This window comes from Paramisgurnus dabryanus, chromosome 15 (assembly GCF_030506205.2).
Source record: "Paramisgurnus dabryanus chromosome 15, PD_genome_1.1, whole genome shotgun sequence".
Taxonomy (NCBI): Eukaryota; Metazoa; Chordata; class Actinopteri; order Cypriniformes; family Cobitidae; genus Paramisgurnus; species Paramisgurnus dabryanus.
The window spans coordinates 24,585,970-24,789,822 of record NC_133351.1 but is presented as its reverse complement, the minus strand read 5'-3'; the positions used below and the strand labels follow the sequence as shown (position 1 = coordinate 24,789,822).

General features: G+C 37.5%; 8 protein-coding genes across 21 annotated transcripts; 1 reads left to right on the top strand and 7 right to left on the bottom strand.

Moving 5' to 3' along the window:
- Positions 1-4,802: 4,802 nt before the first annotated feature.
- Positions 4,803-8,106, bottom strand: LOC135782819 (uncharacterized). Its single transcript, XM_065293330.2, has 6 exons — positions 8,018-8,106; positions 7,746-7,865; positions 6,353-6,679; positions 6,056-6,252; positions 5,525-5,572; positions 4,803-5,387 (listed from the first exon to the last, which is right to left on the bottom strand). The coding sequence occupies exons 2-6, from the start codon at positions 7,798-7,800 to the stop codon at positions 5,286-5,288; spliced, it is 729 nt and encodes a 242-aa protein (XP_065149402.1). The 5' UTR covers positions 7,801-7,865; positions 8,018-8,106; the 3' UTR covers positions 4,803-5,285.
- Positions 8,107-14,071: 5,965 nt separating this feature from the next.
- On the bottom strand, positions 14,072-16,552 carry LOC135782818 (cytotoxic T-lymphocyte protein 4-like). Its single transcript, XM_065293328.1, has 4 exons — positions 16,454-16,552; positions 15,571-15,915; positions 14,755-14,891; positions 14,072-14,436 (listed from the first exon to the last, which is right to left on the bottom strand). The coding sequence occupies exons 1-4, from the start codon at positions 16,500-16,502 to the stop codon at positions 14,353-14,355; spliced, it is 615 nt and encodes a 204-aa protein (XP_065149400.1). The 5' UTR covers positions 16,503-16,552; the 3' UTR covers positions 14,072-14,352.
- A 1,429-nt stretch (positions 16,553-17,981) lies between these two features.
- LOC135782817 (uncharacterized) lies at positions 17,982-20,359 on the bottom strand. Its single transcript, XM_065293327.1, has 4 exons — positions 20,236-20,359; positions 19,638-19,940; positions 19,170-19,285; positions 17,982-18,763 (listed from the first exon to the last, which is right to left on the bottom strand). Exons 1-4 carry the CDS (start codon positions 20,342-20,344, stop codon positions 18,689-18,691), a joined length of 603 nt encoding a protein of 200 aa, XP_065149399.1. The 5' UTR covers positions 20,345-20,359; the 3' UTR covers positions 17,982-18,688.
- A 4,256-nt stretch (positions 20,360-24,615) lies between these two features.
- On the top strand, positions 24,616-92,589 carry raph1a (Ras association (RalGDS/AF-6) and pleckstrin homology domains 1a). 3 transcript variants are annotated; one of them, XM_065292851.2, is made up of 16 exons: positions 24,616-24,883; positions 43,510-43,566; positions 65,151-65,270; positions 65,948-66,050; positions 66,871-67,493; positions 70,324-70,398; positions 74,106-74,183; positions 77,306-77,465; positions 80,220-80,341; positions 80,953-81,018; positions 81,137-81,280; positions 83,390-83,500; positions 83,979-84,077; positions 84,183-84,303; positions 85,142-85,281; positions 87,582-92,589. In XM_065292851.2, the coding sequence occupies exons 3-16, from the start codon at positions 65,151-65,153 to the stop codon at positions 89,724-89,726; spliced, it is 4,107 nt and encodes a 1,368-aa protein (XP_065148923.2). In that variant the 5' UTR covers positions 24,616-24,883; positions 43,510-43,566; the 3' UTR covers positions 89,727-92,589. The 3 variants fall into 3 exon arrangements, with proteins under 3 accessions (XP_065148923.2, XP_065148925.2, XP_065148924.2); XM_065292852.2 differs by lacking the exon at positions 24,616-24,883 and adding an exon at positions 41,093-41,619; XM_065292853.2 differs by lacking the exon at positions 70,324-70,398 and having other exon boundaries at positions 87,582-92,588.
- Positions 92,590-97,076: 4,487 nt separating this feature from the next.
- abi2a (abl-interactor 2a) lies at positions 97,077-141,913 on the bottom strand. 12 transcript variants are annotated; one of them, XM_065292838.2, is made up of 12 exons: positions 141,737-141,913; positions 123,227-123,394; positions 117,989-118,165; positions 117,791-117,808; positions 117,193-117,290; positions 115,353-115,502; positions 111,011-111,132; positions 110,298-110,537; positions 106,518-106,676; positions 105,239-105,325; positions 104,879-105,040; positions 97,077-98,001 (listed from the first exon to the last, which is right to left on the bottom strand). In XM_065292838.2, exons 1-12 carry the CDS (start codon positions 141,851-141,853, stop codon positions 97,826-97,828), a joined length of 1,674 nt encoding a protein of 557 aa, XP_065148910.2. In that variant the 5' UTR covers positions 141,854-141,913; the 3' UTR covers positions 97,077-97,825. The 12 variants fall into 12 exon arrangements, with proteins under 12 accessions (XP_065148910.2, XP_065148911.2, XP_065148914.2 ...); XM_065292839.2 differs by having other exon boundaries at positions 111,011-111,129; XM_065292842.2 differs by lacking the exon at positions 105,239-105,325 and having other exon boundaries at positions 141,737-141,912.
- A 1,018-nt stretch (positions 141,914-142,931) lies between these two features.
- tmem237a (transmembrane protein 237a) lies at positions 142,932-146,348 on the bottom strand. The gene is made up of 10 exons (XM_065292864.2): positions 146,198-146,348; positions 145,775-145,909; positions 145,596-145,689; positions 145,035-145,192; positions 144,797-144,914; positions 144,225-144,416; positions 143,856-143,929; positions 143,585-143,672; positions 143,316-143,437; positions 142,932-143,173 (listed from the first exon to the last, which is right to left on the bottom strand). Exons 1-10 carry the CDS (start codon positions 146,262-146,264, stop codon positions 143,106-143,108), a joined length of 1,116 nt encoding a protein of 371 aa, XP_065148936.2. The 5' UTR covers positions 146,265-146,348; the 3' UTR covers positions 142,932-143,105.
- Positions 146,349-149,908: 3,560 nt separating this feature from the next.
- mpp4a (MAGUK p55 scaffold protein 4a) lies at positions 149,909-166,166 on the bottom strand. The gene is made up of 21 exons (XM_065293325.2): positions 166,020-166,166; positions 165,344-165,409; positions 164,805-164,932; positions 164,622-164,699; positions 162,504-162,587; positions 160,880-161,011; positions 156,982-157,063; positions 155,477-155,562; positions 155,265-155,336; positions 154,905-155,101; positions 154,753-154,811; positions 153,537-153,554; positions 153,182-153,217; positions 153,066-153,086; positions 152,468-152,515; positions 152,233-152,388; positions 151,902-151,982; positions 151,541-151,634; positions 151,329-151,437; positions 150,524-150,658; positions 149,909-150,192 (listed from the first exon to the last, which is right to left on the bottom strand). The coding sequence occupies exons 2-21, from the start codon at positions 165,396-165,398 to the stop codon at positions 150,004-150,006; spliced, it is 1,860 nt and encodes a 619-aa protein (XP_065149397.2). The 5' UTR covers positions 165,399-165,409; positions 166,020-166,166; the 3' UTR covers positions 149,909-150,003.
- A 2,441-nt stretch (positions 166,167-168,607) lies between these two features.
- Positions 168,608-195,460, bottom strand: als2a (alsin Rho guanine nucleotide exchange factor ALS2 a). Its single transcript, XM_065292836.2, has 34 exons — positions 195,363-195,460; positions 195,047-195,114; positions 193,139-193,287; positions 188,694-190,040; positions 185,972-186,131; positions 185,530-185,626; positions 185,288-185,365; positions 184,994-185,182; positions 184,729-184,900; positions 182,713-182,902; positions 182,535-182,600; positions 182,299-182,461; positions 182,084-182,215; positions 178,998-179,126; positions 178,871-178,894; positions 177,011-177,081; positions 176,693-176,759; positions 176,383-176,582; positions 175,992-176,057; positions 175,794-175,892; positions 175,517-175,684; positions 174,992-175,103; positions 174,519-174,596; positions 174,302-174,429; positions 174,056-174,220; positions 173,826-173,943; positions 172,745-172,902; positions 172,444-172,560; positions 172,058-172,234; positions 171,907-171,952; positions 171,591-171,652; positions 169,872-170,021; positions 169,581-169,677; positions 168,608-169,346 (listed from the first exon to the last, which is right to left on the bottom strand). The coding sequence occupies exons 2-34, from the start codon at positions 195,067-195,069 to the stop codon at positions 169,311-169,313; spliced, it is 5,034 nt and encodes a 1,677-aa protein (XP_065148908.2). The 5' UTR covers positions 195,070-195,114; positions 195,363-195,460; the 3' UTR covers positions 168,608-169,310.
- Between the last annotated feature and the right edge of the window lie 8,393 nt (positions 195,461-203,853).

Genomic DNA, 203,853 nt, shown 5'->3' with positions numbered 1-203,853 from the left:
CATAATGCACATGGTTAACCTGATGCAACAAACACATTTTGACATGAAGAGCCACACACATGACGGGCTAAATACATGTTGTGACGAACTTCACATTGTGTGCCGCTGAAAAGAAGTCACTGGCCAAACTTTGGTCTATTTAAAAATGTCACCATATGAAAGCAAACCAAAATGTATAAAGTCACTGTAGCCATTTAATCTCTATTTTTGAGATGCTTGAGATTATAGAGAGCATTTGATTGGTCAGAAGATCTTATCAGAAGTCAAATTCCTGAATGATGCCATGGAAATCATCAATCCATATTGGCAGAATGAGTGACTTTTTAAGTTTCTGTGAATTTTTGATTTAAAGCCACTACTCTATATTCTTAATTTGGACATAGGTTACTCATACTAAAAGTCAAAAACCTTGGTCTAAATACCAAACCATGGTTTTTCAAATGGTATTCATACGCCAAAAACATGGTTATTATTACACTTTTCCTTTAATAACACCATGTTTAATTTTTGTAAAGGTTTCCTAAACAGCGGTATAAAAACATCCTAACCAACCTATTAAATTTCCAAAAGTTTTATGTCTTTATTTCCTGATGCACTCAGCATTTGTTTTGTTTTGCATCAATATCCATCAGGTTATTGGTGGAACATGAAAAAGCGTTTTTTGGTCATCTTTAATGCCTTGTCAGCTTCTTCAATTCAATACACAGAATAGAAATATAACCAACATTTGCAATACCATTAACAGGAATGTAACATTCATATTCCATCACCAGCTTTGTTGTTTGAGCAAAGTTTTAATATCCATCCATATTTATTTTTCAATCTTTTTTAAGATACAAACAGAAAATACAGGAAATATGTACACAATATTAAAAACAAAAAAAAATTCGGAACAAAATGTCTTCTTTTTTGAGGAGACTATAAAGTCCTGAAATCATTTGATAAGAAATTAGGATTTCATTTAATTTAGGTTTATGAGATCCTGCAGCTGCCTGCTATTGCTCAAGTGGAAGGGGAGTTTACCCTAAGCTTATACTTTTATACTGTTTTTAATACTACATAGACATTTCCTGTATTTTCTGATTGTATTCTAATAAAGAGACTGAAAAAAAATTATATATGATTTCTATACAATTGCAAAAACAACAAATCTAATGGTGGCCTAAGAGTTTTGCAAAGTACTCGTCTTAATTTTGTAGTATTTTTGGAGTGAAACATTTAATTTTTTATATTTTTAATATATACAATATACTCTCTTGCATTGTTTTTTTAATGTAATTAAAATGTAACTGTTATAACTGTTTTTTACTAAAATAATTAACTCCAGATACTTAAGTGAAAAACTTAAGATTTTTTGTTAATCTCATAATTTTGTTTCTGCGGTTTCCCATTTCTTGATACAATTAATTTTTTATTTAGTTTAACTTATTTAATGCATTTAGGATAACTCCTCATTTCAAAATACAGAGAAGTCTGCAAAACAAAGATACGGTCAAAATCAGGCGAAAAAAATAGGTTAAAAATATGTTTACACAATGAGAGTGGATGTGGTTTGTGGTTGAAGGATTTTGTAAAAACTCTGTGACAACAAACCTACTTTGTCCACAGGTCACAGTTTTCTGCTTAATGTGGACATTTTCAGATGGTTAAGATTTGAATGTCCTGTTGTCTTCTTTACAAGTCACAGTTTGTGTCCATTGTATACACACAGGCATGAAGGAACCAATGTTTAAAAAAATCTTTCTTTAAGGAGCATAATACTTTATTTATTTTAGCCTGACAAATGCAAACAGACACTGTCAAAAACACTGTCAAAATCATTTGAAAAAGGAGCCTACACCTCTGGACTTAAAGAGTTCATTATTAGTACCTCAGGTTTACACTGTAGAAACTTTTTAAAAGTTTTGTTATTTGTTGATTTGTAATTTCCAGTGTTTGTGCTACCTTAAAATGTTTTGATAATTCAACTTAAAAATCTTAGTATATATTTATTTATTACACGGCTCTCTGGAATGCTTGATTCTGATTGGTCAGTTGAGACATTTGCAGGTTCGTTATTTTCAAATAATAACCGCTCCAAATTAATAACGCATAGCCGGACTACTTGCACGAGTAAAATCGCTCCGCGCCAATAAAGATCAATAAGATCTTTATCTGTTTGGCGCCATCTTGTGACAAACACTCGACAACCACGACAAGACACAGACAGCTTACTGAGACTGAACTTGACAAAATAGAGCATGACAGCTACGAAGCCAACACAGATGGGCATTAAAACTTCTCAAAGACTGGCTAAAAGAGAAAAAAATGGAGACAGACAATTATGAAGCAGAGGATCTTAATAAGGTATTACGATCATTTTATGCATCTGTGCAAAGTTTCGCGGAAGGATAAAAATGTTAATTTAAAACAAATATGCCAATAAATGTTTAAAATTCATATTCATGTCCAGTTTTTTTCTTATGTGGCAAGTAGCCGTGTAATAAGCGGGATAATGTAGAGGCAGCCGGTAGTTATTGGGAAATAAGCCCCAATAACTACCGGCTTCGCGTCGGGTCCTGATCACACTGTCGGGGCTTATTTCCCAATAACTACCGGCTGCCTCTACATTATCCCTTACATATATACTCCCTTACAAAAGTCTTGTCGCTTATCTATTTTGTAGAAACACCTCACCTGCTATTAACCTGACTTTTAATTAATCAAATGGTGTTAGAAATAGCTCATTTGAAAAACTAAAATCCTCACAAATGATGTTTAATGCATTGAAATAAAATAGTTTCATCGAAAAAGATTATAATTTAGTCAAGACAGAAAGGTCAAATTTTGGCAAGACAAAAGTTTTGTCGCCTATACAGAAATTGAACAAATATACTGCAAAAACAAAAATATGTCAGCAAATTAAGTAGTGGTGCTGTGAGATCCAAATTTAATATATTGTATGACTTCCATGAGCTTGAAGGACTGCATTCATGCGGTTTGGCAAGGATTCATACAATATATTGAGGAAGTCATCAGAAACAGCGAAGAAAGCAGTCTTGCATGCCTCCTAGAACTCATCAATATTCTTTGGTTTCGTCTTCCATGCTTCCTCTTTCATCCTACCTCACATATGCTCAATGATGTTCATGTCTGGTGACTGGGCTGGAGCATCTTAATCTTTTTCACCTTGAGGAACTTTGATGTGGAGATGGAAGTATGTGATGGAGCACCATCCTGCTGCAGAATTTGGCCTCTTTTATGATTGGGAATATAAGAGGATGCTAAGATTTCTTGGTATTTTAGACTATTGATGTTGCCTTCCACCCTGCAGATCTCTCACACAGCCCCATACTGGATGTAACCCCAGACCATGATTTTTCCGCCACCAAACTTCACTGTTTTCTGGGTGAATCTCGGATCCATGCGGGCTCCAGTAGGTCTCCTGCAATATTTGCCATGACTGTGGTGTAATTCAACAGAAGATTCATCTGAAAAATCCACCTTCTGCTTTTCCAGTGTCCATCCTTTTAGCAGGCTGTGGGCCTTGGCAAATGCCACATGGTTTTTCAATTGTCATTTGTTTAGTGCTGGCTTCTGGGCACTGATTCGACCATGGAGGCCATTTCGAGACAGAATCCAACCAACTGTTCTGGTTGACACAGGGACTTCAGGTGACCAGGAGCTGCACGACAATCCTCTGTACTTGACGCTGAGACACATTGAGGGTGTCTGCCACATCAGCAGTGGATCTGGTCTTCAGTTTCTTAATAATCACAACTTTAGTCTCAGGGTGAATCTTAGGCATGTTTGCAGAGGTCTACTTGCAGTTGATGTGAAGGTCTAGTGTACTGGGTTTTTTTTATACACACCTGAGACCTAATTGATCCATTATTAGTCACAGATTAAGCTTATATGACAAGGCGACAACGCGTATGTCTTTGCAAAAATTGACTCAATGGGCTTTACCAAGCTGTGACTATTAGAATACTTTTTGAAAGTTTCGTTTTGCACTAAAACATTACTACAAAAGCTGTTGGGGTTAAAATTAGCCATTTCTTGAAAACAAATCTTGATTAGAAATATATTTTAGCAGCACCTTAGGTCAATTTGTACACAAGCGACAAGACTTTTGTCAGGGAGTGTATATATTAGTTTATAAATTAACTTATTAACTAATATTTAAATAAGTAAATTGATATGTTTAAATTGAATTAACTCAAAATTTTAAACACTTAGCTTATTAAATTGAAATAACAAGTCTTTTTGATATTGGTACCAAAGAGTGCATATTAGTTCCTCAAAGATACTGGTACTAAATGTATACATATCTGTACCTAAATGGTATAAAGGACCTTTTTAAAGGATACTGTCCCAATGACAGCTTGGGACCATTTTTTGACATTAGACACACGCTAAATATGAAGTACTACACTATTAAGGTGCAACACAATGCAGTTGTCTATTCTAACGCATACATCTTGATCTTCTATATTTATAAAACAAATTGTTAAGCATTCATCATATACTTTTGATAAATGCTATAATTTCTATAATTATTTAAGAAATAACATACTCTCTCAGAAAAAAGGTACAAAAGTTTTCACCGGGGCGGTACCTTTTCAAAATCTAAAAGGTGCATATTGGTACCTCAAGGGAACACACTGGTGCCTTAGAAGTACATACTGTACTGTTACCTCAAAGATCTGTACCTAAATTGCACATATGAGGACCTTTTTGGAAGGTACCGGCCCAGTGACAACTTTTGTACCTCTTTTGAGAGTTTACCAATAACAGGCACTTAAACAATAACAAGTGCTAAACCAGATATTATCAAGGTTTATTGGTCCATGGGACCTACAACTAAAACATGTTTAAACAAGAATATAAAATATGATAAACTTTCTGCTGGACATAGCTACATTTAAATGAATAGAGTAATGTACATGAGTTTATAAATGAAAACATTCATCAAGACTGTGCTGCTGTATAAGGGTGTAGCCATATACATGCAATTATCATAAAGTCAGTGTTTTTGTCCTGTGATATTTTCAGCTTGTGGCTTAACTATATTTACATCCAAGAGTCTGAAGGTGTTGTATATATATAGGCATTGTGTTCTGGATGCTGGTCATCAGCATTGGATGTTGGTTGGGCAATGTATTTCAACCAGGGTCCTTGGAAAAGGAACATTCTCATAAAAGGTTCTTTGTTAACTGAGATCACCATAAGGACCATACTAGTACACCAGCTAACTCTCCATTATAAACCAGTCTGAACATTCATGGTGATCTAAGCAGATCTTTTCAGCAGTTGTGGTTTACATCTCTGATGGATCTTTCTTTTTTCTGCACCTCACGCATGTCAACATATTCTGTGTTGTCTGGATCATGCTGTCTTACTTTCCTCTGAAACAGAGTAATTATTTTAAGTACTTTCATAAAAGAAAACTGAGGCACAAACACATCATTTCTCGAATGTATTTAGATCTATGTACTTTCAGGATATCCAGCAACAGCTAACATGTTAGTATATGGGCTCTTACCTGCATTGGCACATAGGTGAGAGTGTCAGAAGACTCAACCTTTGTAGCCTAAAAAAACAAATAAATGAATGTATACTGTGAGGGAAAAGGTACAAAAGTCGTCACAGGGATGGTACCTTTTAAAAGAGTTCCTAATATGTCCCCTTTAGGTACAGATATGTACTTTGAGATACAGTAAAAATATGTACCTTTTAATTTGCACAAAGGGTACCACCACAGCTGTTGTACCTTTATTTTTAAGATACATAACAGCTTTTGGCAAGGCATCATTTGTATCATTATGTAATGTATCATTACAATCAAGGTTTAAATAACTAACAATTTGATGCATGTATTTTTGTCAGTTTACTGGAGTAAAGAATTTAAAAAGATTTTTTACAAAAGAAAAACGTTAGTGGTCCATTAAAAAAATATATTTTTATACAAAATACATGTATTTTCAAACAAGACACTAATATAAGATAAAAGATTAGTATATACTAATAAACCAACAGAAATGCATATGAAATCAAATGAAATATTAGGAATTACCTTCAATCTGATGTAGAGACCGGTGATAACTGCACCATAAAGAAAGAGGACCACCACTATAACAATCATACCAATGATTACAAGGGTGTATATGTTTTCATGCGAGGTCTCGTCTGTCGGCGGGCAATTCTCCAGTCCTGGTGTCTGGGTAGGGCATGAACACACTCTCGACGGTGGAGGAAAAGGAATATTTGAACCTTAAAGTAATTAAACGTATATAATTTTACATTACATTGGTCAATCTACACAATTTCTTACAATTTTAGAAGATAATGTTTATAAGAATATATTACTTACCACTGAAAAGCTTGATTTCCGGTCCTTTTCTAGTTAATACTGGAAATGGTTTAACTTGGGAAATCTCGCAGAAAAACAGTAGATCTTTGTATCTGGCCTCCGGTTTCTTCAAGGTGAATTTGAATTTGTTGTCCGTATGATCCCAATCGCACGTATTATTTGGGTATTGGATTTTTTTAATCTCACACACAATTTCGCCCTTGTTCGTTTTTAGCTTGGCCTCCCATTTAAGGCCTTTGTGTATATCATGCACACATGTGACACTGATCGATCCATTTTCATAAAGAGTGTGGTCCAGCGGGAAACTCACATTAAAATCGGAAAAAACTGAAATAAACAAGAAAATTACAGAATTACATTTTACTTAAAGGAAAGGTTTTATGTTGCTTTATTATAATTCACTTATATGTGAGGTCACTGTGTTTTTGCCAAGCAAGATGTGGATCGACAACTTTGTTGGACCTGGTACAACATCCTTTTAAGAAAATCATAATACAACTAACCCCCAAATGAAGGACAAATGATAGGTTTTTAAAAATTAATAAATAAGCTTTTCATTGATGTATGGTTTGTTAGGATAGGACAATATTTAGATAGGACAATATTATAAACAACTATTTAAAAATCTGAGGGTTCAAAAAAAAATCGAAATATTGAGTAAATCGCCAAATGAAGTCTTTAGCAACTGCATCCACTCACAAAAATAAAGTTTTACATATTTATGGTGGGAAATTTTACTAAATATCTTTATGGAACATAATCTTTACATATTAATAGTTTTTGGTATAAAAAATTGATACTTTGGCCCATACAATGGGCGAATTGGTTTTGTGGTCCAAGGTCAAATTTAATCCTAAAGATAGGATGTTGATACAATGACAATGAAGTTGATCCAGGTGCATGTCTTATTTGGCAAAAACTAATAAACCCACTACTAAAATGACTTCAAATGTTTTTTTTGTCAGTGTATTTCAACAACTTCTAGCTTAACTTGTCACACACTAATCGACCAGCATAGCCCCTTAAATAGGGGATCATCAGTCCTTATAAAGTTTAACCTCCTAAGACCTGAGCTTTGGTTTGTCTTCTTTTTTCAGATTTCTTCCAGCTATTTGGGGTTAGGATGAACCAATAAATATAACCACCAAATATTTTTCTTATAACATGAAGCAGTATAAGTATCCACTTTTGTGTACAACAGGTTCCAGTTACACAGAATTAAGTATCATGGTGCACACAACAAAAAATGTGATGTCCATGTATGTGGACAAACCAGGTCTTAGGATGTTAAAATTATTCAAAGTTCATCAAAGATGTTTTTGTATAGGTTAATATGTTCACAAAACATTAGTTGACAACAGCATAAGAGAAGTATCTTCATTTAGCTTCTTACCATTTTGATGTATGAGAGAAAGGATAAAGATGAGCAGGGTGAATCTGTTAGTCATGGTAACGTGTCCTTGTCAGTTTGACGATGGTGTGATGGTGGCTAAAGCAATTTGGTTTGTTTTTACTGGAGAGAAGAAAAAAAACAGGAAGTATGTGGGTTTAGTGATCAATATCACCCCTGACACCTCACTTGTAAGTCTCACTTGAGGTGTGAGGTAAACAATTTAAAACATTTAAAAAAAATTAAAAAACAACAACATTTTTACAATGACATACCTTGTGATATTTAAATCCAATGACTGAGGTTTGTCTTACGTTTAAGGTGTCCCAGCACAGATGCACATCTGTAAGGAAGTGAGTGGGCAGCTTACTGGTAATATGTTGTTGTTGAAAGGAAAATGTTTAAACTACAACCATGTTAGGAAAAACCCATATCCTACAACATGAGTAATAAAGTAATGAAGATCCACTTACTTTCATATGGTATTTTGCATTTTCTTATCTATACTTTTAATATTGTCATATTATTCACACTAGCATTATGTGTTTTTGTGTCCAAGCAAATATCATTTTTGTTTTACATTAGTGACCAAATATATTAAAATATATGTGATCTAAATTTGTTTTTTACCCTTAATGGGGCGCTTTCTGAGATAGGGCTTAAATGCAAGACTAAAATAAAATACTTGTTTAATACTTGCACTGAAATAACTTAAAATATATCATTGGCATTGTTTTATCTCAAGATGCACACCAGCAATGTTTTTGTAAGGTGTGTTTGTAAAAAATTTAATATTTGAAAATATTTAAGGCCTAATCCTGACTTAATCTAAACCTGGTTCGGGAAACCACTCCAATAAGACAAGGAAATCAAGGCAAAAGTTATTAGCACTGTTATTGACCTATTTGTCATGAGGGATGTTTGTGATTCAGATACTGTTTTTGTAAAGTAAGCTTTTTGTCCCACATCCTGTTGAAATGGCACAAAATGAAAGCTTAGCCACGAGTGTCATCATCCTGCTCGTGTTTTCTTCATAGGCGAGGTTCACAGAACTGAGATGCACACAACTCAATATCATATCTTGTTTTGCAGCAGAGAAAGACAAAGGCACTTGTTGTTAAATTTTTTACGACTTGCATTATTTCCAATCAGACTTTATAGTAGATAAAAGATAAAGTAACTGATGAGGATAATTACAACAGAGCCAAAGCTAAACAGCTTGCTGCAGCACATGTTGTTTTTATTTTTAGATTAGTGTTGTGGTTTCTGGGCTCTTTAAAGCATGTATGTGCGCCACTTACAACTTTGGGACATATAAAAGAGTATCTACCACACCCATTTCGCACCGAACATACAAGCCAACCTACACTTTTAAAAGTTATGTCAACTTATCACAGGTAAAAACTTAAAATAGTAAGTTGAATTGACTTGCAAAAGTCAATGTTTTTTTTAACTTCATGCTGCATTTTGTTTTACAGTGTAGCTATCCACAATCTTTGTCTGCAATTTAAAAAATACAGACCCATTTCTTTTGCCTTTGCTTTTGATCATTTCGTCAGAGCCCTATGCCATAGGTATAAGATGATTTATTGTGCAAATGTAAATTTAATTGAAAAATATAGTACAGCAGTAATCAAATATTTAGAGAAATTGCAACATTCTTCTTCATCCAACAGCCTTTGGCTTCATACACAAGATAATTGTGACCCTGCCAGTGAAAACCCAGCTTAAGTATTTATTTGTGGTTTACTAAAATCATCCATAATTTAAAGAACATTCTGTGAAAATATAAACTTGAGTTATGTCATGTCAGCATGGCCGGACTTACCATTGGGCTTGATTGGGCTTGAGCCCAGGGGCCCCGGCCAATAGGGGCCTCCGTGCTTGCTTGCGTTCGTTTGATTTGTTCAGTCGTTTTCATTTTTTATTTTACAGCCTATTGGTTGGTGCGGAATTGTTTGGTGCTGCATTTAATTCGTTAATATATATATGTCAGTCATCTTGGTGCTGAATATGACGCGTTTACTGCTTTTGAAACCCATAGATGCTATAGCACAACGCGAAATGGGAGTCACGAATGAGCTTTACATGTAACGAGAAAGAGCAACGCGAAAATGAAGCGCTCAGTATGAAAAAGATTACTAGAGAAGGCTATGGTCTTGTAACTCTGTTTTTTCTTGTTTGTTTGTTTGTAATCTAACGTGATACGCCGGTATACGCAGTATACCCACTAGGAACGGTCAATGACTTCCGTATACCCATTTAAAAAAGCGTGAGGATACTTACCAGTGTTTGACAAACCTTTGACACTTTCATTCATAAATTGACATCTGAATCACTCACCATTCGCATGCTCCACTTGCTACTTTGGCGGGTTGAACCTCTTATACAGTCTGCTATTTGGTATTTGGTGTATTTGACTTCATGCGGCACTGCGCGATCCGATCATTATATGAAATCAAATTATCACGGCGCAAAAGTGACTGTAAAGCAGACGGGTGTATTCATCACCAAGCAGTCTGCGTAGCGCCAAATGAAATCCAATCTGCTCGCAGTTTGCAGCTCACACGACACTGTAACCATAGTTTTCGAAGCATAGCTACGAAACATAACAAAATCCGGAGAGTTAACAACGCACATATGATTATGTCAACATTTAAATCATCAGTCCAGTTTATTACTTCATCTGGAGGTGAGGATGCACTAAATTATGGCCATGTTGATGTCCTGATGGTTTTTGATATAATCCAGTAGCTAGCCTAACTTTCCTGTAGTTTCTCTTTCAGCATGTTTGCTTGTGCTTAACAGAATCACAGTTTAAACTTCTGAAAAGTGTTCATTTTTATATCTACCTTCAAGGTTTTAATGTATAACGTTCATATCAGACGCAAAAATTAATTAATGATCATCTTCTCCACTTTGGATTTTGGTTTCTAATATTACATGATGGTCTTGTTATAATTATTAAATAACATCCTAAAATCTTTTGTTTTTCATTGTTAAACACTGCACCTGAAAATACACTTGTTGATTATGTTTATAATGTTATATGGTGTGTAATAAGGTGAATGTTTATCAAGACTTATTATTCTTTTCTTAAGCTAAGTCTAACACAATGATTTTAAATGTTGTTATGGGGTATTTTTTAATGTGCAGGATTAATGTGGATTTGTGACATCCCTAAAAATACATGATTTAATTTTACACTGGGCTTATGTTCTGCTTTAGAGATATAGTTTCCTAGTCAGGTTTTATCCTAGTCCAAGCCTAAAATGCATGTTTGATCTGTCTTAATTTAAACACATCTTGCACTGATAAATCTTAACATATTTCATTGCCATTGTTTTGCCTCTCAAGTCGCACACCAGTAATGTTTTTTGTAAGGTTTGTTTGTAAAAACTACTTGAATGCCCTAATATAACCTAGCAATAGGCCTAGTGCTGGATTAATCTAAACCCTGTCGGGAAACTTCCCTAAAATGTAGTTCTATGATATTTTTTATTTTACGTTGTTTACTGTATGTGCACTCTCAGAAGATAATTTACACAAGCTGTCACTGGGGTGGTACCCTTTGAAAGTACACCTTTGTACCTAAAAATAATGGGTACAAATGTACCTATATCTGTACCTAAATGGTAAACATTAGGACCCATTTAAAGGGTACCGTCCCAGTGACAGCTTTTGTACCTTTTGTTCTGAGAGTGTAGGGCCCAAAATTTATTCAAGCCCCGGGGCCTCCACCCTGGTAAGTCCTGCCCTGCATATCAGCGATTGAAGTGAGATTAATGCTTGAAATCAAACTGTTATGATCTTTATCTCACAATTAGATTTGAGACTTTAGATTTTCACAGGCAGAGTCTCAACTGATTGCCACCTTCTTTAACTGGAAGAAGAGTTGGGAAAACGTCCCGGGGAAGTCACATTCAACATTCATGTCGAGAAATGTTGGCAAACTTGACTAAGGGGCTGTCCACACGGAGACGCGAATCACTGTATACGCATAAATTTGTTATCGTATTGGCGTTTCATCCACACGGATCCGGCGATTTCAGAGAGTGAAACCGCTATTTTTTGAAACCTGGTCCTAAAGTGGATAAATCTGAAACCGACACCCTTGCGGTTTCGTCTGTACAGCCAATCCGTATATTTTGTGAAGCGAAAACGTCATCACATCACGTGTCGGAAGCGTCCCACGTAACAGCAACAACAATAACGGCGGATTACGTGATTGTGTTCGTGCTACAGAAGCTACTAAAGCCTACTAGCTTTATTACAGCAAAATCTATTGCGTCTATGCAATTGTGGTGACCAACAAGCGATAATGGACAACACCATACGTTGGCTATGCGCATGCTCAAAGTCTTCTTCTCCGTGTATAGTGTATATCTGTGGCAGAATTACAGCGCCCCATACTGGTCCGGCATATATACTACACCGCTTTCAGTCGGTTTCAGTGGTTTCGTGTTTACGGATTATTTTTTTAGAGCAAGGAAAAAAAATGATCGGATAGGGAATGCACCGGCTTCGTGTGGATATAGCCTAAAGCAGAGATCAGGGAGATTGTCACTATCCGCACTAAAGCTGAGATCATGACAGAACAGCACATCACGCACTCCTTATGATCTTGACATAAACAAAAATGCACATGCATGGTTTCTCGATAGGAAAATGAAATATAATTAGCAAACTTTAGACGCCGTGGAAAACCTTTACGGTATGTGTGTGAATCCATGAATAGATTCTGAAAAATCATTGGCAGTTTGAATGAACCAAAAATCAATTGATCCTGGACAATTCCTGATCGCATTTTCTGTGTATTTTCTGTAATCTTTGTGTGAAAAGGACTTCGGTTTCTGATGTCACTAAAACCAACACATGCTGAACACACATAGCTTTTATTGCACTGTAAGTCGCTTTAGAAAAAGTGTCTGCCAAATGTGTAAATTTAAATATAATATCGATGCATCTTAAATTTAAAGCAATTGTCGTATAAAATGAAATAATTTAGGTCACAAGGAAATGACAGAAAGTTATTTAGTTGTTTTTTGACCAGTCGGATGTGCGAAAAGTGGACAGTTATCTCAGTTTCTCGATTTTGGCAGAAAATAATGGTGTTTCTCAGAAAAAGATAAAAAAGTTGTTATAACCACTCTCTCACTTTTCATTAATGCCTACCATCCTTACCTATAACAAGCAAGAAAACATTCAAGTGAAAAGCACGTGTAGTCACTACATGCACATTTTACATGGTTAATGTCCTTATGGAAAGCTTATGAAGTGTATATGTTGTAATACACATGAGTTTGAGGTTTAAGGTTTATTGCCTGCTATGTGCACTGAAGTTTGGCATTGACAATCTACTACATTTGTTGTTTGATATCTTCATGTTATGTAGCATGCAGTTGGTATAGTTTTTCCCAGGTGAAAAGGTAGTACACTTCCATAGTGTACTTAAAGTGCTTTATTTTCGCACACTATTTTTGTACTTAATATACTAAAAATTCATCTTTAGTACTTCTTAAGATGTTCTTAAGATCATCTAAGTGTACTTCACTGTGCTATTTTGAGACACCATAAAAATGAACTAAAATGTGCTAAAAATTTATTTTAAAAATGTATTTAGGTACACTTTGTATGAAAGTTGAGTTCAAGTTTAGTAAAAGTGTTAACTAAATACATTTTTTAATACAGAGATAGTATGTTAAAAGTGCATTTTAGTTCATATTCATGGTGTCTCAAAATAGCACAGTGAAGTACACTTAGATGATCTTAAGAACATCTTAAGAAGTACTAAAGATGAAGTTTTAGTATATTAAGTACAAAAATAGTGTGCGAAAATAAAGCACTTTAAGTACACTATGGAAGTGTACTACTTTTTCACCTGGGTTGTCAAGCTAAATGCTTTTTGTTTGTCATATGTTTCATTCATTATGCTTTTCATTGAACCACTAGCCAGGGGCTGTCTAATTTTGACTAAAAGTTGTCCTGTATCAGTATCATTTAAAGAGGAAGATTTTACATTTTTACATCACTTAGGGCCCTCATTGGACAATAACGTGCACAGTTGGTTGTTGTGATACTTGTCCCGCCCCTCTGTGATTGGACGGCCATGTGAGAACTAACATTGACGAGCTGAGCTTTTAAAGTTGAATCTGTTTCAACTGTCGACGCTCAGCAGCGAGCGCGGAAAAAGTGCCAAGTGCCGGTTTAACCTTGTTAAAAGAGTTGTTTAAACATTGTATTTATTTTAAATATAAAATAGTTTATTTAATTGTTATAAAAAGAAAGAAAATGAAAACAATCAAATATGATTAATACACATTAATACACACATGTGGAAAACTGTACATATGGATACATACAGGTGAGAATACATGTAAGTGCATGTAAATACATGCAGATGGAAATGACATGTAAGTACATGTGAATACATGCAATTGGAAACAACATGTGAGTGCATGTGAATACATGCTACTGGAAATGACATGCGAGTACATGTGAATACATGCGAATACATGCAATTGGAAATGACACGCGATTACATGTGAATACATGCAGGTGGCAATACATGTTAGAATACATGTGAACATTACAGGTGATGATCACACCCTTAAAATTTCCTATAGCTGTCTTTTTGTGTAGCCATAGGTGCCATAGACCCGGTGTCCCTCCATTTCCAGATTATCTTCATTATCTGTGTCACAGAGAAAGACATGAGTGACGGATTCGATTGCATTATTGTCATAAGAGTGTAAACTTGAGAAAACCCTTTTGGACAATAAATCTTATTTAAACATTGTAACGAAACAATATATTAAATCTAATCTTATAATAATATGTTTTTGTTACAAGTACAAATTCAAATGAATTAACGTCATACAATATACTGTAGTTCCTGTGAGATCAGGTTGATAAAAAAGTGCTGGCGAAGGTGGTCTTTCTAGAGAACTTAGTTAAAGTAGTTAAGCAAACACACTAATGAGGGCACTACCACACAAAACCAGTTTCTCACCTGTAGCATAAAGATGCAGGAAGTAATGATAAGAATAGCACATAGCAGAGGAAGTGGACCCACATCATCACTCACAGATGACCGCTCCGAAATCCGGCTCTGACTCTGCATGAATGCAGTCGGGCAATTTAGATTTTCTATAAAAGATCAAGATCAATAATTAATAACGTTGTCCAATCGCTCTGACACCAATAGACATCTTTGTTTTGACAGGGCATTGCTCTGTGAGAAAACAGGAAGCCAGCAATGTCTGCGTCTATCACTGTCTTTAGGCTTCCCGTCTTTGAAGATTCCTAAAGGTTGATTTTTACGCACTCTTATCATAAAAACATCTACTTTTCAAAGAAAAACATAATTCACACGTCACAAGTCAAAGTTTCCATAGAGCATTGTAAAATCAAAACATAGAGCACATAGTGCTATTATGTCAAATGTGCTTTGCCGGGGAGGCCCCATTTCCATCGCTTGTGCATGGAGCCGACCACAACTTTTCAGTTTTATTTTTCGGCACCTCACCACATCAACGTACTCAAACATACTCTCTGACTCCCTCTAGAGTATTTACAAAAAAATCACAGTGTAAACTATTACTTAAATTGCTACTATACATTGTGTTTTAATATTTTTATGATAACATTACCTTAACATTTCATAAGTAATCGTATTTGTTCTTAAAAGTTTGTTTGTTAATAGTTTTTTTTTTTTTGATCTAAAAAATAACTATATTACTAAAAATAGTTGCATTTAATACTTTAAAGTCTTTTTATATTGTAAATGACTTAAAAACATGCAGTAGAAAACAAGTCAATCCCTTACCTTGTATGTAAACAACAGTCCCATTCCCAAAACTTCTGAGATATGGAGGTGGGTAGAGAACCTCAACCTTACAGCGATAGACGTCTGTATCTTCTCCCTTGAGTCCAGAGATGATCATATCTACTATACCAGAGCTTATATTGCCTCTGCATTGAACTGGTCCATCTGTAGCAAAGTACGGCTTAGACAGGTTGACGTATGCACTACATATCCTCTGCTGGCCATGCAATCCTCTATACAGAGATACCTGCATTTCTTCTGGCCTTAATTCTGAGCTAAAGAGACATTGTAGAGGGACATTTTCCGGTTTCCCTTCCACACGATAAGGCTGGGAAACATGCAAGGCTAGAAACAGATAAAAAAGAGGATGAGATGCTTTAAGTTCAAACAATTTAAGAAATAAAATAGAAAATAAATATTTTTTTAATTTTTAAATAAAAAGTGTTTTTTAGGTGTAGTCCCAATTCTTATTAATAACAATAATATTGCTTCAGTTATTTTGTGTTAAATTCATATTTTAGTTCAGAACAGTATACATTCTTCAAGTCAAAGTTTCCATAGAGCATTGTAAAATCAAAACATAGAGAGAAACTGAGAAAAGCGCTATATAAATGTAAGGAATTATTATTAAGGAATTCTTATCTAAATTTTACTTTAGAAAGTTTAGGAAAATTTTCCAAAATGCCTTAGAATTCCTTCCAAACATAAGGATCAAGCTTTCAGTATCTGCAAAGCTTTGACCACTTCACCTTAGTTATTGCAGATAAATACAATATCTGTTAGAGAATACAACCCTATAAATTACAATATAAAGAAAAAACAATAATAATTAAAATAATATAAAAATACATTAAATTAAACATGAAGCCATGCAGATACTTACCAATTCCCAGTGGGATATATATAAGGTTTGTGATAAGAATGATAATCATTGTGACATATAAGCACACACAGTGATCCCCCGGGTCTTTTTATACTTTTTTAAACTGAGTGAGTTCTGGAAAGCTTTGTGACATCAGTAATGTGGCAGGAAACCTCAAGCCGGCTGCAAATGCCCGTAAAGTCTTCAAAAATGTGCAAGTAATGTAGCAAATTTGCACAATATGTGTAATCGAGGGGAAACTATTGAATAAGCAGATTAAGATTAGAAAAAAACAGCTCAACGCCAGTGGAACTGGAAATTCGGTTAGGGTGTGGTTTGACTTTCAGCCTATCACCAGTGGTCAACAGATTATTTGGGTTTATGAATATGGGGGAAATATTAAAATCAGATGCACTCAGTATGAAAGCATTGCACGCTCAGCGCTTTCAAAATACGTTGAGGACAAACCCTTTGTGCTTTGCAATTAACATATTTTCTGCAGCTCTTTGGTGAATTTTGACAACACATTTCTGATCATGAGAAAACAAGACAGGGTGCAATATATTTAAAAGGCCTCTAGGGCGCACTCTTCATTCAAGAAGTGAAATGCAAGAATAACAAAATATCAAGTTTAGTCTTTTTAAATATTTTTACTGGAGAAAAACACAGGAAGTATGTGGGTATGGTGATTAATTTCACCAACAGACATTATAAGTATTACTTGGTTTATAGCTCTATAATGAAACATTAATATTAAACCTTTTTGTCTTGATTTTTTCATATAGTGTAATTGTTATGTAACATTTATTCATAGTCCAATGTTAAAGAATAATAATTAACTTAAATTAAAATAGTTTAATTGTAAAGCAATTTAATTTGAAGACACTTTTAAGCCAGTGGAATGGAAGATAGGACCATGAACTTTACAATCATTTATTAACATTAGTTCATGCATCAACTAAAAAAATAATTTGTCAACAGCTCATTTCTACAGCATTTATAATTTTTATGATACAAAAACAATTGTTCACTGTTTGAGGTCATCAGTTAATGTTTACAGGATACAGCTTAAAAAATATTAAATGTTGACATTTAAATAAATGTAAAGTAAATACTGCAGAAATATTGTTTATTGCCAGCCCATATTAACTAATTTATATTTATGTAATTTATATAATATTGTTTTTAGCATATGTTTTTATACCCTTATTGATTGCAAATCTCTTATAGTATACATTTTCAGTAAAACTTTACAATATGGTTGTATTTGTTAGAATTAAAAAATGCATTAGCTAACATGAACAAACAATGAATAATATATTTTTTCTGCATGTATTTATTCTTGTTAATGTTAGTTAATGTCAATACAGTTGTTCATGTGAGTTCATGGAACATTTACTAATATTAACAGCTACAACTTTTAATTTGATAAATGTATTAGTAATGCTGAAATTTACATAAACTAAGATTAATAAATCCTGTGGAAGCATTGTTCATTGCTATTTCATGTAATGCATTAACAAAAAAACCTTTTTGTAAAGTGTTACCCATGTACAGTGCAGATTTTACCTAATATATTAGAACGTGTGTATTACAATGAAACAATGTTTCAGTTTCTGCATTGTTTTGGTTAAAATCAACTCAATGTTTTTATCAAATACATATTTTTATTTACTCTCCTAAAATTATGGGGGGATCAAATATAAATTGCTTGCTTTTCCGATGAAGACCACCAGTGAAATTTACACTTGTGACCCTGCTTTTAACCCAGCTGAAGTAATTTTTTTGATTTACATAATGTAAAGAACATTCTGTAAAAATATAATATTGATATCTTTAATATTGACTAAATAAGGTAATGTCAAAGATTGAAATTAATAATTAAAATCAAACTTTAATTATGAGAATTTAGTTTGAATTTCACAGATCACATATTAATTATACCTTTTATCCAAAGTGGCTTACACATGAAAATGTAACAATTTTGTCTGAATTAAAAAAAAAAATCACAAAATTTTAATACACTTGCTTTGAAGAAATGCAGGAGCGAAAGACATTTACAGCAATGAAACACATGTTTCCATTAAAGTCAGAGTGTGTCATAGTGTTTCAACATAAAAAGACATCATGCAATAGCTCTTTTTGGCTTGAATAGCCAGTGCTACCCATGTGATGTCCAGCACAGTTAAAGGATAACCCAGAGCTTGCACAGATGTTATGTATTGCTACTGTAAGTAAGGTCTCTGGATGCTGGTTTTATCTGCGCCTGAATCCTGCAGGTCTTGTGTTCATGTAGGTATTCTCAGGTGGCTCCTTGTTCTTGAGTTTATACTAAAATAGAAAACACATACCTTGGCACTTTTTTATCTTATCAAATACACTGTAAAATATGCAGTAGGAAGTTTGAAAAACTTAATTATGCAAGTCAAAATATAATAATTGATATCATTTTCACAGTGACTATAAACATGTATAAAGTTTAAATAAACATGTGTCCATGCTAAAATTATCTGCATGAAATTTCATGCTGGTTTATAGTTATTTAATGGCCATCCAAAGCTGTATTACTTTCCAGGAAAACTGGTTGACCTGCTGAATGGACTAGTAAACACTAGTAACACTAGAGACAGTAGCATCTCATACAGCATTCAAACTAACATACAGGAATCAACAACAATAAAAAAATTGTGTGTGTGTGTGTGTGTGCAAGCATGTGATTTCAAATACTGAGACTTACTCCGAGGACAAAGGCAATGACTGTGATTACCAGGTTGTATGTAATAATCACCCCACCAATGATATAAAGTGTCAGTGTTAGACAATGAAAGGTCTCTTCTGTAGGCTCCTCAGCATCTAAAATCATACAAATTATATAATAAAAAAATCAGCATTGATAAATACAACTTTTTTACAGTGCTTTTTCATGATGTGCATTGTTGAAGCACATTTACATGTTTTTGCACAAAAGTTTACATAAAAAAATATGAGTAATACGAAAATTGACAGAGAGCGACAAAATGAGAAGCTTCCCCTTTCTTTACACTCTGTAAAGGTGTCAGCATTACACTGAAATAAATCTCTCATCCCAAAATCTAAGTTGCTTAAACTAATCACATAACCTCTACTATAACTCTTCTGATGATAAATTGCATGTGTTAAATTTGTGAATTTACATTTAAATGTGATGATGAAACTTTCCTCATACCTTTAATAAGCAGTATGGTGGTTGTGCTGTTCTTTAATCTGAGCTGAGTTTGGATTGTGCAGTTATAGATTCCTGTATTGTTAGATATAGTCTCCTTAATGATATATGAGACAGTGTTGTTTTGTTTGGACACCATATACATCCCCTCTGATTTGTCACTCATGTTTTTCATGTCTGCGGAGTGCAGCTCGGTGTCTTCTTTGTACAGACTGACAAATTCGAGTTCTTCATCCTCTTCCAGGTGCGGGCAGGGGATAATAGCTGTCGTGTTTTTATACACTCTTTTTATTTGCATTTTTGCAGCTGAAAGACAAGTGACACAGTCTCATCATTGCACATTTTGTCTTTGAAAGAGAAAGATTGAGAGAGGGAATAAGATTTTGTAGAGGATGTGGTTCACAGGGAGTCAAGCAGGCAGTTTCCTTTGGTTTGCTTGCAATTTTTATTTTGCTAAATCAATTTAAATGTATTTATTGCTAAATAATTTAGAGAGTTTTAAATATACATAGATTTATATGTTGCATGTCACACAAATCAACCAATATAAATAGGGATTTAAAAAAAAACTCAAATAAAGAGACAACAGAAATTCTCAAACCTTTGTCGAGACAGCTTTTCCCACAGTAACAGAATAAAGAGGATTCGGTAAGTTCTGGATGAAAAGGTGTAAGGAGAACAACCATAGCTAAAATCCAGTGCTCAAGCATTTCGCCTCTACTCTTCTGAGCACATGAAAACAGGAGAATATGACCTCAGAGCTTTCACAGACAGATGCGTGTGGGTGGAGGCTTTTACGTCACATTTCAATACTTCACACAACTGAGCAGGTGACAATCTGACAGGAGATTAGAAATGTTCAAAGCACTGGACTATTTTTTCTCTATACATAATATTAAATTTTCCCTCATATATTTTCTTTAGTTCTCAATGTAATGAAAACCAATTGGAATTGGCCAAATTTTATCATTCTTACATAACCAACAAACTTTTTTGGTAAAAATCAAACAAACACCTACACACTAGTTATTTTCCATTCTTCACGTGCGAAAACAGAGGGAGTCATACTGGGACTGAGTCATTTTCCTAGTTGTACCGTTTTACATCAGATAATATTTATTCAGTATTTTATTCATTACTTAAAGTGAAACTCCTCTGCCTTCCTCTGTCAGTCACATCTGTAACACAAGTATATTACCATGCAGTGCAGCGTTGCAGAAGTAAGAGGAAGTGAACAACAGAGAGAGGAAAAACAAGGTGTTGTCGGTATTGTTGTGGTCTGTTTGCATATTGAATGTTTTTTTGTATATATAATCTGCACAGTAAACATGCAAGGAAAACAAACTACTTTTTACCACCAGCACACAACACTTTCAATCTGTGACTTCAATGTATAAGCAAGCAAAAAGTTTTAACTGTAAATGCAGTAAACTGATTTTATATATTTTTTTATTTAATAGACCCACAAAATAATCTAAATTTAACCTCTGGATAAACAAAATTCTTCTGGTTTATTTTTAACCCAATGCTGGGTAAATATTGGACAGAACACATGTTGGGTTATAAATAAAACTATGATGGGCTGTTTATAACCCAACCATGTGTTGACATAACCCTCCACTGCCTTGAAACAACCCAGCATAGGTTTATTTATTAACCCAACATGTGTTCTGTTAAATTTTTTCCCAGCATTGGATTTCAGAGTGAATAGCATTGATGTTTCTGATGTATGTGCGGCATGTTATGCATATCTTTATAAGCTTCTTTTGTTGCTTACTATATTAATTAAATATATATTTTAAGTTGATATGTATACCATCTCATAAACTAGCTGTGCAAATCACATGCAGTAACAGATATAGCCACTAAATGGCAGAGTACACATCCATGACAGACTACAGGACTAGTTGGTTTACCACTATAAACCACTATAAAGCTGTAAAAAGTTTATATTATACATGGTATAAGTTTTGAAAAACAAAGATTAGAAAGATTTTATTTTTGATGGATGTTTCTAAATGTAATTCGGGTAAATTACAAAACAAAGTTCATAAAAACTTTTTTTTAATCTCTTAAAAATTAATTACATGTATATTTTTGAGTCAGGAACAATTGGTTAATACATTTTTGTTTATTGAATGACATTTCTGTACTTCTTTATGATTTTTTTCCACAATATTTTTGATATTCCTATTCAAATGTCAGTTGGTACAACCAGTCATCGTCTATTTGCCAGATAAATTTAATCCAGTTCAATTGATAGCAATTATAGACAACATGCATCTATTAAGACTCAAATTATTAGCTGAATTATTATCTTATTCAAATTATTTTGCTTATGTTTTTTATTTCTTGGGATATTCATAACAGTTGCACCCTTTGACTTTTTGGTTGCACAACCTGACCTCTGCAATGAATTTACATTTAACAGACTTCTACTTGGATGCTGGTAAACTTTTGCCTGTGATATAAAATTCATAAATATACTTAAAATATACTCTAAATACAATTAAAATGTGTTTGATAAAATAGCATTTTACATTGGTTGTACCACCTGACACAGAAAGTGTACCAGCATACCCATTACATTAAAGTAGCAATTTTTTCAAAAGGCCCATAATTGCATTAGTACTACCTTAACATTTGAGAACATCCGAATTGTTGGGCAAAAGTTGAACATGAAATAATGCCAAAGTATCTTTTTTATCATTTAAAAATTTTAACAATTGCCTAAAACTGATAAATTGTACATTTACCCCACCCACCATTTCACAAGTTTGAGATACCAAAACAAAAACTAGTATTTAGTATTGAAAATACTAAAAATGCTTTCGTTATGTCACAAAGGGCAGGGTGCAATCACATGGATTTCTGGGCTGGACAGGAAACGGAGACGCCGGGAATGCGCATCGCTCCGCAGTGAAACTTCTATACAAGTTTGAGATGCCAAACAAAAACTACTAGTATTTTTTTTTTAAATACTGAAAATGTATTTAAACTATAAGTTTTATAGAATAAAGTGACACATCATGAATGCATCAAAGTTATTTTTATAGTATGCCCCTGGACACAAAAATATGCATGCTATGTCATTGACCCATTTTCTAATTTCTTTACACTGAATGCAGTGCATTTATTACAATGCAGGTCATATCTCCTATGTGGTCTCCTCACTGAGAACAACGGAGGATGATCTAGACCACAAAAATATGGCTGTGCTGAGATTGTAGTGGGCTCAGTTTCACACAGGGTTGTTGAGTCATTCACTCTCACTTGTTTGATGTGGTTATGCTTCAGGCCTTCTTTTTTTTTATACTACTCCCATTTCACACAACCTTTTGAAGCCCCCCAACAATAATCATTGTCTATACAGAGACATCCACCTGTGGATCACCTGTAGAGACAGAATTTGAATAACTCTGTTTCTTGGCTAATTAGATTTTGCTGCTTTCTTTTGACCACTGTAACACTTTTTGTTCTTTACTTCTCAGGCATGTAGCACAGTGTTTTTCAACCAGGGGACCACGGCCTGCTATGTCAGGTCATAGATGACTTACTTTTGTCAGATTTGCCTAAAACATACAATTTGCACACATATACTGCACAGCTAACTAAAAAATAAAATTTTAACTTTACATTTGAAATTTTAAAAAGCATAATTTTAATAATAGCTTATCTTTTTTTTACAAGATCAGTAATCATTTTGATTTTGCTTTGAATTTATTAATTAACACCCAGTGTAGCTCAAACTACAGTGTAACTTACTGAACTTACATATCATAACTATTAATTTAAATTTTATGGGATGTGTTCTGTTCATATACACTAACACCTATGGAAAAAAGGTAGCTTATGTACAAAAGATTATCGTTTTATTGCAGATATAGTAAACATTTTATTGTTATGAATCAAGGTTACAACAGTAAGCCTACATGACTCACCGCTGACCTTACACACTGAGCTGCGTTACACAAGGCGCACCCAGGACCAGAGGCAGCCAATAAAAATCCACGATTATCACTTCCTGGCCAATCATCTTTTAGTGCGATTATTCATCCATATTTGTAGTTTATTTCAGTTTGTCTTGTAAACATACGATACTGTTTCGATTTTTTGTAAGCCTCGTTTTTAAACCTTTTAAAAAAATAAATAGCCTAAATAAGGAGTCAATATCCTCTTTAGTCCGCTCACGATGTTATTTTTTAGAAAACATATTTCAAGCTTTAGAAGATTTTACAAGGCAGACATTGTGAGATGGGGGCTTTAAATAGCTTATTTTTGTGGACAACAAGGATCCTTGAAGTTAAATTGGTTGAGATAGTGATTTAGCAGACACTGTTATCAAGAATTTAAGTTATTTAGATTCATGTGAGAATATTAAGGTCAATAGATGCATAGACAGACATGCGTGAAAGAAAGGCTGCGTGTTGTTACTGTTTTTGTAGGAGGTGAGTTTATGAAGACTAAAAGTCGTTGGTTTGAACACTTTGTAAGAAGTATTCTCTCAATAATGCTGGGTTATTTTCAACCCAACATTGGGTCAAAAAATCCAATGGGCGCCGGGTTAAATTAACCCAGAAAATGTTTAAACCAACAATAGATTAAAACAAGTTACAACACAGCATTTTGGGTTGAAAACAACCTATTTACAGTGTAAATTTAATAATTTCTAAAGTCAACCTCCAATGTGATTGACTGTTAGCCCAAAACAACTACATGTTTTACTGTTATTCTACACTATGTATGATACTGTAAGTGGTCTGACCAGAAAAACAAAAACCCAATATTGAGCTCTGTGTAGTCACACAAATACTGACAAATGACGTAGCGTTATTATTTTGCGTTTACGCATCACACGTGCTGCGTTTAATTCCAACGGGAAAGCCATTGTGTCAAAATGTAACTGGATCGTATTTCCATGCTTTCGTTGACGTCACAAAGGGTAGGGCGCAATCACATGGATTTCTGGGCTGGACAGGAAACGGAGACGCCGGGAACGCGCATCGCTCCGCAGCTGCCAGCCACGCTCAAAACGGGAATGGACGCGGGAGAGAAACGGGAGTCTCGCTCATCTCGGTATCCTTATCAAATATAAGCGGTCGACGCGGGCGGAGAAAAGCCGATCCGGCTTTGAGAGGAGCCGGGATTCGGTCGCTGGATTTGCGCAACACGTCGGCGGTTTTTCCCCATTGTTACCGTTTCCTTTGGAAAAGGCACGAGCCGCGGGAGCGTCGGCTTGCTTTGCGACAGTAAGCGGCTACTCTTTATTTATACTCGCTGTTGTATGTTTGTATTGTTGTGGTGATTGTAATCCCTCTCTGAAATAAAGAACAGATTATACGCATGGCCATGTATTCACGCTGGCTATGTTATATTGGCTCATTAACTATGGATAGACAGGGAGCTGCCCTGATATTCAGACAGCTGTGTGGTGCCCTCACGTCTGAATAACGGCCCTGCGCTCTGAATTTTCAAGCGTTAAAGCCCATTTATGTTGTACTGTGTAACTGAACACTATAAAGATTAATGATATGTTTTAAACATGCTGACCATCCAGCTTTTGCTATGAGAGAGAATAATGAATCCGTGAATTTGGAAAAATCGCGAGATTTATCAGTCAAAGAGGACGAGGTGCATCTCGCGTTTGTCTGAGTAAATTATCTATTATGTATTCATTTAAAGGGGTCTCAGCTTTCAAGTACCAGTAATGTCTGTACCACTTATGTTTTGCAGCACCTTTGTATGCCATTTAAACGTCATTTCTGTTGTTTTATCGTCATTTATATCGGGTGGCGTGTTCTGCAGTAACACATACTGCAAACAGATGAGCCATTGCCAAATTGTAGCTACACACACGCGCGCACACACACATTGATGTTTTGAGTGTCCAGACTCCACCCTTTGCATGGCAGCTGTGCTTTTGCTGGTGCTCGTGAAGTCCAGGCTTATTTGCGCAGATCGAGTATGTTTATATAAGCCTCATAATAGATAAATCTCGATGGATTTAGCCTATTCCTAAAGCTACTTATACAGATCTGATTCTGCTTATTGTTGAATAACTGTAACTAAATATCAGTGATCATGTTTGTGTTGTGTGTTAATAAATGCACGGCTGTTGGTTTGGTAAAAATTTAACCAGTCTTTAAACTGCATAGCCTACTGTATGTGTGTGAGATGCATGTGAGCAGGGAGTCCCTTCTGTTTAGTACTTTCTGATATGCCCTTACTGAAGGGTAGCCTACTTTTCTGGCAAAGATTGAGTGATTTTACTGGTGTAAATCTGTTATGTAGATTATCTCATTGTGATTGTCTTTTTTGTGTCTTAAAGGGGTTAGTTCATACCAAAATTAAATTCGGACAGAATTTTACACACCCTTTACATCGCTTCACACTCGTATGATCTTTGTTCATATTCAGAAAACAAATGAAGTTATTTTTGATGAAATCTGGAATCCCCAGAGACAGCAGTGCAACCACCCTTGTCAAGGCCCAGAAAGTCAGTATAAAGACACTGGGTCTCATTCACTAAGCATGTGTATGCACAATTTTGTTCGTAAAATGTGCGTACAGAGGTTTTATCAAATCATGATTCAACAAAAACTTTCATACTTCAATTTATTTTAAATGTATGCAAAAACGTAAGAACAACTTAGACAACACGTGTGCAATAATCATGAACAAGGAAAAAGAACCCTATATAACATAACATATATACCATAGATATATGTTATATAGGGTTCTTTTTCCTTGTTCATGATTATTGCGTACGTGTGGTCGAAGTTGTTCTTACGTTTTTGAATACATTTAAAATAAATTTTAATACGAAAGTTTTTGTTGAATCATGATTTGTAAGTTAAAACGTCAGTACGCACATTTTGCGAACAAATTTGTGCGTACACATGCTTAGTGAATGAGACCCATTGTCAGAATAATCTATGTGACTAAGTGGATCAATCTTCATAGCATGAAGTGACAATAATACTTTATGTGCTAAAAACTGTTATTATTAAATTGCAAAGCCTCCATAGATGCGTTTTTTATTTCATATATAAAATACATGCATGCTTTTTATGTATCAAAAACTGTTTATTTACTGCTTTATTTATATCCAAAACATTTTTCTTTAATCTTCTATATTTTACCTAAAATGTATAGTGTTCTTTTGCAAAATATGCTTTTTATTTTTGCCATATGTGAGGCAATAATCCAGCGTCCATCCTTACCAGATTTCTCATAGAGCTGGCCTCCTTTACTTAAATTACGTCAGATGATTGTGAAACTGGGGTGGATGCTGACTGTGCGGACCCTGAGGTCCAGATGCAGGAAGTCTAGCAGCCTGGTAATGTTGCTGCTCAACTGGTTCTTTGTTCTGAGGGATCTTAAATGAGGTTCTGATTCATTAGGTTCTGTATAGGGCTGACCTTTTCAGCAGGACTCACACCGCTGCCACTCTTCCTTGACTCAGCACTGAAACTAGATATGACAGTGAGGCACTTCAGGACAAAGAGAGAAGGAGAAGAAGAATGGAAGTGGAAATGGGCAGATAGGGAGTGAAATCATTTAAATTAATAGTGTCCCATGAGGTTTAGACAAAAGGACATATTTTGTTGGTGCAGTTGCAGGTCAACCAAGACTCACCATATGCATCAATCTTTGACACAGCTCAAAATGTAATATAAATGATTGAAGCTTTCATGCCAACTTTAATCAGCTAATTTAAATTTTTATGCCAATGCTTTTAACTTGCACTGCATTCAGTATACATTTTATCAGTATGTGTGTTGTTCCCTGAATCGAACCCACAACCTTAGTGTTGTGGGTTACGATGCACTCTAGTAGATGAGCTACTACAGGAAGAGAATTTGGTGACATCTGCTGCACAGCAGCTCTAATGTATTGCCAGGTGTGTGTGGTCTGTCATCAGCTTAGATGTGTACTCCCTTGGATATAACAAACCTTAGACCAAAGCATGATTTGTCATCAGAATGATTTGTCATTAACCCCTCTGTCTCAAATGCCGGCAATGACAAAGGTACTGCAAACATGTAAAGGTGACCAGGGTGACTCATGAGATAGCGTTTGTACATACGGCTTGTTGACCTTCGCATTGTAATCCACTAATGTTTTATCGGGTGTGTTTGGTTTCGTATTGTTCAGAGCAATATTGAACTGGGATGCCAGAATGGTATATTTGCATTCCCTGAAGAGGACTCACTCCTTGTATCTTTTATATGTTGGGTGAAAGATTAAAACAGTTTTCCTTTTACAAACCATGGCAGCTGAAGCCTGGCATTAGCATGGTTTCATTTGTATTGTGTGTGTGTGAGGCTGTCAGAGATCTGCTTTATGTTTTTCCAACCCAATTTGCCATGACAATGCATAAATTATTTTGATTGACCGATGGCTTTCACTTGTGCGGTGGTTTTAACTCCCTGGCATACAGTTTAAATTAAAAAGCTTTTTACCTCACAAAATGCTGTGTCAGAAATCAGGACCCCATTAAACAAAGTAAAATGCTCACACCCCATAGTAGGAACGGTTCAGCACTATACATCTTTTGCTAAGGGCTCTGCCAAATATTTTGGGTTAAACACAACCTAAGGATAAAAACCTTAGTTTTATAACAAAAAAATTGCAGAGTTGCCAGGTTTTCACAGCAAAACCCACCAAATTGCTCCTCAAAACTAGCACAAGCATGTTTTAAAAGGGGGCAAATCATGTTCCGGAGGTAAAATCTTTGTATTTGGCACGATTCATCTGCTTAAATTTGCATTCCTGAGGCTAAATATAACATTATTGGGGTTGCAACAGTATGAAAGGACACCTATTATGCCCATTTTTAAAGATGTAATATAAGTCTCAGGTGTGTCTAGAATGTGTCTGTGAAGTTTTAGCTTAAAATACCCCACACATCATTTGCTATAGCATTTCCAAAATGGCCCTATTTCGGTTGGAAGGAAAAAGGGATGTCTGTACCTTTAAATGCAAATGAGCTCCTGCCCTCATTCCCTTAACAGATTATAGGACAACAGTATCTTTAGCATTAGTGCTACAATGTGCTAACAAACCCGTTTTAGAAAAGCTTTTGCATAAAATCACCTAGTCAGTCTGTGGCCATGGGTGGAGCTTTGCTTGTGTGACATCACATTAACAAGAGAATCAAAACCGCATAAGACGGAGTGGGTGTTTTTTTTTTATTGTAGATGTGCGTTCACACACTGCCGACGCACATTTATGGATTTTGCATAATATGTGCCCTTTTAAAGTAGCCCAATTCCATGGGGAAACCATAAATTCTGCAGGACTTGGTAGGGTTTATTACAGTTCTCTGAAATGTTATACTGACACCTGTTGGTGTGGATGCATGACATTTTTTCTGCTAACCACTGCTGCTTTACACTAAAGCAGTTTGTTTACCTACTTTCTTTTTTTCTGTTCCTTCACTCTCATACTACAAACATTTGCATTTAGGAATTAAATCCCAACGATTACTGACATTTTGGCAGCCAGCTACTTCAGTGCACTGTGACCAGACTATATTTTGGACAAAAGGCATTTTGTCATCGTAGTTTGTTTCATTGCTCCACTAGGAACTGTTTGCCTCATTTTCCCACCCGTTCTGTTTGAACTGTCCAGTGAATCACTCACATGTTGATGATAAATATCATCACTCTTAATTATGATGTTGACTCTGGCGCCGTTGTTTTGTTGTGTCTTGAGTGCATCCTACATTGTATCTGCTGTTATTTATTGTTTGTTTGTTTGTTTTTGTTTAGATTTAACATGCCTTGTTCAAAGTATTATATAAAGCATAAAACATACTGTTCTTATTAGTAATTTGGTCAGCGCCGATTAGGATGATCTCATGTTATTTGAATCATACTTTAAGAAAAGTATGATTTACTTTGTAAAACTTGGTTGTCAAACATTAAGTGCACGTTTGACATTCAGTAATGTGAAACTAAAGTTTTTGTTAAAGCACATGAATTTGTAATTATATAAACCTCGTGTTTGAGCTGTTAAAAGCATGTGGCACAGTGTTGTGTTCACTTATGAAACGGCATTTGTATACACCTCACAGCTGTACTTGAGAAAGGGTGTGAGTGACTTTCCACTCACTGACTGTTTTTTGTTTTTTCTTTGACAAACCTTTGACAGTCTGCAGGCTTAACTGACGGTCAATTAGATTGTGTCACATTATACTGCTGCCAAGATTTTATGGAAACAGTTGACTTTGGCACTCTTCATTCCCAGTGTCCCTGTGATGGGACTGACTTTTTCCCTCAGGACACAAGCTCTAAAGAGGGGGAAACGAAGAAGTTCAGTGGGTTCTTCTCAAGGCCCACCATCAGCTAAATATGAAGTGCTGCTTTCTCGGCTTATTGTTTGTCCTCTTGACAGATGCTTTTTGTACTTGATGTTTCATTAAATATATTTATTCTTATTAAGAAACACTTTATTGAGAAAAAAGTAATGGCTACAGGGCTCCAGACTGCCACCATATGGGGGCATTTTGCCACCAAAATGTGAGAGTGTGCCACCGAATTTTACATCCAGTTGCACATGTGCGACCAGTAAATTTGATCTTTTTTTGTGATGTGAGACTGAATTTGAAACAGCACATTGTACTTTCTGCATCTATCATCAAAGTATTTATTAGTAATACAGTGGAAATTAGTAGAAATGTGAATATTTGGTTAGCATGTTGATTTTGTGCCCCTAAATTTTCTGGTTGCGCCCCTAAAATTTTCAGTTGGGGGCCACTGTGCTCCTAGTGAAAAAAGTTAGTCTGGAGCCCTGCTGACTCTATGGTATTACAAAATAGGTCTAGGAAGGGTGGCCCCAATGGACCCAAATGCGAAGTGGTGTGATCCTTTATAATGAATGGCTCACTGACTGTGTGCATTATCCTTCTATTATGGCTACTTAATAAATGCATGTATACATAAATGGACATAAAATATCGATTTGAGTTATGATTCGTGTATTATGTGAAAAGAAACGTTGCGTGATTATACAGGTATTTAGGAAATGATTTGTCTGGGACAACAGTGAATAATTATACAATTTAGCAGTGTGACTGCCTTAATTGACCAATCAGAGTCTAGTATTTTAAAAAGCTGTGTAGTAAGTGTTAACATCGTATTTGCACAATGTTATTGATGGCCGCTGCTGATGCAGAGCACTTTAACGTGCTTGTCTGCTTGGCAGATTCGCCCGAGGTGCTTTCTGTTATTGTTGAGTGAATTGCTTCTTGGAAATGTCTGTGTCACAGCTTCAGATCACAAATTACTCTGTGTAGGAAATATTAATCGCTTTAAATATTAGGAGTATACACTTTGCCTGTAAAATACAGTATGTTATTTTTAAACAGTTTGTGTGCTGTTATATTTTGCTGAATCATTGTGTTGCTGAGTGCTACTTTTTGTTTATGGTTGGATGGAACAAGGCCTCACCCTATGCAAATACACTGCATGTTAAAGACATTTATTTCTCCTGTCTAATTCTGACAATCCACAGCAGTATTTTGCTTCAGTAAAATGTTTTTAGCTGCATTTCTTGAACTGGAATACATTTAAACGGCTTTTTAGCTTTGGCATCTTTTCTAATCATTCACTTCAATTCAGTGCAACAAAGGTGGATAAAGTTTAAAGGGATAGTTCGGCCAAAAATGATATTAAATCCATGATTTACTCGCCCCCAAGCTGTCCGAGTTGCATATGTACATCGTTTTTCAGACAAACACATTTTCGGATATTTTAGAAAATGTTTTAGATCTTTCAGTTAATTAAATGTGAAGTTACAGGGTCCACGACCTTCAAGTCCAAAAAAAGTGCGTCCATCCTTCACAAAATAAATCCAAACGGCTCCAGGATGATAAACAAAGGTCTTCTGAGGGTAATTCGCGTGGTGCTGTAGAAATATCCATATTTAAAACTTTTTATTAACTAAAATAACTACCTTCCGGTAGTGCCGCCATCTTAGACTCCTCTGTATTCAGGAGAGAGTATCAGCGTAGTGTACGCACTTTTCTTAGTGATGTATGACAAATTCGGAGGGCGGGGGCACAGAGCAGCAGCAGAGTAGCCTCCATAGGCTGAGTAAGCTCTCATCCTGAATGCGGATGCGTCTAAGATGGCGGCGCTACAGGAAGGTAGTTATTTTAGTTTATAAAGTTTTAAATATGGATATTTCTACAACAACACCGCGCGGATTACCCTCAGAAGACCTTTGTTTATCGTCCTGGAGCTGTTTGTATTTATTTTTTGAAGGATGGATGCACTTTTTTTGGACTTGAAGGTCGTGGACCCTGTAACTTCACATTTAATTAACTGAAAGATCTAAAACATTTTCTAAAATATCCGAAAATGTGTTTGTCTGAAAAACGATGGACATATGCAACTCGGACAGCTTGGGGGTGAGTAAATCATGGGTTTAATATCATTTTTGGCCGAACTATCCTTTTAAATGAGGGAACTTAGCTACATTTAAATTTAAATTTGAATATCATGCTGACTTTCTCCTGTTTGCTCCTTTTTCACCAAGTAACCACCAGCATTGCTGTTGACAACCACTTAACATATTAGCAACACACTGGCATCCATTCAAATAACTTTAAAGAGTGATGGCGAGTTTTGTTTGAGCATTCACCACTTAGGTTTATGTCATTAGATGTAAAACCTACAGCAGTTTTGGACACATGACCACCTCAGTGACACTCGTTTTTTAATCTGCTTTTAATGTCTTCTGACCTGCTCTCAGAAGTAAGCCAAATGTGTGGGCGAGGGAGTAAATGTGAGAGATGGTTAGAAAGTGGCTAGAGTTCACACGATAGATCATCAAACGTCACGTCTGTCTTGTCTCTCTGTCAATTCAAATAATGACAGACATGTCTGGCTGCATGATTACCGTGCAGTTATCTGTGTTTCTGACAAAATCTGTGCATGGCCTTGTCAGCACAATCGGAGCGTTGTCCTGTCCTGACCTGTTTTTCGCTCTATAGTGGGTCATAGTCATGGAGAATGAAGTATTAAACTTGTATAACTATGCAACCAGGGTTGCTACTGGTTTTATAGAAATATTTTAGCAGTAAAGTTGTTGGCTTACCAGAAAACTATTTTTAATGGAAGAAACATTCTGGCGAGTTGACTTGAAGTTGAATTTAATGCTTGGAAAATTTACTCTCTCATGTTTTTTTGTACTTTCGTTGGATGTTGTTGATTCTGGTCTGTCAAGCATTTTCTTCTTTTCTCTGTTTGGTGAAGTGGGAGATGAATGAGAAGATGGAGATCAGGATTTTCAGTCAAGAAGTTTTCTTTTGGTGCATCGCTTGTTTTGATGTCAAAATGCATGTTTGTTCTTTACACAAAGCTATCGAGGGGGTTCACAAGTGTGAACCAAATATGGATGTTTTTATGATGCCCTAATTGTCATTTTAGAACTTGACACCCTATTCATTTAATTGAAAAGGGTACCCTGGACATCCTGTCTAGTGTCTAACATCTTATATGATCTATTACAGAAATGTATACAGGTTTTATATGGCCTAAGTAAAGATTTTTGTGTAGTATAAAAGGGAGCAAGTCATGACCGCCAATCAAGATTTTGAAAGATATCAAGGCTAAATGAAGAGGAAAATCTGAGACGGCACAGTCACTTATCTTAGTAGTAACTGTATCCTTTATATATAAACACAAAGAGAGAAACTCCTTACTGTGCACGGGACACAGAAAATCATTTGATCATCATTACAGTCGTTCGTGTCTGTCGTGTTATAGCATGTCTGGAACAGCTGTCATAATGCAAGGAGAAACATAATTACATCCCAGCTGTTTTTCTCTTTGACACATCCAGCACTGGGGTGAAGGAGAGGCGAATTTCTATTGAGCTGTTTAAGGTGGTTTTAGCCTTACTGGATTTGACACCTTTATTTAGTTTAACTTGTTTTATTGGCTTTTTCTGCCAGTCATAATTTTTATTTGGTTGTACTGAAGGCTATTTGTAAATTGAAGTGATGTAGAAACTTGGGATATGATTCAGGTAAAAGTTCAGCAGAATTTTCCAAACTGTCTGAAGATTGTTATAAATAATATGGCATTTCTGGACAGAAAGTGTTTAGTAAAGGAAAGTGACTCAGGCAGAGGTTTGTTTTTCTACTGACTGAAGTCTACAAGGGAGTTTCACATAAATGAAAGGATTAATTATTTGTATCCATGTTAAAAAGAAGTTAGAAAAGATGTAAATGTATTTTGAGTATAAAAAGTACATTGATTTTAAAGCAAATAATTTGATAAAAGTTGTTATTTTAATATTCATGAAGTATTATGTATCACTTTGAGACTCCAACCTGTTTGTGAGCAAGGGCTACCAAAATGATTAAAACAATTTGGAGGGCAACTTTTTAAAATGGTGTACTCAAAGTTTTTATTGTTGATTTGATTTTACTTGTTGACAATGATACTTTATATTATTGTTTATAGTGTAAGCATTAGGGATGTAACGATTCAATCGCGTGTCCCATTAAAAATGCCTGTCTGAAATCGATTCTGAATCGCAATGCTGCGATTCTGGGTTTCATGCACAGCTTGTGTGTGTACTGCGGCATTTGGTCAGTAGGAAGTCCTTATCAATCTAAAATCATTATGAGTCGGAGTTGTTTATAACGTGCATTTAAAAAAGCAACACTCGTTAAATAAAAATCATTCAAAATATTCATGAAAATACCTGAAACAATCTGAAGAACAGCGTATAAATATTCCTGTAGACATTTCCTGGAATAGCTTTTGTAATGCTGCTACTTCTGTGGCACAAAGGGAGTTTCTGCATGAGAGCGCCCCCTGGCGTTGGGATGTGCCGGGATTTCACCGTAATTCATTCATTGAGAAAAAGCGCATTTGCACGATTAATTGTTACACCCCTACAAGATGGTGATCAAAGTGACCATGTAAATTTTCAATAATCTACATTTCTGCCTGTTGGAATTAGACCATTTTGCTTAATGTGTGTATTCGAGTATAGTGCTTTTAAATTGTCGTGATGCAATCAATTATGAGTTGTGTCTCTTGTGTTTCAGTTAAGTAGTGCTGTATGTATGATGCAATGACATATGACAAATTGCTGCCTGCGTTAAGTGTACTAAATCGATCAGTTACGAGGATTCATTTCTGCTAGGATGTCGCCTTACAAGGCGGCCGTCCTTGAAGCTGTAAACAACAAGGCAGCTCTCAAGGTTTCTAAAGTTCCTGGACAACTGGCATTGCTTCTTGTCACCTCTCTTCTCCTGTTTCCACATTTAATTTTTGGCTTCGAGCTTTCCGTGTCACCGTTAAAATATTCCCACTGTTGCGTGCTTCTTAATACTCACCATGTGTGTGTGTGTGTGTTTTGAAACAATCGCTCTGACCCTCCAGTGGCGCCAACCACGGTGCGCAGAAACTAATCTACTTCTCTGCAATTAAACCCAGACGTGTGCACACGTACGCACACCATTATGCGTGCTGATGCACTAAAGACTGCATTGGTGTGAAAGTAGATAGTTTTAGGATTTGTTAGGATCTCTGCTCCTGGCTGTGGGGTTAAATTTCAAAGTAGGACTTGAGGAGGTTCAAATGATGGGTCTCCAGCAGACTCCTGCCTAAGGCTATTCAGAAAGAGGTCATGAATAAATCACCAGTCATTGTTTATCAAATAAAATATTTCAATCATCATGTTATGTAACATAACTTGACATGGAATTACATCTTAAATAGAAAAGGCCATTCCATGTATATGGGAAGATCCCAATATACAGAACGTTGTCATGAAAGGCCATCGACAAGGAAGGGATGTTTCAGCCTTATATCCAGAGAAAGAGGAAGATGTTGTCTCACAATGTCTTTGAGTTGCTGATTTATGCTTGGTAATAGACGTAGAAATGTACTTTAGGAGAAAATGGTTTTCACTCTGAGCATTGGAACATTCTGTTTATGCCCCTCAGAAGCGCTTCCTGTCTGTACATGCCGGCCAGTTTCTTCTGAACATCACTTCTTCTGGATGAGTTTCTATTTCTGTACAGCAGGAAATGGCTGCAAACCAATATTGTTTCTTCTTTGTGTTTCTTCTCCAACACCATTTTAACACTATTCTTCCTACTGGCTGTGTTTCCCCCCGTATGATCTAATGTAGCAACAATTGTCTTGTGTGTATCCGTATTGACTTATGCTATTTTTGCCACCCTGCTGAAAAAACAAAGCTTAAGCTGTGTTGATGGTCTTGGCTGGCTAGATTAAGATCCTACTTGTCACATTTTAGACCAGCATGCCTCATATCCAAGCCAGATGGTCAGGGTGGGAGAGTTTTGGTTAAACTGTGTATTTTCAGTAGGACTTTCTGACGTATCATCCACAGGTCTCTGTTAATTCAGATGGGAGGTGGTGTGACCATCTTCTTGCTCTGCAGATCCATGTGGCCCAGTTTAGGATCCTCTGGGTGAAATATCCTGACCATGTGGTCATGGGAGTTGGGCCACTCAAAGCATAACTCGCACATAAAAGATGAGCACACAAAGAAGCTTTTGTGTAAGATTTGTTGGAGGTCGTAGTGGGTGGTTGGTTGAACATACACACACACACAATATGAGACAGATGAGTCATTAGCCAGAATGATTTTCGGAGACTGGACGGACCGCGTTCTTTCCCCGTTACTTTATACATGTCTCGTATGCGGCTTATAGACTCAACATCGACCATTTCACACTCAGTCGCAAGGTCACATAACTTGCTGCTACATCAGTGGCTTTATGTGAATCACATTTGCAAAACACTCTCACATTCTCACATCTAAGTGTGTAAAGCTTTAGTTATGCATCTGGAGGAGAATTTAAAACTAAACAATATTTTTTTTATTTGTTTGTGCAAAAATCTGTGCTATTATGCTAAAGTGTGGGTGGTTTTCTGAGCAATGATGTAGTTGCTAAGGTTTTTTTATAAAGCTTGTTGCTATGAATTTGCTATGGTTTTTTCGGTGGCTGTCAAAAGTGCCCACTCCCAAGTCCTCTGGATATTTTGGTCCCTAAAAATGGAACGTTGTTCCTCAAATCCAAATCTTCTAAATATTGTATTTGACTGAAGAGTCTTTAAAGTGTAGCTCATGTCCATCCACTCTTAAAGTCGCTATGAAACGGAAGTAGCAATTGTTTTATTTTTCCTGTGGTGATGTATATCCGAGTGAATCGTTTCTACAATGATAAAAGGTAGGGTTGGACTTAAATTCGTCCATCGTGAACTGATTGGATAGTTTGAAGTTGGGTCATGTTGCTATTTGCTAATCACTGCGATCTTTCTTTTCCTGGACCCCGCCCACCTGCCATACCAGGTCACCGGAAGTAAAGCGAGTTGAGTTTTCGGAGGAGCTTTGCGTTTTTGATTAAAGATTATGAGGGTACATACATTTTTAAAAATGAATGATGCTCACAGATAAGTAATTTATAAAAAAAATTCATTTCAATTTCATTACTACTTTAAAGGGGACATATCATAAAAATCTGACTTTTCATGTTTAAGTGCTATAATTGGGTCTCTCGTGCTTCTACCAACCTAGAAAATGTAAAAAAACATTAACTTAGTTTTGGTAAACCATTCTCTGCAAGCATGTGAAAAAATAGGTCATTGAAATGTGTCTCCCCTTGTGATGTCAGAAGGGGATAATACCACCCTTTAATCTGTACTATCCAACCATAGCACTGCCATGTAGTGCATCAGCTCATTTGCATTAAAGGACAAATCCAAAAAGGGAAATTTTTGCTCACACCTACAAACATGCTATAATAATAAGTGATCTATATGATATTTTGAGATAAAACTTCAAATGCATACTCTGGAGACACCAAAGTTTTATTTGGCATCTTAAAAAAGTCTTGTGAAATGTCATGTCCCCTTGAGAAATTGCTGGGTTATTTTCAACCCAGCGCTGGTTCAAAAAGGGATAAACCCTGCAGTTGGATTAAATTAAACCAGAAAATTGTTATTCATTCTAATAATGGCGTTCAAACAACCCAGCATTTTGGGTTGAACCAACTCAAACTGCATCCTAATGGGTTGGGCATATAATTTTTTGTGCAGTCACTGCCAGGTTGAAAAACCATGATCTCGCAGGAAAACAGATCTTTTTTACTAGGTGTTGGTTTTATAGAAATGTGATGCAAAATGTACAAAAACATATGACTATTACAAAAAGGGAAGATAAGCTCCACCTCTTAATCCAACATCACTGGTATGAACAAATTGGCCACCTCGTAACACTAAACATAAGCATTAGCAAGTGCCACCAACTGTTTGTCCTGGTTTGTCATCAAGTGACCTACTTAAGAACATGTGTGGATGTTGAAATAGCTATTGTTTCATTTTAGAATTACTCATAGGAGCACTAATTAAAGCCTAATAGGACAAATTAAATTTATATTCATGACATTTATTTTAGGGGATTTCTTCTGCACATTTGCCATTCCAACTTTTGCTGGTTGTACAGCAAATAACTCCAGATCACCTCAGATCCCCTTGATTTGCTCTGGACCCAGTGACTCTGCATCACTGCAGACTCTGCAGAGTGGTGATGGAAAAAATTGTTTGGAAGAAATGTGCCTCTAACCATTTCGCATGACCCAGTTGTTGTGTTACTCTCCTCTTGCTTTTCTCTCGAGTGAGTTGCTTCTGTTCTAATTACGACCACTGGCTATGATGGAAAAGAGCGATTTCTTGAATGGGTGAGGCTGAGTCTGCTCTCATGGGCATTAAAGCTTCAGAGATATCAAAGCCATACTTTGGCCTCTGGTCCATTCCTTACTGAGTCCTACTGACCTAATAATGACTCTCAATGTCCACTGCCTCCCTCTACACCTCTAGCAGCTCTTCTGCCTTCAGGCTCTGTCAGGTTAATTATTTCAATTTGAAATAGAGCCTTAGAGCTTAGAGACAGGTGACTTGCTAATGCCCCTGGCATTGCAGTCAGAGGCTGTCAGTGACCCCATCTTTTCCAGTTTTAATCTGTGTCTGTCGAGAGGGGCAGAGGAGCTTCCTCTTTACACCTCTGACTTTGAAATTAGACACACACACACACACACACACACACACACACACACAGAGAAGCTACAGTAGCCGCCACGGACAAGCATGTCATGTTGACTCAAACAATATAGACCATTTTGCATGTAGATAAAAACTTCTCATTCTAGGGTAAACATAAGTTTCATTTGTAGGGTCTTTATACACCACTTAAACATAGTTATGTACATCCACCTAAAGGATTATTAGGAACACCATACTAATACTGTGTTTGACCCCCTTTCGCCTTCAGAACTGCCTTTATTCTACATGGCATTGATTCAACAAGGTGCTGAAAGCATTCTTTAGAAATGTTGGCCCGTATTGATAGGATAGCATCTTGCAGTTGATGGAGATTTGTGGGATGCACATCCAGGGCATGAAGCTCCCATTCCACCACATCCCAAAGATTCTCTATTGGGTTGAGATCTGGTACTGTGGGGGCCATTTTAGTACAGTGAACTCATGGTCATGTTCAAGAAACCAATTTGAAATGATTCGAGCTTTGGGACATGGTGCATTATCCTGCTGGAAGTAGCCATCAGAGATTGGGTACATGGCGGTCCTAAAGGGATGGACATGGTCAGAAACAATGCTCAGGTAGACCGTGGCCTTTAAACGATGCCCAATTGGCACTAAGGGGCCTAAAGTGTGCCAAGAAAACATCGCCCACACCATTACACCACCACCACCAGCCTGTATAGTGGTAACAAGACATGATTGATCCATGTTCTCATTCTGTTTACGCCAAATTCTGACTCTACCATCTGAATGTCTCAACAGAAATCGAAACTCATCAGACCAGGCAACATTTTTCCAGTATTGAACTGTCCCAATTTTGGTGAGCTTGTGCAAATTGTAGCTTTTTTTTCCTATTTGTAGTGGAGATGAGTGGTACCCGGTGGGGTCTTCTGCTGTTGTAGCCCGTCCGCTTCAAGGTTGTGCGTGTTGTAGCTTCACAAATGCTTTGCTGCATACCTCGGTTGTAACGAGTGGTTATTTCAGTCAAAGTCGCTCTTCTATCAGCTTGAATCTGTCGGTCCATTCTCCTCTGACCTTTAGCACCAATAATCATTTTTGCCCACAGGACTGCCACATACTGGACGTTTTCCCCTTTTCACACCATTCTTTGTAAACCCTAGAAATGGTTGTGCGTGAAAATCCCAGTAATTGAGGGGATTGTGAAATACTCAGACCGGCCCGTCTGGCACCAACAACCATGCCATGCTCAAAATTGCTTAAATCACCTTTCTATCCCATTCTGACATTCAGTTTGGAGTTCAGGAGATTGTCTTGACCAGGACCACAACCTCTAAATGCATTGAAGCAACTGCCATGTGATTGGTTGATTAGAAAATTGCATTTTATGAGAAATTGAACATGTGTCCCTAATAATCCTTTAGGTGAGTGTATATTAGATTGCATTTCTGTCAGTAGCAGGGGTCTTCAATGTTTTTCGGGCAAGGAACTGTTAGATGGAGTAGGGACCCCCTGTTAGTAAATGTGCAAAACAGAGATATTGAAGTAAGCATTACGGTGAGAAACTGTTATATCGTATCAGGTAATGCAAAGCGAATAAAGCACCACTATTGACCAATCAGAAACAAGAACTGGAACTAAGAAATGGAAACAAACCATATAGTCACACAGCCATACTATGTTAAGACAATACATTAGCAGTATTATGCATGCTGTTGTTGTACTTTTTGTGTAATGTCAATGTCAAAGTAAATTTAATTTAATTATTTTAAGGTATTTGTGTAACACATTTTACCGTGAGATGGACCAAAACTCACTCTTTCTCACTCTCATGCTGTTACAATCATGTATACATTTTGTTCTGTCGAACACAAAGGAAGATATTTTTAGAAATGTTTGTAACCAAACCGATCATGAGCATCATTAACTTCAATAGTAGAAAAAGATAACTATTTAATGATGACAGAATTTTCTTTTTTGGGTGAACTATCCCTTTTAATCTTGGTTTCACATAAACGGATAAGAGATTTACAAAAGCTAAAAATACACCCATTATTATTATTTTTAAACTGAGTTCAAAGCATAGGATTTTATTTTTTATGATAAAATATCAGTAAAATTCTGCACAGGGACTCGAGTGCACCGCGTTAACAGCTCTGTAGTATCGGGTCAGTGGTTGGATGTGATCGCCGTCCGCTCTGATTCTGTACGACAGCTCTGTCGCCTGTCCTGAACATTGTGTGGCAGTAGTACCAGCGACCTGCAGCGCGTTGCTGCAAGTCAGCAATATTCGCATTTTGCTGTCTATTTTATACTCTCTTCCTCCTGGCATCATCTCTTGCTCAACTGTTAATGATTTGCAAAAGGGAAGTGTATCAGCTTTCCACTGCATGGACAGAAGGATGCAGACCGCTGGAGGAGGGTGCAGCGATAGTCACTCTTTTGTTTCTCTTGCCATCAGTATGAAGGAGACGTAACCAGTTCATAACATCAGGCTTCCTGCAGAACAGAGCCCATCCTTGAATTTGAATTGCAAATGCTTGTGAAATTTTTTTTTTTTTTTTTTTTTTTTTTTTGACGTGTGGTAGGTGTGTTGGTTCGCAAATCTGTGGACTTCTTCATTTCACAGGTGCATGAGTTAGATTTGTTGTCAAGTTTTGGTTTAACATGCGTTTACCCTGTATTTTGTAAGCTTTTATTCTGCTATAGATTAATCGCGATGCATCCCTAGTTCGATTGCATTCCTGTTTAAAGACGAAGTGTGAACGCTGATTGTTGGAACACCAGTATATTACAAACCATTTGGGGAAGTTGATAGACAGCCAGTCTTTGTAAGTACAAGCAGCACAGTTGTCTAGCAGCGAACAGCTGCAAAGCAGACATGAAGACGGATGTGTGTGAGTGTATCAAGAATTTTAGCCCTATTTTTTGTAAGTATAAATAGCTTAACCCTTTGACACAAACACACCTCTAAAGTTGACAGATTCTTTATAGTGAAGTGGCGTTGATTTCACTCAACAACTTTATTTCTGGATGCATGTGGGGCACTCTAAGCCTTATCCTATGGTAACAATTACCTTTTCAAAGGTTTTTATAGCCTATTATATGGTTTAAGCTTATCAAGGACATATTTGAATACCTTGTATGGCATGCTTATGTATTTTTAAACACATTTTAAGGGATTGAATTGTGCCTTGGCTATGTAAGAGCTAGTGTAAGTAATTAGTAACTACTAAGTAATAGGAGTTATTACTAATTAGTAATTGTAACATACTACTGAATTTCACATACCTTGTATTATTATTATTATTATTATTATTATTATTATTATTATTAGTATTAGTATTTTTCTAAATTATTATGAATTTATTAAGTTTTTTTGTTTTGTGTGTTGTTAAGCTATGCGTGGTGTGATGGTGGTATTTGATGCATTTTTTTTTTACAGATTTGTTTAATCTCTAGAAACTAGCCCATTTTCTCAGATCATCTAATGTCTCGGCATAAGTTTTGTGAAGAAACTTTTATGTTACGATGATTTAATCATCAGGTTTTTGCTTAAATTTACCAAACTCTCTTCCATGAGTGCTTTTATCCTTGTATGAGAAGTACTATGCCTGCATTATGTAATTAAAGCATTTTAAAAAGCTCAGCATTTCTGCAACCACTAGTGTCATGTTGCATTCGACAAACTCTGTTAGATTTACATTTAAACGTTTGGTAGATGCTTTTATCCAAAGTGACTTACAGTGCATTTATTCTGTGCATTTTTTTATTTGATCAGTGTATATATTGTTTTCCTCTTGGAATTGACTTTTCTGATGCTAACACAGCCCCCCTACAATCGAGCTATTGGAACATCGTTTTTTATTGTTATTATTCCGGTGACTTCATATATGATGGTTGTATGAGTTCAAGTCTAAAAACAGGTGTTCAGTTTATTGTTTGTCCTGCATTGTTACATGAGCCCTTCAGGGGAAACCAGCTGCAACATACACTTATGTTAAGCATAACCGGCACATCTGATGGTTAAAGTGGACTGAGAGGCTCTTTACACTTGGCATCACAAGTGGACGAGGTTAATGCCAGGTGTAAACGGTGTTCAAAACGTTTTGAACGCGTCCACTTTCGACCACTTTCAACCACATTCAGAGGTAGTCGAAACCCCTTTCGATCGGATTGCTTTTGAAGTGTAAACTCACATGTGGTTGAATGTGTTCGAACAGCCACACGCGACCGCCTTCTCTCCGCCCATTTATCTTATCTGAGGTACTAAACACAAGTTTTACGTCTTTTCTGACTTCTGGCGTGAACACACAGCGAACAGCGCTATTTTTAGCCTTTCATTGATAAAACTAAAGCGGCTGATCTCCGTAGTTTTGTTTTGAAAGCATGTGAAAGTTATTGCGCAATCTTATTTCATTAATTGCGCTGAAAATTCATAGAGAGCTCTAACATATACATGTACAAAACACTGTGCAGCATGTTTACTTACAACACAAGCAGCGGACTCTGACAGAATATTAGTTCGCATCCATATAAACTCATTACTCCCGCTCGCGTTTGAATGACAGCGGTGAGACTCGCCTACTGTCTCACAGACCACCCCCTCACAGTATTCAGGACAGAAGCGGTCGAAAGTGGACAAAAGAGACGGATTTAAATACCAGGTGTAAACGTGATGTGTCTCTCTCATCCACTTTGGATCCGATCGATGAAAACACATCTTAATAGTGTAAACAGCACCTGAGTTTTAATTTCTCATATTGGGTGAAAAATAACTAATAAGCAACTTTAATTAATTTGTATTTTCTGTTCCACAGATTGATTGAGGACCTTTTCCTTTCAAAAATCAGCTTGGCACTGCCACAGAACCAAAGGTAAGCTTCATCCAGCACTCAAACACCTGTCGGCTTCCAGTTATTTGAAAACGTGTTTTAGAAAAATGCTAAACAGTTTATGGAGTGCTTAACTTATAGGAGTTTTTTTCCTAGTTTAAATACCCACTAAAGTGTCTTGAAATGCGCAGCTTTGCTTTGATGCGTTGACGTAATTTTCACAGAAACAGGAACTTGTGAAAGTGTCCCCTCTCCCTTTTAAAATACCTTATAGGGTTTAGTTTACCTCACAGACTGGAATCTGACGAGAAGCTAAATTGCAGAATGATGTCAGTTCACGTACACGTTTGGTGAAACCAAACTTAGTAGTTATTGTGAAACCAAATGCCAAAATGTAGCATCTGTTTACATATATATCTATAGTCTGAGATGGTGCGAAAAAGTGGAGGCGGGGATTAATTAGCATATTCATATTTATGTTCCGAGGTGTTTGATTGAGTAAAGACGGGGGAGTAGAGACAATTAGCATATTCATAGATCCATGTATACTAAATGAGGCAAGGGTGTGTAGAGTTACATTCAAGCTGTTTTAAAGCTTTAATAAAGGACTGTGACTGTGATGCTCAAAGATGTGTTTTAACTGAACAAATTATTGACAACTGGGAGACTTTAAAATGTTTGAATACTTGTATCTTCAAAGTGTGAATTTTGTCAGTATTTTGGAGAAGTCTATCTCATTAATATCATTCAGGCTAACATGTTTATACTAAAATCCATAAAACCTCTACTTCAATGTTTGCAGAATCTCGAATAACGCTGGTTTAAGCATTGAATCCTCCTGTGTGCTCGCCAAAGAGTCTGGCTTCATTTGGTAATTCCACTTAAAAGTGAAAGCATGTGGTTCTGTATGGAAACAGTAGGCCCAAGCTTTAGGACTGCTCTTGTAAGTGACTCTGATGTTTATGAATTACATCCCTGCTTGTCGTCTGCCCTGTTATCAGATCTGAGACCTGCTGACTGCAGTACACCACACGTGTCCGTGCAGTAGCACTATCATTAACCCTTCCAGCCCCTCCTTGATGAAACCTCCCTGCCGCTTTCCGCCTTTCCACCCTGTCAGTTAGAGCCTCTGTACTCGCTGGTTTTGTAGGGAATTGGAGCAGTGTGGTCATCGCCTCAGCGTCTCCTGCTTTAGCTCTGTGTTAATGAGAGGGGACACTGGAAGAGGATATCAGGCCCCAAGGGCCCCACCACAGCATGAGCAAAGGCTTTACAATCTCGTTTTTCCTAGAACAATAATTACACAAAGTGTCGTTTTCCCCACAGAGGGGTGGAGCAACATTTTGGTTCTGGAATGAGCTTTTTAGACCACCTGATGTCTTATAAAGCACCCAGTGCCAGTTTAGTTAAATTAGCAGATGTTGGATGAATCCTGTTTAAGTTACCATATTTTAAATGTATTGTTTGTTTTTGTTGTAATTAAGTGATTCAGTCATAGGACATTTGGTAGAGTTTGAAATCAAAATTTCAGTAGCCTTGAGAAAAAACCTGAGATGTTTTCATCGCTCCAGATTCCACAGAAGCAGCTTTCCACTCGGTAAAGGTGTTGGGTATGGAATTGTTATGGTTTAGGTGGTAATCAAATCTGAAAGTATGTGCTGCTCCTGGACGGCTGTGGGTTTTTACTGTCTCACTGTGAGCTGTTTTTGGCATCTGCTGAGTTGAGTTTAGTTACCTAATGTTGACAGGATCCAGGCTCATGGATCACTCGGGTCATCAGACGCCTGCTGCCGTTTGCCTCTTTTCACAGATTGCCTATAAAAAGTAAATTGTATTGTTTTACTTATAAAACGTGGTTTGAAAATGACAATCATAGGATTTTCATAGAATCATAGAACTTCATTCAGACTGGTTGCAAGTGTAAAATATAATTTACAGTGAACCATAAAACAAAACGTGTTTCAAGAGTTGTACAGTTTAATGTTGCTTTACGCTTTGAGCATTATTTGTGGAAACGCTATGGACCCACAAATCTTTCATTGGACACAATGGATGGACTTTAGGTCAGAATTATGTTCCCACTCGCTTTTATTTTTGTTGGCTAGGTGGTGACCTGACTGTTGCTGTGTATGTAGCTTTAAAGTATCTGTTGTCAACGTGTGAGGGGCTAATATTTGATGTTACTGGTAAAATAACATTAACGTGTCATTTGCGACACGAATGCAGGACGAGAATCGATTGGCACGGACGGACTGTGGGTCTAAAATCTAAGACCATTTTTGCTTGATTCTGTATATGCTGATAGTCAGCTGTTTTTGAATGGTCCTGTGCTTATTGGGCACATGTTCTGTCTGATGACTTTTAAAGGTTTCTAATAATGTAATTTGCGGGTGCGGTTCCGGTCGCAGTCCTTATCAAATGGGTCGTACTTTGTACAAAACCCTTTGTTTGTAATGAAAGCTTCGAGACGCCTTCTACATGGATAAACTAGTTGCATCCATTGCTCAGGTGTGATTACGACCCATTTATCCACACAAACAGTCTTCAAATCTAGAAGCTTCTTGTCTTTAGTTCTTTCCATAGATTTTTTATTTGACTTAAGTCAGATGTTATATTGATATTTTGATAATATTTTCTTTTCCTTTTGAAAGTTACCAATTGAAAGTTACTCCTCCTGTGTGTTTGAGTTTGGGTTTACTCATTGTGAGATGTTTCTTGTATGACACCTTGGTATAATGAGACACTATTTTATAGGCCATCAGTTGGGACTGGACCAGCTGTTATTATTTGCACTGACAATGGGCAGGATTGACTGTCTTGGCACTTCCTTTTCTTCAGGGGTCCAAGACTTTTGCCTGTGTCATTTTACATGATTACACAACTTAATTTATGGACATTTATGGTTTGATTTCATTGGTTGTTGTTACCAACATCTGATGAAAATTTTATGTCGGTAGCACCTTTAGAAATATATTAATAATAAAAGGGTGCTATGTTCAATAATTATTTTACCCGCAGTATCTTAAATGTCATCTAAGTCTTTTTACTACAAATGTTGAACATGACCTGATTGCTGATGTGGTATTAAACATTTATTCAATCAATCAATCTGCAGGGGGTGTGATACATAGTTTTGAATGTATTCAAGTACAAGCAAGGATCTTTGTTTTTGTTGGGAAGAATGGCCTTTGCATGGCTCATTATCTTGTTTAAATGTAGCTCCTGAAGTGGTGTTGACCTTAGTTGGCTTATTGTACTGAATTCGGTTTCGCCTTGACCTTTCAGAGCCATACAAAATCACTATTATGATTACACTGGATTCTCATAGATAAGAAAAGAGCAAGAGGGTTCAGGAAGTGATGTAATGATGTCAGGACACCCACAGGAAAGTATGTAATGGAACTTCAGCTACCCATTCAATATTGTCTCCTGTCTTAAAATTGTTAATTTTTTCCATTCACTTCTCTATCGCAAACAAAAGAAATGAAGCTAGATGGATTAAATGCTGTGACAGATCTAACAATTCAACGTTGAGTGAGAAATGCAAGCAATTAAGACGGTGAAAAGCATGAAGCAGTTTTGTTTAGATAAAAATTAGGTAGGTTTATGTCTTTGGTGTAAGTGACCCTAGAAAACCTTAAAGTTGCTGTTTTCAGGATCAGAGAATGATGTTGTTGTTGTTGTTGTGAAAACAAACAGCCAAACTGCATAAAAACTTTACAGATTATGGTTGAAATTGTTTATGTGTAAACAACCCTACATTCAGAGATGCTGAATGTTGCTGAATTTGGTTTTGCCTTGTTTGCTAGAATAACCATTTTTGGAGTTTATTTCTTGTATTCGGTTCAAAAATATGTTTTTTTGCGTACAAAACTTACGCACCTTTTAAAAAAACTAAACAAAACTGTGATATCTTGCTTACATGTAATTCAGATGGCTCATCCTGTCTATTTATGTGGTTCATGGCCAGTTTTGCCTCAGTCCAGGGTGTGGCTACTCAGAACTGTCAGTGGAAATACCCTGTACCCATATTGGATAGGTCCAATGTAGCCTGACAGGTCTTTGGTGTAAAGACCTTTTATCTGTATAGACCAGCTCCAGGCCATGTTTGCATGAACTCAAATTAACCCAAGCATTGTCGTAGATGAACTGCAGGTTGTTATTTTGTGTACACAGATGCTCCAGCCAGCCTGCACTTGTTCTAGTCTGTAGATTTGCTGTAGAAGAGAATAGGCAATGGTATTGATTCGTAGTCCGACTCTTTGTGGATGAACACCGTCCCCCGCCCCCCGCTGTGTGTCTGAAGGGTCTCAGCTGGACGGTCCCATACCGGAATCGCTGTTTATAATTGCATTCACCATCCACGCCTGTTCCTTGCGAGTCATTAAATGTAATGGTAACACGTCAGCAGGAGTGCCTCTGAGATGTCCTCTGGTGGAGGAGAATCAGGGCCCCTCATTTCCCTGAGTGCCCAGGGCAGACAGTCTTGCCCCCTTTTATCCTTTACAGAAAGATTAAGGCTATATATTAAACTTCGGTCACATAGAAATTAGCGAGCTGTTTATCTTCACTAAGCAGATGGGAAACATGTCACTTTGTTAGGTTTCAACACCATTTTCTTTTAAAACCTGATTTTGAATCTGTGGCGTATCAGGTGTGACCCTGTTATTGGAACAGGGACAATTTAAGCATCTGTGCTAGTTGCTACGCCTGGGGAATCAACAGTATCTGTCGTTGGTAGACGACACACCCTTCTGGGTATACGGAAACAAAAAAGTATAGATGTAAGCGTTGGCCAGTGAGGCTCCATATACATTTGGTAATGACTTGTATTTGTTTCTACAGGCAATGGTTTTTTGGTTTTGTGGCTTTTGATCCATTAGGGTTGATGACATCTTTATGCTTGTTGTTCTAAAAGTGGTTGCATTAGGAAAGAAAACTGCATTTGTCAAGCCATTTTAAGGGGACTTTAATATTGTTTGCCGAGTTTGCATCCATCAGCCTGTTTGAAAGCTTGCATGGCTGAAGTCGAACTAAAAGGATGTCGTGCATCTAACCTCTCTACGATTGAAATTGCACTATGTGCAATTTGTAAATGTAAGTGTTTTAAGTCTATCCCATTGTGTTTATCATCCATCTTGTATAAGAAGTCTTAATGCATGTCTCCTATTTACAGCACAAAGTTGTGCAAGAAAGATTAGTGCTGCTTTGTCATGCCGTTGCAGGATTTTAAGCCCTTTTAAATCTTATTTTACATCCTATGCTTTGTCACTAATATGAATTGATTATGTGATTGACGTGAGACAAATGGGTGAAATACTTGGCTGAGGTTTGGTTCCAGTGTTTAATTTGGTCACAGAGAGGCAGCTGTTCTGGGGCCAGAGAACATCAACTATCCTCAGTCTAATGGATTCCCATCTTTTGGATCTTTAGCATTTGTTTTTCTGGGTTCATATTTATCGAATGAAGCATGATGGATAGTGAGCCTTTTGTTTTAAAAGAATCATTTTGGCCATGACTATGAATTAGAGCAGCCTCCCTAAAAAGCCCTGTAAAATAGTGTACACTAACAGACCATTTTTGATATTTGTTATGGTATTAATTTTTTTGGTTGTCACAATGTTTGCTTAAATTAAGACACACTTCAAGCGAGCAGTAAAACCATACTGGTCACACACTTCTGTTATAATGGACCTTATTTGGTAATATATTGGTGTTTTTTCCAAGTGTGATACAGGATGGGACAATACCGTCTATATCGGCATGGTCTGATATGACTCTTCTTCTTTGCAACAGAAGCTATGCCAAAATAATACACTGAGGTCAGATGAATGCTTTCCAAACAGTTTGCATGTTGTGCAGATATATTTTTAATTTATTTGTGACATCTCACGTGAGGCTTTGACATGTGATCATTTATTTAAATGGTAGAAAACACAGATATATTTTTGTATACTGTCATTCGTCCCAGAATTACAGAGAGGTGACTTCGGGTCAATATCGCCCATCCCTAAAATAGATGTGACTTGTATTTCCTGTGTAGATTAAGTGTAAAGTGGCATCATCCCTTGTGACTTATTCAATTATCGTCGGCCATTTAGCAGATCCTGCTGCTAGATGTTTGGTCCTTAGACAGCTGCCATCTATAGATCACCAATATGTCTCCTATAGATTTGGTTTCCTTGGATAAGAGAAACCATTTTGAAATCACTTTTCTTTGTGCTAACATTTATGATGTATGCGCTAGTCTAGAAGGATTTTTAACATCCCTGTATGGACATTTTATTGGTTTTTACAAGGCTAGATAAAGACTACTGAGAGTGCCTGTAAATCATATGTTTGCCTACCCACACACACAGTAAATTATGATCTGCATCCTCACTCACTGTGACCCTGGAAAAAACTTTATTTATCTCTGTATAGCTTCTGTTTGAGAGGACCGTACAGGAACGTTGTTTTGATCTGGTACCATCTGTAAGGACGTCTGTCCCCCAATTCAATATCATTTGTGAAATCAGTGATGATGCTGTTAAGTGCTTTGTGTGTACATTTGTGGCTTCATAAGATTGAACTGAATCTCAGAAAAGCCTTTGACCAGATATTGTTTGGTAATTCTGTGTACTTTTATAATTATTATGGGGAATTTAAAACAAACATGGCAGAAGTTATCTGTCAAACTGATGAATAATTGTTTACAACGAAACCACTGCTGGCATCAAGTTGGGAAAGACTGATGGTAGTTTTGCAATAAGAATGATGAGGAAGCAACTGAACAGATCGCCAGTGTCCTTAACTACAGGATGCAAACACTAAAATTCTTCCTTTTATGCATATAAAGTGCTGTCTGCAGCAGATTTCAAACCTGCAGCTTGTTAAGATCAAAAGTCAAAATCCTGGTTCAAGTTAATTGACACATGGTTTTCTTTAATTGTGAGTGCAAGGTTTCTGATACACACTAAAGATTTTTTTAAACCTGGGTTGTAAAAATAGATTGGCTGATTTGTTTGTGGTGTAATCTTTCTAGCTAATTTCATTGTTAGTCTCCAGTTGAACTTCAGCTGTTGGATAACTTCTGGAGGTCATACAATTGAGACTTTTTGTGGTGCGCAAAGATGTTATTAGACTCCGTTTTAATCCAGAACATTTCTGGCCCAAAAGTCTTCCAAGAGGATATTTGGCTTATTCTGCATACTGATTCATATACTGAATGCATATGCCATCAAAGAGCTCTTTTGTTTTGTTGCCACTTGATTCTGATCACAAATGTAAGTAGTCTACTTATGTAATAGCCATAAACCTAGTTTGTTCTTTACGCATAACATTTATTCCATTTAAACAGTTTTCCAGAATTTGCTTAGCGTACCTCTTAGTCTTCAAAAGGAAATGTTTAGTGGAAAAGTCCAGTCCAGTGACAGATGTGTGATGGGTGGAGTCTGGGCGGGTGTGAGACGGTCCTCATGTTCTGAAGGTCATGGCTGCTGTTTTTAGACAGGGCTGTTACAGTACAGTACATTTATATAGGAGTTGGTAAAGCATTGCTATTACAGCTCATGGTTACGTAATGGCATGAGTATGACTTCAGAGCCATAGCAGTGACTAGTTTTATTTACCTCTTCTGTTTTATTAAAATTGTATTTAGTGATTTTTACTCTTGGGGGATTGAATATCAACCACAAATTTATTAATGAATGTTTTATATTTAGATACAAATGATTTTTGTGAATTGATTGGATCATAAAGTTTCACATAGCCGATCTTTGGTTTGCAGTTGATGGTGGAGGACTACACCCACTTTTGGACAGGTTTTTTAAACAGATTTGCAACCTTAAGGTCGAAGTATCGTCCATTATTTTTACAAGTACACGAGAGTCCGCATGAATTGTGCGTGACACAATTTTCTTCATTAGAGGTAGGGGTGGGCGATATGACCAAAATCTTCTATCACGATAGGATTAATTTTATATCATGATAACGATATGTATCACAGTAGAGTTTTTTATGTTTTAATAAGGTTTAAATCTTTAATACCATAGAAATGTTCATAATTCTCACAAAAAACATATACAAGCATAGAAAGAAGATAAAAACAAACAAAACTCAAGCTCTCTGAAGATACACAGTCAATAAGAATGATAATAAATAATTATGCATGTATGTATAGGCCTATATATATTTTTATTTAAGGTAGAAAAGTGATTTAATCAGGAGCGAGAGATTTTTTTCTCAATGCTGTTTGATTAACACGAGTGACAGACAGGAGCAAAATTAGGTAACTTCCCCTTTAAGACCAAAGTCCGGATCCAATACACTGTTACACATGCGCTTTCTCTTTTAGCTGTTTACTTTCTCTTAAGACCTTACTGGTCGTGTTTATGATGATGCTTGCAAAGACGGGAATTTTGACGCATATGTGTATTTAAGGCCAATAAAGCGGGAAAAATGCTCACGAGCTTAATAAGCAGAGGTCGCGCGACTTGCGCGCTCCTCACAGACAAAAAGAGCAGCGGTTGCGCGACTTGTCCGCTCCTGACACACAGAAAGAACGCACGCATACAGATCTGTTGTCTGTGTTTCAATGGCTTAAAATAACTTGTTTTAAAACTGCAGTGCTTAAATACGTGTACAAACGTTACGTTTTCGCGACCACACGCACAGGAGCGTGACGTGGGCACGTAACCTCGATAGAAACGATAGTCCAAAATCTCTACCGGTTGACAAATTTCTACCGGTTAATTGTGTCTACCGGTTTATCGCCCACCCCTAATTAGAGGAGTGCGCACAAACGTACCATTGGATTTTTGATACCCTCGTACATTGTGCGCCTACAGCAGAATGGAGTATGTGGTCCAGGAAATGCGTTGCATTTGGTTGCAATGCTCATGCGTCGAATTTCTGTGTACACGTACGAGTCAAACTATACTTTGCAAGGCTGTGCGCTGTCCGTTGGACCGTGCGCATACGTTCAGGAAAAAACAGACAGTCATTAAATTTTACATAATTGGTTGGAAATATAATATTATAAGGAAATATGTGCGACTGCTACATGAAACCGAGATTGGTCAAATAACTGTTGTAATGTTGGTTAACTGATTAAATGTTAACCAATAACCAAACAGTCTAACAATAGCCTGCATGGCCGGTAACGCACAGTAAATTAGAAGGGATGGTATGTGTTTATGTATATATATATGTCTATATATCTATATAAAATATCTGCTTGGAGTTGATCTCATACATATGATGATCTACTGAGCTGTACATTCCTATGTAAACATACAGTCATCCTGAGGAAAAAACTCCAATGGAAAATAACCATCCAGGCCTCGTGCAGCAAATGGAAAGGTAATCACGACCTGTTTGTCAGACCTGTCCAAAAGCATATTCCTTCACTCATTGGCGAAATGCTCGGGCTGGAGATCTCTTAAACATTTCCACCACGCATCCTCCTCAGAAACTGTATTTTTTGGACCTAATTCTCATTTTATATTTTGTCTGTTTATCCCAAACACAACGTGGTGCTCGGTGACATGCCGACTTTGCATTTTTTCCCTATCTTTGGATAAATGGCTGTTTTAATAACACTTAAATGTCTCAGATCTGGGATCAGTGGGAATCGGTCTCTGATTGCTCCCATATGTAGGGACTGTGCCAGAAACAGTGGCATTGGCTGAGTACCATTATTGCTGAACGTTAAAACGGCTGTTGTATGTGGTCTAGTACAACCTGCACTGACTCGAATTTAGATTTATGTTTAATCGTAGCATCTGTTGAGCAACAGACAAATTCAATCACTGCCAGGGCATCATGTGCATTATATAGAAGTCTATATGACATTTTTAAGCTTGTGTCATTTATTGTTAAGTGCAGTTACTTTGTTTTCTAGAAGGAGAGAATGTGGTACTTAATTATTCTGGATCCTATTTATCTACAAATGCTAAGGACCATTAGCAGAGCGTCATAAAAATGCTACTGGCTGGATTCCTGCTATTAAGAATGTTATCCAGTGTTTGTTTAGTTAACTCATCCTTGATGACCTTTGCATTTCTTTCACAAGCCTTCATTTTCTGTGAGAAAAGACCGGGGGGTTGAAAGTTGGGGGGTCTCCTCTAAATACTGGACAAAAAAGACTTTCTGAAATAAGGACGTTACTTATTTATGATTGTTTGTTTGTTCATAAAGAGGGTACACAGACAGTATAATCGGAAAATCCTCTGTGCCCTGGGTTTCAGTCTAAACATTTCTGTGGGTAGTGTTTATGTTGACTGTGCAAGGCCGACTTCAGCTGTCTGTGAAACTCCTCTTCTTCTCTGGGGAGGATCTCAATCAAATTGCAACAAAGAAGAGAGACAAACAGGGAGGAAAAGTGAAGTATGCAGGATGAAAAAGGTTATAGACGCTTGTACACATTTTCCAATCGACAACCTTTTCATTCAACAACCGTTTTACTCATTTTAGTGGTCTTCGGCTTATTTTTATGTGCGGTTTTGTATGCGAGAGCGAGAAAAGAGAGAAAGTGTTGTGTTTGTGTGTTTCCATGCTTCCTCGCTCACATCTGGAATACTAAGTTGGAGAGTTGGACACTCGCGTTGATTCATTTTCAGTTTTTCCTACGATAGATGAAGCCAGCTCGTCCTCACCAAGACTACATTTGTTTTTCTCTTCGAGATGAAGGAAAATCTGGATCTGATTTGAAGCAGTTTCTTCCTGCCTCACATTCTGCTTGTATCCCCACCACAGCTCAGCTGGAATCGGCCTCGTGCGGGATGCTTTACTGCGGTCGTGTCCAGAGTCACCCTTCCCTGAGGATGACAGCTGTGCTGTTGTCCTAGTCATGGGAAAACTGTCTTTAATGCTTCTCATTGGACTTTATGTGGTTGTTGGTGTGGTTGAAGGAGTCTTTCCAGTGACGGTCCACAAAGAAGGTGGATACTTCTCAAACAACCAGTGTCTTTCAAACGGCCAGCTATCATAGGCCTACTGTTCTTTGGACTAGCTGCTAGCCGAATATTTAATAGCTTTTTTGGTGCTAAAGTAGGGGTGAATAACCAAAGATCAGCCAGCTGAAGCAAACCCAGGACCCCATATCTCTGTTAAGCTTCTAGACCACGTCTGTTTCAGATAAATGCTGGACATGCAAATGGAAACTACTGACTTAAGCTTATTTCTGTAGGTTCTTGCATAACATTTCCTCTGGGGGTGTAGGAGTGATCTGATAATGGTGGGGAAAATATAATAAATCTCCAATTTGGCTCATGAATGTTAACACTTTCCCCACCATTGACAAGTTATCTCGCTAATTTAAAGAAAATGCCTTCCTGCTAATGACGAGTTTTTACGGCAATCCAGATTTCTGCTAGGTCTGTGGTTCTCAAACTGGGGGCCGCGAGATGATGCCAAGGGGGCCCCAGTTTTATGACATTTTATAAAATACATTAATTTATCATGAATTCTGTGTAATTAAACCTAAAAGAAGGCTACTAAGACAACAGCACTACTTGTTATAACTTAATGTTTTGTTTAATTAAAATGTAAAATTTTAGAACAGTTTTTTTTGTCATAAATTTTCTTTGGTGGGGCGTGAAGGAATGCACTGTACACAATTGGGGCCGCACGCGGAAAAAGTTTGAGAACCACTGCACTAGGTGGCACTTTTGGGGGGGGGCTGATCACCAAACGCGTTAATGACAGTTGCGTCTTTCCATTGTCCAATCGAATAAGGGGAGAGGCGGGCCTTCAGTTGTGGTGACGAAAGTTTACAGTTGTCTCTCTCTTCTCTCTTTTTCTTTCTCTCATATTTGTGTACCTTTCACCCTCGATCGAGGTCAAAGCAAGCGCCCTCTTTTAAAAGTTTCTGCTAATATGACAGTTAACAGCAAAAGAGTGCTCACGTTTCAATATTTGATTGACAGGACAGCTGCCTCGGTGGTTGCCTAGCAATACAAAAAGCTGCACCGCGCTGCTCTTTTCTTTAAAGTGACCAAAGTTTAAAACACATTTGGTGTGAATGGCCCCACTTATGCATCTACTGATCCAAAAACAGTAAAAGCTCCATGTATGTTTTGATCAACATTCTGAATCTGATCTCTAACCAAAGTCCTTCACAAAAATGCATTTATCGCAGCTTTTTGTTCAAAATTTTGTATTTTTAAAGAAACCTACCTGTATTTGAGAGGTGATAAAAAGAGAAATGAAGATGGGACGAAACTTTTTTTTGAAAGCACAGGGTCTGTTCTTTCATTTAATATATTTAATATATAGAAGAAAAATTTCTGAAAGGCATTAAACTTTTGTGAAAATCTTTTTTTTTTAAACGCTGTTGGGGAAAGGGTTAAATTAAATAGTAAATAACAAGGTCGGGACGTCTACCCGATTGGCTGAAAAACAGACCCATTACGGTATAATTCTTGTTTACCGGTTGGTTGAGGTTGGATAATGAAGAATCAAATACTACTTAGTTTCAGCCACGTGTCCAAAGTTTCTTCCAGCACTGAGAATTTATGCATCAGTGATTCATTGTTCTGCTCATGGAATTATGGGAAATGCCTCCAAACATAACTAAATAATACCATATAATCTGTCTGTTGATACATGCCATTTTATTGTAACCTCTTTTTGTGGGTTCCTGTGAGTATTTGCTGTCATTGATGTCCTCCATAGGTGATGAGTGTTGGAGCTGTGTCGCTTCCTGAAGACCAGCTGGGGTCTGTGGTTTGTGTTAGTGTGTCTGTGTTCCCATTAATAACGCTCACACACTCTGGTACTTTAAAGCCTGCCATGTGTTGTGTGAAGAATTTACAGGGGTCACAACCTTGCTTCAAAGCTTTCTTACATCCATTTTAACAGTCCAAAGACTCATTCTGAACCTAATGCTTGCATTAGACCCACAAATGCCACACTGTAGAAAACTATTTTATATTAACATATATTTTTATGTTACTTTAACTTCACAAATGAAGTTAAACAGTTTTAAATTGTTCACAAGTTATCACAAGTTAAAACTTAAAAAAAGTAGGTTGAATTGACATGCGTAATTGCGGTGTTTAAACTTTATGCTTCAATGGCATAGATTAATGTTTAGCTGCTTTAACACTCACTGTAAAAAGTAGGATTAACTTAAATAACTTCAATTGGTAACATCTAAAAAATGTTTTTTTCATCTTAAATTTTTTGAGTGTTACCAATTGAAGTAATTTCAGTTGTGCCAACTTTTTACAGTGCTGCTAGTTTAACAGTTGACAGACATCTGGGTCTCGTGAACAGACTTCTGGATCATGGGGTGATTCAAGTCGATTCCCTCAGATACACACTGCTGACTCTGACATCTGACCCCAAGATCAAAGATTATAAGGTCAGGCAGCGGGAAGCACAATCCACACAGTTGTTGTTCATTTGAAAACTGCGTGAAGCTAGCATCTTGGGAAAAATGGATCATCTGGGGATACAGGCGTATCAGGATATGATGGACATCTGTGCATATACTTTGTTGTAACCGTGGGATCGCCTCATTGGTGTGTTAAGAGGTCAGATGATGTTCTGCCATCCACTGGTGTTAGTCTGCATCACTGAGTAAATACACTGCTATTTCTAAATCAAGTTACAACACCCATTATGTTGATCTAAACCCATATGACTTGCTTCTGTGGGACAGAAGTGATAAAGGTTATGCTGGTCTTTTTCTCTGCCTTTACTATGAATGGGGACAGAAGTCAATTGTTAGAAAATCTTCACAATTTAGGAGCTGTTTATCTAGTTTCTTTGGCTTCATTCACTTCGATTTTAAAAAATGCCATCTTTGGGTGGAGATGAATGGTGGGTTCTCGATTGCGATGCTATTTTCTGACCTAGGATCAGAACAGGATCAGTTAATATTTGATGGGCTATTCATTACATAATCTCAAATGTCATTAAATTTAATGAATCATTTTATTTGATTAACTGCGTTTGGGAGTGTGTTTGTTGTGACATTGCTTAAGTTTGGTGTGGTTCTAATCTTAGGGGATGTCTTACACAACATGCCACGAGGGAGATGAGGAATCATTACATCCTGCACATTTCCTGTTCACATTACTGTCCTCCTACACACATGCACAGCTACAGCGAGCTCGGATTAAATGTTTTTTCCACGCATAGCTTTGATTTGTTATCAGTATAAATGTAAATGACTTGTCAAACTGAGTTTTATTATATATCTGCTTATTTTGTTGGAATTATTTTTGGTTTGGTTAAATACCTATCTGTACTGTAAGTATTCAACTTTGACATGTCCTACTACTCATTTTGTTGCTGAGTTGGACATAGTTGATACCCGAAAAGTGTACTGTTACTTTTTTAAGAAATTAAGACTGAAATTAAGACTGACACACCAAAGATTCTTGGATATTTCCAGCCGTTAGTTTGGTCAGAAATTGTCAAACCTAACCATTGGGTTAAAGGTCAACTTAGTATAATTTTTTAGCGGCATCTATTGGTAAGATTGTGAATTGAAACCAACAGCTCAGTCTACAACTTACCCTTCCCTTTTGAAACACATCAAGAAGCTACGATAGCCGCCACAGAACGAACACGTCATCATCTAAGACAGTGGTTCTCAACTCTGTTCCTGGAGGCCCAATGCTCTGCACATTTTGTATGTTTCTCTCATCTGACACCATCAGTTCAGTTCATAGAGATCTCTACTAATGAGCTGATGATTTGAATCAGGTGTGTTAAATAAAGGAGACATAGGCTGTTTCTCAATTCCAAGAACGCAAAGAACAGACTTGCGTTCTCGTGAAGATTGGTCTTGCCAGGCGACCTTGGAAGAACGAACTCAGAAGGTCGCGAGAACACAGAACGCACTTGTGAGAATTGAGATGTGTGCGATCTTCCTGTTGGTCACCTGACCTCCCCAGATTTCCGCGCGCAAGTCTGCATTCGATGCATCCTCGATATCAAGAACACATCCGGGTATTTTCATGCGTCCTCTGTATTTGTGTTCTTGAGAATTGGAATTGAACTTCGCCGGTTAATGATGACGTAGAGCGAGGACACAAGGATGCAAGATCGCTGAAGAACGCATATTGAGAAACAGCCATACAAAATGTGCAGAGCAGTGGGCCTCCAGGAATAACGTTGAGAACCAATGATCTAATGGCGCTTTTCCATTGCATAGTACCCCACGGTTTAGTTTAGTTTGGGTCGGGTCAGCTCACCTCACTTTGGCGTGGTTAGCTTTTCCATCGAGTTTAGTATCACTTCGGAGTGGGAGGGATTATAGGCGTGTCGTTATATTTACGCTGCCTACTGCTGTGACATCATACACGTGAGAGCGTTGTTGTACATTCCCATACATTCATTTATTTCTCAGTCTGCCACAAAATTAAAATTGGCCACCACAAATAGATGTTTGCACATCGTGTTTATAACTACCTCTGTCTCACATGACAGTTTCTGTTCAAACACCCGACCCGTGGCGTCAGTCGACAGCGCTCCGCTGAGCCTCATTCAAGTTGCATTTAAGCATATATAATGCGGACGTGCAGGTCGCGAAAGTGCCGCCACAAACTGCAAGTCTGGAAAAAACTGTTATGGTGTCCCGGATTTTCAACCTGCGGATGTTTTTCAGGGTGTTTGGAAACTTATAGCAGAACACAGATAACAACATGTTTGCTTGAGACAGCGCAAGCTAGCAGTAAGCTAAAGCTAATATTTGCATTATAGCGATGACGTGACGATTCTCTCAGACCAATCAGTGATCTACAGTGTTTTCGCGTCACGTTTGGTATCAGCTCGGGTCGCTTGGAACCCCAACCGAGGTGGTACGAAAAAAATATCGGGTACTACTTACTGCACCCAATGGAAAAGCTCCCAAAAGTAAGCTGACCCGACCCAAACTAAACTAAACCGTGGGGTACTAGAAAAGCGCCATAAGACAACATAGGTTGTCCGCTTAGAGCTACTGTAGAAACAATTGCGAAATGGCAACTTTCATGTAAGGAAACTAGTGGTTTATGTAGATAAAAATGGCTCATTATAAGGTAATAAAACAATACAGTTCATTTTGTTAAGGTCTTTATACACCACTGATAATATAGTTATGTATATTATAGTGCATTGCTGTCAAGAGATCCTTCTAAAAGTTACACAATGCACCTTTAACCCAGAAAATGGACATGTTTGTCCGAAGCATAGATTGACACAAGCCTGAATTATATACTTTTTTTATTCAAAAGTTGGCCTTGTTGCTTTGTGACCCAACCATTAATTGAAAAGAACCCAGCGTTTTATAATGTACAATGTCAAAATAATCTCAAATCTAGGAAGCGGATTATCAGATTTGGGCCAGGAAGCAACCATTCAGAACACCTTAAAGGGGACATATCAATTCAATTCAATTTTATTTATATAGCGCTTTTCACAATTGTTTATTGTTTCAAAGCAGCTTTACATGAATAGATGTAGGGGGAAACACAGAATAATCTATAGGTTATATAAGATGAAGAATACAGTGGCTAAGAAAAAAACGTGCCTAAGAAAAAAACTTACATATATGAATGAAAATATGACTTTTTCCATGTTTAAGTGCTCTTATTGGGTCCCCAGTGCTTCAATCAACCTAAAAATTGTGAAAAAGATCAACCCAATAACTTAGTTTTGGTAAACCATTTTCTGCAAGCATGTGAAAAATAATTTGGCTCCCCTTGTGATGTCATAAGGGGATAAAACCGCCCCTTAATCTGCACTATCCAACGACGGCACTGCCATTTAGTGCAGAGATCAGCTCATTTGCATTTTAAAGGACACATCCAAAACGGCACATTTTTGCTCACACCTACAAAGTGACAATTTTAACGTGCTTTAATAAATTATATGGTATTTTGAGCTTGGACTTTCACATACGTACTCTGGGGACACCAAAGATTTATTTTACATCTTAAAGTGTAGTGAAATGTCCCCTTTAACAATACCTTAGTAACCACCTTAAACAACCATTTTAGCAACACATTACCAACGCAAAACACATTATTCAATTTATAGCAACATCCTTGCAACCACCCAGCATTGTGGCAGCGTCTTTGCAAGACATGGTCTTCAGAAAATGTAAAGTAATGTTTTATACGGGTTAATAAAACAATGAAGTCATGTTGGTAGCCCCCAGCAATTACTTCTGACGTATATCCCCTAAGAGCACCATGAATCATCCATGATGTTGAATGAACTCGCTCCAGCATGTTTGAGACGTTATGACAACATAATTATATTGATAGAGATCTAATGCATCAGACAGTGCCAACACAGTCAGCAAAATCGACCGAACGAAGACACGACGAGAGCGTTGCGGTGCCATTAAACGTGTCGCTGTTTCTAATAATATAAACACCGCGGCTCCACTGCGTAGGAGACAACAGGACTGACTGCTTTACTTCATCACGGAGAAGTGCTTGCTGTGTTTGGAATGTGCAAGGCAGTGATGTGAAACAGATGGTTGCTCTGCATGCTTGATGCTGCACGTGGCCGCCGTGACTCCAGACTGGAGCTGTATAAACTGGAGAAAGTGTCAGGCAAGCAATCCGCTCCAGGAACTGTTAGACTCGACTACCGTGGCATGACTTCCCCGCACGTGCAAGGTTCCGATCACAGACCTTTCACTGTACGCTCACCCTCTCCTCCACACCCCTGCCGGTACGGTCTGTGTCAGCGGGGATCTTTCCGAGCACAGCGTCTATAACATGCGGAGGGCGGCCCATGCCCCGGGCCTGCCAGTCATGGGCCCAAATCACAGGGCTCCTAACCGCATGAAGCTAATTGTAGCACAGCGCTCGGCAACTCTCCTCTTTAATTCTCTTCCTGGTTTCGGTCACTCTCTCTCTCTTAAACATAAGCAATTGCTGATATGGCTGGAAGGTCTGGGATTTCAGGAATCTGTTTCTTGGAATGATACTATGAGGTTGTACTGTGTTGAAAGTACAAATAAATATTCAGCATCACCAGCATCTGATGGCATCTCTGTACCACGGTACTGCTACAGCAATTGGTGGTTACCAAGAACTTGTACTCTAGTTTTGTCATTCTTTAGCTGTGCTGCTGTCCGTAGGAGATTTACGGTGGTCTCTGGTATTGCTGTTATGTCTAATGGCTTTGCCAGCTGTTCTGAACAAAATTAAAACTCTGGAACATCTGGCTTGCACTTCATCATCCTGATGCTCAGTTTATTTTCTACTTCCTGTAGCGCACTACGTCATGATTTTTGGACTGATTAAATCTATACTTTTGCTTTGGATCTTAATGTTTGAGATGGGACTGACCCACTATACTCCCTGGCATGTTGTAGAAGACCGGTGAAATGCTGTTTTCAGTAGAACTGGTTTGGAAAGAGTTTCATCACGGGACCCAACTGTAAATAATACATTTTGTTCCCCTATATGGTTGATCTTCACGGTAGGGATTTCTGTGGCCTTGTACAGCCTGTGCATGAGGTTTCTTACCACTCAAAGGACATTTTCAGACAAAAGTACCTTAAAAGACTTTTATTCTAAGCTGATTATTCATTCTGTTCTGTATGGTTTTTTTATACTGCTGCTAGTTCTGTTCACAAAGTTGCTAAACTTTCTCCCCTGCATCCTAATTTGCATATTTTCAATTTTAAATAGTATTCAAACTTAAAATGTGTGTGTTCCTAAATATATTGTTGTATGTTTATTATTTGGATTACAAAGTACAGGTCAATGGCTTATATCACCCAAAACTCAGTTAAATGAAATTAACCTTTTACGTTTACGCATTTGCCAGACACTTTTATCCAAAGCAATTTTCAGTGAATTACAAAGTATACTTTTGATCAGTTAGAAGTTTCCCTGGGTTTGAACCCATGACCTTTTGCGTTGCTATCGCAATGCTCTACCACTGAGATGAAGAAACACTGAATTTAAAAATGAAATAAAGGTATAGTGGAAGATTTTCCTGAATTTTTTAAAAAAAGAACCGCCCCTCCACTTTAAAAATAAAAATGCACATTTGCAACATTACCTGCTCCAGAGAGGGAACGCTTGTTAAACGTGTGCACGAGAGAGAGGGCATGCACGAGCCTAGTTCTTCTCTTCGCTCTGTTTATAAGTTGCTGTCGGCATTGCTCATACATTGAGATGTTTACAGTGTCTGCGCGGTTCATGACTTGTGCCAGGGCTAGCATCGCTAATCATAGCTTACATCAACTTTTACTAGCAGTGATTTTAAATGGATTTCTCTTTGCGTGGGAAGCCCAACCTGTGCTTTTAGCGCACATCAGTGGGTGATAGTCTCCCCAAAAACACTCTGGTCTTGTTTCTTTCTTCAGAGGCCTTTCTCTTCTTGTCATACAATTCGTAAACCCTTTTTCTCTTGCGACCTTCAGACATTTTGAAAAAACATGGTGAGATGCGAGCATCAATGAATGGCTGAAACCGTAGACCACCCCACATATACACCTGAAAGTGCGCATGTGTTGAAAGCGAACCTAGGGACGAGCACGTACGTCTGCCTTACGTCAACATATCATCAGAATGATTGACAACTGGGATGACCAATAGTCTGGATGATGATCCACCCGGAAAAAGAAAATCTTCCGCTATACCTTTAAATAAGAGTTGCTTGACTAAATTATTTCATTAAAATATACAGAATAAAAAAATTGGAAATCTGAATTACTAATGCATTAGTACTTATTCTTGCACACAAAATTGTTTATACTAATATTAATTTTAAATGTACTAATGTATAATGGCATATCTAAAAGTGTATGTAAGGAATTTGTGATTCCAGATTTGCTCTAAATCCGCTTTAGTTCCTTAGTGGCTACACACAGCTGTCCACTTTGGCTTCCTGCTAACCATTATGAAACCTCATAAGACTTTGAACTCTGGAGCATGGGTAGCATGTATTTTTTTCTCAGAGCTTGCAGCAGTGTATTCTGGGATGTTGAATGTGAAATACCAATGTGATGTTTGGAATTAGAACCCTTTGATTTATGCATAAACAAGGTATCTTAGGAGGAGGGATAAAATGCTGCCTAGTTTTTGAAATAACTTGTGTGTCTATGATAGTTAAAATAAAATCTTTGGATCTCTGGAGGGTACAAAAAACATTAGACCTTGGTTACTGCTAATTGGCTGTGTGTTGTAACAGAGATTCAGATGTGTTTATGATGAGCTTAATAAAACCATGTACAACTGCAGATGATCATTTCCAGACCATCTGATAGATATATTGATGATAATACGCTATGTCCACATCTGTATAACACGCACATACACACTCCATCTGTCCCGCTCAGTGTTTTTAATTCCACAGTACTTACTCTTTGTTGCACCATAAATCATTCATGCTTTAAAAGATGATTTCAATAAACATTTGGCCTCTCGTATTACTTAAATTCATAATTTACAGGGTGGGTTGATAACAAAACAAGCTGTTAAAAAGTCTTCTAAACATAAATGCAATACATATTTTTGCATCATGTTCAATGTGTTTTTAGTTTTGTTTATAGAACATTTCAGTATATTTTAATGATTTTTCACAATAGATAAGTTTTAATGTGCTCCCTATGTCATTCTGAATATTTGTTCATTTGATAGTGGCATTTAAAATGATAATCCTGAAAATCATTAATATAATCACAAACAACTTACTTTAGCTACTTACTAAACATAAACAAATTAACCTTTGAGAACTATCATTTTAAGAACAATAATAAAGTATAATTACAATTATAGACAACATTAGCTTGCATTTTTTTTAAACTAAAATTATTGGCTAAATTATAAACCTATTAAAATTATTTAGCTTAATGTTTATTTCTTAGGGGCATTCATAACAGTTGCACCCTTTGACTTTCTGGTTCCACCACCTGACCTCTACAATGAATTTTGCCGGCGATATTTAATAAATGAATATGCTTTTTAAATGCAATTAAAATGTGTTTGATAAAATTGTTGTACAAACTTTTTTCAATTATCCCAACAACTATTCATGAAATTTGTGTAAAGTTTCAAACATAAACAATGCCAAAGTATCTTATTTGGAATTTTTAATCATTTAAACACCAACTGTTGCCCCAAAACATAAAGGAGTATTTATTATTATAAATACTGAATGCATTACAACTAAATAGGTTTTATAGAATAAAGTGGCATGTCATGCATTTATCAAGTTATTTTTAAAGTACATACAGCTTACGGACTAACATTCATGTCATGTCATTGACCTTGGTAACAACATAGGGTGTGATGAACATTATCAGGGTGTGTGTGTCCTACATGGCCACCAGAGGGCAGTGTGTGATTTATATTTTGTGGCCTGTGGCTGATAGTGAAATCTGAGGCGGCTAAGTAATGCATGTGCTGTCAGGCCAAAATAAAGTGTGATGAGTTTTATGCGTTTTAAATTCATGTGTGTGTCAGGTGCTTTTATGTTCTCTGATTATTGAAAAACATATTAAAGTATCTCGTATCATACAGCCTATAAACACTACAAACCACAAACACCCTAGCAACCGCGTAGCATCCACAAATGTTATGATGGTAATCAAGCATCACTCTCATTCTTAGAAAATGTAAACATTTTAAATTGGCCATGATGTTTGAGCGGTCCTGCTTTCTGTGGATGTGTTACAGATGGAGCAGTTTTCAGATGATGAACTGGATCATGCTGCAGAGGAGGACAGCGATAAAGAAGACCAGGACCTGGATAAAATGTTTGGAGCATGGCTCGGGGAGCTGGACAAACTAACAAAGGTAAGACGCAGAGATAATCTCATGTTATAATTAATTATCCTGTAACGTTGTTGTGATGTCCTAAGCCATGAAGAAGTGGATAGTGGGGAGTTCATTGTTATGCTATTGCTATTAAAAAGTATGAAAATGAGATGAAGGAGGCTGATAGTTGTGGAATCAAAGTCACTTAACTCCAATTTAGATTTAATGTGGTCTTTAGGCACTTTGAGAAATTAAGCAGCAAATGACCCATGTGACCAAACTTGCTTTCATAACTCATTAAAATGCATTATACTATTTAAATGTCTTTTTGTAGATTTCCATGTTTTACAACATGAATAAGACCAGTAAGAGTCAGTTTGTTGAACTGAATCTTACTTGGTCAGACATTTTAAAATATTTTTTTTAACTGGGCGTGTCATAATGCATTATGGGATTGCTGCCACCTTGATGAATGCATGCATCTTAAAATGCTTTCTCAAACAGTCTTTACATCATAAGTCTAAAGAGCATTTGGTGTTTTAAAATGCTGCCTATATAGTCAGCTTATTATGTTTTTGAAGAGTCTTCAGGACTCTAGAAGTGCAAGCTATATTTAAACTGAATGACATTAGTAAGAGTCATCAGTATTTTTAATTGAATGCGTAATCCTATTGGTCGTTCTTAAATGTGTGACACTTTGGCTTTCTTATCTTTAGAGTCTGGATGACGGGAGACCAGAGAAGGTGCAGAAGGCCCCACTCAGACAAGAGTCAAACATGGCCAACATGGCCTACCGCTTCTCAGTTTATAACATAAATGGTGAGGTCACGGTATACACACCACATTCCATTGAATTCTGTTTTTATTCAAATGTAATTGTTACATCATGAGCCGGACATGCATACGGAAATAATTATGACTTATGAGATAATGCATTTTAAAACCTCATGAGCCCACAGACTCTTGAGACCACTGAAAGCTGCACAGCCTTCTGCAGAATCATAACGCCCATTAGTCAGAATACTTTATCCCCCCCTTTAAATCACTGTAGAAATAAAAATGTCTTGATGGCGGCTATACATTATGATGTCATCATTCAATAACTCATAATCTTCATAAAGGGACTACCAAAGACATGATTCGTAGAGGAAAACATATATTTCGAAATCATTGTGCCCTCACTGGGGGATAAACATGAAAATAATCCTGACAACTGGGACCTCATGAGGGGGCTATACATTTAAAAAATGTTGACATTGGGGGTGCTTGGTTGAGGTTTTTTAACATTTGAGGGGGGCTATACATGATTTAATATTGTTGGAAGTTGGAAAGAGACTTTCAAAAATCTTAGAAAGAAAGAAATCATTAAAATAAACAAGTCATGACCTTTTTTCTTTTTTTCATATTTAAATAAAACCCAGATTCCCTAAAACGCTGTGGTTTGCCTTATTTGTCAATTTATTTTTGTTTAGTAAAGCCCTTACAAGTTTAATCTAACCCGAGGGGGCATTTAAAGGAAATATTGTGCAAACCCCCCCTCCCCTGGCCACTAACGTAAACCCCTCTTGCATATTAATACATTAATGTTGGTTAGCCCTTGATCAAATAGCGTGATTGTTTATGATATGTTGTCTTACAGAGGCTCTGAACCAGGGTGATTCTGTAGATCTGGATGCTCTGATGGCAGACCTCTGCTCCATCGAGCAGGAGCTCAGCACCATCGGTAAGCCCGGCGGCTCCACTCGCCACGCCCTGTCAGGAGACGGCAAAGTCCGCCAGAAACCTCCGGCCGGCCGCAGTCACAGCACCAAGCACACGGGCAGCGGTGGCAGCGGGGGGGCGAGCAGCAGCGGCGGGAGCACCAGCAGCAGCACCCGCGCATCACCCGCATCTACGGTCAGAGTGGGCAGCACCAGCAGCAGACCACCTCTGGCGTCTAACTTCTCCCTGGATGACATCACAGCCCAGCTGGAGAAGGCCTCCCAAAGCATGGACGAAGCAGCCAGACAGAGCACCACGTCTTTAGCCTCTACATCCTCCGCTCCGTACTCTTCCTCCACCGTAAAGCGGCCGACCTCCCACCATCATCGCAGGACGGGGTCGGTGGGTACGGTCACAGAGCATGAGGTGCGGCCCTTTGTCCATTCTTCTCGCTCTAGCATTAACTCCGCCTCTGCGTCCAGCATGGACTCGCTGGACATCGACAAACCCAAGTCTGATCAGGACGGGGTACGAGATGGGCAGGACCAGCCGAGTACAGAGGTACACAATACTGCTTTAGATCGTGCAGATTTTACTTCATGATTTCTTCCAGTGTCCCCGTAGGTACCTACCTAAACCCGTAGGTACCCCATAGGTACCTAAAGCAATCACACTGCCATCTAGTGAACACACAGCCTCTCTGTACATCTCTGGAGTGACTATTCATCTCTGTCAATTGTTTGACAACTAATTTGCTTCTGCTGTTATCTTTTCCCTCAAATTCACATTTATTTTGGTTTTTAAAGCTTTGGAGTGTGATTAAGGTTAGGTAAATGGGATTGTAGACCTAAGCAGGTGTTGTGTCAGCGGTAATTGACATTACACAGAGTGTGGCTCTGTTCCAAACCCTGGTGGGTAAACTCGATGATAAACATAAAAACAAATAGCGCACACATATTGGATAACAACATTAGAGTCCGTAAATAATGACATAATTTTTTATTCTCTTTTAATTTGGAAATCTTCAATGTTAGCCATAAACTAACCCATATCTGTTAAACAAATACAGGTTTTTGAGGCTGGGAACAGAGCAGTAATGGTTTGTCATTGTGTATGGCATGCCCCAGTGTTTCTTTTTATTAGAATGAGTGTATATCCACAAAACACACAAATGACTTGATAGCATCTCTATTTAATGCTGTCAGAAATTGCATCCAGTAGTTTTATGCTTTCGTTTAACTGCAGTTGAGAGTGTAGACTGAGAGGGATTTCACTAATCTGTCCGTCTGTCCTATAGACCTACTGACAAACATGATTGACCTACATGGTACAAGCTTCTTTCCAGTTATTTAGTTGTTCCCGTTTAAGCCCATGACACACAAAAAATGGTCATTACTGATCTTCATTGAATGTTACACCGGTAAAGACTTGGTGAACACACAGGTGGTTTTACGCCCAATTAAATGTTTGCTGCACTTGCTAGACACACCCAAACCCACCTTCAAAGACGTCAACAAATCCAATATCAGCAAGCTTAAAGGTGCAGTGTGTACATTTTAGCGGCATCTAGTGGTGAAGTTGCGAATTGCAACCAACAGCTCAGTCCACGGCTCATTTGAAACGCATAGAGAAGCTACAGTAGCTGCCACAGGACAAACATGTCATTGTCTGAGACAACTTGGTTAACAAAGTTTGTCTGTAAGGGCTTCTGTAGAAACATGGGGGCACAAAATGGCAACTTGCATATAAGGGGACCCTCGGTGTATATAGATAAAAACGTCTCATTCTGAGGTAATAAAAACGATGCAATTCATTATGTAAGGTCTTTATACACCACAGATAATATATTTATGTATATTACATTGCATTTCTGTCAAGAGATCCTTTTAAAAGTTACACACTGCACCTTTAAAAACATAGTCGTAGTCGGTAGATGGTATTCTCTGATTGGCTTGAAAGAGGGCAGGCCTCTCCATCAACTCTTCATTCTCAGGACATTTTTTCAGTGGTACGTGTAAAGCTAGGTACACATCAAACCGACAGACGCCTATCAGTGTTCTTTTTTGCCGATTCAGCGTGATGAATCACTGGTGGTGCTCGTCTGGGAGTTGGATCATTTTAATTGGCTCTGATTGTTTAGCTTGGCCAACCAATGCACGAGAAGAAAAAAACGTAACGGAAGCGAAAAAATGCAAGCAAAGCAAATAACAAAGTAGTGAAGGAATGCACAGAACGCTCATCTCATTTTATTCCATCTCTTATTCCTATTCGTGAATATTTAAAAAGATGTAACTCATAAGACGTTAAAGATATATATGTGACCCTATACTCTTTTTATTATTATTGAGATTTATACATCATCTGAAAGAGATGTGTGGATTGTTAGGATAGGACAATATTTGGATGAGATACAACTATTTGAAAAATCTAAATATTGATAGAAAAGCCCTTAAAAGTTGTCCAAATCAAGTCCTTAGCAACTGCATCCACTCACAAAAGTAAAGTTTTGATATATTTATGGTAGGAAATGTACAAAATATTTTCATGGAACCTGATTTTTACATTAATATAATATCGTTTTTGGCATAAAAGACAGATGTATAATTTTGACCCATGTAGGGGTTGTTTCCAGGAGAGGGATTAGGTTAATCTAGGACTGGGCCTTAGTTATTTTAGGACATTTTAAGTAGTTTTCACAGTCAAACCTTGCAAAAAACAATACTTGTGTGCATCTTGCGACAAACAATGGTATTAAAATATGTCAGTGCAATGTGTTTTTAAATTAAGGCAGCTCAATCATGCATTTTAGTTTCGGACTAGGATAAGCCCTGTCCGGGAAACCGCCCCGTAATTATTTGAATATCCCCGTGCGATTTAAGATTAGTTTTAAGACTTATCACAAATCTTTTTGCTTATGCTTTTGTATAACAGCATTCACTAGCTCTTCCAGTTTCCCATTTTGAGTAATAATGCCAACTACTGCCACCTGCTGGTACAGAAAGTTATCTCATCTCACGTAGGCACAGAATGAACGTTCGGTGTGTCAGGGCAACTTTGGATCTGGACGCAGGCGCAGCTAGCACGCTTGCAACGTGAGCCGACCTCACAGTCTGTGCTACTTTGTTGGCGTCGGTTTGGTGTGTCTCTACCTTAAAGCAATCGACACAATTAATCTAGGAAAAACAACAAATTCTTACGGCACTTTTGTGCTTACGGCACTTTTGTGCTTACGCCCCAATGCTTCCCATGATAGTCTTTATCAGGATGTTTTCTGTTTAGTTTCAGTGATTATTGCACACATTTTCCCTTGTGCTTTCACACTATGAATCATTCATGTTCATTAATCTTAGCACTAATGACTCTTATCTCTCCTCTCTCTCTCTGCACAAAGCACTCGTATCTGGACAGGGAGACCTCTCTCATTCTGAAAAGCATTGCAGGAAAGCCCTCTCACTTGCTGACCAAGGTGATGCACTCTTGCCCACTCTGGATGAGATGAATTTCTCTTGGTTGCTTTCTAACACTTCTGTGCACGCCAGCATGATTCATTTCTCCATTTATTTTCTATTTTCTTTCATTATGATCTTTGATGTGGAGTATAGGTAAGGTAGCACTTCCTGTACAGTGAAATAACACTGTGGCTTTGTATTATTGTTGTAACTAATATCTAAGTATTTCTCTTTTAATACTGACCTTTTAAGCTTCGCTGGCTTGACCCTGGCATCATGCTGGTCCTTGGCCTGTATCTTGTCAATTCAGAATATCGGGAATCGTCACCGATACGTTAAACCAATTCGGCAACGCTGTTGTGCGTGCATGGTTACTTCATATCATATATTGTGTTTGTGATGTTTTATAACACAACAGGAATGCCCAGCGCTGTTTTAACTTGAGCTCTCCATTTTTGTATTGTTGATAGTCATAGTGCGCTACAGTTTAAACGTTTTTAAATGTGTTTATTTTTTGTCTTGCCTGGTTTTAAACTCTTTGTGTGTTGACTTGTTTGTGAATTTTTATTGAACTAATATTTAATTCACTTTAAAGATTCGTCATTAAAATATTGTTTATAAACCACAAAGCTATTGACTGATAAATAATAAACTGTTGGCGCTATGACTGTCAGCTTGCAACAGTATACAGTATGTACAGCATGTACTGTACACGCATGCGTGAAAATGTTTTAAAAGTTTGTTCATCGCTGGCTGTATGGTATCGGCTCGTAATTGAATTTAAAAGAAAATATGCCTCTGTATTTTGCCATGCACCATGTGGGTAAGTGGTGTTGCATGAAGACAGTTAAACATTTGGACATTTGAGTTCAACAGAATAAAACTATATTTGCTTACATTGTGATTGCTAGCAAAAACTGCTGTTATGAATACAAGTAATGTGTGACTCTGCAGTCGCTCTGGGTTTGTGTGTACCTGTTCATTATAGAGGTACATCCTCAGATCTGTTGTCTGTGGACAGGTGGCATACAGACTCACGAGGTGGAGAGTAACATCACAACAAATGGATTCCTGGAGGTGATCGAGTTTCTTCAGAAATAACAAGCTGCGTATTCCCCGAATAAAAGCATTTAGCGATTATAGCTGATGTGTCCTGATCAGGGTCCATGGCTGCTGATATTTTGACTGCTAAGGGGCCAATCACACCAAACGCAAGGCACGCAGTGCGGCACAGTTTTTTGTATTGCTAGGCAGCCACCGACCCAGCTGTCCTGTTAGTCAATTATTAAAGCGTGAGCGCTCTTTTGCTGTTAACTGTCATATTAGCAAATTTTTTTTAAAAGGGACGCTTGATCGAGGGTGAGAGGTGCATAAACAAACAGGAGAGGGAGTGCAGTCCGGTTGTTCCAAGCAACTCTAAACTTCTGTCACCATAATGGAAGGCCCGCCTCTCCCCTCATTCGATTGGACAGTGGAAAAACATGAATGACGTTGGGCGCGATTTGCACAACTGTGACCGAACTCTCTGCTCCTCACCAGGGGGCTTCTCGGGTGCTGCGAGCAAATCACTCCGCCCAAGTAGCAGTGCTTCGCCTTGTGAGAATATAGTTCCCAGTATATATACTGTTAAAAGATGGCTGTGTCTCATATGACCTTGTTATTTATACACTGTGTGACTATACAAATCACAACACATAAATAGGAAAATGTTTGCGTTATTTTGTCACTTATTGGGAGCAGTTTGCTAGCTGGAGCCATTTACTTCCAGTCTTTGTGCTAAGCTAAGCTAGCGGGGGCTGCGTCAGACAGAGTTACAGCACGCACGGAGATGAGAAAGGTATGTATGGACTTATCTAACTCTGGGGGATACGGTGAATAAGCTAAATTCTCAAAATGTGGCCGTGTTCCTTTAAAAAAAAACATTGGAACCATAACCAGATTTTTACTTGCACCCTTCCTGCTATCACAGTAATGTTGGGTGCGTTAAAAGTTTTAAAATGCTGCATTCAGACGCAGAATTCCAAGGCATCAAGGAATGTCCGAATACAATGTTTGGTTTACTTCCTGTCTCCTGAGATACCCTCATTGCCTTGTCCCACAATTCTATGCATGGGTGTGCGCAGGGAATGTGATTGGTCGAGCCTGGTCAAGTTCGAAAAAATAAAATGACAGCTAAGAAATCGTCTGGAGTACAAAATAAAGTTACAAAAAGTGCATTACTAGCATTAAATTAATATTGCAGTTTTTAGTTATCACAAAGGCGCTCTCTGATTCTATTTCAAACAGGATTCCATTACGCTATCTATGAAGGCTGTCCGAATGCGTTTCCCAGAGCTGCCTTCATGCCTCCGAAGTCATTGCCTCATGAGGCAGCGCGGATACAAGTTATCTGCCTAAGCTTTTGGACGCAGCCTAATCTGTTTTGCGATGTAGAATTATAGGTCACATCCGTGTTCTGAATCTGATAAGTATTATACAAGAAATTTCAATTTAAAAAAATCACTTATTAGAAAAAATACTGCATCCAATCGACCCTCTGTCACTTGGTAAACACTAGCCAAACTGGACAAATGCCAACATGGACAGATTGCTTACCTCTAACATGGTGAACCAAACTACACAGGATTTAAGTAAACAAAACAGTATATTAAATACGGGTCGCCACTTAATTGTCAACCTGTGCTCTGAAGCAGAACCGGTTGAAAACTGCTGTGTCATGTTTTCATGTTACACTATTAAGTTTGGGGAGGATGTGCTAATATGGGCTTGGACTATAACTTGCGTTCAAGATTTTGTTGGTTAAACGAGAGGAATCTTGTGTTTTTGTACCTTAACAGCAGCGTGGAGAAGATAATACACACCTTGGCACAAGCCCAAGCCCACACCAAAGCTGCTACACACAAATACACACAGAAACAAAGATGCATGACTGAAATGCATCTGACGGGAAAGGAGGAGGGGCATTGCATTATCCTAGACAGAGAGAGAGAGAGAGAGAGAGAGAGAGAGAGAGAGACTGAGAGAGATTAGCTAGTAGACTGTAGCTAGTAGAGCGTTGCTTGTTGTGCCCATCCTCCACCTCTCATCTGGTTGTGGTAGATTTGGTTTACTGTATGCTGTTATGCAGAAGAGCTTCTCCTGGAATGATCTACACTGCAGACTGGAGAGGTCGCTTCAAGTCATTAATACTTGAGAAATGAAGCTGGGACCAACTTGACCATTACAGGTTTAGTTAAACATTAAACTGCTCTCAGCATGGGTCTGCACACCTCAGTGACCGCCAGAGCTGTAAAGGACAGACATGGATTTGGTTCAGAACTGTTACTGTTGAATATTTTTGGATTTTACCTGCAAATAATTGAGTTTTCTGACCCGTCTCCGCTGGACCACGGATGTGACTATTGAAGGCAGCTTTCTCTAATCTGCCGAGGAGAATCTGTATAAAAGGACCGCAACGTTCAGATTGTGTTTACCGACAGATGTCTTATTGCCGCTTAAACTTTCCTTTATTGTGCCGACCAAAGAATCAAAGGTTTTATTGTTAAGTCAAACATACGTACGTACAATGGCATCTTGCTGGAAAAGTCAGGTAAATGGATGAGTGGTGCATTTTGGGTTTTAAAATGATCAAACGTCCAAATGTTTAACTAGAACATCCAGCATATACCCACTGTGCATTTACTGAGATTTTGTGTGCTGACTGTGTTTGTGTGTCTTTATTTAGGAAGAGCAAGCTGCCAAACAAAAAGCTGAAAACATCCGAGTGGCTTTGGAGAAGATTAAGGAGGCGCAAGTTAAAAAGGTGAGATGATCTGGAATTACCAGTTTTCCTTACGCAGAAGACGATAAAGGTGAAGTGTACCTGATTGTGAACCGTAAACACAACCCTGTTTTTAAATGTGTGTATGTCTTTAAACTCCAATGTTATAAATCTGTGCTGTACTGTAGCTTATCATTTCCCCAGCTTCAGCATGTGCAGTGTAAAAGTGGGTCAGTAGGGACATGTGCCTGGTTCACAGCAGGAGTGTAATGCATCACATTTACATGCTTAAATCAGGTTTACTTAAACCTATGAAGGTTTTTTAAAGGTATTTTTGTGTTTTTGAAGCATTGATTGTGTTTACAGTGCGAAATATAACATCTTTATGTTTCACGTGTAAAAAAGCAGTATTTTTCACACAATTTACTCATCTGTATACTATTGTTTTCACTGTCCTCAAAACAGGCTGATGTCTTCCTTGTTCTATGAAGTCCCTCCTTCAGAAATACGTATTGAGTTTTAATTGTGTAGTTTGTTTAGTGTGTGGTTATTCGATAGCAGCTAAGCGTGCCGTTAGCTTAACTGGCGACTGACGTATTCCTGTGGGCGGAGTTTAGTCAAAAAACTCTTCTAGTGACGTCATTAAAGCAGGAAGTAGAGGACTGTAGTCCAAACCGGCCGTTCGCTGTAGCCTTTGAAAGGGGAATTCTGTTAAAGAAAATATATCGCCTGGCAGTGAACTTTGAGCTTTAGCATTTCACAGGTATTATTTATGCTATTATCGCAACATTACACACTGACTACGATTTAAAAAATGGGATCAGGAAGAACGTGACCTTTCATGGTTTGCTTCATCTGAGTGTTATCCTCAGGTGTTCAGTGGATGCTTCACATTTGGCTGTATAAATATAAAGTAGGGTCAAAAAGTCTGAACACTAGTTAAATCTATTATTTTACTTTCTTGTAATTGTATTGTAATTTTATTAGAAAATTACTAGAAGCTAAAAAATTATTTTTGAAGTAAATCAATTAATTGTTTTATTTATTTACGCATTGTTGCTAGGCATGGGTCGGTTACCATTTATAACGTATACTGAGGTTTTAAAGAGTCAAAACCACTAACATTTTCTGTAATACAGTTTCCAAGGTGAGCTGTGTTTGCACAAAATGAATTAAATCATTAAGTCATCTAAATTGATTGATTTTTACATGTAATATATTATATATATTTTTAAAGAAAATTATAAGTTAAAGGCTTTATTTTTAAAAAATAACTAAACACATTTTAGTGTTGCAATGGCAATACCTTATACCAGCCATGCCTAATTGTTGCAAAGCAGCTTCACAGTAAATACATATCAGTTCAGGCAGTATATAAAATAAGCTTATGAAATGTATTGACTGTTTCAGCAATAATAAGCAAGTGATACACTTCCGCAAAGAATCAATAACAATAGGGTCCTTTTAGAGTAGTTTATTTCTGATAACATGCAAAATAAATAACAAGTAGATTACCTTAATTTAAATCATAGCTAAAGTGTATCAAAAACTAAACTGAGCTGGCGTTATTGTGTAAAATTACTGTATACAATGTAAACTACAGATCGGCCACCAAATCTCCCTTTACATATCGTTGGTCCATGGTCTCCCCTCGTGTTTAGGAAACCAAACATTTGTTATTTTCGACAAGGTATTTGTTCCAAAGTTCAGTTTAGCCACTAATCAGACCATTAAACAAACAGAGACATTTTGTACAGATATAAAGGATCTGTGTTTGCCCAAGTTAAAAATTTTTTTTATATATAAATTTACATCAGCTAATTTTTAAAGTTTTAGAATCCCATACCTTTAAACTGAAGACTTCCTCAGTTTCTGTACTGTTATCTGGTCAGGTAAACATGGGTGCGCTAACGTGTGTTAAACGGTAAAGACAGGTGTATTAAAACAATTTAAATGCAGAGAGAGGATTGGATACGTGACTGCATGTGAGCACATGTGACCTTACTGTCTCTCAGTGTCTGCACTCTGTGTGAGCAGTCCTGATGGCTTGACCGTTTTCTGGGTCAGGTCACTGTCACAGCACACAAACTGAGCCTGTGTCTCTTTAGACGCTTCTCTTAAATCTCTGAGTAAAATCACAGTAAATGTGCTTCAGAAAAGCTGGGATGTGAGATGGAATCTGGCATGTGGCTGGATTAATGGTGCAGTTCAGGGATGCGTCATGTGACTTGGATCATCATTGCTTGAATAATTTTCCAAAGTACTCTACGATGATTTACAAATAAAATCATTTAAACTGATCTGCGATGAGATGTGCGCACAGAAAGAGACAGAGTGTTGATTTTGAGGATTTAAGATCTGTACGGTGCATCCAGAGAGTATTCGCAGCGCTTCACTTTTTCCACATTTTGTTATGTTACAGCCTTATTCCAAATTTGATTAAATGCATTGTTTTTCTAAAAAATCTACAAACAATACCTCATAATGACAATGTGAAAGATGTTTGTTTGAAATAAGGAATTAAATGTAGGCGAATTTATTCGAAATGAAATAAAAGTGAAGGCTGTACATTCACTGTGATTTTAAATATGCTTGAAATTATGGTTTGCATCATTTGTATTGGATTGGTTTTTTTGGCCTTTGATCATCAGTACAGGGAGATGTAGGTCAGTGGGTGTAACGAGAGAGAGAGAGAGAGAGAGCACATTCTCATTGGTTAACAGGAATCTTATTAAAATGGAGGATATGTACCGTAGGGTTATGTCTCTGTCCACACTGACAATCTGAGATTCAAATCTAATTTAAACCTGGAAATAAAAATAAGCGTTTTAATAAAATGCATAAACAATGTAAACAAAAGAACCTATGCCTACTCTTACAAATGAGCTTTTTCTGTTTCACTAAACAAATGTTGAATTTGGAAGTTAATGTGTAACATTAACCTTGCCTAACTCATACTACTGAGCATTCTCAAATCATGCTGTAATAACTTGGATGAGCTTTTGGATCATTAGGTCATGGGATGCCTGGGGTGTTTTCAAAAGAACAAATCCCTTAATGAAATGTCACAAAACAGAGGTCAGGATGCAACTTGCAGATGTGAGAGGAAAATGTTGGTAAAGAAACTTTAAACCAAGCCAAACATGTCTTTTCTCTCTCCCCAGTTGGTTATCCGAGTGCACCTATCAGATGAAAGCTCCAAGACTATGATGGTGGATGAGAGACAGACGGTGCGTCAAGTTCTGGACAGTCTGCTGGACAAATCCCATTGTGGTTATAGCCTGGACTGGTGTCTGGTAGAAGTCATCTCTGAACTCCAGATGGGTAAGAGCCAGATAAAGACCTCTGCCTTCCTTTCACACAGAGCTAGACTTCTGCAAAAAATCTTGTCCACAATGTAGCTCATTTTCATGAACTTTACCAAAGGTAAACCAAAGCTTGGTACCTTGTTAACAAATTTATTTCCTGACAGACATAAAAACATAACAAGCTGATTAGTTTCATGAAGGGTTTGATTCAGACAAAGCACAGGTCAGCAGGATGATAGTTCTCCTCTTTTTTTTTTTTTTTTCCACTGATCCTCAGAAACACAGCAGCAGTCATATTCAGTTTACTCGATTGCAGAAGCAGATTTGCAGTGAGTGTAGATTAGTAAAATCAAAATGTATGTCTGAAATCCTAGGAGGATTAATCCATACAATCATTTGCTGTTTAGAGAAGCTAGATAGATTAAACATTAGGGTAACTTCACTGAAAGCACCAACTTTAAAGATGGTTCCAGGAATATTCTTGCATTTGCTATTTGCCTTACAAAAGCCCTTGCTGAGGCACTCTTTGCACACTTTTTAAAGGCCCTGTAGAATGGAAAACTGCATTTTTCTAGGCATAGAGGAATAATAAGAGTTCTGTCCGTGGTAATGACACATTGTGAGCCTTAAACACTATTGTTTCCTCCTCCTCATGTTAACCTCTTGCTTGCAAAAGACCGCTGGAAACAGGCCAATCTTGAGATAACACTGTGACGTTAACGCCGTGATGTACGCACCAACATTAAATTAATTACAATGTTGTTTCAATGCTTAAAACATTAGTGCAGAATTAGCACTAAATGCTTGTTAATGCTATATTTAGGCTGAAGTTCCCTATTGAAGTTTTGCAGGTCCATAATAAAAAACACAAACCTACCACTCAGAAACGTCCATTTTCAATTTTCAAATAATTGATTATTCTTAAAAATCTGTATCTTCGTCTGATACAGGCTCAAAAATAATCTCTGTTTGCACACACGCAGAACTACTGAAATGAGCCTCTTGAGAAACAGCCAATCAGAGCAGAGCTCAACATTATTATTCATGGCCCTTTCAAATAAGGTATTAATAGACCATTTCAATATGGGGACAAATCCTAGGTTTGTAAATGAACATGTAAAAACATTTCTGGATAATTTTTGCACTTCATAAACTCACATAACTTCTATGTAGACATCAGGGAACAATTTAACATGTTGTTGCAATGCATTCTTTGGCACCTTTTAAGTTAATAACGTTTAAACATTAGGCTAAGATAGGACATTTTAATGTCAATACAATAACATTCCTTTCGTCACGATTTAGTGATGTTGAGATCAAGAGTAAGCCTAAAAAGTTTTCATGTATTGCATTGTTTTACCTCAGTGGGTTTTAACCTATTTTGAGTTATATAGTGCACTTCATTCTGTTGTCATAAATGGCTCCTGGGGTTTTTCTCTCGCACATATAGACCTGAAAATATCTGTTGTCTCTGAAGACTTGTAGTAATTGGAATAATTATTGACTGTGAGTTCTCCTGCTAACTGAATTTACAAGCCACTTAACCTGCCCTAAGTTTACCTGTTCTTCCATATCAGAATGTAAAATATTAGTAAAGAGGAGAAAATATTCTGTAAAAGTGAATAATCATGCTTCTAAAATTCATGCTTATATTAAATACATATATAAAAGTATTGAGTAAATTGAGTTTTCCAAAGTAAAGCTCAAAAGTTGGCAAGCTCAAACATCACCAAATTGAAAAGACTCCAGTTTTACAGAATAATGTGATAAATAAATCAGCTTTCCATTGTTGTATGGTTTGTTAAGATGTGACATTATTTGGCAGAGATACAACTATTTAAATATAAACGTTTAAAAAATCTACATTTTGAGAAAATCACGTTTAAGTTGTCAAAATGAAGTCCTTAGCAACACATATTACTTATAATAAATACATTTTTTATATATTTATTTACGGTAAGAAATTTACAAAATGTCTTCATGGAAGATGATCTTTACTTAATATCTTATAAAATACCTGTGCTACTTATGACAGTCTGCTTGCGGCATCATGTTGCTGGCGGTAGGTTGATTTTCGTTGAGACCTGTCAATTTTAAATGCACATTTTAGCGTTACCTTGGTGTCATCGTCCAGATAACAAAGGAAAATAAATGGAGCAGCGGACCAAATTGGTTGCAAGGTCACAGGGTTTCTTTCTGTCTGACTTGTGCGTGCGGGGCTGCAGACTGCACACACGTCTGTGCCATTTATTTTCGGGTCCAGTCGGGTTAAAAAAATTGCCACTTGGTCTTTTTTTTCTGGTTTGGCTTTCTTTTAAAAATAAAGATTTCTGCATGTTGGGTTCGGGTAAAGATAGATTTGGGTCGAGTACATTTCTTTGGACACGAGAAGACCTCTGATTCACGACACAACATTAGCTTCGAGTATCTTATTGCTTTTATAAAATGGTTATTTAAATTATAATAAGTAATAAAGGATTAACACAACTTTTAGAAAGTAAAATAATTCCTTTCACTGGAAAAAATTGTACCTGACGGACTGTGAACAGCAACAAAATGTTTCACATATGTTTATGTATGCTGCGCAGTTAAACACAAAATCATTGGATGTCATAGCTGTGCTTTATTGTAAATAACACACAGCTATTGACCAATCAAAATTAAGGACTGGAATTGTTTTATAACTATACTCTTTAAGAACTTTAAATACTTATCAGAAATACACTTTGCAGTGTGCACAATTCATTTATCATCTTTCTTGTTTCTCCAGAGAGAATCTTTGAGGATCATGAGAACCTGGTGGAGAATCTTCTGAACTGGACTAGAGACAGCACCAACAGATTGATGTTCATTGAACGAATTGAGAAATATGCTCTTTTCAAAAACCCACAGGTAATATATATGCTCAGAATTGAAATCAGCACTATTTATTTAGGGTGAAATCATAGATAAATGTTTAAGTAGGGAGAAACCAAAAATGCTGGGACATTTTCTAGGTAAATTTAACCCAATGCTCAGATCTGTCCATATTTTACCCAAGCATGTGTTGAAACAACCCAACGTTCATCATGTGGATGATTGGATCGATCAGTGATGATGATGCTGGTGGGTGATGTAGGTCAACATTGTGTAAATTCAGAACCGGAATGAATAATTGATCTGACCAAAGCATGTTCACTGACCAGACTTGAATCTGTGGCTCTGGACTCTTTTAATCCCACCAGATGACTCCTTACAAACACTGGAACTTGAATAATTATTAGTTATATATTTTCATCTTACTTCGTTGAAAGGGATGCTACAGGCAACTGTGCTATAAATACTGTGTAAGCATGAATGAAGACTATACTATCAATGTAGCATCTCCTTATTGCTTTTATAAAAGGCTTCATCAAAGTTTTGTTTCAGTTAGGGCTACAGTATGTATAAAAAACTGTTTGTTTGTGTCAGTCTTTGGTTTAGCTTACCTGACACTTTATCATCTGTAATTGTCTGTTTCTCAGAACTATTTGCTGGGGCGGAAGGAGACGTGTGAGATGGCAGACAGAAATAAGGAGGCTTTGCTGGAGGTAAGACAGACTGTGAACTTACTTACAAATGCACGCAATCTTTCTTAGTGCTTTAAATTACATGACTTATTTAGGTCATGTCAGAAACGTTATGTTTGCGTTGTGTATGTGTGTGCAGGAATGTTTTTGTGGTAGCTCCGTCAGTGTGCCTGAGATGGAAGGAGTGCTGTGGCTTAAAGACGACGGCAAGAAATCATGGAAGAAGCGCTACTTCCTGTTACGAGCTTCGGGGATATATTATGTGCCAAAGGGTAAAGCCAAGGTCAGTTATGAGTCTGTTTCTATTTGTCTTTGTTGAAATCTGTATCCCTTTATAAAAAGCAGACTTTGTGTTCTGTTTCCTGTGTGCTTCATGAAAGAAGCGCCACTGTATTTGTGCGACGTACAGTACTGTGCAAACATCTTGGGCATATTAGATTAGTTGCTTTTGCAATGGTATAGTGACCATATATAATTATTTCACAATCTCTTTATTTAAATTTTTTAAATTTTATTATTATGTGACCTTCTCTTATACTTGAGCCATAGCAGGAAACTGCATTCATGAAATGAAATCCTTATTCTAATCAAATGAGTTCACGACTAAAGTCTCCTCAAAAGAGTGTGTTTAGTGCCAAGAGAGGTCAAACTAAATACTGACTGCCATTTTTTACTGAAAAGTTTTTATTTTCGACATATTTCCAGATTTTTGTATCTTAATAAAGAGATCTGAAAAATATTATAAACTCAAAGCTGGTGGTGGTGGTTTGCGCAGTACTGTATGCGATTGCAATTTAGTAATAATTTGTGGTAAAAATTTTTTATTTCAAACATAACAATAACAAAGTAAAGAGTGAAACTCGATTAAACAATTGTGTAACAATTATTTTATCTGCTTTTGTGTGTCTATGTGTAAAATATTTATCTATATTTATCAGTATTCTTAATTTCACTGCCACACAAAAAGACTTATCTACATAGAGATACTGGGTTTATGCACATATGAGAGCGATAAAGGATTATGTGCACATAAGTTCGCGATCTAATTCAGCGATATCGCAAATTCAACGGTTTAGATTACATAAAAAGTCAATTCAAAAACGCAAACTCGCACAGGGCGAAGCGAATGATGCAAATATGGCGTTGCGATTGCCGCATAAACAAATGCTATTTGCCTCAAACGCGTCTTTGCCCAAGTTGACAATATTCAACTCAAGTGAAACATTTGCATGACACAAAGTTAAATGCGTGAGTAATCTAGAGCAAGAACGCAATGCTTTGCGTTTGGTGTGTATGCAGCACTAGAAATTATTTCCTTTTCTATATTGACCTTACTAAGCCGAATGCTGCGTACACACCAAATGCAAAGCATCGCTTACCTCGCTCTAGATTACTCGTGGGATTAAACTTCTTGTCATGCTAATTTTTTTTCATGTTCGGAATATTTACAACTTGCGCAAAGGTACGTTTGAGGTGAATTTGTGGCAATTGCGCTGCCCAATTCTCGTCATTCATGTGCACCCCAATTTCCATCATTTGCATCCGTTTGTTTCTTTTTGCATTGACTTTGTATGTAATCTACTCGTGCAAATCATTGAATTTGTGTTTGGTGTGTACACCCCATTAAATTTTTTCTCTGCAATCCCCCCCCCAAGTATCTCTCCATATTCCCTTTTATTTATTCAGCATCACTTTGAAAGTTAAATGCACTTTTGGAATGGGCTTGACTGAGAGATTCACTGTCAGTTCAGTGTCACTGCTGACATACAAACACGCTGTTTAGAGATCAGCTAATGAGGTCAAGTTCAGAGGAGGCGTGAGCCAGTGTCTGCTCATTACACACAGATCACAGAGAGGCAGAGGGCGATAGAGAGAAAAAAAGACCAGCTGCCACACATCCTAAAGCCATCACTCAGATGCTGTCCATCTGCATTACTTGTGTACTCTTATATTGTTTCATACTAACAACTCTGGCCTGAATCTAGAAGAAACAATACTGAATCTCATCCTAGAACAGAAGAAGAACCTTGTCTCTTCTTCATACTACATTCATTTGGGGTCAAGTGCTGGTTTTCAACAGCATAACCATGTGCTATCTTTTTTAAACTTTGCTGCTAACTCTAGGTAAAGGTGAGTGACTGTGTAAAATATGAAACTATAAGGGTGTCTCAAAATAGCCAGTGTGCACTTTTGAGCTTTCATTTATGCAGATGGATAAGCAATGGATAGAAACAGGTTGCATGCTCATCAAAGTCTCTAATATTCTAAAATGTTATGAATATGAAAATAAGAAAGCTATTCTCCCAAACACTGTTATTAGAGGGTGAAATTAGTTAAAAGTGTTAAACATGAAACAAGTTAACCCTTTCTCTCATCTGCTGTCATTTTGCAGGCCTCTAGAGACCTGGTTTGTTTCCTACAGCTGGATCATGTTAATGTGTATTTGGGTCAGGACTATCGCAGCAAATATAAAGCCCCAACTGACTACTGTATGGTCCTGAAGGTGAGAGACAACAATCATCTATCACATATAGTGCTTTACATCCTAATGAAAAAAAAGATATGAAAGATAAAAGTATTGTGTGAACAACATGAACATTGTAATTTCTAGTCATTAAGTGTATTTTGAATTTTGTTGGTAAAGATGAGTGGTGGTGTTTTGAAGTCTGCTTGACTTCTTCAGATTACAGATTTTTATTTTTTTGTATGGTAAGAGCAGACAGCAAAAATGTTTTTTTGCCAAAGGACCTTTGAAGCTCTGGGGATGTAAAAGCCAGATCCCAGTCTGCACAGACATTAGTTGGTTAATACAGGTTTATCTTTATTTTAGAATAGCTTTAAACATGGGTCATCCAATCAAAATTTTTGAAATATCTATTTGTTAGTGAATTTCAGCTATAAGCATTGATCACAGACAATAAAATGCATCAATGTAAGTATAATAAATGAAACATAAGATCATCTCTGATTTTCCAATGCAGCACCCTCAGATTCAGAAGAAATCACAGTACATTAAGTATCTTTGCTGTGATGATGTCAGAACGTTACATCAGTGGGTCAATGGGCTACGCATCGCTAAGGTAACATTACTGTCAGACTGATGACATCACCCTGCTTTGTGCAGTTTACGTACTTCTACATGTTTTAAAGTGACAGTGGCTGAATCTCTGTGATTTTTAATGTAGTATGGGAAGCAGCTGTATTTGAACTACCAGGAGGCTATGAAGCGCACAGAGGCTGCTCATGACTGGTCTTCCCTTTCCAGTTCCAGTATGAAGTCTGGCTCCAGTTCCTCCAGTATACCAGGTGAGTTCAGCACATAGACTGTAAAAAAATATGGACGTAGTGTCCGTGATGTCACCCATTGGTTTGTGAAGATCGTTTTTGAAGCTTAAAGCCGTCGGCATCTTGGCCACGCGTCACCGCGAATCACTCCCAGAAAACCAAAAATGGGTAAAGAGGTGGGACATGGGTGAAGCTGAGGTGGCTGGTTGCTGAAACCACACCCGCCTAGCTCGATTCTAGTGACAGCAGTGGCCGTTCACCCCTTACTCAAGTGGCCACACCCTTCATTATGCAGAACTTTAAGGCTTAATATATTTTAAACGGATGAGTTACAAAAAAAATCACCCCCCTCACAGTTGTCACGAAGGGCAAAATTAGCTATACAGACCAAAAACACTTTTTGTACCAGGCTGTAAACATTTAATTTTCTACTGTAAAGTTGGACATTTTTAACATGGTGGTCTATGGGAATTGACTCCCTTTTGGAGCCTCCCTCAAGCGGCGAGTCGATGAATTGCAGTTTAAGTCACTTCCGTATTGGCTTCATCAGAGAGATATGAAGGTTGCCCCTCAATTCAGCAGCAGCAGAAATACAGGCAATAAATGTCAGGAGGCTTAACGGGGTTGTTAGTTTAATGTTAAATTACAGGAATAGTTTGGCAAAAAAAGTTAAATCTATTATTTACTCACCCTCATAATTTTTTTCCATAGAGTGCAAAAGTTGAGCTTGTGAAGAATATCCGGGACACTTTTTTTATATGGGCTATTACAGAGGAAAATGTCATATAGCAGTTCTCTTTATAAAGATATTTCACCTGTTCATTCGGTTTTTAACTGAATGCTTTTTTCATACCTACAGAATCTCAATCTAACCACTCTAGCCAATCAGACAGCGGCGTGTCAGAGACCACATCCTCTGCTCATATTCGCTCTCAAAGTGTGGTCAGTTCCATCTTTTCTGAGGCTTGGAAGAGAGGCAATCAGGCTGATGAGTCTAAGGTGACCATTGAGAACATTACTTATCGTCTCATGCTCTGCTTAACCTTTCACCTCTACCTACATTTCTTCACTATCCTAATGTCTTTTCTTGACCCCATTTCATGGCCATTTTGTGATAACTTCTGCATCCTTATTCATAATGAATTTTTTTGATTATAATAAAACCATAATAATAACTAGTGTCATTTATGGTGTCTTCATGTTTAGTGTCATTGTTCCACTAGAACATATGAAGAGTTCAGATGCAAAACCCTCTTATACCCCATTCCCAACGCACTTTGGTCCCAGAAAAATTCTGTTAATTGGCAGAGATGCTTCTGTGTGAACACAAACACCTCCTGTAAATGTTCTGGGATTGCTCCCGTAAAGAGGACCTAGTAACTTTGCCGTAACCTATATGGAAAGCATTTTGTGTGAACGTGAGGCAGAAACGATTCCATAAGGGGTGTGCTTTAGTTAGGACGTGCGGGTCATTGCAACAGGAAATTATGGTTCAGCTCTTTGACATGTGGATTTAACACAGATCAACCGTGCATCACGCGCTCCTTATGATCTTGTCATGAACAAAAATGCAGACACGTGGTTTCAAGAGAGAGAAATCACGGCTAATTTTGCAAACTTCAGATGCTGTGGAAAAAACTTACCAAGTACATTAAATAGCCATGTGTCTTTATGGTATGTGTGTGAATGGATGCACAGATTCCAGAAAATTATCGACAGTGTGAATACACTAATAATCAAACGACCCCGGACAAACCCCAGCACGCATTTTCCGTGTATTTTTCGTAATCTTTGTGTGAAAAGGGCTTTAGAGCGTCTGACAGGTTTTTTCAGGCTTTTATGTTTAGGATCAGTAGTTTTACTTTAATAGCAATGAAATGTTATTAGTTAATAATTTAAATGCCTTTTTTCCCAAATGTGATTTTTGGCATTTCATTAGTATTTAACATATTCAGTGCAAAACCCTCTAAGTACATGCAAACATTTCCATTTCTAAATAGTCCCTTTCTGAATAAAGGTAAAATGCTCAAAACATTGGTCAATATCTTAATATATTTGGTAAACCTCCTAAAACTGTGACATGCACGTGCTTTCGTTAATCCAGTTCTTCTTCCGTGCACTTAGAGGACTTTGCTGAAAAATTGTTGCGGTTTATCGGATTCGGCCAACAAATCGGTATTTCTAATTGGCCTGAGGCCAGGACTAAGCAGATTTGAATCTTCTTTTTGACAGAGGTGACGTTTAGCGGCTTTTGCATCTAAACTCTTCATATTGTCTCTAACATGTAATTGATAACACAACCTTATCTTATGGGCATTGCACGGTGATATTCAGCGCAGACGTTTTAACGTCTGGTGTTTTTAGCACAGCTAAACTGCTGTATTTTCTGAAGTAACAATTTTTAATAGCTGTAATAGTTACAAGACATGAAAGAACACTACACAGTAAACAAAACAGAGATAGGAGTATTCTACACTGAAGAGAAATGAAATATGTTCAGTTTGATTGTGTCAGTAATCGCAGCTGATAACTTAGATACTCTTTCGATTGTAATGTAGCATTTTGAGTCAATCAGAGTTTGGCAGTCACTGTGTGATTGTGGCACATCAATCACACACAGTGTTGCAGTGTCCCCACCTTTATGTCTCTGTTAATTGGTCCCCTCTCTGTTTGTCTACCCAGGATGTCAAAGTCGAGCCTGGAAAAGCTACAGCCTTATGTGCTGGTGGGGATTCAGGTTAGGAGTGTGAAAAGACTTCACACCCTAGCCTTTATGTTTTATATCATCCTCACATGTAGAATTCAAAATCAACTAACCACTGATACAACATGTGTGAAGCCATTTATCTTATGGTTGTTTTGTGAATGCTGGACTGGTGTGGGACACTGTTGGTTTGGGTTGTGTTGAAATGATTTGTTAACTCTTAACAGACAGCACACTGGTGTTTATAGTTTGATTAACCCATTATATAACGTTAAGGAGCTCTTATTGGGATAATGTGAATGGGTAGTAGGTGATCACGCAGTATGGTGCTGTTTTCATAACTGCTTCTCAGTGAATTATTGTTGGGAATGACCTTGAAGGAGCAGATCTCAGTTTTAGGTTGTACTAACAGTTCACAAGTCTTACTTCATGCCATTTCACTTGCACTTGTCTTTAGTACATATTTTGCTTTCAACTAATGCATATCCTTTAGAAAGACAATTACAGTGCACAATAACATAATATACACTTAAACAATATTGTCTTATTCAAATTCTTATTGTAATGCACTTTTTTATTTGTTTAATTTCCACAGGTGAGAATGGATTCTGCCCCACAAACACAGCCTGCTAGAACCTCTTACCCTCTACAGCTGCCCCAGGTACCACAGTCTACCCAGTCCCGTAGCAGCTTTAGCGGTTTGTCTCCGATGTCCCCTCCCTCGCCTCCATCTCCTCCACCTCCTCCTCCACCTCCTCCCCCTCTTCCCAACCCCACCCACCACCACTCGAACCCGGTTATGTTTACAAAGTACAGTACCATCGCTAGGCTTCAAAACATTTCCCAGGCTTCAAATCACTACAAACAGACCCCCTTATTAGCCGCACAACAGCAACAGTCTCAGGCCCCTACCCCGCCGCCACAAAGCCTCAAGCCTGTAATGAATAATATGGCAGAAGCTGGTACCAGTCCTCCACACCCCCCACCTCCCCCGCCACCACCTCCTCCAGAGATGCCAGTGCCAGGGTCAGCAATGGCGGTGTTAAAGCATGCCCCTGTAAGTCCCCATTATGTTCCCCTTCGACCTTCAGAGGAAGACCTCCTGCCACCTCCATCTCATTTACACAGTAATGGCTTTTTGCCTCCACCACCACCTCCTGAACAGTTAAAATACCCACCTCCCCTCAGCAACAATGGGCTCCAAGAGTTCTTGGCTCAGAAGTTCCCTAATATGTCCTATGAATTTTCACCTGATCTGCAAGATGAAGAGCCTCCTCCACCGCCGCCTCCACCACCTCCTCTTCCCGCACAGCCTCCAGTGTGTTTTTCGCCACCTCCTCAGCAGTCAGCTGGTCCTCCACCTGCGCCGCCCAAAACATTCACTGGTGGGTTTCCGCCGCAAACTTCTCTAAAACCTGGCCACGGCTTTTCTCCAGTTTCACCCGTGCCGCCTCCTTTGTCTCCAACCCCTTCATCCAGTTTGAAGAAACAGCAGAGCCTCTCCACCGGCCACAGTCCCAGTCAACCTCCACCTACACTTCCCAAGCAGTATAGCCTTTCTTCAAAAACTCCACCTGTATCTGCCCCCATATCTCCAACCCAGTCACTTGTAAAGCAGATTGTAAACCAGTTCCCAGACACTCTTGATGGATCCAAAGGTCCTATATCTCTTCCTGTGGTAAAAAGCAAACCAAAATGGCAGCCAGGTGGGCAGGCTCAAGCACAGTCACCCGAATTTCCACCACCTCCACCAGAGAGTACCCTAGAGTTCCCACCACCTCCTCCTCCAAGCCCACCTCCCACCTCCGGCAAGTCTGGGTCACCACTCAAGAAGTCCCCTTCAACATCATCAAATTCCTCTACCGGTTCAGTTGGGAAGAAGCCCCCTCCAACCCCACAGCGTAACTCTAGTATGAAAGCGAATGAGGGCCAGGAATCCAAGAAAGTGGAGGATCTGGTAAGCATGTTTGCCCAAACCAGTCAAGCTCCAACCAGCTCTTTGTCAACTCCATCCTCTACAACGGGATCACCTTCCAAGGACCCCTCTGGCCCTCGGGCACCACCAAAACCAGGCAAGATCAACTTGGCTAATCTGCCTTTGGCTCTCCAGGGGAAACCCAGTCAGTATCGCCAGTCCGGTGCAGATTTTCCCTCTCCTCCACCAGAGTTTGACTTTCCCCCTCCTCCTCCAGATTCAGAGCTCCTGCCTCCTCCACCTTTCCCATCGGAACTGCATTCTGGGGCACCCAAAGTGGCAGTGGTCAATCCCCAACCTCAACTGCCCTCCAACACATCCTCATGGAAGCAAAGCTCTTTGAAGAAAGCACCTCCTCCGACTATGCATCGACGCAGCAGCGGCCCACCTGAGCCACTTGCCCTTTCTCCACCTCCGCAACAGATCCCTATATCCTCTTTCAATTCGCAGATCCCACCAACCTCCCCCAAGAGCAATTTGGCTGTCCAGCCCAACTTCCTGGAAGATCTGAACAGAACTCTAAAGAGGAAATCCATGACTCGACATAGCTCCCTTACCTCCTCCCGAATCTCTGCCAAACTGGAGCCGGTAGCAACTATGGACGATATGGCCCTCCCGCCCCCTCCTCCAGAGCTGCTGCTGGGCCAGCAGAAAAAGGGTGGCTATTCGACCGCCAATATCTCAGGCTATGCAACGTTACGGCGAGGTCCTCCACCAGCTCCACCCAAACGGGACCAAAACACTAAACTGACAGGCGAGTGGTAGATATGGGACACATGCCGGGATACGCTACTCTCCTTTTCCACTCTGTTTATCTTCAATGGCTGAACATGTCTGCATTCAAATAATACTCATTTTAACCCCAGATATAACCACGACGTAAAAAAGCCAGACCATCTATAACATAAGCTTCTCTGCGTATTTGTGCCGCTTTGCTATTAAGTGTATACAAAAATACTGAGAAAAAAGACTGGTATTGTTTATATAGGTACTGCATGGACACTGCTGTGAGGAAAGAGGATAATGTACATGTATAATAAAATATATATGTGGAACTCTGGGGTGGGAGGGACTTGTACCTTTTTATATGAAATTATTTAATACCTGAAATATATTCTTATTTTAAAGTTTAGTTTTGAAACCCTTGACTGTAAGCGTTAAACGTGAATAGAAAATCAGGGTTGTCGAATTGATGCTCGTGTGTGTGTGTGTGTGTGTGCGCGCGCACGCATTTTGTCTGAGCGATTTGGTTGATCCACTCTCAGTCAGAAGAAAAACGCGAGGGCCGGGTAATAATTCCCACTTCGCTTGTGCAAATCCGACGTGTGGGAATTGCACTTGTGTAGCATACGTTCGAAATGAAGTATTCTACCGAATTTTCCACATTTCCTAATTTAAATGGTTTAGAACCTTCCAATAATGTGTCAAGAAAAGAAAACGATTACCATTGTTATTGATAAATCTGTTATGTTGTGTTGCTGTGGACCCTGCTTATTTTCCATGAAGATGTTAGAAGATGAAAATGAGCCCATTACCAGTTGAATACATCTCTGTGTGTTGCTGGGCTGTGTCTGGGTTGGGAATGTGCTCTGTCTATGTTGGTTACATTACTATCTATCTGTACATACAGTTGCAGTTCCTGACTTTATCAATGTGCGTTAGCTCTGCATGGGTAAAACACACACACTAGGAAGTGATTCTCTATGTTTTGATATCTCTTGATATGCTCCAATGGCCTCTGTACGCTCTGTATTGAAGTATCCCATATCTGGAACATCCATGTCATGGCAATGCCAAAAATGTACTGACGCTATTCCTGCATGCATGCTTCCCCTCATATGGTTGCCTAAAATTGCACACCTTTTAGGGTTCCAGGATCATAGCCACACAATAAAAGGTGTCATGTCAAGTTTACTTGACTTACAATGCAAAAAAATTCACTGTGTGCCTACTGTCATTGTTGTCCATCTATCAAACTCGAATGCGTAGTTTGACGAAATGTTTGCCTGTTGATTTCGCATCTCTGAAATGCTTGGTTTTGAAGGACTGAGTGAAGAAATGAGAACAGAGCTAATGCTGCTTCTTAAAGTCAGGAACCTTTTAGTTGATTAAATGGCAAAGTGTCTGTTACATTTAAACTGAACAATATAAATGTGTAAATCACACCCGAATGTTGTCCATGTGCTTGTTCTGTTGATGTTTCATTATCATTTTATACTCAAGTAAAACCATATGACGTGATTACCAAAGTTACAAATTTGCTACTACGGACATTTCACCCAAATATCATTTTCATCTTTACTTGTGCAATGAAAAAAAATATTTGTTGTGCACTTTAGTGTTATTCTTTTTATGACAAATTCTCATTACTGTAATGCATTAAGACTGTTTAGTTTAAAGTTATTATAAGGAGATCGACAATTACTTTGTTTTGCTTGTGTCTTTGCATTACAGTAATGAAATTGCTATGGCACAATGCTTAGTTTTGATACATTCTGTGAGATTCATCCTCCATGTACTGCCAAAAGTCATTTCTTGCTCGTTTTAGTTTTTTGTCTTGTTTTCGAGCACAGTTGTCTAAACATCCTTAAAACGTGATATATTCCCTTGTGTTACAAAAGGTCAGAAGAATTTCATTTTATTTAAACAGGACATTACAAAGTTGGGAGAGATCTTTGAAACCAAGACACAAAATCTTGTTTCATTTGCTTCTCTCAAGTACATAGCACCGGTTTTGTGGTCCAATATGATGTATAAGTCGCAAGGGTATATTTGAAGTAATGGCCAACAACAATATATTGCTTGGGTCAAGATTATCCGTTTTTTATGCCAAAAACATTAGGAAATTAAGTAAAATCATATTCCATGAAGACTTTTGTACATTATCCACTGCAACTGTATCAAAAATGTACTCATCATTAGTAATATGTGTTGCTAAGGACTTTATTTGGACATATTTAAAGGTGAAAACTGCATAAGTTAAAGATATTTTGCTGTGTACATTTGGTGTATCAAGGACATCAGTTTAAGGTCTTGTATGTTTGCATTAATCACATACATTAAACCACTTCAGTAATTTTGAGCCCAGTGCCCTGACATAAAGCTGAATTATCCACAAAGAGAAAGAGCAGTGTCAGTGGGATATTGATTTATTACAGTGCAGCTAGATAAGGTATAAATGTACTGCCAAGCAAGTCTGGAGCACATCCCATCACCTGCAGAGAAAAACGAAGTGAGAAGCATTCTTACAGATGATGGATCAGCACTACTCTATCCTGCAGCGCCCCCTAGCGTCTCTCTCACCACACACGTACCCATCTAAAGAATTAATGATGAATCGTGTTATGTAGCACTGAAAGTACAACGAGTCTTAAGCTGCTGTATGTAGAAATGTAATAACATTCTGCCTTCTACAGAACGCCAACTGTCCCAGCTAACATTTTTTGGTTCCCAAAACGTTCCCCTAACGTTAGTTTTTGTTCTAAAAACGTTCCCCTAACGTTAGTTTTTTGTTCCCATACCGTTATTTTACAATGTTTGTTTTTGTTTGGCCAGGAAAGTTGTCTTATAGAACGATAGAACGTTATTTTTAAGTTAGTTTAACGTACCCCTAATGTTGGGGAAACGATTTTTTTTAGGTTAGTTTAACGTCCCCCTAACGTTATGAGAACGTTATTCTAATGTTATTAAACTAAACAAATACAAACCTTGGAAAAGAATGTTCCGGAAACCAAAAACTAACGTTAGGGGAACTTTTTGGGAAATAAAAATTGTTTGCTTGTAGTGTGCACAGTTGACGTGGAGCAAAATAGTTATATGATCTACAGGACAGGGCGCGTTGCCGCGGCTTCGGGCACGCACTGAAAGAGCGCGCAGAGCTCAAGACTACAGTGAAGAAGTACTACGGCACGTATATTAGTACATTCGATGTTGTGTTTTTATGGTTTTTATCAATCATATCTATCTAAAATAAGTAAAATACATGTCCATGTAAGGAGGAATAAAACAATATATAATACAAAATTTATGATAATTTATTTTATTACTGGAAAAATTGTCTATTGAAATAATATATAAACGTATTAACACTTGTTATTTTAAATAAAAGTACTTCAACAACACATCACAGATTGTATTTAGATAGCATTGAATTTTATCAAATAAAAAACTAGTGACTTCAACACAATAAAAAAGACTTGAAACAGACATTTATTGAAAATGAATAAACATTTAATTTACTTTAGGTAAGATCAACATTATGTATATACCTCCTGGAAAAAACGGTATTATAACGTTCTTATCTCTTACCTGTAATACTTAATTTAGAGCGAAATCTAACATTAATCAATCTCACTGTCAAATCAGAATAGAAAATAGTTATTTTCTCAAATTAAGTCCTCAGATAATTGTATAAAACCTAAATGCTGTATTGTCTGATTTTTCAGAATTCAAACATTAGCACACATTTGAGGTAGTTGAGGATTTCCATTTTATGCAACTTTATGTAGATTTATTAGTGATTGGATCAACTGAATGCTTCGAAAAATGATTCACCGATCGGAAGCGCTCGCTCGAAACACCTAAATATGACGCCACCTGCTGGTAAAACGTTGTAATATCATCTCAGTCCAAACATTTTACTCTTTTTTTTTTCTTTCTTTTACACAATAATTGCAAGATTTTTCTAAAAAACATGTTTGTAAGGGAAAATTTATTAATTAATTCACAAGCCATTACGTAAAGTGTATTCGGTGTATTTCGTTTTATTTAGAGCAAACAGATCATTAACATTTTAACCCCCCTCCACCTTTTATATGCACTTAATTAAATCTGTCTATAAACAAAAATATGCAAAATGATCAGTCTGAAAGATTAATGTTTTATGAATTTTTATAAAACTGTTAGTTCCTATCCTTGATTCTGATGGTCAATATGTGTGCTTTATTCATGATAAAACACGGCTATGACCGCTTCACCCAACGGTTCTGTTTATTACTGCGCCCTTAGCAACACCCTTAGCAACCACACGTATCGGTTTGTTGTTTTTATTTGAGCTTTCATGCGTATTACACATTGGACGTTGTTAGGCAGTACGCGAAAATGCAATGCTATCTAAATACAATGTGTGATGTGTAAAATATGTGTGATGTAAAATAACCTGTGTTAATACGTTCATATAATATTTCAATAGACAATTTTTCCACTAATAAAATAAATTATTATAAATTTTGTATTAAATATTGTTTTACTCCTCCTTATATGGAAATGTAGTATAATTATTTTAGATAGATATAATAGATAAAAACCATAAAACACAATGTACTAATAGACGTGCCGCAGCCGTACTTCTTCACAGCGGCTGGAGTCTTGAGCTTTGCTCGCTCTTTCAGTGCGTGCACCCTGTCCGGTAAGATCATTTAACTATTTTGCTCCATGTCAACTGTGCATACCTCAAGCAAACACTTTTAAGTTCCCAAAAAGTTCCCCTAACGTTAGTTTTTGGTTTCCGGAACATTAATTTTCAAGGTTTGTATTTGGTTAGTTTAATAACATTAGAATAACGTTCTCATAACGTTAGGGGGACGTTAAACTAACCTAAAAATAACGTTTCGCCTACGTATAAAACCTACCCGAGTTCGAAAAAGTTATGACGTAATAAAGCCTTGTTTGCTAAAATCACGTGACTTGGTCAGTTTGAAACACGCTCCTAAAAGGCGTCGAAACAAAAGATTCGTGAATGTTTCTGGGCTCCATAAAGCAGTGCTTCGAAATCGCCCATCACTGATATTTATTACTATTAGTCAGTTACTATTACTCCACAAGGTATGATATATATATATTGTATAATGTTTTAACAAACATGATGATCTTATATAGAACATGATGCATTGCTATCTGTCATAATTGAACAATAAGCTGTTTTTTTACATAAAGTTTTTTTTGCAGTCTTGCTTTAACGGAGATTAATATAAGGCTATAAATATACTATAAAACAGTCTACTATAAGCTGTTATGCTCCCATTTCGCTGATACATGTCCTTCATTTAATTTCACGTGTTGATATTGTTTATAATGCTGCTACTACTACTATAAACTATGTTTCATTTAAAATTCTTCTTAGACAGCAACGGCTTGTCTAAGTTGGTCAAATAAACCGTTTAAAGGATTTGATGATCACTCTAGCGATTGTACGTTATTCTGTGGTGTCAATGTCAACAGTCAGGTTGGATTTCAGCTTTTAATGTACGTTTATTTTTATGATTGACAGTAAGAAGCAACTGGACTTTCACCCCAAAATGGCGGAGGCATAGTGGTGTAGCATATCTAATCACTAGATGGCGGCAATGTATTATCAAAATGAGAGAACATTTGGATTGGCGGCGGCATTAGGAAAAGTGCGTATAGTAAGACGTATAGTACGCAGTAGCTAATGATTTAATATATATTTATGGTGGCAGGAAAAATAGTAAAAAAGTGAGATATTAGATAATATTTAGATGATCTCAACAAGAATAAGCACTGACTTGAATTTAATGGCATATTCAATGATTAATACAAACTTTTTTGATTTGATAAAAAACATCATATCCGGCTACCACAGCATCCAGACAAAAATATAGGAATACATATGAACATTTGAAAAACATGACCACAGACATTTATTTTGTAACATAGTTCACCCAAAAGACATCTTTATTCATATGGATGGCTTTTGAGAGCTTCAACATTTTGGTATGTACACCATAAATATTTTAATAAAATACCTTGTGTTCAACTAAAGAAGGGAAGTTGTATCTATAACAAGAAGATGAATAAATATGAGCACTTTCATATTGGCGTGAAGTATTTCTTTGCATCGCTGCAGAATAGCTGCTCTTCCTCGCAGTCTGTGGGTGGCTGTGTGCACAAACCTCCAGCAATCTTACGTACGTCTCAAACCATCTGGACCCCTGTTTCTGCCAAGTTATGCGAATCTGAAAAAGACCATGGGCGTGTATCTCGAACACTGTAACTGCACTAGAACATACAATGTGAGGAAGAGACATTTTAAGCTTTGCTTCCCGGAAAATACATTCATCAATACATGCTCACAGCTTGTGCAGACATGAGAAATCAGATGCAAATAACATGTAAAGCTGAAAAACAATACTTGCGTAGTACATTCGTACCATAACTTTATCTTCTCACATAAAAATACGTTTGTCCATAGTTTTATTGGTATACGTCTTTACACATAAGAATATATATATATTTTTTTTTACAAAAATCACTGTTAAAATAGATATTTTTATCTTATTTCTGCAATGATGTGCTTTCAAACAGAGGTAATAGTCAAACTAAACCCTCTGAACATCATGTTTTGCCAATATTATTGCAGTGGTAGAGTGGGATGCTTTTCTCCTGCTGTAGTTCTAGCATGCAGTTTCATTTACATTGAATTAATTAAAGGGATAGTAAACCTAAAAAATTAAAATACTGTTATCATTTTCTCAAATTGTTCCAAATCTGTATACATTTCTTTGTTGCTGAATATGACGCTATTTGTAATCAAGCAGGAAGCATGGGGCCCCATTGACTTCATAGACTGAAAAATATTATGGAAGTCAATTGTCCAACAAACGGTTTGGTTACAAACATTGCTTAAAACTCTTTGTGTTCAGCAAAATAAAGAAATGTATACAGGTTTAGAGAGTAATTTTTGGGTCCCTTTAATTGTCATGTCAAGATATGCATGCCAACGCAAGCCTTGCCCTTCTAAGAACTGCTAAATACACGATTGTCAAATAGTAGCTTATTCACAAATGACAGGAAGAACAACACATTATTTTACTTGCACCAAATGAACAATCATATGATTTTTTTGTGTATAAGAGGAATTAGAAAACAAATAAGCAACAAGAAACATAAACTGGGTGTCCACGCAACCGATTTTCATGACTGATTTCCGTGATTTTATTCTTTAGAGTACTGATTGACATTTTTGCATTTGTACATCAGGTACCAAGAATATAAATGAATAGATTTAAATAACTACAAATGTACAAAAGACTCATGAAGATCGACGTGTGTGGAAACACTGCAGATAAAATGTGAAAATAATGAATAACTAAAATGTAAATGATATAAATAAGGTTTGTTTTATTAAGCATGCAGTCTATGTATCACATCATACACATACATTAAACAAAATTGGCCTTTTGTTAGCATCACTACACAATAGTAAAAGAATAGTGTAACATTCATGAGGTTATTAGATGTGTAGTATTGCATGTGTGCCGGGACTGACCACGTCTTGAGTTAAAACCAAAAAAGAATTAATCATGGCCCAATGCAGGCACAATTTATTATATGTGTATGTACGCGTTTGGTCTATTTTAATACACTTTAAAGCAAATTCCTTTAATAAGATGACCAAAGATATATAAGAAATCAAACAATTATTAAAACTAAACACTTTAGAGAGATTTAAAAACTCACAACATGAAATAAATAGAAAGCTGCTCCTATTGTGTTCAGCTGCACACTTGTCCTGTTACTCCTAACTGCATAAACTGTCCTGAAATCCCTTTTTGAACCTCACTTATGAACCTACCATTAGGTATTTTGGAAAATAGAGAACCATCAGTCAGCCCCAATGATGAAATGCCTTGTGGAATGAGAAAATTTTATGGATAGCCAACAATACCACCATTCAAATTCTAGCTTATAGACAACATGAACTTCAAAGTTATCCTTCATTAAAGTAACGGTAAACTTATTAGCTTTCATTACTAAAATATTCTGATAAATGTCTTCTTCTCAAAGTCCTCGGTGCAAAAGTTTAAATAGCACACATGCGCTCTTCTGCATGGTGGTGTACGCGCTCACTCTGCGTAGTGCATGATGGACTCCACGTAGTTTCCAGGGAAGAGTCCGGTAGTGCTGTTCATCACTCCTTCATACCAGCCATCATCATTCTTCTTAATGACATAGATGATGGCCCCCTCCTGGAAAGAAAGCTCATCTTCCTTGTCTTGGGTGTAATCGTAAATTGCCACCACTTAAAAAAAGGAAAATCAAGGTAAGTTACATATTCGTTTTGTTTCTATAGATGGCTTCAGCAGCAACAACATAAACAAACATCTTTCGTGGACCCCTACTTTGCAGGGGCATCGGGGTGAAAAAGGTGACGAAGACACAAGCGTTTATATATATATATATATATATATATATATATATATATATATATATATATATATATATATATATATATATATATATATATATATATATATATATATATATATAGCAAACCAAAACATTTTATTTTCGACAAAGGTATTCTTTTCGGAGATCTGTTAGCCACTAGCCAGAACGATAAATAAATAAATAAATACGGACCGAAAGTTCACTTTTGTTCAGGTGTGTAACCGCTAACACGTGTGTGCGTCCAATGAAACCGTCTATAGCGCGTTTCACAATTTTGCATTGTTGCAAAGCAGCTTTATAGAAAATACATTTTAAATCAAACAATTGAGAAAAAAACATTATAGAAATAAGGAAAAAAGAAAAATTGTAAAACACAAAAAAACATTTAAACATTCTAATAAGATGTACATTACACTGTAAAACTCAAAACTTTACTGGAAACAGATTACCAAAAAAGATTTTGGTAAACAAAATAATATTTATAAATTACAATTAATTCAAACTTAAAAATTTATATTTTATTGTATTTAATATTTAAAGGATAATTCCGGTATTTAACACTTTGAGTCTCATTTCTGGTTTGTTTTGGATGAACTACAGTGATGGACACAGAAATTTTGACAATGGGTCGTGTCTTGACTTTTTGACTCGTTTAGAAGCATCTCTTGACTGCTTCAGAATGGAAGTCAATGGGCAATGCACAAACATGTCATTAAAACAACACTTAACGTTCATTTTCAAAACTGTGCTACTCACCGAGTGGTTTGTTGTGTTCGTTGATAATTAAAAACAAGTTGTGTAGCGAAATACAGTTTCTGTCGTGTTTTATTTGGCATTTTGTAAAATTCCATTGACTTCTCTTGCAAGACTCATTGCTCGCTGATATTTCACTCCACCGCCGGGGAAACAGAAAAGGGTCTGTTTACATGTGGTTGTAGTTTTTTCGCTCGGTTTCTCTCAGAAGAAATTTTTCCCTAATTTCATGGCTCAGTGACCAGCTTTAGGTTTCAAGTTGAGCTCGATTGTGACTGTCTATACCAGGGTTCACCAAATGGCAGACCCCGGTCCGAATCCGGACCGCAAGATGCGTCGATCCGGACCGCAAATCCTTTTGACGCAATGAAATAAATAAAAAGCAAATACTTTTTAACGTTATTATAAAATCCTTTTTATATCAGGCACTTAAAGGCAGCTCAGTAGCGCTATTTGGGTCCTACACCGACCCAGGTTTGAGTGCTGCGCGCCGACACGAACAATCACAGACAGATGTGCAGTGAAGAGAGCAGAGAGTGAAAAACAATGGCATTCTCATAAATTAGTAAAGTTGGTGCTGAAAACTTCTTTTTTGAGGTGGGTGGAAAAATACGCATTTATTCTTTCTCATTTGCTCGGAGTCTGTTGCGGTTGTCAAAAGTGGTAACATTAAACGCTATTACGAAACTAAACATAGACACTTTGAAGAAACTTACCCTCAGCAGTACGAGGGAAGGGTGCGAAAAATAAATGAACTAAAAGCCCAGTCTGAGCGACCCACACTGTCCTCACTCACTCACAACCCAACAATGAGCCTAAGAGTGTTTACTGAAAATACAGTGGATTTTAGGAAAGCATAACAAGCCCGTTACAGATGGGGAAATAGTGCATGGATGCTGCGTGAAACATTTTTAAATGGAAAAGAAAGACTTTCTTTTAAATTTTAAAAGAAAATTATATTTAAAATGTTAGCTGGAAAGGAAAGGACAAAGCAATTTCTCCCACTAAAGTTCTCAGTCAGATTAATGTATGCAAGTTAACATAAATGTAATGTGATTTTTTTTAAACTAGGAAGATTATGCTTCCATCTTTAAGTTAAACTCAGTTTAACCTCATTTATTTCATTTGAGCTTATTTACATTTTTATAGACTTAAAGGAACAGTACAAATTAAGAGAGAAAATCCATATGAATTAAGAGAGATTATTCAGAATACATGATAACATTACATTTTGTTCAATAAAAGCAAATATTTACACTAATAGTCTGGTGAAAGCCGTCAATTTATGTTTTACGTGCAGTACATAATTGTCCGGACCTTGGCTTGGAGGAGGGTTCATTTCTGGACCTCAAGCTATTTTAATTGAAGACCCCTGGTCTATACGCTAGACACCGAGCGTTCTTGAATGGCAAAGTGGTTGTCGCCATCAAGTGGTCGGGAGTGTGCTAACGCTTCAGACTCAAATATAGAGCGGAAGTATATACGCGGTTGTGAGGTATCTGAAAAAATTGTTCCACTATAGCAAATAACACTGTTTGAAATCATACATTGCGCCAATATATTTGTTTTTAATCATCAACGAACACCACGAACCACTCGGTGAGTAGTACAGTTTTGAAAATGAACGTTAAGTGTTGTTTTAATGACATGTTTGTGCATGGTCATTGACTTCCATTCTGAAGCAGTCAAGAGACGCTTCTAAACGAGTCAAAAACTCAAGACACCACCCATTGTCAAAATTTCAGTGTCCATCACTGTAGTTCATCCAAAACAAACCAGAAATGAGACACAAAGCGTTAAATACTGGAATTGTCCTTCAAGTACACTATACTTAAAAGCAGTGTTTTACTTTAAGTTAAGTAGTGTTAACTTTTTTTTGTTCCCAAGTCACCGAAACAGACAATGTGACTCATGTGTATGCCAGTGTGAAGAAACTGAGCTCATTGTTGGCATTGACTTCCAGAGCCGGCCTTAAGCATCTGGTGGCCCGTTTCAATAACTAATAGGAGGCCCTACCCACATAAAACATAAGCATAATAGAGCAAAAAGCAAGGATTCCTGTTGGTTTGCATCAATGGTATATTATTTTATTACGTGCACTTTTAGCTTAGGCAGCTCAAAAGAAATGATCCAACCTTATTTAATTACAACTATACAATTATAGTTGCCTCGCCCTTTCATGGACGCTAAATTCTCTGCTTAATTGATTTGCGCAGTATATTTTCAGCTGTCTGGGCTGACTTTAAAAAAAAACATCTCAAACATCCCCTCAACTTGAATTATTTAACAAAAGCAAACAAGACAAGTGTCTGACTGACACTGAACCGAACTTATAAATAAGGATGGGCTCTGCGTTTTTTCAGCACCGTAGACAGCTCACCTGGCGGCGAGCGTAGATTTCACCTAAACCTTATTAGAAATCCACCTTTCTGTGTTTGGGTGCTGAGAATTCCCTGATAAGTTTATCTTTGTCCAGCGATTTTGTCACCTCGTGCTCAATAAAAATCTGAACGAGAGCTGACGGCATCTATGTTCAATAGGCTATTATAAAAACAGTTTACATTGTTATGCGGGAGCAAAACAAAAATAGACGATTTCCAAGCCACTGTAAAAAAAAAAATCACCCCTCATTTATCTAAAGTTCTTGGTCATTATGTTCATTTAATGGAACGTTGTGTGGATGTTGCGTTAGAGGAAAATGCAGTCATGTACAAAATATATTAAAGGCAGTCAGTAAATGCACACAGATGTTATACGCATATTTTAATACAATTAAATACTGCATTAAGGTTAGTATAAATCCAATCATATTATTTTTTTAAAAACACCATTGAAATCAGCCCCTAAAACAATGTATTATTAAAAACCTGGAATCGCACTTGCACAGACAAGCCTGATGAGAGAGAGCATGGTCGAATTCAAAACTGCGTTTTTGCGCCCTTGAAGGGCACTTCGGTAAGGGAACGCCGCTTAAACTCACTCCAGATAAAATGAAAATGACGTTGCTTTCATTGCTCTATTCTCCAAATGTATTTTAACGGTCACAGTCACGCAATAAGACACAATTGCGCAACTCTCTGCACAGCTCTGATCTTCTAAGGGAATAAAAAGGGCATAGGGATGAGTACTTCCAATTGGAATTCTCTCCATTTGTGACGGAAAATTTGTCGGAATGAATGCGCACGGGCTAACTACGAACACATTTAAGAAATGTCGGTTTTCACAAAAATAAGGCTATTAAGCTCTCGTCTAGTGATCCCGATGCTAAAGAATAATTAAACCTCTAGAATTATCCACATGTGCACGTTTTCTTAGAGTTTTTATGAAGCACTGTGATGCTGCTGTAAACGATTCTACATTGATTTATAAAAATGAAAGAAATTACTTTTAAAAATAATTTAAATGACATATAATAAATATTAATGCAGTTCTATATTTTTTTATAAAATACATTCATTTCATATTAATAATCCGATTTCTACAGGCTAAAGCGCGTATGAACGTCCGAGAGAAAATAAAGAGCAGAAATTAATTGATTTAAAATGAAAGATATGTGATTGCTTAACATCCACAGGCACTGACAATGTGAGCTCCCCCGTGCAGGAATCATAGCCCCACGTTCAAACATTCTTGCGCCGGGCTGGGGCCCTCCTTTAGGGCGGGGCCCTTTTCAATTGAAACGGTTGAAACATAGCTAAGGCCGCCTCTGTTGACTTCACACAGTTATTGTTTATATAATAAAGCAACACACATCCGACCAAGAGCCTATAGGCACTACACTTCTGAACAGTGGTAAGCACAAAACAAAATAGCAAACTCTAAACAAATCTCCAACGCAAATAAATGTTTAACACTATTGAGTATTTCTCTTTACTGAAACCCACATAAAATATCACTTCATTAAAAATAAAAATGCTCTCGTAATGCAGGCTTATGCAAAGCATGCTGGGAACTAGAAATCCTCCCCAACCAATCGTGTTCATCAAACAATCGTGTTGATTTAATATTAGGCTGAATTAAATTTGCAGTGTCAGACTCTTTCTTTGCTTAACTGCCATGAACTGGAGTGAATGCCACAAACCTCATCACAACCACCTAAAGTTTGTAATTATTTGCAGTGTTTGTGAAAATGAGGCTGTGGTATTGAAAAGACTTATTTTTGAGTTAGCGAAATTCTTGTTTGTGGAACCAAAACAATGAAATCATTGAACACAAATAAAACTTGAAAGAACTTTGACATTGTACTGTTTGGTTTACAGCATAGTGTTACTAACTGTAAAACGCAATCATCATTTTCAAACTGTTCCCAGGAGATCCACTGCTCTGCACATTTTGTTTACATCTCCCTTATCTAATACACCTGATTTAGATCATCAGTTCATTAAGGGAGAGATCCATGAACACAACTGGGTGTGTCAGTTAAGGGAGACATACAAAATATGCAGAGCTGTGGGTCCCCTGGGACCAGATTGAAAGCCACTGTTGAAGACATCCCAACCCTGCAGAAACTAAATTTATGGAGGTATGCTCTGTCATTTTCCTGCTTCGTCTTATCACACGCTGTCATTCTGGGATGTTTTACATCATTTATGGGCATTAGGTAGCCTCTTAACAATATGTGGAAGACTCCCAGAACCTCTGGAAGTGGTGGGATGTCTGCCATAGTAAGTGCTAAAATGGACATATTTATACTGGCCAAATATCATAAAAGTCAGGGCCCGGTTGCATAAAGCACCTTAAGTGTTATTTTCCCTTAAGTTGTTTCCTTAAACTTAAGGGTGTTGCAGAAAAACCCTTAAGTTTTTTCTGTTGCGTCTCCATGGCAACAGTAGTATTTTATAACAACAAACCGGGGTCGCTGTCATGAAACACTTAACGATTACCCTTACCTAAGAGAACCATTTAAGGGATTATATGCAAAACTCTTTAATTATTATCTTACAGTAGTTAAGGGGAATTTGCCCCTTAAGGGTCATACTTAAGGGAAAAACTTAAGGTGCTTTATGCAACCGGGCCCAGATCCTTAAGCCCTACTGTAAGATGGCTAAATTAAAGTGCATCAATTTTAAACTGTTTCAAGGAATGAACAGTGTTGGGGAAAGTTACTTTTAAAAGTAATGCATTACAATATTATGTTACTCCCAAAAAAGTAACTAATTGCGTTACTTAGTTACTTTTCATGGAAAGTGAGGCTTGATTTTTTATAGGCCTTGAAAGTGTTTTTTATGAAGTTCTGCATTCAGAAATTGAATATTTCATAACAAAAATGTCGAGCGAGCTCACTTTTCCCACACAGGCGTGTATGCAGAGTGCATAATTTTATTTGACTATGTTCAGTTTAATTCAGTACATAATTTTTTTATCAAACTAATTAAACTGAAAAGTAACTTAAATATTAATGTGTACATTTATAAAGTAATGCGTTACTTTACTCGTTACTTCAGAAGTAATATTATTACGCAATGCAGGTTACTTGTAATGCGTTAACCTCTAACACTGGGAATGAATGCTAAATAGAAAATATTGATAAACACTCGTATCGGGACATATTGTTTGCAGATACCATATTATTTATAAAAAAGCAATATTGACTTTTTCCCTGATTCATGGCACTTTCGTTTTGAGTTTACATTTAGACAGCTAGATAGCAGTTTTCTAATTTCTTATAACTTCAAGAGTGACAGGAAGTACTTGCGAAGGTTTGCATATGGTGATGTGTTCTTGATGACAGATTTCCTAAAATGATATCCTATTCTATTCCCAAAATAAGAAATATCCCAATACAGTATAGCACCTTGCTTACAGTATCGCGGATACACAGCCCAATTAGAAATAAAGATCAATGCCAGACACAGTTCTACATAACTCCCCCTCCTTAATGGCATTTGCTAAAATTGCTTTCAGGTACTCAGTGTATTACAGGACCCTATATTTGAAAACATTTTGCCTGAATGCTGAAATGTTTATACTAGTACCTTTCTCCACATAAGTCTGTGGAGCCCAGGGTGGGTCTTCTTCAGCATACGGGTCACTGTATTCAACCACAGCAGATTCCTCCTCATATTGTGGAGCAGGAGGATGCCGTTTCTCTTCAAACTGCTCTTCTCCAGGGGGATGTGGAGGAGAAACCTCTGAAACTGACACAGCAGACCAATGAATAGAGACGCACAGCCAGCAACACATAAGCATGCATCCATGCAGGAGAAGCAGGAGTTAATGATGATTTGGATTTACTGTGGATGAGGAATAGTGATGAGACATTCTCACCAGATGAAGGTGTATGTGTGGTGTGACGGCAAGAGGGGCTCATTAAACAAAGCGCAAAAGCCACTTACTGGATTCTTGTACGCGAGCCACAAAACCCGTCAGGGGAAGCTGGGGTGTGATCTGCAGTATGGAGGGGGGAGGAGGGGCCACTGAGGCTAATCCACACCACCACAAAAAGCACAGAAAGAGACAGAGGGCGAAATGGGGATGTATGGTGACCAATGAACCAAGACACATACAGAAAGGTTAAAACCAAGTGAATGTAAATGAGCAAAACGTTATGTTGTTAGTGTAGTGTGTGACAAACAGGAACGACATCAACCAGAGCAGAAAGTATGAAGGGTGGATCTACTTTATACCAGCTACACACAAAACCAAAGCTTGGAGTGTAGTTTGATTTTTTATTTGTACGCGAAGCATAGTTTATTTGACTTGTACACAGAGATTTAACATAGGTGCATTGCAAAAAAAACCCTAGCTTATTTTGACTTACATCAATGTGGCCGGTGACTTCTTTTTCAATGCGAAGCTCACCACAACACATATGTAGCCCGTCATGTGTTTGGTTCGTCATTTCAAAATATCTGTTCGGCGCGTCAAGTGAAAATATGTGCATCACATGTCATTTCAAAATAAGTGCCAGCTACAGATGCGTCTAAAGGGTTTATGATAAAAGAGTGTTTGTGTTTGCCAGATACATAATCTCATGCGTAATCAGAGTTTACTGTTAAGGGAGTGTCTTGCGTGTATTTTGTGAACGTGTGCGTCTCTTTTATCATAAACCCTATCGATGCGTGTGCAGCAGGCACTTATTTTGACAAGACATGTGATGCACATGGTTCACATGACACGCCAAACACATATTTAGAAAACACGAGCAACACAGGACACTCCCAACACATATTTTAAATTTGCGCCCTTCAGTAGAGAAGTCAACAGCCGCCACTGGCCAACATAATAAATTATTACTATGCGTGACCTACATGTAAAACGTACACACGATAACAAAAGTTCAGACTCTTGCGTATTCGCAAAAACTGAACTATACTTTTAGCTTAACCTATTCCCTGATAACATACCACCCATAACACCTGATGATTTCAGAGAAACATTACAGTGAGAAAAACATGAATTACAAATCTATAAATGTGTCAACAAAGACAAAAAAGGTCAATAGTAAATAACAAGGTTGGGGGTAGACAATGTGACCATAGTCTCTAGACTGAACTCCAGTTTACATCCTAGTTCTAGCTGAAACAAAGTTGAATTTGTGACATGTGTGTTTGTTTAATTTGTGAAATGTTTTGCTATCCTTTTCTACACACACATAAAGAGTAAGAGCAATACCTTGATTCTGACTGTAATGAGGTCCTCCGTTCTGCTGGTTGGAGGTCATTGAGGCCTGGCCTGTGATTGAAGACACCCGTCGATACGGCAGCGATCCTCCCACCGTAGGTGATATCTGTCTGGGTACGGGTCTGTTCATGCTGAAGAACTGATGACTGCCTGCACAAACCACCAGAAAACAATGATTAACACAAACATACTGAATTATGTGTGGCCCAGACTTTGAAAATCCAGCTAAAGTGATTTACTTGCTTCTACATAAAATCATTCTGTGAAAATATAACCTTGATATCTTCAATATTGACTGCGCAAAGTCATGTCAAAGACAGAAATCAATGACAAATCAATCTTTATACACCTATTTTCAAAAATAGGGTGCATTCATACCAGGAAAGTCCGCTAGTTCTTGCTTTGGTCCAGACCAAAAAAATTTGGATTTTTTTGTTTGGTGTGGTTTGTTTTCACACTGCCCTTTTTGCAAGTGAACCAACATTTGTAAACAAAACCACATGTGTGTTAAGGTCATCTATTTATTGGACAAAAATTATCAGATGGGGGAAAGCAGGAAGTGCAAAATCATGGAGATCATTCGTAGTGCAATTTTGTTCTGTTAGTGACAGACACTGCAGATGCTTTTGAGGAGCACATGATACAATGTCATCTAAACAATGTTCTAATTCAAATTTTACAAAGACGAAGATGTGCTGCAAGATGACTTTGGCGTAGACAACATGCTCTGATGTTCATCTACCATGGCAGGGCTGCAGACTAACTTTTTTCACTAGGAGCACAGTGGCCCCCAAATGAAAATTTTAGGGGCGCAACCAAAAAATTTAGGGGCACACAGCGTAAATCAATATGCTGATCAAATAATGACATTTCTACAAATTTTCACTGTATTACTAATAAATACTTTGATGATAGATGCAGAAAGTACAATGTGCTGTTTCAAATTCAGTGTCACATTACAAAAAAGGTCCAAATTTACTGTTCGCACATGTGCGACTGGATGTAAAATTCAGTGGCACACTCTCAAATTTTGGTGGCAAAATGGTGGCAAGCCCTGCATGGACTGCTGACAGTTGCGTTGTGCAGAAGACAGATCAGGTGTAAAGTTAGCAGGCTTTTGCGCCGCACCCAGAGAGAGAAAGATGAGCTGTATAAGCGTCTGTCATTATTCATTTAAATAGCTATCAGACCGTGTTCTTAGCCACATAATGTGTTTATTTTATAAGTTCATAAATAAAAAATTGTTCAAACACAATTATTAAACTTTAGAAGTGAAATTATTAGTATTTAGATGATATATTTGTATGCATAATATTCTGCTATTACAACAAAGGTACTCAAAACGATTGCCATACAATATATATACGACAAACTGCTTGTTAGTTAATGTTCGCGTCTCCCACTAGACTAGCGCATAAGCAGGGATGTAATATAATAATAATTAACTCCAAAAAATGCACAATCCTTTCTGCATTTAGAGGAACGTACTGGTCGGTACATGTTCACACCTTAACCTGATAAGGAACACTGTGCCGTACACGGCACACCCCCTCCCTTGCACGTGAGGCTGCATTACGTCATTGTAACTTTGAAGCATTAAATCTTCAAAATATACGGTCATGCGGCACATCGTTGTACAGCTTAGACTTTCGGGATTCCAATAAGCGCACACAGAAAGCATAATATGATTTTTAGCAGTCATAAAACTGTAATCTAGTTGTTAGTTACCTGAACCGGGCGGCGCCGATTTAGGATATTTACTTACCTTCAAAATCTTTCCTTTATCCGCTTCGGTAAAATTGTCCAAAACAAATTGTTCATAAATCCCCAAAAGTCCAAGGAAATGGAATATCCAAGCCTTTTAATCCAAAACGATTTGTTCATCTCACAATCTTGACGTTTCTGACCGAATTACGATATAAATAGTGTATACAATAAGTTCACTAACAGACATTCGTTCGAATCTCACTTTTCATTCACGATTTATAATGAATATATTCGGATGTCATGTTTATTGTGCAACGTCTGAGGAACAAATGCGCCCCCTTGTGGATTTTCAGCCGTTCCATAAGAGGCTACCTCTTTCACCGCCAGCATTTTTCATGATTTTCACAAAAGTTTAATGCCTTCCAGAAAATGCTTCTATTTAAATATATAAACATACAATATATGAAATAAAAGAACAGACCCTCTGCTTTCAAACAAAAAAATCTGTTTCATCCTACCTTCATGTGTTCTGTTTTTATCACTTCTCAAATATGTGTAGGTTTCATCAAAAACACCCAATTTTGAGCAAAAAGCTGAGATAATTCCATTTTTGTGAAGGACTTTTGATTGAGATCAGATGCAGAGCGATCTTTAAAACATACATGGACATACAGCTGTTTGCCCTAGGGCAATACTTCCGTTTTTTATAAGTTGCGGAAGAGATAATAGCGGTATTGCAGATTGACGAGATATCTCATCAATGGCGGGGAAAGAGTTAAACAAACCATACCAGAGTTCATTTTTAACCGAACCTGGAGCACCTCTTCAGCTTGGCCCCAAAGGGTCTGCATCTTGTTCAGGCAGTCTCAGATCCACATTTTTTTTTTGGTGCTAATCCGAGCACGATTGCCATGTTCACATATATGCCTAAACTAACCAAATCAACGGAGAAAACGCACCAGGTTCCGAAACAAAGGCTTAGGTCTGAAAACACCCTTAAATAATATTCCTTCATAACGTAAAACCTACCTAAGTGATGGCGACTCAACAACAGAAAATGCATGCACGTTTTGATGAATAAACATTGTGATCAATCTGTCACACTCCTCAGTTTTTTTCCTGTGTGAGCCTTCCTACTGTTGTATACGATTGGTTGGCTGCTAATGAACAGCACTCGGCAGAGTCGTCACTCGGGATGCGCAACACATCAAAGAAGGTGCATGCTTTTAATTCGATACGATGAACAAACCGCAGATACTTTGCCATATTGCTGGTGACACCCAACATAATAGTTTGTCAAAATAATTACAGTATGATTTTGCAAAATGCTGGAACACTTTAGAGCGCCTTCCACCACAGTCCATCGGGGGAACTGACTTTAATATTCAAGCAGGATGTCCATGGCACTGTGCGCAGATGGCTATAGCTCAGGTGACTCAGGTCTTGGCAGATGACGTGAAAATTATGTGACTGTGCGGTCCGAAATCGTTAAGTGGAATCGAAATTGTAATTTCATAACAAGGATCAGATTTCTTTCTTATGCATCCGATTGCAGAATTGGAATTGAAATTAGATTACAAACCCTACCGATGGTTAAAAATAGTCTGGGAAATGCTAGCATTCTGCCACCCTGCATCTCAAAATGTGTTTGTGCCTCAGCCTCTAAAAAAAAATATATTGTTTGACAACATATATGATTTACACAACATTTCTCAGTGCTGCTCGTCTCTGCAGAAGCTGCCTAAGAGCAAGCAGCTCACATTATTCACATCTCTCGAAATATCTTGAGTGCCCCTTTGCAGCTATAAACAAGTGACGCTGCTGGTTTTCATAGTGATATATTGACCCAAATATATCATTTTAGTTTTGAGGGAGGAATTACACTTATAAAGGGGACAAAATGTGAAAGCAGATCGAGACCAATGAGACAACAGTATGAACAGGACCAAAACATTACCACAGAGCAACTTGATGTTTCAGTGGGCGATAGGTTAAGGAAGTGGGTGATGAAATGGCACAGTGAGGGTGAAAGGCAAGACACAGGCAGGCAAGTGGGAGACTCACCTGTCACAGGGCTGGTGTTGGTGACTGGTGCAACAATATCTGAAGCTGGACTGAGGGGTGTTTGGGAGGGAGGAGAGCCCTTACCCACACCCAGAGAGCTTTCAGTAGTGACAGGGTGAGTGAGGAGAGACTCAGGTGGGTTAGTCAAGGGTTGGGTGGGGGTTAGATTAGAGGAAGTGACAGAAGGCTGGGTGGAGTTAGTTGGAGCTGAGAGTGTGCTGGCGAGACCAGCACTGGCAGCTTGAGGGTAAAAAGAGAAGAGAGGTAGGAACCAAGTGAGGAACGATTTTGCATTGGGTTTAAATGGTCTAATGAGAGAGCATAACAAGAAGAAATTATGCTTTAGTCTCAGAAAGCTGTTAGATGATCGATCATACGCTTAAAATATGTACATGTTGTAATGCATATTCAATTATGCCCTATAAATTAAAACAAAACCATTATAGTTGTAAAGTCTAGTAAATAGCCTTAGTTATTTTATCCATTCTGGAAAGCATGGGGTATACATACAGAAAAATGGTTCATAATTTCCCAAGATCCTATACATTTTATTGGTCAACACCTAGGTTTGAATATCCTTGAATATCAGTTTTGGATAAACCGTCCTGTGTTTTAATGATTTGAGGGTTTATAGCAAACATGTTGAGTATATCATAGGCAGTGTGAGCAGTAAGTGTCCCTTCAGTGAAGTCTGAGATGAAGATTGAAGTTACCTGGGAATGCGCTGGGTGGTGAGGGTGTGGGTACGGCGATGGGGACTCCCACACTGCCACTTCCACTGTTTTCACGACTACTGCTGTGACTGCTGGGGTGACTTCCTCCACTGCTGCTACTGCTGAACACATATGCTACAGGTCACTCATTACACATGCACATGCATCTCACATAAAAAATCAACACATTCCATATCATTATACACTCACCTAAAGGATTATTAAGAACACCATACTAATACTGTGTTTGACCCCCTTTTGCCTTCAGAACTGCCTTAATTCTACATGGCATTGATTCAACAAGGTGCTGAAAGCATTCTTTAGAAATGTTGGCCCATATTGATAGGATAGCGTCTTGCAGTTGATGGAGATTTGTGGGATGCACATCCAGGGCACAAAGCTCCCTTACCACCACATCCCAACGATGCTCTATTGGGTTGAGATCTGGTGACTGTGTGGGGCATTTTAGTACAGTGAACTCATTGTCATGTCAAGAAACCAATTTGAAGTGATTTGAGCTTTGTGACATGGTACATTATCCTGCTGGAAGTAGCCATCAGAGGATGGGTACATGGTGGCCATAAAGGGATGGACGTGATCAGAAACAATGCTCAGGTAGGCTGTGGCATTTAAACGATGCCCAATTGGCACTAAGGGGCTTGAAGTGTGCCAAGAAAACATCCCCCGCACCATTACACCACCACCACCAGCCTGAACAGTGGTAACAAGGCATGATGGATCCATGTTCTCATTCTGTTTATGCCAAATTCTGACTCTACCATCTGAATGTCTCAACAGAAGTCGAGACTCATCAGACCAGGGTTTTTGTGCAATTCGGCTTGCTATGCTTCTCAGTGAATTACAGTGAAATGCCGCTATATCCAAAAGCCAGAGGGGATCAAATAGCCATAACACATGAAAGAGCTGTGCATAATATTGCCTTTGCGCATCAGAATAGATATCAGACAGGCATTAAGCCACATGTACTCTTTTGTGGTCCGTTAGTAACACATTTACTCATCTTACACTGATCATCTTATCTTAGCATGAGAAGAAGCAAAAAGGAGCAAAAAGTCAATCTGCAATGAGAAGGTTTTTTAAGCAAGACACTTTAAACCTTTATACAAGAGAGATGGAAAGTGAAAGTGAGACAGCAATGTCAGGCAGATATAAAGCTTAAGCATTTGAAAAAGCATAGAGCGAGCGATTGAGAGACTGAGGGGCAGTTTCCCGGACAGGGATTAGACTAGTCCTAGACTAAAATAAATGTAAGAGCTGTCAAAACTGAAAAATATATCAGTGCCTTTTGTTTTGACTCAAGATGCACACAAGTACTGTAATGTTAACTAAGGCATGGGTGTTCAAACTACTTATATTTCCTCATTAAACTAAGGCCTTGTCCTGGCTTAAGCTAATCCCTGTCCGGGAAACCACTCCTTAGTGTTCATGTTTAAAATTTTCCCTGCCAGCGTTTATTTTTTTAAGTTGCCAGCCAGCGCCACCCTCTGTTTCATCCTACCTTCATTTGTTCTCTTTTTATCACCTCTCAGATATGGGTCTACCCCACTGATCTATATAAATGACTGGATTGTGCATGACGTCACACTTGTGAAGCCACCGCGCCACCATTTTGTATACCCAAACATTCTATTAAATCAATGGATGTTATCAGATTTTAATGACAAAACATCACTTTACTGGTCTTCGTTTTTATATGTGAAGTTACCCTGTACATTATTACAACACAAACGTCCAAAGCATATAAATAGTTATTTACTGAAAGTTGTACATTTTGCGTTTTAACATTCATCTTTATTACAGTATCAGATCAGCAGACAGACCGCAGCATATTTAGTATTAATGACAATAAACGTGCTCATTCTGAAATCTAAATAAATAATCATACTTTGTACCGTATGTGCATGCAATAATTTGCTAGTTTTTTAATTATGTTATCTAAACTTACAAGTTACCTTAACTTATTAAGAGAAATAACGCTGACTGTCACAGTGTAGCTGGATGTCAAAAAAAACCTTATTTATACCCGAGTCATTAACAAATGCAACAGACACACTCACCTTAACGTTTTTTTATAAATCCATTATCCTGCCTGATTAAAACATAAACATTGCAAATAACACCAGAATTAACAAATAATTTACGTACACATATCCTAAAAATTAACCTTGTGTAACTGATACGCTGTAAAGGGGGTACATTTTGATCATGATTTTGAATGGAAGTCAATGACGCTCTCTGCCGGTTGGGTATACCAAGATGGCGGCTCGAACTCTGCGCTGGCTTCACCTCACGCAGTGACGTCAAGCGTTCTATGCGCAATCCAGTCATTTATATAGATCAGTGGTCTACCCATATTTACCAAATTCCCAAATTATGAGCAAAAAGCTGAGATTTCCTTTTTTGTGTAGGACTTCTGATAGACATCAGATTCAGAGTGATCCTCAAAACTTTTTACCTTAAGGAAATACTTCCAGGTTTTATAAGTTGGGAAAGAGCCTAACCTGTTGGATAATAGCAGAAATACGGATTGACAGAAAAATTCATCATTGGCAGGGAAGCGTTTTCTCTTGCCAGGGTATAAGTTAAACAGGTGCAATGAAGAATGCTGGAACCATGTCAGCATCTTCAAAGCAAGATGTTCGATACAGTCAAAACCTAAACTAATGAATAACTGAACAACATTTATCTAAACTTTAACTTGAAAAGAAAGTCCTCAACTAAAAATATGAACTTGCACGAGTGTAATTTTTAAATAAATATCAAGGTAAAAATGTCCAGTATGATAAAATACCTGAGCCCTACGAACTGTGAAAAAATTTTTGATTAAAGGTGCAGTGTGTAAATTTTAGCGGCATCTAGTTGTGAGGTTGCGAATTGCAACCAAAGGCTCAGTCCACTGCTCACCTCTTGCTTTTGAAACACATAGAGAAGCTATGGTAGCCGCCACAGGACAAAATGTCAACGCCAGAGACAACTTAGTAAAAAAGTTTGTCCGTTCAGAGCTTCTGTAAAAACATGGCGGCACAAAATGGCGTCTTCCATGTAAGGGGACCCTCGGTGTATGTAGATAAAAATGTCTCATTCTAAGGTAATAAAAACATAAGGGTTTATTATGCAAGGTCTTTATACACCCCTGATAATATAGTTTTGTATATTATTTGCATTTCTGTCAAGAGATCCTTCTAAAAATTACACATTGCACCTTTAACATAACTTTATTATGTACAATTATTTTTAGCAATAAGCTTGTATTATTTAACATTAGTTAATGCATTAACTAACATGAACAAACAATGATCAATTAGTTTTTCAGCATGCATTCATTTAGTTAATGTTAGTTAATGTCAATGCTTTTACAAATGTATTAGTAAATGCTAAAATTAACATAAGCTATCATCAATAAATGCTTTAAGTAATTAGCTAGAAGTATTGTTCATTGTTAGTTCATGTTAGCAAATTGTTAACAAATACAACCTTATTGTAAAGTTTTACCATTATTTGTAACTCGCACTATTACATACCTCGGGTCTTTAGTGACTTTATCACCTTTTACATTAAATTAATAAAAACATATACATTTTCAATTTTCACATTTTTTTTCCTTGTTAAATTGTCGATAAAGACATACTGAGCAATACTATGAGGCTGGAGGTCTAACTTAAAAAATAACAAGGTGTAGTGAATAATGTCCAAGTCACTAAAGACCTGAGGTGTGCATTTAAGAATATGAGATACTGAAAAAAATAATGACAGCTTTTTCATTTTTGGACGAAGTATGCCTCTGAAACGCATCCTCACAGATGGCACTGAGCTGTTACATAACGTCAGGCGCAGTTGGAAAGGACTGAGCTTTAAAGAAAAGAGATTTTAAAGTGGAAGACTTTCATTCACTGCAGATTTTTTTCTGCTTTCACTTTCTTGTAAAACAAGTCAGTTTGAGATGGAGACATGACAGGGACGTTTTCCACATGATAAAAGCATCTCGAGGTGTCAATATTCTCAGTGATTGCACTTGGTTTGTATTATCCCTGCTAACGTCACTCGCAACTGGTTGCCAAGGTTTCAGATTATGCAATTGTGCTGGCAATCAGTAATGCTTGTTATAGTCATCTTCAAGTGCTATAAGGAGCCTGGATTCTGTTCGAAAGCACCTTTTAAAATTCTAATTTGTGCTAAAGCCCTGTACAAATTAATATCAACCAAATGGGCATATTACAAGTATACAGTCAATAAGTCAATTCGAAGATACAGACACATGAATAGCTGAAGTAAAGAGAGATGAGATCTGCAGTAAGAGAGGTGAAGAAGTGGGTAATGGCACCTGTATGTGCGGTTCCTCTGATTGACAGATGCTGTGCGTATGGGACTCTGCTGAAGTAGGGGTGCCATATTGCGTGTGGGGCTTGAGACGTAGTCATTAGGTACCACAGGAGGACGAACAGGTTCAAGTGTTCTGTAGGGTGAGTGTCTCCTGTCAGAAAAAACAGCACATGTTATTAATAAAGAATGCATTTTTTTACTTTCTTATTGACATTAATTCTCACAGCTTGCTTAGAGTCCCCCATGTTAGATCATTTTAAACTCATTAACTCATTTTTGAGCATCAGAACGGTGAATGTGAATGCTTTTCTTCCTGTGATAATTTCTTCATGCCTTAAATTTGTTGGATGTAACCCTTGCATTATTCAGTACACTCAAATCACACCAGCTCAGACCATAGATATGAATTAGGATGCTAACAATTAATCGTTAGTTGATTAATTGCAGATAATAGCTAGATTGATAAAACTTGTCGATGGTCAAAAAAGCAAGGTCATGCACGTGTGTGCAGCGCCTTCGCAAAACAACTACAGCAGTAGGCAAACTGAAGCGAGCGCGGAAAAGCTAGCCATGATCACAACGATGCTGGATGCTAAGCACCTGGGCTTTTTAACGTCATTGGAGACCCGGCTGGCTGCCAATGCAAAGCTGCACAAAATGGCATCCGCAGAGGCTCTGATAAGGTCCGATACAGAAAATGCAAATACGGTTACTGAAAGCAAAGCCCCTAAGGAAGCCTGCAAGCTTAGCATAATCACGCATAACCCTGCCATATACAGGGAAGGAGACCAGAGGCCATTTTTATTAAACAGATTAAAATGTAATCTTAAATTCTGGCATAAAACTGTACAATGTAAACTGTACCTGACTGTCGTGACACTCTGAACGCCCACAACAGATATCACTGATCATTACTGACTGGCTGAGGCGCTACATGCTAGTCAAGTTGACTTTTATGGGTTTTCTAATGGTATACCGAAGGTTGCTAAAGTATCTCTGCTGAAAGTGTGCCGCAGGTCCAAGCTGGAGGTGACGACGGGAAAAGTGACCATCATACGTTTCTTGGATATAACTACAACAAAATAGTGTATCAATGACCCGGAAAGTGAAAACAACACCTATAATAATAAAACCTTTTTTCTGACATAAACACACAGACTTGCATGCGACTGAGTGCACATGAGGCGAAGTTATACACAGTGTTTTTCAGTCATTATATTACATTATAAGAGGTTTAAGTTCAATCAAAACACCAATTACATCGACTTATTTTGCACTCCCACTAGCATGTTATTTAGACAAAAAAATCTTTTAATTCACATAAGGAAGCTGGTGTTTGCCATTTACACACTTGCATGTCATTGGATATATGCCACAACAGTAAAGGCTTTTAGCACTATTACAGTTAACTATTATTTGATTGATTAAACATTCATTCATTTAAACTATCATCGAATATGGGGAATTGCATAAATTAACATCCCCAATATGAATATGCAAATAAGTCCCTGCCTCCAGCTCAGGTAAATACATATTCCGCTGTTCCTGACACGTAGCTGATGGTTTCACGAATCATACCCGAGTTGTGCATTTGCAGCATGTTATTTTTTTCGCCGCTGATGTTAACATGTTTAAGCATTCACACTGCAGAAGTAGAGACAAAAACGCAGTGCTGCGATTGTTTCAGCGCAGAGTCCATGCATCCATATATATCTATGGCTATCCAGCACATTTTTGGAGATCTAATTATTCACTCAAAAAAAGATAAAAGAAAAACGCTCAAGCATGCAATTCATCCACACAAGGTTCAATCTTTACCCAGGTCGAATGCACATACATACCCTATCGTTCCTATGCCGGGCATCGGAGGACTGGGTGGTTTCTGTGTGGGAGGTGTAGTGCGAGACAGGCTGCCCATCTTCATGTTCTGAGTGTTGACCTGTGACCAATACAACACAATTAACAACTCCAAATACAGACTTCAGCTGTGAGCAATAACATCTCAATGTCACAAAGGGGTATATAAAACAAATGGCATCAGGGTCACTGAAACAGTGACAGAACACACAAATAAACACCCAAAGGAAGCACCCACCAAAACAAACAAGAAAACAGAACAAGCACACCCATTTAAAAGCAACAACTATAAAATGAAAATGCAAATTTTGTAAAAATTAAAGAAGAAACAAGGAGTGATTTCCACAATGTTATTTAATTGAAAGCTTGATAAACCAAAGTTTAAAAAATCATCCTAAATACACTGATAAATAACTATATAACTACTATTAAATATATAGTCTATGCTGATTAGGAAAATCCATAAAGTATAAATCAAATACAGAATTTTTATATTTTCAGTCAGTAAGTTCAAAGTAAAAATGACTCATCATACCTTATTCCTTCTCCATTCATCTCAGCTGATTGTAAAACAGCTCTTACCTTGAACCTAAGCAACCACTTAAACCACGAGTGAAGCAGTAAACAGAGGTGAGATCACAGAGAGGTTAGTGACAGATCTCCCACACACGACACAAAGTGGTATTTGTTAGTTTAAACCCATGTTAGTTGGAAAACTTGTTCCATCATGCAAACGTCTCATCTCAGCTTTACTGATTCAGAGCTGAGCTTATGTCCTACCTTCACACCATGGCCAATATCATCCAGGATGCTGTAGTCGAGTGGTTTGCGAATGTACCGCACAGGCCTTTCTGGACTGGCTGGAGCAATGATTTTATGGGTACGGGATGTGTTCTTATTGGTTGTGAGGATTCCTATCTCCCGCCGTGCCACTTTTTCTTTATGGATATCCACTGTCTGGATTTAGGGGACACATGACAAAAGTTTGAGAATCATATTTTTTCTAAATTTTGCATTAAAAAGTGAAATGATATCTATGAAAAATTTCTGTTAGGATTCAGGCCAGAATCTGAACTTGTTAAAATTACAAATAACTCACTCTAATCTTTGGATCAAGTTTGCATCTCAATGCTAGTTTTACTTGACCTTAGTGCTGTGTTCGACACTTGATATCACAACACACTCTTAAACCCTATTCGGATGGTAATTGTTTTTTTCGTGAGGATGTCTGCAAAAGTATATTTGCATGCCTCCTCTGTGATAAAACTCATGCGTTTGGATGAAGATACATTTGTGGTGGATGTGCAGGTTTAGAATTCAAAACATCTGGAAATCCACTGCATACATGATCATTTACATGACCCGCATACTTGGTTGTAATATGTATGTTGAATATCTATGGTTAAATACATTTAAAAAATCGTTGCTGCTAATAAGACATTTTAAACATTATCGTTATATTCTCTTTATTTATATCAATTCCCACTCACTGTAGTGAAGCGATGAGGAAACTTTATTCCCATATTCTGATTGTTTCAGTTATGAAGGTGTCAATTAAATGATCACACAACCTTGGTGTTGGTCAAAAAACAGTAGGTAATTCGAGTAATCACAGAAAAAGACATTTTGGATTTGGACAACAATTAAATCACTGACCACTAATTATGGGTTTGATTCCTAGAGAACAAACATGATAAAAATAATAGCCTGAATGCACTGTAAGTCCCTTTGGATAAAAGCCAAATGCATCAATGTAAGTCTTGATGCAAGTCATAAATGCAGATCTCGCTACCTAAATATTTTAAAATATATAAGATATATTCACATTAGTGTCATGTGTTTTTCTCAGTTGAACATTTAATTTTTCTAAAGGAAACTCAGGGATCCTTTTAGTCTCACAACTTGAATTAAAAGCATTAAGAGACATTTTAACCAAAGCATCCGTCTTTGATTTAAACTTTACTGGCAAAAAAGACAGAGTTGGAAAACAAATAATTTCTGAATCATTTAACTTTTCATTTAAATAAATTAATACTAAACACTTATTTATTCTGCTCACACTGAAAAATGTGTGTGGTCCCAAAGAATTTAAACTCAACACTGTGTAATATAACAGTTTAGATGTGCAGGCATAGGGGTGTGTGTGTGTCAGAGACATGAACACATCAAAGCATTAATAAGGAGGCTTGACTAACTCACTCTTTCAGCCGTATCTCTTGCTGGCACAGAACATTACAGTCTCATCACAAAATGCAGTTACACTGCAGATGAACTGCAGTTCAGATTTCCTCTCTATTTACACTGCGTTCCTATGTGGGATGTAGTTTATTACAGAATCAATAAATTAATCCTCTTTAGAAGATATACATTTAATATGTTATCCGAGTTGAAAGTGTAACTGCCAGACGAGCCCTGTGTCTCAATTCGTTCCCTAGCTCCCGAGGTCGTGAATCAGTATCGTGTACACAGGTTCGGGCACTGGTAAGGACCCTAGCTCACTTTACATTGGGACAATGTTCACGTATTTTTCTGTCACGTGGCTGCTTCAGCATGTTGTTGTCAGTCACAGCTGTTCTAGTGTTGGGCGATATGCCCCATTTTGAGATCGTCCTATCGTCAGCCTGTGAGATCGGCGATACACGATAGTATCTGGGGCGGGGCGGTAGTTTACTCATTTATTTATTTGTTCATTTATGACAAGACTTGATTGGTGGAAAAAAGAACAAGAGCAACACCGTCATGAATGCATCTTTCTTATGCTGCGTTCCAGGCAACCTGTAACCCGTAACTCACGACTTCAAAACCACGACTCACGACTTTGAACTGGGAGTACAACGATCTAGTACGAGTTCACGGGTGGGAAGTCACGGGTTTGACTGCCGTTCCAGTGCACTTTCACCGGTAGAAGGTTGTAAAAACACGAGTTACAGGCTGCCTGGAACGCATAGGGTCGTGAGTCGTGGTTTTGAAGTCGTAACTCACGGGTTTAAAAACCTGCCTGGAACGCGCCATTAAAACTAATGCCATTTATCTGAGTGCGTCATTAAAGCCCAGACGCTCTTTGCGTGCCAGAGAGGGAAAACAGGACACGCGCTGGTTTTAACCCTATGCGCGCTAACAACCTCTCTAGTGCAAGGAAATGTCAGAGATAGGGCTGCTCAATTATGGGAAAAATCATAATCCTGATTTTTAACACGATTACTTAATGACTGTAAAAACATGCACCTGCGCAGACACACGCAGCGCACATCAAAATAATTAAATGCATTTGTTTAGTGCTGTTGCAGAAGGTTACACGTGTCAAGCAGTGGTGCTCTCAGAGGTGCCTTTTTAAACACACTGGTCCAGCGGAACACAATCATATTTTAAACACGAGGGATGTATTGCTAAAACTCCTTGAAAAGCATATCATAAACAGGATTACTATCTGACTTCAAGTTCAGACAGAGCGCAACTCTGTGCAGCGGGTTATATTTTAAACAAAAAGAATAGTTTGCCTCAGCTCGCATGAAACGCATTAAACCGCACAAATACATAAGGATTACTACTTCAGTTTATGTTTAGACTTCGGACAGATGCGAGAGCGCGTGCATGTGAGACAGAGGGAAGCGTAGCTGCTCATCCACGCGCTGGATTTAGGTGCTAGAACGAGTCCGAGACGCGCGCATTAAGTGCATCTGCGTGCAAGAAGGAACTCTCTCTCTACAAGCTCTTCGCGTAAAGTGAAGCACAAACCCTCATGCGAGGAAAAGCATGCAAAACTATGATGATGATGATAATAACAACCATTCGCCAACTATCGTCATGACTATCGCCATGAAAGCCTGCCATTGGCGATATGTCGGACGATCGTCGATACACGATACTATCGTCTATCGGCACAACACTAGCTGTTACTCATCAACAACCAGCAAAACTGACATCTCTGTGACTTAATTTTAAACAGTACATTGTTAAAAACGCTGTCATTATTCTCTTACATATCCATGCATAAAATTGGAGGAATGTAATTACATTTTAAAATGTATTCATTTTTTACAATTTTAAATAAATACGATTATTTTAAATATTGAGTAGATTGTGGTCCCTTACGGTGTAGCGATTAGGGTTGCTGCGGTGACAGAATTTTCCCACCGGTTAATCAGCGCGTGACAAACCCGTTGATACTGGTATCACGGTGTGGGAGGGGCTTATAAATGCGCATGCAGACGTTAAATCGCGTATGAATTTGCATGCAATGCGAGTGCAACAGCTCATTTAATCAAGTGATTGAGTCAACAAAAAGATCTCGCTTATATTAAACAACATATATGTATATTATAACAAAAACGAGTAAGCACGCAGCTCTGCCATCTCTGGTCAGTCAGCTCTCCTTTCACACCGTGATAGGAATAAATGAAATCTGACACCTGCTGCTCTGTGACATTCGACAGCAGAGACATTCAGTGTTTGCTCTCTCTAATGAAACTAAATGATTTAATTACAATAAAATATCAAAAATGACGGTGAAAGACGGTGTCGCGATATGCAAATGATCTAACCGGTGAGAGGCTGAAGCAGCGGTAATCAACGTTTTACCGACTATCGCGACAAGCCTAGTAGCGATGTGTGTTTATATTTAAAACTTTTGTCTTTATAAAAGTTCTGTCACATTTCTTAAAGTTTATTGAGTTGGATCACATGATTTTTGGTTGGCGAGCTTCAGAAAAGGTCATGTGATTTCCGGTAAGGGAACATCGATGCTCACTGGTTTTTGTGGGAATTTTTAGGGAATGAAAGTTCCAGTGTACTGGACAGATTTTGCGATTGAAACAGCCCTCAAAATGGCCGACTCCCTGATCAGTGCCCTGACTACTGAACAAGGGAGCAGATTGAGACACACGGAAGCTCTTCCTAAAGTGTTAACAGGCGATAGGCAGGAAAAAGCCTATTGACTATGATATCCAAATTTTTTAACCCTGACAAATGCAAGACTAGTACTCACCTCCCAACCAATTTCAGTAAATATAGCTCAGGGTGTGAAACTGTGTTAATGGGTGTAAAGGCCGATTTATAGTCGTGCATAAGCTCTATGCCGTAGGTTATCCGTAGCCTGTGCGTAGCTCTGCATAGCCTGATGTGCACCTCGCAAATTTTTTAATTTTAATTAAAATTAATTTTTTATTAATTTTTAATTTAAAATTGGTCCACCAGAACCCCTCCCGTCAGGTAAAAAAAACTGCATCATAGGTATTTCCGTTTGCGACGATGAAAACAAAGATGAGCCAAGCTGAGGAATTACTTTACTTAAACTGGAACAAAAGTCGCTGTTTATTTACTTCCATCCTTGCTGATCTTCTCAAATCATACACAAGTAGTTGCTGTTTCTTCTTCGTTTGTGGGTTAACTTGCCAAGCTTCTTCTTCTTTGACAGTCGAGCTGCTATTGTGGTTACACGCCTGGATACTGCATACCAGCGGTCTGCGCGTTTGTTTGCACGCCAACGTGGACAAAGCCGCAAAAGTAGAATTGACAGCTACGCCTTGGACCTACGCACAACTATAATGAGCCCATAACTCTTTCCCCGCCATTGACGAGATTTTCCGTCTTTCCGCAATACCGCTATTATCCACCAGGTGGCGCCCTTCCGCAACTTTTTAAAACCGGAAGTATTGCCCTATGGCAAGCTGCTGCATGTCCGTGTCAGTTTTAAAGATCGCTCTGAATGGGATCTCTATGAAAAGTCCGTCACAAATATGGAATTATTTTTGCTTTTTGCTCAAAATATGGTGTTTTTGCAAAAATCTACCCATATTCAAAAGCTGATTGCAAAAGAACCACTAAAGGTAGGATGAAACGTTTTTTTTTTGTTTGAAAGCAGAGGGGCTGTTCTTTCATTTGGTATATTGTATGTTTATTTATTTAAAGAAGAACATTTTCTGGAAGGCATTAAACTTTGTTGAAAATCATGAAAATCGCTGGCGCTGGCTGGCAACTTTTTTTTAAAAACGCTGGCGGTGAAAGAGTTAAGTGTGTTACCTGAGAGATGTGGTTGATGGAGGACTCCATGCGGCGTAGCTGGGACGCTTGGATATCAAGCATTTGGAGCACATTGTTGGCAAGGGTGTTGATCAGGTAGGCAACACTGGCCAGGGACTGAGTGGTGTAACTCTTGGTTTCCTCTAGAGCAAGGTGCTTGTCTGGAGCCTGATGGAGAAATAAAGTATTAACAGTCAAATCACCATTAAAACCAAAAATAGGAATGACAAGCAAAAGTACATTTAATTCCCAAGTAAAATATTTGCAAGATTTATTTTGACAAGAATTCATGCAGATATAATCTTATGTCTTAAGTTAATGTTTGGTTAACGGTTGGGGGAAAATATCTGATGAGTAACATTATATTAGATCCTTGCGTTATAGTAGATCTTAAAGCTGCCGTCTCAAAGTCAATCAAACAATAAAAGAAAGAAGTTAGACATATTTTATATTTTTTCTCAAGATACTGCTCTGACTGTGTGTGAAGCAAATATATTCGTTTTACCAGTGATTGTAAGGTGTGGATGCGGTGATTTTGAACCTTTAAAATGTTCAACAAATCACACATCGTTTAAGTTTAAATAGAGAAAGTCAAAATATAAATAACCAATTTGCTAATTCATACTAAATTTCCCATCATGGGTCACATTAAGTCCACTTTGCATGTGTCATGTCTAACCATACTTGCATGGTGAAGAAGTCAATGGCTGTTTAAAATCCTACTAGCGGTCTTCAAAATGCAGTATATGCAAACGTATGAAGGCAACAAAGTAAGTACATCCAAATTCAATGTCTATCACATCCTGTGATAATGTTTAATGTCTATTGCTGTGCTCAACCTAAAGGACTGCCCGGTGGCCGGGGGCAAGCGTGAGAGACGTTCGGGCAAGTAAGAAGTATTGTCACTTGCCCGATCGGGCCAGTGCTTCACCCTCAGTCACTAAAATATGTTTTCATCAATGTATATTATTTAACATCTTGGAAGTAATTTACTTGGGTAAAACACGACGAAAGAAACAATGCAATATTTTGCACGATTTACTATCAGTTTACAGGTAAATAAGGAAAACCAGAAAATTTTGGAGCCTTTAATCGTTGAAAAATGTCTGTTGTATATGTATACAATTATATTTGACTTTTGAATTCTTATTTTTAAATATGTGACACTGAAAATTTTTAATTGAGGCAACTGAAAATTTTGGCAGGGCAAGTGAAAACCTGAACCACTGGCCCGACCGGGCCAGTATAAAAATTTATTTGCGTTGAGCACTGTATTGACCCTGTACATTTGAACCGACTCATTCCTCCGATTTTACCAGAAATCGTCACAGCGGATAATGGCCACTAATGAACTGTGTGACTATTTATCAGACATTTGGATGTGGCAGTCAAATGTGTGCAATGTCAGTACCTAAGCATTTCTGTGTGCAGTCACATGACACCTGCTTTGATCCCAAAACTGTCAAAGGGAAAGAGTATGTGTGTGTGTGTGTGTGTCCGTGTATACAATTCCTGTCTTTGTCCCAGTGCAGTACCACGAGAGAACAGTCACGCCTCACATACTTCTGACTTTGTTCTGAATTGTAGATGAAAAATGACTGTAGTGCACATTCTACCAAAACCACATGGGTCAGTGGAACCTAAGCCACCCTTTACCAGGATTAATCAGTAGTTAGATGTTTTGATTTCTGGACATCAAGGTTGCTGGCGACATATCAGTATAGGTCTACTGAAACAATCACATGTTAGTTATCCCACTAAAATGAAAAATCTGAATTAATAAACCAGTTAATAAATCAGTGGTCCACAGGATGCCCACACAGAGTCTGTTACTTGCCCGCCAAAGCACATTTCATTAAAAGCCTACATTTTTTATATTTATTTTTTATTTTTTTATTATTATTAAGTAAAACAAAAATGTTTTGAGTAGACTATATCAGAAAGTAGCCCTCCAAATTGTTTTATCCATTGTGGTAGCCCTTGCTTACAAAAACTATAACTGTAGTTACAAATGCCACTATGGTGGCACAGTTTCATTATCAGCACAGTGAGGTGCTGACTAAACCTTACAGGAAGAGCTGCAATTTAAGGAATTGAAGGAGACATATTAGGAACTATATGAGCTATATTTTGTGGATGTTGTGCAGGTGAGTCATTAAAGGGAACAGATGATTATTACAGTATTGTACTGCATTAAATTGTTTGGGTTCAAGATCACAATAATTTAGCGGAGCACATCATTGAAGCCCAGGCACCCCCGACATTTCTTGCGTGCCAGCAACTGGAAAAACTCACTTACTGGTTTTAAACCCCTGAGCGCCGAACAACCTTTATAAGAAAATGTCAGTGCCGCGTGGCGCATTACAAGCTCAGGTGTGAGGAAGAGTCCAAGCTCTCTCGGGCAAGCAGCAGCCCACAAGCTCTCTCATGTGAGGAAAAGCACACAATGCATGTTGGTATCGCAACAATTGTGAGTTATGCGAAATGTTCATCTGAATCTATGATGATGATAAAAATAGCATAATAACAGTTTAAAACTATAATGGGCAAACATGCCAACTATTGTCATGAAGGCCCCCTTTTGGCCATATGCCTGGCTATCATGGATAGATATTGTCTTATTAGTGACTCCCATTCTAGTTTAAGAAGATAAACATTACTTGCTTATGCTGTTAAATAAATAGCATTTTAATAAATCAGCAAGGTATAAGTTCCTATCAGACATAAATAACATGGGCTATATTCCTACATTAAGGAACATAAATAAAAATAACTACCATTTTTTAATTTACAAAGCAAAATTGTTGTTAAAGCAAGTAAGGGAATTATTTAAGAAAAGGTCAGTTTTATGACCAGGTGCGGTCTAACAATAACACCCAGAGGGGAGGTAAAGTCCTGCTCTGAATGATCACAGCATTGTCTGAGATCCTTTTGTAAAATGAGAACAATACATGGAGAAGCAGGTATAGGGGTGATTTACTGCCCAACCAACTCATAGACACACAGTGTAAGTGTATCTCTCCCTTTCAAGATCTGTGTGTAATTACATGGTGCTGAGTCCAGTAATGACTGACCACAGAAGGACACGCTCTGAATCTTTAAGAAAATGACTCTATACTGTGAAAATGAACAGGTGGGCAGAACAAGAGATGCTACCAACACTTTTGTTGCTAATGAAAATGCACAGACATCACAGCTTTTCAGCACAAACACCTCCACAGATCGACATTAAAAACTGGTGTTGAAACATGATATCAGTCAGACTGGTTGGTGTATGTTTGTTTACATTTACATTGAATCATTTAGCAAACTCTTATGTAAAGCAGTATACTTGTTGGAGAGTACGAAACTAAGCGTACCAACTTGACTACATTTTTTCAGTGATGGTAGCTCAGCTATATTCAATGCAAAGAACCACTGCTGAATAATCAATGATTCATTGCTGTGAATTTATTCATTTGCACCTCTTTAGATTTGATGCAGTGCAAATTTCTGGAGGACATACTAGCCAAGCTCAGTGTCTACAAGACATCATATTAAAAACTAACTCATTCACTTTACTGTGATACAGAAAACACTGACTTAATAAAGATTCACTATGTGAATTGTTCAGAAGTGAATTCATCTGCAGAATCATATAGCACATTTTAAGTAACCAGAACTAATGTAAAAATACGAAACCAAAAATCTATTACTAATAGTTATAAGTGATAACCATTAATCAATAATTTTAACACGTCTATTTACACATCTACTTGACATAGATGACAAGCAGTTTGTCAAGCTACAGTTGGAAAGTAATGCTCTTTTATGTGAACATGCAGTTGAGGATGCATGAGATTGGGAAGACTAAACTGGGAATCAAAGCATCCCACACAGTGAGTCTACCATTCTTACTCACATGCATACTCTTCACCCTTTCATCTTCCATTATATGAACACAGAAAAAGCTCAAAAAACATCAGTATCCACCTCCAGGTTACACAAGAACTCTGGCTCCTGTCTTTATAACTGCTGTCTGTATGTACTGTACATCAGCCATACAATGTAGAAAAAAACCTTAAAAATATTAGTTGACAACCACTGTTAAAATATTATTTAATTTAAAAAGGTTATGTAAGTTGAATTAACTCAACCAGTAGGGATGCACCGATACCGATACTGGTATCGGCCTCGATACCACATTTTCTAAAGTACTCGTACTCGTTAAAAGTCCCCCGATACCAGGGATCGATACCACGGTTTGAGAAATGTCTATGTTTGAGCGGCGTGTAAGGGGTTAATGCCTCGTGTTGTCCAAAGAGACAGAGTTTACAACAAACTGGAAAACTAGTCCCTTGTTTTTTTGTTAAAATAAATGACTAAAGCTGTTACCTGTAAATTTAAATCATGTTTTTTATTAAGTACTCGGTATCGGCAAGTACTGAAATGCAAGTACTCATACTCGTACTCGTATTCCAAAAAAGTGGTATCGGTGCATCCCTATCAACCAGGTAACTTTTTTCAGTTGAACCAAAATTTTTTCAGTGTATAAAACCCTGATAGGCAGAGGAGACCATGTAGAGACAGAACTGACATGCCAATGTATAAATAAGATAGATAACATAAGGCTATTTAGTTTGCACCTGTTTCATTGCTAAAAAACAACATTATTTTGTGTATTTGATATAATACAATGTGTTTGCGTGGTTTATGGTTAAAACACATTTTCCACATACCGTACATTTCTGTAGCTCCAGTTTTCACCCTCTTCCTAAAACGCAAGGATTTAAAAAGCAATGTGTCCCTGATTGGCCTAATCTGTACGTTGTGATTGGCTTGAATACCTCTGACGTCAGCCATAAACGTAATGCTCTTTGTTTGAAAAGATACGGTTACTAAAAGGAGTTAACTTATAGGCTGTGAGGCCGAAGCAGGAGGAATTATGATAATGTCGGTCTTGTCTCACCAATCCCAGGAAGTAAACTGTTGCCTACAACCCGTGTGTTTACGTTGAGAGATTTACGTAAGAGATGATAACTCGCGTCATTCTTTACTTTGGGGTATGTACTAATAGACCACTTACACACCAAAGGAAATTAAAAAAAATATTTTTTACTGAAAACTCATATTTTCTTTTTTATAGAACCAAATATAGAACCAAATTTTAATAGTTCAACTATAAACACAAAAAAAGTAAAAAAAATAATCAACATGCAGAGTTTTTGAATTTCTTTTGTTTATATCCGTTTAACTTTCATAAATTGTTACATTTCAAGTATTCAAAACATAATCAGTCTTAAAATTGCACTTCATATTTTCTTTTTTTCTTTTTAAAGATAAATAGGCTAAACCGCCTTTCAATTGTACACTACAACATCCAGACAAGATCGGCGGAGTTCACAGCCTGGCAGTCGTAATGAAATTTCACTTTAATCGTAAATCCAAGTCAAGGCAAGAGCCTTTAATCTACGAATATGTTTATACTTATTCATTTACTTAGTAAATTAATCAGTATTCAATAGTTTTAAAGGATTCAAGTGTTACTGATAAAGTTAAACAAAAAAATTATTAATAACTAGGGGTGCTCCGATCGATCGGCCGCCGATCGTGATCGGCCGATAACGGCATTAAATGACGCGATCGGCACTCGCTAAATTTGCCGATCTCAAGACCCGATCTTTCTGTTTACTTTTGTCATCATAGCGTTCCTGATGCGGCTGCAATTAGAGACCATTTTACACAGTGCGAGCATTTTGTAACCCGTTGCTCATGTGTGACGTGCAGATTTGGATCTCTCTCTCTCTCTCTGCCTTTACAGAGATATGCGTACTTTCTATGAGGACGCGCGCCAGTCCTCAGCGCGATGCGTCTTCACATCCCTATCAAACAGCGTATACAACACATATCTATCGCTGACAATTGCATCCTCATGACGAAAGTTTATTACTTGCATTCGTTTTAAAGTTTTGAAGGTTTAAACTTCCATTTTCCTCACAGCTGCTCTTGTTTGCGGACACAGGCCGCACGCATACACAGCAGCCGGTCATCAGTGCACGTGAAGAGAACGATCTCTCCCACGTCTTAAAGCTACAGTATCCTAATTCATCTCTCAATAAAATTACTCTCTGCTCATCAGTGAAAACTGTTGTACTTCATACGAATGCGTGTATATTTAATTCATACAGTAAAGACTGTGAATTGTTTTATTTTAATTACTTTTAACAGACATAAACCTTTTTAAAGGCATATTACATTTCTCTTTGCAAGAAGAAATATTTGTTGTGCTTATTTATTTGATTCTCTATTAAAACAATAATATACCTAATTTACAGTTAGTTTCATTTATACAAATGGTGCAAACTCTGCTAGATAATAGATAAAAGATTCCCATTCCACTGCCATTCTGTGATCGGCACTGATCGGCAGATCATGATCTTGGTGATCGGTAATCGGTGATCGGCCCCAAAAATTCTGATCGGAGCATCTCTATTAATAACTTTCACCTTGTACACATTGTGTTTTAATTGGAACACACTAAAATACATTCCGAGCAGCGTGTCACGTTGTTTAGTTGCGCAAGTTAATTTTTTTATGCATCCAAAGCTCAGATTGAATTGGATCCGATAATTACGCACCCGCAGATGGATGGCATCCCACGCAGCCCATTTCTGACTCTCTTTCCGTTTTTTCAGCTGCCATTTGTCATGTGGAAAGGTAAAAGAAACTACGCTGATTTTAAATTAGACAAAGATGACCAGCGGGTCGGATAAAGATGATTGGCCGCATTTGGCCGCGGGCTGCCCGTTGACTAGCCCTGGTGTAAAGTGTGAGATTTCAGCAAGTAAATATTAAAGGTGTTATTGGTCCAATCAAATGGAAGTAGGAAAAGTGAGAAACAGAAATGAACAGACAATACATGTCAGTAATAGTTTGAGGTTCTGGCAGTATCTCAATATGATTCCTCCATCTGTTGTTGGGGAAACAAGGTTTTAATGACGCCATCATTACACACATGTAATTAATCTAAATAGGAGTCGACCGATGAACGTACAGAAACACCCTCCTGTGCTCACATGTTCAAACAAACAACACCCTCCTTATAAAAGCAAAACCTCAGCACCATTTTGACTAACAAAACTCACCATGATCTCTATGTGAACTCAGAAAGACTTTATCACAAACCTAAACTGGAGCCGTCTAAAGATAGATTCCATCAATAAATAAATGTTTCTAAAAAATACATCAAGTACATTAAAGTACAGTGAAAAACTAATGTGATGGGATGAAACTAAACTAGAGCCAAACATATTTACACTTCTAAAAGGAACAGTTCACACAAAAATAAAATTGTAAAAACTGCTGTTTTGTTTTTTGCTTTGTCTTTGTTTTGCTTTTACAATGGGAGTGGATTTGCGACTCCCTTGTTAAGTTTTAAGCTATATAAGCCTTGTACACATTACATTTAAATTCGGTTGTCACTTTACCTTTTAGTGCTTAATTCTGTACAAACACACACACACACTTTAGTAATTTATCCGAATTAAGGTAGTGACATCTGCATTTACAAAAACGCTGCATAGTGTGTACATAACCAAACTGAGCAACTGGTTGTTGATGAGCACCATTTTGTATTTAAACATTCATTATGGCAATGACAGGTCTCGCTACAAGGAGAAAAGTTTTTTGTATGCGCAATGCAGAAAAAGACAGGAGTGTTGGTGTCGCCAGATCTTGCACAAAAAAAATACAGCGAACAAGAAAAATCCAATAATAAACCAAATAAATCCATATGCTTTACCTCAAAGATAAAAATATTGGGACCGACAGCTTCTCACTTCAAATAACACCAAAAACTTGATCGCTTCATAAGCCAAAAGCCATAAACGGTTAAGCGCCACAACGGTATGCAAGCACAAAAAAGACGAGTACCTGGCAACACTGCAAGACAGCACTCTGTGGAGCAGCCTCATAAGTGTGTACAACAAACTAAACCAGGTTTATTTGCAAAACCTAACTCTGTAACATAATTTTAGTCAAAGCTGTGTATGATAAGCATGTGAGATGAGCATGGATCACAACTGTGCAGTAGGGCTGCACGATTAATCGAAAAAGAATCACGATCTCGATTCATACATATAGGCGATCTTCATTTTAAATGACGGCGATTCACTTGCATTTACAGTATTTCCCTGTATTTAGTTTCTGCGTTCAAGTGTTCTCGTATTAACATTACAACAACCCAAGAACATCAGTCACACTTGCTAACACACACTCATACAGGGTAAAACCAAACCCTATTCATTCACCAATCAGACCCGATCGTTTCTTTCCTCTCTCTCATCTCATTTGCGGCGTTCCGCTGTCACTCGCGTGACGTATAACAAGGCGGCAGACCTAAACACAGTCGTTTACTTGGTGGATCTGGAGCGGCAATTTTCACAAAAAAGAGAGGATAAACGAGTGTCACTGTGGAAAATCCTGGTGGCGACGGAGAAAGTGAAGATGCAACAACATTGGTTTCGAAAAAAGGCAAGGAAATTATTTACCTCAGGCTCCGGACGTTTCTAAATCGGAAGGCTGCAACCTCAGGAGGTCGCATGCAGGCTGTATACGTCATCAAGCCTGGTTCATTTGAGTTAACGGAGCATTACATTCGCAAGTCATTAACATACTTCAACAATTTATTATTAACTAAAAATATTAGTCATCTTTATAACGTTAATTGTTAATATTCTGAAATTAGACAGTCTTTATGATGCGCAGTTTAGAAATGCGACCTCCAGAGAGGCTGCAGCCTTCACATTGAGAAACGGCCTCTTTGCGTTCCCCATTAGAAAGGGTTTTTCGCACGAGGGGAACATTGTTACATGTCTGCGTTTCTCTCTGATGCCTCAAAATGTTGATCTTTTAGTCTTTTAAAGGTTTAACGTTAGTGTTTTTAAAGTTTTAAGGTTGGCCAGTTTGATAGTACAAAAAGCACAGGTGCAATTTAACAGCTAACAAATTTTAAATTATTTTAAATTTTAAGGGGTCTAAAATAAGAAAAAGAGACTTTTAAGAAACGTTATTATAACTGAAAGTCCTGTAGCACATTTTTTAGTTAAGTGCATAATAAATGTTTTTGTTAAAATAAAGAGAATCGGGTGAGAGAATCGGGATCTCAATTCCCATGGAAAAAATCGGGATTCACATTTTAGCTTGAATCGTGCAGCCCTACTGTGCAGAGAGGTTTGGCAGCCAGGCAAGAATTCAATGACCTGTAGCTAACATTGTATACATTAACACCATAACTTTAGCTCAATCACAGTGTAGATGATACACGTTAGATATGACAAATAAAGGTAATTTACTTGTCATTTATTTCCTTTGTTACCAGAAATAAACTACTGTAAAAGGACTCTGTTGTTATTAGGCTTGCCGCGATGGTCGGTGAAACGGTGATAACCGGTGCTTCAGCCTCTCACCGGTTAGATCACTTGCCCACCGCGACACCGTCGTTTTGATATTTTCGTGTAATTAAATCATTTAGTTTCGTTAGAGAGAGCAAACGCTTACAACTGAGTGTGTATGCTGACAGCGGAGCTGAACGCGCGTCACGTCACAGAGCATCAGGTGTCAGATTTCATTTATTCCTGTCAGAGTGTGCGAGGCAAGCTGACTGACTAGATGATGACAGAAGCCGCGTGCTTACTCGTTGTTGTTATAATATACATATATGATGTCTAATATAACCGAGATCGTTTTGTTCTTGTGTTTTTCATCAAGAAAAATAATAAACCCATCATTCAAGCAGCGCTATATGGCGAAGTAGCCGGTTGCTCTGCTTGGGACTGGCGGGTTCTGTGAGAATTACCTGCACACATTGACTCAAGCACTTAATTAAACCAGCTGTTGCGCTCGCATTGCACGCAAATTCATACACGATTTAACGCAGCGTACGCAAGCACTGCATTTAAACAGTTGCGTAATTCAAAAGTGAAAGTAAAATGTGCACGTCTGCATGCGCATTTATAAGCCCCTCCCACACGGTGAAACCGGGATTACCGGGTTTGTGACGCGCCGATTAACCGGTGGGAAAATTCTGTCACCGCGGCAACCCTAGTTGTTATTGATTCTATGTGGAGGTCTATAGGAAGTAGCGGTTAGTCCACAAAAGCATAACTCATGCCATATATTACATGTTTCGATGGCAAACAAACATGTTTGGTGAAGAACAGACAACATAAAAATATTAATGCAAATTAGATGATCGTTGCACTAAATGGCAGTGCCGTGTTGGATAGTGCAGATTAATGAGTGGTATTATCCCCTTCTGACATCACAAGGGGAGCCAAATTTTAAAGACCTTTTTTCTTCATGCTTGCAGAGAATGGTTTACCAAAACTAAGTTACTGGGTTGATCTTTTTTACATTTTCTAGGTTGATAGAAGCACTGGGGTCCCAATTATAGCACTTAAACATGGAAAAGTCAGAATTTCATGATATGTCCCCTTTAAATGGAATGATTTTATGAAGCTTGTGTGTACTTTTAAGTGGTCACAATGCACTTACATTGCAAGCAGAAAGCCCTAAAATCTCTTTCTGGTTCTGAAGAACAAAGAAAACAATTGTTTTTTTTTTATGGGGGGGGGGTGAATACGAGGTTAGTAAATAAGAAAATTTTCAGTTGTGGCTAAATTAATCCTAGACACTACTAGCTTTAATGACTTCCGGTACACTTACAAAATCTACAAATGCTTGCCCATTTCCACTACAACATCCCATACATCCACCACGCTTTCCTTTTTATCAGTTTCTTTGCAATTTCGTTTCTGTGGCTTCGGTTTCATCTTCTGGTTTCTGATGTTCTTCTGTGTCTAATGATCTGACCCAATTGTTTGTCTGGTTTTACTGGCCTGAGGAGAGGACAATGCTGCTCTAGGAAGTCGGGAGATGATTTACTAAGAAACGTCTGGTTTCCTCCTTCTTACTGATGGGAAAACTGAGAAACAGAAGAACCATGTCTGTTCAATAAATAACAAAAGTCTGGAAACTTCTATCTTCTGTGATGTTATGGCTCTCAGGTGGTGAATTACAACCAAATTCCAAGCAGCACCTCCAATTGACACTTTAAATATCTCATTGGCATTGATGATGCAATCAAGATTATTTATTGAAAACCAGTTGACAGGCTTACAAATCACAAATATCAAATCACAACAATAGAGCCCAAGATGTGGTACATGAAGAGAAAATAATTGAAGCAGAATAATTGAAACATATTAACACAAACATTTATTGTATTGCCCAGGTCTACAGTGAAGGCTTTATTATTTGTGATAATGGCTAAAAATTTCACTTTAAACAAAAGAAAGTAACCACAGCAACAAAGCAAATATTTATTTGGCAGTAAGACGTCTGTGAGTTTGCCCTTATAGTAATGTTTACTGGTGCCAGATGATGAACAAAACCGATTGCCATCCAGCCCTTAAAAGGAATGCTATTCTTCAAGACGACTCATGCTGACATCAATTCTCCAAATGCTCGTCCGTGACAACAATCAAACAGGTCAGCGCAAAGTACAGCCAGTGCTTTAATTTAACATGTACTAAACCATTTTTGTGAATAATAATAGCAATTCAATCACCATCTCTGTCAGAAAAGCAGACATCACATGCTGAGATGATGAAGTCTTGGTTTCATTACAGATGGTCAATCCCTCAAGTGAGCGATCTGCATTTTGACACGTCTTTCAATTGTGTTTTTGGCTGACAGTAAATTGACAGGCGTTGTAATTGCAGCATCCATCATATTAGCTTTTTTGTATGAAAGTTCTGGTAAAAAGAAGCAGCATTATCAGTTATTGACTATGACTTAATATTGATGGACTGGGCAGTTTCTAATCTTTAAATATCAAATGGCCAGACTGATAATGTTGCATGTGGATATCCAAAACAGTATTATTTATATTAAAAGTCCCTGTAAAGTCAGATATAAAAATATGTTCCGAATTTGTCACACAACAGAAAAATGTGTTATTAACCACCCAAAAAAAGTCCACAAATAAAGATAATTTTAGGGCATTAGTTTGGCCACAGCGAATGTTTTTGAAATAGTTTGTCAAAGTTAATGGTCGTAAACACAGAACACAAATATGTTCATGCTATTTTGCATGTGAACCATGTATACATGCGTCAGAGTCTTTGACCGTTTTGCTAACCCTTCTCCTCAAGGTAATAAGAAAAATTATTCCAATACATTGGAAACTTGAGGCCAAAAGTGCAAAGAAAAATGTGTGTCATATTGTCTCCATGGCTGCCTTTAAAACAAACATTTTGGAAGTGTGATCCAACTTTCCAAGATTTCATTAGGTTTCAGAGCACCCCAGCTCGTCATCTCACATCATCCAAACATGTTTTCAATTACAAGTGAAACTCTCCATAGCGGAAGATAATTGAAACAAGCTGGAACTGACATAGAAAACCCTGAAACATACACACATCTTAAACATTTTAAATCCATATAGACCCTCACTTCGCCAAATTTCTGTTCACATAGGAAAAACAATGTTTTTGGTATATTTCAACTAAATTTGTTAATGTAAATCAACATTAACAGTCTGGTTGGATTTGATGTGGTGTTTCTATGGTAATTCTATTCGAAGCAGGTTATTACATCGCTACAGGCCATGTCAAATGTTTCCTTTTACATACTGAACTTAGCAAGCACTGTCCTTTCCAAAACAACAGTGGACATACATTCACATTGATTTTACCAGGCCATACCAAGCTAAAATATCAGATCTGCTCACCTAAATCTTCCATTTTAAAAAGTAATTAATTTGCACATGTACTGTAATGCTGCTACTCCAATAACTAGAAACTGCTTTTGACTACAATTTCTATTGTTCTTGTGTAGCACATTTAAGTAGTTTTACTATAATGCTGTACCTAGCTGAATTGTTAATTGATAATATACTGGTCAACATTTGAAGTGGATCCAAAAAGTTTGCCAAGACAAGAATGTGTATGGGATATCGGTTTTAAGACAACTTTTATGAAAGGTTTTGATCAACTTCAAACGTTGACTAGTTAATTAAATTAAATTAAGTATATTTATTTTGTTTGTTTCTTTAGTAAAATATTCAATAAAGCATGAAGAGAACAGATTTGGAATCAATTCAAGCATATTTTTTCTTAATGCACTGCAGAGCTTTTTAATTGCAAAGCATATAAGGGTGCATCCAGCTCTAGGAAATGCCAAGTATTGGATTAGGACTTTACTTTTTCGTCCGATACTCAAAATGAAATCACTTCGATTGTGTCGGGGCACAAAAATGTGATCAGGAAAATCGCTTAAGTCTTAAGGCATGCAGTTCAAATAAGGTTCTACTCATATAGGATGCAACCTACTAGGAATGCTCCGATCGATCGGCCGCCGATCATAATCGGCCGATAACGGCATTAAATGACGCGATCAGCACTCGCTAAATTTGCCGATCTCATGAGCCGATCTTTCTGTTTACTTTTGTCATCATAGCGTTCCTGATGCGGCTGCAATTAGAGACCATTTTAGACAGTGCGAGCATTTTGTAACCCGTTGCTCATGTGTGACGTGCAGATTTGGATTTCTCTCTCTGCCTTTACAGAGATATGCGTATTTTCTATGAGGACGCGTTCCGGTCCTCAACGCGATGCGTCTTCACATCCCTATCAAACAGCGTATACAACACATATCTATCGCGGACAATTGCATCCTCATGCCGAAAGTTCATTACTTAAACATTTTTAAAGTCATATTACATTTCTCTTTGCAAGAAGAAATATTTGCTGTGCTTATTTATTTGATTCTCTATTAAAACAATAATATACCTAATTTATAGTTAGTTTCATTTCTACAAATGGTGTAAACTCTGCTAGATTATAGATAAAAGATTCCCATTCCACTGCCATTTTGTGATCGGCACTGATCGGCGATTGGCAGATCATGATCTTGGTGATCCGTAATCGGTGATCGGCCCCAAAAATGCTGATCGGAGCATCTCTACAACCTACCAAGGAACAAGCTACCCATGTAGGCACTAAGCAGAAAACAAGTTACAAGAATTTGGAGCAGTCAACAAAGTCGTTTACACCTTTGCTCTAAAATCCAGCAATGTAAATATTTAAAGCTGGGCCTAGCCTCTAAAAAAACATAGCTGTAAAGTGCTAAATGATAGCAGCATGCATGAGTACCGAAAATCACAGAATTACTTAGGTATATTAAATGTAAATAGCAACCAGGCTCAGTGAGAGGTTCAGCTGTGCAGTCTGGAGATGATGAACATAGTGGAGTGGTACGAAGCAATTTAGATTTTGACATTATGTGCAGTAGCCATATCACTAATGAGCCCAACATTCTCAACAAGAAACATTACACACAAGTGGCTGGAGGAGTTCTCTTACAGGACTACAAGCATATATGCAAATATTTTTAAACTTCTGCTTCACATTAAACTAGTCAATCATAAAAAATTAAACAAGTACAAACTATGATTGCATGTAATCAGGGTCTACTGTAAACAAATGTCAAGAGCCAAGCGAGTAAATAAACGGAATAACTCGTCAGCTGTCAGGTAAAATTTTAAAGACCTGCTGTTTTGTTTTGTGCATTGATGTAATTTCCAATGAAATAGAAAGGTAGGGTGAAACACCCAAGTGTTTAGTTCACAGCCTGGAAGCTGATGAGAAGCTGAAGTGCAGAATGATGTCATACAAATCATTGATCTCTATAGACAGTTTCATTGGACGCATGCAGTCGCAATTTCGTGCCTGATCCGAAGTGAACTTCCGGTCTATATTTATTTATCGGTCTGGCTAGTGGCCAAACTGATCTGTGAAACAAATGCCTTTTCGAAAATAAAATGTTTTGGTTTGCTAAAGACGAGGGGAGACGAGTAGAGCCCGACTGATATGCATTTTTTGGGGCCGATGCCGATACAGATATTAGGGAGTACAAAAACACTGATAACGATATATCGGCCGATATTCTTTATGTGTATATTATAGTACAGTACACATATACTACAGTATATTATACTACAGCAGGCTACTGTACATATAATACACTATATACATTAACAGAATATACTATATATAAATACTTTTTTGCAATGATCACTCACAAATGTGGTGATCAAACACTTAAAATGACGTGACAAAGATATGTAATATAGGCAGGTATGTTTTACAAGTTAACAATAAACTTTATCCAAAATGATTCTGATATAAGTGCACAAAACAGTAAACTTGACTAATTATAAATAACTTTAAAACACAAACGAAACAAAATACATATAACTTAAATGATTGTCAGTTTTGACGAGAATAATGTTATATTGGGCTTATTTTGAAAATGGAAACTTATAAAGTCATTGTTTATTAGCTTTACAATAAGTTATGTACTTCACAAATTAATTAGAAACTTACTGTTAAGACGACAATGCTTGACTTGCTGACAACATAATGATGTAGGCTTATGTTTAATGTACTGCAACGTTTTTATAACACGAACCCACAGTGTTCTGCCGGGACTTTAAACTTTTATAAAACTAAAGTGTCTGCTCTCCGCCCCTTTTATTTAGCGAGGGTGTAAAGTTGCGCGAGCTTAGTTAATCAACTGCTTTGAAATGAGCATGTTCAGTAACAGCACAAGCAGCTGTACTCCCACAGACAGCGCGTCCTTTCTCAGCCTCGCGTCAATTCTTCCGCTTTTAAACAACTCGCAAGTGGACAAAAGAGACGGATTAAAAACACCAAATGTAAACCGGAATGTGTCTTTCTCGCCCACTTATAATCGAATCGACCAAAGCGCGTCTTAATACCAGGTGTAAAATGTTGTGAAGAAACCGCGTGACTGCCACCACCTGAACTGAGGGACTGACTGAAGTGAAGGGGGTGGGGATTGGCTGGTGTCACTACAGTGAGTGACCTGGGTCACCATTAGCAACCAGTAGGGCGCACTCTGCTGGACAAACAAGTACTTACATCTTTCAAAAGAATTTAATGTCTTCTGTAAGGAACGTTCATATCGGCTTCATATCTGCGGCTTATACGCCGATACAGATATATCTGCGACAGGCTCATATCGGCCGATAAAATCGGCAAAACAATAAATCGGTCGGGCTCTAGAGACGAGCATAGATCGATCACAACTGTGCAGAGAGGCTTGACAGTCACGCTGGTATCACACTGCTGTGCACACGTGATCGGTGCATGTTTTTTTCGGCATCCATGTTAACAGGTAAGAGCATGCACTGCTTACACTACGCCTAGGCGCATTCATATGTGCAGTGTAAAACCGGCATCAGGCAAGAATTCAAGGAAATTTAGCTATCATTATTTACAATTATTATACACAGCTTAGTGTAGTAGTTGATAAGTGTTAGATATGATATATGAATGAATGTAATTTACTTGTCATTTATTTCCCTTGTTATCAGTAATAAACTACAGTTAAAGGACTCAGTTATTGATTTTATGTGGAAGTCTAACGGAAGTTGTGTTTAGTCCACAAAAGCCGTTTGTTTATGATGCTGCTGCTGAAACCGTCAATAAGCATAAGTGAGCGAATAAGTTTTTGAAGCTTATGTCTTCTAATTCGGCTTTCACATAGGATGCGGTGTGCGCTGCGCTTGCTGCTGGGTTCCGCGCAGCCAGGCAATTTGTGCTCTGATGGCCAGACCAAAGTAGGCGGGGTTTTCAATAAATTACTACAGTGTTTATATTTGCGTTGAATAGTCGATGAGGAATACAGAGACTGATGTTGCTCGTCTCCATTTCACGTAACTTTAAGCATACCTACAACAAGCTGCTTGACTTAAAACACACCTGACATGCCAACTTGAATTGCTACGTGTTTCCATGACACGGCTTTCCTTCCGATGTCTCTGTACTAGGAACATAAACTTGTATTTTAAAGCTCTGAGAATCCAGAGTATAAGCTTTCGTCCATTTTGCTTGTTTGGATGCACGGCCAATAGAAACGGGGCAGGTAATCGTCACAGAGCGCAAAAGTTAAACTATTTTGAACTTTGACCGCGGCGTGAGCGCAAGCTGCGCTCCATTGCGCTTGCGCTTTGCTTGGCGCCGCGCAACAAAAAACCGCCCTCGCGCGACGCAAGCCATTGAAATGAATGGGTTTCATAGCGCAGCGCACACCGCATCCTATGTGAAAGACGCATAAATAGTGATGCACCAATGTATCGCCGCCGATATGTATCGGCCGATTTTTTATGATTTTGAAACCATCGGCATATCGGCAATAACACAATAAAGGCTGATACCGATTGTTAATTAATTAATTAATTGTGTGAAGGCAATAAGTTGCATGTCTGTTGCATAATCCAGCACTTAAATATATATATATATATATATATATATATATATATATATATATATATATATATATATATATATATATATATATATATATATATATCCAAATAATTAAATAATTCCCAAAACTAAATATGTACAGATTATAGTTTGCCAGACGTAGAATCACGTAGTTAATCACAATAGTTTATACATGTACTTAAAGCTAATATTAACACTAAAATAAACTTACATGTTAAAGTAATGGGAACTTTAAATCCGATATAAGTTTATATGACGTCATGAAAATCGACTAAAAAACGTGTTGAGTCTTGAGCATCTCTTACATAAATATATTTTACCTGATAGCTCAAGTTACTTTTCTCTTTTTTTAAAAGGTATTAATCAACTTAACCAGAATAAAAAAAGGCTTTTAAAGCAAACACAACCGACGCTGTGACGGGTGTGCTAGACGGAGATCTCTCTCAAATGACACTGCAAGTGACATAATGCGCATGTCAGTCACAAAGATGAACGGGAAAACCTGACAAATGCACAAAATCTATTTCAGTACAATATTAAATAATTATCTAAACACAGCTGCAAACCCACAAAACAACGCAAAATTCTGAGGTAAAACCTGTCCAGAAAAACAACACTGAGATTTAGGCAATAGCTTCAAATTTTATATATAACATAACATCAACCTGTCCTGTATCATTTAAGTTAACTTGTAATAAACTATATAGCAGAACACATTTCTACATCACTAGAAAATATATGGTCATAGGGAACACAAAAAGCAAGTGTCACCTGTAAATTAAAAGCTATAACGCTAAAAACTACTAGATTTAAACTCTCTGAATCATTCGCCTTGTATTGAATTGTATGCACGTTTTAGTCGCGTGAAAAGAAAATAAACTTACAGCGGGCGTTTAATGATCGCGTAATTACGGTTCGCGTGCTGCAAATCACTGCGAATCTGTGCACATCAAAACATTTCCTGTAAAAGTCACCATCGCCTTGCTTTACAATCCCGCTTAAGAGGATAATAAACTTCTAAATAGTCAATAAGACATCCGCCGTTTTTGTGTGGATGTAGTAGTTTTTAACTCGGCGTCAACAGATGATCAACAGACACACTTCCACACCTCACACTTTAGACCTCTAAAACCACAACGCTCCGCACGTTTACCTGGACGTAGTTACTTTCACAGTATTCAGCGACTCTTTCGAGATTTATGAAGCTGTCCAGCAACGCACTGCGACCCGCGGGAATTTCCTCCTCCAGCAGCATCTGCAGCTCCGCCATCTTTACATGTCTCCATGCACCCGCCGCCTCGCGCGTCAGGAGCGACAGGAAGTGCCGCGGCTTCACCTCCCGCGCTGAGATCCGAGAAAAGCTAGCCAAGAGTTTTTATCCTAGAGACGGTTTCACTTAATTATTAAAATGTCTGAACAATATAATATAATATGAACAGGTGTTATAACTGTTTACAGTATGTATTTTTAGTATAGCGCATTTGGTGGGTTTCGGGCATCTAATGTACTCTCAGAATATTTTTGGCAACACTATTAATAACAAAGATTGTCAATACAATGTTTAACAGCTAATGTATACATATGAAACATGAATAATATATGCTTACATAAGTTAAACAAATTGTTCACAATATTTCATTATTTTCTATCTGCATTTATCGGTTAAGCATTGTTGCATAATTTATTGTTTGTTTTTATTGCCGTTTATCGGCATTTATTAATCCTTGTTAATGTTTGTTAATGCTATTTATGTTAGTTCACGGTCCATTAACCAATGTTGAGAGTTTCGAATTTGAAATGTACAAAAATGTATAAGTAAATGGTGTAAATAACATGAACTAAGATTAGTAAATGCTGTAGATTATTGTTTAGTGTTAGTTCATGTTAGCTAATGCATTTACTAATGTTACCAAATACAACCTTATTGTAAATTGTTACCATGTAATTTAAAGTTAAGAGTGTTAACTTAATTCTCCGTTTTAGTTTGTTTATTATTTGAGTTACGTCAACTGTAATATTCTCTTTATTTAACGAGTAGTCTGAAGTTAATTACCAGTTAATTAAAAACCCTTTTCACATTTTTGTCAAGTATTGGTAAGAATCACATTTGCATTTCTTTGGAAATTGCGCCCCCTGTGCTCCAGCGCCCATAGGATTTCACTGTTGGCTACTCCATTATCCTTCCTTCTCCCGTTATTGTTTTGCAATATTCAGGATATTCACTCTTGTCCATATTATTTGTCAACTACCCAGATGCATATAAACTACAGCGAAGACAGGTTCATAAACTGCAGTATTAAAATGACAAATGAGAATACCACAGTGACCAGCATTAAAGAGAAATAGGGAATGGCACAAAAAAGTTTAATTATAAATGTTTACACAAATATTATGCTCAATAATCAAGTACAAGTACAAAACATGTACTGTAACACAAAACAATGTTTAATTTACAGATACTCTCTAACAAATGCAATACTGATTTCTTAGCATTCATAAATCATGGATGAAAATCTTGTATCTCAAGCTGCAAGCTCAGTTTTATCATCATGACGTGGATATTCCTCCACCTCCATTGCCATCAGAAACTCTGACAGTAATGACACAAAATTATAGTCATTATGTCAGGATATGAGTTATAGGAGAGTAAAAATAATTGTAAAGATACATGAAGAAAATCAGACACACAGGCAAATACATCAGTATTTATTTTTCCATGCACACTTATTTACCTTCAGTGTAGTCCATGTCTGGTCTCGTAGCAACAAAAACCCAAGCCAGTCCAACTAAGAGGGCTACAACCAGGTTAACCACAATCCAGGGTTGTAAAATCTGATGTTCTGAACCTGGAGGCCTAAACCACAAGCAGGATAAATCAAATGCTGAAGTGTCAATTAAAATGTTTTGAAATCTGACACATTCAGTTTGCATTGCAGGGCGCTTTAATATCTATACATAATGTTAATGTTGGATTTCATGATGCTCATATTGGCAAACTCACCAAAGTGTCTCATTGGCTGTGGGGTAGAGATGTATCCGATCACTGGTCATCTGCTGGCTTAGAGACAGAATAAGAGCAGCAAAGTACACTGGGACGACAGGGAGGTTATGTAATGAAAAAGGGAAACAGCTTTGTCATTGTGTGAAAGAACCCCATTTATTTCAATATATTGCTGAAGTCTTAAAATTGTTCAATAGCACATTCAGACAGTCGTATCATCTGTGCTGTCAGAGTTAAATGTTGCATCGATAGTTTATTGATTTGCACTCACAGAAGGAAGCAAGAGCCGCTGGATCGAGTGTAAGAAATCCTCGAAGAGCCATGGAGGCTTTGGCCAGATTTACCCTGATGTGAGAGATGGTTTAGAAAACTGGTACTAACTTTTGTTCTGCCAAGTGTCATGGTCACGTTTAACAATATATATATATAATAAATTATAAAACTGTTTGGCCTCGATTGCAGATTAGTCTTTACAGACGTTCTAAAATGCACAATGTAGCAGCAATGAGACAAAAACTACCAGATTACAGCACAGCATAAATACCTAAATGTCATTGTAGATACACAGCAACATTCAGTTACATGTCAAGGCCTAAATCTTAGATGTTGGTTGTCATTACTACCACACACTTCCACACACCTGTCAAAGGCAGACACAGTGCTGACAGCCAACAGGAGGTAAAGCAGAGACTGCGCTGGGTAAGCCAGACTGTGGTACTGCTGGAGAAGATTGATAAGTGTGGTCAGCTGCTCTCCGGCTAACACATACACAACAATAATATTCCACACCGCGTATCCTGCTAGAAATCCATGAGAGAAGAGTCCTATTATCCTACAGAGGGCACACAAATAAATATAAATAAATAAATGACAGGATTGTACAATATTTCATTTCATTACACTGTCAGAAAAAAGGTCCCTATAGCTACCATTTAGCTACAGATATGTGATCTTTGGTACCACTGTACCTCTGAGGTACTAATATGAACTATTTATGTGCTTTTTGAAAGGGTACTGCAGTCCCAGTCATAGTTAGGGATCTTTTTATGACCATGTTCCCTCATGAAGAAAACCAAAATGAGAGAACTACTTGACAATTTGACTTAAATGCAAATGAAGACAAAATGAACATTTAATTGATGACATACGATTGAATCAGAGATGAGAATTTATGTTTTGAAGTAGCCTATGTGACTACTTTACCAAACTCACCTGAAGCCGCTGTGGACCCTCATGGCAACATCTCTTGTATTCCACATGGGCCTAACCTCCATATACTCCTCCAGCTGCTCATTGGCTAAATCCAAACGATTGGTCGCCTGAAAGCGTTCTGGGTAGAGGTCATATCTCAAATTCTCATGCTCAACTTATTGGCAAAATTACACCAAATAAACTCTGATAGTTATAGAAAATCAAATATTTCACATATTTTGCTTATCTTGAAACTCACTGCTTTTTTCTACAAACACTTTTCCGATTGAATGGCTGTGACCCAGAGGTGCAGAAAACAGAGAACGTTGAGAAATTGGTGCGTGTACGTCAGTGATGATATCATCTTGCTCAACACCTTGCTCATTATGGCACTGATTTTCCAACATCTTAGTCTTCCTTCAAAAAGATATAAGAAGAACATTCTTTTTATTATTAATCTTCCTGTTAAAATGTGTACCCCAACTGTTAGGGCAGTACCCTAATGTACCATTAGGTATAGATATGCATACATATGGTACTAATATATATCTTTGAGGTACTAATAAACCTTCTTTGGTACCAGCATACCTATGAGGTACTTATATGAACTCTTTAGGTGCAAAGCTGTACTTTTTGAAAGAGTGACAGCTGAGGTATATTTTGAACATATTTTTTTGAAAGTTTATGACTTTACTGCACAAGTTAACTTGAACTACCTAGAAGGTATAAACGGATACAAATACTGTAATACACACAAATTATTTATTTTGTATTAAAGTACTCAAAGTTTTTCTTACTAGGAAGCATTTTTCCCCCTTACCTTTTCTTCTTGCTCTTTTTGGTAACTTCTTCACCATCTGTTTGGTGCTCTTGAACATCTCCATTTGTGAGGTCTTGCTGTTCACCCTCATGCTCTTATAGAATAGTTATTATCAAAACAATTTGTCAACGAAGAGAACAAATATAAATTAGTTGTCTATAGCATCAAAAATTGTTTACCCAAAGTGTGTGCTTTTTTCTTTCTCCTCTTCTTGTGTGGTGGATTGTCCTGAAGCTCAGGAGTCAAAGGCTCTTTGCTCTCAGACTGTCTGCGACTCTCAACAACACCCTCCATTTCTAAAGCCGGCTCTGTCCCTTAAAAATTTAGAAGAAAGATAAATAATCCATACACTAAAATGAACAACACTTAAGGACATACTTTATTCATACTGACAAATTGGTACATTTTTTTAAATTCTGCTTGCTACCTAAAGAGGTAGCTGTTACACCAATAAACTACACACATTTTTTAGTGTGTCCAAATTACAAGACATTTATCGTCAGCAGTATGGTTCAATTAATCTTCTTTATTTTGAAATATTTAGACTAGGCGAGAAATGCTGTCTTTTAAAATGTAATCAATGAGGATGGTTGAAGATTTACCTGCTGGTTCCTCAACTTCATTGATGTCTTTTTTGACTTTCTTTTTCTTGTGTTTAACACTTGGCATGTTGTCTAAGCACAAAAAACACAAAGTGCAGTGTCTGTTACACTAGCCTTATTTAGTGCATATAATTAGATTAGGTAACTACTCAAGCAGAAAACAAACTCTTGACAAATCTGATTGATTTATTTGCTAATCTAAATAAACAGACTTTATTTGAAACCTAATGTTGCATGTTCTGTAATTCATCACAAATTTAAAACTGACCTCAGGTGTTTTGACTTCATGTACTTTTATCCAAAGGGACTTGCACATGAGGAAGCATTCAACATTTTATCAAGAGCTAACCAGAAGTATAATACACATATAGTTTGAAAATTCAATATAGCGCTCTTTAACACTGTATTCTTTCCGCGCAGCTCATGTAAAATCAACTAACAAGTAAACTGCTGCTTTAAATGAGCCCATGCTGGATATAGTTAATTCTCATTAAACGATTATAAGTTCAGTTAGGTAAATGACACTGAACTGGTCCTTTTTGTCTGATTGAAGCAGTTGCAAGTTCCCTTTGACAGGGAAGTGAAATTGAATTTCTTTGACCCCAAAGTCTCCTTGTTCATGCAAAAGATGAACAGAACTTCATGTCAATTGTTTGCTAAATGTGTGATTGAAATTGAATGAAACAGAATTCAAATTATTGTTGGACTTACGGTGCTGTACACATTGTCACTCCTTTTCAGATCATTATATAAGCAGTAAATACAGAATAAAAGAACTACTATAAGAAATAACAGTAAAACGAATACTTAAGCAATTATATAGCAGTTAGTTCTGGTTATTGATTCTAATTGGATGAGAAATGTTTAAAGAGTGCTGATATTGGACCATAAGAGCACTGGGACACTTTTGATTTCTATCACCCCACCATCATAACTGTTCATATAATAATGCTTTTTTGTTGTACACTGTATAAAATATAGGAAAATGTATCCCTATTTTGCTGAAGTTGCCTATTTGTTGCCTGAATTATTAATTCAGATTATGTCATATAGACATCCTCACTGAAATATTAAAGAATATTCAACTCATTCCATGCCAGCCTTTTTTTTGCCCGCCATCATTGTTTGTGATTTTCACAAAAGTTTTACAAAATGCCTTCTTCTAAAAATATCTAAACATACAAATATATAAAATGAAAGAACAGACTCTCTACTTTTAAACAAACAAACAAACCAGGAATAAAAAGGTTTCATCCTATCTATATTTTTTTCTCTGCTTAAAAACTCTTAAATATGGGTATTTTTCTTCAAAACAGTTTTTACAAAAAAGCTAAAATAATTGCAATTTTGTTAGAGATCAGATTCAGAATGATTATCAAAACATAAACAAATGTTTAAAATGAGTAAATATTTTTTGGCTTCAGTTTTTTTTATAAATTGGGTAAGTCCATGTAGTGGAAAAATCATGCAAATGTTTTCTCTTAATTGACAAAATAACTTGTCAATGGCAGGGAAAGAGTTAAATCGGTAAATATCACACTTCATGACAATAGGGGTAAAACATGTCACACATCTGGGATCACTTGTTAAAATATGAATAATTTTGTGGTATTTATTCTCATGACAGTATGCACTACTGGCATCCTCTTGTTTGTTTAATAATCCATGTTGGAAGCAAGAGAATCATACCTTTTAGTTTTATAATGCTTTTTCTATTTCCATATAAATTAACTTAGATTTTAAATTATTTATCAAAATTTCACATTTTCAGTGTGGTCCCATGCAGACTTTTGAACCTTTGGGTAATAGATAAAATTAAGTTGCATCACTTCCTCTGAAGGTTGTTTCATTTTTGTGGTAAATGGATGTTAAGCAACCAACTGCACAACTAATACAAGTTTACGCAAGTTCAGTGATTTGTGATCACAATCCAACTACGTATAATTTTACCAGATTAAAATCAGGTCACATGGTCACAGTAAGCATGTACTGTAAACAAGTCAGGTCATACAAACACAGGAGAACAACAACAACAGTCCTAAATAGAGAGCAATGTATAACATTTATAGATAATAAAAGACAGTGTAGCTCAGACATTAAGCTCAGTGTGGCACACAGAACATATATTACATGTGCTCTTTATCCTAACCATATACATTATCAATCAAACACTGCTTGTCTTTAATAAGTGAGGGTCTGCTATAATGTCAAGTGGTATAACTTACCGTCTAATTTTCTCCCATTATCCTCGGGCAAGAGTTTTGCAGCATGAGTTGTAAGGTGTGAGAGGAGTCTTGGCTTTGTTGTCAGGCTGTATAATCCTGGGTTTAATCCTCACAGACGTGCATCTGCCAAGGAAGGAATTAGTGTGGCACAGATCAGTGAGTGAGGACATACTGAGAAAGCCACATACATACATACATACTTGTGAGAAATGTTTTTATCTACACACCATTAACCACAGTCGTTGCATAAGAAATATTTATCCAGCATCTTGTATTCATTTACAAATACAAAACACACACATGCAGATTCAGTGAAAAAAAATGTTGGGGATAGTTCACCCAAATATTAAAATGGTGTCATAATTTACTCACCCTCATGTTGTTACAAACTTGTATGAGTTTTATTCTGCTGTTGAACAGAAAAGAAGATATTCTGATAAATGACGGTATTGCCTTCCAGAATATTTGTTTTTCCTACCATAAAAAGTCAAATGTGTAAACTCTGTGCTTACCAGCATTTATCAGAATATAGAAACTCATACAAAAAAGTAAATGATGAAAGAATTTTTATTTTGGGATGAATTATATAAGTTTTATATAGATTTTCAACTTACATTTTCCCAATCTGTCTAATAATCACAATAACTACAATAATACTTTATAGAGAAAGTTATTTTTGTGAAATAATGTGATTAGCATTATAACTACTAAGGCAATAATAATATAGTTGACATACTCTAAGCAAGACACTTAACATCACTGATAGACAGAGCAAATTCAATTATGATATGTCATTTAAAAAGCATTTTTGGTATATTTTTATACATTTAATCAAAAACACATTACTCATCCATTGGTTACAAAAATAATTAAAAAGCAACAGATAAATGCAAAGACTATTTTCTGAATAGTTCTTTAGGTAACAAAAAAGATTACATCACAAAATGGACACTTTCTAGAGACTATACTGTTTTATGTAAACATACTTGTAGATAATAAAAGTAAGGACAATGACATCACATCACCAAAAAACCCTGGAGTATAGATCTCATATAATAACTCTTTTATTTTTTATATATATATCTACACTCTACAAAAGCCTACGGAGGCTACTCTGCTGCTGCTCTGTGCCCCCGGCCTCCGAATTTGTCATACGTCACTAAGAAAAGTGCGTACACTACGCTAATACTCTCTCCTGAATACAGAGGAGTCTAAGATGGCCCTCAGAAGACCCTTGTTTATCATCCTTGAGCCGTTTGGATTTATTTTGTGAAGGATGGACGCACTTTTTTTGGACTTGAAGGTCGTGGACCCCGTAACATTACATTTAATCAACTGAAAGATCTTAAACATTATCTAAAATATCCGAAAATGTGTTTGTCTGAAAAACGATGGACATATGCAACTCGGACAGCTTGGGGGTGAGTAAATCATGGGTTTAATATCATTTTTGGCCGAACTATCCCTTTAAGTCCATTGCCTTAAATTCCTTCTAGCAATTCAAACAATTTCCTTCCGCTACTAATAAGATTGAGTTTTTTTTTCAGTTAGCCTTTGTTTTTCTGTTTGTCCGTGTATGACTCAGAGTTCATCAGACGTCACCCAGCTGGCAGGAATCCACTGTGGTTCTTCTTGAGCGTGTTGTATAGCTGTGAACAGATCCATGCATGAATCTTGCAAGTCATTGTTCACAATCACACAGTCGAAGAACTGACTGTACTTAGCCTCCATGACCTTGCTTGCTTCCTCAATCTCCTCAAAGTCTTTGTCCTGAGACAACCAGATGAATAACATATAACAAAAGTCATAAAAACACTTCAGTTTACATCTACAGTACGTATCAAAAAATGTATGCAAGTATTAGCGTGTTAAACAGAATGCATTGTGCAGGACAAATGTTTGATTGTATAATGTGTATAAATATACAAGGTATTTCATACAGAATCCAAACACTTGAGTTTTTCAGATTTCTTAATGTAAAAGTGACAATTCTGTAATATAGCTCATGGTGCATTTGTCACAATTGACATCTAATGCAATGCATTGTGTGATGTAATCCTATACACTATAGTATATGCAGTCCACACAGCTATTAACTTACCGTGAAAGATCTCTTGATGTAGCTGTAGACAACAAAATTTGGGTCTTTTCTTGTTTGCTTCATGCATTCAGGAGATGGGGGCTTAACAAATATGATGTATGGCTTCAACTTCTTTGTTCTCACTGAATGAATGCACTGCAATACGTACATGTACATCACTGTTTGCAATTATTATACATAAGGACTTTAAGGGACACTCTACTTAAAAAGGCTAATTTTCCAGCTACCCTTGATTTTTACCTTTTTGGAATCCATTCAGCCGATCTTCGGGTCTGGCGGTACCACTTTTAGCATAGCTTAGCATAGTCCATTGAACCTGATTAGACCATTAGCATCGCGCCCAAAAATGACCAAAGAGTTACAAAATATTTCCTATTTAAAACTTGACTCTTACATCATGTACTAAGAAAAATAAAAGTTGTGGCCGATGGCTAGGAACTATACTCTCATTCTGGCGTATGATATGGTACTGCCAGACCCGGAGATCAGCTGAATGGATTCCAAAATTGTAAAAATCAAGCGTTTAACTCTAGGGGAGCTGGAAAATGAGCTTATTTTCAAAAAAGGTGGAGTCTACCTTTAAAGTTTGTTCAGACCAAGGATGATAACAACAGCAATGACATTTAAAAAAGGTCAATACCACAACTCTAGCATAGCAATAATGAAACAGATTTTTCCAGCTGATGAACGATAAAAAATTGACACCAAATCAAAATCCATTTAATTTGAAAGTGCTTGTGCAGGGTACAATTCATAACAATTATTGTCTGGTCTGGTTTGTATTTTAAAACACAGTGACACTTACATGAGGTTCAAGGTCAATAACACATATTTTCCCGCTGTCCAAAACATCTTTGACAGAGTCTATGCTGGTACCATACATGTGGCCTATATGTTCTCCATACTCCAGAAATCTGGACATTAGTGAAAACACAAGTGTCACAGTGTTACAAGATCATATTACATGGATTAACAAATGTAACAATTATGGATTCAAAATAGAAACAGTGACATTACTTATGATTGACGACCATATGGGCAAACACTTCCTTTGTGACAAAGTGATATTCACGCCCATTCATTTCTCCATGGTTTGGGAGACGTGTCGTGTCTAGAGAAAAAAATCCAACGTTAGCCAACCCAAACACGCAACATTATTTACAAAGAAGAGAGCATTTTTGATTTCAGTGATAGTCAGGACATTTTTTGTATGGTAAAGGTACAACATTTTTTGTCACTGTACCATTTAGGATATCTATGTACCTCTGAGTGTCGTTTTGATAAGGTACCGCACAGATGACAACTTTTATACCTTCATGAACCTTCATTTCTGAGAATGTATTAAAAAAGCACATTTAAGATAAAAGAGGCCACATACGGGGTATTGGTCCTTGGAAAGTATTGGGGTTGATTTTGATTAACCTTCTGCGTAGTTCATTTACACCAACTCCTGAAGGACCTATGCCAAACAGTCAAGAGAGTATGGTATTGCATAAAAACTGTAATTCCTCAATCAAATTTACTTAAACACAATATATTAAAGGACCCATTCAAGACAAAAAAGTATAATGGAACACTACTTTTGGTACACAAAACTTTTTCTCAGGGAATAAAATCCCCAATCACCCAGGATTGCCATACTTGCCATACACTGGAGAAAGTTTCAGGTATTTGGTACAGTACATGAAGGTGTGAGGATTTTACCGTACCCATGAGCACTATGAGACGGGGAGGATCGTCTATGTGGCGCTGGTAGTTTAACACCTCTTCATAAAGGTTGGCTGAGGTGGCACTGCAGGAATGACATGACGGCTTTTGTTTGCTGTATGATTTTCTCCACACACGCAGACTGTGCCGGAAGCCCGCTGATCGAAAAAAATCATTTTTGACATTTACCTCTATTTTTATATCACACCAAATACATTTATTAAGTATGATTCATACCTATGTATAAACTCTGCATGCATTCACCATTCTCACCCTCCTCTGAAACTGTACAAAACAAACATCTGTTCAACGTAAGGATTATAATCAATTAAACAAAAAGATTATTTCCAATTGGACCACATGTAGTTAAATACCAATGAAAACTTTGCTGGAATAGCCACAAAAGATGTATTATACTACTGTATTAGATTTATTCTTTAAAATAATCCATTGACTAAACAGCATCATACCTTTAAAGGGATAGTTCACCCAAAAATGAAAATTCAGTCACCATTTACTCACCCTCATGTTGTTACAAATCTGTATACATTTCTTTGTTCTGATGAACACAAAGGAAGATATTTTGTAACCAAACCATTCGGGGACCCCATTTACTTCTATAGCATTCGTTCTTCCTACTATGAAAGTGAATGGGGTCCACTAACGGTTTGGTTACAAACATTCTTCAAAATATCTTCCTCTCTGTTCATCAGAACAAAGAAATGTATGTGGGTTTTTAACAACAAAAGAGTGAGTAAATAATGACAGAATTTTAATTTTTGGGTGAACTATCCCTTTAATGTTTTCCTCATACCCTAATAAAAGACTTACCTACCCGACTCAAAGGCGTCTTCATCTGTGAAAACATAGATTATTGTGCTAAACCTGCTCATACAGCTCCATACAACTATCATATAGAATAGGAAGTTAAAATGAGAGATGGACATTCACCTGTGCATCTGTTATCATCAGTTTCCTCATCTTCCCCTACAGGACAAAGACAGTAAACTCAACACACTCACTCAGAAAATTTAATTTTGCAAAATGTACTTTAAATCCAAATCCTATTTCTTTCTTAATGCTCACTCCTGGTGTTGTTGTGCATAATTCATTATCACATTTCCAATTAAAACAACTCTTGCCCTTTTAACTCCTCTAGCCACCTGGCTGCATTATTTGGTATGTAATGACTATTTTCCACAATCAAATCATTTTTAATATATAAAATAAAGTCTTTTTTTCTCATTAAACATGCTTTTTGAGAAAAAAAAGAGAAACTCTTAAATGCCCGAGATGAGATACATACCAACATCAGCTGCACTCACTTCAGATATACATATGTGAAATAAAACAAAACAGAGTTAGACAACAACACCTATGCAACATGTAAAGAATAATACAGTATATAGGCAGCTGGTTGTTATCGCAAAAATAAGCCCTGACAGTGGGACCCGACGTGAAGCGTTGTATCACAACGAAGGGGCTTATTTCGCGATAACATAAGGCTGCCTGTACATTATCCAGCTTATTACACTGCTATTTACCTCATAAGTAAGGTAAGGAACATTAAATATTGATTTGAAATATGTCATTTGCTAATTTTTTACAAATGCAGGCCTTTTGTGAGAAAAAAAACATGTTTCCTTCGGTTTTAAGAGAAGACAAGACGTTCAAACACACTATCTGGTTTAATCATTTGTAAATATAATGTCATACAGTACTGTGCAAAAGTCTTAGGCCACCACCCCCAGACTTCTTGTTTCCTAAATATCATAAAAACATTAGTTTACATTTTTATACAGTTTTTAATACTACATACACATTTTCTGTATTTTCTGGATGTATTCTAATGAAGAGAATGAGAAACAATTATATATGATCACTATAACATTGCAAAAACAACAAATCTAATTCTGGCATGGTGGCCTAAGACTTTTGCACAGTACTGTATATTTTATTAAAATAAATTTATATTTATTTTTGTGTAATATTAAACTGTACCTAAAATGATTTGCAGCATCCGGGTTAACATGTGTTATTAGTTTTGATTGGCTGTTATCTGGGAATAACAAACCTGCAAATGTCCCGACCGGCCAATCAGAATCGAGCATTCCATCGTTTAATAAAGTAATTATATAAGTAGCAGACTCTTACAAAACATTGGTTGAGTATAAGGTGGACAGGACTAATGAACTGATCATGAGTAAAGGATGAGGACAGAAGCAGCTCGCTTTCAAGCTTCTTTACAGCAATTAGATCAGGAAGGTGAAAGGGCAGGGATAAGACCCGGGTGCATATGGTGCCAAGCAGCATCTTACAGAGTGCACAGTAGTTTATACATGTATGTGCATGTGGGTATAAAGCTATCTTTGTGTGAAGTAATAAGTGAGTGAGTAACGACAAAAAGAGTAAAGTGAGGATTTATTTCTGGCACATCTTTTTTATAGTGCTGTTTAAGGGTTAAGACTTGGGTTTAGGGTAAGGGTAATGGTTATGCACTTAGCTTACTGTAAACTACGTACAAGGCCTGATGCAGGTGTGAGCTTGATAAGGTTGTGACCACCACAGCTCCCTTTGCTTGCTGCAGAAAAGAAACAACATATTTATGTTTGCTCCAAACTGTATTAATGTAGTAACTCTAGATAAAGAGATTTATGTAAATTAATTTGTGTACTGTCTGAAATGGTTATTGGAAGGAATGAGGCCAGCATAAGATGAGGCACTGTGGAGTTTCCTGGCCTGCCACCACCGGATGTCCCTCTGGTCTACAATCTCCAGCAGGTCACTTTTACTGAAGGCCATGCCTGCATCTGGACAGGGGGTTGAAGGGTCCTGCTGAGGACTGTAATCCATCATTGCTCTCACATACAGCTAACACAAGACAGTCGTTGAATAATGTTAGTGAATCTAACATGAAAGGGATCAAACTGGAAGGCAAATTATTGACTGGAGCTGTTGACAGGAACAAAAACTGGCATTTTTGGGGGAAAATACTGACAGGTGTCATTACTGTAGATATTTCATGCACACTTACAGTTGCTTGGCTGTTGGTGGGTTGTGGCGAATTAGGGATCACTTTAAAAAGAATATTTCCTTGGGATTGTACCTGTGATAGTAAAGTATGGGACACGGCATGATTGGATTTGGTAATTATACTAGGAACATTTTGAAAATCATATTTATTCTTAATCATAGTTGGGGATGTTATAAGAGACACAGGACAGTTTTATTTAATCTTGTGTTTACCAGAATCTGGATGACCTGCTCAGGCTCCAGTCCATGTACTGGGCATCCATTCACCTCTATTAGCTTATCACCAGGATACAGGAGTCCTGGAGCACATACACACACAATCATAACTATAAACTAGTTGCTTTTTGGCAAAATGTATGTAAATCGTGTAGATTTTTTTGGGTGGTCGGCAATCATAATAAACATCCCACGAAATATCACAGACTGGAGTGGGGTGAGACCATAGGCGTCTCTCGAGCTGTATTTCCCCCTGAAACATCTTTGGTACAGCACTTGCAGTTTTTTGGCCAATCAGATTCAAGATAACACCTTTGTCTTTTTTGGACTTTTGGCCAATTGAGATATTCGGATTAGCATCGTCTTCCATTCTGGATCAAGACAACTTTCCTGAGCACAATGGTTAACTTGCCAAATGAGGTAAGTAAGTGTGTCATGACACATTTTTTCCCCAATGTTACGAATTTGGTAAAGGGACACTCCACTTTTAAAAAAATATGCACATTTTCCAGCTCCCCTAGAGTTTAACATTTGATTTTTACAGTTATGGAATCCATTCAGCCGATCTCCAGGTCTGGCGGTAGCACTTTCATTTAATCTAATTAGACTATTTAGCATTGCACTCAAAAATAACCCTTTTTTTTTAATAAATTTGACTTTTCTGTAGTTTCATCGTGTACTAAACCTTAAAAGTTAAATTAAATTAAATTAAAAGTTGCGATTTTGTAGGCCGATATGGTTAGGAACTATACTCTCATTCTGGCGTAATAATCAATGACTTTGCTGCCGTCACATGGCTGCAGCAGGCGCAATGATATTACGTAGCGCCTGAAAGTAGTCCGCTTGGTTACTTTCAATAGCAGGGAACTATTTTTCGGGCACTGCATAATATCATTGTGCCTCCTGCAGCCAGGTTACGGCAGCAAAGTCCTTGATTATTAAGCCGGAATGAGAGTATAGTTCCTAGCCATATCTGTCTAGAAAATCGCAACTTTTAGTTGTCCGTCGGTCTTAGTACACGATGTAACTACAGAAGAGTCAAGTTTTTAAATAGGAAAAATATCTAAGCTCTTTTGGCTTATTTTTGAGCGCAATGCTAAATGGTCTAATCAGATTCAATGGATTATGCTAAGCTATGCTAAAAGTGGTACCGCCAGACCCAGAGATTGGCTGAATGGATTTCAATACGGTAAAAATCATGTGTTTAACTCTAGGGGAGGTGGAAAATTAAAAGAAGTTGAGTGTCCCTTTACGCAGGTAAGCTAACATTAAGCTATTAAAATGCCATGTCAGAATGAATCGGAATATGAATCCGAATAGCGTGTATTTTTGTAAACTTTATTGTAATTGTCATTTTGGAGCCAATCACAAACATAAACTATTGGCTGACTGAAACAAATACATAGCAATTCGTTTTGGTATTTTCACTTTAATTTTTCAATTAATAAGTAAACTATCAGATATGTGTGAATTGAACAGTATGCATCTGACATGATACTCACCACTGCGATCTGCTAGTCCTCCATGTATCACCCTTGCAATTAAGATGTTCCCTGTTTTCTCATCCTTCTTAATTGTTGCCCCCTAAAAATGAGAAAACAGAATAGTCAAAATTACCAGCCTGTCAATGACAGTGACACATCATGTGGTGATTCCCACAGGGGAAAGGTATGCCGTCATTTAACCTCTGCACATAAGTGAAGGGAGACAGTGGGTGGAATGGAGATTACATTATAATGAAACACTGGTAGTTTGCATAAAGTATTTTTCCTTTCCCCTATTAAAATGCAGAAAAAACATTTAAGTACACCAAAGCATTGCTGTATTTGAGTGTCCCTGCCAGCACAGCACTCTGCAACATAAGATCAACCAATGGCATGAGCTTGGTGCGGGACATCTGTTTAACTGACCTATGTTAGTAGTACATGGGGGAATGCTCAGAAAACTTTTTAGTCATTCTAGTAGTGTTAAAAGTACACACTTCACCTCTAGACACATGTATATGAAGAAAGAATGAAAGAATTAAGTGTCTTAAAGTTTAAGAGAAGGGACAGACTCATACTTATGGTGGAAGGGTAAATAACTGAATGAATTGTTCATGCGGATGGTATATTATGAACAAGAGGTACACGGAAAAAAAATCTGGACATAGGTTGCACATGATTAAATTCGTTTTTTTAAAGATGAAATTAACATAAATTAAAATACATTTCATTTTAAGAAAACTTGATTCTACGGAAGAGGATTAGGGCCACTGGTGAAAAAAATATTTGAATTCTGACTTTAATCTCAGAATTCTGACTTTAATCTCAGAATTCTGACTTTAATCTCAGAATTCTGAGATTAAAGTCAGAATTCTGAGAATAAAGTCAGAATTCAAAAAAAAATCATGTTGAACTGGTGTACATAATTAAATTATGTAGATCCAACAATTTTTTAAGAAAAATCATTTTAAGAAAACTTAATTTAATCATGTGCAACCAGAGATTTTTTTTCAGTGTAATTCAGGGTTTCCCGCAGCATATTTCACTTAAGGCGGCCCACCTAAGTTTGGAAACCCTACCGCCTTAAGGTCATCCAAAAATAAAATAAAAAAATAAATAAATCGCTGCACAAAAGGCCGTCAAGTGCATCTCGGAGGATAGCGCATACGCGCATCACAACGCAAGCGGGGACGCGCACCACACGGCCGAAATGAGAAAGACATGGTCCGGACCGTCACTGTCTGGAGGATAACTAGCCAGTTGATAAAACATCTAGGAGAATAGCGCAGATGCGCTTCATACTGCGAGCATGCACGCGCACCACACAGCGGAAATGAGATAAGACGTGGTCCGTCATGTCTGGAGGATAGCCAGTTGATAAAACACGTGTCCGTGAGAACTGTAAGTGGATTTATGTTTTGGGTTAATTTAAAGCAACACTATGTAGTTTTTTTTACATTTAAATAATGTCTCTAAAATTATTTCAGTGAGAGAACAACTTTTAACTGGACAAATTGTACTGTTGCTGCAACCTGAGCAGCCTCCTAGCTGCTACAAGCACACTCTGAAAGTGGTGGTGGAGGGTAGAGCACACAGCCCCGCCCCTCCCCCTACCTGCAGAAGAGCGTCTGATACCAGCCACTGTTGCGCTTTTCAACCACATGGGGAGCTGTAAGTCATTTTTACATGGAAACTCCATAGTGTTGCTTTAAGCCTGTTATTGTATTAGTCTATATTTCTTTCAATTTTAAAGTAAGTTAGCTGGTGATTTTGTTCTTTAAGCAACCTGCTAAGGTTTCACGTGCCTGTTGATTAGATATAATTGTTGAGCGCTCTTGATCACGTTATTTATGTGCATTATTTACATGCTACAGTAGTTACACTCCTTTAAGATAATGTAATTAATAGTGGGAAATAATCAGTTTTTAAAATTTTTGCGTTATCTATCATCGTTCGCCAGACGTTCTACAACATCTGCTTTTAGTAGTGTTTATTAACCCTTTAGTTTTACTTCATCACGCAGCTAATCCTGTTAGAGGTAAAAACATTTTATTCATTAATAATCTAGTATGTGTTCATAGTTTCTTCAAAATTAAGTTTTATTTGAGTGTTTTAAAAATAAATATTTTATTTATTTATTTATTTTATTAAAATATTTAAATTTTCATCATGACGCATACGTCCCGCCCCTTTGATTGCCACGCCCTCGGCTACATCCACCCGCCCAACCCTACCACCTTAACTAATACATTTTTTGCGGGAAACCCTGTAATTGCCTGTTTGCTGTGTTGTGCCACTCTAGTTTTTCCTCTGCATGTTTCGTAAAAACAAAACCAACAAACTCAGCAAAGTGAACGTGAGGTGAGAGAAGAGGAACACAGTCATGGTTATTTCCCCATCTTTGACTTTTTCTTCTTACTAGAAAGGCAAAGTTTTGCATGATTTTCATCGTTTGGTCTAGAAACCATCAAGCTTTTTGATAGGGAAGTCTTTTCAGTTTTACTTCCTAGTGCCTGGCTTGATGACGACTTGTGGGAAGATTTTGGTGCTGTGCGAAGAACATCCATGCAAGAGCTGAGAGAAGTTGAAGAACAGATGTTGTTGAGGATGATAAAAATGATAATGAGATGCGCAGACGGGTGGCAGAAGAGCTGGTGAAAATTTTTTTGGCTGGCATTTTTACCTGGCTGGGCGAGTTGGGCACACTGGCTGTTCTTGATATGCTTTGTGGTCTGTGAGCATAAGCCACATGCAGAAATTTTACAAGACCCCAAGTTTGTCCACTACTTCCACCAAGAGACTTAAGGCCTGGGCGTTCTCCTCAACGGTGTCTGTCATTTTGACATAATCACTGGAGCTCTGTTCCATACTGCCGGCAACAGTACAGACTGTAGACCTCAGCTCATCCAAGCTTTGTTGTTTTGTGGAAAGGACAGATGAATAGGTGGAGTGGTTTGTGTGTCTTTGAAACAGAGAGCTGGACAGGAATGCAGGCCACAGCCGGGTGGCCAACACATTTGGGGGTATACTAGAGATGAGTGAGTGATGGCTGTGGTTTTACTTTGATTCCCTCTACAGTGTTGGTCTTTAATTATGGTCTCTATGCCATTGGTACAGTTGTCTATAGGTTATGAAAGAGAAAAGAAAAATTCAGGACTTTGATTCCTTTGATAAAGTTTGTAAAAAAGCATGAATGGAAAGTGTTTGGACATCCAAATGAAACTTACCCACGATAACTGAGCCATAAACAGCTGGAGTAGACATTCCCCTGAAAGCTGGACAGTTTGAAAACACAGTTTGCAGGTCCCAGTTGACTGATACCTTGGCAATGAGCATGGATGTGCTGGGGGTGTGGAGGACAAGAGACCTGTGGAGGAAGATAAACCTCCTGCAGACACCAAGAGATGCCCTGAGCATAAACGCCTGGCTAAAGCCAATTCATCCACAGTGAGTCACCTAAGGATGTGCCAGCCACTGGGCTTTTCCTTTCCAATGCACATATAAGTAAAAAAAATTAGATGATGATATTAACCAAAAATAAGACCTGTAATCTTAGAATACAGAAAAATCATGCCTTTGCAAATGCTCTTTAGTTTGTCATGCATGTAGATGCAAAAATTTTATGAATAAGATAGCACAGTGCAGGGCAAACTAAACAGCAGGAGTGGTAGGATTTGTATTTATGTACTAAAAATGAGACTCGAAGGCTTTCAAAAGCCCATTATTATGTAACAATACAGCACTTAACATAAATGAAAACAAAAAGCATTCCAAGTGCGCAATTGCAAAAATCACCATATGCATTATTTTATATTACATTGTAATGTACTATAGTGAATGTGGAGCATTTATGCAGGATTAAAGCAAAGCTGTTCACTAACATTTGAGATAACAATGACAATGAGCGGATCCTCACCAAATGCTGCTTGTTCTTCACAAGGCAAACGATCCTCATGACCTCTTCATCTGTAGGCAATTCATCAGGAAGAGGAGGCAGCACTGGACCGTAGTCTCTCTGAGCCACAAAATCATGGGCAGAGAGCAAAGCCTGGAGAGAAATACATGTGCAATAAGACTATCCACTGCAATAAAAACGTGTTTAGCATATTAAAGGGATAGGTCGCCCAAAAATGATAATTACCCCATAATTTACTCACCCTCAAGCCATCTGAGATACATACTGTGGTGTGAAAAAGAGTTGGCTCCCTTCCTGATTTTTTTGCGTGTTTGTTACACTTAAATGCTTCAAATCATGAAACACATTTAAATATTAATCCAAGAGACCACAAGTAAACACAACATGCAATTTTAAATGAAGGTTTTTATTATAAAGGAAAAACAAAATCCAAACACACATGGCCTTGTGTGAAAAATGGCTTGCCCCCTAAACCTAATAACTGGTTGGGCCACACTTAGCAGCAACAACTGCAATCAAGCGTTTGCGATAACTTCCAATGAGTCTGTTAGAGCGCTGTGGAGGATTTTGTCCCACTCATCCTTGCAGAATTGTTGTAATCCAGCCCCATTGGAGGGTTTTCGAGCATAAACTGCATTTTTTAGGTCATGCCACGGCATCTAAATAGGATTGAGGTCAGGACTTTGACTTGGCCACTCTAAAGTCTTCATCTTGTTTTTCTTCAGCCATTCAGAGGTGGACTTGCTGGTGTGTTTTGGATTATTGTCCTGCTGCATAACCCAAGTTTGCTTCAGCTCAAGGTCACAAACAGATGGCCAGACTTTGTCCTTCGGGATTTTTTGTTAGAGAGCAGAATTCATGGTTCCATTTATCACAGCAAGTCTTCCAGGTCCTGAATCAGCAAAACAGCCCCAGACCATCACACCACCACCACCATATTTTACTGTTGGTATGATGTTCTTTTCTGAAATGCTGTGTTACTTTTACGTCAGATGTAATGGGACACACACCTTCCAAAAAGTTCAACTTTTGTCATGTCATTCCACAGAGTATGTTCTCAAAAGTCTTGGGGATCATTAAGATTTTTTTGGCAAAACTGATAGAATTTCGATATAAGACAAGAGGATATTGAGTTATCCCTATCTGTAGAAAACACACGGTTCTCGCAAGAGTCTCTTCTCAATGGATCTAATGCGCAAGAGCCTCTAATGGAAGCTAGCTATTTTCGTTTGTAAAGTTTTAAAAATTTATATTTCTCTTATAAAATTGCATTGATTACCCTCAGAAGACCTGTTTTTAACCCCCTGGAGCAGTTTGGATTACTTTTGCTAAGGATGAATGCACATTCTTTGGGCTTGAAGGAGGTAGACCCCATATACAATCGTTATAAAGCTTGAAAGGAAGAGCTAGGACATTTTCTAAAACAACTGAAAATGTTTGTCTGAATGATGATGGCCATACAGTATGTATCTGGAATGGCTTGAGGGTGAGTAAACCATAGGGTAATTTTTATTTTTGGACAAACTATCGCTCTCTAACATTAACCAGGACACTAATTCATGATTTGAATACTTGAATAGGAATCCATAACTAGACCGACAACTCCATGTTTTCTTTCTCTAACCTGCATATGAGGGTTTCTCAGCAAAAGTTCTAGCTCTTGTGCATGAGAAGAAGGGCTGGCCAGTCTTTGCACACTGGACAGAATCTATAAGACAGAAGAAAAGCTGATCAGGAAAGGTTAAAGAAAAAAAAATTCTGACATTATTTTATGTAGCTCCAAAATTTGGTGTGAAACATACAATTTGTGGTGCCATCAAGCACTGAAGATTATGAAAAGACATAAAAAGTAATCCATATGCCTTTCCATATCCATTTCTTAGTTCACTGGATAGCTTTGTGTGATGAATTTAAATTGACATTCACATTTATGCATTTGGCAGACGCTTTTACATTGATATTTTATCAGTATATGTGTTCTCTTGGAATTGAACCAGCAGCCTTTGCGTTAGCTTTGCTTACACAATGTTTCACCAATTGAGCTAAATGACATAAGACTAAAATATAAAACAGCAAATTAACTCTTTCACCGCCATTGACAAGATATCTCGTCAATTAAGAGAAAACGCTTCCCCGCCAATGACGAGATTTTCCGTCTTTCCCCAATACCGCTATTATCTACCAGGTGGCGTCCTTCCGCAACTTTTTAAACCCGGAAGTATTGCCCTATGGCAAGCGGCTGCATGTCCGTGTCTGTTTTAAAGATCGCTCTGAATGGGATCTCTATGAAAAGTCCGTCACAAAAATAGAATTATCTCTGCTTTTTGCTCAAAATGTGGTGTTTTTGCAGAAACCTACCCATATTCAAAAGCTGATTACAAATGAACCACTGAAGGTAGGATGAAACGGTTTTTTTTGTTTGAAAGCAGAGGGTCTGTTCTTTCATTTGGTATATTGTATGTTTATATATTTAAAGAAGAACATTTTCTGGAAGGCATTAAACTTTGGTGAAAATCATGAAAAACGCTGGCGCTGGCTGGCAACTTTTTTTAAAAACGCTGGCGGTGAAAGAGTTAAGAGTTCATATGCAAAACCTGAAAAAAAGTGCATCTAACATTTTTTCTTGTAAATAAGCATTTTTATCAGACTGTTATGTTTAGGTAAAGTAATTCTACTTGGTAATTAAAAGGTTATTAGCCTTATTTTCACAGATGCCACTTTTGTCATTAAAGAAACACTATGTAGTCTTTCGACCTTTAAAAAATTTTATTTATCTAAAATTATTTCAGTGGTAGAACAACTCTTAAAGGAACATACTGACTTTTTGGAATTTTAGCTTATTCACCATATCCCCTAGAGTTAGATAAATCCATACATACCTTTTAAATCTCCGTGAGTGCGCTAACTCTGTCTGACGCAACCACCGCTAGCCTAGCTTAGCACAAAGACTGGTTCAAGTTGGACAAGTTAATGGCTCCTGCTAGCTATAGCATACTGCTCCCAATAAGTGACAAAATAACACCAACATTTTCCTATTTATAACTTTTGATATGTATAGTCACAGCATGCACAAATAACAAGGTCATATGAGACACAGCCGCCCACATAGCAATGCTTTGCCTTCTGAGAATATAGTTCCCTGTATGTATATGGTTAAAAGATGGCGGTGTTATTTGTACACGATGTGACTATACAAATCAAAACTTATAAATAGGAAAATGTTGGCATTATTTTGTCACTTATTGGGAGCAATATGCTAGCAGGAGCCATTAACTTCCAGTCTTTGTGCTAAGCTAGGCTAGCGGTGGGTGCGTCAGACAGAGTTACGGGACGCACGGAGATGAAAAGGGTAAGTATGAACTTATCTAACTCTAACCCTGGGGGATATGGTGAATAAGCTAAAGTCCCAAAAAGTCGGCGTGTTCTTTTTACTGGATGAATTCTAAGCTGCTGCAACCTGAGTGGCCTCCTAGCGGCTTAAACCACACACTTTAAGTTGGGTGGTGTGTAGTAGCACACAGCCCCGCCCCTGCCTGCAGAAGAATGTCTGATACCAGGCACTGTTGCGCTTTTCAACCACATGGGGGAGCCGTAAGCCAATCTTACATGGAGAACTACATAGTGTTGCTTTAATGAAAAATTCATAGTGTTTTGTACATAAGGGAGACTTTTCAATTTTTCTGAACTATCCCTATACAGAAATGTCACTGTACGCCGAATGAACAGCTGGGCAAACACTGACCTCTTGAGATAGTCTTGAAGAATAAGGCAGGTGTGGGATTGGGACATCTCGACTGTATTGGACGAGACACTCATATACCTGGGAAACAAAACAAATACAGATTTCAATTGTGAAACCTGTGTTAAATAATGTCTAGTTGAAGACTGTATATTCTTGGCTACGTGTATTGGGGTTATGTCTTACCCTGAGAAGAGAGTATAGCCAGGGTGCACTGAGTAGACTGTACAGAAGATCAGCACCATTAATATCTCTGTCTATGGACAATCGCACTTCCTCTACCACTTCTGTCAAAATCTGAGCCAGACTTACATCTGAGAGAGAGAGAGAGACAGCAATAAACTGAATGCATGCAGCATGTATGTAGTGGAAATGATCAAATCGTTTAAATAAGATTTAGTATTTACTTTGTATAACTTGTTTAAAACACACACACACAAAAGATTTGTTGATTCAACTTTAAAAAAAGTAAGTGTGTGGACTGCCTTCAAAATTTTTTGTTAAATAAACTTATAGATATTGGTGTACTCAACTTTCAGCAGCTCTTTAAAGTTAGCTAATATTTTTAAGTTGAATTAACCAACAATTTTAAGGTGGAACTTACTTTTTTTAAGTTGAACCAACAAATATTTTATTACAAGTGCAACCCCAAACATGTTAAGATAAAAATAATGCAGATGATCTGACAAATACAGTTATCATTATGAGTATCTTTCACATCTTACCAATGTCATTATGGTCAGGTTGTGTCACTGGCTCCGCCTCCATTGACTGGCGCATATCAAGCTCCACTGCAGTGCAATGAAACAAATCAGTGTACAGAATTTAAAGGCAGAATAGACTGGATTTTCAACATTTAATTACAAATCTAAAACCAAAGCTGGCAGTAACATCACACACTGAGATACACTAACACAGCTAAAGGATGTTTAATTTGGTTTGAAGAGGTACAACCCTTCATTATACATAATGATCCATTCTGTACCTAAAAGGTGCAAAGTGGTACCTCATATCTGAAACAATGATAACTTTTGTAGTTTTTTTCTGATATTGTAGTTTAAAAGCACAAATTATGATAGCTAATTTTCCTACAATTTAAAAGGTTTAATTTAACTCCCCACCCAGACCTTTACATGAATTTTTTTTTACATTTTCTCAAAAACTAAAAATCACACAATACTCAAATCCACGAATGTCTATTAATATATGGTAATCCTAAAATGTCATGAGGAGTCACCCATATATACAAATAGTGTCATTTATTAAAAAGTTATCAATAAAAAAATTCAAACAATTGCACTAAATATTGAGACTGAAATACAAACAACACACATTGACTTTGAGCTGGTGTCTGACACAGGGCTAAATGATGTCAAAATCAGAGCATGATCCCTCACTTACCTCCTTACACTGCTTCTCCAAAACCCACAATACTTTCTACATCCCACGATCAGACCAGGTGGCTGTGGAGCATCTTTTCATTTGTGCTTCAAGTGATGTGCTGCCTGTGGCTTACAAATACGAGAGTGATTTTACTACGAAATGTCACCGGAAGTGCAGATTGTAATCCTTTTCTATCCAATTTAATCCTGCAAGGGAGCGATCTCTCTCTTTCTCTCTCTGTGTGAGAATTTACATAGGACCGCCTGCCACTCAAAGCTTCTTACAGTACCTCTTCCTGCTTTTTGAGCTCTCAGGATACACACTGTAGTCTTACCAACTTTACAATTAAAATAAGAGGCTTGACATTTATTAACATCAAATAAATCTAAGGATATCACTGTAACACAACAAAGTCGATCAGATTTGACAATGCCAGCAAACAACAAACATTGACACAAAATTGAGTGCTTCTGTGAAAAAAAACCTGAATCATTAGCATACAAACATCAAATGCTTGTATTTGAATATTAATGCTAAGAGCCATGTTTGTGATGGGGTTAAGTAAATCTCTTTTTCCATTTACTTTTTGCATTTGGTAGATGCAAACCTACTATGACCTTTGCCTTGCTAGCAGGTGATATACATAAATAAAGCTCACTGATGTCAATTCCTCCTTTTCAATCTCTAAATCTGGTCCATAAATATACATCAGAAGACAGGGGAAGAAATAACACCAACAAGAGTTTCATTTCCCAGTCATGTAACTTTTATTAATATGTCAGTAGTCTAAAAATGTCAATTTGAATGTCGTTTACAAGTTACAGTGATGTGCAAATAATAAGGTGAACAATGACAGTGCAGGTAATCTATAAACCATCAACCCTTCTAAAAGAAAAAATAAAACTGTAAATTTGACAGCAGATGTGCTGTCTTTATAAGCAAAAAGATTAATATATACAATCACACAATCTCTGACCTTGTCGTTAAGGCTTTTGAAAACATTCATGAAATGACCTAAAAAAAGCGTATTGCTCAAGTTTTGTCAGTGGTCAAATGAAGAATTCAAATGCAAAAACCTCTTAAAGTCCCACTGGGTTTTTGTTTATATGTCTATCTGGTGATTTTTACATTCTTTAATACAGGCAATGTACAAATTCAACATTCATCACCATTGCTGAATGGGGGCGGGGACCATTTTGTATATTCATACATCCGCGTATACTAAATGAGGCAAGGGTGCAGAGCTTTATTTAAGCCATTTAAAAGCATGAGAAAATCACTGTGACAGGTAAAACTATTTTATATGCTATTATAATGTTCAAAGATTTGTTTTTATTAGAAAAAATTCTTGACTAGAGAGATTTTAAAGGAAAACACCACAGTTTTTCAATATTTTACTATGTCCTTACCTTATATTAGACAAATTAATACATAGCTATCTTTTTTCATTGCTCGCACCTAACCTTTGTACAGCGTGTTGTGAATGTGTTAGCATTTAGCCTAGCCCCATTCATTCCTTAGGATCCAAACAGGGATGAATTTAGAAGCCACCAAACACTTCCATGTTTTCCCTATTTAAAGACTGTTACATGAGTAGTTACACGAGTAAGAGTGGTGGCACAAAATAAAATGTGGCGATTTTTTTAAGCAGATAAAAAATGAGAACTATATTGTATGGCGGAAGAGCACTTAGTTTGCAGCACTTCGACCTTGGGCGCAGTAATATCGATGAAAGTTTGAGCGAGAGGGGGAGTAGACAGGAGTAATGATGTTAATGCGCGCCGAGGTCGAAGTGCTGTAAAAAAAATGCTCCTCCGCCATACAATATAGTGCAGAGAGCATTCGGTCAACAGCATTATCTAATTTTTGACGGAGGTGGCATTTAACAGCTTTTGCATCTGAGGTCCTCAAATATTGCTTGTGATTTAAAAAAAAAAATCTTATTGCATTGTGTTGCATGCCAGTTTTTCAGTCATTGTCAAAAATGAAAATGAAATGCATTACAAAACACGTATACTAACATTTAAATAGCAGACTTCATAAAGTTAAGAAAGTTATAATATTTTCAAATAATAAATGAAATGAACAAGTCAAATAGTGTTTCATGAGCATGCCTGTGTGCTGTCAAATGCTAAACAGCAAACATTCCTTAAAAATATCCTTGATGTTTTAGTAACACAAATTTGAAATTCATTAAAATAAATCACAACATTACCAAACCTTAATAAGAAATATTGGTAAAACTGTATTTTAAAATGTCCTTGTTATACATTTGACATGTATTTACAGTATAGTAATAAAAGTACAGTAAATTAGGCATAACTAAGAATTCAATCCAAACCTTAACCGTGAAGTAAATACATGTTGTTAATAAATATTACTCAGTGCTTATGTGTGTAACAAGGACACCCTAAAATAAAGTGTAATTTAGGCTATTATAAACAACTATTACTACAATCATACAATTTTCTAGATTATAATACAGCTTTGTGTTATGTGCAGAATGAATCCAGACATGACTAGTAAGACAATCAGCAGTAACAGTATGACCAGAAATACATCAATAGCATGTTTAGCAATTCATAACAAAAAAATGTATATAAAACTCTATATAACTCTTTATTTAATTTTTTATTACATTTTTTACACGGAATATCAAATGAATAATATATGATATATTTAAAAATTAATTAGCCACTTTGTTATTACTTTATAGTGTAGCTAACTATTTCAAAAGGGGGTCTGGACCGCAGTTTAACAACCAAATAATCTATGGTCTTTTGACAAATGTATTAGGACATTTCTAATACTGGAATACAAAAAATGTGTGTTTACTTGGTTATTTGCGCGCAGGTTTAGGCATAAATGTTTTTACATCTTATCAGATGTGGGTAACTGGAGTATTTGCATGAGTTTAAGTAGCAGTAGATAAGCAGATTATATATTTATCAGAACCAGTATTAATATTGATGTACCCCTATACAGTTTTTAACATCCTGACTTCTTCAATTATTTTGATTATAAGGACCCATTATGAAATATAGGAAGACCCAGTTAATGAAATTGTTCAAATTAGCATTGTTCTCAAATATATAATTCTACTATTAAATTAAACTGACACTGTGTAACAAGAGCAAGTGTATCAAAAGAAAAGAAACAAATAATTTTATTATCTGTAGCACAGTGCATATGAGGGTTTGAGTAAAATGTCTTGAGAACACAGTAAATAAGCACATGTTGGTATAGCACCTACTTCATAAGTCTGTATGCACAAGTTGACAAAGTTGTGAATGCATGAACCAACCGCTCTTATGTTATCTCAAGCTGAATCTGGTTGTAACAGGCCTGTAGACAGAGAGAAACAGATTAAAGGGACAAAGATGATAAAAAAGATCTTCACTATGTATTACCTAAATATTTTAAAATACGACAAATACAACTCAAAATCATTTTAAGTCTTTCGTCCTGAGGTGTATACAGTAAGGGTATTTCATGACCATTTCCCACCACTCCCAGGCATTGTAAAAAGCATTGTAGAAGACTGATAGTGTGATTATAATAAATCAAGTTTATTCTCACTTTAAGAGTAGTCAACATGAATCCAAGCTGTCCCAGCTGTAGACTGCAGTCTGTCAGGTCCTCTATCAGACTCACTTCAGAGCCCAGGTTTCTGATCCTGCACAGGCAGAAGTGAAAGCTTCTTAATGTAACAGCTTCTGCTACTGCAAATACACCTGTAACCTTGAAACTAGCTCTATATCACAAATCCAAAGTTTAAACAAATAAAGCTTGTATAAATTGAAAAGTTTTAATCTAATCTTCTGGTAAAACCATTGCATAAGCAAGAAATAAATGTTTGGTATAAAGTACCGTGCACGGAGCACAACGTAAAGGAAGAGTGGAAAGAGATCATCCATGCACCACAGAAACTCTTGACCGAGCAGAGCCTGCACTTCCTGTGTGACCTCCTCAAAGGTCAGCTGAATGACTTGTAACTTATCAGAGGGAGTGAATGCTGTGCTGTTGAATCAGAGACAGACATGAATATATGAAAAGCTCAGATACGAAACCTGTCTGACATGTTTTCTTTGAAATTAGCATTTTTATGACCAGGCTCTTGTGTTCAGGTTAAATATTTCACTTTAATGGCAATGAAAAGATTATTAGTCCATAATTCAAATGCTCACTTTAGCCATTTCATTGTATGTTTAAAGTGACTGTCTTTTGCTGCAAAACCCTCTAAGTATATTTAAAAAGATCCACTTCCAGTCACTCTTCACAGTGCTTTCAGAATAAAGGTAAATTGCTTAATAATTCTGTCAATATCCTAATATATACGGTAAAAGTCCTTTTACCGAGTTTAAACTCTTGCAGGTCAACAATTGAAATCCAACGTACACGCACCATTTTTCATGAAATTCTTCCGAGGATTGTGGCGTTTAACGGATTCTGCTAACAAACCGGTATTTCTGAATAGCCTGACTCCGGGATTAAGCGATTTTGAAGCAAAGGTATTTGAAGAACGTATAATACTTGCCAAGAGCATTCGGTTAATATCATTATGTCAGATTTTGCGACGTCGTACGTCAGCCGCGTCACTGACTTAATGCGGCGCCGCAGTCGGATGACGTGAAAGTACCTTGAGAGCTCTTCAAGAAATCTTACGAAGTAGTTTCATTTCGACTCGCTCTCGCGATACTTTGACGTCATCTGTCTGTCAGTTCTTGCAGCGCAGCTTGAAGTCAAACACATACTGTATAAGTTACACAGAGATCGTTGAATTCGTTATATAATTGGCTACATGTTTTGTCTATCAATATTTTCCATGAAGTAATTGGCTGATGGAGGAACGAGCGAGCGATTGGTTACATTCGACGGCGCTGTTTGGATTATCTATTATACTACCTCACTATTTCAAATACAAACTTTAAAGGCGGGTTCATGTGTACTGGAACGTAAATTACCAGAGTGTAATCTCATATAGCCTTACATGTTACGATGTAAATAGTCCTCAGATTGTATATTATATTCTATTACCAGACGTTCATGCGAAATCTGATGTAAACAATAGACAATATACCTATATTTCTCGGATTATACGCATTTGTGGACAAAAAGGGTCATTGGATGATTCACACATCTGAAACAGACTGGATTCGACTTGTGATCAACACAAAGGTAAAAAGTCCAGTTTTTTTTTTTGCATGTTGCCATCCAGACTTCTGTCACAAAATACTACATATGATGCTAGAACATCTGTATCTCAAAACGGCTTTACAGGGGGTATGGCTTAGCTAAATGAGATGTAAATGAGCCCTTCTGTCTCTCCCGGCAGCGAAAAGTGTTAACTTTTCTTTCTCTATTTTCTCGGTTTCTCTTTCTTGAATGAGTTATATTCAAACTTCTCCAAATCTTATCAGTTTCCATGTGTTACACATCATTAAAGCTTAGAATCTGCACTTTCAGAATCTGTGAATAACTCAAAATGCCCCAGATCCGACTTGTGTCCCTACTTTCCGTGACTGGTCACATACAGTATGCGTGTGGTAACAAAGTGTTTCCACCTATTTTATGCGGAATTCTCTTTACCTGATCTGTTGCAAGGTTTCAACAGCTGCGGCAAAGCAAGCATCTTTAGTTGTCGGCAAAACCTGTAGATTACATATCAACATGGTTAAAATAAACATGTTTTACAACTTTTTAGTTTATTAGGCCCTTTTATTAGACTTTTTTCCAGACATTCTGACTCTTATTTATAAATAAAACTACAATCAAATAAACCAACATAAAAAAACATATGTGTAAAAAGAATGCAAGCTTATAATGTTTGCAGTAATCTATTACAATATCAGCAGATTCAATGTGGACGTAATAATAATTTTTTTTAAATTTGAGAAATTGTCACCTGTTTAGTCTCTCCCAATTCAGAAATAGAAACTGGCCAAAACTGTCTAGAAAACAGAAAGACGTTTTATTTTTCCATTAAGGCTAACATGAGTTGGTCATTGATTGATCATTACACAACATACAGTTGCTCTGTTACTTTAGTGACTTACTGCTGCACTCCGAGGAAGCCTAGGAGAGCGAGATCAGGCTGTTTGTTCAGTCGTAACACACAGCTCCAGTACACCTCCTCCTCTTTCTCTTTCTCCAGTGTGTAAAGGGTGAAGAGAGGAGGATACAGTCTTGGCAGCAGTATGGGCAGCAGCAGATTTGAGCTGCTAACTATCCAACTACAGCATAACACACAAACACTTCAGATTAACTCACTAAAGGACAGAGAGTTCTTACCAGTGATGCAACTTTAATCACATAACCCCACTTTTAGCATCTTTAAACTGATTACCAATTTAATATTGATATCTGTACAATTTGACAATGTATGCATATTATATACCGCACCGTCAAAACCAACAATGCAACCCCAGTGGTGCTGTCTTACCCCTGCTGGGGAGTTTCTGAGTTTGTACTGCTGTTAAGGCTGTCTGTGAACTCATCTGTCGAGCTGGAGGTGTCCAAAATGAAACCTCCATCCTCAGGAAGACCAGGAAACAAAAACCTGAGGCAGACATTAATACTTGAGAATGAACTTAGCCGGTAGTGAAATGAAAGAAGAACAGAAAGTTTTATTACAACAAAACTGCTTCCCTGAATTAACTGTACTGTATGCTTGATTTAAATGCTAGACTGAGGTTTAGAGAACTTGATCTTCAAGCATTTAGAGAAAGGCCTGGATGACTTACCTCACTAACTGGAATATGCGTGTTAAGTAAGAGCGGATCTCCTCGACTGCTTGCTGTAAGAGTCGTCTACTAGAGCCCACACCAACATATGTCATCCTGTACACAGTGACCAGGGTCTCCAGCAGCCAGCCCAGTGGATGCAAAAGGGTGTCACAGGCCTAAAGGCAATTAAAAAAGTATTTAGACACACAAGCCACACTTGCAAATGCATGAATGTCTTTGCTTTACATAACAAAATCAAGCCATGTGATATTTTCTTCTCAAGAATAGAAGAAACACCCTTTAACACATCTCACAAAAAATTATTTATATTTTTGTTTTAATAACTGTAATTTATACTTTGTTCTGTATTTTTATTTTATTTATTTAAAAAAGTGACAATGCACATTATTAACATAGGCAACTACTAAGTTTATTATTTACTAAGTCTAATTTTTAAACAGGAAAAGGTTAATGAAAATGGCTGCCTGTTATTGACGAGCAGAAATCATTTAAAAGTCTTCCGATGTCTTAAAGGAAAACACCACCGTTTTTCGATATTTTACTATGCTCTTACCTCAGCTTAGACAAATTAATACATACCAATATATTTTTTAAATGTGAGCACTTAATCTTTGTACAGCACCTGTGCGCCAAGGTCAAAGTGCTGCAAACTTAGGATCTGTTTGGATCCTAAGGAATGAATGGGGCTAGGCTAAATGCTAACACATTCACAACGCGCTGTACAAAGATTAAAAGTGCACGCATTAAAAAAAATAGGTATATTTCATTCTTCTAAGTTGAGGTAAGAACATAGTAAGATATTGAAAAACGGTGATGTTTTCCTTTAAACAATGCATCTATTGTCTTTATTCATTTACATTAACATGTATGCGCTGTTATTGCAATGCTTTACCACTGAGCCTTATGGAAACAATAGTAGAGACATTCATAAACTAACATCAGTGTGTCAGATACATTAACATGCAGTGCCGTGGGTCCCAAAGAATGGAATGCATTACCAGTGATTTAATTTTCAGGTTCAGTACACTTCCTTTTATTGTGAAACATGTTTTTTTTCTATGCCAAAAAAGGTATTAACCTTTAAGAGATAGCGGCGGATGTTGTTGTAGGAGTCTGCAGTAACAGGACCCACATGCTGAGGAATCACCTCCAGACTCTCCAGCATCTTATTCTGAGATCGGCTCAGTTCCCCTGTACTACACACACACACACACACACACACACACACACACACACACACACACACACACACGGTCACTGAAGACATCTTTATGCATTATTCGCATTCACATGTGAGTGCACCCATACCGATCCCTCTGTTGTCTGCGTCTGGCAGTCAGGGAGATGGCAATGTTTTCCCAGGCTTTCTCGTACTCTCCCTGACATGGGAATTCACAACCCAGTCGACACCAGCACTCCTCAAACACGGCTTTCCACTTTTCCTCCGCAGGCACAGAGTGACAACTATCAACACTGCACACACAGATTGTAAAACATACATTTTGTGTACAACAGAGAACTTTTCAACTAACACATTATTTATCACACACTTACAGTGAGTTGGTTTCTTTCCTCAACGTTTCAAAAGGTTTCAAAAAAATTCCCGCCACTCTCAATCCAGTTCCCCACTGGCCATCAAAGATCCCATCCAAAGAGTCACCGTTTGGCATAGACAGAACACCCTTCATATCCATAAAATGATAGAAGATAAATATAGCGCATATCCTAAGCCAAAATATGTACAGAATTATTACAGGAACCAAAACAATACTTTTCCACAAAGAGTCCAGTCATCTGAAAACTCGCCCTTAAAGACTGTGTCATCATCACAGAGGAGAGTCCCACTGCCCTGTATCAGATAGCAAATTACTCACATAATACAAAATATTGTGCATAGTGGTGCCTAAAGAGGCAGACAAAGTAACTTACAGACATTTAATTAAAGGCAGGGTGCACGATCTCTGTAAGTCAATGTTGATATTTCAAATCACCTAAACAAACAAGCCCCTACCCCAATAGAATCTGGACCTTGTTTTGATAGACTTGCCCCACACATATGCAACCCAGGCAATGATGTCGGTTAGTAGACACGCCCCTTACTGCCAATTGCCTACAAGTGTGTTTTGGTACTCAGTCTTTTCCCTTTTCAAAGCGTTTTTCAAAAATCGTGCACCCCGCCTTTAAGTGAAGAAATATAATGTTTATCACTCTTAAATTTGCTCACAGGAAGTGAGCCCAACATACCATCATCTTGTTATTAGAAAAGCATCCTTCATAATACAATCCAAACTGAGTAATAACAATCCCATCTCCCTGACGTTGGTCATCAAGCCATATTCCCATGTATTTCTCTCCCCTGGAGACATATAAAAGAGAAATTAATAAACATCTTGCATTGAAACAATAATATCATTCCAGGTTTTACACAATTTGTTTTTTAGATACACTGTGAAATACTATCAATGGTTAGTTTAGTTTGTGTACAAAACTCTCTAAAATATTTGATTCTGAATGATCAATCGCAGGATTCTGCAGTCAAATATGTTTATATAATGAACAATATTGAACCAAGTAAGCAATTTTCTACATAATGATAAAATGTAATGTATATCTAGATGGCAAGCGGCCATGTAAAAAGCCATGTAACGTACAGACAGCAGATCATTACTGTAAATTAAATCCCTTTTGGAGTGACACAATTCCTGATCAAGGTTTATTTTTTAGAAAGTACATTATCCTGTACATAGTCTATACCTAAAATTTGCATACCTGCTAAAGTCATCGAAAACTCCATAACCTGTCCTTTTCCCTTGAACCCACTGGCCTACAAACACACTACTGGAGGAAGGAGCGGCCATCTTCCCGCTGCGTAACATGCCGTGACCATGACGCATGTTTTCTTTAAATGAGCCCTCGTACACCTCACCTGAAGCATACCTGTGGAGTCAACTACGGTCAAGATGCAACTCTAGCGCTAGTACTTTGAAGCAATATATAAATAAATGGTCGAAAGATGTGAAGTTACACACAATCATATGATTATTACCAGTATGTGCCAAAGCCATTCATTTTCCCCTCCTTCCATTGACCCTGGTAACGCTCAAACGTGTTGAAGGTCTTGTTTGGCATCATATAATCTCCAAATCTAAAGACAGAGAGGAGGAAATGCCAAGTACTGTAGACATAAGTAAAAATATATTTTCGATCAATTTGTCTATTATACACAGTGTGTGTGTATACTGACCCATCCTCCAGCCCGTTCTTAAATGTGCCACAGTAGACTGTCCCATCCGGCCACTTCAGAATTCCTCTATTGAAGTTGAAGATAAAAAAAGACGCATGTGACCCACAGATAATTCAATTTTTACATGTAAAAGCAATGAATCATGTTCAATCACATTCAAAGGTAACAAAGGTTACTTATATTTTAAACATGCAAATTTGCTATTCAATTATTTAAATATTTACTTAAAATCTTCTTCAAGTAAATAATTTAGGTGAAGGGGTGTGGCTAACAAAAAAGTTTGAAAACCTCTGTCCGGGATAAATGGGTTAAGAGCTTCTGGACAAGGCAACTTTATATTGCATAGAGTGTCTATACCAGTAAACACAGCATTCAATATACACAGACTTACTTTCCATGAGGTTTGCCTGATAACCAGCGCCCATCATAAGAGGCATCTTTTAGTCGTCCCTCTTTGGTGAAACTGTAAGTAGCAGTACGCGACACAGGAGGTTCACCTTTCTGGCTGCCTCTTGATACTCGAGACTTTCCATTCAGTCCCACGGCGAGCGCATCATCTATGGCCTGGTTAATGGCTCTCAGCCACTTTCCCTAAGAAATAGAACCAGACAAATGAACAAACCAGAACCAAAAACCCAACTAAGCTAGAATATTAGGTAGCAGCGTCAGATCACCAATGCGAAAAAAAGATGGTGCGTTACCTTTTCCAAAGGAGATGATGCCAGAACAACAAAGCTTTCTTCAGGAGTGGTCAACTTGAGACCAAGTCTACAAATGATTAAATATACTGTAGGTGAAATGGCACTTAAGCAGAAAACATTTCTCTGAATAGACAAAATCTTGAAATTCTCCTACAATTTATCAGCAAAAACAGGAACATTCGTGATGACTTAATATTTGTGATTAATGTAGACTAAAATATACAAATATCTGCATGCAACAACTCAGGTTCTAGTGTTTTTCTCGAATACAATACAGATTATAATGATTATATTTTAATTTTTAAAGGAGTAACTTACAGGCTCTCATTTTCAGATGAGATGGGCTCCACCCAAAGTGTAGCCAGCGGATAAATATAATGAGACGAGAACTGCAAAACACATGAGTTTATGTAGTTATGTACCGTTAACAAACCAATCACTTACAGTATATTTACTTATATACTGAATGCAACGAAAGCCTTCGTCTAGCCTGTTTTGCTACTTCAGGTTCATTTTCTCAACAATGAATACAACTCGTACTATACATCATATATATTTGATCTGGTCAGCTCAAACATTCAAAAACTCGTGCATATCTCCTAGTTTTTGATGATGTCAATTATCATGTTGTTAATCCATTGTCAAAAGTTGAAATGGCCTGTGGAAAAACAAGGTGATATACAGTATATGGCATGCCATGATACGCTGTGGCTGACAGGACATGCAATGAGACATATGACAACCAAATACTGTATATGATATACAGTAACATTCAAATGCTTAGAAACATTTCCCATACAGGGCTTATCCTAGTCCCAGACTAAAATTCCTGTTTTAGTTGCCTTAATTCTAAAACCCCTTTACTGATATATCTTAACATATATCAGTGTCATTGTTTGGTCTCAAGATGCAGACCAGTAATGTTTTTTGTAAGGTTTTTTTGTAAAAACTACCTACATTTCCTAGTATACTGTAACTAAGCCCTAGTCCTGGATTAATCTAAACCCTGTCTGGGAAACCGTCCAAAAATCTTTATTTATATTTTATTCCACATTTTAAAATAATAGTAAACTCATAAAAACTACAGAATAACACAACAGTACCTGTACTCTTAAAACAAGTGGTGCTAAATAGCACTAAAAGTGGTTCTTGCCTCGTAATCATAGAGGAACCATTTTAGGTGCCATTTAGCACCGATGAAGTAACTCTGTAGAACCATATGTGTTGCTATAGTGATGCTATATGACCCCTGTATGGTTCTTCACAGGTATTCATCAGTGCTATATAGCACAAAAAATTGTTCCTCTATGATTACGATCCCAAGAACCACTTTTAGTGCTATTTAGCACCACTTGTTTTTAAAGTGTAGGAATTATGTCCACTATGCTATATTTTAGCATCTTTTTTTGTATTGGCATTTTATCAAGAAGCATCTTAAGGTATTACTCATAGAGAGTATTGAACGAGTTCCCATCTATTTTAGACTTTAATTGGCTGATTTTTCTTTACTTGGTCCAAGTCATCGATTAAAAATGTTTTAATAAAATTTACTTGGCTGATTTTTCTTTACTTGGTCCAAGTCATCCATTAAATTTATTTTAATAAAATTTAATTAGCTGATTTTTCTTTACTTGGTCCAAGTCATCCATTAAAAAAATGAAATAAAATGTAGTTTTCTAATTAAACAAATTATTATTATATACCTTTTTAGATTATAAGTAACATTTTGGTCAAGTGTTTCTAAACATTTGAATGATATATTGTATATGAAATGGTATAGTAGTGTGTGTGTCTTCGCTAAGCATGAACAATACACTGAAAAATGCTAGATGGATAACATAACATCAAACATACAATAATGCATAGATGTTTCTTCAGCAGAATAAGGTGCTGTGTAGCTCTGATTGCATGGCAGAAGATGTAAGATCACTGCAGAGTTTGGCAGCATGAGGACTGAAGCATAAAGATTAGACGATTTAATCAGAGGAACAAAGCAATAAAAGATGGCAGCAGCTGATGTGATCATGAAGGAAAGAGAAGGCATCGGCTTAGCTTGAAATCTGATCGTTTTCTGTCATCTACATAGACGTTTGGGGCTTTACAGTCACGTTCAAAAATAAGTTAAATTTCTCATGCCCTGACTACACTGTGATTTTAATTAAAACGCACAATACTCACAAACTTCTTTGATGGAATAGTACCCTAAATAAATGACAAACAATAAAAATAATGTGAATACACAAAAAAAAATGACAGAAATTAAACAAAAGAGCAGCAATATTTAATGGTTGGAAACTTTATTAACCTGTGCGTGAACCAGCACATCGCTGAAGAGGATAAACCAGCTTGCAGAGAATCTTCCAGCGTTCTGTAGCATCAGACCTTTGTTGCTACTCTCACAAACCAGACGACGATATGGCTTACGCAGGGACTCCTGAAAAAGAGAAGAGCATGTAAGGGAAATACCGACACACAGATGTACCACATGTACACCTACCACACCCACAGACTTACACCCACAAAAACAGAGGAAAGACATCTGAAACCTCTGTGGTATTATCTGTCACTGTTTGTCTTGCAGCATGCAGAGCATTTAAGTACATTTAGGGAAATAGCAACTAGATAAACTTCACCACAATGTGCAGTGGAAGTAAATACAGTACTGTGCAGATTATAGAGTGAAGAAACACAAAATTAATATTTAGGCTTTATTTACATGAATGCATTTTCGATTTAAAGCATCGCTTTTGCTATGGTTACACCTGTCATCCAGACAGTTGCACTGCAGTATAGATGGATCTAAACCTTATACGAAGGCTTGAGTGGACACATTCACTCCCTTATTGGGTGTTCTGGATCATTACGTATCCTTTCATGACTCGTCAAGCTCCTATCATATAACAGTCCATAACGCTACCGAAATATGACAATGACCAGCCACAACGACCTTCTAAACAATAACATGAAGATGAAGCTGCAGCGCTGTTAATGTTTTGAAAAAATATTAATATTGGTTCAACATATCCAGAGGTACAAATTTCTCATATATAATAAATCTGTGGGGTAGCATTTTAAAAACATTTCAAAGTAAAAGCAATATTTGCACTTTTTAAAAGCAAAAAATCTGCTAACCAGGTTACAGGTGAAGCAGCCTCCAAAAGTCCTGTAATCCATCTTCATTTATATTCAGGAGACAATAATAATCTTTTTCATTTTAATCCTTTTAAATTTTTTCATATTTAAAAATAATTGTGTATGTGCATTGTCATCCCGTTTATAGGTGCATTTAACTAACACGCTCTTTAAATAACAAAAAATATTGCATTATTTAGTTGTCTCAAAAGAGCAACGCACCAACAATGCACCTGAACACACCTCGTTTTCAGACCAGCACGCCCATGGGTGCAGACATGGGAGCAAATGCGTTTGCTATTTAAACAACGTTGCGCTGAACGTGAAAATTATAACTGCACAGGCTGAAACTAGTAAAAAAACACTTGCATCGCGCTTTGCGCTGGGTGTATGATAGGGCCTTATGTGTTTTTAATGACACAAACACCCAAAATGATACTGGTACTGATAAAGAAAAGTGGCTGGTACACAGAAACGTAATTTTCCACTTAACTGCAGCAAAACAGACCTGTTACCTTACCAGCATTTACATGCAAGTATACATCTTGTAATAACAGTACTGTGAAAAAGTCTTAGGCCACCATGCCAGAATTAGATTTGTTGTTTTTGCAATGTTATAGTGATCATATATAATTATTTCTCACTCTCTTTAATAGAATACATCCAGAAAATACAGGAAATGTGTATATAATATTAAAAACTGTATAAAAATGTAAACTGATGTGTCAAGCTTTTAGGGTAAACTCCCCTTCCACTTGAGCAATAGCAGAAAACAGCAGGGTCTCTTAAACCTAAATAAAATTAAATCCTAATTTCTAATTTTAAATAAATTAGTCTTTTTACTTCATTCTGCTCAAAAACGCTCAAGATGTGTTTAGTGCCAAGAGAGGTCACACTAAACACAGACGATGCCTAAAAAAGACATTTAGTCCTGAAAATTTAATTTTGTACTTTTTTGTACATATTTCCTGTATTTTCTGTTTGTATCTTAATAAAAAAGATTAAAAAATAAATATGGATGGACATTAAGGGCCTTTTTTAACGATCTAAGTGTATTGTCTAAAGCGCACAGCACAACGTCTAAAAGAGCGTGTCCGAATCCACTTTTGCTAATTTAATGACGGGAAAAATGGTTTGTGCTGGTCCTTTTTTAATGAGTAATGGGTGTGTTTTAGGCGTAACGTGCATTAAACTAATGAGAGTCTCAGCTCTCATCCCCTTTAAAAGCTAGTTGCGCTGGCGCTATGTCTAATCCCTATTTAGATGACAGACTTTGTAAACTGAAAAACTAAGCGGAGGAAGAAGATCCCCAGTTTTCTTTTAGTCATGGAAGTAAAAAAGCAGGCTTTTAATTGCTTTAAATGTATGGCTATCCAATATAATCATAAAATAATTTACAAGGATGTAAGAAAAGGTTTGTACTCTAAAAATATTTTATTTGTAACAAACAGGAGATAAAGAATTTACAAGCGGCTCTCCGCACTATTCAGCACTTGGACAGCGTCAGTTTTTTTTAAGCATTACTTAAAAATGTTTCTCACCTCATCATATCCACAGGTACAGAGTCGTCATATACAATAAATCCGTGAGGTAGCATTTAAAAAAAAAACATTTAAAAACAGATGCATCTGTTTAAAGCAAAGCATTTATTTACTTACCAGGCTGCAGGTGAAGCAGCTCTTTGTGCCTTAACGTCTCATAATTAGTCATCATTTATGTCCAAGGGACTCGATAATAATCTTTTACATTCAATCCTTTAATCTTTTATATTTAAAAGCGTTTTTGTGCTGCTGTGCATTCATGTATGTGATAAGCAAACCCGCGTCGTCGTCCTGTATAGGCGCATATTACTAATCCGCTCTTTAAATAACAAAAAACATATTGCGCCATTGACTTTAGACTTCAGACCAGGTTTTTGTTTGTCAATGGCGTAGTCTATTTTAGTTGCCTCAAAATAGCAACGCGCCAAAAATGCACCTGAACACACCTCGTTTTCAGACCAGAACGCCCATGGGCGCAAAAGGGGGCGCAAATGCATTTGCTGTTTAAACAACGTGGCGCTAAACGTGAAAATAATAATTGCGCAGGGTGGAAACTAGCAAAAGACACTTGCGCCGGGTGTAAGATAGAGCCCGTAAACTTGTAAAACAACAAGTCTGGTGGTGATGGCCTAAGACTTTTACACAGTACTGTATGTGTGACATTTTCACATACTGTATTTGATTGAAACATGAGGTCATACAGTATTTGGCCACATACCAGATTCTTTCCCCTCAAGTTTTTCCAGAAATTAAACGTGCTCTCTGCCTCTTTTCTCTGTTTGCTGAGAAGACGTGCTAAATCTTCATATTTGGAGCATACATCTTGAATCCATTGGTATTCTTCAGTGTTCTAAATAACAAAATAATGTTATACATCTGCTTGCCACTTTCTTTCCACTAAAGAGCATAAGGAAAAATGGATGATCATTTTACCACATCAAAGCAGTTAGCCAGTTTCAGCAGTAGTCCGTTATAGCCATGCAGATGCTGCAAGGGCATGCAAAACAAGGTCACTAACAGATCGCATGGCGAGAGGTTTTTCTCCTTGGACTCCACCAGTGTCTGTATCAACTCTAGTTTCTTCCCAAAACATTCTCTAAAAAAAAGAACAATCACATATAATGAAAAAGCCATTACAACTATAACTCTTACTATAACACTTAACTTACTGTAACGGTTTCAGCAATAACTGGAATCCTCCCATAACAAGAAAGTTTCCTAATGGATCACTGTACCTGAGAATAAAGAGCATTATTAGTGCTAATAAAATGGAGACTAAAGATCCATTAGTTGCTAGATCTCTAACCATCCTTTGTGCATTTGCCATCAAGTATGAACAGTACTTGCTCTTTATAGGTGTCTATAAAAATGTCTGTGTTCTTGATCAAGGCCAGCGTTTTTATTGCTTTGCCTCGCTGAAGGAAGTTTGTGAGAGATGTGGAGTGTTGTCCTGTCAGGTGGCATAGTTTGCTGAAGCTACCGGCCACCTCCTGAAACAGCAACATAGAGGACGAGCCGAGACACAAGCCCAGACTAGCTACAGGACGAAAGAAGAGATACAATTCATGTTCAGCACTTTCTCACATAGTAATAACATGTCAAAATAAAGTAAATTATCTCACGTTGAGCTGTTCATTTCTTAAAGGTGGGGTGCATGATCTCTGAAAGCCAATGTTGACATTTGAAATCACCTAAACAAACACACCCGTACCCCAATAGAATCTAGACCTTCTTTTGATAGACCCGCCCCACACATACGCAACCCAGGCAGCGATGTCGGTTAGTAGACACACCCCTTACTGCTGATTAGTTAAAAGTGTGTTTTGGTACTCGGCTCGACTCCCTTTTCCAAAGTGTTGTTCAAAAATCATGCACCTCGCCTTTAAGCCCTATTCTGACAGTAATTGTTTCTCAAGGTGATGTAAGTTATTTTCATCATTGACAGGGGGTAGTTAAGAATGTCAGTCTTTTTTTCCGACCACCTATTTCAAGAGTTCACACTTACAAATAAGTCAGATAGAATTCATGATATGCGTATTTGGCGTGCTGTCCGAGGAGAGGGCTCTGAGCTCGGCATTTGGCCCGAGCCCGGAGCACTCCTCAACAAAGGGAGGGCTCCGGGGTCTGTATTAGGCCCAAACCCAGAACACCCCCCCCCCCCTCTCGTATTCAGGTTAGGAAGTAACCAAGTAAGTGTGAGGAGACGGGGTGGTGGAGGGATGCTAAGAACTGTCGAAGGACGTGGGAGAGTTAGCTGCATGTTTATATAGGCTTCCACTCATGCCGATCAGGTGGACACCTGATTGCCGATTGTTGACAGCTGGTCGTAATTACGAGATAGTTTGGCAGATTATTTAAATGTGCTCCTCTCGAACTTTGTTAATAAAACATCATGTAAAATTCTCTAACGAATTACCTTATTTTTTTTGACAAACACCATGGTCGTGTGGTAATTTAATTTGACTTCTGAATCCAGATCTCGGAGTTCCAGGTTTCCTGCAGCACTTAGCAGTTCAGGTGGCCCGCCTAAGCTGGGAAACCCTACCTCCTTAACTAGGTTGTCCAAAAAAAAAAACTAATTCGCTGCACAAAAGGCTGTCAAGTGCATCTCAGAGAATAGCACGGATGCGCTTCAAACCGCGCGCTACACGGCCTAAATGAAACTGGTCCAGTTGATAAAACGCGTGTCCATGAGAACTTATGTTTTGGGTTTATTTAAGCCTGTTATTGTGTTAGTCTATAGTTTTTGCAAATTTAAAGTAAGTTAGCTGGTGATTTTGTTGTTTGAGCAAACTGCTAGCTAGGTTTCACGTGCCTGTTGATTATTTATAATTGTTGAGCGCTCTTGATCACATTATTTATGTGCATTATTTTCATGCTTCAGTAGTTACACTCCTTTAAGATAATGTAATTAATAGTGGGAAACAATCAATCTTTGTTTTTACAATCTTTGCGCTATCTATCATCGTTCGCCAGACGTTCTACAACATCTGCTTCAGTTTGTGTTTATAAACCCTTTAGTTTCACTTCAGCACGCAGCTACAGCGAGTGGGAGCTGATGTAAATAAAGAGAAGAAAATCATGAAAACGTTTAAAAAGGCTATTATCAGCAGCAACAAGTGCTAAATACAATTATATATATATATTTTTTTTTTTTGTGTGTGTGTATTCAGTTACACAACAGTAGGCTATTCCATACACTTATAATCAAGTTTCCAGCTTATATAAATGATTGTGTAATTAACCACACATGCAGCGCATGCAAATATATTTTTACAGACATCCGCATGAGAAACAATCACCGTCCCAATAGGGCTTTATAATGAAATAACTTTGGGAAAAATAAAAAAGTCTGTTACATACCCCGTCCCAGTACAGGACCCAATATTTGGCTCTTCACTTTGCTGAGAGTGCAGTAGAACTTCCTCTCTGCTGAAGCAAGTTCATGGATTGTAGCTATGAAACCCATTGCGTTCTGATCGGCCAAAGCCATACAATTCATACCTCCACCGAACACACTGCTTATATAGCCAACCTTAATAAAGTTCACAGACAAATTAGAGTAAGCTTTAGATATTCACTTGGATATTCTTGTATAGCAATATAACTTTAACTAATCGATACGAACATTCATGCAGAAAGGCAGAAGGGTGGGAGTCTGGGTGTATATCCCAGAGAGAGAATGATAGCTCTCAGTGTTCTCCATCAGCTGCTCTCCGCTGTAGTAGAGTATGGGTTGACAACAATCTCCATCAGCCAAAAGCAAAGTGTGCGTCTGCCCTGCCGCCACATCCCACACACGGATGCCCTCAGAAACCTACCATCATATAGATGGGTACACTTACTGATTTGGAACGGGAATCAATTTGTTCTCCAAACAAGGTTAACAGTAAAATGGATTGTACAGCCTAATAAAGTTTACCTTAGTTAGATTAGGAACAGTGCAGGGAGCGTTCATATGACCAAGCTGTCCAAATTTGTCACTTCCCCAGGAATAAACCTGTGACAGGGTGGGAGAACGTATATATCATTTCTTATCAAAATATACTTTCATCAAAGTGTGCTTTGAATAAAAATGCTCTCTCTTGTTCGGCACTTAAGCTATAAACTCTTTACTAAAGATTTTTGCCGTCACAGCTGCAGTTCAATAGCAGCACTCAGTACCTGACATTGTGCTGTCAGAGCCAGAGAGTGATTTGCTCCAGCAGTGATCTTCACAACTTCCTTTTTACTTAAACTCTTGATGCACAGAGGCTGTAACCTGTAGGGTGAAAACACCACAGATGTTTAAATTCGTGCACTGCGCTCAAGGGCGGCAACGGTTAAACATAAATGAAAGACCTTGAAGCGGTTTCCCAGACAGGGTTTAGATTAATCCAGTACTAGGCTTTAGTTATATTAGGACATTTAAGTCGTTTTAACTAACTTTATATAAAAACAATACTGGTGAGCATCTTGAGACAAAACAATGGCAGTGATATGGTAGGAGATGTCAGTACAAAGTGTTTTAAAATTAAGACAGCTCAAACAAGCATTTTAGTCTTGGACTTAACATAAGCCCTGTCCAGGAAACCACTCCCTTGTGTCCATAAGGGCTCTATTGTACCTGGGTAAATAGTCTCCGTGACCTAGCTGCCCTTCCTGGCCTCTTCCCCAACTCCACACTTCAGTGTAGAGGGAGGGAAGAAGATTTTGATATTCTGGAGTTGTAACGGTGTCCACCACAGCCCTTGTACAGCTGATCCGATGACTGTCAGAGGGTGACGCTAAAATTAATTAAGTAAATGACAGAGCATTAAATACGTTATTCTTTTTAAACATAACCAAATAAGTAGACCTTATTTTTTCTAGAAACCCTTTACTCTGTCTAAACCACAGATCAAAACAATTTAGCCATTTGCAGTAATTTACAGTAAAGGTGAACACTTTTTTGTTTATGTTGTGCTGGTCAAAATAATGGTGGTCTTAATACTGAAACCTGGCATGGATGCCAAAGAAAATAAAGCAAGGATCGTAAATATACGATTGTAAATAGAGTATGATGTATAAGAAATAGCCAAGTTTAATTTATTCCACAAGTGAAAACTTTTAATAAGTAAGGAATAACTGATAATGGCAGTTGAATTTTTCGAAAAATAACGCACACCCGAGAAGGTAATCTGGCCAAAACGCGAAGCGGAGTGTGCATTATTTTCGAATACTTCAACGGCCCGTCATCAGTTATTTCACTTTTATACCACAGGGCTGTTAAATGCTTTATTTTGATTGGTTGAGAAATGTTCCACGGGTATGCATTATATTTAAATAAACGCATACAGTACCTGGCCTGTCAAATATCTCAAAATAACCATCAGAGCGATGTCTGTCAGGGTATATGCAGGGATCATAGAGATGAATTTACTACCTTTTACTACCTTTTTAACCACCTCCAAAATATTGTTTACTACCAACACGGCATCAAGCAGCAGCCCTTTTTTGGGGGGTGTGGGAGGGGCATGCAAAGCACCTTTCTACTTACTAGAAGGTATAAGTTTGACACTGTCACACCCATCAAACATATTAGGTTAATGATTGTGATCATTAAAGGTACAATTTGTAAGATATTTGCAATAAAATATCCAAAAACCACTAGTCCGGTGTTATATATTTTGTCCATCTGATTACTAACAATATCTATAATGTTTTCAACTACTTGTAAATTATGAGAAAATTGCTGCCCTAAAAAGTGACACGGGGCAGTGCAGTCGCCTGTAAATGACGTTAATATCTACGTTACCCTTTGTTACCGCCTTTACTGACGTAAAAAACACATGACAACAGTGTCGTGGACAAATGCAGAAGTAATAGCGTCTGTCGGGCCACTTGCTTTTTTATGGTAAGTTTGTTTCCACTGAACACTTAATTCTATGCTGTGTTAACAAACCATCGTATTGGACTAATACTGTAACATCTATCACAAACAATTGCGTTTTGAACATTACATGAAACCTTACATAATGAAAAAAAAAAACGATGTCATCAAACACAACATTTATAAAACTTGATTACTTTACCTCATGTGTAACATGATTTCTTGTTCCCATCTGATTAATGGCCATCAGCTTTTGAGTTAAAGACAACAAATCCCATCAGTCTACGCTGCTTAAGAGCGTCATTAATCTACGTCATTGTTATTGATTTGATCTGGCGCCCTCTAGCGACGCGGATTATACATATTGCATCTTTAAGTATTGTTGTTGTCAATTATTTTTTTTGTAGTGTCGAGCTGAGTTTCAGTTGTCCTTATCTTAAGCCTAGCCCTTGAGTTTGTGTTTCAACGGCTTAAAACCACTTGATTTAAAAACTGCAGTGCTTAAATACGTGTAGAAATGTTAAGCATTTGTGACCATGTGCACAGCAACGTGAAGTGGGCGCGTAACCTCGAATGAGAAAATACTACGAGTTAAGTGTGTGTGCTCAATCTGCACCCTGCACAGACTGCTTAAACTTCGGCAGCAAATAAGATGACTATATTTGCTATCTACTCCGACTCACTCATAAATATACAAATTAATTTATATTAATGTACGTGTAAACTTGTAAAACTTGGCGTAGTGATATGGAACTGTAATGCGGCTGTCAGACCTGGACCTACTTCATAGCTGTGTGTTTACTGAAATAAAATGCATACCCGTAAAATGTTTTTCAACCAATGAGGATGAAGCATTTAACAGCCCTGTTGCATAACAGAGGGGTTACCAAGCTGGTCATCTGATCTTAAATATATGAGTTTAGTTCCAAAAACCTGATAAAAGCCCTAAAATCAGTAATGTATCAGGTCAGTATTAAAGAGGAAATTCTTAATTTTACACAAAATCCAATATTGCTATGTCATCTTTTCTTCCTTTTTCCCAAAACGCAATACACGCCAGTCCTCCTTCTCTGCAGAATGCAATAAATCCGCTCAACAAATCACAGCGCACCATTCCATCCATTGTAAACAATAATGGCGGCGTTTTGAATACACACGCAATCTTAGTTTTCCTCATCTACTTTGTACTTCATGATCAACAAACAAACAAAAAACAAAATTGTAATTTTGATGGAATTGATAAACCTGTGGTGGTTTTCTCTGGCTGGGAAGAAAGGCGAGCAACTTACATTTTTACCAAAATTAGTAAAAATGGATTTATTGTGTTTTGGAACCAAATTCTTCATATTTTAGCTGCTAGATAGCAACCTACTCCCTAGCTGGAGAAAACAACCTAATCATTATTTCAATTAATTTCTTATGATGTATTACAAATAAATTATTGAGTGCACCTTTAACATTCAAGTTATAAGGTTACCTGTAGTGAGAGTGCTGGGTAAAGATCCTCTGCGATCATGTGCACCGGTGTCCTCTAACAAGATGTCATTCAGACTGGCACTCTTCTTGCTTTGGAGAGTGTCAGTCAGACCGGTGTCTATTCCAGCAGTATCTCTGCCCTCCTCGCAGGACTCAAATAAACATCCATTGGTAATCACCAGGTCACTGATGCAAACACCTTCATCAACACTAGAGTGCTGTGAAGAATCATCAGAAACAAAATCTCCCACCGGTAAGAAATGAGAATGCTTTTGGTCTGTAATAGAATTTGATGCACTGAGTTGTCTTGCAGCAGGTGTAACACCATCAGTACTCAGTGTTGGTAAAGAAGGTAACATTGTACTCTCTTCATTTATTAAGTCAGATATGTAAGGGCACGTGAGTGACGTCTGACGGCTTGGAGGATGGGAACCTCCAACTGAAGCAGTGTCGGCCTTCTCAGCGAGAGTCTGGTCTAAAATTCTTTTGAGGTAGTCTTTAAGAGCTTGTTCATCTGGGTACGGAGCATTTTTGCTTTTTGCTCGGCGCAGAGGTTTATGCCCGGCCTCGGGTGCAGAGACAGGACTTGGTTGATTCTCTTGGTTTTCCTGAGATCCATCATCTGAAGATCCCTGGCCTCCATAAACGTTCTCGGATGTCAACGGGGATTCTTGGAAATCAGACGTGGAGTGTTTTGGTTGAGGCGTCTGGGCTGGAGAACTTTGTTTAGAATCGGCCAGTTCCACCCCAAGGGGACAGTAATGATCATCCGAAATAATAACGTGGTCATCCTTGTCAGTCATAGAATAAAGGCTCTGTTTGCAATGCCCACATCTATCCTGGGATTGCTGACAGGCCTCTGGGGGTGGGAGAAGCTGAACCAAAGCAAGGCTGTGAAAGCCCCCACAAGCTATCTGAACTACGTATCTTCCCACTAGATGTTCCACCTTCTGGGGTTTCAATACAGGGAAAACATTAGTGACCAGTCCCAGCTGACAGCCACTACCCCAGGCCCAGACCTCATGTTTCCCAGACAGGGCCAGTGTGTGCTGCGCTCCGCAAGACACATTTAGGATTCGGACCAGTTGCGGAGGATGGGACTCTTCATCCACCACATTAACAGGAGTGGGACTGGGTATCTGGTCTGTTCCAGAGATGCCACACTGGCCGTGCGAGTTTGCCCCCCACATGTAAACAAGGCCATCTTCAGTTACAGCAGAAGAGTGGTAGCTACCCGCCGACACAGATATCACATGCTGACCACTTAGGGAGCTCTCTAAAACTGGGCTGACAGCCTGAAAACTGTCTTGTTTCCATGGCTGTTCACCGAAACTGTAAACGTGTCCATCTAAGAGAGAACAAATGTACCTTTTAAACAACCTTTTTACAACAGCTTGATGTACTATTTAAAACACACTGAAACATCTCCACAATTCTAATACAAATCAGGTCAGTGGTATAAATAGTACAATGGTGGTAACCAGCGTGCATTGCAGCTTGAAGTTTTTTCTGATCATCGCCACTGTTGAGTTTCTTATGCTGATTGAAGGTTAGGGTATCTTTGTGTATCTGAACTGCATAGCATTTTATTTAATCCTTAATGGAAAACATCGCTGTTTTTCAATATTTTACTTTGTTCTTACCTCAACTTAGATGAATTAATACCTATCTTTTTTCAATGCATGCACTTTAAATCTTTGTACAGCGCTTCTTGAATGTGTTAGCATTTAGCCAAGCCCCATTCATTCCTATGGCTCTAAACAAAAGTTTTATTTTGTGACACCATAATTACTTGTGTAACTACTCATGTAACAGGGAAAACAAGTGTTTGGTGGCTTCTAAATTCATCCATGTTTGGATCCTAAGGAATGAATTGGGATAGGCTAAATGCTAACACATTCACAACGCTCTGTACAAAGATTAAAAGTGCACGCATTGAAAAAAGATAGGTCTGTATTAATTCATCTAAGTTAAAGGAACAGTATGTAGGATTGTGGCCAAAACTGGTATTGCAATCACAAAACGTGTGGCTAAAACTGGTACTGCAATCACACAGCTGGTGGCCAATATACCAAACGACAACATAAACATCAGTTGAGGGCTGCAACTCCACTTTTTAAATGACAATATCCTGGCCGGACCACTGTTGTGAGTGATATAAGTATTTGAAATGAAAATGATTTCTTAATGTCTAGTGACATATCAGGGCTATTTAATGATTAATTGATATAAATTTCTTACATATTGTTCCTTTAAGGTAATAGTAAAACATAAAGGAAAACACCACCGTTTTTTAAAAACTTTCAAGTATAATAAACGGTATGTTCATATAACTTAAAGTGCACCTTTTCATTGCTTAAAACAATTCTTTTGTGTATTTGTTATAATACAATGTGTTTGCGTGGTTTATGGTTAAAAACACATTATTTTCCACATACCGTACATTTTTCCTGAAACGCACTGATTTGGTACAAAACTCATTGATTTGAAAAGCCCTGTGTCCCTGATTGGCCAGCTAATCTGTACGTTGTGATTGGCCTGAATACCTCTTACATCAGACGGAAATGTGACGCTCATTACCATGTTTGAAAGATTCGCTCACAATGCAATGCAATCAGGAGTTAACTTACAGGCTGAATCTGAAGCGGGAGGAATTATGATAATGTCGGTCTTGCCTACTTCACCAATCCCAGGAAGTAAACTGCTGCATATCCGTGTGTTTGTTGTAGTCCAAAAAAAAAAGATTTACGATGGAGACAATAACTCGTGTCATTGTTTACTTTGGGGTATGTACCTTTTGCGTATCGTTAATATATACTAATACACACCTACAGTACACATCAAAGGAAATGTAAAAACGTGAATTGAATAATAGGTGACCTTTAAAGGAACAGTATGTAGGATTGTGGCCAAAACTGGTTTTGCAATCACAAAAATTGTGGCTAGAACTGGTACTGCAATCACACAACTGATGGCCAATACACAAAATGACAACATAAACATCAGTTGAGGGCTGCAACTCCACTTTTTAAATGACAATATCCCGGCCAGACCACTGTTGACAGTGCTACAAGTATTTGAAATGAAAATGATTTCTCGATATGCTAGTGACATATCAGGGCCATTTTTGATTCATTGATATACATTTCTTACATACTGTTCCTTTAACTCATTTAATACAACAAGGATAATACTCGACTTAAACAATGCTTTACCAGCTACAGGAACATTCATTAAGATAAGGGATGTTGCAAAGGAAAAGGTTAAATTGAAAAAAGGTCTTGTGTTTGGTGAGCATACAGTAGTATAAATATGTAAGCCAAAGGATATCTAAAAACTAGTGGGCTCCAAAACACTGACAAATTTCACATTTAGAAGATATAAAGTATTTTTTTTTTAAATGCTGATTTATGCTGCGTCAAATTTAGTCATCCACCACTAAATTTAGTCATTTAATCGGGAAGTAGAGGGCTGTTATCCAAACCGGCCGTTTGCTGTAGGCTTTGAAAGGAGAATTCCGTTAAAGAAAATATATCGCCCGGCAGTAAACTTTGAGCTTTATCATTTAGCAGGTTTTATTTATGCTCTAACAGCAACATTACACACTAACTGAACTTTAAAAAATGGGATCAGGAAGAACGTGACCTTTAAGTTTGCGAATTAATCCGCAAAATTCCTGCAAGGTGAATCGTAGGTCGTGATTAGTACGGATGACGAATCAACTGCAATCCATCACACCCCTAAATATCACTCCTTAACATTTTCGCTTTTACCAACGCAGGCGGAAATGCTAATGCAGAATTGTATAACCTGAGAAAGGGGTTCTAGCAGACTAGTCACATAGTTTGCACGTAGAATTGATGCGTTGGTACATTTTTGGAGAGGTACGCATCATGCTATGCAATTCTACGCACGGTAGGGTGACCATACGTGCAATGGTCTGTCTTCCGGGTTTGATACGTCATCAAGGTTTATTATTTCAGGTTCTATTTTATAAAAGCAACAGTTCAATTTCAAGGTAAGAATGAAACTACAATTAATATATATGTTTTAACTGAAATGTGAGAACCTCAATGACGTATGTGGTCAACAAATACGATTTCCGGAAAACGCACACCCGAAATCCTGGCCAGGACACGTCCTGGAAAAATGGCACGTATGGTCACCCTAATGTACAGCCTACAACGTAGCTACCGTAGGTCTGACGCCGAAGTATAAATCATGCATTTCAGTGTCTTACCTCTGCCAAAGGATAAACTAAACACTAGTTTATGTCCCACCCTAACTTCCTGTTTCAGTGGAAAATACATTAACACATCAAACAAAGCTGCAGCTTTTAAGGCATGTCAGACTTTAAAGCTCTGCTCTGTTTACCTTAAAAAATCTTAAGCTCATAACCCTATGCCAACAGATCAGAGTAAACACTGATTTAAAAACAACGCCCACCTTCTGTCAGTAGAAGTCCATGCAATGTCCCAAGCGCAGCATGAAGCACTGGTCTGGACAGACCCAATCTCTCAGGAGTAACACTGCAGGAATAACCCTGCCATCTATAGACCACACCTTTCTCTTTAGAGCTCTGCTCTTCTTCAGAGCTGCAAGGGAAACATAAATATGCTGTCATTTTGTAAAGTATTCAGTGGATAAAAAACATAATTCACTTTGAGTGCTGGACAGTTAAAAGATTAGTTCAAGTCAAAATTAAAATTTCTTGTTAATTTACACACCCTTAAAGGAATATTCCATTTTCTTAAAAGAAAAATCCAGATAATTTACTCACCACCATGTCATCCAAAATGTTGATGTCTTTCTTTGATCAGTCGAGAAGAAATTATGTTTTTTGAGGAAAACATTGCAGGATTTTTCTCATTTTAATGGACTTTAATGGACACCACCACTTAAAGGAACAGTATGTAAGAAATTTATATCAATGAATCATAAAATGGCCCTGATATGTCACTAGACATTAAGAAATCATTTTCATTTCAAATACTTATATCACTGACAACAGTGATCTGGCCAGGATATTGAAATTTAAAAAGTGGAGTTGCAGCCCTCAACTGATGTTTATGTTGTCATTTTGTGTATTGGCCACCAGCTGTGTGATTGCAGTACCAGTTTTAGCCACAAGTTTTGTGATTGCAATACCAGTTTTGGCCACAATCCTACATACTGTTCCTTTAACACTTAACTCAACACTTAACATTTTTTTTCAACGGAGTTTCAAAGGACTCTAAACGATCCCAAACGAGGCATAAGGGTCTTATCTAGCAAAACGATTTTCATTTTTGACAATAAAAATAACAAATATCCACTTTTAAAGCACAACTTCTCGTTTAAATCCGGTCGTCATGCGCAAGCGTGACCCGACGCAATACGTCATCACGTCAAGAGGTCACAGAGGACGACCGCGAAACTCCGCCCCAGTGTTTACAAATGTGGTGAAAGAGGACCGTTCCTACGTTGTTGTATGTCAACTGATACTAATTAATGTCTTTGTGTCAGTTTATTGTTTAAAATAGTCAGCAAACGTGAGTTTAATATTTGTAACACGTGACCTCCCTACGTCATTACGCATTTACGTTAGGTCGCGCTGGACCGGACCTAAACGAAAAGTTGTGCTTTAAAAGTGTATATTTGTTATTTTTCTTGTCAAAAATGACAATCGTTTTGCTAGATAAGACCCTTTTGCCTCGTTTGGGATCGTTTTTAGTCCTTTGAAACTCCGTTGAAAAAAAATGTTAAGTGTTGAATTAAGTGTTAATTGTTGGTGTCTATTAAAGTCCATTAAAATGAGAAAAATCCTGCAATGTTTTCCTCAAAAAACATAATTTCATCTCGACTGAACAAAGAAAGACATCAACATTTTGGATGACATTGTGGTGAGTAAATTATCTGGATTTTTCTTTTAAGAAAATGGAATATTCCTTTAAGCTATCAAAGTTAGAACTAAGGTCACATTTTCCTTTAGTAGAACGGTTAAAAGGATTTTTAGCTGAAATCATCATACTTGATGACTGATACAATTTCCTAAATGCTCTTTTATTTGTAAATTACATTTATAAAAACTTCTGCTATGTATTAACGATTATAATTTTGCTTTGTAATAGTGTCAAAGAGATGAGGAGGCACGTGAGGAGATGACTTATTTTGTTAATAAACAAGGACTATAAAAATCTTCGTATACGGATCTCCTGAAGAAATAATGTCATTAACATCTTGAATAGCCTGAGGTTTGTACGTTAACAGCAACTTTTCATTTGCATCAGCATCAATGAGTAAACAATGAAAACTTTCGAAATGAATGAAACGATGAACATGTATACATGTAACTTAAAGTGAACGAGAACACACCTGCTCTGTTGCTCCATCAGCATGATTTAATCCATGTTACACTGACGGCGTGACAGTCGCTCTGGCATCTGCAAGAAATTAAATTATCAAACCGATTTAACCTCCCGCACTGTCACGCAACCAGTCACGAGCCAATCTTTACTCAAATGCCCACGCTCGGCACGAGCTTGTTTAATAGAAATCAACTCTGTCACTACTGAACACCGCCCAACGGAGAAAACTGAAAGTAATTTAGGTCGACTGAGTTAGTTTATTCAGGTAGGATAATTACTAAACGTTGTTATCCGGTAATGTATGTAATTCTGCTTTGACTTACAGAAGTTGCTGTGCGTTCTCGATTTCCGTAAATGTTTTGAAAGTTGACAGCAGTCGAATCGCCTGACTCTGCGCAACTCTCTGAAGTTTGTTGTAGGGGCTATGGAAAGCGCAGAAGTCCAAAAATAGACTACTGTACTGAATTACGGAACGCGTAGGAGTCTAGCTTAGTTTTGGTGTTACAGTAAGGTAAATGTATGAACAGACAACCAAATTTACTGTAAATCACAGTAATTTTTTTAATAAAATAAAATAATATTATAATATTAAATGATTTCATACGTTGTATCTGGCAAGGTTTCATAAAATAAAACTGTCACAAAAATGTATTATATTGATAAAAATATTATTATTTCGTCAAGCAATGTAGTCCTACCTAGAAGAATGATTGCCAAGCCACACGTGAAAGTTCACCCAAAAATGAAAATTCTGTCATCATTTAATTATCCTCATGTTGTTACAAACCTGTATAAATTTCTTTGTTCTGATGAACACGAAGGAAGATATTTTGAGAAATGTTTGTAACTAAACCGTTTGTGGACCCCATTCACTCCCATTGTAGGAAAAAGAATAGTATGGAAGTAAATGGGGTCCACAAATGGTTTGGTTACAAACATTTCTCAAAATATCTTCCTTCGTGTTCATCAGAACAATATATCATCGTAACATAACATAACATAAAACTTAACAAAACATAATAAAATTCAATTTTTTCTCTCATTTCTGTCCTTTAAAAATGTTATAGTAAATGTGGAGTAGCCTACAATAAACTTATCTACAGTGATGGTGGCAGCAGGTGCTTTTTACATATTAATTAATTTTCATTTCTGAAAACCTCTAATGTTCATTAAAACAGGGACACTTGTTAATATGGAGGGATATTTTTTGTTTGTTTTTAAACAGCCCTCCAAATGTCAATCAAATGACAGTTAATCTTCCTACAAGCTTTTTCTCTCTGTGCTGTGAAAAACACAATATGCTATATTAACCAGCAGAGGGCACAACAACACTAAATTTGTTGAAATCTTTAGCTCAAAGTTGACCATGGACAACATGGTTTTGTGGCTAATAAAGTTTTACCCGTTGGACTTACAGAACGTTATATGACCTCATTAGGGTGAAGGGGATTTTCTTACAGAATACTAAGACCGACCATATGTCCTACTTCTAAATGACCTCTGAAAGTTTTTACTCAACAACCAGAAAAAAATCACAATCATCTGTCTCGCAGGCGATCACATTCTGACAAACCACAATGTCACATAAAAGTTGGCTTGAAGGGACGAAGAGGTCAACAGTATGTAAACAAAAATAGAAAACAGTCAAACGTCTTGGGTTTGGGGAGGAGAAACCACGAGCAGTAAAAAAGCCAGCAAAAGATTGGCAGATATAAGACATCTCTGCAGGACACCCACAGGAGCCCAAACTCTCACACGCACACCCTTTGCATCTCCCCCCCGAACCTCTCGTTCGTGATCTCCGCTTGTTTTCGCTTTTAGTGTTTTCTATATAAAACGCACAACATCGCCCTGTGGAACTTGGCCCTGCATTTTAGTATGTGTGGTCATAAACAGGAACACGAAGTGGTGGAGGAAAAAAGAGGGGTGTGTGTATGTGTGACAGAGAGAGAGAGAGAGAGAGAGAGAGAGAGAGAGAGAGAGAGAGAGAGAGAGAGAGAGAAAGCAAGAGAGACATCTGTCCTGGTTCTGTAAGTGGCCCAATGCACAGTCACATGTATAATGGTCACTCTCTCTGTTCAGACCAATTAGTCAAATCTGTCTTTTACCCTCAGCATGTGATTGCTTTGGGCCTCGTTTGACCCTGCATCTGCACTCTTTTAGGCTTTAGAGATATGGGGAATATGATTTCATTTAACACGACAACCACTGGACGAGAATGTCAAGAATGTTACGCACCCGCTGCCAAGCGTCTGTGCTATACTATAGGCTATTTACAGCTGAAGAAAAGTTTTAACGCTGTGGCTCTGTCTAAATATTGCATTGTTTCAGTATCACCAGCACCAGATTGACACAGCAGCACTGGCTCACTCAACAATGTGAGTTTTACGTGGGACTATCTGACTATCTGTTTTCCGACCAAAATAGTGCGAGTGTCTGGGGAACCTGTCTGAACACAGGCACTATTTTTGGAGTTCCATTTTGGGTACATTTACACGACAACCATAATGCGAAAAATGATAAAGTTTTTCTTTGCGTTTTTTGTATACACACCACAATGCTTTCGAAATGATCCCTGTTTACACAGATTCACAAAAACAACTAAAACACTGCCTTATGCGTGCCAGGCCAATACTTGGCAACATTACTTTGTAAAGAAACACACGCCTGCGCACATTTTTTTTAAAGGGTGATAAATATAAACAATCAAATAAGCAAAATTTAGTTGGGATGGACGATGAGAACCGCTTGTTAAAGGAAAACAACTAAATCACAGTAAATTTTTTTATTAAATAAAATTATATTATAATATTAAATTATATTTCATACGGTGTATCTGGCAAGGTTTCATAAAATAATACTGTCACAAAAATGTATTATATTGATAAAAATATTACTATTTCGTCAAGCAGTGTAGTTCTTCCTAATAGAAGAATGATTGCCAAGCAACACGTATATGATTAATGATCAGACGCATAATATAACAATATATCATCATAACATAACATAAAACTTAACAAAACATAATAAAATAAAATAAATTATCTCATTTCTGTCCTTTAAAAATATTATATATTAAATGTAGAGTAGCCTACAATTAACTTATCTACAGTGATGGTGGCAGCAGGTGCTTTTTACATATTAATTAAAGGAAAACACCACTGTTTTTCAATATTTTACAATGTTCTTACCTCAGCTTAGACAAATTAATTCATACCTATCTTTATTCAATGTGTGCAGCGTGTCGTGAATGTGTTAGCATTTAGCCAAGCCCCATTAATTCCTTAGGATCCAAACAGGGATGAATTTAGAAACCACCAAATACTTCCATGTTTTCCCTATTTAAAGACTGTTACATGAGTAGTTACACGAGTAAGTATGGTGGCACAAAATAAAATGTGGCGATTTTTTAGCAGATAAAAATGAGAACTATTTTGTAGGCGGAAGAGCACTTAGTTTGCAGCACTTTGACCTCAGTGCGCAGTAACATCTTCAATCCTGGCTACTCTCTTAAACTTCCCCTTAATATTACTACGCCTTAGGTGATGTCCATAGACTGTAAACAAAATATGGACGTACTGTTCGTGATGTCACCTATTGGTTTGTGAAGATCTAGGGATGCATAACAATTAATCGCGATTAATCTATAGCAGAATAAAAGTTTTTGTTTACATCATATATGTGTGTGAACTGTGTATAATAATTATGTGTATATATAAATATGCACACATGGATGTATAATTTTAAGAAAAAATATATATTTATATATTTAAGTATTTATATATAATATAAATTATACATAAATATCCAAATGTGTATTTACACATGTAAACATTAATTAAATATATATGCATGTGTGTGCATTTATCTATACAAAATTATTATACACAGTTCACACACATATATGATGTAAACAAAAACTTTTATTCTGCTATAGATTCATCGGGATTAATCATTATGCATCCCTATGAAGATGGTTTTTGAAGCTTAAAGGTGTTGCCTCCCGTCACCATCTTGCCTGCCCATCACTGCGAATCACTCGCGGGTACCCAAAATGGATAAAGAGGAGGGACGTGGGTGAAGCTGAGGTGGCTGGTTGCTGAAACCATGCCCACTTAGCTCGATTCTAGTGACAGCAGTGGCAGCTTACCCGTCACTCAAATGGCCACACCCTTAATTATGCAGAACTTTAAGACTTAATATAATTTGAACGGATGAGTTACAAAAAAATTCACCCTCCTCACAGTTGTCATGAAGGGCAAAATTAGCTATACAGACCAAAAACACTTTTTGTACCAGGCTGTAAACATATTATTTTCTACTGTAAAGTTGGGCATTTTAACACGGAGGTCTTTGGGAATTGATTCCCTTTTGGACCCAGCCTCAAGCGGCCAGTCGATGAATTGCAGTTTAAATCACTTTCGTATTGGCTTCATCAGAGAGATCGGAAGGTTGCCCCTCTGTGATTTCGCTCATCCTAAAGTTAAACTTTGTCGCGTCACTTATGTCGCTGATAGTCGGCAAGCTCAGTGGCGTGTTTACCCACCACGCAAACCACGCAATTGCATGGGGCCTCGCGGGCTTGGGGGCCCCCTACTGGCCACAAGGTGTGCAAAAGTATGTTACGTTTATTCAGACCCAAATCTAAAGTACGAATAAAGCACGCGCGAGCGAGAGATGTGCGTTAAAAACTGAAGTTGTATTAATTACATTGTTTTAAATACATCATTTGCAAGCAAAAGATATATCTGAGAGGGGCGTGAAACATTTTTTTAAACCAAGAATTTTTGTCATACCAAACTGTAAGAATTTAGTGTTATTTTAAGCAGTGTAAAACAAAATAAACCCGGTTTATATATATCTCACTTAGTTATTGAATATTATTTTTGTGCAATTTAAATGAAAAACCTTGGGCTATGCTGGGGCATGAGGAGCCAGGTTCTTGGACTTTGCTTAGGGCCCCCAAAATTGTAAACACGCCACTGGCCAAGCTTCCATTGAAATTAATAAGATTGTGTCGCTCTGCTACTGCTAGTCATTGGTGGTCTGAATGTAGCATTAGTGATGCAAAAATTGCACAGCTTTACAAAACCCCTATAAGTAAAATATTCACCAAAGTCATTTTCTATTTTACGCTGTGGGTGTGGCAACTCTTCTGGCACCATACAGCAGTCATTCAGTCACTAACCGCCTGTTGTCCACAGCTCTTCAAGTCCCTATATTTCAGCAGCATGTGTTTCTAATACAGCCTTGTAACAGAGCTTATCTGCAGCTGGTCTGTTGTGCTGCACTGATCCTCTGTGCGGGAATCCAGTATGTGTGTTAAGTGCTTCGGTTAATGGCCGAGTCTGAACTGCAGTAAACTTGTGAACTGACTGTGGTCAAACCTGCCAAAGACTCGAGCCAGTGACCTTGTCTGAGCCAAATTAAAGCATTTAATCTACTCTGAAGCCCACCCGCGCCGCGTTGTTTCAGTTCTGCTTGAGGGTACTCTTTTGAACGTACAAAAAATAAGATTTTAGGAACTTGCATGCAAGTTCATGTTTTTAGTCCTAGTGCTGGTGTGCACTGATGTGGTTAGTTTAGTATTGCTTTAGCTGGCGGACCACTATAGCCATGTTGCTTAGGAGCAGAAATACAAGTCCTATTGTTCTGGAGAAGCTAGTTAACAAAAGACGTTGACAAAATCTCTACACCCTTTAAAAAGGTGCGTCTTTGTACTTAAATTATTAAAGCATAACTTACATACAAATTCGTACCTAAATGGTGCATAATAGTACCTTTAAAAAAGGACTGTAGCAGTGACATCTGAGATTGTAGAGACCACCATTATTGTCTCCATGTAAAGGGAAAAAACTTGGATTTCTGACAATGGTGACATCATGCAGATGCATTACATATTTAGAAATCATTTAGACAACTGCATAATACAAAGATTTTAGTCAGTTCTGCGGAGCCATGTAAAAGCTGTTCTGTTTTAAGTACAAACATTTTTATTTTTTGTAAATGTAACTTTAAAGGTCTGATAGGGACACGCGATCATTTTTATTTTGACTTACCTGTACTTCATATTTGTTGGTACAAATGTGCTTAATAACAAAGAGAACCATTAAGATCAATGCACAGCATGGGGCCTACATAAAATAAAACACATAAAAAGTTAACATCACACAAAATACATAAAAACTTCACATCACACAATGCACTAAAGCTAAATATATCCGGACAATAAATAAAGTGCAGGTTTATTTTATCAATAGGATCATGGTGTATTTATTACTGCACTTGATTCCATTCATATTCTCTGGTGTGCAGAGCATGTAGAGGTTTCATGATGCAATAGCCATGGGATACATCGTTTCAACAAAGCAATGCTATAAGCAAATCAGTGACTGATGTGTTGAACACTCTGATCCCGCTTGTTTCTATCATCCTGCAGGCAGAGGAAGCAGCTGGGCTCAGAGGAGCGATGAGGTCTCTTTGGGGATCCAGGGGGACATATCCAGGCCTCTACACCCATCACACGTCCATAGCGGTGGATCAGTGATCAAAGCTGAGGTCGGACATGTGGAGCTCGAATGATGAGGAGAGGGAAATTGAGGTGGGTTGCATGGAGCAGATGGGGGTTGGGTGATGTCCTGCATTAGGACCTGGATTTTGTGGGGGTGTAAGAGAGCTGGGTGAGGAATGAGAGGAGAGGGTTTAAAGGGGCTCTTGGTGCAAAGTTGAGGGGACAAATGTGAGGAGACGGCTGGTGCTGTTATTTATTGCTTTAAATTGAGTTAAGGTGAGTTGCAGAGGTCTGAGTGCGATTAGATTTTTAATGAGATTTAGGAAAACTTAATGAATTAAGAAGAATCTGGTTTCTTCAAATTCATCTCTATATAAGAAATAAATATTGTCATATAAAGGTAAAATGTCCATTGGCAAATTGCAAAACTAATGATCTGCAAAAAAGTTTCCCAAATTCTTCCCCCACCTGCCATAGGCCAGATAAGTAGATAGTAGAGGTCGAAACGTATGCCTCATGTCAGATACCCAACTGAAAAATCCAGCTAAGACCAGCTTTGCCAGGCTAGGGGAACCAGCTTACACCAGCTACTTCCACCTTAAACCAGCTAAAACCAGCTACCAGCTTATGCTGGTCTTAGCTGGATTTTTCAGTAGGGTATGTTCACTTTTTTGATGAATTAGCCGACCAATGGTTTGAACAATGACAGACCACACAGTGTTTTGGACATTTATTTATATGGGGACGGGGACCTGAAACGATACATTTTAAAAACAGATTCAAAGTGGAAGTTCTTAAAAAATTCATCATTATCATATCAATGTTAACCACAAAAATGCTAATTTTTGAAAATGGTGACGACATGCGCCTGGCACACATAATACAATGTTTTAGTCATTTTTTAACATGCTGCACCTTTAAGAATATATAAGGTGCTAAATGCTTTGGGAAGAAGGTAGAGGGATCGTCTCCTGACAAACTCTGACAGCCGCGCTAGACGACCCTGGGCTGCGCAGCCCTCAAATGCCTCACAAGGAAATGAGAAACAGGTGCACAGATGAAAGAAGAGAATCTACAGAGGGGCCCTAAAAAGAGGGAGAATCCATTTTGATTCGCTCTCGGCCCATTCAATACAAACACACACACACACACACACACACACACACACACACACACACACACACACACACACACACACACACACCGTGTCTCTGAAACACTGCTGTGTGACATCACCTGTCACACATACTATGTCTCTCTCGCTGAGCTGATATGTAACTTGAGAAAGCGAGTGATGCTCCATATATCGGTCACAAAAGTTACTGAACTTCTCCTATATTTTCATCTTCTCTACCTGCTCTGAGTATATGAGTTTTAGTTCTGCACTTTCAGCAAATAAAGGTACAAAGTTGTCACTGGGACGGTACCTTTAAAAAGGTACTATTTTGGTGAAAATTTGATGTACCTCTCTTGTACCTTTGAGGTACCAAAAGTATACTTTTTTAAAAGGTACCACCCCAATGACAACTTTTGTACCTTCTTGCACCTTTTTTCTGAGAATGTGGTAATGAAATGTGACATCACACAGTCATAAACTGAATAAGACGTATGCCTCAGCAATGTACAATCTGTCAAGTACGTGTCCAGGTCACATTTCACTAAAGATTATAAAGAAAAGTTTTTAAGATTTGAATGAAATGTTATTCAGACCAATTTGCGTAATTCAGCGACCTGCTATATTAGCACTGTAATTGAATGAGATATGTAAAAGATTTTATAATGCAAGGCAATAAAAAGCAACAATTAAACCAACCCAGTTCCCTCACAGTGGTAAAAAAGACTTTTATGTTCTGTCCATCTTATTATTTTTACATTTGGAATGAACATCTGTGGTCAATGTGACATTTAGACCTGATTTAAGTTGAGGTTGTATGAACAGTATAACCCTCATCCTTTGTTCCTCTCTCTCTCTCTCTCTCTCTCTCGTTTCCGTTTCCGGTGTGAGTGAGTGTGAGCGTGAGCGTTTGGAGCGTCGTGAGTGTGGATAGTATTTTTCTGAGTGAGTTTATTTTTATTTTGTTTTTTTCTTTTTTTCTTTCCTTCTTCCTTCTTTTTCTTTTCTTTTGGGGATTGTGTAGTTTGTTTTGGGTTGCGCGGGGCTTTTCCCTTGCGTGGCCATGGCGGGCTCACGAGCTGGTATCCTAAATAATCTCACGCGACGGCATGGTATTAAAATAGCGTCGGCAGTGAGCGTTGAAGATTGTTGTCTAGCCGTAGGAGAGGTCGTTGGGCATGAACATATC

Excerpts from the sequence above, each read along its gene's own strand:
- LOC135782819 (XM_065293330.2), bottom strand. The coding sequence starts at position 7,800 with ATGACTAACAGATTCACCCTGCTCATCTTTATCCTTTCTCTCATACAT. Across the intron at positions 5,573-6,055 it reads GTCTCTACATCAGATTGAAG|GCTACAAAGGTTGAGTCTTC; the intron begins GTAATTCCTAAT and ends TTGTTTTTTTAG. Across the intron at positions 5,388-5,524 it reads TCACCTATGTGCCAATGCAG|AGGAAAGTAAGACAGCATGA; the intron begins GTAAGAGCCCAT and ends ACTCTGTTTCAG.
- LOC135782818 (XM_065293328.1), bottom strand. The coding sequence starts at position 16,502 with ATGATTATCATTCTTATCACAAACCTTATATATATCCCACTGGGAATT. Across the intron at positions 15,916-16,453 it reads ATATATCCCACTGGGAATTG|CCTTGCATGTTTCCCAGCCT; the intron begins GTAAGTATCTGC and ends ATCTGTTTCTAG. Across the intron at positions 14,437-14,754 it reads CCTGCATCTTTATGCTACAG|ATAATGAAGATAATCTGGAA; the intron begins GTGAGAAACTGG and ends TCTGTGACACAG.
- LOC135782817 (XM_065293327.1), bottom strand. The coding sequence starts at position 20,344 with ATGCTTGAGCACTGGATTTTAGCTATGGTTGTTCTCCTTACACCTTTT. Across the intron at positions 19,941-20,235 it reads GAAAAGCTGTCTCGACAAAG|CTGCAAAAATGCAAATAAAA; the intron begins GTTTGAGAATTT and ends CTTGTCTTTCAG. Across the intron at positions 18,764-19,169 it reads TCATTGCCTTTGTCCTCGGA|TATAAACTCAAGAACAAGGA; the intron begins GTAAGTCTCAGT and ends TTTCTATTTTAG.
- raph1a (XM_065292851.2), top strand. The coding sequence starts at position 65,151 with ATGGAGCAGTTTTCAGATGATGAACTGGATCATGCTGCAGAGGAGGAC. Across the intron at positions 74,184-77,305 it reads AGGAGGCGCAAGTTAAAAAG|TTGGTTATCCGAGTGCACCT; the intron begins GTGAGATGATCT and ends CTCTCTCCCCAG. Across the intron at positions 85,282-87,581 it reads ATCAGGCTGATGAGTCTAAG|GTGAGAATGGATTCTGCCCC; the intron begins GTGACCATTGAG and ends TAATTTCCACAG.
- abi2a (XM_065292838.2), bottom strand. The coding sequence starts at position 141,853 with ATGGCGGAGCTGCAGATGCTGCTGGAGGAGGAAATTCCCGCGGGTCGC. Across the intron at positions 105,326-106,517 it reads TCATTACAGTCAGAATCAAG|CCTCAGTGGCCCCTCCTCCC; the intron begins GTATTGCTCTTA and ends GGTGTGGATTAG. Across the intron at positions 98,002-104,878 it reads ACAGACTTATGTGGAGAAAG|TGGTGGCAATTTACGATTAC; the intron begins GTACTAGTATAA and ends CCTTTTTTTAAG.
- tmem237a (XM_065292864.2), bottom strand. The coding sequence starts at position 146,264 with ATGCCAAGTGTTAAACACAAGAAAAAGAAAGTCAAAAAAGACATCAAT. Across the intron at positions 145,193-145,595 it reads AAAAAGAGCAAGAAGAAAAG|GAAGACTAAGATGTTGGAAA; the intron begins GTAAGGGGGAAA and ends ATCTTTTTGAAG. Across the intron at positions 143,930-144,224 it reads ACTGTGTCTGCCTTTGACAG|GGTAAATCTGGCCAAAGCCT; the intron begins GTGTGTGGAAGT and ends CTCTCACATCAG.
- mpp4a (XM_065293325.2), bottom strand. The coding sequence starts at position 165,398 with ATGCGCCAGTCAATGGAGGCGGAGCCAGTGACACAACCTGACCATAAT. Across the intron at positions 155,337-155,476 it reads AGCAGGTCATCCAGATTCTG|GTACAATCCCAAGGAAATAT; the intron begins GTAAACACAAGA and ends TTACTATCACAG. Across the intron at positions 152,389-152,467 it reads CATGCAGAGTTTATACATAG|CGGGCTTCCGGCACAGTCTG; the intron begins GTATGAATCATA and ends TTTTTCGATCAG.
- als2a (XM_065292836.2), bottom strand. The coding sequence starts at position 195,069 with ATGCTGATGGAGCAACAGAGCAG. Across the intron at positions 193,288-195,046 it reads CTGATGGAGCAACAGAGCAG|CTCTGAAGAAGAGCAGAGCT; the intron begins GTGTGTTCTCGT and ends TTTCCCTTGCAG. Across the intron at positions 171,653-171,906 it reads AATTGGGAGAGACTAAACAG|GTTTTGCCGACAACTAAAGA; the intron begins GTGACAATTTCT and ends TGTAATCTACAG.